We start from the raw sequence: 230,087 nt of genomic DNA, 5'->3' as shown, positions 1-230,087 counted from the left end.
GGCTGCCTGACTCCGGGTTGCTGCCTGCCTTGAGCAGCGGGCAAGGAAGCCCAGTGCAGCCTTTAGCGCCTGTTGAGCCCGGAGACTCCTTCCCGCAGTTGGAGTTTGTCAATGTGACTGAAAATGAAACCCAGCCTTTGATTAGACGGGAATCTTTTATAGTGAACATATATTTATGTCTTTTAAAGCACCAGCCTTGAGTTCAAACAGATCAAGAAAATTAATTGAAAATTGAAGGACTCTCCCATAATTTCTGTGGAGCTTTTATTTGATACTCATTTTACAAGCCCTTACAAATAAAAAAGTCAAGAAGAATCAACAGGCCAATGAGATTTTCATCTTTTTAAAAAATTATTCCCTACCTCAAAGGTGGCAGTCCTATTTAGAGGTGCAATGCATTCTAACTTCTTGAAGGTCTCCAGGAGAAACTGAAAGCCCCTGGTCTGTGGAAAACAGTCCATGCCTTTGCTGTACAGCCAACTGTCTACTGCTAGATGTGACTGGACCTTCTATTCTAAGCTTGCCCTGCTCTGTTTATCTGAGCCAAAAAAAAAAAAAAAAATGCATCAACAATTAAAGGAGACACTGGTATGTCAAAGGAAGGAAGGGAACTGGAGACTGTGATGATTTTAATGACTGCAATTATTGGCAGATTATTCAACAAGCATCATAGGTTTGTTTTACTGCATCACTAGGAAACTATGGGGGTGGGGGGTAGCTGGGAACGGCACTGTCCTCCTTCACCAGACACTATGGAGGAGTCTCAGACCTAAGCAAGATGACCAGAGTCAGTATCGGTTTTCTCTTTTTAAGAGACAAGCTACCCAAATGATACCCATGTGTTGCCACAGATAACTGCTTGCAATAGCTTCTCACATACATCTTAGCCTAATAGCAAGAAAGGTCAGAGGCCGGAGGATTCTGGTCCTGAGTCCTCTTCTGTCCATCAATTTCATCAGTTTAACCACTTCTTAGACAGCTTGAGAGGTTTCCAACTTCCAGGTCTTTCCTCCTCCTTCATCCAAAGCTCAGAGAAGGGAAACACTCCAACTTTGAGAAGCATAACTCAGCGCTGTCTTGGAAAAAGCTCCCCTGTTTCTTTAACAATCCCTTTCAAGAGACTTCTTGTCATTATTGTTTAAAAATAAGGAAAGAAAAAAAAAAAAGATATGACCAAGAGCATATTGGTTTGTGACTAACCAAGATTTTTACTGTAAATGTAAATGCAGAAGGTTTCTGAGACTGACAAAATGTGTTTTGGTTCACAATAACCAATAGATTGCAGGCTGGGCTTTGCTTATCACTGAAATGTTGATTTAGAAGTTAGCGCTCTCTCTCTCTCTCTCTCTCTCTCTCTCTCTCTCTCTCTCTCTCTGTGTGTGTGTGTGTGTGTGTGTGTGTGTGTGTGTGTAACAATTAACCTTAGCAATACTCCCTCTTCTGGGCACAAAGGTTGGAGTGACAGGGTGCTCCTTCTGGGTTTTGTACTGACCAGCCTGGGGCTTAAGGTGGACTGAGTTGGCAATGAGACCCTTGTGAGCCTGCAGGCTTCCGCAAATGACAATTAGGAACCTATTACAAGCCATTAGATTGATCAATGTACCTTAAACAATGCGAATGATTTATATGGCTGATTTATAATGGTGAAAAGAAAGAGCTGGGAGAAGATGGCTTCACGGCCTTTACATCCATGGCCCTGCTGTGCAGAGTGGGGGACCCGGATCCTGCTCTTCTCAGCTTAGAGCCACCAGTGACTAAGGCAAGTTTTCAAGCAGAGACACAGGTTCCTCAGTTTGTCCAGTGGGTGGCGAGATACATGTTCTTTGCCTGTGTGTCTTCATTCTAAGGATGAGTGAAGAAGACTAAGGGCAGCCTCAGCAGAGGGCCACAGAGATGCCATTCCCCTAGCAGAGGACATCACCAGCAGGAGTCCCAGCTGCCTCCCCTCCTCAGTCTCTCCCCACAAGGATGACTTACATATTTGTTTAACGAGTGTTGGATTGCTGCATGGTCCCCTAATTACTGCAGGAACACACACCATTAGCCCTTAAAAATTCAGATTGAGGAGGAGCAGCAGCCTGGCTCTGGAAGGATGATGCCTTCGGAAGAGGAGGAGGGAGGGAAATCCTTGTTAGGGCTGACTCTTCCAGCTAATCTACACAGTGAAGACAAAATTACAACAGAGCTGAAGTGATCAAGGCCGCCCTCCTCTGCCTGGTCCAAAGTCTGTAGTTGTCTTCTTGCCTCAGACACTCATCAGCTTCTCATGACAAGGACATTCCTGCCCGTTCCCCCACCCCACCCCATCCTGTAAGGAGAGGACAGAGGATTCCTTTTGTTTAACCCCCTGCTTCTGGTGCACCTTCAGCTGGACAATGGAGGGGGAGACCAGGGGCTGAAAAGTTTCTAAGTTTGAACATCTCACACCCAGGTCTAACTTTGCCTCTGCTGGTTCCTCCCCTCCTCCACCTTCCCCTCCCTGCTCTCCCTTTTCCTAGTCTCTCTGGCTCTCTGACCTGCCCAGATCCTCTTCTACCCCGTTTCTGTCCCCAGCTCCTGTCCCTAGAGTCTGCCTGGGCAGGCTATGCCCCCTACCTCATCTTGGTTTGTTCACTAGTGTCTAGAACAAATCCTTTTGCTTGTGTCTAAGTATGGACTCATGTGTCTTTTGGGTTGCTGCTGATGTGCAGAAGGAAGACAGAAAGGATAGAGAAACAACGGGCTTGTGTCTTTTGTAGCCAGTGTTCTATGGGAGCCCACCTAAATGGATCAAGTCCTCTCCCAACCCCTGACCCCTACACCCCCCTCCCCCCCACACACACACTTCCAGTGGCTCTCTGACCTTATTTCTCCAGATGGCACCCTGCTGTGTTCTCTGAGTAGTTCCTTTAGTCCTGTCCTGCCTAGAATCTCTTCTCAAGGCCCTGCAACTCCAAGAGGCTGAGAAGGGGAAGAGGGGGGTTGATTGTGTGGGCCAGGAGATTCCCCGTGAAGACTCAAGCCCCCCTGTGACAGAGCCCAGACAAATCCATGCATCTGGATTCCAGCCTGTCTAGAGCCCAATTCTGGTGGGCTGGCCTTCTGTTACACCACCCATTGGTGTCACATCCTGTCCCTAGAGCAGGAGAGGCCCTTAGTCTCCCTGAAGTATTGAATGCCAATGGGGGTAGAAGCAAGCACCTTGCTTCTTCACTCTTTCCTAGGACTGCAGCAAAAGATCCACTTGCTGACTTGCTGACACAGACACACTCACCGAGCACATGCCAGGGACGTCCATTCTAGTTTCTAGCCAGATGCCAGCCAAACAGGATGACCTTAAGGCAGGAGACAGCATAAGAGAGGCAGGTTCAGAACTCCAGAAACACCTCTGTGGTTTCGGTCCTGGATGCTTAGATGTCTCAAACCCCTCTAGAAGTCTGACAGGGTGGCTTGTGGTAATAAGGGCTGGGCCTCTCCTCCACATCCTGGCACCCGGCTCAGCATCTTTCACCGGACGGTGTAGAGTATCTCCGTGGCTACAGCGCCCCTGCTCCCGCCCAGCACCTCCTTGCAGGAGCCCGCCACCCGTTGTGCACGCCCTCACTAGGCTGGGTTCCATCTGGGATGCATTGCCCCTTAATTGTCAACCCTTTATTGTGATCAAGTGAATGTTGCTAATCTCTACATTTATTGTTTAGGTAAACAGAGGCTGCGTTTCATCAATATGCAGGGCCCCAGCCCTCGCAGCGCCAAGTAACTTAAGTCAACGCTGAAATTTTCAGGGTATGCGTAATTACAGAGCATGCGGAATTTTCACTCGATCCTAATTCCACATCTTTTCTCCGACCCAAGGGCAGCAGGGGGGAGGAACCCGAGAATCTCCACCCTCCAAGGAGTCCAGGGCCTGCTCCTTAAGAGCAAACGGACTTCACTGGCGGTGACAACGCGCGTCTTGCTCTGGACCGACGACAACCTGAGATGGTTTTGGGGACAATCCTAAACTTCCAACCTGCAGAATCCAGTGCTCAGCGTTCACATTGCAATGCTTCTGGACCCCTCCCCCAAATCTGCCGCAGTGAGAAGGGGGTTCCCCACTCCGCGGGTCCGGGGGGGGGCGGGTCTTGGAGGCGGGTTGGTCCACGTTCTCCACACACGCCTGTGTCCTCTTGTTCTGCCCGGGTACTCAGATGTACCCGATTTTTTGCCCCTGGTTTGGAGTCGAAGAGAGTGTGCTATGCTTGGGCGTGAAGAATGCGGGTTACTCGCGCTTCTTAAGAAGCTATTGTTTTCTAATTAAGAGGATCTAACCCACCGAGACTGCTAGAAGACTAGGAATTCGCCTCAAGAAATGGACGGTCTCCTTCGGCCAAGGCCGGTATAAGCTTCCTAACTGCCTCTGGGCTCTGGGAGTGGCTTTGGACTGGGTGGCCTCTGGCTCAGCTGGAAATCTTCCAGAAGGCTGTGGAATGGGACTTTAGAGGTTGAGCCTCAAGTCTGGGAGAATAACAAACATTTTCTTAGGCAACTTGCTTGCAGGAAATAAAAAAATTTTTTTTCTGCCTCACTTATAACCGGACGCTCATCTTGCAGGAGACTGTCTGGCTTCATTTAAGCAGAATTCTGAAGTCAACTCCCCACTTGCAAGTTTAGGGCTGTTAGTGCAACCTCTAGATTATCTTATAACGAGGCTTGAGTTGGGGCCCACAGCATGGGGTGGCAGCTAGCTGTTATTCATTTTGGTAACTGGGCACTTCTCATATAAGGTACCTCTCTTTGCTTTCCTGTTGAATAGCGTTTGCAACAAGAGAGAAATTAAACACAAATGTCAGCTCAATCACGACAGCCTTTCTTTCTGTTACCATTCTGAACCTCTCATTTGCAGGCCCAAGCTACTTTCCAGCCTGTGACTCCTACATCATATAATACTTAGATCTGTCACCATACTGACACACCAGCACGGCTTCTCGCGGGGCAGATGGACAGGGTTTTAGACCGCAAATGTTAACTTAACTCTTTTCTGAGTTGTGGTTATTTTCAGCTAGGACAAGAGGCAGGGGACAGAAGGGGGGGGGGGGAGATAAGGTAGTCTGGGTGGACACAAATCCTTTGGAAGTCTCATGATGAGTAAGGGCCACCACTTAAAGCTTTGATCCTGGCCAGGTGTAAACATTTGTCAGCTGTCTATTCTCCAAAATGCAGCTAAGAATGTCAGTCTCAAAGCATTGTTGTAAAGGCTAAACAAAAGTAGGCAGAGTAAGTCCTGGCAATGCCTTAGTGCTTACTGAGAATTAAGCTAAAACAAAAACAAAAACAAAAAAACAAAACAAAAAACAAAACAAAAAACAAAAAACAAACAAACAAAAAAACCTCAACCATAGCTAAAACATTGAGATTAAAATAAGGCCAATGGCCATCGCATGACAGATTCACAGTGAATCTGAGCCAAGAAGGTGAGCAGTACAACCTAGCAGCTAGTGATGCCTGTCTGGAAGGCATTAAGTCAGTTCTCCATGGGTTCTAGGGATGGTTTGCTGTTTGGTTTGTTTGGTTTAGTTTGGTGGGCTTTGTTGTAGACTCTTAGATTCTCTTCCTCCTCTTCCCTCTCCTCCTCCTCCCCCTCCTCTTCCTCCTCCTTCTAGACCTGTTCCCTTTGTGTATTCTGGCTGTCTTGAAGACCAAGCTGGCCTCTAATTCCACCTCTGAGATCCTCCTGCCTCTGCTTCCCAGAATGCTGGGTCTAAAGGGGTGCACCACCATGCCTGGATTGTTTTAATTTTTAAAGATTTTAATTTTAGTTTTAATTATTTGTATGTCTATGGGTAGGCATGTGTACAGTTCCTGAGGAGGCCAGAGGTACGTGTTGCTGGACATACAGGTGGACCACACAGTGTGGATGCTGGAACTGAACCCAGGTCCTCTGCAAGGACAGTAACTGCTCTTAAGTTCTGAGCCATCTTTCCAGTTCTTGTCTTGTTTCTTTTTGTTTTGTTTTGAGCTAAGGCGTCAGCATGTTTCTCACACTGGGCTGGAACTCAGTTATTTGGAGTAACACACGTACGCTACCATGTGTATCCCTACCCTCCACAGTATTGCACATAGAGATCGGAGGGCTTGATTTTAGGAACAGCAGCGAATGTTCCTAAAGCTCATCAGAACCCAGGCACTCCGGCACGCCCGGCACACGCAGCATCCCGCTTAGTGATCTCTCTCATTTTAAAAAGTTGATTCTTTTTAATGGTGTGTATTAGTGTGTGTACACATGGGTGTAGACACCTGCAGTGGCCAGAGGTGTCAGATGTCCCAGAGCTGGGACTGTGTGTGATTGTGAGCCACCTGATGTGGGTGCTGGGAATAGAACTTAGTTCTTCTGGAAGAGCCTATGTATTGCTCTTAACCATTGTGACCCCAAACTCTCTATTTAAACCACTACTATATATAGTGTCAACTGTGTATAGAGAAGAGTCTGTCCAGAATCCAGCACCAACGGTTGTCATCTTGGGGCCAGGCTTGTGTTTCTGCTATTTCCATCTCCACTTGCTTCATTGAAAATCGTGTCAGGTGCCTGTTAATTGTCTATATTACATGTTTATGTGAAAAGACACTTTAGAAACTTACAGTACCATGCTGTGACCATATCTAAACACATTTGAAATCATTCCTTACAGTATCAAATATCTATTCAATGTTCAGGTATCCCCTGGACTCTTATAAATAATGTTTTATAATTGTTTTTGTTAGGTTGAGATATTCTTACATAATACCTAACTGACTCTTTGTTTGGGAGTTTCTGAGTTTTGTTTCTGTTTCTGTTTTTTGTTTTTGAGTCAGGGTCTCTCTATAGCCCTGGTTATCTTGGAACTCTTTATGTAGATCAGGCTGGCCTAGAATAAGCTGAGATCTGTCTGCCCCTGCTTTCTAAGTGCTGAGATCAAAAGAAGATACACCCATTTAAATTACCATTTAAGTCAGTTTTAATCTATATGTCCCCAATCTCTTTCTTCTTTCCTTCCTTTTTTAACACTGAGTTATCATTTTTTCTTGTAATTTATTTGTTGGCATGAGTCATCAGTCACGAAATTCATTTTTAAAATGAAGAAAATGCGGCTCAGAGAGGTTAGAGACATTTAGAAATGAATAGAAAAAGAATTTGGTTTTAGCTCCTTCTGAGTATGGTGTCTGTGCTGCATTGACTTTATTATATTCCCTTTAAGTCAAATGGTGAAAAAGCAAGGCACAGGGGTGACTAGGTCACGCCTCAGGGTAGCAGAGCATGTGTGACTCCCCTCAGTAACCAGACTGACTGAATATTCACAGAATACCAGTCACTTCAAACCCAGTCAGGGTTTGAAACTCGGGGAGAAAAATTGAGACCAGACTCTGTATGATTAAATAATCCCTGCACACTCCTCTACCTGTAATGTGAGCGGATTTTTACGTCCACCAAATATTTAATAAGATAAAAAGATCTCTCAGAGAAACCTACCAAATCCCATTTTCTTCCTCCTCTTCCTCGTTCACTCTGCATTCTCTACTTTCCTTTGCTCTACGAAGCAAGATAAGGAGAAAACACCTCTTTCAAGTAGTTATTTTAAAATACCAGTCAAATTAACAATTTGGTAGTTTGATATGTGATATCTGCCTTTTGTTACAGTAGTTTTGAAACCACAGGTTACCCTAGCAACTGAATACATTTTTTTTTCCTTAAAATTTTTTTAGCTGTCTGGAAGAGAAAAAAAGAAAAAGAAAACTTCTTGCCAGAATTTTCCCCATAATAGCTTCCATTAACTGCAGTGACTTCTGCTGGAGAGGCTAGCACTGCTGTCTCCTGCTGTCTCCAGTCATTCACTGATCTAGCAGATGTTTTGTTTGATAAGGCCAATTTAAGCTTTATAAAACATTTATTTTTTTTCACCTCCAAGGAGCAAATACCAGTAAGGATGGGATTTGCTGGTGATCACTAGATACCACACAAGGGCCTCAACCTGCCAGTGGAGATGCTGGCTAAGAAGAGAGACTAAAACAAACCTAAGGGCTTCATTTACTAAAAAGAAAGGGGACAAAAAGAAAAAAACAGGAGGGATGGTTAAAGAGCATCAGATCAGTCCCTCGGGACTGAACAAGGGGAAGAAAGCAAGTGGAAGAGAGTCTACTGTGGAATCAAGTGAAATCCCTGGTGGGTAAGCCATTCCCAAAGACGGTAACACCGGCAACACCGAGAGTGAGAAAAGAGGAGAGAACGAATGTTTTCCATTTCATTTGTCCTTTCGCAGAGCCTGGTATTGTTGTTTCAAGCAAAATAGGGAAGAATCAGATGGATTCTTCAACAAGCGAATGTCAGGTGTTTTCTCAACCTGGAATCACTTGTATCTGCCCAAGATGCCCTGGTGTCCCACCACAGTCACGCCCCGGTGCGCGATGGTCCAGGTGCTGCTCTTCACAAACACAGATCACGCCGATAAAATGATGAGCGTATCAATCCTTCTCTTGGAGTAAAAAGCAGGAAAAGTTTTGAGGCCTGAAATTGTGCTGCATGCAGGAAAGGTTTCAAAGCCTGAAACTACGCTGTGTGCGAATAACAAAGCAGGGAAAGTCGTCTTTTGGTGATTTGTGTCTTCAGGCCCCTTTTATGCTGGGTGAGAAGAGAAACTAAAACAAATCTAAAGGCTTCTTTTACTAAAAAGTAAAGTAAAGACAGGAGGCGTCATTAGATCAGTTGAGACTTAACAAGGGGAAGAGGCAAGAGTCTAAGGTGGAATCAACCGGAAGTGTCTGGTGGGGAAGCCATTCCCAAAGATGGCAACACATTCCAATGTGAAATTCTTCCCACGTATAAGAATGAGTCGTCAGAGGAAACTCTTAGGAAAGAGAACTGGATATGGGAAGACCAAAAAAAAGAAAAGAAAAGAAATATCCACCCCAGAAAAAAAAACAAAAAACAAAAAACCAAACAAACAAAAAACCAACCCTAGAGAAGAGCTGAGGAAGTTAGAAGGAGAGAGACTTCTGAAATGATTCAGTACTGATAACAATAGATATTCATGCCTTCATGGCTAGAACTGGACTCTCTCTCTCCCCCTCCTTCCCTCCATCTCTTCTTCCTTCCTTTCTTCCTTCCTTCCCTTCCTTCTTTCCTTTTCCTCTTTTTGTTTTTGAGTTGGTCTGGAACTCACTACGTAGACCAGGCTGACCTGGAACTCAGAGGAATGCACCTGCCTCTGCCTCCTGAATACTGGGATTAAAGATTTGCATGGCCACAACCAGCAACTTTTAAAATTTTAAGTAATTTCAAATGTACAGGGGAGTTGTACAAAGGAGAATCATAACAAAGCAGCATTTTTTGTTTATTTGTTTGTTTGTTTTTCTTTACCAGATTCACCAGGGTTGGTTGTTTTGTTTTGAGACAGGGTTTCCCTGTGTACTCACTTTATAGAGCAGGCTGACCTTGAACTCAGAAATCCACCTGTTTCTGCTGGGATTAAAGGCCTGTGCCACCAGCCCAGCTCCTCCCCAGATTTTAACCCTTGATATCATTTGTTTTTCTGTTCCCTCAGAAAGTTGAGATTTACAAAGAAGATGGTGTGAGTTGGTTTTGAGAGCAACGAAGTCTGACATATAGTGATGTGGATCCAGATAGAAAGCTCCGGTCCACTGGGATTCCAAAGAAACACTACGTTTTCTAGGGAGGGGAAATGGGGAAAGGGGATGGCATCTGAAATGTAAATAAAATATCCAATAAAAAAAAGTAAAAAAACAAACAAAAAACAAAAAACCACTACTCCCAAACATTCAAATCTAAAGAAACAAAACAAAAACAAACAACAAAAAAACCAACCAAACCAGAAAACAAACAAACAAAAAACTCAAAACAACAACAAAAAAACCTAAACAGCTGAGGACAGAACTTTTGTGAAAAAGAATTCTGGAAGACAAAAAGCTAAACCCAGTGAGAAGACACTGTCAGTGAATGGCAATTCTTTGATATCTCAGTCCTTCTTAGTGGGCAAAATGATAGTCTGATCCATGCCAGGCAGGCACTGTGCTACGGAACTATACCCTAGGTCTGTTGTTCCTGTTTCATATTTGACAGACACTGTGGAACGTGTTGATTCCATGGCTTCTATTAGTCACCCATCTCATTGCTGTGACAAAGCACCCTGACCATGCTAAATAAGTCATTTGGCAAGAGGATCGAGGCCACTGGTCACATGCATCAGCAGCCAGGAAGCAGAGAACAGAAAGTGTTAATGACCAACTCACTTTCTCCTTTATAAAGTCTAGGACCCGAAGAATGGTGTTGCCCACATTCAGGGTGGGTCCTTCCATCTCACTTAATGTAATCTAGATAATACCTCACAGGTGTGCCTGGAGTCTTGTCTTCCAGGTGATCCTAGCATTGTCTCTTAGGTGATGCTAGACTCTGTCAAGTTGACAATAGTAACTACCACATGATTCTTCTCTAGCTAGCCTTGATTTTCAACCTGACACAGCCTAGAGAAAAGCCTGGACTGGAGAATTACCCACATCAGTTTGGTCTGTGGGCATGTCTGTAGGCAATCATCTTGATGATTATTTGACGCAGGAGGCCCCAGCCCACTGTGGGTGGCACTCTTCCTAGGCAGTGGGGGGGTGTATAAAGTTAGAGCTAAGTGTGAGCCTAGGAGCCAGCTGGCAAGCAGTATTCCTTCATGGTTTCTGCTTCATGGTTTCTGCTTCACAGTGTATCCCTCAGCGATACACTGTGACCTGGAAATGTAAGCCAAATTAACCCTTTCCCCACCCTAAGTTGCTTTTGGCCAGAGTGTGTATCTATCATAGCACCAGAAAACAAACCAGAACAGGCTGTATCCTGGGAAGTTATAGATACTGAAAATGTTACTTATATGACTTGTGACATTTGTATTCCAGTTACTGTTGCACAGCAGTGAACCATCCTGAGACTCAGTGGCATTAAACAATTATTTTATTATGTTTACAGATTTTGTGAGATAGGAGACAATGGGATGCCTTCTCTATGCTCTGTGACTCAGGACCCTCAGGAGAAGATACAAAGACCAGGTATGTTCATGAGGACAGAACTCGGGGCTGGAGTCACCAAGCACACATGTCCCACAGATGACAGTGGCTATTATCTGGGACACCTTCCCACCAGTAAGCTAATTTGGGTTTCCTTAGAGCATTCAACTGAGTTCCTGCAGTGAGTGTCCCAAGAGACCAACATGAAACACTTTGCATTTTTGAGGTCTAGCCTCAAACTTTACATAATATCATTTCCCTCCCCAACCCCCTGAATGCTACTGGTTGTTGCAGTCAGAAATGTTTGCCCAAGTTTCAGGAGGGGGAACATAAACTCCATCTTCCCATGGAAGTTACGTTAAGGTCAAATTGTGATGAGAACACTGGGATAGCCCATACCGTTTCACCCACCTTTGGAAGATACAGTCTGCAATGATTTATGTATATGCATTTAAAGGGAAAATTGACTTCTGAATTACGATTTACTGTTTTTGGTAGTTGTAGTCTTCTCAAAGTCTGAGGTTAAAAAGTATTCTCCATGTGTTCTTTACTAGGAATTATTTTCCACTAATTTTTAGAAGTATATGTCTTACAATTTTATAGGCTTATATTTTTCAAAACCTACTTTAATAAAGGTTCTTAAACACTTTGACTTATATCCCAGTGACCAAAGGTGGGGAGAAAGATGGTTAATAGGACAAAGGGATGTGGACCTGTTTAGATGTAGATCTTTGGGGTAACTTCAGTCTTTGCTGTTAGCAGTCCAGTCCACTAGCAAAACATCAAACAGGAGGCAGCAGGGGCTCAATTCAGAAGAGACCATGAGGCTCTGTTGGTCAGAATGCTGCTGAAGCAGCAAGATGCAGCTGGAACACCACCAGAAGTTCTTTGGCTCATTTCTCTCTACAGAGTCTCGACAAGCGAAGATCAAAGAAGAAAGCAAGGTGAACCAATGCCAGAGTGTCGTTAGCGACACCAGCCCCAGTGAAGCCCAATGAAGACCACAGAGTGACAAGGTGAACCAATGCCAGAGCTCGTCCACTGTCGGGTTATACTTACACTCTTTCCAAACATCACATGTCCTCTCAAGCATCTGTTCCAGCAAAGCATCACATGCTCTTTCACCAGACAGCTTCCAAAAAACACCATGTGCCATTCAGCAAAACATTTTCTCACATGTCTGCTTCACAAAACAGCCTCTCATAAGACAGTTTAAATAAAAATATCGCATGATACAACTGAGTCTCCAACAAAACCAGAAATTCCCACTTCACGGCATTCTTTTATTTTATATGCTTCTTTAATATTATTAATTAGCTATGTATGAGTGTTTTGTCTGTATTATGTCTGTATGTATGTCTGTGTACCAGAGGCATGTCTGAAGCCTGAGAAGGTCAGAAGAGGGCCTCAAATCCCCTAGAACTAGAGTTACAGACAGTTACAGACCATGCAGGTGCTAGGCATCAAGCCTGGGTCCTCTGGAAGAAGAGCCAGTGTTTTAACCACCGAACCATCTTCACAGCCTCCCGATTTACAGTATTTTAATTAATATTATGCTTTCAGACATGTAATATAGCAACATAGCAAAATTTAAAAGAAGAATGGTAGCCAGCCTGGAATTCCCGAGAATCCTTCACTGGGCAACAATGCTGTAGTTGAAGATGCTCTCTCTTACATCTCATTAAAGTAAAGTGTGATGCCGGGGAGCACTGAAAAAAAAACAGAGGTGGATTTGGCATATTTCCATTGGTTTTTTTTTAAATAGAGAAATACTGTATGTTTGTCAGTTGAACAGCATATGTGTGCTCACTCTGGCAGAGTCGGAATGATGCAGAGTTTGCCGTGACTACAACCTAAGGACGACATGCAAATCTGTATTAAAATAAAAGAAAACAAAAACCAAACAGATCCAGGGCCTCATTGTGCATTTTTATTGGTTTAATAATTTATTTACTTATTGTGCATTGGTGTTTTGTCTGCATGTGTGTCTGTGTAAGGATGTCAGATCTGGAGTTCCAGACAGTAATGAGTTGCCATGTGGATGCTGGGAATTGAACCTGGGTCCTCTGGAAGAGTTGTCAGTGCTTTCAACCACTAAGCTATCTCTCCAGCTCATATTGTGCATTTTTTAAATGAGCTTTCCTCCCATACTTAGCTTAAATGTTCAGAATATTAGAAACTTGCTTACATCTTTGAAAGAAACCTTGATCCCTTTCTTTGTTATCAAAGGTCTTTTTCTTTTCATTTTCTTTTTTTGAAGAGACTGAGACAATGTCGTGATGCTGGGTTTAACAAACAAACCTCCCATGCTTAAGTTTTTTAATACCTCAGTCCTGCTTTGCTGTGTCATCAGGGGTTGATTTCTCAGCTGTAAACTTACTTGAGAAACCTCTTAAGTTCGGAACTGTTGATAGTATTCGAACTTCTGTCCATGTGCTGTGGTGATCTTAGACCAAGGACTGTGCCCATCAATAACACTCACCCAGAGTGTCTGAAATCAGTGATTAGAGATCGCAGGCAGTTCACCAGACAGCTTACCTAGTATCCAATTTCTGTGCTACTCTCAGTGTCTCAGACTTCTTGCAATCTTTTTAAAATCCTTTTTAGCAGGGCGGCAACAAAATATTTCTCTTATGACAGAAGCAATTGCCAGGTGGTGGTGACACATACTATTAATTCCAGACCTCAGGAAGTAGAGGTAGTTGGATCTCTTGAGTTTGAGGCCAGCCTGGTCTATAGAGTGAGTTCTAGGACAGCCAAATCTTCACAGAGAAACCCTTTTTCAAAGAAAGCAAACAAACAAACAAACAAACAAACAAACGAGCAGACAAGCAATTGGCCTATTTGGATAGTCCATCAATTAAGATGGCAGAAAAGATGCTGATTATATAGCAAGGATGGTTTCTAGGGAAAGGCATATGGGCTCTGTCTCAGTTGATGTTGTATTAGGCGAAGAACATTTATCAGAGCTAACCTGTGTTTCTGTGTCTAGAGCCAGCACACTGGAAGGACTATGCAGAAATGTTTGTCAGTTGTGGTCAATTTAGCTGTTGGTTTGGACTCTGGAGGACAGAAGCTCACTTCACAACTGACCAGGTACCCCTACCTCCTATCCCCCTACCCTGGGACCCTCTGACCAGGCACCCCCACCTCCTACCCCCCTACCCTGTGACCATCTGACCAGGCACCCCCACCTCCTACCCCCTACCCTGTGACCATCTGACCAGGCACTCCCACCTCCCATCAAGGAACTAATGTTTCTTCTTGGACTTTAGTCAGCAAGGAAAACATGTTCTTCCCACTTAAGGATCTCCAGAGGCTTAATTCAAAGATGTCAGCTAATACCTCACATTCTGACTTACTTCTTTAGCTGCATCAGGTGGCAGGAAAGCTTTCTTCTTTGTGACCACATCACTGGTTAGACAGTCTGTAACTGAGTGCTATGGTTAGAGAGTTTGTGTCCCCTCTAAATGCTCTTGTGAAAAGCCTGGGCCCCAGTGCAGCAGTGTTGACAGGGGTTCTTGGGGGTGGTAAGCTTACAGGTTTAGCACTGGTGAATGGGTTAAGACCATGGAGAGAACACGCAGGACTATTCTTCTGATACTTGAGAAAGCATCCTGCGGGTAGACTCAGCCTTCAAGTCATCATCTTTGAAGCAGAGACTATATTCTTGGATTGACAAGCCTGATGCCTTTGTCTCGGACCTCCCAGCCCATAACACTGTAAGCAAGAGCCTTTTTCTTTATCAATCAGCCAAGCTAAGCCATTCTGCTCCAGTAATGCAAATGAACACTAAGAAACTAATGTCATTCCTTAGCACAAAATGTATGCTTTGAGAAAAGATGATCCAATGGCCTCTTCTGGCCTCCACAGGCACCACCATCACATATACATACATACACACACAATAAGGAAAAAAAAAACAGATGATAAGATGAAAATAATTTGTCCTAACTGCTTAACAGCCTTCCAGTGAAGCTCAAGTATAAAACTGCCTGTGAGATGTTTTGGAAGCTATATGCAATGGCATGATATCAGACATGTTCCATGATATGCTTACTGTCATTTTTATTATTATTAATGTGCGTTCAGAGCCCGTGTTTACTATTGTATCTCCAATGATGAGTGAAATGCTTGGCACATATCTGACCAGAAGTACATGATTAGTGGTCAAAGCAAAATTACCAGAAAAATCCGAAATTCACACATGTTCGGGAGGATGGAAAAGATTGGATAGTTATCCAGTGACCTCGTGTTTCTCATGAGAAAACTTAGTCCCAGAGAAAATACATGACTAACCTAAAATGTCAGAATGGGAGTTTTCAGTACAGTGGAAACGACAGAGGCATAGTCATCTTCAAAACCAGGAGAGAAACACCAGCACCCTGGAGAGAATGTCATTCTCTTTTTAGTTACCTTGAGGAAAATATGTTGCAATATAATCACACCGCTTCTTGTCAGAGTCCCAAGGAACAGCACATTTTCTTGCAGTGCTCGGATTTTGTTCTATTAACTACTGTTTCCAAATAGGAGGCTAACCAGTGGGGACTCAAATCCTTTTGTCATGCTAACATTTTGGTTCTAATGGTCTCAATTAGGAAAACTGGTTCTGTAGATGGAACTACAATTACTTGCAATCATTTCTTTAAAAATTCTCATAATACTGTTACATAATTTTTGTGGCCAAGAGCTGTTTATTCTGTTTAAGTATTTCATGGGAAATCTACTTGAGCATGTACCTGAGTCAATCAAGTTAACAATGTTCAGACACAAAAAGGGTTACATTTACATATGAATGTTACTTTGATGGCTGTGATATGTATGATCAGCAGTCCCCAGGAAATTGTCACACTGGGCAGTCAGCCTGGTCTAGAGACATAGCTCAGTGGTAGAGTGCTTGCCTAGCATTCACAAAGTCCTGGATTCAATCCCCAGCACCTCAAATAAAACAACATTAAGTAACCAAGTTTCCACATTAGAAATTATTAGACATTTCCCCTCCTCTTTGGCACATGAAACATTTCTTTTCACTCATAAGTTTATGGGTCATCAATGTGGTTTAAATACATCAAAATACAAAATGTTCCCCTAGACCCATATGTTTGACTCTTGGTTCTCAGCTATTGGCACTGTTTGGAAGGTTGTAAAAGCTTCAGGGGGTGAGACATTACTGAAGGAAATAAATTGTAACAGCCTTTGAGGTTTTATAGTCTGGCCCCACTTCTGCCTGTTCTCTGCTTCCTGACTATATAGGCAATATGACCTTAGGTTCCTGCTGCATGTTCCTTCATTCAATAGACTTAATCCTCACAAAATATAGGTCAAAATAAGCCCTTCCCCCTTTAAGTTGCTTCTTATTGTACATTTGGCCATAGAAACCAAACAAGTAACTAAAACAGAAAATTAGTACCAGGAGTGGGGACATGGCTGTGATAAACTTGATCATGTGGTTTATAGGCCTTTAGACATCTTTACAGAAAGAATATGGAATAGTTTGTAACTTTGAGCTAGAAAAGCCTGAGAATTCTCTAAGCCTAGCTTAATGGTTTGTTTTGGGTGGGGGTTTGGAAAGCCAGGGTGCTTAGAGAAACAAGGACATCATTATCTCAACTATGTTTCAGAAGTCTTGAGGACTCTACTGGGGACTAGGATAGAAGCGATATCTTCACTCAATAGCCTCTTTTGGGCTCCCTTCAGGGACAGTGATTCTACCAAATGGTACCAAGCCTAAATTCTACCCATAATCTCTTCAATTCTGGAGCATCTACTTCGGCTGAGGCTGTACATTCACCAAAAGTTTCACCCAGCCTTTCAGGGTACCACACAGTTACATTGTCAAAGGTTCTGGCTACATTCTGCCACTGTCTGGAAAATTTGAGTGAGGCTGAATTTAATAAATAATGGACCAATTTGTTCAGGACAAGAAATCTCAAAACAGGATAGCATTTAGACTGTGTTAAAGTTACTGCCCAATGTTCTTGTCTAGGTGTACAGTGAGAAAGCCAGCAAGTAAAACAGAAAGATATAGTAGAAATCTCCGGTCTGAGGAAGAAAGAAATGAATTTAAAATTGCAGACAAGCTGAGTGTGACAGCAGCTGCATTTGTTAAAGGGATTATTAACTTCACTGAAGAGAAACCAAGCCTGCCTGGAGAAGTGTTTCTCCAGGGTTTGCCTTGTTCCAGAGGGAGTTCAGGATGTGCCTTGCTCTGGTAGCCAAACTTGGTAATGTGCAAGAGTCTCCTAAGTGTTACTGGATTTGAAGGCATGAGGGGGCCATGGAGAGCAGCTGAGGTGTGGTATTCTGACAGGCTGGGTGGAACTTGTGGTGGATGTATACAGCCTTAGTTGAAGTAGAAGCTACAGAACTAAAGAGATTATGCATAGAAGTTATTAGGCTTAATACCATTTGGTAGAATCACAGTCCCTGAAGGGAGCCCAAAAGAGGCTATTAATGAAGGCACAGCCTATTTGCATCAGGAGTTCCAAGTATTTTTGAGATGGGTACCATGGTATGCTTACCAAGAACAGTTAGAGGGGTGGAGTGCAGGCAGTCTGAATCTGTGAGATGTTATGTATGATGCAGAGAAGCCCTGAGAAGCCTGGAAACCTGGAAGCCTGTGAGTCCCAGAAGTCCTCTGACACTGAACTTTTTACACTGTGGCCCTTTGGTTTAGCTTAATGTGTGACTAAGCCCTCTTGGAATAAGAGTACGTAACATTTTTTGTTTTGCAGAAACCTACAGTTAACAGACTTAATTTTAGAGAGGCTTTGAATATTCTAAGAGACATTGGATTTTTTGTTTGTTTTTGTTTTCAAGATAGAGTTTCTCTGTGTTACCCTGGCTGTCATAAAACTTGTTCTGTAGACCAGACTAACCCCAAACTTTCAAAGATCTGCTTGTCTCTGCCTCCCTAGTGTTGAGATTAAAGGTATACACTACCACTACCTGGTGAGTCTCTGAAGTTTTAAGAGACTGAAGTGTTTAGATTCTTAAAGACTGAGAATTTTAAGATTTGGAATCTATTTTATATTGTGATATTGATATTAACATGATATCTTGTGTTCAATAAGAAAGAAAAGTTTCTAATTGAATAGCAATGTGTTTGTGTATCAAGCTGACAATAGGCCAATTATGTTGGTTGGTTTTCATGCCAACTAGACACAAGGTAGACTCATTTTAGAAGAATCTCAGATAAGAAAATGCCCCACCAAGACTGGCCTGTGGGCAAGTCTGTGGTGCATTCCTTAACTGGTGATTGATGTGGGAGGGCCTAGATCACTGTGGGCCGTGCCACTCCTGAGCTGGTGGTCCTGGATGCTCTGAGAAAGCCGGATGAGTAAACTATGAGGATCATCCAGCCAGCAGTGTTCCTCTGTGGCCTCTAGGTTCCTGCCTCAACCTCCCTTCATGATAGACTGTGGTGGGGACACATAGGTGAAATAAACCCTTTTCCCAAATTCCCTTTGGTCATGTGTTTTATCACAGCAATAGAAACCCTTACTGTGGTATTTTGAATATGCTGGCCTAGGATGTGGCACCACTGGGAGGTATGGCCTTGGAGTAGGTGTGTCACTGTTGACATGGCTTTAGACCCCCATCCTAGCTGTCTGGAAGTCAGTATTCTCCTGTCTGCCTTTGGATGAAGATGTAGAACTCTCAGCTCCTCCAGCCCTACATCTGCCTGAATGCTGCTGTGTTCCTGCCTTGATGATAATGGGCTAAACCTCTCTGAACCTGTAAGCCAGCCCCAATTAAATGTTGTCCTTTATAAGAGTTGCCTTGGTCATGGTGTCTGTTCACACCTAAGCAGGAAAACCCTAAGACACTCTCTAAGCCAGTATCTACTGTGGTTAATCTCAGCTCTGTTTCCTCGCATCTGTGACTGACCTATGGTCAATTTCCAATAGGCCTGTGTGACATCTGCAGCCTCACATCACCACTTGCTTTTCTATTGACATTCTAGTTTATATTAAGACTTCTTTTGGCTGACCAGTGGTGGCGCACACCTTTAATCCCAGCACTTGGGAGGCAGAGGCAGGTGGATTTCTGAGTTCGAGGCCAGCCTGGTCTACAGAGTGAGTTCCAGGACAGCCAGGGCTATACAGAGAAACCCTGTCTCGAAAAACAAAAGAAAAAACAAACAAACAAAAAACCCAACCAACCAAACAACAACAACAAAAAACTTCTTTTGGATTTCCCCACTGTTTTTCAAAGAGCATTGTAGGATTCTGTATTGTATGACTTCAAAATCTTTCACACTCCTCCTGCAAACCAGTTCCAAAGGCCCAAGAATCACCAGTCAGGTTTAGCCACAACAGAACTTTAATCTTGGTATCAGTTTTCTCTATTAGTTACTGTTACATTCTGTGACCAAAATGCCTGACCCGGGCAACTTAAGGGAGGAGGGTATATTAGACAGTTTCCTACTGGTGCGATGATGAAACACCCTAGCCAGAAGGAAGTATTTATCTGGACTCTCAGTTCCAGAGGGTGACAGTCATCCCTGTGTCAGGAGGGAGGCTAGGCAGCAGGCAGGCATAGTGACTGGAACAGAAAGCTCACATCTTAAACCAAAACCAGAAAGCAGAGAGCAAACTGAGAACAGTAACAGTCTTTCTCTCAAAGCCCACCCCAGTGCACACTTCCTCCAGCAAGCCCACATCGCCTAAATAACCCAAACAGTGCCACCAACTGGGGGCCAAGTATTTAAACACCTGCGACTATGGGGACATTGCATCCAAGCCACCACAGAAGGGTTTATTTTAGTTTATGTTTTCCGAGAGCTTCAGTTTAGCGTGGCAGGAAGGGCATGGAAAACAGCTCAGACCTACTTCTGTCAACTAGGCTGTACCTTCCAAGTGTTCTACAGCCTCCCCCAAATAGCACCACAAAACAGGGATCATTACTGAAAATACAGACATCTCAGACTCAAGCTATAAAAACACATCGAAGACTGGATATCGATAATTATCATAAAAAATAATGGAACATTAAAAGAAGTTCAAAGAAGGGTCCAAGACCAAGGGCATGTAATAGCAGTTGATAATGCTTACACGAACTGGTTGTGGAGACTCATTTTTGTAATCTCAGTACTTGGGAGATCAAGACAGGAGGATTACTATGGGTTCAAGACAAGCTTGATCTATATAGTGAGTTCCCAGTTAGCCTGAGCTGCAGAATAAGGCCTTGTCTCAAAACAAATGACTAGACAATTAAACAAATGATAAAGCAAACAATGCTGAGTGAAAATGGACATGGTGTGTCTCAGTGAGGGTTTCTGTTGCTGTGACAAAAGACCATGACCAAGAGCAACTTGGGGAGGAAAGTGTTTATCTGACTTAACTTTCACATCACTGTTCATCCCCAAAGGAAGTCAGGACAGGAACTCAAATAGGGTAGAAACCTGGATGCAGGAGCATGCAGGCCATGGAAGGATGCTGCTTACTTGCTTGCTCTCCATGACTTACTTGCTCAGCCTGCTTTCTTACAGAATCCAGGACCATCCCTAGGGTTGGCACCATTCACAATGGGCTGGGTCCTCTCCATCAATTATTAATAAAATGCCAGATCTTATGGAGACATTTTCTCAACTGAGACTCCTCCCTCTCCAGTGACTCTAGCTTGTGTCAAGTTGATACAGAACCAGCCAGCATATGGTGTTACCAGGTCCCAAAATTTGTGATGCTAAGGCAAGAGATTAAAGAGAACAAGTTCACCCTAGGCTACATATGAGGTTAGGGCCAGCCTACAATACACAGTAAAACTCCCTCAAAACAAAAGGAAACAAAACAAAGGCTACTCCAGAAAAATTCTAAAGATGAAAAGCTGGTCAATATTTGACATTTTTGTCACAGAATGGCAGTCAATTGCATTGTCACCAAACCAAACCAAACAAAGCAACAAAAATCCCAACAACAAAAACAAACCAACCCCGCCCCCCTAAAAAACAAAACCCAAAGTGGACAGTATCAGAGGAATGATAACCAAGACTCACCTCTTCCTACACACACACAGAGAGAGAGAGAGAGAGAGAGAGAGAGAGAGAGAGAGAGAGAGAGTAGGTGGAAGAGGAGGAGGAGGAGGAGGAAGAGGAGGAGGAGAGAAGGAATCAAGCAAATACTAGTCCTTCTACCAGTTACATTGGATGCTTGAAAAACAAGTGAAAATATTTGGAATAAAACTTATTTTAAGTGTAGAGTTTTGTTTCCATTCAGAATGTTCAATAAAGATGGAGAACAAAGCATAGTCATTTTCAGAAGTTCAATAACTCAGAAAGTTTAACACCCATAAATTCCAGACAAATGAAAATCTTTAATACAGCACACACTTGTTCTCAGCAGGGGTGGGATAAGCAAGACCAGATCCCCTCCCGACCCCATTTGAAACAACTGGAAAAAAGGTCACGAAATATAATAACCAATTGTTCCTCTCCTTTTATGTGTATGTGTGCATGTGTGTGCCAATTATGGGAGTGTGGGAGCCAGCAAAGGATGCTGACTGTCCTGCTCTATTTTTCTGTCTTATTTGCTTGAGACAGGGTCTTTCATTGAACCTGGAACTTGTCATTTTTCTGCTGAGCTGGCTGCTAGCCTAGTGAGTCCCAGTGATCCTCCTGTCTCCACCCAAATGCCATAAAGCTGAGAATACAGGCCTAGTATAGCCACAGCTGTTTTTTGCCTGGGTTCTAGGGATCTGCACTCAGCTCGTCAGGCCTGCAGAGTAAGTGCTTTGTACCCACCAAGCCATTCCCCTAGCTCTAAACAATGGTTCTTGAGATTCTGGACAGGAAACAATAAACGACAGTCATCTCTGAATGAAGAGAACTCAGACTGTCCAATGACTGTGGCGGCTTAGTGCTTGGAAGTTTCCAGGCTGGGGGCTGCAGCACAGAGAGAATCCATGAAGAAAGACATCATCAAAAGCTGGAGCTGGGAGAGACGAAAACTGCTGGAGTTTATTGAATGAATTATATATGTGTGTGTGTTTGTGTGAGTGTGTGTATGAGCAGTGGGATGTCAGGCCTCCTCTCACACAGGGCTAGAAATAGTGCCAATTGCTGCTGGCTAGACTGGAAAAATCTTGTCATTCATGGGACACTGGGTAGACTATGCAGGGTCTTGTTTTAGTGGTAGAATAAAATTAGCCATAGATGTAAGTCTTTGCCCCCCCCCCCCCCCCAACTAATGAGGTTAAAAGCAAGAACTGAAAAGATCAAACCTTTTCTCCAGGGACTTAGCTGTGTCTCAGAGCAGAGCTCAGGAATATTTATAGGAACATAAAAAATATCCAGCCTCCAAGAAGGTCAAGTTCACAAGTACCTGGCATCTAATTAAAAAAAAAAAACAAAAAACCAAAACCAAAAAACAACCCCGACTTATAGGAGCACATGAAGGGGCTGGCCCTGCAGACCCAAAGCTACAGAAACTCAATGATATAGGGCAACAACCTGATATCCTAGAGGAGTCCCAGGGAGGATCCAGTATTAATGGTGCAGCAGAAGCCAGAGGCCCGGAACTAGACCAAGGACTCATTGCTATGAACATTTGCAAGTAAAGGTGTTTGGGCAAAAGGTATACTAGGGGACACACTGTGACACACTGCAGCTTCCACAGAGAGATTTTATTTTTATTTTTGTTTTCTTTGAGGGGGCTGGTTGCAAGGGTAGGGCAGATATGAAGGGGCAGGGAGATGAATGGGATTGGGGTGCATGATATAAAACTCACAAAGAATCAAATTTTTTTTTTAATTAGAATGCTTTTTAAGTTGTAGATCTGAGCACAAGTGTGTAGTATGCTCCAGGTATCCAGTAGTCATTAGCTGTATCACATGATGGTCTTGAGTTCCACCATAGCAACTGCTTTGAGTCTTTTGTGTTCCCATAAGCAACTACTTCTCAATATTCCTGTAAGTAACTCCAATCAAGCTCCCTGGCTGAGCAAGGGCAACAAAACAGTCAAACAAAAAACCTATAAGGCACATGAAAAAGTATGACGTTCATAAGGAGAAACGTCAGCTGAAACTCAATAAGCTGGACATAAGATAATAGGAGCAGTGACAAGGACATTAAGAAAACATTTGTCGCTAGAGTATTAGCAATAACCAAGGAGCATTTGCCAATGCCCTGACGACAGTGTGGTACAACCTGGGGGTAGCCCCTAAACCATGTAGGTAGAATCCATAGACCAAGGAAAAATTCCACAGTGAATACAATAGCTTCTCACAACCAAGTAGTATCTGGCTCAAATTCTCAGTAATGAGATAATAATAATAGTGATGATGATGATGATGATGATGGTGATGGTGATGGTGATAAGCTCTCGACTGGAACTCAAAATGAAATTGGAAAATAGAATCGTGGGAGACATGAAGCTGATACAAGATACAAGAAGATAAAAGCTGAACTTTCAAGGATGACAATGGGAGTGACTAGGATGGAGAAACTCACTGAGTAGGACTGACCACAAGTTAGACACTTTGGGAAACATTGCACAATCATTAAAACAGCAACATGAATCTTGCTAAGGAAACCCAGACTCAATAAGCCTGGGGTGGCGGGGGGTGGGGGTGGGGGTGGGGGGGTGGCGGGGGGGGGTCGGGGGAAGACCAGGTTATCAGCATGCCACGAGACAAGTTCAAATGGCCAAATCCACTTGTCACTGGAGCCCTAAGAAAAAGGCTGGTGGCGACAAGACCGAAATCTACCTGGAACTCGTAACATTAGAATAGATAAACGCTACAGTGTTTCTAAGTTTGATAAAAGGGATGACAACAGATCTGAGAAACCTCAGTGAAAGCTGGGCTGAAGGAACAGGAAGAAAATTGTATCAAAGCAGCACCATCATGAAATTGTTTCAAATGAGTGATAACGAAAACTGTTTATGTAGTGCTGAAAATCAAACCCAGAGATTTACACATGATAGGCCTGAGGTCGGTAGATCAACAGGCTACATCCCCAGCCCAAGAGAAAGTGTCAAAAGCAGCCATACCTAACCAGTACAAAGCAACAAAGAGGACAGAATGTTTCCTGTCCAAGCCAATGTGAGCAGAAGCCAAACAAAACACCACAAGACAAGAAGACAAAATCAAAAAATGGGTGAACCAATGTCTCTAAAGTGCTTAAAAGGTCAGTTTAGGGGCTGAGGGTGTAGTTCAGCCATGCTCTCTTAGAGTGCTTGCTTAGCATCCATGGAGCCCGCCCTGGGTTTAATTCCCAGCACTGGATAGGAAAATAATGTCATAGATATAGACATACTGGGCTGATGAGATGGCCCAGCAAGTAAAGGCTACAGCTACCGATGCATCCTTGATGGCTGGAGTCCTGGAACTATGACTAGGGCAACAGGCAGGAAAGAGATAACAGACAAGAAAGATGAGCACAGGAAAGCCGAGACCAGGTGATCTGTGCTCTCTGACAGACGCTGCAACACCCCTGGAGCTCAGTTGCTTATGATACAGAGCTGCACTGGGGGGTGGGGTTATTGCATATAGCTGAACAAGGAGGCAGAGGAGAAAGCTACCACGAGCACTTTCTTCACACAGTCAACATTCTCACCCAGACCAGAGGGAGGCTTTTCAGAGTCCTTAGCCTGAAGTAGGAAAGGCTTTGTTGTTCCCACATGTCTGAGGCACAGGGCTCCTTGATATGAACATGTTCATATTAATAACACACGTACACAAAGCACTTCCTCTGCTCTCCACGGTGGTGGATGACTGGAATTCCAGAATTCTAGAGGCAGAGGCAGGAGAACTGCCACAAGTTTGAGGCCAGTCTAGTTTCTATAATGGTCTGCACAGTCTTAGACAGCCAGGGTTACATAATGAGACCCTGTCTCAGAAACACAAGCACACACATCCCAGCACCCCACCACCACCGCCACCATCACAGGAATGAAAGTAAGTTTGGTTTGTTTGACAAGCATATCCTCAGTAGCAATGTGGGTCATTATGTGGCTCTCTCTTTGACTCACACTTCTACTGAGTTTCAATGCCGTGATAAGGTAGAATTTGCAGGTAGGGGCTGTGCACCAGACTTGAGACTGGAATAGGAATTTAGGAAGATAGGAAGCTGGCTCTCCTCAAGCTTAGAGGCATGGCTGCTAGAATAAGATGTCAAAACCGAACATTACTCCTTACTGCAATAATCTGAGAGACAAGGGGTTGAAGCTACAAAGGCAAATTTACATTGTTAATGGCTCAATGGAAAATAAAAGATGACTTTCCAAAGTCCAGCTTGCTGTGTGCAGTTTATGTACTTGTATGTGTGAGTACATGTGTATATAGTTGTATAGGTGTGGAGGTCAGAGTTCACCCCTGAGCCTGTCCTCGGTTAATCTTTTTGTGAGACAAGGTCTCTCACTGACTCTATAGCTTATCATTTTGACTGGGATGCCTGGCTCCTGTCTCTGTCCCCTAGGCCTGGGGTCACAGCTGTATACTATGGCATCCAAGTTTTTTTCTTTGCTTTGTGGAGGTGCCAGAGATCCAAACTCAGGTCCTTATGCTTTTGTGTGAGGCACGCTACCCACTGAGCCATCCCCTCAGCCCTGAGACAAATTCTATAAATCTTTGCAGTTTGAGAATTTTGAACCATTTTTTAAAATTTAAGCCACACTTATGTATTTATTTATGTATATGCACATGTGTGCATGTGTAAGTGGGTGCCAAAGTGCTAGTGGGAAGGCCAGAGGACAATTTGTAAGAATTGGTTCTTACCATGTGGATCCTGGGGATCAAAGTCAGGTCACTTGGCTTGGAGGAAAATGCCTTTGCCTTTACCTGCTGAGTCATTTTGCTGGACCTAACACCGTAGTTTCAAGGCCTTTAATACTCATCTGTTGCTTGTTGCCATCCTATTTTTCTGGTTTCCATTATGATATGATTATCTTCTTGGTATCATTGCTTAATTTTATTAGAGCAGGTGGGAGAATCACTCTTTGATCCTAATGTTATCTTTAGGGAAGAAATTTGTCACTATCACTTGGTGAGATGATCTTCAGAGAAACAGAGCAGTGCCCAGATATGATAGTTAAGGCTTAAAACTCATCTCTCATCTTTGCCAGGGACGTGAGGGAGAGTTTGAAATTCCCAAGGGACAGCATCTAGGAACTGAATGTGTGATCCAACCCAGAGGTTTTAACCTTGAACTTGAAATGTCCTGAGTTCTTCTTCTTGGACTGGTGTGAACACCCAGTGTAGAAGCTTGTTGGCTCCTTAAAGCTGGCAGGTCCAAGTGAGAGGTGAGAGAAGTCCAGGTCTCGCCGGATCTCTTGGGAGCTGAGCTGAGTGGGATGGTGAGTGTCCGTGGCCCAAAGAAACACACCCAGCTGGGAGTCTTGTCAAAGCAGGAACTCAACTTTAATGTAACAACCTCTTGTTTATATAAACTCGAGCATAGGGAGGATGGGTTTTGGTGGGATGAGATGACTTAGGGGGCGGGGAAGGGTGACAGAGGGTGTGGGGTGACTGACAGGCCCAATTGCAAAGCTCTACATCAGCAACAGCTGAGCAGAGGCAGGGCCAAACAGGTCTTGCTGAGTCACTTCAGTACGGAAGTGACTAAGACAGGTCTCAAACTAGAGCCAGGCTTGAGTTTTTCCACAAGGCCCAAACCTGGGCTGAAATGGAGCCCAACAGAAGCTGGGATGGATGGAGTTGCTGAAGAAACAAATATCCCTTAAAAGCCTTCAAATCTCACCACTGAAGGGACTTCAGAAACTCCAAAGGAACTAAGAAGAAAGGTTGAGGGTCATCTTTATCAATGTGACGGAAACGACTAGTCAGTCCATACAGGATTTTTCCAAAGAAAAAAGTTCATGTCTTCTTTTGAGACAAGGTATCACTTATAATTCCAGGCTGGCCTACCTCAGCCTCCCAAGTGATGAAATTAGAGATATACACAATCTTGTCCTTGCTCACACTGCCATATCACATCACAGACAAGTTGTGGGAGCAGCTCTCCCAAGCTCACATCATCGGGTCCTCTCACACCCATCCTGGGCCAGTTCTACGGTGTTGCCCAGTTGAAGTGCAGGGCCTGCTTTCCCAAGTGCTGCAGCAGGTGAGGGGCAGGGACAGCTCTCCAGTTCTGATGACCTCAGGGCAGCTCTTCTACCAGCCATAGGTGGCAAAGGGTAAGAGGGTGCATCTCTCCCTTGCCCATGTCACTGCATAGCAGATAAAAGTCCGGGCCAGCTCTCCCACACTCACATCCTCAGAGTTAGGTCTCCTGTTCCCATGACCCCAAGGCCTTGTCTCCCGACTGCCATAGGTGGTGAGGAGCAAGGAGGAGAAGGGTATCTCTCCATTGTCTTTGCCAGCTAGGAATTTTTAGGAAAGATATAAGTGATATATAATTTTAAACATCTATATCTTGATAGATTTGATAAGTGTATGTCAGTGAAGCCCCCAACATAATCAATGACACAAACATTGCTGTGACCTATGACTTGTATAAGCTTTTTTCCACCTCATTTGTTTATGTATTTACTTATTTAAAGACTAAGTAACATAGACGTGCTCCCCTGAGGTACAGTACTGTTAACTATATGCCCTCTACTATGTTAGGTCCCCAGTACTGCCATGGTGTCCAGCTTGGAATTAGTGAGCTGTGGTAAACACCTTCCCATCTCCTCTTTCTTCTAGTCCCTGTTACTCTGCTCTCTGTTCTTACATGTTTGACACTCGGAATTCTTCATAGACCCCCAGGAATGAAGTATTTGACCTTCTCTGACTTATTTCACTAGCACAATGCCATCTACATTTGTCATGCCGTCACTGATGGCAGAATTTCTTTTTATACAGCTGAGTAACGTTCTGTTTCATATAGTACACTTTCTTCTCTTGATTGACATTTACGTTGCTTCTGCATCTTGGCTTGTACAGATAATGCTAGAAGTACACACATCATTTTGAGATATTTATTTTATTTCTTTAGACGTTAATCCCCAGAATGGGAGTTGCTATCCATGTGGTTCTCTAGCTTTGGTTTTTGGAGCATCCATGTTGTTTTCAATAGCGACTGCTACAAGTTACAGTCTCCCTAACCATTTGTGGGAGTTCCCTCTCTACACACATCACCAACCTTTGTTACTTTAAAAATGTTTTTAAAATTACTTATTGTATTTTATGTGCATTGGTGTTTTGTCTGCATGCAGTATGTCTGTGTGAGGGTGTCAGGTCTTGGAGTTACAGACAGTTGTGACCTGACATGTGGGTGCTGGGAATTAAACCTGGGTCCTCTGGAAAAGCAGTCAGTGCTCTTAACTACTGAGCCATCTCTCCAGCCTCACTTTTTTTAATTTTTATAATGGCTCATGGATGTGAAGCAGCATCTCACTGGTTTGCATATCTTTGATAATTAACTGTTAATCACTTTTTCATAATACTGTTGATTGTTTATGTATCTATCTCTATTAGATATAGATACAGATATAGATATATGTCTCTTTACCTATAGTCCACTTTAAAATTTATCTTTTATTTAATTTTATAATTTTGCTATTAAGTTGCAAGAATTTCTTGGATTTTGTCAAATAGATGGCTTATAAATGGTATAGATTATGCTTCCATTTTTTAGAAGGCCTCCTCTGCTATTCATGTTTGCTTTTGTTGTCTGTGCTTTGCACGTCATGTGCATCATATTGCCTCCAAGACCAGTATCAAGAAGACTCCTCCAGTGATTCTTCTAGGAGTGTTATGTGTTGAGAAGTCCATTTATTATTACTCATTATGATCACATGTATTCAATATAGTAACAGCCAGAGCAGCTAGGCAAGAAATTAATAAAAGGCATTCAAGTCGGAAAGAAAAATTGTCTCTGCAGATGCTATGATTTTATATAAAACACAAAATCTCAAAGGCGCCACAAAAAAAAAACCTGTTAGAATAAATTAATTCAGTAAAGTTGCAAGAGACAAAATCAATCAATCAAATGATTTGCACCCATGTGGCCTCAGCATAGAATGCTGAGGCAGGGGTACTGTGGGTTGAAGGCCAGTCTTGGCTATGTACCAAGTTCCGTGATAGTCTGGGCTACATAAAAAGACTTTAACTTTTAAAAAGCATTTTCTTCCTGTAGAACAACTAACAATTCAAAAGGAAGTTAAAGAAACAACCCCATTGACAGTAGCAGTGGAAATAAAATCCTTAGGCATGAACCAAGGGGATGAACCTTACACACTGAAACTCTAAAGCCTGCCTGAGGGAACTTAAGAAAGACACAGATAAATGGAAAGACACTTTTTTTGTGAAGAGTTAATTTTGCTACAATGTGTATGTTGCCTGAAGTAATTTATAAATTTATCAAAGCCCATCAAAATACTGATATTTCTTTGTAGAAATAGGAAAACACCTCCAAGTTCATACTGATCCACCAAAGACTCCAAACAACCGAAGTGTCCCAGGAAAGAGAAATGACTATGAAGGCATCGCACTATAAAGATGAGGTAATCAAAGCAGTGTGACACTGGTGCTGGGGACAAACACAGAGTAATGGGACAGAACAGTGGCTCAGAGACAACCCCCTGCATAAGCCCATTGACCTTTAACCAGAATGCCAAGGGTTCCCTGTGGCAGAAAACAGGATGCTTATGTCGGTAGTGTTTTTGAAAACTACCTATTTGGGTGGAAAAACCTCAGTTTGAACCTTTATTTTATATTATACACAAAATTAACTCAAACTTGATGAAAGACTTAAATATCAAACTCTAAGAAACTAGAACCCATGAGACAAGGTGGCCAGTGGCCCCAGCAGGAAGATGGGCTCTCTTCCTGCAATGAGGGCTGACAGATGGCTTCTGGGTGAGATGAAGAATAGCTAGTTTTGGTGTTGTAGAGTCTACCTAGGTCTTGCCTTGGCTAGTAACCTAACCTTCACCGCATGTTTAACTCAGACTGGGCACAGACGAGGTCTACGTTGGTTGAAGCTGAAGTGGAGCTGAATGCTAGTGTTTTAGATAAGAAATTATGACCTGGAAATTCTGAGAAGGAGAGACATGTCTTGCCCCAAGAGCATGGGGATTTAAAGGCACTCATTAGAGCAGAGTCACTATGATTAAAGACAGATTTTTTCTTTTGTTTGCACAGTGGCATCCTGCAAAAGACCCATTTGTACAGAAAAAAAAAAAAAATCAAATGAGCCAAGCCTGCCTCCTTAAGGATCGATGCATCATCTTTCCATGTGTCCCCTCTCCAAAATGACATGCTTTAGTCCCTAAGTTAAGTCCCTTGCAGGACAAGGAGATTTGCTTGGTCTCGATAAAATTGCCTATCTTCATAACCAGTTGTGAAAATGTTTCCTGTATCCTAAACATCTCCAAGAAGAACAGTATACACCAGCTCCAACCTGTTTCCAATTGGGCTTCTTTCTACTGGCTGGAGAGAACTAATCCCTTCTCCCATAGGCAACATCAAAGGAAAGATGGCAGGGTTTTCAGGGCTGGAGAATATGGTCAGCGGTGGTTAGCCTGCAGGTCTACAAATAGCAGAATTACATTTGTTATGATGTTTGAGTCGACTCAAAATAGGATAAGTAGCATGCAAGGCAACAGACCTACGGTAAACATATTAGCCCATCCACGCTCTACAGGTGTTTTACATATAGGATTCTTTTATGTGTAAAACTGGGGAGAAAACAGCTGTTCTGCAGCCCTTCTTTTCCCAGCAGGCCTTTTCTTTAAAGAATAATGAATATATATTGCTCCCTGCACATTCTCTATTTCTGCTGTCACAAAGATTGTATCCAGGAGGCACGCAAGTCCAGGAGATCCATTTGATGATGGGTGAGGACCACGGATTGATTTGGCCGGATTTCTGGAACTTGCACCCAACTATCCTGTCCTCTTTGAAGTGCCACATAAGATGGCAATTTGACGGCTGCTGGCTCTCTGCAGTCTCTTTTGTGGTAGATGAAAGAAAGGACCGACGTCATGTAAATCACTACAGCGTTCAGACTTTCTGCATACATTGTTCCCTCAAGGGACAAATTTGTGTTGGTGAGAAGGTGACCTTCAGTGGAATGAAAAGTGTGGACGGCTACTAGGACTGCCTGGAATGAGCCGGCAAGCCTTCTGACTAGATTGAACACAGCGAAGGAGAGTGTCTCGATAGGAAGCTAACTGCTTGGGTCATTCGGTGTGTGTCCATGGGGAATCTGCCACCTTGTGACAATAGGCATGGGCCCAGATGGCAGCCCTAGAATTCAGCTGCTCTCCAGAATTGACTTTGCTCATATGATGGCCAGTCTGCTGGAAGTAGGAAGAAAGGAATGCAACATTGAGTGGGAAGCATTCCTGGACTTCAAAGGATTGTCACACTTTCTACTTCCTAGTTCCTTCTGTCTGGGTTATGACTTACCTTAGATCGAAGAATTCTCAAGGCCAAATCAGAAGTGGCAAACTTTGCTCATATCCAATCAGAAATTAGTGATCTCTTTGAGTCAAGTACGACATTTCTTTTGTTGTCAAAATTTTGTATTTATTGTTGTGTGTGTGTGTGTAGGTGGGAATGTAGGTACAGTGTGTGAAAAGCAGGGAACAACTTTGTGACGTTGATTCTCGCCTTTCACCTCCAAGTGGGTTCTAGGGATTGAACTCACATTTACAGAGCAAGCACTTGACCCACCAAGTCATCTCCCAGCTCCAGGGATAGTATTTTTTTCTCCTGGGATTTCCGGCTTTAGCTGATAGCTGGCTTTCATTGTTATGTAGCTAGGCTTATGGTACATCTATGCTTGTAACAATACAGACATTTATTATATACATAGTACCCAAAAAGCAGGTTGAAGCTCAGATAGGAGGATTGCTATAAGATGGAGGCTAGCCTGGGCCAAATACCGAGTTCTAAGTCAGGCAGAGCTTCATAGTAAAAGCTTTTAAAGTATTGGGAAGGCTTTTAAAGTATGTATGTATGTATGTATGTATGTATGTATGTATGTGTATGTATATATATATGTGTGTGTGTATACATACATATATGTGTATGTATGTATGTATGTATATATACAATCAGATGAAATTTCAGAGAATGTTTTTTCTATATATGGGCAGTATAAATAAAATATACCTACAATCTGAACTTACACTCTAGGTAAAATTTTCTTGCCTTCTCAGGTCTTTGGAAAACTATGTTTCTATAGTTGCTGGTAGTCCATGTAAAGCACTCTCAAAGAGCAGACTGCTTAAGCCCACTGTCAGTGGGGTAGTTGGTCTTTGGAACCAGAAGCAGATGTAATCTTTAACCAATAGTGAGCAGTAAGTTTTACATGTCTTATTTTAGCATGAATTTAATATCAGTTTCTCTTCTTTTACAGCAATGATTGGACAGCCAATATCTTCAATTGCACACTCTCACTTCATAGCTTTTATTGGCTTAACTTTAGTCAATTGTAGTCAGTAGTAAGAACACTGGTCTACTGTCCATAGTGCCTCCTTGCCTGCTTGTGACTAGAATCATGGGGTTGTTTTATTCAGAAGTGGCCAGTGAAGTTACTCATCCAGACAGATAAAAATAATTCAAATAAAAGCCAAGTGTGATGGCACAGGCTAACCCCAGCACGAAAGAGGCAGAAACTCTGTACGTTTGAGGCTAGCCTGAACTATATATAGCAAGTTCCAGTCCAGCCAGGGCTACATAGTAAGACCTTGTCTAACAAAACCAAACAAAACAAAAACAACCTTCCCCCAAAACAAAAAAGAAACAAACAAACAAAAATCATAAAGAATCTCAAATGAGGAAAGTATGGCCTTCTGCCTCACTTTTAAAAATGAATACAACTTCCAATTCAGCACTCTTAGGCAAGAAAAATCTTGAAAATGTTACAGGAAAGAAGAAAAGCACGTAGAACCTTGCCCTTCTGTTTCTCAAAGACATTCAGACTAAAGCCACTTGCCAACCTGCCACCGTGGAAACAGCCTTCTAACAATCAGATACTATGAACACGAGTGTGAATTATTGATGAACCATACCATGGACACTAGCAGATCAAAAAATTTATTTTAAAAATTCTCTTACATACACAGTAGATTCTGCTGTGCCACCGTGTGCTCTCAAGGCCACTGACACACCATGGAAACACGGGTGAAGCCGTTACTGCTCTGTCCGTCTACTCATCGTATAAGTCATTATTCAAGGAATTTAAGAAGCATAATGACGGAGAATCACACAGAAAGAAAAGAGAGGGAACGTAGACTCTGTCAGCAACAAGGTGACATTTTTATTCAAGAGGTCTCTAATGATGGAAAATCACAGTGAAAGGCAGAGACGAAACTGGGTTTCCATAAAGGATCCGACACATACCAGTTATACAAGTGGGAGAACTAGTGTAGCAGTCGCATAAAAATAAAAAAAAACAAAATTAACGAGACAAGTTGTACTGGGGCTGACATACAAAACGGCAACAAATCACAGCACATTCTGGAGATTAATTTCAACAAATCTTCTGAAATAAGCAGAGAGATAAACCACATCAATATTAATGATGCCGGAATGGAGATGGAGCTCTCGGAAACAGCCACAGCATAAAATGGCCTGTGCAATGTTTTTGTTCTTAAATGGGTTGTAGATTGGATCACAGGACCATCAGGAAAACGAAGGGACAGCTACGAGAACATCAGAACAGGGCCAGCTGTGTGATGATCGATTACATCAGTGCTAAAAACCCCAGCTTAAAAAGAGAAACATCAGTGTGGAAATGAAGGCACACGTCAACAGTCTGCAGATGAGGTAGAAGAAAGTGAAGAATGGATTTTTATTGAGACTCAGTTGCTTGCCCTGTGTCTGTATCGACTATCTTTGATAAAACGGACAATAGGCGTTAGAAGAAAAATGAAGATTTGATTCATTCCTGAATTGCACTCTCCCTTTGGACTGTCAGCTAAGGCAGCCTGGTAGTCAGCCTTGCTTCCTGTTGCTGGGTATAGACATTTCTGGAAGCTGTGTAAGTGTCGTGGGTTCCTACAGACTTGTAGATGTGTCTCTTATGTATGTACCTGCAGAACTCAAATTTTTCAAATAAATAGTTTAAATGTGTAATAACATGGTCTACTTAGTCCAATGTTATAGTGTAAAGTTTTATGACATTCTTGCTATTAAAAGCAAATGATCCTCTATTTGTTGGTCTTCTGGAGTTCTGACCTCTAGTTTTACAAGGCCGGGGAGCAATGTATTATGACAATTTCTCCAGTTTGTGTAACACAGAGGAAAAGGACACCCACCCTAAGCTCCTTCTCTCTTCCTACAGCTCTATAACAAGCAGGATTGCACGGGATTGAGCTATTTCATACGTTGCTGAGCCAAAGCAAAGTCTGCATAGAGGGGAAGAGGCACAGAGAGAGGATTATTTGCAGCCCACAGACAGAAAAGCTTGGGACAGAACAGTGCCTGTTAAGCCATGCTCTTTGCAAGTACCTTCCAGAAGACTGGTGGGAAGGTAGGGTATCTCTGGAGAAGTTAAACTAAGACAGTGCTGAGATGGTGGTTCCAATAAGAATGCACTCCCCAACCCCAATAGATTCCCATGTTTGAATACTCTGTGGTAGACCTGCTTGGAAGGGATTAGCCACTTTGTTGGAGGATGTATGTCTCTGGGGGCAGGCTTTGAGGCTTTAGTGTCTGTCTCCTGCTTGTAGAGCCAGGTGTGAGCTCTCAGCTGTTCCTTCTGCCTTTTCTCCATCTCTATGGACAAGCCCTCTGAAACACTAAGTCCAATTAAATGCTTTCTTTTTTAAGTTGCCTGGGTTATGGTGATTTATCACAGCAGTGGAAAAACAACCAACACAGTGGGTTACATAGCAAGACTTTGTCTCAAAATGGAAAAGGGGAGAGATAGAAAGGGAGCGAGAGAGAGAGAGAGAGAGAGAGAGAGAGAGAGAGAGAGAGAGCATGCATTTGTATTATCCTCCCTTTGAATGATGGCTAGATTTAATGAGAAATAGATTATAATGAAAAATGATCAGTTATGAAAGACTCTAAGGTTTCTTCTTTGCTCTCTTGAACCATTCACTGTGAGGAAGGCAAGTGTCATTTCCCCAGGAACATAGGAGTCCTGTGGAGAGGCCCACCAGGTAAGGAAACAAAACCCCTAAGAACAGCAATACAAATTACTGAAGCCACCTTTTCTCCTTCTCCTTCTCCTTCTCCTTCTCCTTCTCCTTCTCCTTCTCCTTCTCCTTCTCCTTCTCCTTCTCCTTCTCCTTCTCCTTCTCCTTCTCCTCCTTCTCCTTCTCCTTCTCCTTCTCCTTCTCCTTCTCCTTCTCCTTCTCCTTCTCCTTCTCCTCCTCCTCCTCCTCCTCTTCCTCTTCCTCCTCCTCCTCTTTTTCTTCCTCTTCCTCCTCTTCCTCTTCTTCTTCCTCCTCCTCTTCCTCTTCCTCCTCCTTCTCTTCCACCTCTTCCTCTTCTTCTTCTTTCTCTTCTTCCTTTTCTTCTTCTTCTCTCTCTCTTTGAGGCAAAGTTCCTCTGTGTAGCCCTGGCTGTCCCAGAACTCATTTTGTAGACCAGACTGACCTCAAACTCAGAGACCTACCTTCCTCTGCTTCTGGAGTGTTGGGATTAAAGGTGTGAGCCACCACTGTGATACCTGAGGCCTCTGCCAAGAACCATGTAAATCAGCAGTGCATTAGCCCCAGTCAAGCTTCACATGATGGTATATCTCTGGCTAACATCTTCAGGTCAATGGTGTGAGAAGAAGAAAACAATAATTTCGTAGCTAAGACATGATTTGTCACTAATAGGAGGCATCCAGACTGTGATGTTGCCTTTCTTTGCTGGTTGCCCCCGTGTTTCTACCATCCATCTCATCCCTAATTCTGAAATTGTGTTAGCACAGACTCAATGTGTCTCAGTAGTAGGCCGGCAGCCTTCAACATCTCTGTGAACTCTGTCTCTTCTACTTGGCTGTGGGGTTGCCTTACCCTTCCGTGGGACTCTTCTGCCTTCTCAGGGAACTTATGTTATTGCCAACTTTTTCCTATTGTATACTCTAATGAATCCTTGCCTGACGGCTCATCCCTTCGGCATCTAAGCATCTCCTAGCACCTCCCATGGTTAGAGGCTCTTTCAGATATAAGTAGTTGGTACAGTTAAAGCCCAGTTAGAACTTTGATAAAGTTCCTGGTTTCTCCAGTTACAGAAAGCCTCTTCCCAGAGGGGTCTCTACCCCCACAGACTAGCAATTCACTTCTGTAAAAGTTACTAAGTACCTTCCAGAATTGTAGGAAAACTGGGCATATTTTCACTTATCTGAAAAACAGTACTTAGCTTCAAAGTTGGACAATATATTAAGAGGAAAACATGGTTTATTACAGTTAGGAAGGTAGAAAAGCAAGGACTGAGATGTTTAGCTGGTTGGTTGAAGCTTTTCTAACAAAACTATTTATTTACTCCTTGTTAAAAGATACAGGATTTCTCTGTGTAGACTGTCCTGGAACTCTGGTCTCTCAAACTCAGCTATCTACCTGCCTCTGCCTCCTGAGTTCTAGGATTAAAGGCGTGCACCACCATGCCCAGCTAGAGGACAGTAACTTACAGCAGTAACCACAGGCAAATAAATGAGGCCATTTTCCTTAACTGCTACCAAAATGACCCTGGGTCTGTTTATTCTCCACAGATTGCTACCTTTGACCCCTCTTATTCTATAACCCTCTACACTGTCCTTGATTTTTACAGGCGAGACTTTTGTGGGTATTATCTTCTACCTGCAAAATGTATGTCATCCCTTCCGTTCTACAGCTGAAGTCTGCCAAACTCTCGTTTCTTTTAAAACTTAAGAACCGAACCACAAGATAGCTGACAGCCATCCAGTCACCCTAAAAAGTTCTTGGAGCATACCAGTGAGTGATACCAACCTCAAACTGTATAGTAAGTGCCCGTCTCTCTCCAGCTTTCTTCAAGCTTGAACTGATCCCCCTCGAGTCTCTTCTGTGCTGTGTTGCCTAAGATGCACTTTCCAGCTGTAAGGAGTGCGGCTGCAGACTTGCATCTCCTGCCCTTACTCCTCTGACCTCATGTGGCATGCAGCAGGATTCTGTCTCCATTGTTATTGCAGAAACTGCTCTCTTAGAGGAAATGGCTTTGGGACTCTTGAAATAACTCTAAGTGGCCTGGCAATGGTTGTAAATCTTTATGCTGGGGGTCTTTATTTCAGTCATTGGAATTGAGCCCATGACCTTGCATATGCTACATGCTAGGCAATTGTGTTAGCACAGAGCGATTGTGTTCCACTTTTGCCCTTGGAATATGAATATATATAGAGAGAGTTTGTTTGTTTTTGTATTTTTTGTTTTTTGATATAGGGTTTCTCTATATAGTCCTGGCTGTTCTGGGACTTACTCTGTAGACGAGGCTGGACTGCAACTCACAGAGATACACTTGCCTCTGCCTCCCGAGTGTTAGGATTAAAGGCGTGTCCCACCACCACCCAGAGGAACATTTTTTTTTTCTCTAAAAAGCAACACTGTCCAGCTTGGCCCTTTGTGTGTATGGCCAGGTCCTTTTCCACTTCTCTGACGTATCGTGGCAAAACCAAAAATCATCTCCATGATTGCCGTGCTGTTTGGATCTTCCAGCCACCACAATTGTGAACCAAATACATCTCTTTTACTTTATAAAATACCCGGCATTAAATATTGTGTTATAGCAACACAAAATGGACTGAGTCATTATATGACCTCAATTTACCTTAATTATTTTTTAAATGTCTGCTCTCTAAATATAGGTACATCCTTGGATACCAGGGTTTTAAGACTTCAACATATGAATTTGGATGGAGACACCATTAAGTACATACTAAAGAGCATTGACTGCAGGGGCATGAAGACATGAAAGGGCATGGTGGGATCACTATTTATTGTAGCAAAAGTGTAACGAGATCTTTCTGAAATAAAGCAGAATGGGACTGGGCTCAGAGGTTTAAGGTTTTTACCTTAAAGGCGTGTCCCACCACCACCCAGAGGAACATGTTTTTTTTTCTCTAAAAAGCAACACTGTCCAGCTTGGCCCTTTGTGTGTAAACCTACCAAGCTAAGTTTTCCTCCTGGGGGTTATAGACTTTGGAAAAATTGAAGTCATGAAATGTCCTAATCAAAGGTGTGTTCTTGAATATTCTGCAGTACTGGGTCTAAAGTGTATACAGGGTAAGTGCTTGAGAACACAGAAACTATAATTAGTAAGTTAAAGGTAAATTCAGACTGTAAACAAGGACCATATTCCTAGAATGTTAATGTAGAGATAATACGGAGAGAGGACAGAAGTTAGACGTGAAAAAGTTGATCAAAGACAGCACTGGAGGAAGCAAAAGGACCAGAAAAATGGAGAAAGGCAACCTCGAAGAAACAGAAAGTTCTGGTCATGTGTGACAGTTTGCACCTTTAACCCCAGCATTCCAGAGGCAGAGGCAGGGAAATCCCTGTGAGTTCAAGGCTAGCCTGAAACACATAGCAAGTTCTAGGCCCACCAGAGTGAAATAATAAGACTCGGTCTTAATCAAAACAAAACAAAATTTATGAAGAAAAATATGGGTACATATGTAAGCAGTAGAAAATTAAAGGAGTACCAACCCCTTGTCTATCTTTCTTTTTTTTCCCCTTTCTTTTCTTTTATTAAAGGTTGTTTAAAAATGTATTCTTTATTTATTTTTTTTTTTACAGTCCAGACTTTATACCCCTTTTGGTTCATCCTCTGATTGTCCCACATCCCATACCTCCTCCCCTTGTCTCCAAGAGGATGTCCCTACTTCCCTCCCTCCCCCCCCCCCCAGACCTCCCTACTCCCTGGGGCCTCCAGTCTCTTGAGGGTTAGGTACATCTTCTCTGACTGAATCCAGACCTGGCCATCCTCTGCTGTATATGTGTTGGGGGCCTCATATCAGCTGATGTATGCTGCCTGGTTGGTGGCTCTGTGTCTGAGAGATCTGTGGGGTCTAGGTTAGTTGAGACTGCTGGTCTTCCTATAGGGACGCCCTTAAGGGACTGGCATTGGGGACTGGAGAAAAGCAACACAGCATTAAGGCAGGCACTATGAATAGAAAGCAAAGAAGGAAAGAAAACAATTCTTGACCTACTTTGTAGTCCCAGGGGACATAAGGTTCAGGACAGGGTAGAAAAAAGCTACAGGACAGTTGAATCTTGTTTGGATAGAGTCTGAGAAGGTCAGAGTCCAAGGCTGAAGATGCTGAGGATAAAAGGGTGAAAGGATGGCTAACCATTTGGGACCAGGCATTCAAAGGAGAGGAGCCAGGAGGCTTACAGCTAAAATCCTAAGTCACTAGGGTCTATCGAAAGGAAGGACCCACAGAACGAATGGCCAGATGGGTCGGTGGCTAGAAAAATGAGGTTGCAGGTGACAGATGACAGAGGAAGGGCTGTCTGAAGTAGTGACAAGTCTTAAAGTCACTGCTAAAGGAGAGGAGACATGTGCAGAGTTACACAGAAGAGATTTATTTGTGTTATGCCCAGAGGAAGCATTTCCTAAAAGCTCTGTCAACATGACTTTATTGTTTGGTCCTTTTTAAGTGTGGGGAAATATTGAAAACCTCTGTTTGCTAAGGAAGATGAAAGTGAGAAGATGGGTTCTGGAAAGCAAGTACATCTGGGGACCATTAATTATATGTAAAAACAAAAACACTCTTAGAGCAAGAACAGGATGGGGAGGTAAGCACCTACCTCTTGCCACAGTAATAACCGGCCAGGAAAGCACTCTGTACACAGATCTTCAGAACAAGGTGATTTTATTTGGCTCATACATCCTATAAATCTTGAAATAGGAGAACTTTTATTTAAGCCTTCTTATATAAATTCCCTTGCTCCTGAAAAACAGCATGGGTTCTCTTTTATGTTCTGGTCCTCCTCCTGGAGTTGTGAGTGTGAGTAATGCAGTGGACCCGTGATTTCTAATGGCACACTATCTGAGTGTACATCATTATCTCACTTCACACTCAGTATACATCATTGTCCCCACTTCACACTATCTGAGTATACATCATTATCTCACTTCACACTCAGTATACATCATTGTCCTTACTTCACACTATCTGAGTACACATCATTGTCCCCACCTCACACTATGTGAGTATACATCATTGTCTCCACTTCACACTGAGTATACATCATTGTCCCCACTTCACACTATCTGAATATACATCATTGTCCCCACTTCACACTATCTGAGTATACATCATTGCCCCCACTTCACACTGAGTACACATCATGACTTCACTTCACACCAAGTACACATCATTGTCTCCACTTCACACTGAGTATACATCATTGCCCCCACTTCACACTGAATACACATCATGTCTTCACTTCACACCAAGTACACATCATTGTCTTCACTTCACACTGAGTATTCATCATTGCTCCAGTTTCCCCCTCCAGAAATCAGTTTTCTTCTAGCTGGCTTTCTTTGCTGAAATATAGATTCCAATCTTAAAACAAAAACTGAAGGAAGACAACACACAAACCATACCCACACCAAGCACACACACATTCACTTTATTGAAGACATCCCGCAGAACTCTTGGCTTAAATTGAATAAAGCTGTAAATAAATGTCCATGGTATTACAATGACTCAAAGGGAAGAAACCATCCACTTATCTGGCGATTGATGAATGGTTGAAAATGAACAGCGGTATCACCAGATGTGGAACAAAAAGGTGCAGGACAGAGCTCATTCTCTCTGCCAGGGTTCTCGGGCTGCGGCATCAGCCTTCTGAGACATACCATCAGCACTCTGGTCCTCAGGACTTTATTAGCAGCTTCCCTGAGTCTCCAAACTGCAGGAGTTAGCCTATGGAACTTTTCCATTTCCATAATCCCGATATTCTTCAATTCATTATGAATCTCAGCCATATATGTAAAGGGCCCAGAAGTCGTTCTTCAAATTTACCCCAAACTGAGTAGTTCTAGACTTAATTTTGCAATAGCCAGGCTCTTAAATTGGCTTTTCAGATTCTTTATGTTCCTGGTTCACTCTGGTGGGCCTAGAACTTGCTATGTATTCCAAGCTGGCCTTGAACTCACAGGGATTTCTCTGCCTCCGCCTCTGGAATGCTGGGATTAAAGGTGAAAACTGTCACAGGTGACCAGGATTAAAGATATGTGTCCTTACCACCTGGCTTCTGTCCTTTTTGAGACAAGGTCTGTCATTGAATTCTGCATTTCCTGATTCAGCTAACCTGGTTGACCAGCTAGCACCAGGACTCCTCCTGTCTGTCTCTTCCTGCCTAGGATAATAGGCATGTCTTTTACATAGGTTCTGGGTTTTTTACTCAGGTCCCTATAGTTGTGCAGCAAGTATTTTACTGACTGAGGCCAGGGTTAGAGCTTTTATAAAAGTTCTAATTCTACTCACCTCTAACCTTCACTCTAAGCTTCATGATGTGATAACTTTCCAAAGGTCACACCTTATAGTGTAATGTTGAGAAGTAGGATTAAGACATTTTCATTTGGACAGACATAAACATTTAGTCCATAACAAAACTCAGTTGCTATGATTGCAGCTACATAAGAAACCCCAAGCAAGAACTACCCATGTAACCACCCCACCCCAAAAATCCATAGACTCAAGCGAAGTGATAACGTTGCTGTTGTTTTTATGTCTCTAAAAGTTTGGGCTTTCACATAGCAATAAATAGATAACAACATGGAAAGTAGATTCACTTCAGGGGTCGCTGTAACACAAATCTAAGTCATGTGGCATTGGTTTGGGGACCAGCAGGAAGGCAGAGATGGGAAAGGCCATAGGAGACGATGAACAGGACACAAGGACAAGGTCAGTGGATTAGAATCCAATGCTTTTCATTATTTTCTTCCTTTTCAAAGTACCAGTTGTGGATATTTTGTTTCTATTCTGTCCAGGCCAGCTGGACAATCAAGTGGGACCCTTAGACCCTGTGGAGAGGAATGAGATGCGAGAGAAAATAAGGAGGCACAGCAAGTCAAGAAGCCTGATCAAGCTGGCAAAGATTTTATTGTTCACACCGGTCATATACTCTGAAAACAGGATATGGGGAGGGGTAGGAAAGGAAAGAGGGCTTTGCAGGTGGAGAAAGCTAGCTGCAGCTGTGGGGTCTAACTAAGTTATTCTCACAAAGCCTCTCCATTACCAGGGGTTCTAAAAACATCTATCTAGCAGGATGTTGTCTAAATCTAGAGATCAGGAGGAAGGGTTACTAAGGTGGGTTGCTATGAGGCCTTGTTTGAAGTTCTGAGAACTGACAAGTGAATCATGGAAGGTAAGCAGAAAGAAGAATAGTAGATAGGAGAGCCAAGGGTGAGTGTTTGCCAAGAGTAAGGCCTTGCCATGGCTTCCCACACTATTCATCACGGTATTTCTCATCACATGTGCAGCAGGTATTTAGACCTTTTAGAGCACAGATCTTGATGCTCAGGCTGCTGCACCACAGAACATGCTAGAGGAGGCTTATCCACTCTTGCTGTTTAGATCACTCTGGAATTTGAGTTGATGCCATAGTTGTACATTCCAGGGTCTGAGACCAGATGACTGTATTTTTCACATGGAGAGATGCAAACTGCTGTTGCTAGAGGGTAGACTCTACTAGTGAGTTTCTTTCTTTTTTCTTTTTTTTAATAAAGCGTTTATTTATTTTATTTGTATGAGTACATTGTAGCTGTCTTCAGGCACATCAGAAGAGGACTTTGGATCCCATTGCAGATGGTTGTGAGCCACCATGTGGATGCTGGAAATTGAACTCAGGATCTCTGAAAGTGCAATCAGTGCTCTTAACCACTGAACCATCTCTCCAGCCCCTACTAGCTAGTTTCTGAAGATTAATCACCTTCTGTTCTCACCCCCAAATCCTTCTTCTAGTGGGATAGATTTCCTCTCGCTCCTCTCAAGAGATCAAACTTACTTCCCCTCCTTGATTCTAGTTGGCTGACCAAAAGAATGTGGACAAAATTATTGTCCAGGTTTTCCAGACTGTGACCCAATAGAACCAACAGCCTCTACTTTCTCTTGTTCTTGAAATACTTTTAGTCACCCTAGTGTGAGATACATGAGTGGACAATTAGGTGCCTTAATTAATGACCCCAGATGGCAAACACCAAATGCTAGCCAAATAGATGTAACAACTTTGCATGTATCTTTTAGAGTCCCCGGGGGCACACTGTGTGGTAATGCAATGTAATTGGTGATACTAGAATTTAATCTGGGTCCAATGCTTTTTGTTCGATCTAGTGCAACAGAACATTCACCAATACTTCAATAGAGAAATTAGGTTTAACAGAGAGAAAAACACAATCTATAATCTTAAAAAGTGCTATTCTAAAAATCTTGTATATTCTTAAATAGAAATAAATCCTTATTTAACATATACTACTATATAATAATGTATGTTGGTATTTTATATGACATATATATATATATATATATATATATATATATATATATATATATCTCGAATGCATGTACACATATATGCTTAATTTGGATATATATTTCCAAATCTTTACTTTCCCAAGTCTCAAGACTTTCATTGGTCTTAACTTCTTCTTTTTGTGTGAATAATCCAAGAATAGTGCACTGACTATATGTCAACTTTACAGAAACTAAGGTCATCTGTAAAGAAGTAATCTTTATCAATGCCTCCATAGGAGTGGTCTATAGGCAAGTCTGCAGGGCCTTTTCTTGATTGATGATTCCTATGGGATGGCCAAGCTCACTGTGGGCAGTGCCACCCCTGGGCTACTGGTCATAGGTTCTATAAGAAAGTGAGCTGAGCAAGTCATGAGGAGCAAGACAGTAAACCGCACTCCTCCCCAGCCTCGGTGTGAGTTTCTGCCTTGACTTCTTTCCATGATGTCTGTGATGTGGAAGTGTAAACAAAATAAACCCTTTCCTCTCCAAGTTGCTTTTGGTTATGGTGTTTCACCACAGCAATAGAAACCCTGACTAAGACAAAGAGGAAATTTGTTTTGTTGCTTATTTTGGTACCAATTGTTTATTTTGATTTCAAAGAGAAAATCTTGTTACTACTGAGATTCTTTGGCTGGCTTTATGCTGTCGAATAAAGTGAAGAAACTATTCATTGCATTGACTTTCTTTGAAGTTTCTGGAAGTGCAGCAGAAGACAAATGCACACGACAGGCACATTTCTGAAAGTTTGACTTTTAAAGAAAGAATATGGACGATGAACATAAAAAACAAGCTGCATGAGACACCTTCAAAGCCTCATACCGAAGATGAAATCTATGGTGAAAGAACAGTGAAAATTCTATACTTTCCCAAGATAGCTCATTCCAGTTTATTCACAGATTATTAGGCAGTTATATTTAGCTAACAATTCTATACAAAGATCTCATAGCCTGTCTTAGAAGGAGAGTTTCATATAAATGTGAACAATTGATTGGAAGCAAATCAGTTCTTTTTATCCATCTTGGAGCCATCCATCACACGTTGGCCTGCTTTATGGGTATTTTTTTTTCCAGTTGGTCAGGTCTTTATTATGCCTTAACTGAATTTGTTAGCAGGAGTGGTAGGGACAACAGTGGAGGGGAGATTCTGGTAGGCAAGTCCTTTTAGGACCTTGCTTCTGTCCACAGGCAAGGGACACCCTATTCTCTGCCCTTGTCACATGCAGCTGTTTACTGTGGGGAAACGGTATGCATCTGCTTCTCTAAGACTCTCCAGAACCATCTCAGTGAATCCCATCTTAGCATCACTCCCCACTTCAGGATGTAGTTCTTTTCAGTCCGGTACCACAAGACCTTCTACTTGTTGAGACTGTGAGGCTCATTCACATACTGGTTCCTTTCTCTCTCTCTCCCATTTTGAGTTAAGGAAATGTTGAGTAATGAACTACTTGTTATTCAACTTTATCTCTCTTGTCAGAGCAGAATATCTGGCACAGTTCAAGGGAAGACTTCCAATCTCAGGGGAAGGTGAAACTCAAGTTGTAGAAAGGTACTTTCTTGGGGTACAACAAGAAGACATGATTTTACTTCTTTTAAGACACTTTACAGCCGGGCAGTGGTGGCATACGCCTTTAATCCCAGCACTTGGGAGGCAGAGGCAGGAGGATTTCTGAGTTCAAGGCCAGCCTGGTCTACAGACAGAGTTCCAGGACAGCCAGGGCTACACAGAGAAATCCTGTCTCGAAAAACAAACAAACAAAAAACCAAAAAACCAAAAAAAGACACTTTACTGAGTAAGTGGGGTGGCACACACCTTTCATCCCTGCTTTCAGGAAGCAGAAGCAGGTGGATCTCTGTGAGTTCAAGGTCAGACTGGTCTACACAGTGAGTTCCAGAACAGTCAGAGCTATGTAGAGACCCTGCCTATAAATAAATAAATAAATAAATAAATAAGGTTTATTGAGTGACTTACAAAGATTCAGAGATATTTATGCTGTTATGATGAACTCTAAGAGGTAGTTAAAAATCTATATTCTTTCAAGTTATCGTATACCACAAATGATTTATTTATTTATCATTAGTTTTAGACAGGGTCTGTCTCACAATGTAGTCATAGTTTGCCTGGTCTAAAACTCACTGTGCAGGTCGGGCAGGGTTTGAATGCACAGCAATCTGTCTGCCTCTGCCTCCCCAGTGCTGGGAACACTGTGTGCCCACACATTCAGTGTGTGTCTATTTTTTACTTTTAGAAATTAAATTTAATTCTTTTTGTATTTATTTTATGTATACATTTGTTTTATCTGTATGTATGCCCTATACCACATGTTTGCCTTGTGCCCTAAGAGGTCAGAAGAGGGCATAGAATCCCTGGAACTGGAGTGAAAGATGGTTGTGAGCCACCATGTGGGTTCTAGGAATCAAAACTTTCTTGCCTTTGAGAAAGTCTCTCTGTTATGAAGCACTGACTGTCCTGGAACTAGCTATGTAGAGCAGATGGCCTCAATCTCACAGAGATCCACCTGGATCTGCCTCCTGAACCTTGGGACTAAAGGCAGGGTTTAGAAGGTTCCTTTCATTTGGAAAGGGGGAGGTTGAACCCAGAGCTTTGCTTATGCTAGGCAAGTTCTCTGCTCCTAGATGTATCTACAGCTCAAGATATGTTTTACATTGAGTTTCAAAAATATCAAAAGTCCTTAAAATTCTTAGGGGCCCTTTGTGTAGAAGTTGTTCCCCAACTATAGATGTGTGTGTGTGTGTATGTGTGTGTGTGTACAGCATCATATGGCCTATTTGTGGAGGTCAGAGAACATATTTAGCAGTTGGTTCAGTCTTTTACCTGTAGACTCCTGGGATCCAATTCAACTTTGGTAGCAAGGCCCTTCACCTGCTGGGTCATCTGGCTGGTGCCCCTTCTTTTTTTATGCCATTGATGTGTTGACAAAATCATGTAAATAATTTTGTTGGATGTGGGCGATCGCTTTCTTATAACTTATCCCTCTAGTTCACTCTATTTCTTGTAAACTGGGAGTTAGAACTAATGGTTCATCTAGATTCAGTTTTAACTTCTTTAACAGGAATATCTCATTGGCACTACAGAATTATATTGCTGACACAACAAGAGATGTGGTAGTTTGACTGATAATGCCCCCAAAGGTGCATATAGTTGTTGTTTGGTACCCAGTTGGTGGAACTGCTTGGGAAGAATTAGGAGGTGTGTCACTGGGAGCAGGCTTTGAGGTTTCAAAGCCTAAATCATTCTCATGGTGTCTCAGGATGTAAGCTCTGAGCTACTGTCCTAGCACTTGCCTGCCTGGCTGTTGACATACTCCCCACCATGATGGTCATGGACTCTAACCCTCTGAAACTCAAAGCCCCAAATAAACTCTTGTTTCTATAAGTTGCCTTGGTCATGGTGTGTGTGTGTGTGTTTAAGATTTATTTATTTTATTTATATGAGTGCATTGTAGCTGTCTTCAGACACACCAGAAGAAGCCATCAGATCCCATTATAGCTGGTTGTGGGCCACCACGTGGTTGCTGGGAATTGAACTCAGGACCTTTGGAAGAGCTGAGCCATTTCTCCAGCCCAGTCATGGTGTCTTATCACAGTGTGGTGGTTTGAATGAGAATGGCCCCATGGATTTGAATTCTTGGTCAGCAGGGAGTGGCACTATCTGAAAGGACTAGCAGGTGTGGCCTTGTTGGGGTAGGTGTGGCCTTGTTGGGGTAGGTGTGGCCTTGTTGGGGTAAGTGTGGCCTTGTTGGGGTAGGTGTGGCCTTATTGGAGGATGTATCCCACTGGGGGTGGATATGTCTTTCAACAGTTAATAATCACATTGACCAAACTGAAATGGTCATGGTTAAAGAAAAGAAATCCTAGCCAAACATTATTACTTTGAAGTTGATGTTTATACGTAAAATATTTAAATTAATTTCTGATTCTGTAAAAACACCCACTTACATCTATCTTCCTTCCTTCCTTCCTTCCTTCCTTTCTTCCCCTTTCTTGTTTTTTTTTTTTTTTTTTTTTTTTGTTTGGTTGGTTTGGTTTTTTGTTGTTGTTTTGAGACAGGGTTTCTCTGTATAGCCCTGGCTGTCCTGGAACTTACTCTATAGACCAGGCTGGCCTCAAACTCAGAGATCCACCTGCCTCCCTCCAGAGTGCTGGCATCAAAGGCATGTGCCACCACTGCTCTGCTCCACACTTCTTTTTCAATAGGCATTTTTTTTTTTTTTTTAAAGAGTGGTCTTAGGTTTGTAGCAAAATGGAGAGAAAGGTACAGAGGTTTTTCATGTCCCACCTTTTCCTACAATTCATGGACTCCCATTACCACTCTCCCTGTTGGAACGGTATACTTATTACAGCTGACGAACTTGGTTGATACCTACCCTCCAAAGTCCATGCCCTAGAGTTTACTTTGGGGCTGTAAACCCTTGGCTTAGGATAGATGTATAGCAGCTATGTCATAGCATTGTTCAAGGCCATCTCATTGCTCTTTATGCTCAGTTACACCTCCCTCTCTCCGTCTAACCCTTAGCAGCCACAGGTCCCTCCACTCTTCTTCCTTTGCGCCTTTCCACACTGTCACAGACTTGGACTTACACAGTGCTTTTGGAATGGCTCTTTTGACTTAAGTTCCCTGAATGTTGTTTCTTCTTGATAGCTTCTTCCTTCTGTTTCTGAGGCAGGATCTCACTATGAATCCATACCTGCTGATCATGAATTCATAGGATTCCCCTGCCTCTGCCTCTTGAGTTCTGGTATTAAAGTCATGTGCCACCACACCTTGATATTTATTATTTTTGTGTGTTGTGTCCACATATGAGTATGTGTGTGTACATGTGTGTAGTGGGCACAGGACAACTTATGGGATCTTTGACCATGTGGATCCTGAGGCTCAAACTCGGTGGCCCGGCTTGGTGGTGTTTTTACTTGCTAAGCCAGCTCTTAAGATTTAATAGGTGTCTTTTTGTTGTTGTTGTTCTTTTTAATTTTTTTTTTTTTTTTTGTGGGTCTGGGCAGATGTCTCAGCAGTTAAGAGCATGCACTGGCTGCTCTTGTAGTGGGCAGGGGTTCAATTTCCAGTACCCACATGCCAACTCACAACCATCCATAAAACTCCAGTCCCGGGGGTGTGTGTGTGTCTAACACTGTCTTCTGGCCTCTGTGGGCAGCAGGCATACATGTTGTACATAGACATATGTGAGGGTTTGTATATGCTCGGCCCAGGGAGTGGCACTATTAGAAGGTGTAGCCCTGTTAGAATAGGTGTGTCACTGTGGGTGTGGGCTTTAAGACCCTCACTCTAGCTTCCTGGAAGCCAGTCTTCCACTAGCAGCCTTCAGATGAAGATGTAGAACTCTCAGCTCCTCCTGCACCATGCCTGACTGGATGCTGCCACATTCCCTCCTTGATGATAATGAACTGAACCTCTGAACCTGTAAGCCAGCCCCAATTGAATATTGTCCTTATAAGATTTGCCTTGATCATGGTGTCTGTTCACAGCAGTAAAACCCTAAGACAACATACATACAGGCAAAACACTCAAACACGTACAATAAGTAAATAAAAAAGGAGGTATTTTTGTACCAACCTTAAAACAACAAAGCCAATCATTGTCTCCCCAAAAGATTATGTAGTGCTTTCTGAACTCATCTGATCCTGCATCCCATATTCAACAGAGCTTCTTGGAGAAGTTACACAGAACACACTCTGGGAAACTTGTATAATTTAAGTCTGCAGGTGAGAGGGACAATGTGCCTCAGACATACATTATGATAGTTCTCAGGAGCCTATAAGTTCTTGTCTGCCTTGGCCACTGCAAATGCTGCTTGGTTATTAGAGATTCACTGTAAACCAATTTAAACAGAAAATGGAAGTTCTTGGTCGCAAGCAAGGTTATCAGAGAGCCTGGGGTTAAGAAGTAAACAGGCCATTTGATGGATTAGACATTTGGAATTGGACACTTAGAACTTGTGATTGCTCTCTCCTTTCTCAATTTCTCTAGGACCGTCTTATGATTACTTGCCCCCTTTGTGCCTTATTTTTCTTTCTTTAGAACAGCCTTCTGGAAAAAAAAAAAAAAAACCCTAACGTAGTCCTTAACCCTGGTTTTATGTTCTCCTCTAAGCAACCAATAGCATTTATTATTGTAGCTTGACTCCAACTTCTAGGAAGAAAAGGCATCTTGATTTCTTCAGCTTGGATTTGATATCTCAGGTCCAATATGTTATGGCCAGAAGGTTCATGTGCTACGAACAGAAAGGCTTGGGTTGGATAAGCCCTCTATGGGGCCTGGGATAAGTAGGTGTCATGGTAACCTCAGTCACTACATTGGGTGACTCTGAGATGCCTCTTTGAAAGTAGGGCAGCCTGTGTAAATATGGTGTTGCTTATCTGTAAGCCCAACACTCAGGTAGCTGAGGTAGGTGGATTATGAGTTTGAGCCCAGCCTGGTCTAAACAGTGAGACTGTATCTTTAAAGGAGAAGGGCTGGGAGGTGCCTTACTTGGTGCTATGCTGTGCAAGGATGAGGTTGAGTTTGATCCTCAGCACCCATATAAAAAGCCAGGTATGGAGACTATATGTTCATAATCCCCGTGGCGGAAATGTGGAGTCAGGAAGTCTGGGGCTTACGAGTTAGCTAGTCTTGCCTAATGAGTGAGCCCTAGGTCCCAGTCATCCCAGTGAGATACTCTGAAAAAAAAAAAAAAGGTGGCTGGCTCCTGGGGGCTGACGTCAGAGGCTAATCTTTGGCCTTCACACACACGCACATGCGCACACACACACACATACATGCACACATATACACATCTACCTAAACATGTACACATCTATATCTATAATTTTAAAAGGAAGAGTTTTTTCCTCTAAGTTTTGTTTTTATGTATATGGGTGTTATGTTTAGATGTCTGTGCACCACATGGCTATCTGATGCTCTCAGAGGCTAGCATTAGATTCTATGGGACAGAGTTACAGTTGTGAGCTACCATGTGGGTGCTGGGAATTGAACCTGGATCCCCTGGAAGAGCAGCCAGTGCTCTTAACCACTGAGCCATTACAGCACCGAATGGGACATCTTGATTCCAGTACTATAACCCCATCCCCTTACCCGTGGTTCTACTTTCTATGGTTTTACTAGATCATGCCCGTTGCCACATTAGAGTACTAAATGGGAAATTCCAGAAATAAGAACTAACTCCCAAGTTTTAAATCATGTTATTCTGAAGAAAATGATTCAGTCTTGTGTTGTTTTATTCTATCCTGCCTGGCATGTAACTAATTTATCTTGTTGCCTAGCACATCCACACTCCAAGTACCCCTCACCCGGGAGTCATGAAGGATCCACCTAGTTTTTGCCCAGTAAAATGGAAGATGTCTGCTAGAGGCTTCTGAGACATGCTTCCTTTTTTCCTAGAGGTCCACTAGATGACACATTTCCCCCTCTTCTACTCCCTGTATTTTACTGGTGCCTAGAACTGCAGTAGGCTTTTGGTTGTTAGCCAGATGAGAGCAGAGGGAGCCATTGCTACATAAAGCCATAATGTGTGTGTGTGTGTGTGTGTGTGTGATCAGAGTAATTGAAAATAGTGTAATTTTTTTAATTTGTCAGGCTTGTACTGTTCATGTGAATTAGATTTATGGTGGCTACAAATTGTGTACTAGTTACTCCTGCAGTCTCGTTTACAAACACATTGATGACAAGGATACTAGGTTGAGTGTATAGTGCATTAGTAACTGTATAAAGTAAGGTCATGACTGCTCTGACAGTAACAATCCTTAAACAACAACAAAACTAAAGACAGAGACTGTGTCTTTAAAATTTATCAAACAAGCTCTAAGGCTTCCCTCAGATCACTCTCATGCGGCGACAGCAAAACCTTAATGCAATTCTATTATAAACAGTGGCCCAGCTGCTGCTTATAAGTCACTATTAAAAAGGATTCTGTCAGACAGTGAACAGTTTCAGATCTGTGAGATGGCTCAGTGTGGAAAGGTGCTTGCTGCTAACTAAGCCTCATGATCTGAGTTTCATCCCCAGAACCTGCAAAGTAGGAGAGAACTGACTCCAAGCTGTTCTTTGAACTCACCAGAACTGTTGTATGCATGAGCTAATCCATACAAGCACACATACAATAGACAACAAATGTAATTTAAAAAAAAAAAAACAACAGATTTTGCAGTGAGATCAGGGTTTGAAATAAGTCTTCTGTCATTAGTTTAGTTGTGTGACTTTACCTGATACTTTTCTATTCTGTCATCTGCAAATTGGGGATTAGCAACCAATTCACACCCTTTCATTTGCAACTGGTATGTTTGAAAAAAAAAATGTAATTTTGAACATTCACTGTAACAAATACTTGAGAGTCATTGGAGAAAACCTAATAAACAACTTTTCCCCCCAGTGGAGTACATAGTGTAGTCAAAGGTGACTTTATACATATTATTTGATTGAATCCTACCAATAACCTCGTGATATAGATTACAGTAGTCTCATTTTATAACCAGGAAATCATGTTTCCTTCTCGTGGTTCTTAATCTTGCAGAGGAAAAGGATGTACGTGAGGCGACGGGGAAGAAGATGTTTTATATATGTTAAATGTTTTATATACTTCTGTGGCTGTTAGGTGCGTCTTGGATCTGAAATTTTCCTTGGTCCACTTTCCCTTGAAGAAAGTTTAATGGCCTCTCACTGTTAGCCCGTCTGAAAGAAGTTACTGGAAAGGGGAGGAGGGCGGCGCCGTTCAGGTAGAGAAGGCTGATCTCGGTGAGATCAATCAGGGACAAGAGAGATCCGCACGAAGGGGAAGCCCAGAAACGGAGCAGTGGAGCAGAAAGAAACCTGGAAGACCGGTTGAAGCCCACGTGTAGAGAGGAGCAAAAGCCTGCCGCTGCTAAAGGGCCGCCCCCTTGCAGGCCCCGCCCACCCAGGCCCGGGCATCCGGGCCAATGGGCGTGACCCTGTGGGGGCGTGGCCTGCGCACAGGTGCCGCCCCGGCCCGCCCGTTCCGTCGCCTCTGCCGTCGTGCGTGCGGCTCGGCGGAGGGCCGGGCCTGCGCTCTCTCCGCCTTCCTCCCTACCTCTGGCTGCCGGCGACACCGGTCTTTGCAGTCCGGGACCCCGTGCGATCGTTAGTCCGGTGCAAGGTGAGTGGCCGAAGGAGCCCATGGGCGCCCGGGCCAGTGGCTCCGAGGCTGGCTCCAGGCCGGAGACCGGCCGCCGGGACGGGCTAAGGGCAGCGGACAGCTTGGCGCATGTGGATGAATGAGGCGCCCACGGACTAGGCCGCGCGGCCACGAGATTGGCCCTCGCCGCAGTCTGGGAGAAAGTCCTGCCTCAGGGCGGGACGCCAGTGCTGGGTCAGGAGGGGATAGGTGGTGTGCTGGGGTCCTGCGGGGCTACTGGGCTGCGGGGGCACCCCTTGTAGGCTACCCCTTGTAGGCCACAGGACTGGACGGGCTCTCCCATGCAGCTGTTCACTGGAGGCCCGGAACAGGTGTCAAGACCCTAAAAAAGGGAGATCCTTGGCCTCCGGGTCTGGGATTACATATTGGAATATCACTTCTGGGGCGGGCAGAAGGGGGGGGGGGTTAGGAGGGAGGAGCAGCGTGGCGTTAGGAGGTACAACCAGCCAGGATACGGGGACAGTTTTAGTTTCCAGCTTCTAAGACGCGAGGTTGCAGTTCCTAGTAGATTCCTATTGCCGTGTTAAAAGTGAGACTAATTTTACACAGTGACCCTTGGAGCCAGGACAAGCAAGAAGAGACAAAAGTTTGGACTTGTCAGTCAAAAGGTTGAAAGTATTTGAAATGGGGCTGTATAGCCTACTGGTAGAGCACTTGATTTTAGCATCATTATACATGAAAGCTCTAGGTTGGATCTTAAAGAGAGGGTGAGTTGAGTGCCTTCAAAGTATCCAGTGTAGAGTGTGGTTTCAAAAGCAGTTTGATGAAGACTGATTAGCCTTACCTACAGTGTCAAAGGTGAAAAGGTCTGGGTTCGAAGGCCCTCCAGGCCTAGTGGTGACCATCAGTGTGGTGAACGTTGAGTTGTGAAGAAAGGCAGGTCCCAAGTGATGGAGGAATGGTTGGTGAGAGGTGACTTGGTTGCTGGTGTTTCTGTAATGGGCTTTCTTTGAATGTGTCTGTGCTCCTGCTTCCAAATGCTTTCCTTCAAATAGTATGACAGGTTAAGGAGGCGGTTGTCAGCAGCCAACATGGAAGATGGCAACTAAGTTTTATGGTTATCTTTGAGTCCTGCTGCTGCAGTGTTTCTGGGACTGACTACTCAGAAGTGACTCGTGTACAAATTTTAGAATCAGATCTGTTTACAGAACCCCTTCCCCCCCCCACTCCCCAAAAAAGGAGAGTTTTGTTCTTATTTTAGTTGTGGATTGATATATAAAACAGTAGGTTTTCTTTTCTATTACCCAGTAATATATTCTGTATACAGAAATGTGTTGTGTTTGTAGGGGTGGTCCTGAAAGTTCATTTTGATGTTTCAGATGCCCCCAAAGAAGGGAGGAGACGGAATTAAACCGCCTCCTATTATTGGAAGGTTTGGAACCTCACTGAAAATTGGTATCGTTGGATTGCCAAATGTTGGGTAAGTAAAAATTGGGACTTGTCTTATTTTTATTTTATAAACTTTGGTGTTCTGTTGTAAAAATAGAAACTTACAAGGCAGTAAGAACTCATATCGAAGTAAAGGACCTTGACTATTGTTTGTTACAAGGCTACATGTGTTTTATTTACTTGGTTTTTCAGGTTTTTTTGCACACATTGGAGTGAGTTATTTACATTGTTTTGCTAAACTCAGAGGAAGAAGCAGTGAGAGTTAAAATATTAATAAGGCAAATCAGCTACATTTACTTGAAATGTTGGGAAAAGCATAGTATTCTGTTTGCTTGGAACTGTACTTCCTAGCTGGACTGTTACTAGAAACCTGGCAGTAGAACAGTTTAGGAAGTAGTTTAAAAAACTTTTTTATAAAGCTCTTGAGAGAAGGTTCTCTGGCGGGTGAAATTTTTTGGAGAAAGAAGTATCTTCTTTGAATATACTGTTAGAAGGTAAGGAAAAGGTTTCTCTTTCTGCATATTTAAAAAAACCAAAACAAGACTCCACAGAACAAGCTGGCTAGCCAGTCTAGCCGAAGTGGTGAGCTCCGCATTCAGCAGCAGCCCCTGCCTCACTAAGTAAGGCGGCGTGCAGTTGAGGAAGACACGTGTCCCCAGCAGTGGGCTGTCATAAGCACACACATGCACTGTGTCTACACACATGTGAACAGGTAAATGGATGCCGTGTGAGTGTGTGTGTGCACAAAAGGTGTTTACACTTGGGAACTCTGAGAACAAAGTACTGAATTTTATCATCTCTTTAAAATTAAAGTTAACCATGTATACCATATATTTGCACACAAGACAGTGATAGATATATATGGGATTAATCTTAAAATTCTTTACACATGTAACTTAGATGTTCAGTGTCCGTACTTTGCATTTTTTAAACTATCTTAGCCAGGCATGATCATTCACATCTTTATCCTAGTACTTTGGATTGTGAGCAGGATTGTGAGATTGAGACCATTTTGGGCTATAGAGAAACCTTATCTCAAAAGTAAGAATCAACCAGTCTCTCTCTCTCTCTCTCTCTCTCTCTCTCTCTCTCTCTCAGTGATTAGGGTAATCGACACAGCATGTAATCTTGAAGATCACTAGGGCTTTTGGGATGTACTTGTAGGTGTTTAGGTTAGTGGTGTTCTGTGTGCTCTCTGAGCTCCTATTACAAAATCTTCAGTGAATAGAGCATGATGTGCTTAAGTCCGACTTCTCGGGTTCTTGCAGTATAAAGCATGGCTGTCCGAAGTCAGTCTCTTCTAGAGCGGGCTTCCTTCTGTGCTAGAGTCTACTCATAGATAATAATAAATAAAGAGTAGAAATCTAAATAGAGCAAAACAAGTAATCAAGCCAAGTACTGTAGGGTACTGCCAGTACACCATACCAGGGGGGTACAGTATAGAATATAATAATAATTAGTACTTTCAACTTCAAAATAGTCCTCTTCAGTTTATTGAGGTATGTTAAACACAATAAAATTTAACTTAAAAAGTATTTTGAATTACATTTTTTTAGTACATTGGTTTTTTTTTTGTTTGTTTTGTTTTTGTCTACATTCATGTCTCTGTGAGGCTGTCAGATCCCACATAGTTGTGAGCTGTCATGTGGGTGCTGGGAATTGAATCTTGATTCTCCAGGAAAGCAGCCAGTGCTCTCCACCACTGAGCTATCTCTCCAGCCCCTTGAATTGCATTTTATTTCTTTTGTTTGTGGGTGATGATACAAATATTGGAGGTTAGAGGCTGGGTGGAAGGTGTCTTTACTTTCTTAGCTATCCTGCTGGCTTGAATTCTCTCATTATTGATAGGGAGGTCCTGAAGATTTAATTCAGGGCTTATGTGAAACTTAATTTATTTTAATGCTATAGTTTACTCAATTTTAGAAATTGTGTTTGTAAAACCATCTTTATAGAATGATCTTTCTATTAAACTGTATCAGGTAGAGTTGAGTGTATGAAACACAAACCTTTTAAGAGACTTACTGGAAGACTTGAAGGAGCGGACAGCTGGACATCACAAGGATCAGAGCTCTGGTGAGGCAGTGCCTGCCAGTCCACAGGGAACTCAGCTCCAGCTCTCCACCTGGATGGTTCTTAGCAGGGATACCTATTCTGTTACATAGACTCCTGGGCAAGAAAGGCCGTTAGATCTGCCTAGCTTTGAATGGGTTTACAAGAAATAGGTTGGAGGTTCAGGATAGTTTTCTTAAGCATAGTTTAGTTCACTGGTTGCAGTAAGGGCGTTCAATTTAGAAACTGTTCTAGTTAGGGTTATGCCGTTCTGATGAAACACTACAACCAAAAGCAACTTGTGGAGGAAAAGGTTTATTTGGGTTATTTTGTGTTATGTATTCTGTCCCAGTCCATTGAAAGAAGCTAGTGTAGGAACTCAAACCAGATGGGAACCTGGAGGCAGGAGCTGATGCAGAGACCATGCAGGAGTGCTGCTTACTGGCTTGCTCATCAAGTCTTTTTCAGCTTGCTTTCGTATAGAACCAAGGACCACCTACCCAGGCATGTCCCCACTCACAGTGAGCTGGGCCCAGCCCTGTCAAACACTAATTAAGAAACTGCTCTGCAGCCGGGCGGTGGTGGCGCACGCCTTTAATCCCAGCATTTGGGAGGCAGAGGCAGGTGGATTTCTGAGTTCACGGCCAGTCTACAGAGTGAGTTCCAGGACAGCCAGAGCCACACGGAGAAACCTTGTCTCAAAAAACCAAAAAAAAAAAAAAAAAAAAAAAAAGAAACTGCTCTGCAGTCTTGATTACAGTTGACCTTATAGAGGCAATGTTTCAACTGAAGTCCCCTCCTCAGGTGGCTCCAGCTTGTGTCAAGTTGGTATAAAACTAACCATGACAGAAACTATCTGAAGAATCTCTAGATATTAGAGAATTAAGTAAGCTTGCTTTTTTTAGTATGTATCTGTAAAGCTAATTACTAGAAACTTAAGTGGTCATATTCATAGCTAAGCTGTTTTGTATTTTTTGTTTGTTTTCAAGGCAAGGTCTCAGTATGTAGCTCTAGCTGTCCCGGAATTCATTCTGTAGACCAGGCTAGCCTCAAACCCACAGAGATTTCCTGCCTCTATCTCTTGAGTACTGGAATTAAAGGCATGTGCCATTATGCCTGATGTCATGTATCTTGTGACAAAGTCTCGTTCTGTAGCCCGTGTTGATAGTGGAATTTACTAGGTAGCCCAAGCTGACCTTGAGTTCCCAGAAATCTTCCTGCTTGAGCCTACTGAATGCTGGGACTACAGAAATAAATTCCTTTGCCCAGAAAGCTAATGTGGTATTTATTGAACAGTTACTATATGAAAGTCTCTGTTCTGAGTGTTGTACATATTATCTAATTGAATTAGCTGTTTGGCATCCCCTATTAGACTTTCATTTCCAAAAAGGAAGTGATTGTGTCGTTCCTGTTTATTGACATATTTCTAGTGCCTAGACTGGTGTTAGTAAATAGTGAACACCCAATAATTATTTGCAGAAGGTAGTAATTATTTGTGAATAGGATAATCTCTTCTCTTTGATAGCTGTATGTAGACTTAGTGATAAGGAGACATGTTTTAATACAGAAGAAAGGGTATATAGAAGGGTAAGAGTACGGTGATTTGGTTTCTACTTCTATTTCTTACCTTAGTGCTCCTTTGTAAATTACCTTTTGTTGGAACAGTGTATTATTGTGAATGTAAGGTTTAGAAGCTCTTGGGGGAAACTACTTAGTGTTTTAGACTCATCTCAAGGATAGATCTTGTGCGTCATTAGACTGAGTTATGGAGGTTGTAACATTCCATATAACCTTGGTTTAAAGAGCTTACTGTATGTTTTGTACACAATAAAATAAAAGTGTATTTTGCAGTCAAAAATGGGTTCTTTAGTCATAGTATGATATGTATGATAGTATGACTTCTGTATGATAGTCTTAGGGAACCCAGATTCTCCTCGGCTTATAGCTCAGCAGTTGCTAGGATTGTAGCCTTTTCCTATGGCCTAGGTTGCAATGAATTCCAGACAGTTGGTTACCAAAAGTGTCAAATAATTTAGCAGCATTTCCCTTTAAACTGCAGTGTTTAGTTGCAAGGAATATTAGAAAACACACACACACACACACACACACACACACACACACGAAAGGCAGAAGTTAATGTAAGGAAAGTGTCTGCCTTAGTTGATTTCCATCTTTTTTTTTAATTGAAAATATATTTTTTTCATATAATAGATTCTGATCTTTGTTTCCCCTTCCTTATCTCCTCCTATCTCCTCCCCACCTCCTCCACCCATCTAACTGCATGCCTTCTCTCTGTCTTTAGAGGTCAAACAGGCAAACAAACAAGCCAGAATAAAACAAAACAAAACAGAAAAAAAGCCGAAGAAAACACTATGTACATACACACATATTATACATATACATGCTGAGACACACACCATAAAAGCACAAAATTGGAAACCATATATAAGCAAGAGACCAATAAGGTAAAAAAGTGCCCACATAAAGTATAATAAGACAAAATTCTCCAAATACTATGGAGTTTGTTTTTTATTCCTAGTGAGACTCCATTGGAGAAACCTTTTTGAGCATTGGGCACTTTGGCAGCTTTCGAGTGAGGGATGGGGTCCCAAGTCTACCGGGACACCATCTGGCTTGGAGCTATATGTGCGCTGTACCTGCTGCCATAGACTCTTGAGTTCATGTGTCAGACCTGTTGTCTGGGAAGCACTGTATCCTTGGTGTCTTCCATCTTTTTGGCTCTTACAAGTGTTCCTCCTCCTTTACTCTGAAGGGAGGGCTTTGATGGAGACATCCCATTTAAGACTGAGTTCAAAGGTCTGTCACTCTGCTCATTGTCCAGCTGTGGGTCTCTGTATTTGTTCCCCTCTACTGCAGGACGAAGGTTTTCAGATGATAGCTGAGGGAGACACTGACCTGAGTCCAGGTCAGGTGTGTGGCTCCTGGGATCCCAGGTAAAAAGTGCATGTAGCTGTAGGTGGCTGACAAAGGAACACGATGGGCTAGAAGGCAGGGCTGGGAAGGGGTACAGGAATGAGGAAAGCTGGGTCCACTGTAAGATTTGGAGGAGTTGCCAAGGAATGGGGGTTGTTTGGGAGGATAGGCCCCTGCAAACTGTCTGCTACAGGGCTGGGGAAGAGACTGGAAAAACTGTGGTGGAGGACAGGAAGGAGCGTCTCGACTTTAGTTTCAAGACAAGGTCTTTCACTGAATCTGGAAACCATATATAAGCAAGAGACCAGTAAGGTAAAAAAAAAAAAAATGCATACATAAATCATTATGAGATAAAATTCTCCAAAAATCCCATTGAGTTTGTTTTGTGTTAGCTTCCCTTAACTGTGTTAAGGGAAGTAGCTAGAATGGCTGGTCAGCTAGCTCCATGGATCAGCCTGTTTACCACCTCTTCTGCACGGGAATTACAGAGCAGGGAGCACCCCACTGTTTCCATGAGTTCAGGAGAGCTAAACTCATGTCCTCATGCTTGGATGGCCAGTACTTTGCCAAGTGAATGTTTGACCCTCACCTTTGTCAGAATAAAGAAATATATAAAAACAAAAGGAAAAAAATGACTTTTAGACCTTTTCTTTTTTGTCCTGTTCTTGTGTCCAAAAGACTCCCCCTGCTCCTTTTCTTTAAAATTCAAGAATGGTATTAAGAGACTAATAATCTGATCTCTAGGTATGATCGTTGTTCCTCAGTGTGTTAATGAATTTAGGTTCCTTTACTGAATAGACATGTAAATATATGTAGCTACATTGACCTGTATACATATGTACACTGGCAATCATTTGTCTTTTGTATTTTTCTGCTGGATAGATGCTTCAACAATTAATATCTAAATTCAAAGAAGTAGGGCTGATGAGATAACTCCCCAGGTAAAGGCAGGGTCAGTAGTGGGACCCATATGGTGGAAGGCATTGTCCCTAACCTCCACACACATGCAAGCTGAAGTGTACCTTCACATAAGGCACACAAAGTAAATAAATGAAAAGTGTAGTTATGGAAAGAAAAGTTTGAAAGGACATTCTGCTTATCTGTGTCTTGGGTGTGTGGTATAAGTGGCTAATTCAGTATGCTGTGGGGATTTGCATTAGTAGTCACAGTTTCTCTGACCTACTGAAATTTTCATAAAGACTTTAGGTAAAACCTATTCAATTAGGTGTTTTTTTGTTTTTGTTTTTTTTTTTTTTGATGTACTAAGATGTTTTTTCCAAAGTGAAATTTGTGTGTCTTAAGTAGAGGCCTACATGTCAAGTCTAGCTACTATCTTCTATTTTTGTTTTTGTTCTAAGATAGTGTTTTCTTTCTAGCCCAGGCTAGTCTTAAAATCACTGTGTAGCTCAGGCTAGTTTGTAAATCCCTCCTGAGTTGTAGGATTCCAGGCATGTGCCACTAGATAATGTTTCTTCAAGTCTCATCAGTGCTGAAAGAGTCCTTTGTACAAACCAATCTTTTGTTTAGGTTTATTTATTTTTGTGTGTATGTGTATGAGTGTATGTATGTGCAGTACAAATACACCTTGTGCTCACTGTGTTCCTTGAGGACAGAAGAGGGAGTGTCCCTGGTACTGGAGTTACACATAGTTGGATGCCATGAGCCAACATGTGAGCACTGGGAATCAAACCCAGGTTTTCGATAACAGCAACAGGTGCTATTAACCCCCCAGCCAATTCTCCAGCCCCTCAAACTCATTCTTGTTTGAATTTTTTATAATTGTGATTCTTTCTCTTGTTTTAAGTCTTAATAATAACCTTATGGGATTTAAATGTATATGTTTATATAAAATTTCATTTCACAAAAAACCCATGGGTTTTTAACACATCAATCTTAGGCCCACACAAAATTTTTTGCTTCCAAAAGGCATTGGTTGAATAGATTTAAATAGATCAAAAATGTCTTAAGTTGCCACTGAAGTTCATAGTAATTAAACTATTTCCTAGTTCCTTATTTCCCTCCCTCCTTCCCTTCCTTTTCTTCTTCCTCTTCCTCTTGCTCTCCCTTCCCTTCCCTCCCCTCCCCTCCCCCTCCCCCTCCTCTTCCATCCCCTCTTCCTCTCCCTTCCCTCCCCTCTCCCTCCCTTCTCCCTCCCCTCCCCTTTTCTTCCTTTCCTTCTTTCCTTCTTCCATTTTATACATGCAGAGCTATTGGAAGACACAGATTCTTTAGGCTTCCCTCAAGTCTGCAGCAGTAATCTTCAGACATCTATCTCCTCCTTCCATATTTCCTTTTTCACATCTGTAGAATTACTGGGGTTTCTAAATTTGAAACCTATGTAAGATGAGATGGTCTAGGTCTATAGAAATGGGGAATTGTCTTTCAAGTTGAGTTTGAATGTGTTATGTTTTTTTTTCTCTCTAAGAACTAATAGCAGTTTCTTCTGGTGTATGTTTTGGTGTATGGCTTAAATAATAAAGTTTACATTTTTTTTCTTTTTGTGATACTGATGATTGAACTCTTGAGTCTTGTCATGGTAGGCAGGAAGTGATCTTGATCTGCTATTGAGCAATATCAGACTTACTTTAGCATCTTTAATATGTGGACAATGAGAATATAGTTGAGGTTTATTTACAGTATGTGACTATTAAAATTATTTGATTTGTTAAAAATACGTGTTAGCCATTTTGATTTGGGGCTTAGCTTGATGAGCCTTTGCTTAGTCGGCCATTTCAAATTGCTCCAGAATAGCTTTCCTTTCTCTCTTTTCCTTATTTTAACCTTGGTCATGTTGTATTACCAAGGTTGGTTTATAACTCCTGGGCATAAGCTATCCTCCTGCCTCAGCTTCCTGAAATAGTTGAGACAGCAGGCATACAGTTATTTTGATAGGGCTCTATGACTATTAATAGCTTCTTCCTGTTTTGTGGGAAAAGTTGAGACTCCAGGTTACTTTTTGTTTTGTGTGTGTGTGTTTGAGACAGCAAACAAACTCAAGGTCCTCCTGCTTTAACTTGGAAAGTGCTAGGCTTATAGGCATGTACTCAAGTCATCTTACTTTTGGTTTGTTTTTTGGTGTCAGATCTGAAACCAGCTTTTTTTCTCTGAGCAGTCTTGTCCATTTTTAATAGGCATGACATTTAAAGGTCATAGTGCAAACGCAAATTCTTTTAAAAAGTATCTGCTCTCTGTGTTTATATATTTACATTTTAAATTATGGTCTCTTATACTCTTTTAAAAACTAAAATATGTATTGTTATACATGTGCGTAAATTGTATGTGTGTGGGAGCTTGTGCATGCTCTGGTGAGTGTGTAGAGGTCAGAGAACAACTTTATGGAGTAAGTTCTTGCCATCCATCTTAACAAATGATGCCAGCGATTAGTCAGGTTGCCAGGCTTCTGTGGTAGGCAACTCTACTTACTGAGCCTTCTCAAAGCTCAAGCCTTCCCATCTTTTTTGGAAGTAAATGGATTATTATACCTTTATAAATATACATACCTTTTTAAATTAAGTAGTATGGCATCTGTCTTTATAAGATTGAAATTAAAGGACACTTCTATAAAAGAAGCTGGTGATTTCCTCTGATTCATTTTATTCCTGGAGCTTTGAAGTTGTTCCTAGCACTGTGTCTCATGAGGCCTGGGTCCTGGAACTCTGACTAGGGTGTCAAGGGAATGAAGGGAGGACAAGAACACTAAAGAAACAACACACACGTGGACAGAAGCTGGGGTCAGGTGGGGTGTGGGCTTTGATGGAGTCACACATACTACTTCAGACACCTGGAACCTCGGCACAGGGGAAGGGGTCTCAGGCTGTAAGCATTCAGGAAGGGGAAGCTGCAGTTGCTAGTTTTTGTACACAGTGGACATTCTGCACTTGGACCCCCAAGGGAAGCCCTATCACCCTACAGAGCCTGAGAGGAACAGGCTTGTCAGTTTACCTGTGGGTTCAAGGCCCTGATCTTTACTTACTGTGTCTATGTGGGTGTCAACAATGCATATTCATTCAGGGCATCCTCTGCTAGGCTGTTACAGGTTGCCACTGTAAATCCTACAGCAGTCACCATTAGTTTGCGGTTGTTTAGCTGAGCATGAGTCTAGCCCCATGTCCCTAAAACCTCACCTTATACCATGTATCTACATATATTTAAAATATGGGCTTGGATACTGGTAGATCCTGTAATAGGCCTGACAGTGCCCACCTTTACCCTCTGTAATGCAGGCATTCGAAAGCCACTGATTTGACTAGTGGTGTTGCTACCAGCAGTGATTTGTGTCTATTTTGGCACACATTTCCACTTGACTCTGAAATGTTTAGTCTGAATGTGATTAAGCTCAGACTGATAGGTAGGTATCATTCAGTATCTTGTTAAAACACTTCTTACTAGTAGCACTAAGATAAGATTCGATTGTTACCTTCTTTTCATCCTGTTTTTATAAGGCTCTCAGAATTAAATGAAAAAGATCTGGTTCCTTGGTTTAAAAGTTTAATCAGGTGTGCTGTGGTTAAGATAGTTTTACCATAAAATTTTGTGTGTGGGGGAGGGCGGGGGGTAGGGGAATCATCATCTTTAAATCACATAGTAACTCAACTATTACACTTTTTGAGTTTTGTTTGTTATCAAATTTAGTCCATATGCAAACATTTTTACATAATCATATCTAACCAGATTTGTTTTTTTTCATTTTCGTTATTTATTTGATTCATTTTTTTTTTTTTTTTTTTTTTTTGTTTTTTTTTTGTTTTTTTTTTGTTTTTCGAGACAGGGTTTCTCTGTGTAGTCCTGGCTGTCCTGGAACTCACTCTGTAGACCAGGCTGGCCTCAAACTCAGAAATCTGCCTGCCTCTGGCTCCCAAGTGCTGGGATTAAAGGCGTGCACCACCACCGCCCGGCTTAACCAGAGTTTTTAAGTGTTGGCTTCATAATTACCAACTAATCCTTAGCCGCTTCCTCAATTGTGTAACAGTAATTTTCACTTTAAATTCCTCGTGCCCTCTCTCTGGAGCAAGAGAAAGTTACTGTAGTGACGTCTCTGCAGTCTCCAAAGCAAATCGCAAAATCCTTAAAAGTCCCATTTTGTTTCAGACTTCACTTTTAAACTGCATATTTTAAAAACATGACTGGTGTTCTATGGGTTGGCATCATCTTCTGAGTACATATCACAATATGAAGCAGATAATTGAAAAATTAATGACTGGTTTCTTCCATATGAATGCACTTTTTATCTTGGTTTAAATCATATAGCAAAAAAATTCACATATTTCCTTTTATAGTTTGAGGCTCACCAGTAATCCTTGTGTAGTAACAATTAGAAGTTAGTATTAGCTCTGACCTATTTCTTCAGAGACAAATAGCAGCCGCTCCTCAAGTAGCTTTTAGTATGTCACATTAGGGAAGTTATGTTAGATATGGGTGAAATGATACTGGCATTATGATAATGGTACATTGTGGAAGGATATGTTTTGTGATATTATATGGAACTCCAGATATCTTCTGTTTCAAAGGTTCTTTGGGAACATTTTTTTTTCAAATTCCATATAGACTAAAATAGGGAATATAACCTAATTATGAAATTAAATTATCAAATTCGATATTTTGTGTTAGTAAAAATGTTTCTTCCGCCTTCCCAGATTTGTCCTTATAAATACTGAGGTCTCAAATTAGCATCAGATGTGTGTGTGGTTTTTTTGTTGTTTGTCTGTTTGTTTTTTTTAACAATTTAAGAATTGACTGACAGTGCGTTCCTTTGTTTTAGGAAGTCCACCTTCTTCAATGTATTGACCAGTAGTCAGGCTTCAGCAGAGAACTTCCCCTTCTGCACCATTGATCCTAATGAGAGCAGAGTGCCTGTGCCAGATGAGAGGTTTGACTTCCTCTGCCAGTATCACAAACCAGCAAGGTAAGAAGTACTGTACACCAGGGTACACCGCTACTACCGGAATACACCGTTGTTTGTTTGCTCATAGATGGGGAAAGATGTGTATTTGATATGTTCAGAATCAAGTTTCTTCCCAACTTAACATAGCATTACTTTGGATGATTATAAAGCACTGTAGAGTAGAAAAGGAAGAAGGAAGGATCTTCTTTGTTAATGCAGTTAGTTTTTTCTGAGATTATGAAGTGGAGGGAGAAATTAGCTTATGTTATATGATTTCATCATGTAATATTGTAAGGATATACACGCATTACATATACATATACATAGGAAGAGGTGTGTAAAGAAGATCTCTAATTTAGTGACAGTAACTTCTGGGTAGTGGAATTTTTAGATGAGTTTTGTTTGTTTATTTAATGTAAGGTTTGACTATGTAGCCCAGGCCGGCCTTGAATCTGTACTCCTCTTGCCTCAGCCTGGAATTTACAGGCATGCAACACTACAGCTGCTGAAGGTGATCTTTACTAATCAGTTGTTATCTGTGAATGGGGGATTGGTTCTTGAACTCTAGAGATATCTAAAGCTGCTCACCTAAAGTGCTTTAATTATTTCATGCATTATAGCCTTTGCACCATCTCTATGTTTCACATCCTCTCTAGTTTACTTATACAGTTAGTGTAACTGTTATATAATAGGTACACTGTATTGTTTAGGGAATAATGACAAAAACTTGTATGCTCATTACAGGTGTGATTTCCTTCTTGTGAATACTTTTTCATCTGTGATTGGTTGAATGTGAGCTTGTATAACCTATATCACATAATGCTGTTTGTTTGGTTTTGCTTTTGAGACAAGGTCTCACTATGCAGCCCTGGCTGGCCTGGAACTCACTGTGTAGGTAGACCAGGTTGGCCTCACATTTATAGAGGTCAGCTTGGCGCTGCCTTCTGAGTGCTGGGATTAAATGTGTGCACTATTACGCCTGGTTCTAACTGTATTCTTAGTTCTACTGTTGTTTTTCATACAAGTAGTATTTTGACCTTCTAAACTTCAGAAGATAGGCTTCTATTCGGTTTCTTTATTTCTATAAGGGCCATTAATCAATTTCTTTTTAGTAAAGGAAAACAAGGATATTTTTGAGGAATTCATACCTTTAATATTTAAAATTTCAACAGATTTGAAATTCAAAAGATTTATTGTATCTCCATATCTTTGAAATTTTTAGTAGCATCACATGGCCATCTAGTCTAGTGGTGACAAGGGTCTATATACTAGGAGGGAATTGAGTGGGGCGAGATGGCAGCATGGCAGCTGCTGGGCCTACAAGCACTGCCTGCTGTCAGAAGCACAGCCTTACAATAGCCAGGAACAAACAGGAGGTCTGCCAGTTAGACAGGAACCTGATGGAGTGAAGAGGATGATTATAGAGAGGCATTCAGCACACTCTGGGATATATTGAGGATCACAGGAACCAGGAGTCTCAGTGTTGGAGAAGAGAAGGGCAAATACAATAAGGAGAGAGGCAGCATCAACTCTGCAGTGCTGGGCAGGATCAGAGAGAGCTGGTGTCCTATATGTGTGCTTAGAACTAAATACAGCAAGTTGTTTATAAAACTTATATCCCATGATTCTGTGTACACGCTCAGCATACAGTACAGAAGACTATACCTCTTGATGTAGATATACTGTTTTGTCACAGTATAGGAAGAAGAGGTAGCTGTCACTTCTCACTGGAATGTGACCTCTGGCTTTCAGGGTTTCTATGCACATGTGGACACTCACAAACACATGTGCATACTCATGTTCACATATGTACAAACAAGGGAGGAGGGACACGGGAGCTGGCTCAGTGAGTAAAGAGCTAGTCCCACAGTGTGAGGACTGGAGTTTGGCTCTCCAGTGCTCATGTACGTGTAGTGCACTGAGGGCAGAGACTGGGAATCCCTGGAGGAAGCTGGCTGGACAGACAGGCCTTGTCTATGAGTTCTGTGGGGTTTTTTGTTTGATTTGGTTTGGTTATATTTATTTATTTTTTTGAGTGACCTTTCTGAATGAGTAAGGTAGACAATGATGGAGGAAAACTCCCGGTGTAAACTTTGGGCCACTACATGCACTTGAAGACAACTGTGGGTGCTACACACACACACACACACACACACACACACACACACACACACACACTAGAGGACCATTGAGATGGCTTAGTAGGTAAAGGAAGCTGCCATCAAGCCCAATGAACTAAATTGAATCCCAAGGACCCAGAGTGGAAGGAGAGGACTGACTTTTGCAGTTTGTCCTCTGAGCTCCAGAGCGAGCTGTGGCTCGTGTATACATTCCCACCCCGCACCTCCCACACACACACACACACACAAATAATAATGTAGTGAAAGAAGTCAAAGCATATAGAAAGTTTCTTTATTTGGGGGACTATTAATTTATCAAGTTATTATTATGTACATTCCAAACCTTGTTTCAAGAAATGTGAAATGTTTGGAGAATTCAGTTGGTTGATAAGCAGGTTCTGTATAATAAAATTATCTTCTGTATTTCAGCAAGATTCCTGCTTTCTTGAATGTAGTGGACATTGCTGGCCTTGTGAAAGGAGCTCACAATGGGCAGGGCTTGGGGAATGCCTTTTTGTCTCATATTAGTGCCTGTGATGGGATTTTTCATCTAACACGTAAGTACAGCTGTTTGTTTATTTATTAAAATAATATTTTTCTATATTACGCAAATAGAAATGAGTGGTTTATAGAAGATAGCTTTGTTTTGCAAGATGAATCATGAATTAGTTTACTGATTTCTAACCTTAATGTCCCTGTCATTTCCCCATACGGTTGCTGATACGGTCTGGTTGTAGGTTATTCCTTGTTCTGAATTAGAGACCTGAGGTGTGTTTCTGTGTGAACCGACTTGGGGATTATAAAGGCATTTTGACTTTTTAAAAAATTGTGCTGGGTTGAGCTCAGAACTGTGATGCTTGTGTCAGAAGAGCTCTACACAAGGCTTTACATAATGTTTCAGTTCAATGGTGGCACAGGTTCTTGCAAGGGATTTTCATGTCATACTCTGAAGTTGAGATGTTGAAGATAACTGTCCTACACACCTGAATAACTCTTGATGCTACACCTTCATTCAGTGCCTGTGCCAGGGCCATGCCACAAAAACTTGGGCGATTTGGGCTAAAATACAATGTTTTATGAGTCGTTGACTCCTGTTAGGTCTACTCTTTTGTTTATATCATTTGTGTTGCTGAATTAAACATGTACGATTTAGGCTGGAGAGATGTCTCAGAGGTTAAGTGTGCTTCTGTTCTTCCAGAGGACCTGAGATTGGTTCACAGCTCGCCTATCAGGTGCCTACGAGCTTTGTGTAATCCAGCTCTAGAGCATCTGGAGCCTTCCTCTGGCTTCCACAGGCACCTTCACACATGTGGCATACAAATATATATAAACATGCACACATTAAAAATAAAAAAAAAGCCAAACCACAAACAAACATGAGATTTGGTGATTTTTACCAGGCAGAAAGTTAGTAAAAAGAATTTTATGGGTCTAGGGATATGGTGTGAGCCTGTGTCCTGTGCTAGGGCCATGGGGACAGACATAATTTTTGGATGGGTCAGCCACTGCAGCCAGTCAGTGAGCTTTAGGTTCAATGAGAGACCTTATTTCAAAAATCAAGTAGAGCATGATTGAAGAAGCTATCTGAAGCTATCTGATGTCAACTTCTGGCTTTCACACACAGTGGCCTTTATATAGGTCTCTCACACACATGGACACTTAACCACAAATGTGCACACAAAACTTACTAATTTAGACTGCCTGTTTAGTTTACCTGCGATCATTAAAGGAGATCCTGGTTATTAAAAACTCACATTAGGGGTCTGGAGAGCTGACTCAGCAGTTCAGAGCACGTGCTGATCTTCAGAGGACCCACATTTGGTTCCTAGAATCAGATTGCTTACAGCCACTGCAACTCTAGTTCAGGTGATCTGACACCTCTGATCTCCAGTGACTCCTTTGCACATGTGCAAACCCGTAAACAGGTTTGCGCATATATGTAGCAGGAGGTATGAAAAAATTGGCCCGGCAGCTCCCAGCTCTGCCGCTACCTCAGTCCCAGTGGTCCCACATTCTAGCAACCAAATAGAACTGCCAAGTTCCCGCACTATGCCCAATACCTGTGGGCTACCTGGCCCTAGCCGAGTGTTCTCATCCTGGCAGGCTCTTTGGCCTGGTGCCCCCTTTGTGTGGTCGCTGCCTCTGCCCACTGCCAACCTCAGCCTCCATGACTCTTGCCCTGGCTCTTGGGCCAACTCCGCTGCCTCGACGGCCCTAGGCAATAATCTCCATTGCTGTTAGATATCACAATACCCAGTAACCCAGTAAATCAAAACTCTTAATGTTTATAGTTAACCAATCAGATTTATATATCATCAAATACTCAAATCCCAAGATACCCACACAATAATTTCAAGGACAGTTGATAATGGTAAGATGCCAACACAGATTAGACAATTTATCCCATTTATCCTAACCTTTGGTTTCATATCTACCTAGCTGGTGAAAGCCATGCTGGTTTATGTCAGCTTCCATTTTCACTCCTCCTCTCTCCTCCTGCCCTCTCCCCTTCTCCCTCCCACTCTTAGCTCCGCCTTCCTTTTTCCTGTCCAATCACAGGCCTCTTGCTGCACTAATATTTAAAATTCTGCTACACATAGATACACATAATTAAAAATAAGGTAAATCTTAAAACGCACACACACAAAACCAAACAAAACAACTCTTATTAGGGATGGGTATGTGCTTTGTGGTAGAGAATTTGCCTAGAATGTCTAAAACTGTGTTTTGTCCCCAGCAATGCCCTACCCCCAAAGGAAAGTGTCTGGTATTTATTAAAAAAAAAATTGAAATTCTTATTTCAAAGAATTATTTAATAGATTAAACTGCTTTTGAAAATAAAATAAGTGTCTCTTATGCTTAGTGTATATTACTTTCGTGGAAGACTTTATTGTTGAGAACATCTGTTTGTACCAGTATGTTTATTTTTAAATCTTTTGAAGCTAATTATCCAAAATGCCTTTTTAGGTTAGTCATTTACACGATCTAACACAGCTTTTTAAAATAAAATAAATTGCTAAAGCCTTCATTTACTTTGAAGCAGAAGTACAAGTGATTCAGAGTAGTTTATGAAGTAGCTCCGTAAGATAACTGTTTAGGGGCTTACTGAGGCCTGCTCTAGCTCTAAGAAAGGTCATTTAAGTAATACCATGAAAAGAAAATAATGATCATGTTAGGTTAAATTTGAGGATAAAATTGTCTGAATGAATATAGTATGAGTGTGTGTGTGTGTGTGTGTGTGTGTAGATGTGTGATTGTGGGACCTGATCCTAGGCCATTGCATGCTAATCCTACCACTGAACCATACCCTGATATTCTCAGTATGTGTTTTAGAATCAAACTGATTGTTACTGTTGGCTCCTACTGATAGTTATAAAACTGAAAGTATAATCTGCATTTCTGAGCTATAGTTTTCCATGTAAAATAAGAGCAGTAGTGCTGTACTATCTACATAATTATTTTGTAGTTGAAATACGAGATGTCTTATGTTAGCATATATAAACGGATGTTTATAATGCTGTTGTTTTTTTTTTTTTAATTCAGGTTTTATTTTATATATTTTTTGAGGTATGGTCTTACCATGTAACTCTAACTGGTTTGCAATTTGCTATGTAGACCAGGCTGGTCTTGAATGGAGAACTTGTCTTCTAACTGCTGGGTATGCCCATGTGTAAATGTAGATTTTAAATGGCAATATATTTTCTCTTTTTTTTTTTAAATTAAAAATTGTGTTAATATGCATAATATTTGTTTGTTTGTTTTTTGGTTTTTCGAGACAGGGTTTCTCTGTGTAGCCCTGGCTGTCCTGGAACTCACTCTGTAGACCAGGCTAGCCTCGAACTCAGAAATCCGCCTGTCTCTGCCTCCCAAGTGCTGGGATATTTGCTATTTTTAATCACTGTTATGAGTGAAGTTCAGTGTATTCAGTGTATTCTAATTGTTAGATAGCTAGTGTCACCATCCATTTTTAGAGACTTTAGAAAACTATTCATGCTAATTATGCTTTCTTTTAGATTTTTAAAAATGCATATTTTGCTTACATTGTATGTCTGTGTGGTTGCCTGGTTTCCATGGAGGTCAGAAGATAGCATTAGATGGTTATATGCTGCCATGTCAGTGCTAGGAGTCAGACTCAGGTTCTCTGCGGGAGCAACAGTGCTTTGACTTGATGAGCCATTTCTCTAACCCCCAAATTGTATTTTTTACTTATGTAGGTGTTTGGCCTTCATATATGTATGTGCACCTTGTGTTGACCACACAGGTCACCAGAGGGTGGCAGATCTTCTAGACTTGGAGTACAGATGGTTTCGAACCTTTGTATGGGTGTTAGGAACCAACCCAGTCCTCTGCAAGAGTAGTAGATGCTCTTAACCAATGAGCCGTCTCTCCAGCCCCTTTGAGGGACTTCTTCATCTTCTCAGGCTGCAGCTAAGCACCTTTTCAACAGCACTCCACAGTGCTAATTACTTGCTCCTGTTCCAGAGCCACTGTTCTGCTGTCTCTGAATTTGATTACGTTGTTTGTTTGGGTTTTTGTCTTTTTTTTCTGAGATGGGGTTTCTCTGTGTAGTCCTGGCTGTCTTGGAACTCAATCTGTAGACCACACTGGCCTCCAACTCAGAGATTCTCCTGTCTCTGCTGGGATTAAAGGCAGGTACCACCACTGCCAGGCTGAATTTGACTTAAGTATCTCAAGTCAGTGGCTCATACTGTATTTCCTCTTTTTGAGACTGGCTTATTTCATGCTTCACTATTACTTAACTACTACCTCATTGTTCATGAGTTGCTGAATAGCTTCCTATTTATTTATTATGTGTAACTTTTAAAAATTGCAGATGTTGTTGCTAATGAATATTCTTATGGCTATCTTCTTTGTAGATCTCTGGTATTTCTCAATGAGATAGACTTAGCAGAAAGATTAGTAAGTGAGGGATATGTAATACACATTTAAAGTTCCGTTAGGTATACCTAGGCTCCTTTTCTATTCCTATGAGAATTTTAATTTTCTAATGCCAATTTTTGAAAATAGATAAAACAGGTTTAAAAATCTGTAATAGTAGCTGGGCGGTGGTAGCGCACGCCTTTAATTCCAGCACTTGGGAGGGAGGCAGAAGCAGTCGGATTTCTGAGTTCGAGGCCAGCCTGGTGTACAGAGTGAGTTTCAGGCCAGCCAGGACTACACAGAGAAACCCAGTCTCGAAAAAAACAAAAAAATAAAAAATAAAAAAAATAAAAAAATAAAATCTGTAATAGTAGGATATACAGATATACATTGTAAATTGAAAGTAAATATTGTTCTTATTTACTTTATGATTTTTTTTTAACTTTTATACCTAATGATTGTTAATAGCTTCCTGGGTTTTTAAAAGATAGGCTGTCAAAGATAACTCCAGGCTAGCTTTGAACTCACTGTGTAGCCAAAGATGACCTTGAACTCCTGATCCTTTTTTTACCTTCTGAATGCTGGGATTATAGACATGTACCACTTCTCCTGATGTATGTTGTGCTGGGGATCAAATGTAGGATTTTATGCATGCTAGACAAGCATTCTGTCAGTATGAGCATCGGCAGCCTCTCCTGATTCCTAGGAGAGCATTTATTGGGAAACGTTCTTTAATGGCTAGTTAGTAAATACATTGCTCTATGGCATATTGTTTTTGTGTGTACTTAGAGTGTATGTATGTGTGTTATGTATGTTTGTAACGCTTGAAAGGTACAAATTTCATGCAGTACAGGCTCCTGTCCACTGAACCATCTCTTCAGTTCCCACTGCGCAGAAACTTTATTTTCATGTAGTCTCATCTGTTTATAGTTTAGGCTGCCTCCTGGGCTACGTGTTCTGCTCAGGAAGTTCTTCCTCCTCCAGTGTCTTGAAGAGAATTCTCTATGGATTTCTAGAATTTTCAGCATTTCAGGTTTTAAATTAAGGTCTTTGATTCATTTTGAATTGATCATACAAGGTGAAAGAAATCAAGCTTTGCCAGTACTGTTTATTGAACAGGCTGTCTTTATCCAGCATGTTTTTGTCTCCTTTGTCAAAATACGTGGGCATGACTTCTTTGTTCTTTCATTTTGGAGTCCTAGTGTGATCCATTTGCCTACCCATCCATTTTTATAGCAGTACCAGGTTGTCTTTGTCACTGTAGCTCTGTAGTCTAATTAGAGGCCAGGTATTTTAATGCCCTAACAGTATTCGTACCTTTGGTTATTCATGGTCTTTTGTGGTTCCATAGGAATTCCTGAGTTGGTTTTCCTAAATCTGTGAAATGTGACATCAGAGTTTTGATAGGTAAATTAACTTTGGTAATATAGCCTCCCCCCCCCCCAGTAGTCTGTCAATCTGGGAACATGGGATATCTTTCCATCTCCTTTGATTTCCTTTCTCAGTGTCTTACAGCAGATTCCCGAAGCTCATTTGCCTTCTGGCTAATCTAGAGGAGTCGCTGAGCTTCAAGGTCCCTGACAGACTCTTCCTAAAAAGTCAAAAGTTGAAGATAGCCACCGTAGCCTCTGTCCTCACACATGCACGCATGTGAACCAGCATACACATATGCACATACCTACAGCAATGCACACGTACACACACACACACACACACACACACACACATACACACACACACACACAGTAGAGGGTGAGAGAAGAAATACAGGGTATCTATCAACTTCTGATCTCCAAATGTGGGTGCAACAGGCGAGTGAGCATGAAAGCCATGAATGGCAAAGACATTTGCTGTGTAATATGTTGTAGCTAATTTGAGAGACATGCATTATACAAGTTTGAAATCCAGCAAAGAAAATTCATTCGTACTGCTTTTGTGGGAGAAGGAAGATGGAGTGGGAGGCGATAGAAGGGTAGGTATTATATCTGGTAGACCCTTCCTCATTTAATACAAACATACCGTAACACACATACACAAAAAAGAAAAGAAAAAAGGAAAAACCAGAAAACTTGCCTGTAATAAGTGTCAACTTAATCAATGCCACATAAAATTAATGACAAAAATATCAAAATAAGTTACAGAGATAAATGGATTAGGTTATATGAATATCAAGATTAAAGAATACACTTATATTTTAAAGTAATAGATATTGTTGTTGTTGTTGTTATTGTTATTATTATTATCTAAGAAAGTACATAGCCTCACAGGCATGTAAAGGAATATACAGACACTTGATGGAAGAAAGACTGAAAGTGGATGAACAGTTAACATCAGCAGTCAGTATGGAGGCTCAAGATAGTAAGGAGGGAAAGAAGGAAGGAGCAAGGGATGAAGGGAAGGAAGGAGCGAGGGGGCTCCACAGCTTAGACTTGAGTGGAAAGTTGATGGGAAGTTCCCAGATTTTGCTATAGATTTTGAGTTTTGAAATTACTATTATCCTCATTTTCCAAAGCTTTGTTGACTTGTCTGTGCAGTTATGGAGCCGATAAGCTCATAGATGACCATTTGATTGCTTTCTGTCCCTCCTCTCAGCAGCAAGCTCCTCTCTACTCTCCCCCAGTGTTATACATATCATAGAGGTCTGGAATTACCAGTTTGATGCTGGATCTCCCTTGCAAATGTAAAGTGTGCCAGTTTTAGAACATAGAAATGCTTTTATTCTATCATAATAATTATAATACTAAGCTCAAGACTTCTTTTGGCCAGTAATTTATTCTTTTTAATTTTATTTTCAGTGCTTATTTCATAAAGTAAGAGTCTATTTTAGGAAATATAGCATTTCAGATTTTAGAATAACTGCCAGTTGTACCATGGAACTTTAATTAATGAGTTAGTTAGTTAGTCAATGACAGGATCTCTCTATTATATAGTTCTGGCTGTCCTGGATCTCCTTATGTAGACCAGGCTTCCATCACACTCAGATCCACCTGCCTCTGCCTCCCAAATGCTCCCAGATTAAAGCTGTGCACCAACACTACCTGTCTGTGCCTTGGGCTTTTGTTGCTGTTTCTTTTTATTTCTGATATGCAGTCTTAATTCTTAGAAAACACCTCCTTCTTTCCTCACCAAATAGGATTGTAAGCGTTTGCTAAGTATACTTCCCTCTTGGTTTTTTTCCTCTTATACACTGGTCAGCCCAGTTCTTATGGACACAGAGCTAAGATCAGATCGTATAAAGATGGTTTCTTAATTTCTGTGCATACGGTTAGAATTTTTGGCAAGGAGAAATAAAGGCCCTTATCCTTTTTCTGAATTATTAATGGCAGATGTGTCTTCTTTCTGTTTTATATTCCTAGTCCCCCGTATCTGTTTGAATTTCTTCTGTCACAGTTGTTTAGTTAGAGCTTTAAGAACACAGTTCCAGAGAGCTCCTTTAGTTTTGTTGTGGGCACTTGGCTAAAAGGAGCTGAAGGTGGAACTCCAGATTTGAGTTGCCTTTTTAGTTTATTTGGAGTAGCCCTCAAGGCACTACTGCTTTATTGAACTGCTAAATGAGAAGGTAAAACTGCCTTCATTCAGTTGCCCCACCCCCTTAGGTTAAGTTAGGTGTTTATATGTTAGTAAATCACCTTTAATTACCATGGACATAAATTTCTGTTTTCAAGAGCCCACCTTCCCCCCTTCATAAGCTTGTCATTTAGAAGTTTTAAATGAATCACACATTTTTGCCTTAGACACAAATTGCCAATATAAAGTTGTCTTTGATTGTATTCTAAAATAATGGAGTTTTCCCCCCTTGGGTTCTGTAATTATCTTTTTCAGCAGTATTTATTAAATTGATCTAGTATTAGACTTTAGCAAATAATTTGACCAAACACCCTATGTTTTCTTTGTTTCTTCAGAACAAATTCAATGTAATCAATAATTCTGCAGTGGTTCTCTTCTACATACACAAGAAATTCTAATAACCAGCCTCTGTTTACTGTGGAAAATAACTATAGCAAAAACAGTTTCTTCTACTTTAAATTGCAATGCTGTATGAAACTGTGTAGTCTACTAGTTATTTGCAGCTTAATTGTTTGGATATATTTTTATATCCTTGGTGGTCTTATATTTTAGGTGATTGGAGCGTGCTTACTTTTTCTTGAATATTTTTTTCTGACATAACTTTGAGGTCTCATTTCCAGTCCTCTGCTCAAAATAGCCAACTGTAGGGTTCGCTTTGTAACTCTTCTATCATTAATGAGTTTAAATTAATCAGGGATGTGAGAACAACTTCTGATGTCCAGCAGAGTCCCTTTATCTTCAAGCATCATGTTTTGAACCACATTTTTCTTAGTTGTCAGAACTCTTGTCATTTCTTAAGTATTGGAACAGGCTTGGTTTTGGAAATCAGTGCAGTCTTTGTTATGCTTGAGTGAATGGAATCAACCTCCTGTAACCTGTTCTTTTTTAAACTCCATGGATACTTTCAGCTTTCCTTTGTGTGCTAAGTGTTGTTCTCCTACAGCAGTGGTGACACTAACTGCAAGACCAACCACATTGCTTGGCGTTACCATTCTGCAGATGTCTGCAATCTGCAGATGTCTCTAGTAGCCAGTAATTATAGTGGTCCCTTGACCACTAACTGGTGGAGGACAAATTACTAATAGTGGACTAGATTGAGATTTTAGTTAGTAAGATGAGGTATGAAGGGAAATACGGTGGGTAAAATAAGGAGTGAGTGTTAGATTGACTCTGAAAAGAAAAATATATTTCAGATGTGTAAAGTAGCTGGGAGGGGAAGCTAGAATACTGTTAGGAAACATGATTTAGAGGTTGCTAAAGGTGTATAATGTTATAAGTAAGAAGTAAAAACAGTGAGTGAATAAAGATGAGAAAGAGGAAGACAGAGTTAAGAGGTAGCTGAAAAAGGCCTTGTATGTAGTAAACAGGATGTAGAAACCGTAAATAAAGCAGCAGTCTTCAAACCTGACAGAGCAGCATCCAAACAGGAGCAAACACCATGAGATGTATATAAGAGTGGGAATGAAATATAGAGAACAAGACGTAGTTGCTGGCATCCCTTCATCCAGTTGAAAAAAACGTGAAGTTCTCAGATCCCTCTGTCTCTAACAGGCTGCAGGTGCTTTTGTTGGGGAAAGGGGTCGTTATAGCCTCAGTGTTCTTTGGGTTCTGACACATGGGGGTGGGGGGGTTATAAATCCTTTCTTGATAATTCCCTGCACACCCCTCCCCCCTTTCTGGTCCTGCTGGTCCCTAATATGATGAGTAGCATCTCTTTCCCTTTCAGCGTCTGCTGCTCTCCCCTGGGTAGCTTCAGTAGGCAGGTCTCCAGCTAGGCAATGCTTATGAGTATTTGTTTGTTTGTTAATGTGTCTGTGTGTGTGCACACATATGTGAATGTATAGTCCTATGTATATGAACCCATGGGTGTGTGCAGTAGGGCATGTATATATCCCCACATTTGTGTTGGGGCTGTAGGTTGACATCCTATGTCTTCTTTGATCATTCTTTATCTCACATGTTGAGGCAGGGTCTCTTACTTGAACCCACAGCTTACTATTGATGTAGTTTCACTAGCCAGCTTCTCTGCCTACAGAATGCTGGGATATAGCTGGGTCACCATGTCCTCTTAGAATTTATGTGGTTGCTGAGAACCTGAACTCATGTCCTTAGGAAGTACTTTATACCCACTCCATCTCCCCAGGCTTTAAGGGAAGGTTTTGTCCAGCACCAGAAACAGAACACAGATATTAGTTAATTAACATTTTTGGTTTTATGAGACAGTGTCTCTCCCTCCTCCCTCACTTCCTTGCTTCCCCCCGCCCCCACCCACCACTTCTAGGGTTTTTCTGTGTAATAACTCTGGCTGTTCTGATATTTGCTGTGTAAACCAGGCTAGCCTCAAACTCACTGAGACCCACCTGCCTCTGCTTCCTGACTGCTGGGATTAAAGGCATAGGCCACCATACTCCGCTTGAGATAGTATCTGTGTAGCCCACTTTGGCTGTGAATTTACTACATAGTTGGCCCCGAACTTCTAATTCTTTTACTTCGGAGTACCTTAGTTAGTTTATAGTTCTACATGGCCACTTTTCCTGTCTTGTAAGAATGTATTTTTTTTTTTTAAAAAAATTTGTATATGTAGCTTGAATTATTATAGGATATTTGGCAACATTGATGTATTGACATTATGTTACTACACTATCTCATACAAATAGTTTTATTCCAGAGTTAACTCTGGTTTGTCTGATTAAGCCTTTTCTTTTTTAGGTTGTGAATACTGTGTTTCTCTGTTCATGAGATTTTTCATTGTGTAAAGATTACAGCAAATATTATAAGAAATTATATTATAAAAATGTTGATTATGAAGTGATAAAAGCTTTTCTTTATGTTTTATTTTTATAGCCACCTAATTGTGTTTTGTGCATAGTGTATACATTTGAGTAAAGTGCTCATCCCTTGTCAGTCATCAGGGGAAGTACAGAAGTGACTTGTGCTTGTTTTAAACAAGCAAGACATTCACTGACTAAATGTATGTAGCTGTTGACTGCTATTTAACATGATAATTTCTCTAAAAAAATTCTCTGATTTTGGTAGCAAGTGAAAACATGTTTTATATTTACATACTATATATTTACATTTATTGTATTTATATTTTTCTAATTTTAAAATTGATCTTCATCCAGTATGTATTAGTAACAGATTATAAGCATGCATATGTGAAATATACTTTAATTGTACAATTTGATTTCTGATGATTTTACTGCTTTAAACAAACATTCACTATTACTTCAGGGGTATTGTTCTAATTTTCAAGCTTCTGCTGAAATGTGTTGCAGTTATCTTTATTCCTTTTCCCCTGTTGGGAAGAACAGAATAGTGTAACTCTTCGATTAAGGTTTAAGATTGATGCTGGAACACTGTCTAGACTGTTAGCTAACTTCTGTTATATTTGTGCCAACATTAACTCTGCACTGCAGTCTACATGGGTAGAGACTTAACCAATGTCTTTTTTAAAATCTGAATGTCTCCCTTGATCTGGTAAATAATTCTGGTTTTAATTTATTTGCATTGCTAACAACCTTAGAATATTAACATTATTTAAATTTACAAGTATTTTCTTCAGATAATTATTTCAATGAATAAGTTTTAGAAATAATTGAAAATTGCTTAGTTAATTTTGTATTAATTGCTTGTACTTAGTTTAAAAAATCCTTAAGAATGTCAGTATTTAGCTTTTATGGTAATAAATTGTGAAAGGTTAATTCAGAATAATGGTATTTGTTATTAATATCTAGTGTTGTGTCCCTATGATATATTAGACTTTGTAAGCTGCAGCATTGGTCCCTATAATAGAAACTACATGCCTTCAATGATTAAAAGTCAAAACAGTACTTGCAAGTAAGACTTCTTATCCTTTTTAGAAGCAAGCTAATTTCAAATGGAAGCTTTATTATTTACACAAGCAAAATGTAAGATTTGTTTTTGGCTCCTTGGCTGCTGTGATGTGAGTGGTCTAATATAGTGGACATTGGTACAGAATGAGTGAGTCATAGGACAACATCTGCTCAGAAGGCCCCAGAGAAGCCCGAGCTATGCTGGGAGATCTCTAATCAGTACATCTGTCCCTGAGACTTGAGTTGCTACAAGGATAGTTCTCTATTTTGGTGCACTCGCTGTATAAAGGCAGCATATTAAATTCTTTTATTCATGGGACTAGAATATTTGTACTGGCGATATTTAAGTAGTAGAGTTACAGTAATGACACTTTTGAGACTAGAGATACAGGCAAATGGCAATATGTACGTTAACTTCAACTATTATCTTCAACTGGTTGTTTATGGTAAGAGTTTCACATTGCAGACACATAGGTGTTACTGTCTTACAAAATGCACGCTTTAGAACAAGGGAAATGTAGATGGAAGCCAGATGCCAGATGCCTGGATGCAGATAGGATGTTTAAGGAGAACAAGAACATAGCTAGGTGCCTCCTGAACCTAGATGGAGTAGGGTGAGGGAGAGCAGAGAAAGTTGTGTAACATATATGTATGTGAACTCATTAGTATGCATTTTGTGTTTTAAAAATCACCCTTAATTTCACTGCTCAACAAGCCATTAAATGGGCAGTGTCTACATGGAATTCTATGAGGAGATGTTACCTTACTGGGAGATCTGAAACTTATTTAATATTTTGATTTTTTTAAGACAGGGTTTCTCTGTGTAGCCCTGGCTGTCCTAGTACTTGTTCTGCAGACTGGGCTTTCCTTGAACTTAGAGATCCGCTTGCCTTTGCCTCCTGAGTGGTGGGATTAAAGGCATGTGCCACCACCTATACCACCTGACTGAGATCCTAATTTTATAATTTTCATTATTTCAATATTCTCTAGGCTGCAGTTCTTTGTAAATATTACCAAATTTAGTATGTTTTATTCTTTTAAAAATATTTATTAGCTGGGCGGTGGTGGCGCACGCCTTTAATCCCAGCACTTGGGAGGCAGAGGCAGGCGGATTCCTGAGTTCGAGGCCAGCCTGGTCTACAGAGTGAGTTCCAGGACAGCCAGGGCTATATAGAGAAACCCTGTCTCGAAAAAACAAAAAAGAAAAAATTTATTAAAATGTTGTTGTTGTTAAGATTTATATACACTGAAACTGGGAATTGAACTCAGGACCTCTAGAAGAACAGTAAGTCAGTGCTCTTAACTGCTGAGCCATCTCTCCAGCTCTAGTTTGTTTTTAAGAATTATTTATCTTTTTTTATGTATGTGAATACACTGTGGCTGTCTTCAGACACAACAGAAGAGGGCATTAGGTCCCATTACAGATGGTTGTGAGCCACCATGTGGTTGCTGGGAATTGAACTCTGGACCTCTAGAACAGTCAGTGCTCTTAATTGATGAGCCATCTCTAGCCCTATATTTTATTCTTTAAAAAGTAATTTTAGTTATTTAAATAGTAGTATGGAGATTGTTAGAAGTATGTTTAAAATAATCAAAAATTTTAATTTATGGGAATATTATTCCAAATTTCAAAAATCATCATGCTATGGATTTGAAAACATTATTTTCCCCAATATATGTTATAATTCTAAAATGTATCATTGTTGTTGAACAAATATACTTTGCTGTAAACAGAAAACTTTTTAAAAAGTTGTAAGGACTTTGAGTTTTATCCTGGGGTATAGACAGCTGGAAAGAGTATCTATCATTCCTTATAGTGAAAAGGCCTGAATGACTTCAGAATGTAACACTGATACAGAAAATGGAGGTGTTCTCCTGGGTAAAAACAGCTGGGCACAGTAAGAGGACCTCCTCTGAACTTGTGACAGAGTAGTGAAGCTGAGCATAGGCTGGCTGCAGTGCAGTCCATGAAAGCTGTGAGGTGGGGGTCTGTGTCACTCTTCTTCAGCTCCAGCAGGTAGGGTAAGAACCCATGGAGATGGAGGGTGGGATGCACCCCTCAGGTGTGTGTTGTTCATCAAAGAGAAAATGGTAGAGTCAGGAGCCTTCTGCCTCATGTTATTAAAAGAATGCCTAAAGCTTTAGGACATTGATAAAATTCATTGCAGATGCTGAAAGTTGGGGTGGGTGGAATATACTTTCTCAGGAATTTGATAGGTTCACAGCTGTCTTTAGTGATAAGAAGAGAGTTGAAAAAGTTACATTCTCAGCCAAGAGTTACATGGCCAAGGTTGAAACTTGGTCAGAACAACAGCATAGTTCACGTGCCAACTGCTGTTTACCATCAAAGCAACATGTTTCTAATGAGTTACATAGAGGGGAAAAAGAGTAGTCACAGTGAAGGAGAAAGGTCAGTGCACAATCGAATGGACAGTATAATAAACCAAACTGCATCAGAAACAAGTCCCCTTTATAGGAATTTGAAGTTAACAGCAGTGCTAATCTCAAATCTAGCCCTTTTACTCCTCTTTCCTTTCCAGTGCAGAGGCTCTTCTGAGTGCTAGTTAAGTGTTCGCCACTGAGTCACACACACATTCTTCAGTTCAGCATTTAGCTCAGTGAATTCAACCTCTACTAAACTCCCAGGAAAATAAAAGATTTGGGCCTTGTAAGGTGGCTTAGTGGGTAAAGGCACTTGCTACCAAAGTCTGACTACCTGAGTTCAATCTCCAGAACCCATCTAAAATTGCAAGGAGTGATCTGGCTTCTACAGGCTGTCCTCTAACTTTACATGTGTGCAGTGGTGCACACACACACAACATAAATAAGAGTAAAAAATATAAAAAAGATTTACTCTATTTAAGGCATATGAAAAGTGTTTCAGTTTGTTCTGTTCGCTACAGGGTGGTTTTTCCAGTAGAAAATTATGAGGCATAAAAGACCAGGGAAAACACACTAAAAAAAGAAGCAATAATTGAAACTGTGCTCAAGTACTCTATATATGTTACTATTTCACAGGGAATTTGAAATAGCTGAGTTTTAAAGAAGTAGATGATGTGCATGACCGAATGGGTAATTTCAGTAGAGATGAAAGGACAGAGGAACTGGAAGGAACACTGGAGATAGAAACTACAGTCACTGTCCTGGCTGTGGCATCTTGACACAAGCTGTAGTCAGCAGAGAGGAGGGAGCCTCAATTGAGGAAATGCCTCCATAAGATGGAATATAGGCAAGCCTGTAGGGCATTTTTTTCTTAATTAGTTATTGATGGGGGTGGACCTAGCTCATTGTGGGTGATGCCATTCCTGTGCTGGTAGTCCTGTGTACTATAAGAAAGCAGGCTGAGCATGGGGAACAAGCCAGTAAGCAGCACTCCTCCATGGCCTCTGCATCAGCTCCAACCTCCAGGTTCCTCCCTGTTTGAGTTCCTGTTCTGGCTTCCTTCCATGATGGACTACAATGTGGAAGTGTATGCCCAATAAGCCTTGGCCTCCCCAGCTTGCTTTGAGTCATGATGTTTCATTGCAGCAATAGGAACCCTTTAAGGCAGTAACAAAGAGCAGATGCTTTAGACTCATTAAGTAAGAAACACTGACTGAAACTAAACACAAAGAGAAGAGAGCTTGGCAAAAAAACTGACGAGAATATCAAGAGAATCAGAATGTCTAACAACTGACATGTAAAGGAAGGAGCATGCCATGTGTCACTTTATAGTGTGGATGTGTTCGGTTACATTATCATTGTGTGCATACAGAAAACTAGAGGAATAGCCTACTACATGATTAGACTGAGTAATTTAGGAAATTGCAACACAGTGTTAAGTTTTGTGTATCCAAACAGTGTCTTACTAGTTAGGGTTTTATTACTGTGAAGAGACACCATGGCCAAGGCAACTCTTATAAAGGACAACATTTAATTGGGGCTGGCTTACAGGTTCAGAGGTTCAGTCCATTATAATCAAGGCAGGAGTGTGGCAGTGTCCAGACAGGAATGATGTAGGAGGAGCTGGGAGTTCTACATCTTGATCTAAAGGCCACTAGAAGACTGTTTCCAGGCAGCTAAGAGGAAGGTCTTAAGTCTACCCCATAGTGACACACTTCTTCCAACAAGGCTACCCCTACTCCAACAAGGCCACACCTTCTAATAGTGCCATTCCCTGGGCCAAGCATATTTAAACCACCACACACAGGAAAATTGTAGTGAAAGTACTAGTTAGTTAACAGGATTGGTTAGCACAAATCTATAAACCCTGCGCTTGGGTAGCAAGAGGATAATCAGTTCAAGTCAGCCTAGGCTACACAGATTGTGTCTCAGAAACAAGCAGACAGCAAACACTTTATAGTTTGGAAAATTTTAGTTCAAGTATAATCGCCTGAGACGTTTATTGTATTTAGTCTATTGTTGACCAAAACATTATTGTGTGACTCAGACTCCTGTATGTATGTATGTATGTATGTATGTATGTATGTATACATGTATATGTATAATTTTTTCCCAGGTGCTGTGGCTCAAACTAAGAGCCTTATATATACCAGGCTAGTGGCTAGTGCTCTACTACAGAGTTAATGTCCTTCGTGCTCACCACTGTATTTTAAATAATGAGTAAGGATTTTCCAGAATGAATGAAACACATTCCAAGAAGCTTAGGTAATCACAAACAGTATGAATACACATTAACTCATGTACACATGTAGACTCAAATTGCTGGAAACAAAGTAGGAATTTGGTCTGGGGAGGTAGCTTAGTGTTGGCACACATGCCTGGCATATGTGAGGCCCTGGGTTCAGTAACTCATACTGGTAGAAAACCAAACAAGAAGCAGAAAGAAGGAAGTCTCAGAGGCACCCACAGAAACATTACTTACAGAGAATAAGGGTAGAAATTTTATAGGGTGTGACTTCTGTAGTCCCAGAAACTTTTTGTCAGAAACTGAAAGCTAGGAGACAGTGGAATGAGTTTCTTTTTTCTTACTGAGAATTGTGTGATAATAAAAGGTGTTCTGATCTAGACCTGGAGAACTGTCTCTGTGTTTAAGAGCACTGGCTGTTCTTTCAGAGGGCTCAGGTTCAGTTCTCCCCACCCATATGATAACTATCAATCATCTGTAACTCCAGATCCAGGGATCTGATGCCCTTTACTGGCTCCCACAAGCACAGAACACATATGGTGCACGTATATAAATAAAGGCAAAACACCCATACACGTAAAAATGCTGTTTTGTTTTGAGACTGTCTTATGAAGTTTTGGCTGGCATGGAACTCACTCTGTAGACCAGGCTGGCCTTGAGCTCATTGAGATCCACCTGCTTCTGTCTTCTCAGTACTGGGATTAAAGGCATGTGCTCCAAATCCCACAATAGTGTTTGTTTGTTTGGTTGTTTGTTTTTTGAGACAGAGTCTTACTAAGCAGTTTTGGCTGACTTGGAGTTTGTTATGTAGATGAGGCAGGTCTCAAACTCACAGAGATTCTTTTTTGCCTTTGCCTCCTGGGTATTGAGATTAAAGGTGTGTGATATTCTGCCTGTCCAATTTTTTTTTCAAAAAAAGTTTTTAGTTTAATTAAAAGTTCTTTAAAATTAAGTCTCAACTTCCATTCATTCCAGTTTCTCCTTGATCACTCCCAATTTTATGTGTTCATTCATTTGTGTACTGTCTCTGTGTCTCTCTGTGATTCATATATTCTCTCTCTCTCCCCCCCCATCCCCTCCTAAAAAAAAAAAAAAAAAAAAAAAAAAAGGGGACTCTCCCAACTGTCATCAGTTGCCAATAGCTTCTTATCTAGGTGTTGGACCTCAGGACCAACTTCTCCTCTTCCTCTAATGCTGAGATTTTATCTGGCTTAATTTTGCACAGATCTTGTGCATAATATTCACAATCACTGTAAGTTCATATGTGTAGTTGCTCTGTTGGGTCCTGCAGCCACGATTCCATTATAGTCACCCACCCTTCCTGGTTCTTAGACTCTTTCTGCTGCCTTTACTACAGTGAGCATTGCACCTGGAGAGGAGGTGATGTGCTGTTACTGAGGGCTGCGCACTCCTGAGTCTTTTACTCTTCTCACGTTAGCCATTGGGGGTCACTCTATTTATTACATGCTGTCTACTGCTTAAAAAAAGCTTCACTAATGAGGTTCACTAATCTTTGGGTGTAATGACAAGTCGTTAAGAATTGGTTCAACACTGTGTCCACTTAGCAGAATAGCAGTAATAGATTCTCTTCAAGGTGTCTGTTTAGCCAGAGCTTTTTGCCCCTGGTTATATGCCAGGCACATGTCTTATGAAATAGGCTTTAAGTCTTGTGAGAAAGTTCTTTGGTTACTCTCATAACACATTTGTGCCACTACTACACAGAGGGCCTATCTTGCCAGGTCAGCGATTATTGTAGCTTGCAGGATTCACACCTGTGTAAGATTCTTAATTTTTTCTATGCTAGCATGGACAGCATCTTTTAGCACTGTGAAAGTTGGCTAGTAGGGGTGAAACTTCCAGGTCATTATCAGCTTGATTGTTCCATTGTTCATGACTCAAGTATGTGGCGTCTTCTGCAGTAGGTTCTTACCTTCCTTCCTCTATCTTCCCCTTCTCTGTCTCCATCATTACATGTATATGTATATGTACATATACATATGTACATGTATATGTATGTCTTAGTAAGGGTTTCTGTTGCAAGAGACACCATGACCAAGGCAGCTCTTACTAAGACAACATTTAATTGGAAATTGTTTACAATTTCAGAGTTTCAGTCCATTTCATTTTGATTATGGCAGGAATCATGGCAGTGTCCAGGGAGACATGGTGCTGGAGAAGGAACCCATCTTGATCTGAAGGCCACCGGGAGAGAATATCTCCCACAGGGGGTGAAGCTTGATCACCAGAAGCCCCCAAAGCCCACCTGCACATTAATGCACTTCCTCCAACAAGGCCACACCTCCCAATGGTAGTAGCACTTTCTATGGGCCAAGCATATCTAAACTACCACAATGTATATATGTATATGTTTTAATACACATTTATATTTAGGCCGCTGTTTAACAAATAACACACACACATACATACATACACACACACACACATATAAAATATTCATATATGATAAGGTATATATAGAGGTATGCATATATATATATGCTTCTGTAATAGTAGGTTTTCCACATGACCTTCTCAAAGATTTTTTTTATGTTAGTTGTCCCTTTCCACTCCCATATCCCACCAAGCTTTAAATTTTTGTTCTAGTCTGGCCATGTACTGTGGTAGCTACCCTATGTATATATATTGATTGAAGAAATACAGCATGAGCATACATACAGCCACTTGTACTCTGGTTCTATGGTTGGATTTCTGATGTATATTTAAATCTGAGAAGTCTGATGTTTCCAGCAGTTGGTGGTCAAATCTAAATACTGGTAATAAAAATACAAATGAATGAATTTTTAAAAATTGTACTAGTGTTACATCAAATGTAATATTGTTTTGTTTGTAACTTAAATATATTCATAACAAACTATTTTATTATGGATTTAAAAAATCTTCATTGAGGGAAATGTTTTCACTAATGTTAATTAGCTAGTAACTGCTGTTTCCTATATGCTTCAATTACAGTATGTTGCTTGATTATATGTTACAAAGTAAATTTAAGGTTACTCTAGGCAGTTAGATAAAGTACTTTTGTGGGTTAAGTCACTGTTAGGGGCAGATTTCATACCTATTTTTTTGAGGGAGGGGTAGGTATAAGTAAACATTGAAGATAATACTAAAACTATTATCTCTTATTAAATTAATCTGTTTGTATTTCTCATTCTTATTGTATAACTAGAAATTAATTATAAATTTAATTGCCTGTCCAGAATGTTTAGGAACACGAGGTAGGTAGTATTATTGTCTAATTATTGAGAGCAGTATTTATTGAGTAACTGATGTCATATAGAAGTTCCATAGATCCAGGTTAGTAAAATTAATAATATCTCTCCTTAAAAAGTTCAAAAAGAGAAGAATAAGATAAATTCTAAAAGTCATTATAACTCAGAACTAGTAAGTAGACCTCACAGTAGTCTAAGGTATGTGTTGTTTTATATTGGTTATTATAATATTGCGACCATCAGTAGGGGTATCTATAGTGTGTTTATTCCATTCAGGCCCCTGTTTGACAAATAACTAAGCAAAATATTGATAGGTTCCATGATTGATGAATGTTTTAGAATATTTCAAAGTTATTATAGAGTTCCCATAAGTGAACCTTTAGGGCAGTGAAGATACATATTTGAATATTCAGTGTATGGACATGGTTTGGAATACTTAATAAACTAGACTCAGGAAAAAAGAACACTGTGTCTAACCATTTTAAGAAGTTTCTGTTTATTTAAACTTTGATTTATGAAACTAATAGAAATTACTCATACTGATATAATCATAAAACTTAGGAATTAGAATTTCACAAGTTAGCTAATTTTTAATTATTTTTAATTTTTGCTTCCTTAGTTGTATTATATCCCTAAATGTAAAGTAAAATAGGTACTGTTAAAAATATACATGTACACATATGTATACAATTTTTTTCTTTTTATTTTAATGTAAGCATTATCCTTGGTTTAAATTTCTACTTAACATTACTTTTTTCTTCATATATAAATTGAATTTAATGTAAGTTACATAGCTCAGATCATAAGCCAATTTGAAATAAAACATGCTATTAGTGACCCTTCTCCTCTCCCTCCACCTCCTTTCCCTTTTCTCCCTGTTTCTCCCTTTGCTTCCCTTGTGTCTTCCTATGTAACCCAGGGTGGCCTTGAACTCAGCAGTCCTCCTGCATCAGCTGCCACAGAATCATTGTACAGGCTTGCCTCACCTCCCCTAGCCTATCTTTATTGCTGTATTCATGTTTCTGGCGGGAGTTAACTTTTAAATACAAAAAGTAGTTTGAAGAAATACATTTAAGGTTGAACTCATTGAAATAATTGTCAGTTTTGTTCTCATTCAGAGTTTTTAGTTTTCAGAAGTCAGTAGTATCTAAGTTTTTTTGTTTCTGTTATTGTTGTTCTCAGTTTTATAGCAGTAGATAATTTTGCTGTCGTCTTGTTTTGTGATCACTTGGAAGACTGTAAACAGAGTTCACTTATACATTTACCCTGGAGACTTAGGTCCAATCACAAGTTGAAATTAGTGGCACACTTTGCTTGGAAAATAAATTTCATGATTTGCTTGTGTGAGGTGTGTGTATGGATTTATCTTAAGGAGGTAGAATGTTTTATTTTTGTTCATGTTGTGTTTAAGTTTAGATCTCATGTTTCTAAATTATTGAAACTTGAGAGTGGTGCCAGTTTATTGTGTACCTGTATGAAAGAGGTAGATTAATAAATTTAAATTGTGTTGTTTATGAGTTCTTATATTCTTAAAGTTGACTTGTTTCTTCAGCAGGAATTGTAATTCAGCTTAACTATTAACTAGAGAATAAATTGTCTCTGCATAGATAGGCTTCTAAGACCCATTGAACATCTGTAATAAATACACCACCAGTTTTGGTGGTATGTGCCTAATATCCCAGCATTTAAGAGACTGTTTTGGGGCTCCTAAGAATACCATGTCTCATAAAACAAAACAAAATGAAAACAAACAAACAAACAAACTAAAAATTGGAAATACATACCTATAATTGGTACTTGTAAATGCTAAAAATTGATTAATGAACTTATTACTTTATAGTTGAATTTGCAACTTCCAAAGAGTTTAGATAAATAATTAGATACAGTTTAATAGCAAATGGTTGAATGCAGTATTTTAAAAACAGGAAAGTTAGAATATTTTGGAATTGTTTTGGAATTAATGTAATTGGGGAAAGGTTACAAGGTTGCTAGCATTCTATAAATTATGATTATTTTAGAATATGCCTTTTTATAAATCAAAATTAATTTCCTGAGTTGACAGTAATCTTTTATTGTTTGTGATGAAATGTTCTTAAAAAAAACAAATAATCCAAATATTCTTGATTTTATTAGACTGATTGACCTAAGGTGTACTACCAATTTGTATATGGTTTCTGGCAGAGAATAATAGTGCTCTTCAATTGGATCTATACTAACTTTTAAAGAATGCACTTGTTCTAAGTAGTCTAAGAAGTGCTGAGATCCATGTCAATATTCAGAATTCATATTTTTCTTTAACAGAAGGTTGTGATAAAATGGTACATGGTGTGTTTTCATTGCCTGTTGAAAGACTTTCATGCAGTTAAAATAAGCATTTTGATGGTGGTTGAATTAAGAGTTTTTGTCAGTCTCTTCTCATCATGGATGATTAGACTAAAACGTCTGCTTGTCTTGACTTGAGATCACCACAGCTTCAGATAACATGCTTTGTGATTGAAGGTCGAAATATTTTGAATTCTAATAGGCTGCCAGATGAATTGCTTGAAATAGACTGTAAAATTTCAAGGCATCCTTTTCCATCTGCTGTGAAAAGAACCATTGGGAATGGTTGAGCTTGATGATCATAGAATTACTGGATGGTGATTCTAAAACCCTCAAAGGGAAGTTGCTATGGAGATCTTGTTCCAAACTGTGAAATGATTCACCTTTGAAAGGCTGCAGGGTCTGAGAAGCTGAACACATCATTGTTCAGGTGGTCATTGGTTAGGAAATTGCTGGTGCCTGTGTAATCAGCACTCCTGTGGTAGTTAGCGATCTAAAAAGGTCTGTTCTCAGTGATGTGGGACAACAGCAATGTGCGTAAGGCACTCCTCTCAGTCTCAGTTTGCTCAGCCTGGTGCTTGTAATACAGTGCACTGTGCAGCTCAGAACAAGCTGCTTTGTTGAGGAAACCTTCGGAAAACAAGATTTTGCACCAGCGAGTTTAGTGTCAAAATAAAATGATCTCTTTTGGAAATAAAAATTTTACAGAAATATGATTTCTTGGTTTGTTTTTTTAATCCCCTGTACATGTTGGTGGTAGGATGCTCTCTTGAGGTGAGGGTCCCCTCTTACCATGCTGTATGCTGTGTCAAGAGCCTTCTCAACTGGAGGAGCACCTGAGGAGTGTAGAAAGACTACACACCTTTAAAAACAAGTCTAGGACACTTTCCAGTGAATAGGAATAGAATATGATTGCTTTTTCATAGCAGACTGCTTCTCATATGTATTTACAGCAGTGCTTCAAATTGAATTTTCTGTTGTTTTATTAACTTAAATATTCAGAATCAACTTTTACTTCTAGAAACTTAATGGAACAGTTTTTGGAATTTATATGATTACCCTATAAACTACTATGCTGTCTTGTAAAATAAATTAAATCGACTGTTTGATAAGTGTCAGTAATGTTAAACTTAAGTAAATGTATATGAAACATCCTGAAAGACATTTGTATATCAAGTTTCTCTATGTGGTGTTTTCTCCAAACACCATTAAAGTCGAATTAATATAATATATATTACATATAATATATATTATGTATATTATATATAATATATTATATAATTATATTATATATTAATTTGACTTTAATGGTGTTTGTTTATTTAATGTTTATATATAAAAAATATAGCATGCAGTTTTATGTATCCGCTGCCATGGATCAAGAGACACAAGGTTTTCATGTTCCATGGTGCTTTTCATGTTTTGTTGCTGTTGATCCCTTCTACTGTCCCTCATCACAGTTTTATCATTTTAGAATTTCATGTAATGTCACATGGCATATAGTGTTGGTATATGTGCTTCACTTCACTAGCAAGCACCCTTTTGAGTTTGTCTATAGTTTCCCTGTTGATATTTTATTGCCAGATAGCCTTTAATATTATTGAATATCACAATTTGCCCATCCATGTATGAGTTGATGACTCGTAATGTGTTCCCAGTCTTTACCATTATAAACAAGTGTTTATGGGAACATACATTTCTATTTTTTGGTGGGGGTAAGTACATAGAAACTATATTTTGGGGTTGATATAAAGAGTAGTTAAATCTGTACTTTCATTTTTGTTTCAAACATGTTTCTTCCTAATTTTTTAGGATACAGAATAATGAGTTTCATTGTGACAGCATTATACCTTTAGATCATTGCATTTTGGCTTGCTAAAATGTTAAATATTTTATTTTTCATGAGTGTTCATGAAGGCCTGTCAGTTGTTTGGTTTCCTTGTGGTCTGTCTCTCTCTCTTTCTCTCTCTCTCTCTCTCTCTCTCTCTCTCTCTCTCTCTCTCTTTCTTTTCCTTCCTTCCTTCCTTTTTTCTTTCTTTTCTTTTTTTGTTTGTTTGTTTGTTTTGTTTTTCGAGACAGGGTTTCTCTGTGTAGCCCTGGCTGTCCTGGAACTCACTCTGTAGACCAGGCTGGCCTCAAACTCAGAAATCCACCTGCCTCCGCCTCCCAAGTACTGGGATTAAAGGTGTGCACCACCCCCCCACCCTCCGCCCCTTGTGGTCTTTCTTTATCTGCTTTCACACTAGGATAATATTAGCCTTGTGAATTATTATTTCTGATGGGTTTGCTGGAGATTGTTGTTCATTCTCTCCTAAATGATAGAAAAATTTACCAGTGGAGCCATTTCAAGGCCTAGGTTTGTTTATTTTTTTATGTTTCTTTATTTTTTGTGGTGAAGTTTCTATTGAAACAAGGTAATTTATATTTTTTTGTTCACTGTTGTTCATTTGTTTCTAGAATTTTTATTGTTTCAGCTAGATTGTTGAATTTATTAATATAAAGTTACTGATCTATCATTTGGTGTATTAGGGCCTACAGTAATGTAATGACCCCTCTTTCATTCCTGATACTGGAGCAAGACATAATTTTTACTTTTTGTCCTTTCTTGATTAATGTATCTGCAGCCTAATTAATTAATTTATTTTTTCTTTTTGGTTTTTCGAGACAGGGTTTCTCTGTGTAGCCCTGGCTGTCCTGGAACTCACTCTGTAGACCAGGCTGGCCTTGAACTCAGAGATCCACCTGCCTCTGCCTCCAAAGTGCTGGCTACCACTGCCACTACCCAGTTTTACTGATCTTTTTAAGAGACCCTGTCAACTGGTTTGCTGTGCCTCTTGTCCTGTCGTTGACTTTATTTAGCTCTCATTTACAGAAAGCTCTTGGGTTAAAGCTGTGTGCTAGGATTGAGCCGTACTACAGCAACAACTCTGTGCTCAGAAACCAGTTTAGTGAATCTTTTCCTGAAGAGCTCCTGAAGGGCTAGCCTCACCAGGGACCAGCATGTCTTCAGTCTCAAAGAACATAGTAAATGTAGGACGCTGCGAGCTTACCACAGTGTTTGTCATATGCTGCTTTATGGAACAGGACTTGGTCCTTACCACAGTGCTTGTCATATGCTGCTTTATGAAGCAGGACTTGGTCCTGTTGAACGTTGGTTGCCCTTGGATCACTTCTCTCCTGCCTTGTTCCCAGACTTGTTTATTGGGTCTTTGACTTTGTTGGCCTATTTTCTAGCATGTCTTCTTGCTGTTCTGGAGTGGAAGGGCAACCCCTCTTGCTGATGTTCAGTAGCAGTTCTTATCTACTCGGAGGGTTTTCTAGAACCCTTACGAGTGCCTGGAAATGTGGGCACTATCAAACCCTCTAGTTATCATGCTTATTCTGACAGTATTTTTATTTTGAAATTATTTTTATCTGATTAACAGAGCTGTTGTAGTAGTCTCATGCTTACTGTTTATCTGCTTACCCTAGTCTATGCATGTCTTTTATGCTTAGATTGTATCTTTCAAAAAATTTTATTTATGTATTTTTTTAAAATGTAGGAGTGCTCCCTCTACATGTCCACCTACATGCCAAAAGAAGACATCAGATCACTTTATAGTCTTGGGCCACCATATGGTTGCTGGGAATTGAACCCAAGACCTCTAGAAGAGCAGTCAGTGTCCTTAACCACTGAGCTATCTCTCCAGCCCCTAGATTGTATCCTGTATACAGTACATGGTTATATCCATTCTCAGTTCTGTCAGTTGATCCTCACCCCCGTTCTGAAGATTAAGCCCCTTGTCTAATGCTGCGTGAACGCTTGTAACCTCAACTCTGGCCTGTTGTTTAATAGGCTTATTTACAGGTTTGATATGTAGGTATCTTGCTTTATTGCTTTAGTAAAGGTTCCTTCCTTCCTTCCTTCCTTCCTTCCTTCCGTCCGTCCGTCCGTCCGTCCGTCCCTGGTATTTTTTGCTTATTCAGATATCTTACAATCTTAATATTAATTTTGCTAATTGACTGTATTTGTACATCCATTTTTAGAGGTTCCACCAGTGATTACATTTTGTAGCCTTACCTTCTTAGTTTATAACAAGTGTCCTTAACTTTTCTTATAGTTCATATTGTATCACTTCATATAAAATATAGAGCACTTGAATGTCTCCTTAAGCCTGTCTGTATTTTATGATGTAGTTGTGCTAAGTATATATATCGGAAGCCCTACAATGTAAAGCATTGAGTATAAGGCCATTCATATTTCAAAAGGGTACTCGTTTAGTGACACCTGGTGCATCCCATAAACAACTTCCCTAATTCTATCGTACTGTTTTTGTACTTGTGTTACAAGTCTACCACCATTCTCTTAACTCTGACGGCCTTTAGCAGAAGGTTGATGGCAATGGATTCTCAGTCTGCTTTCATCTGAAAATGTATTCATTTTAGATCATTCATAAACACATTTTAACAAAATATTTTTGGTTAATGGGTTCTTTTTTTAATTTTTGCACTTAAAAATTTAGTGTCTTTGTCACCTTAGTTTCTATTGAGATGTCAGCCATGAGTTGATATTTTTCTATTACTGTTTTCACTCTTTGTCTTTGTAACATTTTTTGAGTTTATTCTTCTTGGTAGTTATTGCACCTGATTGTATAAATTCTTTTCTTGGAATACATAGGTCCAATTTTTATTTATTAATTCTTAAAAAAAACTTTGTTCGTCATGCTTTTTTTTTCTTCTCCTAGGTCTTCAGTTGGTTCATTAGGCCATTGTCTTCTAGTTTCTGGAACTCTGTTCATTTTTACTTAGTTTTATTCTTCTGTATGAAACCATTGCTTCTGCTGATTGAGTAAACAGTCACTCTGCAGTCATCAGTCTGTTTGTTAATGTCGATCTTTTTTAAAAGATGTTTTATCTGTGATTTCTTTCTCTCCCTCTTCTGCCTATCTCTCTTAATGTCTAATGAGGATATGAATATTTTCACTCATTCTGTACATAATTTATTGAAGATAAATTGAAATTCAAGGGACATTTAAAAAAATTAAGCTACCTGTATTCAGGTAATTTCCAAATTCAATCTCATTCATTTTCTTTTCTCTTAATAACAGGCCTGGCCTCCCATAGGCAGTTTTGGACTATACCTGGATGTTTTAAATATTATAATTCCCTATTTGTTTTTCTCCAGTGTGTGGTGCTTTCTTGTATAGGTTAGAAGTTGGTCTTAGATTGTCAGTTTCTCATCCTTTTTTTTTGGTTTTTTGAGACAGGGTTTCTCTGTGTAGCCCTGGCTGTCCTGGAACTCACTCTGTAGACCAGGCTGGCCTCGAACTCAGAAATCCGCCTGCCTCTGCCTCCCAAGCTCTGGGATTAAAGGCGTGCGCCACCGCCTCATCAGCTTCTCATCTTAGGAGGCGGCCCCAGCCTCACTTCAGACACTTTGCCACTGATCTGCATTGAGTCTGCTTTTCCTCTCCCTGGTGCTAATAAGAGCCAAAGACACTAACTTAGGGGTTTCCTTCATTTTTTTTTTCTAGCTCTTTCCTTTCCCTTTAACTTTTCATTGACGTAATTTTCTAGCTTTAGTTTTGGTCCTTCAAGACAGGAATGGTTTGTTGACCTCCTTGTTGAACTGTGCTGCCAACATTGGCCCCCTGCTCAAAGTTGTGAAAAGGGAAATCATCATGAACCAGACTCTGAGCAGGTACACACAACAAATACAAAATGGTTTCTCATTAGTCATATAGTTTTTAGTTCACATCTCTCCAGGATGAGAGAATGACTTTGTCTCCTCCTTCCTAGTAAACTTGCTCTGCTTTGCGTAGTTTAAGTCACATGCCTGGTCCTTGAGTAGTCACTGTAGAAGACAGGATAATCTAATGTGAAACCTTCACTGTAAGAGGTACTTGAGTGACTTGAAGAGCATATGCTGGGCAGTTAACACCCCTCAGTCATGTCATTGCCAAACTTGACTATTGTGCTAACTTAGAAAGCAAACTGTGCCTTTACATTTTGATTTAAAATTTAGGAATTAAAGCCAGGTGTAGTGTTGCACTCTTTTAATTCTAGCACTCAGGAGGCAGAACTAGGTAGATTTTTGAGATCAAGACAAGCCTGGTCTACTTAGTGAGAACCAGGACAATGTAGAAAGACTGAATCTCAAAAACAACAACAACAACAAAACCCTAATAAATAAATAAATAAATAAATAACTGACTGGAAAATATCTCTCTTGTCATGGTAGTACCTCTTAATACTGGTTTAAAAGATATTATTATGAGAGTGGAAGCAGTATAATTCTGATGAAATTTCATTGTTAGAATTGTAATAAAAATAGTTCCTCTTCATTAACTATGTAGTAAAGTTCATTGTTCATGAAAATGGCTGTGAGACAGACATTCTTTTGTGGGACAACCAAACATAAAACAGAGTGGTATTCAAGGCTCCCTGGTCTCAGAATCAGTTGGTTCTGAGCTATCTATACCATTAAAGAATGACATAGTATGAATCTAATTTTTAGTCTTTATTTGGTTAAATGAAGTAGTTCTGTACTCCAGAAGAGGAAGAAAAGCCTTGTGATAGCCTTTCACACAGGTTTCATGTGCTCATGTAGCTATAACACTGACAAGTGAGGCATCTAGTTCTGTTAGTCTTTTTATTATTGTATTTCTACCACCACTTAACTGACTTAGTGATATAATGTTATTGAGTTCTCTCACTCTGATCAGTGTGATCAAGACCATCTGTCTTACCGACCTGCTTTCTAACACAGAATCTCAAGTGACAGCCTAGCAGTCCTAATACAGGAAGAGGCCTGGCAGTTAAGCTGGAGGCTGATGGGAGGACTCAGACTCTCGAGCAAGGGCTCAGCCATTCTTCTTCTTCTTTTTTTTTCCTCTTTGGTTTGTTTGTTTGTTTTGTTTTGTTTTCTGTTTTTCCCTTGAGACAGGGTTTCTCTGTGTAGCCCTGGCTGTCCTGGAACTCACTCTATAGACCAGGCTGGCCTTGAACTCAGAAATCCACCTGCCTCTGCCTCCAAAGTGCTGGGATTAAAGGCATGTGCCACCACTGCCCGGCTCAGTCATTCTTTTTAAACTTTGTTTTTATTTTGTTATTTTGTGTGTATAATTGTCTTGTACAAAGCATGCATGTCTGTGCACCGTGTGTGTACAATGCCCTTGGAAGCCAAAAAAGGGTTTTGGATCCCTTGGGTCTGGAGTTACAGATGGTTGTGAGCGTGTTGTGGGTGGGTATTAGGAATTGAACCTGGGACCTCTGAAAGTGCAGTCAGTGGTTTTTTTTTTTTTTTTTTTTTTTTTTTTTTTTTTTGATTATTTGGAGAGTCTCACATAATGCAATCTGATTGTGCTCACCTCCCAGTCTTCCCATGTCTGCTTTCCCCGCCCCTAGATCTCACACACACCCTCACCCCAAAAAAATAAAGAAAGAAAGAAAAATAAGTCCATTTTGTGTTGCTCATATACTCACTGGAGCATGGTCAAGTTCCTCATGTCCAGGCTCCCAGGGAGGATGAGTCTCCACCTGCATCCACTCCAAAAGCCATCAGCAGAGGAGAAAGCTGTGTGGTGTCTGCAGAGGGGCAGGGACAGCTCTCAGCCCTATCCCTCTTCCCCTGCCCCTCCCACAGACACTAACATGGCTTCAGGCAGTGCTCTTAACCACCAAGCCCCAGTTCTCAACAATTTTTATATCACATCATAATGATCCCATACCCTGTTTTATGTGTTTCTAATAATCTTTAAAAGGATATATTGTTGTATGCTTTAAAATATATACAAATGAAAATCTAGCAGTAGCTGACTATTGTAATGACTATTGAGTTTTATCTGTGCTGACTGAAAGACAAAGATAATGAGTACATGAGCATACATTTATTAAATAGAGAGCAGTAATTCATACTTTGTATGAGGCACAGAAAAGGAAAGACCTCATCTGGGAATATAGCTAATATTCCAGGAGACCAGATTTTTTTGTGTGTTAATCACCTTTAATTGCTATAGAACTGTTGAGAAATGAGAGGGATCACCATTTGCAGTCATTACAATTGGTTATGCTACTGCCTCACCTTCCTGGAGTTTCTATTTCTCCCTAATTTTTAAGGCTCTTTATTGTTAAGAGTTAATGTGTTTTCTAGCATACTCTTTCTGCTCTGGATTTCCTCAGACAGAACCTTTGTGTCTTGAATGTACCTTTTCCATTCCACCCTTGTCTTTGCTTAGCTGTAGCAGCATCTTCTGCAGAGGCCATGTGTTCTGTGAACTGCTTTTCTCTGCCCCGTTTTTTGCCCTCTCTTTCCTATCTGGGAGTTCAGAATCCCTCTTCAGGCAGGTTCATTCATGCAACCGTGTCTTAGTTCCATGTATCTATTCTTATTTCACTGACTAGACTGTTAGCTTCTTGGAAGAGTGCATCACGCTATTTACATCAGTCTCTCTCCAGATGCTTTCAGTATGCTTTTTATTGAGCTTCAGTATCAGATGATTATCAATTTCATTGCTCATATTTGTTTCTGCTTTAAAGTAAGCTGCTGTAAATTGTGACATGGTAGAATTTTTGTAGTGCTTTACTTTGCTGCCTAAGAGAACATTGCAAGTCAATTTTAGATAACTGAAAATGTAATTTTTATATTTTAACCTTTTACATGCATTGTTGGGCTTTCATATGCAGGGCTTTATGCTAGTTACATGCAGATTGATATTTGGCATATATACAAACAAAATATAGATGATACATTTGTACTTACATCGTTAATTTGCATTTGTTATTATGACTTCAATTTTATATTGTCTCCAGTATTAATACCTTTATCTAGGGCTGATCCTTAGCTGACAGTAATATGGTATCATATTTGATATAATTAAGCATATTTTATAGGTACAGATTTATATAAAGGAAAGGAAACCTTATTTGAAAGGAACTGTGCTATTTAAAATAGGAATCTAGATCTTTTTCACATTGCAGCTGAGTTAAACAAATAATCTTTCCACCATTATAAGTAGTACATGTAGTTAAAAATACATTTATACATATTATTTTTAAAAACCTAGTTAACTTTAAAATATGTAAGTTTTCTTGTCGTTTAGGGTTCTGTGAAGCTGATCATCAAGAGGGTTGCAAATCATTGGTGGTTTCTATTTTCAGATTTCCACATCCCGGAGTAATTTGCTTTAATTTCACCCAATTTAACCTATACTTCACACCATCACCATTCAGCTTTAATAGCTATGTTCTATGCATAAGAAAAGCAGATAAATGTCCACAATTAGGCTGCAAATGATTACAACTAGTTAGGGCTTTATGAAGACAAAACTTACAGGGCTGTGGCGCCAAACAAAGCACAAAGGACTCTGGAAATGCGGCCTGAGAAGTCAGGGCTGCTGTGCATCTGATTTACACTTAGTAGTTGATTTTACTTTTCTTAATGTATTGGCAGGTGTGCCTGCTCTGAGAATTGTTCATCGTTAAAGAATATTAGTGCTCTGTTGTTAATTTACTCTGCTTTTACATTTATTTGCTCCCTTGAATTTCAACATAATCAGGTTTAATTGAAAATATATTAAAATTGTAATATTTTAAAAATATATAAATAGTTCATTTTAAATGTGCTGGTGCTTACACGCCTTGTCAGCACATTTGTGAAATGAAGACTTTTCTGAAATCTTTATATATGAGTTAGCTGACCCTATAGTACATGTGCTGGAATTACAGCTTTTATAATTCTATATGGAATTATTCTCTAGCTAGGACTTTGTATGTGATTTTTTTTTTTTACATGTGCATACACAGAGAAGACTTAGAACTTGTTTTAATTCTGTCAGTATGCTTTCCCTCCCCTTTCTATGGTTTACATTCTAGTTGATGATTAGTATAAATATTGTTTTAATGTGTAGAGAATTTGTTTACTGTTGAGAGTTATAAAAAAATAAACTAGTCATTTTAAGTAACAGCATTTTAGAAATTATAATTATTTTATAGTTAAAATAATGCATAAAATAGCAAAATGACAAAGTAAAATTTGTTATTTTGGTTATTGTATCTCATTACATCTCATAAAATCTTTCTAATATTTCTTTCAAAGTCTGAGGTGTAAAAATATTTTTTTGACAGTAACTTACAATGAGTATAAACATAATATAAAACTAGGGTTTTGTGTTAGAGTTCAGCTTTAATCATCTTGTTAGATACTCTCTCAGAAATTTTATACTGATAAGCGTAGCAGTATTAATATGTCTTTTAGTAATTTCTGTGCATCTAGAGTTTCAATAAAGTACTCATCATTTTATAAATGCTGTGTTCGTTATGTAGATAGCATAGTTATTTAAAATATATACTTATTTTAGATACCTTATTTTCTTAAATAATAACCATATAATGTCATCTTAGTTTGTTTAAAGTTAAATAAATGTAATTGGATATTCATTGTGATTGTGTTTTTTATTCACTGTAACAAACATGTTTATAAGAGTAGACATAGTTGCTAACTTTAGAATAATGCTCAGGAATTATCCTTCAGGCACCTTTATTTTTAAAATCAGTCTATGTAGGAAAGTGCACTGAAAGCTAACTTAAATGTCCTTATTTTAAAGACACTAGATAATCTTCCCTACAGAGTAGACCAGTATGGTCATGGCAAGACAATATAGCCACACAGCATCAGTTGTGTTAAACTAGTTTCATATGCTATATCATAAAACTTTCAGTCCAATCAGCAACTAAATTTAAATACTGCAAATTGTAGCAGCAAAACAATAATTCTGCTGATTAGCCCCTTTCCATTTCTTGTAAGTGAACTGTTTATGCTGTTGAGTACCTTTTGAAAAAAGAAAAAGCCAAAACAGCCTTGATTAGTCAAGGAGTAATTGGATGACTTGATTCTAGCAAGAGAATGAATTGGTTGATGATAGCCTGTAACTAAGTGTAGTGGTTCTGTTCAGATGAATACATAACATACAGTCATCAGATCTTGACAGGTATAACTTATAGACAGTGCTAAAAACCTAGCGGTGGGGGTGATAGAGTAGACATGGAGGTTGTCAGTGTGTTTGCCATGAAGTCTTTTGTTGGAAAATTTGAGCTAACTTTTGAAGGAATTCAGAAAAACATTTGTATTCCCTCACTTTGGGGGGGCAAGTGGAAAAATCTTTTATCACCAGAGTTCCTCGTTTTGTGCTGTAGAGATGAAGGAGCTAATATGGGTATTTAACCCTTTTCAATGGAGTCACTGTTGCACCCTCTCATTTTTGCGGAAGACCCTGGAGTGAATGAAGACCATGGTTTTTAGTGCAGCCATTGGAGAAAGCTTAAAGTCTTTGTTGTCTTCATATCTAACTGGTTGAAGTCTTAGTCGTTCCAGAATGTTTGTATCCGATGTTCTTCTCTTTAGCACTCCAATGTTAAAGGGTGCATATGAAGTAGAGAACAATTTTTTAAAACCATGTATTTATATAACTATTCTTCAGTAAACCCAGTTGTACTGTTATCCTCCAAAAGTATAATACACTAATTGCCCCTTCTGTGCTTTGATGTGGTGGTATATGGACCACAAGTGTCAGTTGCATAAAATATGGAGCCCCACTTATTTATTTTATTTTATTTTTTCTGTGAATGAATGAAATAGCAGTGGGGGATGCATGTCACAAGGTACAGTACAAGCTTCTGAGTCGCTCTAGTACTGGCTTTGATTTGGCACCACCTGGTGGTGAGTACTTGCTTTGGCTTAACTATCAGTGGTAATGACTGGATTATTGTGAGAAGATCTCACAGAGTAGGCTTCTAGAAATCTCTCAAGTAGTCGGTACCTATTTGTTGGGCCTATTTGAATGGGTTCTGTTGGAAGACTATTGGGAATGTAAGAGCCTACTTGCACAGTCGGCTTCCAAAGGATATACTTGCTTTATTAGTCTCTCTCGTCTTTACTGTTCCTCCCGTGTTTCATTTACGTTTATAACTGTGAGTCACTATCCCAGGCTACAGTTATTTTTTGATACAGTTTGGGGAATCTACTACTTTCATAGTGCTTTTTTGTTTGGACCCAAGTAAGGTAGATATAGTCATCATCTTCCTACTCCAGTACCAAGTAAATGGTGTGTTTCTTTCCTCTGTCCCCCACTGTATATTAGAAAACTGGATTTAAAGTCAGAATCTATTAATATTTTAAATAAAGGCTGTAATATACCTGTTTTTAAAATCAATACGGAGCCATTTTTTATTACTAGCTATTACATGTTTACATTTTCAAGCATTTAAACACCAGCTTCAAATTTCAATGGAAACAATATTTTCTCTCTTCTCACAGCATCAATACATTTAAATATGGCACTAAAAATAGTTTGTACTTCCATAAAAACCTGTTTAAGAATCTGAATTTTATATTGCATCTATATAACACTTGTTTTTCAGTTTGAAACCTTGAGGTTCTTTTTCTCTGTCAACTTGTAGTGCATACTGATTCTGCCTTGTTATCCTTGATTCTAAATTTACTTTCTTACATTTATGTGCTGCTCTGTTTTTCCTATTTGATTGTAAATATCTTGAAGAGCAGAAATTAATTGTTATCAGTTTTTTCCCTTTCTATAAAGGTTTTATTATGCATAGAAGAAAGGGGATGATTGAGCTCTTCTTGGCAGCTGTTTTCCTCATCTTAGCTCTGACATTGCTCAGCTTCTTTTCCATTGTGTGTCCTGCCTTTGTTTTGGTGAACTTGAGGGGCCGTTCATTCTTAAACACTTGTGTAGTTTAGTTTCATGGTTGGGTGGTTCAGATTGGATCATTTCTCATCTGTCTGTCTGTCTGTCTGTCTGTCTGTCTGTCTTTCTGTCCGGGATCTGTGCCTCATCTTACCTAGTGCTCTTGCTTACCTTGTGTGCTTTTCTGAGGTCTACAACCGTGAGATGGATGGCTCAGAGTCATGGAAACTGCTTAGCAGTGGCTGTTGCAGTTTTCTTGTCTTGGAGAAGTGCCTTTGAGCTTCCAGTACTCTTTTTACCCAATATTCAATAGGCAGTTGTAGACAAAATGTCTTTTAAGATGTGTGTCTTTATGCTGATACACATATACCACCCATCCCGCAGGAGGTAGACATGAGAATCAAAACAAAAAGTCACACTCATCCTTAAGATGCATAGCTTGGTCTCCCATCAACAAGGCAACCCTGGAAGAATTCAGATCTAAGAGTTCTCTACCGTCTCTGACTCATAAAAGAATTATGGGAATTTCTTTGAAATAAAATACAATGAAATGATTATTAAGTAGACTGTCCTAAGTATGATTCAGGGACAAATATATTATTCTAAATATGGCTTCTGAGAAAGTCAGTTTTATATACTTCTAAGGAGTAATATTCTTTCGTGTGTGTGTGTGTGTGTGTGTGTGTGTGTGTGTGAATTTCAGAGCTTTATTGGGTAGGATAGAGGGCTACATTTCAAGGAGTAATATTCTAAGGTGGAGAAAAAAGCAGAGGAAGTAGAAATGTGTTTTACTACCATTTCTGTGTACAGTGAATAAAGAGGTCACAGGAACTGCCTGCCATTCTGTAAATAGACTGAGCAGCAGATCTGAGTGTTAAATTTTCTAGCATTGGTGCCATAGTAGTCCATCCCTCCCATCCTTTGTTTTCTACACTCTAATGCATGTTTCTGCTGAGAATATTCTTTTTCTTATCTTCCAAAGCAAATCTCACACAGTATCTTTCATACCCTTGGTCTCACTGAAGTGAAATCTCCATGACAATGTTTTCTCTGGCTCTACCCTTTATTTAAATCACTACAATAATATGTCCATTCTATTCCTATGACTTGTAACATGCACATTAAATATTGAAGCATATGGTTCTGTTCCTAGCTGCCTGATTTTGAAGATTGCATGTTAACTGTCTTTCCATTTTCTGTCTGTGCCTTGGTCAAAGCTGATATACACACAATTTGGTATAAGGTAAAATAATGAATAAGAGAATCAATGAATGAATGAATTCTTTATGCAGTTATTCATATTGAGAATAAATAATCCCAAGGAAGAACTGTAAATGTTAGAAACTTAAACAGCACAAGACAAATTTCATAGCACATATTAAAATATTCAACAAATACTGTGAGGAAGCCAGTGCTAAGAATACCAAACACATAAATTGGTAGAGTCAGCAAAGTCCTTATAGTTTCTCTTCACCTCTGAATTTCTTGACTGGTGGTGCTGGGTTATAATCTTTTAGATTATAAGGCGCCCATGTATACTTCCACAGAAGTGGTCTTGTGACTTTTCTCACTTGCTCACTCACACTCTATCGAATGATCCATGCCAGCTTGCATCAAAACCAGGCTACACCCATTCTTAAATTAAGTAGTTCCATGTTTCTCTATCTGCATGGCATACTTGAAGGAATGCAGTCTGAGAGCTCTCTACCAACCCTGACTTGGAGCTTGGAAGACTTAATGATCACAGTCGAGCACTTAAGGCTCTCATTATGAAGCTGACATGAGAATAGTTAGGTGTTAAATAAAGTACAGTTTACAAAGACTGGTTAGTGGGTAAGAAAGATGGTATCAAATTGAGAGGGAAATGTGGCCAGTTATCCAATGGGAAATGTGTAACAGTTAAACATATCTGATGTTTAGCAGGATGTCACTTAGAAAGAAGACAATAAGCTGCTCAGGAGGGGGAGGAGGGAGATACGGGACACCTAAGGAACTCTCAGGACTAAGGCATCTGTCCAAGAGTTGGGCTTCAGCTGAGGATTTGAAGACGGGGAAGATAAAGTTATAGAGAAGCTTTTTCTACAGACAGAAGTCAAATGTGTTTTAGAAGTTAGGAAGCCAGTGAGATGGTTATTCTGGAGGTAAGCAGAGCAAAAGTAGCTCAGCATTGGAAGTCAGGTGACTCTTAGTAAAATACCAAGTTTACCTTTGTGTATTAAAGTATCTATTAATAGGTTATAAAACAAGCAGGGGAATCTTGGTGAGAAGTGAATCCGTTCTCATTAAGGAACTTATTTTCCGTCTACTTTTTGGAAAGAGTTGATGTGTTACAGCAACTAAAAATGTAAAACCTTTGAGCAGTTGAATATAATTAACTACAGGTGTTGACTCTGAATTATAATTCATAACTTTTAAGTAACTTTAAGGATTTCTTAAATAGTATGATTGTATAATTATCTATAGTATACGTGTAGTACTAGTAACTGTAGGCAGAATTTTTGGTGTTTTGTATATCTGAAAACTTGTGTTATGGATTGTAATGTCTTCCTCTGTGTCAGTTAAGTGGTGTCACTCAGAATCAAAGGCACTTTTTGCTTATGGCTATTCCAATAAAAGCTCCCATTTTAAACAGAGTTTATATTTTTATATGTTTCTTTTTATCTCGTCTTTCTTACCCAATATTTCAACTCATTGATTAAAAGTATATATTTTTAATTTTAATGAATTCTTAAAGTTAGGAAAAATAATTAAGATTTTTTTAAAGCTTTCTCAGAACTCAAGTAACCCACTTTATTATTTTGTCTTATATTAAATACCTATTTGTCTTAAGATCTGGATTATTTTTAATTACAGCATTCTTGATTGCTTCCTTATAAGTTAATTAACTGTTTGGTGCAAAAGCCCTATGTGAATCAGCTGATTTGTTTGGTTTTAGATTGGCCTCTCAAAGTCAGTGACATGGTCATTTTGTTTTACTAACATTTAAAATGTTTTACTTTATGTGTCTGAGTGGTTTGCCTGCATGTGTGTATGTGGACTATTTGAGTGCCTGGTACCTTCAGAGGTCAGAAGAGGGCATCAACTCCCCTGGATCTGGAGTTTCAGACAGTTGTAAGCCATGAGGGTGTTGAGAACCAAACTTGAGTCTTCTGCAAGAGCAGCCAGTGCTCTTTTAAACACTGAGCCATCTCTCCAGCTCCATTACACAGATTTTTGAGAACTCTTATCAATTCTTGAACATGTATGTAAGTGGAGTGATAATTTTCTTCCTCCTTGCCAACATTTGGTTTTAGATCCTTTCCCTGTGCTGAAAGAGGAACAAGGGAAAGAAGAAAGAACTAAGGCAAATGCAGCTTACTCTGGCTACCCATAGTTGGAATCCCTGTTCCAGCATTTTATAGTTAACCTGAAGTATTGACGGAAGGTGTGTGTGCTTGTGGACATGTTTTATGTGCACACACCTTCTGCAGGATCTCAAATAATAGGTTTTCTCCTGGAAGCTGAGGAGGTTACGAGATGCTAGGAGTCAAACCCTGTGCCAGCCAAGTCACATCTCCTGTTCATTGTTGGTTATTTTGCCTAAGGACAGCCCATCTAACCCAGTTATGCTGCTCCGTGCATGCTTTTGTATTGAGTGATTAGCAGTTTATTACTTGACTTTATATTTCTGATTACAAAATATTTTCTTTTTCAAAGACTATAAATATAGCCAACCAAAGTAATTATAATTTAAGTGACTCAACTTTTCATTTATTTTAGACTTTGAAGGCATAAGACTTAAAATTACATTTAAAAGAGAATTTTGTTAATTTTCCTTATTTCTTTATTTTCTAAAATGAGTTTTGTTCTCCGATTCTTAAATAAGACAAATGGGCTACTTATTTATTAATATGTATGTGTACATATTCACATTTGAATGAATGCATGTGTTTCCAGTATAGAGGTTAAAGGCTGCTGTCAGATGCCCTTCCTGATCATTCTCTAGCTTATTTTTTGAGGTACAATCTCTTACTGAACTTGGAGCTTGCAGTTTTTGGTTAGACTAGTCAGCCAGCAAGCCTCTGGGGTCCTTCTCCTCTCCCGTCTCATCCTAGAGTCACAGGCAGGTGCAGCTCCGCCCAGCTTCACTGTAATGCTGTCATCTGAACTGATCTCCCATGCTCACACAGCAAGCACTCTATGTGCTGTGCTCTTTCCAGCCCCATGAATGACTTTTAAAAGTAAACAAAAACATTAAAGTGCTTTTCTCTCTTTTTGTAACTTAAAGTAGTTAGTTATTTTAATCCATACTTATGAATTACAAATTTTGAGACCCAGCTGTGAATTAGATTCTGCTTTCTTGTCAAGGTGGATCCTTTTCGTAAATCAAGACTAGAATTTCAGTGGGCTCTAAGCTGGGGTTTAAACTGCACTTACAAATCAGAACATTTAGAGTTCCTGCCCCCAACTACCTCTCCTATTCAATAAAGCATTTTTGTTGTATTGTTTTATGAAAAGTAAATGGTACCCTGCATTTTCCAGTGTCCGTGAATAGAGCCATAAAGATGGTGAATTACAAGCTTACCTTTCTCAGAACACTTGCCCTTCTGGAATTTGCGAGTCTCTGGATTTGATCCTAGTACCATCAAACAGTAACAAAGGCCACTGCTGGGCCTAGCTGCCTTGTAGTATTAGCTATGCTACTCAGAAGGCTACGGAGGGAGGGTTTCTGGAATTCAAGAGTTTGAGTCCAATTTAGGCAACAGTGAGTTCCAGGATAGAAAGAATGAAAAAAGTATAAAGAAATTGTGAATGGAGGTTTGATATACATGGAAATTTGAAGACTTAGTTAGAAATTTGAAAAAGATAAGTTTTAAAAAATATATTCTTGTCTTGATTTCCAACTTTGTATTTAATGAGAAATCTGCTTTAAAAGGCTGGGGCTATAGCTCAGTGGTAGATGCTTGCCTAGTATGCTCAGGATCCTGAGGTGAAAGGTCAACTGCAAGGCTAGTGATACAGTAGTAGAGCTCTTGCCCAGTGTGCAAAGGCTCTGGGTTTGATTCCCAGAACTGATCAAAACAGTAACAAAGCAGTGGCCAGTGAGATGGCTCAGTGGCGAAAATCACTTGCTGGTAAGTCTGATGACATGAGTTTGATCTCCAGAACCCATGTGTGGTCATTTAAGTAAGAAATGTCTCCCATAGTCTGTGGCATTTGAGTACTTGTTCCAAATTAATAATGTAGTTTGGGAAGATTAAGAGGTGTGGCCTTGTTGGAGGAAGTGTGTCACTAAAGGCAGGCTTTGAGAGTTAAAGACCAGATGCCATTCCTGGGTCACTCTCTGCGTTGTGATTGTGGTTTAAAATGTGAAGTGAAACAGTACAATCAGTGTACAGATGTCTTGACGTTGTTGGACTATATGTTGTGTGGTGTTTCTTATCTCTTTTCCCCAGCAGTGGCTGTCAACCTTCCTAGTGCTTCAACCCTTTAATACAGTTTCTCATGTTGTAGTGACCTCCAACCTTAACATTATTTTTGTTGCTATTTCATAACTATAATTTTGCTACTGTCATTAATTGTAAATAGTTTTGGAGATAGAAGTTTGCAAAGGGGTTGTGACCCACAGGTTGAGAACTGCTGTTCTTGCACGTATACATTTTGGTTATATAATAGCTTTTGACTTTGTACCTGGTTTAATTAAGCATTTAAATTTATATGTATTGGCTTTACAGCAACACATGTAAAAATCCTTTGGCTTGAAACTTCATGTTGATCTCTCTCCTTCTCTTTTTGCCTCCCACCTACTCTATTACTGTTTTTGTCCAGTTGAAGTTGTTTTCTGTATCTGTTGCTGTTTGTCCTATCTTTATATCTTCCCTTAATATCCCATTGAGATTCTTACAGTGTTTGAGTGGTTAGTCTTTAACAGTGTTCTTCACACTCATCACTCACTGGCATAAGAGCCATGCTGACTTCTTGCTGGCTGACAATGAAGTCCACGCTTGACTCTGATATCTGTAACTTCCTATCATCTACCTCTATCTGAGAAGCAAATGCTTATCTTCTGCTCTTCAGTATAACTTCTTGTCACTAAGCATTGTTCATTTCAACTTTCATTTTTAAAATAATTTATTTTTATTTCATGTGCATTGGTGTTTTGCCTAAACGTATATCTGTGTAAGGGTGTCAGAAGCTCTGGAACTGGAGTTATAGACAGGTGTGAGCTGCCATGTGGGTGTTGGGAACTGAACCCGGGTCCTCTGGAAGAACAATCAGAACCTCAAACTCATACCTTCTGCTTCCATTTTTCAGACACTAGGAATCCATGAGTTGCCGCTGTACCTGGCCAGTGCCTGTGATCCTTACAGTAATGGAAACATATAGTTTGAATGATATGGAAGCTTAGGGGTCATAGATAGCGCTTTCAGAATGTTTGCCTCTGAACTGGAGGAAGGAAAGCAGTAACTAGAATGAAATTAATGTCCTGGAATGAGTGACATATTTGATTTAATAGAGAATTTTAAATTTACTGAAATGTTTGAGGGAAAGAATTCTTGAAATGGCAGAAGTCCTAATACAGGAGAGAGACATAATAGTTTAAGGAAGTCTTTGGGAGCAAACATTTATAGGAAGAGTGGAGGGAGGAACTAAAGAAGAAATAACTTCTGTGACACTCAGGGAAAAATACCTTATACAATTGTCTATTTATATAGAGGCCAGTAACTAGAGTGATTATTTAACAACATCCCTCTAGTAAATGCATTAGGAAATTTTAAATGGTAGTTTCTTAATTACAACCCTCAATTTTATTCAAGCAGATAATGGAGAGGAACCTGGTATTTGAAATTCTGTTAGAAGCATAGGAACAATGTTAATTTAAGCTTCTTTATCAGTTTTGTCGCACTTAAACTTTCCACAAAGAACAGTTTTTATAAAAACAAGCCACTCTTTTTCTAAAACACAATAAACAAGTTTAATTTTCAAAACAGTATCTTAAGTTTAGTTACAATTTTGATCTTACAGTAATTAGCCAGAACAAGAAAATCATAATTGCTGTATGTTCTGCCCAACCGTGTGTGTGTGTGTGTGTGTGTGTGTGTGTGTGTGTGTATGTGTACGCTCGTGTGCGTGTATGTACAGAGAGAGAGACTGAAAATATTAAATATAACAAACCTCCATTTTTTAAAAGTAGGTCTAAATTGGATTCTACCACAGACTTCTTACCCAGCAATCTTATCATGTTTCCTTTAATAACATCTTCATTACAAGCCTCTCTGTTTCCCCTTGCCTCCCACCCCACCTTACTCTGGTAAATTACGCAGTCAGAGACACACAGGCATTTGTGTGAGGCAGGACACACACTTGGCATTTGTGAAGATCCAGCTACTGCTTTCATTTGCATCCAACATTTCCTTCCTCCTGGAGTAGAGTGGGAAATGCTTTCCTATGCCTAGTGCACCCTGTGCTGTCTGCACTGGGTGCTCAGAGTTTTAGGGTGTTGTTGAGTCACTGTAGCCTTCGGCTTCTATAGAAAGACAGCTGTTTAGGGTACTTCTCACTCTTGTAGAAGATAGTTCTTTTCTACTGTGTCCTTAGACATGACCTTGAACCTCCAATGCTCTTATTTCTACCCCATGAGTACTAAGGTAGCAGGTATGTCCTGGTGCACCTAGTTTAGGCACTCTTGAAGATCAAGCCTTCCTGTGTGCCAGGTAGACACTACCAGCTCAGGGGCGCCTAGGCTGACTCGGCTATCTCTGTAGCTGGCTCTGCTGCTTATGTTGCTCTCTTGTCTTTGTAAAGTCAATCAAAGCAAAAAAGAGTGGTGTGCCCACTGGGCGGGTCTTGTGTTGGTTGTGTTTAGTAAGAAATACACCAAGTTAGGAAATTTTTGGGTTTTGTTTGTTTTTTGCTTATTTTGTTCATAAGAATCTGACATCATCTAATACACCAGTTCAATGCTTAAAGCACTTAAATATTTAAATACCTATATTTTGTGGCTTATTACTGAACAATCCACATTAGGATTAAAACTGACTTTTAAAAAAACTAGGCAGTTGCAATTTAGAATTCTTTCTAGCCTATAACTAGAATGTCCTAGTCTATCTTGCATAAAAATTAGCTATATTTGCTATCTCTTTATCAAATTTAAGCTAACTCATGATTCCTATAATACCTCTGTCTAAAATAATTGACACTCTATGTTAGAAAACACCTCTTAGGTAGAATAATTAATTTGTTTATAAGTGTTTATTGTTTTGAGCCTTTATCACTGCTTTCTGTTTATAATATTTCATAGAATTTATTCATTTTTGTGTGATACTGTTCTTTATGGTAATTTGAGTAAATCCCAATAGAATTATGTTGCCACATTATGTCTTCAGAAGGGCATAAAGTCAGTACACATGCTTCAGTAATATCTGGTTGTTTTACCCTTATGTTTCTAGTTGGCAATTTGAAATTATGGCTTCAACTGCACTTTAAATATGTGATAATAGCATGTGTTTCTAATAAGGGCCAGCACCATTTTGTTCAGATAGTGTGAATGGTTGTCACTCATATATGACAAATGCACCTTCATCTGCTTCTTTGATAGCCCCCTAAAAACCATACCCTCAAATCAGGCCGATGAAATTAGCTGCTGTGTAAATTGTGTGTCTGAGTGGTTCATTATCTAATCACCGTCAGAGCCACAGTGATAAAGTAGACGGAAGCAGAGAAGAGGTCTGCCAGATGATTTGAGCCCCCTACCCCCCCAAATCTGGTTTCCCTTGGAAACCCTAATAGTGCAGTTTAAAACTTCAGGCTTTCGTGCCTGGCATTCATATCTCTTATAAACCAAACTTGAAAGCAGCCAGTAGTTCTGAAATAAAATTTTGTTTTCCTATTTTACTTGTCTGTATCAGTTTTTTAAATGTTGACATTCTTGAACTACTATTTCTGTGGTTATATGTTAAGTATTACCAAATGGAGGGAAATGCTATGGTCTGCTTGAAAAGAGTTAAGGACAATTGATTTGCTGTAGCTGTTTGCTCACGGTCTAAAAGTCCTCCACTCTGTTCACTCTGATTACAGTGACCTTCTGTATCATCTGTTCACTGAATTCATTGTTAATTCATTTAGGTGCTTTTGAAGATGATGATATCACACACGTTGAAGGAAGTGTAGATCCCATTCGAGATATAGAAATAATTCATGAAGAGCTTCAGCTGAAAGATGAGGAGATGATTGGGCCCATTCTAGATAAACTAGAGAAAGTGGCTGTGAGAGGAGGCGACAAGAAGCTAAAGCCCGAATATGTAAGTAAACATTTACAACTTGGAAAAAAATTCTTCAGTGTGGTTTTCTTGGTCTAAAAATAAATCACATAAACTATTTATGCTATTATTGAATGCTGAAGTTTTTTTGTTTTATTTGTTTTTTGGAGAAGTTTCATTTGAGCACACAACTGAGAGTCATGGTTATTAGCAAGCCATAGTTAGTAATATTGAGAATTTACGTAGTTATGGGTAGACTTTTGAGTTATAGTACTTAAACATAGTTTTGCAATGAAAAACACTTAACTGGGTTTAGAGAAATGATGAATATATGAACTTCATAATTTTGAATTAATGATTTACACAAATGATTGGTCTGACCTAGGGATGGACAGAATGAATACATGTATGTGTGTGTGTGTGAGAGAGTGAGCACCCACACAAACACATTTTTGGGTGGGATATAGGTTGCACTTATGGTATAGTGAACATGTGGAGGTCAGGGGACAACGTCAAGGGTGGTCCTTTCTTTCTTTTTCTTTGAAGCCAGGTCTTTAGCTGTTTGCCACTGTATGTGTCAGGCTGGCTGACCCATAATCTTCAGGGGATTCTCTCTCTCTCTTTGGCTGAGGAGTATTGAGATTACACATGTTTATCTACTATGCGTGGCTTTACGTGCTTCTAGGGATTTGAACTTGGGGCTCCATGCTTCCATAGTAGGCACTTTACCTAGTGAGCCATCTCTAATTCCTGGTTCTGTTCTTTTGAGATAAGGTCTTAGTTTGTAACCCATGTAACCCAAGCTCCTCTCAAACTAGCTGTGATCCTCCTGTCTCACCTCCTGAGCACTGGAATTACAGAGATGAGCTCCCTTGCCACCTTTGAATGAATATACTTTTTTTTTTGAAGGTTCTTTTCTTCTTGGGTATTTTAAAAAATGTTTATTTATTTATTTTATTTATATGAGCACACTGTTGCTGTCTTCAGACACACTAGAAGAGGGCATCAGATCCCATTACAGATGGTTGTGAGCCACCATGTGGTTGTTGGGAATTGAACTCAGGACCTCTGGAAGAACAGCCAGTGCTCTTAACTGCTGAGCCATCTCTCTATTCACAAATGAATACACTTTTAAGGTAGACAGAAGTTTTATCTTTTATGGAGTGGAAATAATCACCATTATTCCACTACTTAGATGTATTTGTAATCACATTAGTGAATTATTATTTGTAGCATTGTGATACTTAAACATCAGTTTTGAAGTTTTTTATGGTTGAGTTTACTTCTCATTTAAGAAAGAGATGCATAAAAACATCTAGTAACTGTTCTTGCTTTATATACAACTTGGTTGTAGAAATATTTTTTTATTTTTATGTGTTAATTTTTATTGCAAATAAAAAATACTGCAAATATTTGTTTTAGTTTTCAGAGACTGATTATGCCATTTCACCCTCCCACGTTTATTTTCAGTGACTATAAAACTATACTACTTAGAAAGGACCCAGCATTGGCTAACGGAGCTCAGAGTGCTGCTTCCCGCGTCTGCCTGCTCTCCTGAGCTTCTCAGGAAAGCATATTTCTTCTTTATGTTTCTGTTCTAAGTAGGCCTGTCCTGATACTCTGGGCTTTCTTACTTTCTCTGAAGCTCCCCTCTTTCTACTGTGTGGCTGACATCTGTCGACTTAACTAAAAGGCATGTCCTCTTTGTTTCTCTTCTATGTTCTCCTCCTCCAGGCAGCCGCTGTATTTACAGGTGCCTACCTTGGGATATTCTTTTAAACTCTAATAAAACTGTCCTCTTTAAATAAACTTTGGCTTTTCTTGGGAAGGAAGGAAAGAAAGATCCTATACTTGTCTTCTGAATGTAGGAACACTTATCAACGAATAATAGTAAAAATAGTTTGACTTGGGACCGGAAGGTGTGTGTGCTGCCAGTTTCCTTTGTGTGCTTCCCTTCTCTTACTGTTATGCTCATTCTCTAGTTACACACAATAGAGAATGGAGAGGCACCTAATGAAGTTACATGAGGGTTAGGTGAGAGAAGAAAATGGAAAATGGGTATAAAAATATTCCTTGGGTTGCAGGGGAGGATTGGTGTGAAGCAGTATCTTCTGGACATGACAGGACAGCTGCACTCATGAGCTCACAGCAGCTGTAGGATAAGACCTGCAGGTGATGAAGCCAGTCAGTGTTCTAGCATGGAGCATGGAGGGACTCGCAAGCCCCCACCCCTAGCTGAAGTGATGGTGACATTTAACAGCTTCTGGGAAACGAAGAGTCAGGTTTTATTCCATGGTCTGTCTCTTGTTGCATTGACTGTGCTCTGGTGGATAACCCACATTGATGATACAAATTGAACTTGGTGGGTTATTTAAAAATAAGGGGGGGGGGACACAAAATTGCAGTTGTCGATCTGAGAGGAGTTAAGGTAAATATGATCAAAATACATTGTATGAATTATCAAAGAATTAATAAAATATATAAAATATGTTGAAAAATACTACTGAGGACACAAAAATACCGTTCCTGTGGCTAGAGACGCTGCTTACTAGTAGAGTTCTTGCGTAGCATGTGTCCACACATACATGCACACCCTCTCACACATGAGTGTGCACCCTAGCACACACTGCACAGATGCCAGGCATAGTGGCAAATACCTGTCATATACTTGAGAGGCCAAGATCAGGAGTTATAAACCAGCCTCATTCATTGCAAGAGAAACTACCTCAGAAGTAAAATGGGGTGGTGAGTTGGCTCAGTGGATAAAGGCACTTGCCACCCAAGCCTAGCAATCTGAGTTTGATTCCCCAGAATCCACTTGGTGGGAGAAAGAAACCTGCCTTCCATAGTTGTCTTCTGACCACATGTGCTCTATGGAAAGTGATACCCCCCCCCCCCATTATGTGTATACATATGTACATTCATATATAAATATATGTTTGAAATATCTTCTCCTATCTTGTCTTATACAAGCTTTATTGTTAACCTTTTACATATAAGTTTGGTATCTATCTGAGATTTATTTTTGTTTTAGCAGTGTTCAGGTTCAGTTAGATTCTGTCCCCTCATTTGGAGTGCCAGCAATCTCTACTACAAAAAAAAGTAAAATAATTCTCTTCCAATGAATGTTACCTTGGTCATAACTCAAAGAGCTCTGTGGCATTTCAGCTCTTTGTTTAGGATTGGCAAATGGTAGCACAGTGTCCAGGAGTGTCTTAGTTAGGCTTTTATTGCTGTGAACAGACACCATGACCAAGGCAACTCTTATAAGGACAACATTTAATTGGGTCTGGCTTACAGGTTCAGATATTCAGTCCATCATCAAGTTGAGAACACGGCAGCATCCAGACATGGTTCAGGAGGAGCTGAGAGTTCTACATCTTTATCTGGAGGCCTTTAGCAGAATACTGACCTCCGGGCAGCTAGGGCTAGGATATTGAAGCCCATACCCACAGTGACACACCTACTCCAACAAGGCCACACCTACAAATAGTGCCACTCCCTGGGCCAAGCAAATACAAACCATCATAGGAGTAACAGTGGGGATCTCCTTTATCACAGCCTTTACACAGTTGTGTTTCCTCTGTCCCATCTGTCCTATCAGCACTCTTGCTAAAATGAAGCTAATCATACTAAAGACCCACGCCACTCTACTATGTCCTCATTTTAACTAATTCTCAAGGGGAAAAAGAAATAGAATTCTGAGAAGGATGCATTAGAGACATTTCTGAAATGTGTAGCCCAGGCTGTCTTTGAACTGTAATTCTCCTGCCCTTGGGCTTCCAAATGCTGGGATTTGGGGTATGTAAAGACATACCTGGCTTAAGCTAGGAATGGTGTTTAATGGCTTAAATATGGCTTCTTATTACTGTCATTGAGTCAGATTGTCACATAGCCTAGGTTGGCCTCAAACTCTGAGTAGCCAAGGATGCACTTGAATTCCTGATCTTCCTGTTTCCATCTTCCAAGTTTGGGAATCTCAGGGTTGTGACCGCATCTGGCTTTATGTTCTGCTTGACATAGAACCCAGAATTCTGCTCATGCTAGGCTAGCATGCTGTCATCTGACTTACCTCTTCAACCTCTAAAAGTATTATTTCCAAAGGGAAAGATATGAAGAGAAAGTCATTGATGCTGAAGAACATTCTTTCATCTTCCTGTGCAGTCTCCAGTAATGAAGGCAAGCTGTTTAAAATGAAACCCATGTCTCTTCCTGTAACCCAGGCTGGCTTGGAACTCACTACATATCTGGTTTCACACTCATGGTAATTTTCCCACCTCAGCCTTCTTGGTGCTAGAATTACAGGTGTAAGCCACCATACTCCATTTTTCTTGTTCTCCTCCCCAACCCACCCCCTTATGCTGGCCAGGCTGCCCTTGAACTCAGTAACCTCCTGCCTCCATCTCCTGAGTGCTGGAATTGCAGACACACATCATCTTGCCCCACAGTTAATGTCTTAGTTATCCATTAAGATAAGTGCTAAAACAGAAGATTCCTGCTCTAAAAATGGTATTTATCTTGGTAAATTATACATAATATAACATTTACCATTAACCAATTTTAGGTATATAATTCACTTGAGTTTTTCATAAACTCAGAGTGAAAGAAATTCTGTGGTTTTTAAACAATGGCTTTCCACAGAGCATTGGAGGAGGTATACACCTTTAGTCCCAGGATTTGGGAGGCAGAGGCAAGAAGATACATGTGAGTTGGAAGCTGGCATGGTCTGCCGAGCAAGCTCCAGAACAGCCCGGCTACATAGAGAAACCCTGTCTTGAAACAAACAAAAGACAATGATTTCTCACTTTCTTATCCCTGCTCCTGGTAACTTTTGTTTTTCTTTCTGTCTCCAAAGATTTGCCTATTCTAGATGTCTTATAAAATAGAATTATATGGTTTATATTCTTTTCTGTTTGGCTTATTTCATTAAAAATACATTAAGAATATCAAATGCTTAGATAAACTTCTACTTTTTTACCACTTTTATATATGTATTTATTATTTTTTTATGTGTGTGTGTGAGTGCCTGCTTGCATGTATATTTATTATGTGAATGCCTGGTACCTATAAAGGCCTGAAGAAAGTCTCTGAACTGCCTGTAACTGGATGTGAGCAGATATGAGTGGGAACTGAACTCAAGTTCTCTGTAAGAGCAGCAAATACTGTTAAGCTCTGAGCCACTGCTCTAGACTCTTTATAGCTATTATAAACTAAATTTATAGAAAGCAAACCCTAAAGTTAAATAAACACTTAAGTAGATCAATCAGTTTAAACCTTCATGATGCATAGGAAGATAGCTTAGTTGGCAAAATGCTTGTAAGAGGTCCTGAGTTTGATTCCCAGAGGCCACATTAAAAAAAAAAAAAAAAAAGCAGAGTGCTCTGGCACAGTTATATTCCCTGTACTGGAGAGACAGAGGCAGCAAGATCCCTCTGACTGAGTTTGTCCTCTGGCCATCATATTGACACTTACATAGGCACATACATATGTATCTGTGTATATATGAACATAAACACACAGAGAAGAATGATGAGGACTGGAGAGATGGTTCAGTTATTAAGAATGCTTACACTTGTGTCCAGCAGCTCACAACCTATAATGCTGCCTTGTGGGGACCCAGTGCTCTCTTCTAACTTCTGCGGACACTTACATACATGTGTACACACACACATATACACTTTTTTTTTTTTTGAAAAAACATGTATTAATTAGGAATGTAGATAGATTATTATGGTTTATTATTTGAATGTACATACATTTAATGTGCATACATTTAATGTATACATTCAAGTAATATATAAGTTCAAAAGTATAATATATTTAAAATGTTTTAAAGACAAAAAATTTAAAACAAGAATGATAAAATTCTTAACTTGATGTGATAATATCAACATGGGACTCAAACTTTGTGTCTTAGTTACTTTTCTATTGTCATGAAGTGACACCATACTAAGAGAACGTTTAATTGGGGGCTTGCTTACAGTTTCAGAGAGTTCATTTATGATTGTTATGGCAGAATATGGCTGTAGGCAGACGTGACGCAGGAGCTGTAGCTGATAGTGAACATCTGATCCACAACCTCTGGGCAGAGACTAACTGAAAGTGCTGTGGGATTGTGAAAGCCAACAAGGTCACACCTCCTAATCCTTCCCAAGACCATTCCACCAACTGGGGACCAAGCATTCAAATACATGAGCTTATGGTGGCTATTGTTTAGACCACCACACTGTGGTAGGTTGAACTACTTCATGGGTCCAGAAGTAATTATTCTAAATACTGATGAGGGGGTTGAACAGCGATGCTTTTAAGCAGCAGTGGAAAAAGTTGAGGGTTGAGCTAGTTTTTCCTATTTGCTTTTTGTATGAGAACCTCTGCATAACTGACTACAATTATTCAAATAACCTTCTTAACATTATATGTTGCTTAATTTACAGTCATTTTTAACAAAGAACTATTGTTAGGTTTTAGAGAATAAAATAACTTCATATTTGGTCGTATAGCATATGAACATATAGCTAAAAATTGCTAGAGATGAAAAACTATGTCATTTACTCTCAGAAATTTTCTTTTACTTTTAAATTGAAGCTTTTATTTCTAAGGAACAGGTTCAGCTTAATACTATTTCAAGAAATGGGATTTTATATTTAAAATACAAAGCAATAAATGCAATGAAATAAGAAAATATTCAAGAACGGTTTTTAGTATAGTCACATGCCTTTTGGAGTTGAATTGTAAGGTATGCCAGAACAGCTCCAGGACACAGCAGTATGTGCCTGTCTCTGGCACTGTGCAGCTCACAGAGCCAGACGTGCTGTTTCTCTGTCACCACAAAGAACCCTACCTTCCTTCTATTGCTGCTAGGATTTACATCTTGCCTTATATATTACTTTTATTTCTGACTTTTGCTTTTTTACAATTTATGCATACTTAAAAGTAGCTAGCTTAATTTCAGGTGGTTTATTTGTGTTCCTTCTGTATTTTTTCATGTGGTTTCTATGTTTTATGTGGTTTCTCTATATTTTCTGATCCAGATTCATAAGCCTGAGTGTCACATTGTATTCACTCCCATTTTAGCAGAGCTCTTGCAGGACACCACTGCATAGGGTCAGATGCCCAGTAGAAACTATCTTGAGAAGGATTAACCTCAACAGAAGTTGTGAACTGAGCCACATTACTTTGGAAAAGGACTAAGAGACCAGTAGCATGGTGGATAGTGTGTTCAGTATTATCGGTTTGTATAGCATGTAAGACAGAAGTAAATTCATCTGAGAACTGATACAAAAGGCTAGATATGTCACTGGTATATACCAGTGCTAGAGCACTTTCCTAGGATGTATAGACATCAAAAAGTGTTAGTCCCAAGGTGGGCTTGGTGATATATGCCTGCAATTTCAGGAGTTCAAGGCCATGTAGGAGCACATAGTGTTACCATGTCTTAAAAACAGTAGGAAAAATTAAAAATAAAAACCAGAGGCATGGTAGCTCACACCTGTGCTTTCAGTGCTTGGGCACCAGACATAGGACAGTCACAAGCTGAGGCTAGCCTAGTCTACAGTATGGGAACTTGTTTTAGATAAACAAACAAAACAAGAAAGAAACAAATGATAGCTGACAGTTAGATGGTGGCTGGGGAGATAACTTGATCCCCAACACCAATATAAAAGCTGTGTTTGGTGGTGGAGAGCATCCATGGAAGATCCCCATCATTGATCTTTGACCTCCACACAGAGATGTCTACACACATGCTATACATACACACAAAACCCAATAACCTGCCAAACACAGAAAAGATTTTTGAGAAGACATTCCTGGTATATGCCCTCCTGAGGGCCCTTAGTGGTATCTATGCCTTCTCTCTGTTCTGCTCTGGTGCAACTGTTTCCCTGTGCTCTGCAAACCTGTTACCTGTGCTCACTTCGTAATTCCATGCATTCCTTACCTCTACCAGATGACCTTGCCCCCCAACTCCAAAGACCAAGATAAAAGTCTGCAGACAGAAATTCTTTCAAGTTTCCACCAACCAAACCTGAAGCTGACTTACCCTTCTTACCCGCAGGAAAGGGTACACTTTTTTTCTGTTGCTTTCAAATGGCTTTTAGGCAATTTATATACTAAAATGTTCACTCTTTTAAAAGTATACATTTCAATGGACTTTAATGTATTCATAAAATTATGTTGTGTCCAGCAATCTCCCTTCCTTCCTCCCATCTGTCCCTGCTTCCCCTCATCTGTCCCTTCCTCCCTCCCTCCCTCCCTCCTTCCCTCCCTCCTTGTTTCCCTGTACAGATTGCTTAAATTTTATCTAAAATTATTGGGAGCAGAAGTGTTTCTGATGTGGATTTTTTTTTTTATATTCTTCATTATTTGCACATGCCTTCTGTTATATCTTGAGCATGGGATCCAAATTCTAAATACAAACTCATTTATGTTTCATATATGTTGTATATGCGTACTGCTGACTAAGGTTTAATACAGATTTTGGTCTTCCTTCATTCTAACTGCCGCTAGTTTCATGAGATCAGATGTGGGATTTTTCATTTGTGGATCCATGCCATTATTCAGAAAGCTGGAGATTGTGGAGGTCTCTAGGTATTTTGAAATTGGGGTTTCTCAATGGGTTGTTTGTTTTATGCCAACCCCCCGACCCCCGGTCCCCCACACAGGGTTTTTCTATATAGCCCTAGCTGTCTTGGAATGTTCTCTGTAGACCAGGCTATCCTGGAATTCAAAGATCTTCCTGCCTCTGTCTGTGATTAAAGATGGGTGCCACTATGCCTAGCCAGAATTCTCAGTTTTTTGTAATACTTGTCTCTGTCAAACTAGATTCTTTTCAGCAGTTTCCAGATTTTTCATTGTCAAATAAAAAGTTTGGTGCCACAACTTTCCAAATACTCCCTTCAATTACATGTATATTTTAAATTTTTATTTATTGTTACTGTGTGAGGATGTCCATGCTACAGGGTTGCATGTAAAGTCACTCCTTTCCATCCACCTCTAAGTGGTTCTGGAGGTGGAATTGGGCTCTCTAGGCTTCAAACCATCTTGATGACACAATTGCCTTTTCTTTACTATCACTAAATACTTCTGAGAAAGTTATTTGTATTTACAGTCTTTAATGTAACAGTTACAAATGCTTTGTCTGCACCTCTACTTCACAGCAACTTTGGATTCATGTTCTTCCTTGCCCAGCATGAAACTGGAGGGTTTTAGGTTTGTTTGTTTGTTTGTTTTTTAACATATATTTCTGTTCTATTTGTTGCCTTCTTTTCCGCAAACCTAAATGAAAGCAGTGAGCAGTAATTATGCCATAGCCTGCATGGTTGGTTACTGTCTGTAACTTAAATTCAGCTTACCTCAAGTTTTTAAGAGCTAGGAGGAAGATATTAAGAGTCTGTCACACCTGACCTTTAGCCAGTAAAGTTTAATTTCCAGTAGAGTTTTGGTTTCAGTGTTCAACCTGTCTAGCACAATCTTTGTTGTTCATGTTTCTCAGCCTTGCCGACTTTACTCCCATCAGAGTGGCCCATTAAGGTCTCCTTCCGGATCCTAGGTTATGTAGCTCACAGATGATAACAGTGATCATGAGGATGACAGTGGTGATGGTTTGGTTTGGTTTGGTTTGGTTTTTGAGATAGGGATTCTAGCCTTTGCTGTTCTGTAACTAGCCCTATAGACTGGGCTGCCTTTGAACTCAAAAAGGTCCATCAGCCTCTGCCTCCCTAGTACAGGGAATAAAGGCCTGCACCACCATGCCTGACTACTCTGTGAATCACAGCCTTCATAACTGAACATTAAGAGAATTGTGAACAATGTGGCAACAGTAAAAAGGTTTCTAAGTGTGTGGCAACTGAAAGTTCATGATTAAACATGTAATGAATATAAGGTGTTTCTGACAGCATTCACCTGCTTGCTGGCTAAAAGATGGGGGGAGGAGATTTTTTGGTTTTGTTTTGTTTTTATTAAATGAAAAGAATATAAGGTGTCTCTGACAGCATTCACCTGCTTGATTTTAAATTGTTCAGCTTGCTGGCTAAAAGATGGGGGGGGGGGAGATTTTTTTGGTTTTGTTTTGTTTTTATTAAATGAAAAGTTTGGGCTTGGAATTAAGACAGAATTTTTAACAATTTCTGAAATGGGCTAAAGATACTTCTGTCATCTTGTACTTGTATTTTTATGAAGGGCCTTCTCAGCATTGACAGTCAACTCTGAAAACACTGAATGAGCTGTACATTTGCAGTATCAAATACTCAGCCAGTGTTTAATTCTGTATGTAAACAACCATCTCATAGTATGCAAATTGCTCTAGTTTCTAATAAATGGTAATATATGCATGCAAAAAATGGTTTTTAAATAAAATTTTTATAATTATCAGTAAATACTTGGTTCATTTGCATACTTTGTATACCTCTGTACACAAGGCCATTAAAATTTGCTCAGGTATAAAGAGGTTATTAATGGGAGAAGTCTTAGGAACACTGCTTTAGTCTGCAGCTCTGAACTCTTCCTCATTTCTTCTGTTAACTGGTTCCAAATACTTAAGAATCACATGGTGAGGCAATTTTGTGTACTGATTACTTTTCTTGCTGCTTTAGCTAAAACCCTGAGAAGAAACAACTTTAAGATTTATTTTAGTTCTGTCGTAATGGGGGTGGTGTGGCAGCAAGAGCAGCTCCAGGCCACACTGCAGGAGTGGAGGCTACTTACTTATAGCCTCCCATCAGAGGAGGAAGCAGGACAGGAAGCACACCTGTCTATAACTGTACGACCTTTCCCAGCGAGGCTCCACCTTCTGACAGTCCACAGTCTCTCAGATAGCAACCCCGGTGGACTGGGAACCAGGTGTTTAGAACCTGTGGGGGATGCTTCCCACTGAAATCATGACAGGTCTTCTCTTACTGTAAAGTCTTTCTCTAGGTGGTCACATCCCTATCTGTGGCTACAATTATTGTCTAAATATAGGTAAGTTCTAAGTTTGTATCCCTAGCATTGATCTAGCCTTTGAGCTCCAATTGAGTGTATTTAATTTCTGGCTGATTCCCCTTTGGTGTTTCAGACATATCACAGTAGTGTATCTAAAACCAAGTGCAAGAGCACTGCCTCAACCCCACCCCTCCATTGTTCCGTAATAAATGTGCCAGCTCAGACCCAGGTCCTGAGTAACTAACCAGTCATTGCTCCCGAGCTCCGTCTCCACTTCCCACACCCTGTTCTTTACATCATCAACAGGACACCTAGGGTTTGCTTCCATACTGAAGCATTAGATTGTTATATCTAAGATTAGTATACCCATAAAACTACAAGCTAATACAAAACAATATACAGAATATATTTTTTCATATTTTTATTACTTTTATTATTTTTACAATCTAGTTGTTGCCCCCCCGTCTGCCTTCCCACAGTTCCTACCCCCCCCATCCAAGATGATGTCCTGCACTACCACCCCCCCCTGGGGGGGGGGAGGACCTCAAGTCTCTCAAGGGTTAGGTGTGTCTTCCCCCACTGAGGCCGGATCAGGCATCCTCTGCTGTGTATGTGTCAGGGGCCTCAGACCAGCTCATGTATGTTGCCTGGTTGGTGGATTGGTGAGAGATCTTGGGGGTCTGGGTTAGCAATGTTAGGTGGTTACATAAACAGTCTAGGTCCATGTTCCAAAATCTGTATTTCTTTATAATGTATGAGATCTTGGGTGGGAGGAATGGCTCAGTGGTTAAGAGCACTGGTTACTCTTAGAGAGGACTGAGTTCAGTTCTTGACACCTACCGTGGTAAGTCATAACCATCTGTAACTCTAGTTCTAAAGGATCTGATGTCCTCTTCTGACCTCCATGGACACCAGACACACACATAGCACACTGACATACATGCAGGCAAAACACTCATATAAATAAGAAATGTGAAATCTCAGTGGTTAAGAATATTTGCTGCTCTCCCAGAGTACTTGAATTCAGTCCTAGCACAAACATTAGGAGGCTCACAGCCGCTGGATCCAGGGGATCTGATGCCCTCTTCTGGCCTCGTTCACATATGTGAACATATGTGAACATATGTGCCATATGTGACCTGTTCACATATGGCAGACACAAATTGAAATATGAAATCTCAAAATGACTAGAATGCATTAAAGATTTACACAAAGTAATGTTAATTACAAAAAAAGTTAATTAAAACTTTATAATTAACATTACTTTGTGTAACCTAGTAATGTTTTTACTATGTGCTCATTTGCTGAAAGTGGATAAAATATATATTTTTCAACTAACTAAATTTAAGTGGAAATTTTTATTGATCATTTTGTATATATTATTAATATATTGTATCTATTACTATATATACTTATATATGCAACCATAAAGGGAACATTTACTTAGCCTATTACACATTTTATATAAATAACCCCCTTTTGCTCCAATTAGAAGTTTTTCAGATTGGCTATAGGATTTTAATTTCTTACTAAAATTAAATTTTCCTTTTATATAAGAAAAGAACACACTGAGAATATAGCATCTACTGATTATGACTGCAGTCTACTTCTGGTCTATATTAGATAAAACTGGCATCTCAGTAATCTAACACATAACTGTAGCTTCTAAGGAAAATACTGTTGGTGAACTTCACGTATGACTTGGCTCTCTTTAGGCAAAACTGTAGTTCCTAGTTTATGGTATGAAAGAAAAAAACCTGAAAAGGAATGCTAGAATGTCTCTGTGACACAGCCTCTGTGTCTGAAGCAAGAATCTAGTTACTGTTAAATGAAGAGAAACCCTGAAATTCCTTCACTGGTCATCAGCACTCATTGAGGCCCTTTGGCTTTGTGAAAATGTTTATTGTCACAAAATATTTTATACTTTTTATATGATTAAAATTTAATTCCGTCCTATTTTGAATTGGCTTTCTTTTGTCTATTTTCTTTTTTTTAATGGAAAAGGATGAATGGAAGGAAGTGTAAGATGGTACCTCTGTTTTCTTCTTTTGTATAATCTTGTTGCATGTCTCTACATAAGCTGTTCTGGCCACTCATCATAGTAACCAGCTGGGCCATTTCACCTGCTGGAGCCATTAAAGAGGACTCTCTCCCCCTAGATTAATCCCCTCCGACATTAGTTTTTTGCACTGACAACTGCAGCAGGCATTCAGGATTTGCAGGTGGCCAGTGTGACGCACATAATTGCCTACAATTTTAGGCAATGAATAAAAATGGTCTACATTACTTGTCAAAGGTTGTATATGCAGTGCCAAGTGAGATCTATGGGAAGCCTTTTAGGGTTTAAAGAACAGTTAATAGCAAGGCTGCACAGGGCTTTTTTAATCATAATGCATTTGTAATATAGCACTTTGATCTTCTCCTTGTAGGAAATGGCGTTACATTAGCCACTTTTAAACATTTATGAGTGAAATTCAGTTACAGAAGAGTAAAAGTGATTATTCTTAAGCAGAACATGTTCAATTTCATTAAAAGTTTTCGTCTTGCCCCTTCCTTGTTAAAATCCATGGGAAGTCCTTTCCCTGGGGGCTTCAAATCAGGATCTAAGGATACAGGGCCTTTTCTTTATTTTTCTTGTTGGTAACAGTAAGATTTGCAAAGAAGGTATACTAAATATAGAGATAATTTATACAAATGGACATATACAAGAGAATAACTGGTCATAGTAATATAAAAATACTCTCAGGAAATTATTACTAATAATTGTGTTGCACCAAATTTTAAGAAGTGAATATTTAAAATAGGTCCATAAATTATCTTTACAAAAACAAAACAAAAAAATTTCCTCAAAACAGAAGGCCCAGATGATTCTCAAATATGCCTCTTCTGGAAGAGCTCAGTTTGACCTTTCAGCCCCGAGAGCCTTTTATTAACACCTGCCTGTAAGGAGACCCTTGCCACACGCAGCTTTTAGATTCAGACCCACAGAACTGATGAGGAAAGGCTTGAAGGGTTCAGTTTGTGTCACTTGCTGTTTGGCGTTTCCATTTCACAGATGATTAATCTTTCTGTGAAGAAAGGCCAGAGAAACAAAGCACTGCGGCCTCTTCCCGCAGTTCCTCCTTCTGAATGCACACTAGCTTGCTAACTAAAAGGCCTTTAGATTTCCAGCAGAGAGAGATGTTCTGAAAGTGAATGCAGCTGGTTGGAGGTCACCAGTGCAGGGCTCTTGCCATTGTGTAATGGAGGCTTTGGCAGGTTGGGGTGGGGGGAACAGTGGAGAAGTGACAGGGAGAAGGGGTTGGCAAAAAAATTAATTCAGAAGAGAAAAGGTTTGGGTCAGTTCATTTAATATTTTGTAGAGTAAATAATCAGTCATAGGTTTAAATTAGTTATTCTGTTTATATTTTTAAGGAAAAACTACTTTAGTCTCTCTTCAGGATATTCCCCATTTCATAATAGCGTGTGACATCACTAGGTAACAGTGACTCTGAAGTTCCGTCTTTGATGTGATTGAGTTGTCTTGCAGTTTTTCATATTGTTAACTAATTTTGCTGACTTTGTACACTAAACATTTAATGCCTCATCAGTATTTCATCAGTTTTCACTTGAGATACAAAAATTGTATTTCTGTTCATTACAAGAGTTATCTTATTTTGAGAACTTAAAACTTTTAGCACTTAGTGTCCAGTGCTGACTGCTCATCTTGTGTTTACTTTCTCCTTGATTGTGTGCAGGACATAATGTGCAAAGTCAAGTCTTGGGTTATAGATCAGAAGAAACCTGTTCGTTTCTATCATGACTGGAATGACAAAGAGGTATGTATAAATCCTGCGTCTGTTACAGCCTTCACTCTGATTTCTTAGAGAACAAATTGGGCTGCTCATTATCTTACAGTTACTATTGTGTATAGTTCCTTTTATTTCTGTCAGCCATTGTAAATTCCTAGGTTTATTTTTCCCTTTTCCCAGTCACCCACTTTAAATATTTCATAATATCTAACCCTTTATAAACAAAAATATTATAAAAATGAAAATGTTTACTCAAAGAGTAAAGTTTATGTTCAAATTATTCAATGTTTTACTCCATATTTACTAAGCTTTTAAAAAAGGTTCGTTGTCTGTCTCCCACTCTAGATTGAAGTGTTGAATAAACACTTATTTTTAACTTCAAAACCAATGGTCTACTTGGTGAATCTTTCTGAAAAAGACTATATAAGAAAGAAAAACAAATGGTAAGTTTTTCTTCTCTGGATATACCCACAAACATATCTGTAACACAAAGCATATAGATACGTGTATATGTTTGTATAATGTGTTTGATTTTAATATCTTTTCCTTATAAAATGTTAAGAATTAGAAAGTTATGTCTCATGTTACATTTAAAAGGTAAGTCTCCTTTGCAGTAAGAGAACATTACAAACTGAATTAAATTAGAAAATTTTGAATCATACATATTTGCTTATCAAATTTAAGTTTTTAAAATATTTTGTTTAGTTTTGTTTCAAGATGTGAGTAAATGTACTTGGAGCGATAAAGGTGTTTTAAACTGAGAATTTGTAGCCACATTAATACTGCAGGTGATCTTAAAATTGCAGTTGGACATAAATTTTAAAACTCAGGTTGAATAGTTAAGAAAGAAAGGAAAGAAGGAAGGAAGAGAGGGAAGGAGGGAGGGAGGGAGGAAAAAAGCAAAACCTAGGTATGGAAAAGGTAGAGATATTGGCTTGAAATTTCCAGAGTGTATCAAGGTAAAAGCTGCATTTGTATGTTGCCATTCTAATACGTAACTAAAATGTGCAAGATTGGTCACCCTGCCTCAAAAATTCAGAGACAACTCTTGTTCTGGTGTGGGCATGGAGACATTTGGCATAGTGCTTACTTTGACTTTCCTCACTAGACCCTCAGCATTTTATACTAGTGAGTAATAGAAACAAATCAAAACTATACAAAGAAAAAGATCTGAATTCTCCTAAAATATATTGTCGGTTTTTCCCTGTACTTCATTAAGTACTTAGATGCACATGGTTTCAATTTTCCATTAAAAAATTCTCATTTCCATATGATATCAAAGAGTGAGAAGGCTTTAAACTGAAAAATAAACATTCATAGACTGGAAGCCAAAACAATAATTAATGTCAGATGGTTAACTCCAATAAATCATTAGAATAAATTCTGTGAAATTACTGCAACTAAAAATGCCCTGTTGATATTGCTGTAAGACATTTTGTGTCCCTGATAGGAAGCTGAGTTTAACCTCTTTATTGGCAATGTTCTAGAAAGAATAATTTAGCATAAAAATGTAGTTCAGACTGGTCATTGTCCTCCAAAAAGTAATTAACTTTAAAATATAACCAGTTCCATCTTGTTTCAAACTCTAATAAATTTGATGATTAATGTGTCTGAAATTGTTTGCTTTAAGAAAGAATTTTAAAATTTATTATTTGACTTCAGTTAATAAATCTTCTCATGGAAGTATGAATGGTAACTTTTCCTGAGGCTGGGTAAAACAATACAGACATCAAAGTTTCCATGAAAAGGGATGAGTCAGTTTCCTTGCCCAAAGGGGCTTCTCACACCTGTATTTCGATGATTACAGGTAGAACTCCCTGGCTCTAATTGTATAGTAAATACCATTTCCCAGACCCTAATGGTAGACAGACTGCTTAGGAGACGCCAGTCTGTGATTTAGCTGTCGCCAGACACCCCATGTTCTTGTGAGCCCAGTTGTGATGATGATATGGTTATAGCCATTGAAACTGCTCTTGTCTAAAGAACAAATTTTAATTTGTAACAACGTAGATGTATGAATGGTTCTATTTATAAAACCAAGTTTTTGTAGGTTTTATGTATAGCTAGCTAATGATCTGGTCTGACATTGGGATATGTGTGTTGGGGGGAGGTGTCCAGATCTTGTGGAAGTTAGTGTAATTGTAGCTGAAAGATCAAAGACTGGGTAACTGAGTGATGTTCCAGAAGAGAATTTACCACATAGCCATTTTCTGTACAGTTTCTGCCGCCTGCTGTTCCTATTTTCCCTCAAGCTAGCCATTGACTACCCCCTGTGCATCCCTGCTCGTAAAACATGATTGAGGAAGTAGTTGTCATGTATTTATGAGTGGGAAACACTGTGTGATAGGGAATGGCATCTACTGGAGCCAGAAAGATTGCCACTTTCCTTCCATCCAGCCGCTCTGCTGCAGCTTTAAATCCTCTGTTTATGTAACATAGCCTTCGTATTAAAGCACAGAATGAGTTTTTATTATGAAAGATATACACACTAGGTTTTCATCACGAGTAACACTGCAAGCAAATGTAAATAGTTAAAATTCATTTTAATTCCTAAATCCATTTGCTTCTGTTAGCCTCTTGGTTTTGGGTAATGTTTGAATCTAAGCCCCATTTGCATCAGTTGCTCCTTTACCTACCCTGCCTTTTAAAAAAAAAAAATGTTTTAAGGTTAATATGTAATATTACTTAGCAAATAGGACTGGAGGGGGAAGCCGTAATAAACGTGCTCCTGGGGGCTGGGGACGGCTAGGGAGTAACGTAACTTGCCTGACTTGAACAGGCCTGCGTTGTCTCCAGCACCAAGAGGAAAAGAAGTAACGCACACACACACACACACACACCTGTGTTTTAAATGTAGAAAACCTTTTTAGTGGTTAGAAAGGTCAAGAAAGGTCTGTGACTTTGACCCCAAGAGGAGAAGGACTGTATTTCAGGTCACATTTCTAGAGTAATAAACATTTTTGGTTACTGAATTCACTTTAAATGGTAGTGCGTCATTTTTTAATTCTAAGTTTTTATTTTTTAAAAGAAGTGTTTTGGTAGATAAGGCTATATTGTATACAAACTAGAGGCATGCTGACCTTTTGAAAGGTAAACCAGACTGAGTCTGACCATCCACTGTGTTAACAGTGCTGGATTCAATAGTCCATTGATGGATGAGTAGACCTAGGTCCTGAGGAGAAGCTGGGGTGGCAGCTAGGTTGGCTGTAGTTGTTATGATCAGATGACAGTAATCAAGACAACTGCAAAAGAATCTAGAGAAACCAATAATGTTATCATTACAAATGAATGAATAAAACTATGTGGACATTTTTGTTGATTTTGGTGGTTGCTAATGATTTTTGAACACTTCATTTTCTAAACATGATCAATTGTTACAAGCAGGACTATACTCAGTGTTAATTTTCATTTTAGATTGCCTAGTGAGTCATGGCGTCAAGCAGGTATGGGACATTCAAACTGTCAAACCACTGCTTAATTGGAGGTTTACATTTCAATCTCTGTACCTTTGCTGCTCTGTTAGTAATATATGCTGTCCAATTATGGAATCAGTAGAACAAACTAATTTTAGGTATTTTTACACCTAAGAACACCAATTATGTTTCACTCATGTGTTCCCTGTCCTTACCATTCTTTAAACTATTGATAAGGTCAGTTAGGTCTTATCTATTTGTACACATAGATGTTCATCTAGAAATACAAATAAAATTTAAAACATGCACACTTCTTACATACATCTTGGTTAATAAGTGAATCATTTTAAATGATGAAATTGTTTCAAGATTCATAGACAAATATTTGGGAATCTTTTCAAGCTTTAGAACAATCAGACTGTGTCAAGGTCACAAAATTTTAAGTTCACAAAAGCTCTATTATTAAACCATATACATATTATATATGATTCAAGTTTTTTTATTTTTGTTTCGTTTTGTGTTTTTATTTTTAGCTTTTCATGACAGTGTTTCTCTGTATAATTCTGGCTTTCTTGAAACATGCTTGTAGAGCAAGCTGGCCTCAAACTCAAAGATCCACCTGTCTCTGCCTCTGCCTCTGCCTCTGCCTCCTCCACCTCCTCCGCCTCCTCCGCCGCCTCCGCCTCCGCCTCTGCCTACCTAGTGCTGGGATTAATGGTGTATACCACCATACCAGTCATTGATTCGGGTTTTTTTCCTGCTCAACTTTCTCCTTTTGTTAGTTTTTAATGTTTGTTACAAAACCAAAAATAACTTCAGAATGATATATATTGTGTAACTGGTGTAGGGGAAAATCATGGAATAGATTTAGTCTTTTCTTATTTTACCAAATTATTGTTAATATAAATGTAGTTGATTCATTTGCATATATATGTATACGGTGTGTGCCAGGGCATGCTTGTTGTCATCAGAGGACAGCTTAGGTTCTCTCCTTCCACCATATGGATCCTGGGATGGAATTCAGGATATTGATATCCTGGTGGCAGTTGTCTTTACCCAATGAGCCACCTCACCAGCCTCTGATCATATTTTCACATGTATGTGTGTGTTTTCATATTTGTGAATTTCTGGGTTTATTTTGGTTGTGGTTGTTTTTCTCTGAAGCCAAGATTGGCCTTGAACTTGAAGCAGTCCTCTTGCCTCGGCCTTTTAAGCCCAGAGATTTTGTATGAGCAAGCCAGACTTCTGTTTGGTTTTCATGAAATGGTTTTTGGTTACTCTTTCAGCAATTTCAAATTCTTATCAAGTGGCAATAGTATACTAGTACACATTATGAGGACAATAATTATACAAGCATATCTTTCTTTGTAAAGAGAAGACTATTGCCTCACAATGAATGCAGGTATGAAAGCCTGTTTGTGTTTTGGTCAGTGTGATTTATGGCTCATTATTTCTATTTGTGGGCTAGTTCACTAATAAAAAGTACTATGTTAGGGGCATCAGTTTTAATTTCCTTGAGCATCATCTCCTAAGAGTGATTTCTGAGTGATATCATTCATCAAATGTATAGGATTAAGTCCTTTTCTCTATAAATAACAAACATTTCATAATTTTTTCTAGCTTCAGGAGAATAAATGGTTTAGGCCCTATTTAAAGACAGCAAGTATTTTATAGAATTCTCTCAAATGGTTTATTTATTGCATTTTCTCATAAACCAGTGGTTCTCAACTTCCTAATGTTGTGACCCTTTAATACAGTCTCTCACGTTGTGGTGAGCCACAACCATAAAATTATTTTTATTGCTACTTTATAACTGAAGTGTTGCTACTGTTATGAATCATAATGTAAATATCTGTGTATTCTAATGGTCTTAGGTGACGCCTGTGAAAGGGTCATGTGACCCCCACAGGGGTGACCCACAGGCTGAGAACCACTATCATCCACAGACATATACATGTGACCTAGAAAATGAAAGAATTCTATTTATAATTCTGCAGTGTTCTTCAAATTACCAATGATTCATGTTCATGAAGAATTCCCTGATTCCTGTCCCTACTCACTAGAGAATAATTCAAGATAAATTCCTTTAAAACCCATGTATCAGAGATTAATGACTTCAGATCTGATTCTGTTTCCAAAACAATGACTTAGGATAAGCCTTAACCAAGAGTGGGAATTCCAGGACAGCAGAGATGATTCAGAGGGGAGGAGCACTGCCTGCTTTTCCAGAGGCCCTGGCTTCTGGTCCTAGCACCCACATGGTGATGGCTCATAACCATGTATAAGTACAGTCCTGGGGGATCCAGTGCTCTCTGGCCTCTGTTGGCATCAGGCATGTACATGGTACACAAACATGCCTGTAGGCAAAGCCCTATGTACATTAAAAAATAGTAACAATAATAAAAAATGGAATCTGACTAGTGGTTGGTAGAAGTGGAGGAGAATTTTGAAGCTCAGAAAATTTAAGATGTTGAAATTGAGACACCGCCTTATATGAACAGAATGGCATCTTAGACAGTGTACATGGTTACCTGGGACAACACAAAGGAGAAAGCAAATTGGACTATTTCAGTAGTTTGTCCATTATGCCCTGTCTTTGCAGGATAAGAGAAGGTATTGCTTTTCTCTGACCTTAGGTCTTATGCAACATATTCTCTAGGTACAGAACTACAGAGTTGTAGTTCACCAGACTTTTTGAAGACTAGCCAAAATGCTATAAACCATTAATAACATTTCTAGTAAGAAAAATGGGCCAGGCAGTGGTGGCACACGCCTTTAATCCCAGCACTTGGGAGGCAGAGGCAGGCAGATTTCTGAGTTCGAGGCCAGCCTGGTCTACAGAGTGAGTTCCAGGACAGCCAGGGCTACACAGAGAAACCCTGTCTCAAAAAAACCAAAAAAAAAGAAAGAAAGAAAGAAAGAAAGAAAGAAAGAAAGAAAGAAAGAAAGAAAGAAAGAAAAAGAAAAAAAGGAAAAAAAAGAAAAATGGACTCTCAGAAAATCTGAGAATATGCTTTAGTTCTAAATGAAAGAATAGCTTTTATCAAGAAGTTTGATTTATTAAGAAAAACATTGCTTTGCCAGGTGTGTCAGACATCTTTAATCCCAGAACTAGAGAGAAAGGCAGAGGTGGATCTCTGTTAAAGGCCAGCCAGAGAAGCATGGGAAGACTGTCTCCAGGAAGAAAAACAAAAAGAAATTACAATTTGAAGTGCTAATGTTGTGGACTCTGCTACTCAGTGTTTTGTTGTTTGGTTTGGTTGGGGTTTTTTGGGTTTTTTTTTTTTTTTTTTTTTTTTAACTTAGACAAATTACATAAGCCTAAGAGAGCACTTCACTCTATTGTTCATATAAAATGTATCCCATGTAAACAAAATCCCCCAGACTTAATTATCATAGCTCAAAAGTAAGCTAGTAACAGGAAAAGGGATTTTTTAAAGTTATCATTGCATTAAAATTGTTTTAAAAATGAATTAGGAATGTGTTCTTTTAAAAGCCCTTTTTAAACAAGTGTCTCTCAGTTTCTCTGCGTGTGTGTGGAGTGAAACAGTGACAGTTAGGATGAAGGGCACCATCCTGAGTGCTGCGTGGAGGGGGCTCCTGAAGGGAGCCTTCCTGTGCTGGAATTTCCTGTTTTCTTTCACTTTTGCTTAGCATATGCAGAGTATGTGCTCTATTACTAAGCTGTATAGCCTCTAAATTTTATGATTTTAAAATGAAATACTATAAATTTACCAAAAAAAGAGAGGTTTTTTTTGGTTTTTTTTTTTTTTTTTCCCCCCCAGATATCCAATAGTTTCTAAATCTTCACATTCTGGTTTGTAGAAATTCCTGACTGGAATGTCAGGCAGGCTGAGCACCAGCTTAGGAGCACCTTTTCCTGAAAGGCTGGAGATAAGACCTGACTTTTCCCTAGTCCTGTTCTCTCTCCCCTTCTCAGTTCTCCTGAGTCTTACCATCTGTCTTCTCATCTTCCCTTAAGGTGGGCAGTGGTTAATTTGGCCAGAATTGGAGAAACATGTGTATGTGAAAATAAAATACATGTGTAGAATTGGCATGTCTATAGTCAAGACAACCTAAACTATTGTGTTTTCTTATTTTTTAAGTTTCCAAGAAAGCATCTTTCCATTTTTTTTCCCCTTCTTGTCTCCCTCTTGCTCTGGCCCACTTGCTCCACCACCCACCCATGCTCACTTCGCCCCAAAGTACACTGTAGCTGTCTTCAGACACCCATATGAGGGCATCAGATCTCATTATGGATGGTTGTGAGCCACCATGTGGTTGCTGGGATTTGAACTCTTAACTCCTCTTAACTGCTGAGCCATCTCACCAGCCCAAAGCTTTTTTTTTTTTTTTTTTTAAAAAAAAAAAAAAAATTAGAGTGTATCAGACAATTCAGTTTAGGTGAGACATGCTTTGGTGTCTGCATCCATTTTTATTACCAGTTTTCTGCTCAAAAATATATTCTGAGATAGTTGATATAAAAACTTTGAGTTCACCCTTATTTATAAGGTTGGGACTTTATATAGGTATCCATTCTATCTTTTAAAAATAACTTTGTTATAGCAATGAGAAAATTAATTTCATAGAAAGTGTCATTAAGAATATTTAGTGAAGTAGAAAGATGACTCAGTGGTTAAGAGTGCCTGGTGCTCTTCCAGAAGGTCAGAGTTGAGTCCCTAACGGGGAAGGCTCTGAACCACCTGTAACTCCAACTCCTTTTCTAAGCAAGTAATTATTGTTTCCTTCTGTTCTATCTTATACCTATGTAGCTTATGACTAGAAAAGGTCCTCGTTCCCATAAGGCTATCATCTCATGGAAATAGACATTCAACAGAATGTCAGGAAATTATTAGAGCACTGAGTAAAAGCAAAGTAGACAAGTAATGCTATCTTAGCTAACGTAGGTAAGAAGGCCTCAGGAAGAAGGGGCACACTGAGGATCTGAGCAGGGACAGAATGTGTGGTGCAGCACAGGGCAAGTTAACTAAGAGGCGATGGGAGACAGTGGTCAGTGCAGTCATGGTGAGACTGCATTTTATTATCTGCTTCAAGAAACTACTTAAAAAAAACTAAGGGGTTCTTACTAAAGATACTGCAATTTAATAATCTTTAAATATATGCGTTCTAAATTTTAATTCTTTATTTTTTCCTACATTTACTATCATTGGTTAGCTTTTCCTATGCCAAACCAAAAGACACACAGTAGGTCATCATTTGTTTAACTTCCCGCTGTTTGACAGGCACTTGAAGCTCAGAAATTGCTAAGATCTTAATAAAAAAAAAATGTGAAGCTTATAAAAATAATAATATGCACATTTTATAGATAGGACAGTTAGAAAGATAACAGGATATGCCCATATACTTGTGTGTGCGTGTGTGTTAAAATAGGTCCAGCTGGTTTGAACATTTATGCCTAGTCCATGTATGATAACTGGAAGCTGGGTGACAAGTACAGGATGTATTACGAATTCCCACAAACCTGAGAACTATGTGCTGCTCCTAGGATATGTTTCTGCTGGTGCTGGGTTTGCCTTGCCTTGTAGTTTTATCAATTAAAGAATATCTTACTGCTAAGAGGCAAAAGCAGTATATTTTAGCATCCATTCTTAGGGATGTGTTCAGGTAGAGAAAATTCTGTAGACACTACCAAAACCTAAAAATTGTATAAAATTGCCAAATCTAAAATAATTGATGTTGCCATAATACAGACTTCCCCAAAATATATAACAGGCTAGTTTTTATATATTGAGATGAGCGTGTTTTCCTACAGAAGTAAAACTAGTGATAGTAATGGACACACATGAAAGTATGTCTTCCATAACTATATCACTCCTGCTGCATTGCAAGTTCTGCTACATTCCTACATCACTTTTCAAAACAAATACTTGACCCTTTTAAGAATAGCAAACCATTTGTCTGTTAAAAATAATTCTTTATTGCCTGATTGAACAAGTTGTGGGACAGGAGTTATCCCTAGAGTCATAACTAGAGTTATGGCAAATAATTTGTATGACTAATGTTGAACTGGGGATGGACATCATGCCAGTCTACACTTAATTATGTACTGCTTGTACTTGAATCCCAACAACCTTATAAAGTAGGTACTATTATCACTCACCTTTGGAAGATGTATAGGGAAATTAAGGAAAATGACCAAAATTTGTAGCCACTGGGCAGCATTATGACTGAAACCTAAGGGGTTTGTCTGCAGAGCCCACTCATGTTCTTCACGGCTGTGTCATCCAGTGTCAGATCAGGTCAGCGGTAATGCTGCCAAGGTAAAACAGGGTCTGAAAAATATGTCACATGGCAGGCACATTCCTATACTTTACATTTTATGTCAATAAAGCTTTATTATTGTTAAACAATTCACATGTTATACATATAGTTAGAGAGTGGCTCAACAGTTACGAGCACCTGCTCTTCTCCAGAAGACCCAAGTTCAGTTCCTAACTCCCATGTCTCCTGGCTTCCAGCAACTTATACTCCAGATCCAGAGGCTCCAACACCTTCTGGCTTCTGTGAGCATCTGCACATACAAGGGATAAACACACAGAGATACATAGACACATACATTTTAGATTTGAAAACAATTTTGAGATTAAAATATTTACTATAACATGATTAGGAAATACCAACTGAAAATAACATTAAAATGTATGTTTATGGACTTACCTCTGAAACTCTTTTCCAATTAAACAGCCTTTACAGGGACAATCATTAAAATAGTTTATTTGTTTCTATGTGGAAAATATGCATTTACTCGCTTTTTAAGACATCTGCTTTCAGGCTGGAAAGTTGTTAAGTGGTTAAGAGTACTTGTGGCACGTGTAGAGGACCTAGGTTCAGTTCCCAGCATCTAACTGACATGGCAGCTTAGAGACCATCTGTAACTCCAGTCCCAGGGTATCCAATGCTCTCTCCTCTGATCTCTTTGGATACCAGACATGACCATCGGTGCACAGACATACAGGCAAGCACATTCACACATAAAATAATAAAATAAGTAAATCTTTTTTTTAAAAAAACCTCAAAAACTGTTTTTTTAACCACTGGTTTGTTTGTTTGGTTGGTTTCTAATGCTGGAACCAAACCCAGGCCTCAGGGCTGCTAACAAATGCTCCACCATCAGACTACACCCTCAGCCCTTGGTGTTTGTAACTACATGCTAATTTACTATATTCATTACAGGATTTATTTTTCTATTTTATTTTTTAATTATTTTATTTTTGAGATTATAATATAATTACATCATTTACCTTTCTTTTCCTCCCTTCAAATGTTTCCATATATTCCTCTTTGCTTTCTTTCAAATCATGGCATCATTTTCCATTAATTATTGTTACATACGTGTGTATGTGTGTGTGTATGTGTGTACACATACATTTTTAAATACATAAATACAGACTGTTCAGTTTGTAGAATGTAACTTTTTTTGTGCTGATTATTTGGTATTGGATAATCAACCGTTACTGTATCCCTGGCAAAGACCATTTTTTCCATTCTTGGCATTAGTTTGCTTTTGAGAACTACTTTAAAAATAGAGATGCAGGTCTGTCTGTCTGTCTTTGTGTATCTCTTTTACTAAGCATAAGTGGATAATTTGTATATTGCTCTGGTTAATTACTATTAACTATTTTAGTATGTAGTGGTATATTGGAAAGAGCATTATATGTGTGCATATGTACATGCTCATACATACATATACTTATATGTATGTATATATGTGTGTGTGTGTGTGTGTGTAAGAAAGAGAGACAGAGAGACTGGGAGAAATAACTACCATTAGTTAAATGTTTATTATATACCTGACTTAGGGGCATTTAACTATGTACTTTGCTGTGTTTCATCTTTTTAACAGGCTCATAAGAGAAAATATAACCTGTTAGTGAGGATAACTTAAGACTTAGACAAGTAAAATAAGAAACCTAATTAGATATTTGGAACATTCTTTTAGTTTGAACTTAGGAGATAAAGTATAAAATGTTTTTGCATTATAGCACACTTTTAATGCAAAAAAAGCATGCAAAGAATTTTCTGTTGCTTAAATGCTAGTGAAAATTATACAAAAATTCATATCTGCCAGAGAACACATGTAATTGCAAAATTTAGAAAGAATGACAACACAATTTGATTAGCTTTCTTATAGCCCCTGGTGTCTTCACCTGTCAGAGTGCTTTTCTTAAAGATCTGTCAGAATTAAATGAAATACTCTGTGCAACATACTAAGTTGAACTATTCTATAATAGAATAGGTTAATTTTAAGTGTGATTTTACACAGTTCTTCTAATTCTGTGAGAAAAGCACACGTGTATATGAACATATGTAATTACTTAGTGCCGAAACTTGTCATTATGTACTAAAGTCTCCTAACCCAGTCCTTGCTTAGACAGAATACTAAGCTGTATCTTACTGTCCTGTAGATGCTCAGGACTTACACAGAATGGCAGCCTTTAGAAAAGCTGTACCTGTCTCCGTTTTCACTGATTAAGATTTGTCCCTGTACGTTTCTAACCAAGTGGAGTTTTGAATCTCCGTCTTGTATATTTTCTTTTCTAGTCAGTAGCTATGTTGTAGTACTGTATAATCTTAAGTAAATCACCTAATACATTAAATAACTAAGTTATGTTACAAGACAGTTCTTAATAGAGACTGCAAAAGAGAAATCTGTAAGAATACTTTATTATTTGGAAATGGGTACACCCCCCTATTATATTTTAAGGAGTTATGTAGAACAGTTTGTATAACAGTTCCTTAAATCATAGAGCTTTAAGCTAATTCAGGCCAGATCTATAACAGAGACAAAAGAGAACAAAACAAGAGAATACAGTGATAGCAACCATTTGTTTTCTTTTCTGTATTCAGAGATAGCATGTGGTTGTCTGCATCAAGAGCTTTTAAAGGCTATTATAATACAGCTGCAAAACCATATCTGAGTAAATATAGCTTTTGAACTAAATATGGTTTAGGAATTATGTGGTTTTTTTAATTATACAAAGCATGATTATTGTATTGCTAGAATATTTTATTTCAAATGTTATTAATTAAAATATGTATGGACTGTCAAATATTTATATTTCTCTGTGACTTATTACTTGAACATTTAGAATATATAGCTTCAAGACCATCACCATTAGATTGGAAGGTTCTGTAAGCTTTGTAAGCTTGGGAAAGTGAAACAAAAGAAAAAGCAAGGCTAGTCAAGTCAGCATTCTTAGCCCTGTGCTGGAGTGTGCATGTGGCTCAGCTGGGGATACCTGCTTTCTTACAGTGTATCACTTAGGGACTTTCTTCCCTATGAAATATTTAATAGTTGTGGTTTGCAGTTTTATAGTTTATTTTAGTGGCCTATTGACATCAAGGGTTACTGATTGTTGTATTAGTGGTTTCTGACAAACAGAAATTATTTTATATTCTAACCCATTTCTGACAGAAGATATAAAGTTTTGACAAATACGTATGGCACAGCAAGTGTCCAATTCTAAAGAGCAAAATAAATGCAAACCACCATTATGGTGAACACAAACAGCCTGAAAGCAAGTTATCAGCAAGCAAATAATTGTTGAACTGTTATGAATGGAGGAGGATGTGGAAATGGGGCATGATTGGCTGATGCTACATGTGTCCTTGATTACCTTCCTTGTGCTTTTATCCTAATAAGTGACATTCTTTGTATTCCCTGGGATGGCTAGACAGTCTGACACTGAAGAAGAATAAATATTGCATGTGGTACACATTAAGCTGTCATCCAAGACAGCATTTATAAAAAGTAACTGGAGAGATTCATAAGAAATGCTGCACTGCTACAGTTTCCTGGCTCCAGTCATAATTGTCAAAGTTCCTGACACATCCAGGTCTTGAGAAATGATTTAGGTTTACAGTGGCTTGGCGCATGAATAATTACCACGGATTTGTGTTCTCACAGTGCCTTAGGATGTGAATATTCCTTCCCAGAACGTTACATTTTCTGACCATTTTTATTTTAGGAAATGTCTCTACGCTGGTGATGGTGACCTGTACTCCAGCTTTTGTGAGAGGGTTTTTGGTAATTTGTGTATTTAAAGACAGAATGAGAGTTTTCAAATGTTTGTGTTTGTTTTTAATCTTAGAAAATATTGCTTGCTTGTGTTTAATGCTAGCAAATGACCTTGAAAATAGTATTTTTAATTTTTTTTCTCCAGCAACATTGGAAAGCCTTCAAACAATTCAAATAAATACCATTTTAAAACTAGCCCCCCAAAGCCTCAAGTCACTGCTTGATGTTTCATTAAAAAAAAAAAAAAAAATGTATGCTTTTCTTCACATACTTTTGTTATTTTAATGTAGTTCCTTGAGGCTGGCAGTGTTTTATTCATACCAGTCACTGTTTTGTCTTACAATAGTCTTTCGGAAGCAGACATAACAGTGCCTTAGAGTAATCAGACCTAGTAGTATGTAAGGTAGGACTCCAGTGGAATGTATCTTCATCAAGCTATTTGTATCTCCATTTCACCTCACTGTGTGCATAGTTATCTCAAGGATGTCAATAGCACAAACTTTGAAACATGTATTGTTATAATTTGACACAATTATTCTAAACCATTTAAAATTAAGTAATTAGCATTCTTATTTCATAATCTAATCAAGAATATAACATTCTATGAGCTGATTACTGCAAAAATATGATTAAGTATCAGAATGATTTAGAACCCATTGCAAACAGGAAAATAACATTACACTTAGTGAGTTTTAAGTTTTCAGCCTTTGTTTTAGGTAGTGAGAAAGAAGTGAGACACGTTGTATGTAACAGTTGTGTTTTGTGGTACTTTTTAAATTTATACTATTAATTTGGGGTTTTTTTTTGTTTTTTTTTTTTGTTTTTTGTTTTTTTTTGTTTTTGTTTATTTATTTATTTATTTTTTTTTAGGATATTCTTGATACTTTGAAATCTAAAGCATCTATTTGTATTGAAGAAACTTTTTTCTAAGTATAACACTTCTTGACGTTACCTATGGCTTTTAACTCTCTAGGCCACTACAGAGCACAAAATATTTGCCCAACTGGTAAATTGAACTGTAAGTCCCACTGTGGGAAATTGCTTTGCTGTGCACCAAACAGCAGTTATCTTAGTAATTGTACCCGAATTCTTTGTGGCTAATAGAGTGTGGATTTCTATTTTAAAAGCAGAAAATTATTTGTCTTAAATGCTTTTAATTGGGAAACACCTAAGTAAAATGAAAGCCAGCAGACTCTAATGAGACATTAAGCTGTCCTCTTTTTAATTGTTTGTGCAGAAAAGTGAAATTCTTTTCCCTTTTAGTGTAAAACTGTATCTCCGACATTTCACATTCTAAACGGGAGCTCCCAACAAGGAGCTTATCAGAGCAAATTGTCTAGTCCACCCCCTTCCTCACTCAAAACCTAATGACCCTTTATCATCATGGTTTAGATTGCTGGACACAGATGTGAGAAAATACAAGTAATCTACAGGTAACTACAGTAGCTGCACTGATGTTCTCGGAGAACTGACTGCTGGGAAGATAAAGAGCTTCCCACAGAGCCTGCGACTTTGCGGCAGCAGAGCACATCATGAGCTCATACATGAAGTTTTATTTGCTGAAGACTCACAATAAGATGCATTAGAACATTCAGCAGGGACTCTTCTTAGATGAGCAGAGACATTCTGGAGGGTTATTAGCTGATGCACCAGTGCATAGCATCACTCTAAAAAAAGTTCAACGATATTAATTCTTTCCGTGGACAAGAAGGATTACAGCACAATGCAGCACTCAAGTTGAATTCTTTTCTCGATATTTGTATAATCTACTCAGACTTGAATCACTTTCTGTGCGCAGAATTCAGCTTCCTACTGAAGAGTAGTTTGTTACTGGTTTTTAGTATGAAAGTAGAACAGCAGTTTTCAGATGTTAGCATAAGTTACCTTCAGAGGGCTTGCGTGTGGCCAGGTGCTCTGCTTTTGTTAGAGTGTGCCTAGAGTCTGTTTAGATTGTGATGAGTGAGGTAAACTCTTTTTTTTTTTTTTTTTTTTTGCATGCAATTGAGTAATTTGCTGTGAAAAGGACAATCGGTCTTTGCTAAGGTACTGCACCTGTAGCTGAAGTTTTATAATTGCTGCTTTGTTGATGGATATGATCATACTTTCATACTGCTTTAAGAAACCACAATGCAAAATGTATCTAATCTTTTTGTGCATGAGGTGTTTGTTTTTAGTTTAATGAATTTGGTGTGAGTTTACTAGATTGAGGTGAGTCAACAGAGTTAGACTGCTTGAATTCCAGGTATGGGTTTCTTTTCAAAACCATCTTGTCATCATAGTCTTCTAAGAGCTAAATCTATTTCAGTAAAGATTGTAACTCCTAGGTTAAGGCTGCTCACAATGCATTCGTATGTCAGGATGAGTTCTATCCCCCAGACCATTCGTTGAAATTCCCATGTTAGTAATTGAAAGGTAATCTTCAGCAACCAGTATTGATTAAGCAGTTTACAGCCAACAAAAAGAGATAGAGAGTATTCAGTGCAGTCTTGTGTAGTTGTGTGTGTTGTGTACCTAGCTACAGGTTACTTAGGGAGAATACTGAGGTGCTGGGGAAGTTATCTGGGCTAAGCTCCTGCTCATTTTTCCTGAGAATGTTAGGATGTGCTGTCACATCCTAACATTGTCCTTTTGTACATGGAACCCAAAATTACTCCATATGCCTGTGAACTTTAAGGATTAATTTAGTATTTGGCTTCTAGTATAGAATGACCAGTAAGCAAAGTAAATTTTGTACCAGAAAATAGAAATGACAAATTATCTGTACATACTGTTGGTCATTAAAATCCCTGTTATTCTGCTGATAGCAATTAGTGTCACTCCTTCTGGAGATTTGTATCAGTGGTTTTTAGTTTATCTTTATATATCTGAAATATTCATGATGTATGGAATAGATTAAAATAGAATACAGAACATGAAGAATTGTTTGAGGTAGTATTATGCATTAATTCTGTTTTTAGTTTGCCATAAGATCTAAGGAAAAAAATGATATTTGTTTCCATTTAGCAGCAAATAGGAAACAGAGAACTCAGAATTCTACAAAGTCCATTTCTTACCCACTCCGTGTTTAACAGGAGAGAGAGCAGAGCAGCATGTGCAGCATGAGATTGTTTTGCATTCTTGTTTTTACATCACCAGATTAAGTATAATGAGACCCATCTGCACACTGAGAGCTGCTCGTTGGTTTTCCTTTCTTCAAGGACTGTGTGTTCTATGGTTTTTTTTCCCCCTCTTCTACGGTTTTTTTTTTTTTTTTTTTTTTATTTCAACAAGATATACATAAAATTAAAAACCTTGTCTGTTATAAAGTTTGTTTGAGCTTTTTAAACTGAGTGATTAGCAGAAATAATGACCCTGTCAGGCTTAATCACATAAAATGTGGTTAACATCATTTAATTTTTTCCACTTAATATGCAAAAATTTCCAGTAGATTTGCAGTGAAGGCCATTGAAATTCCATTAGAACAAGAATAAAAATTTCAGGCATCATTTATTCAGAGAAGAAATAAAGGTCTCGATTGAGAACTGCTGAATCTTTCTGTTAGAGACACTATGAATCATTACATTGAACTGTACTTACATTTTGATAGACCTGTATCTGGCTTTTCAATGGGTTGGAAATCGTGTTTTCTCACATTTCATAAGGAAAAGTCAACTAGAATTGCCTGATTATTTTAAAAAATTGTCTAAAAGATTACCAAACAGCTGATTTTCATGTTACTTCAACTTGCTTAAATTTTAGATAGAAAGTTATTTGTACTCTAAAATTATTTTTAGGCATAAAACAGACTGCAGAGACAACTTAGAAAATGTATGGATTCTATTTTCAAGTTATGTTGGAATGTGACCAAATGACAGCAGCTTGTGGTCCAGAGTTTATAGCTTATCATGTTTTCAAGCTTCGGCTGGTACATGAACCCTCACTAGCTGTGTGTTAGGCTGCACTGAATACGACAGAATAGTCTACTGTTTCTAGAATGATTTACCTTTTAATGGTTATTTTTACTTAATTTTTATGTTGTGTTTATAGACTAAAAGAAGGAAAGCCCAATTTTACTTTAAGCAATACTTTCTACTTAAATTTCATTTGACATGTCTGATTGATTGGCCAGGATCCTACATTTTATATTGTGTAGAGCGTTTTTTCCCACTGTAGGAAAAAAATAACTGTTGCTGTATATGCACGGCACGTGGAAGTGGCATTCTGGAGCCAAGCCTGTTGCTCAGTGGTGATATGATGCTGCACTTTTTATTCTTTTTATTTTGTTTCTGAACCATTTGAACCTATCACATAATTACACTCGTGTGTACTTTGTAATAGGAAACACCACTGAAAAACTCAGGGGAGGTAGTCTGAGCATAGACTCCTTACGCATCATTTCTTTTGGCCTGCTTCTATGTCTGTGGAAGTCTAAGAATATTGCATTTTCAGCTTTAGCAATGCCATATCCTCCCACTAAGGCTAGTTCCCAGAGAGTCCTCAAAAGAGGTATTTAGGGTCACCCTCTAAGCTCCCTGTCTATCATGGTATCGTGTGTGTGTTCTTTGGAACCTTTCTCATAGCAGTATGATCTTCCTTAGTTGTCTCGTGTCTGTCTCTGAATAGGGGGAGAATGCTTGTTTGTTTTGTATTTCCTATGCTTGGCGATGAACTCAGTAAGTAATGAGTAAATGAAAAATGACTGAGAAACCCATTGATTTTGTTTGTTTGTTTGTTTGTTACAAGGTCTTGCTGTGTAACCTTGGTAGCCTAGAATTCACTATGTATACGCACCTGACCCTGCCTCTGTCTCAAGTGCTAGAATTAAAGGCATGCGCCACCATACTCAGCCAAAAACCCATTGTTTCTTACTTCCTTTATTTCAATACTTTTTTAAGAGTAATATTTTATTTGCTATTTGAGAATTTCATACAGTGATTTGGGCCATATTCAGTTCCTTTCCTCAATTCCTCCCAGATCCTCCTTCATCTTCCTGGCCACCTAACATATTCTCCATTGAAGAAAACTCTACTGCCCTCTCCCAGGCAGTAGTCAACTGCCAAGAGCTCCCCAGCTAGGGCGAGGCCTCCTGCCCACCTCCCCTCCTCCATGTTGGGACTTTGTCTGTCTTGAGCTTGTGTAAGTCTTGAGCATGGTGTCACGATCTCTGCGCTCACATCTGCCCTGCTGTGTCTCCTTGAAGTCAGCTACCACCTCTGGCTCTTTGTGCCCCATCTTCTGCATAGATCCTGATCCTTGAGAGGAGGGACATGATGTAGACGTATCACCAACACTCACTTTCATTCTTCATTAATAAACCATCTAGATGACTTGGAGTTAGTCTGTTCTGTTCAGATATATCTAAGGCTCAAAACACAAGTGAAATCCTATTCTTTCCAGTGAGTTGGAGAATCATCTTTTCAGCTTTGCGGACCGTGTGGTGCCCACTGCGGCTTCTCGGCATTGTCATTGTAAAGTTAAGGCCGTAATAGACAGCACGTAGCCAAGCAGGCACACCAGTGTTCCAACAAAATTACATTTATAGGTCCTGAAATTTGAGTGAAGATGATGTAATTACTGGCATAAATTACAGTTTTCTTTAAGAAGTCATTTAATAATGTGTTCAAAATAAAACATTGCAGTGACTTGCTAGCTCCAGTTATTCCTCGCCATAACTAGTCTTTCCGTCCTGCACGAGACGCTGTAACCCCATTCATTCATCTACTGAAGCCTCTCTTTATGAATCATCACTTCCTTCCTTAGACACTTTTATGAAGGATATATCCATGATCTTACTTTGCCAGTTTTTTTGGAACAACTTGTTTTAACCTCACTTGTTCTTTACACTACAGTTTCTTTCGTCTTCGTCTCGGAAAGTGTTGTGCATACAGTTGGCCTTCCCTGGCTGTATTTTGCACTTATAAATTATATATAAAATAGATTTGTAAAAACCCATTTTTAAAGCTAGGCAGTGGTGGTGCATGCCTTTAATCTCAGAACTCAGGAGGGAGGAAGAGGCAGGTAGATGGATCTCTGTGAGTTCAAGGCCGGAATGATCTGCAGAGCTAGTTTAGAGTAGCCAAGGCTACACAAGAAACCCTGTCTCAAAAAGCAAAGACAAAACAAATCTATTTTTTAAATTGCATCTCTAGTAAACATGTATAAACTTTTTCCCTAATCACTATTCTCTGAACAATATAACAATTTGTAATATATTTATATTAAATTACAAAAATAAAATGCTATCAGTTCTCTTTCAAATCAATGTTATCATATCATTGTATATTTGTATTATTAATGCTAGTATGCAAAGTACCTTGTGCTTAAAATTTCTCATGTGACTCCTATGTGAGGTTGGGGAAAATCTATACTGGATGAAGGATTACTTCTGATACTTGTCTTTTTCTCAGAATAAATCAAACTCCAACTTCATGACATTTTGTTCTTTTGGGCTTTGAAGGCAGTGAGAAGAGTCACAAATTGTTGAGAATGAATAAGAGCTCAGGCACCTTAGAAAGTGTGCAGTTTCTTTCAAATTACACATATGCCTACACTGTGAGCCAGTCATTACAACTTTGCACTTTTAGTATGTATTTAAACAAAATGAATGTTTTCATTATCCAAGACTGTGTACAACTTTATTGTAGTATCCCCAAACTGAAAACAACATGTTTACTTGTCAGTAGTAAAACGGTAAATAAACTATGGAATCTTAGCCAGTCAGTGATGACACATGTCTTTAATCTCAGCACTCAGGAGACATATGAATCTCTGTAAGTTCAAGGCCAGCCTGGTCTACAGAGTGAGTTCCAGGACAGCCAGGGCTATACAGAGAAACCCTATCTAGAAACAAAACAAAACAAAAACAAGTAAAAATATTATGGGATTTTTTTATATTAAAAATATGCATACATTTACTTATCTATTTATTTATCTATTGTGTTCTGTGGAAGGGGTGATATGTGTGTGGGTCAGAGGACAACTTGCAGGAGATGATTTTCTCTTTACACAGTGTGGTTCTGAGAGCATAGAGAGTGGTGGCAACTGCAGGTAGCTTAAGAAAACATACTGGAGACAGAAAATGGTCTGTATAATTTTTTATGGGACAAGTTTTATATATATACATATATATGTGTATATATAATCAAACTGAAGATCTAGGATATTTGCATTTTAAATCTTTGTTAATTCTGCCTCAAATTAAAATAATTTTAAAAAGAAATGTTTCTGTCACATCTATGTAAATACACAGTCATGCATGGCATAGCAATGGAGACACTGAGGAAGGTGTAGCTAGGCAGTTTCATTGCGTGCAGACATAGAATGTATTTCTACAAACTGAAGTATGTGTGTAAGTAAACTGTATAAGCCTATGGCAGGAGGATAACCTTCATGAAGAAAAGACAGTGTCTTTGATAAGCATAATATCTGACATAGTATTAACAGTAGATGATAGTGTGGCTGAATACTCTCAGTAGAACATGAATAGGTTCTAGCACTGTTTATGACTGCTGTGTGGTAGTATACTAAGGTGCTATATTTTCCAAGTCTTCTAGTGCTTTCCATATTTATTTTTTTCCTTTTAAAAACAAAGTGTACTAAATAATGTCATGTGGCCATTCAAGAAAATGCATTGGCCACAACCCCATGGAGTACTGTGAATTGTTGCTATTTTCATCTTTACCAAGTAGATGTGCAATGATATGTTACTTTTGTTATTGTTTGATGGATCACAAAGGAAAGATAGTGCATTTAATGACTATAATATGAATTATTAAAATATGGAAACCTGTTCTATGCCTCTACTAAGGAGAAAAATTTTTAATGCTCATTTGTTATTATTTTGTTATCATTTTGTTATCATTTTAAGCAGAAATGTTACATAAAGAGAAATCACTTAAGAGTATTCATTTCAGGCAGTGGTGGTGCACGCCTTTAATCCCAGCACTTGGGAGGCAGAGGCAGGCGGATTTCTGAGTTCGAGGCTAGCCTGGTCTACAGAGTGAGTTCCAGGACAGCCAGGGCTACACAGAGAAACCCTGTCTCGAAAAACCAAAAGAAAAAAGAAAAAAAAAAAACCCAAAAAAAAGAATATTCATTTCATTATAATATATCTCAATACAGCTTTTCTGGCAGTTGCCTTGTAATGAATTCGTAAGAGACGGTGTGACAGATAGTTGTGCTTGCTAGTTTTATGTCAACTTGCCACAAGCTAGAGTCATTTGGGAAGAGTAGCATTTTCTTGGATTAGTATACAAGGAACCTTCTCACTGCAGGTAGTGTCACCCAGGGAAGGTAGTCCTGGGTGCTAGGTGAAAGCAGTCTGAACAGGTTGGGAAGCAGTGTTCCTCCATGGCCTACTTTGAGTTCCTACTCTGACTTTCCTCAGTGATGGAACTTTATGTGGAACTTTAAGGTAAAATAAACCCAAGTTGCTTTTAGGTTGTAGTATTTTTCTCACAGCAATAGAAACCCTAGGACTGTGTAGAGTGAAATCTTTGCACCAGGAATGGAAACAAAATAGAGTGTATGAAACCACTTTTGGTGCACAGAATCAAGTAGCAGATGGCACTGAGTGATGGCTGTATCAGGACATGGAACAAAATCAAGTGTACTTCCTACTTATTTGTCCTAACTCTTTCTTGTATGATATTTGTAACTCCTGGCTATTTCTTAAAGCTTCTTTTTAGAAGCTTCAAGGGTATTTTTATCAACATTTTTATTTTATTTTAACTATTTTCTGTGCTCACATATAAAATGAAGGTTTCATGATGTTTTCATACATGTGTTATTATACTTCTTTCTTGTTCATCCCTTTCCCTACTGTGGTGGTTCGAGTGTGTGCTTGTAGATCAGGATGTAAAGCTCTCAGCTACTGCTCCAGTATCATGCCTGTTTGCTCCCTGTCATGATGATAATGGACAAACCCTTCTGAAACTATAAGCAAACCTCCAATTAAATGCTTTGTTTTATGAGAATTGCCTTAGTCGTGGTATCTCTTCACAGTAATAGGACATTAACTGGAGTAAGTTATATGCATCCTTCTTGCTTCCTGCCCCCCACCCCCCCACTACCCCATTTCCCTTCTGCTTCCATGTCACATGGATTCTAATATCTTCTTCTCCCCTTCGGAACTCTTCTAAGATGTCCTCTTCCCTCCCATAGCACCCTTTCCACTCCCACACACATGCCTACTTCTAGATACATATAGATTGGAATCTAGATCACATGTAATTCTCAAGTGCGTGCACACTTGACAGCTGGAGTGGGGCCTGGGGTTAGGGGTTGGGGTGGAGAGAGAGATAGATGAGATATGGCCTCACTATACAGCCTTGGCTGACTTAGAACTCATCATCTGGACCAGGCTGTCCTTACAGATCTGCCTGCTCTGCCTCCCAAGTTCTGGGATTAAAGATGTGCACCACCACTCTTTCCCTAGCTTGCGTTCTTTATAGATTTTAGATATTAGATCTCTGTCAGGAGGACAGTTAGAAAGGATGTTTTGTTTCTTGTTTGATTTGTTTTGCTTTCCTATTCTGTAGGCTGTCTCTTCAGGCTTAGGATTGTTTCCTTTGCTTTGCAGAAGCCTTTTAATTTTAAGCAAGTCCCCCTTGCCTGTTGGGATTAAGTCCTGTATTACTATAGTTTTTTTTTTTTTTTTTTTTCAGAAAGTCCTTGCCTAGATCATGAAGTGTTTTTTGTGATTTTTTTTCCTAGCACATCAAAGTTTCATGTCTTACACTGAGGCCCCTCCTCTATTTTTAAAATGATTTGTGTGTATTTTATGTGTATGAGTTGTTTGCCTGCATGTATATATGTGCACCACGAGCATGCCTGGCATCCACAATGGTCAGGAGAGGGCACTGAATCCCCTGGAACTGGAACAATATGGACAGTTACCAAGCTGCCTTGTGGGTTCTGGGAAACACAATTGAGTCCCATACTAGAGAAACAAATAGTCTTAATTCCTGAGTCATCTCCCCAGCTGGAATTTTTTGATGTGGTTGGGTGAGTGGAATTGTGTAGAAACCAGAAGTCAGCCTCGTGGGTTATCTCTCAGGAGCAAACCACTGGAACCTGGGCTTGCTAGGGCTAGGCTAGGGCGATTGGCCAATAAGACCTGGGATGCATCTGTCTACCTTTCAGCACTGGGATTACAAGAGTGCACCATCACAGACACCTGACTTTTTAAAATGAGTGCCGAGGCATTTTGTTTCTTTTGTTTTGAAACTGTTGTGGGTGGAATTTTTTTCCTGATTTTGGTTTTTCGAGACAGGGTTTCTCTGTGTAGCCCTGGGTGTCCTGGAACTCACTCTGTAGACCAGGCTGGCCTCAAACTCAGAAATCTGCCTGCCTCTGCCTCCCAAATGCTGAGACTAAAGACATGTACCACCACTGCCCAGCATGATTTTCTTTTCTAATAATTCATTGTTTAGGGGCTTGGAGAAGAGGGATCAGTGGTTAAGAACACTGGCTGTTCTTCCAAAGGACCTGACTTCAATTCCTAGTACATATATGGCAACTCACAACTCTCTATAATTCCAGTTCCGGGGAATCTGACACCCTAACACAGAGATACATGCAGGCAGAACACCAGTGTACATAAAATAAGAAATATAAATAAATAAATAAATCATAAAACCTTTTTAAAAAGTTCATTATTGGTATATTTAGAAAGGCTACTGGTTTTATGTTTATGGCTTTGGGTCTTTTGAGACAGGGTCTCATGTAGCTTAGACAACCTCAAGTACTATGGAGCTGAAGATGGCACAACCCCCAAGTGTTGTCCAGCACACTTGACCTGCATTTTTAAAGAAATAGCTAAATTCTACATTTGTCTGTGCAGCAGAAAAAAGGGAATAAGAAAGATGTTTTTAATAGTGCCGTGACTTGCTTTCTTGAATAAACCTGATTATTACCAGGTCACAAGTAGATATGAGACAGTTATATAAGAAATTATGGTCTAAACATTAGAGAGTCTAGGGAAAAAAAAAACAAAGCCATTCTTTCTTTATAAGAAGGAATGCTGCCGGGCAATGGTGGCGCACACCTTTAATCCCAGCACTTGGGAGGCAGAGGCAGGCGGATTTCTGAGTTCGAGGCCAGCCTGGTCTACAGAGTGAGTTCCAGGACACCCAGTGCTATACAGAGAAACCCTGTCTCGAAACGCCTACTATGTATTAAGGATTTCCATTTTGTCAGATTGCATATACTTTCTCATTTAATATTGACATCTATCTTGTGAAACAGATATCTGTCTGTCTGTGCATGAACTGAGGCTTCAGAAGGCTCCACGAGGTAACCAGAATTATTTATCTGTCTATCCTTTCTTCTGCAGCTATATATTGTATACTTCTCCTTTGCAGACTGACTCTTAATGTTCTATTGCTGTGAAGAAACTCTATGACCACAGCAACTCATAAAAGAAAGCATCTAATTAGGGCTTACTTAGAGCTTTAAAAGTTTAGTGCATTATTGTCTTGGTGGGGAACATGGTGATACATAGGCAGACATGATGATATAGACTAGCTGAGAGGTCTACATTGGGATCTACAGCCAGCAAGCAGAGAGGAAAGGAGAGAGGTACCTGCCATTGGGCCTGGCTTGAGCTTCAAAATCCCTCCCCAAGTGGCACACTTCCTCCAACAAGGCTACAGTTCTTCTGACCTCTTCTAGCACCAGGAATGCACAGACTTAATTGCAGGCAGAACACCAGTACACATAAGATAAAATTTCAGGGGAAAAAATTAACTTATATTTTATTTACAAATTCTTATTTTTTTATTCAGTATTGCCAGTAAAACGATAAGGTATAAACTAAAACCTTTGGTAACTAGGATTCTTCTATGTATTTCCCAGTGTTTTTTTCTTTTGTCAAAATTTTTCTTTACATACCAGTTGGTGCTGTATGTCTGACTATACATATGTACTAAATGAAGAGAAGACAAATGTTCCTATTTGAGACTAAGTCATCTTTCAGAAGCAGCTGAATGTTATATCACAAGCTCCACACTGTTGATAGGGAAGAGACTAGAACGTGGGCTGGTTGCCTGCTTTAGGATACCTTGTTTCCCATCCCCCATGGCTTCGATTACCATCTTGGAAGCTAATTGCTCTGTGATGAGAGGTATCTTGTGTCCCTTTCAGAATGCAGAAGCTTAAGTGAAAGCCTCTACTCATTCTTTAGTGTTTCTTGTTTTTTAACCCAAAGATACAGAAACAGTAACTTAACATTTTCCCTGATGATGGCTGGCCTTGCTTTTTCCTTTGTGTCTACTGTTTATGGAGCTTGTAGATGATCCATTGTCAGAGGATGTGGGTATGTCATATGATGGACTCATGTTAGAGTAAGGAACCATCTTAAGTGTTTAACTTAGGACAAACCCCAGGGAAAGGATGAAACACTCAGTTATTCTCCCTTTGCCATTCCTTACTTCATTCCTGGCCCCATAAAATTCTAGCTTGTTGCTTTTGTTTAATTATATTATTATTATTATTATTATTATTATTATTATTATTATTATTGCTTTTCTTATCTAACCTCAGTGATATAAGTATGTAATTGAGAAGATCACTACATTTGTTGGTTCAGTTCATTGTGTGCTGCTTCCCCTCTCTATACCTCAGGTACCTTACTTCCCTTGTCCTCAACTTAGCATGCTCTTTTACAGTTTCTTGCATATTTTTTGTCTCTGCCCCCTACATTTGTTTCTCAAAGTTGTATTCACCAAGATCTGGCATAATGTTTATTTATTATACATAATTGTTCAACATATATTTCTGTAGTCAGCAAGCCACCTTTCTTTCTATGCAGATTCATTAGGCAAGCTCTCTTAGAAATGTAGACTTGAGACAACTATTTTTGTTAACCATCTAGCAAAAAAATATTACTAATGTGTTGAGTATACAAAAGGATTTATATAGGTTTCTGGAACAAAGAATGATGATCTATAACCCATTCAAATTATCTGAAGGAGGTTCAGGGTTCAAGAGTTAGGAGCCATCCCAAGTGTCATGACAAATATCATTGGAGTAGTGTTACTTTTGAAATTCACAATGATTGTCATTATAATTAGAAAAAAGTTTAAAGACACCTGTAGGATATTTGGCATAATCCTAACACCTCTGGGTGTGTTAACTTTGCATAGTGAGATTAACAATTTAAAGAATGCTACTCTGTTTTTTGTTTTGTTTTGTTTTTTAGATTTATTTGTTTTATGTTTGTGAGCACACTGTAGCTGTCTTTAGCCACACTAGAAGAAGGCATTAGATCCTATTACAGATGATTGTGAGCCACCATGTGGTTGCTGGGAATTGAACTCATGACCATCTGGAAGAGCAGTCAGTGCTCTTAACTTTGATGCTGCAGATAATGCCAATAAAATTATCCATGGCCTGAGCTCAGTATTTCCATTTTGGTCAAACCTCAGGAATGGCATATATAGCTTGACCAGGCTAGCCCTTCTTGTCCTAGGAATACTTTTACTCCTGCCCACCATGTTAAAGCTTATCTTTAACAACATCAACATGTTGGCAGCCAAAATACATGCCTTAAACCTGAAAATGGACCCCCAAACAAAGTTATTAAATTAACAGGCTGGCAAGCCAAGGACTGGTAAGATTCTGCACAGAGCCTTACCAACCTAAGACAGAAGTGCATTGCCTTTGATAATGCATATTCCATGGCGGGTAAGGAAGGCATTCTTGTCAGAATGACCTAAAACAGGCTCAGTCTTGTTAACAAAATAAAAAAGGGGAGAGATGGAGAGCCTTTGGGGCTGCTTGGCAAGAAGCTGGCATGGGCCAAGGACAAGGAAGTAGGCTTCAAGCAGGAATCTGACATTAGACTAGAACAAAGAAGTAATTTCAGGTAGGAATCTAAATCGTAGGCTATAACAAAGAAGTAATCTCAGGCAGGAATCTAAATATTAGGCCAGAACAAAGAAGTAATTTCAGACAGGAATCTAAACTTTAGGCTAGAACAAGGAAGTAGGTTTCAGATATAAAAATGACCTTGGGCTAGGATAGGGAAGTAGGCTCAGATATCACGTAACTGGGTTTAATGCCTTGCTTTCTTTTTGGCCATTTGTGCTTATTTTATTGCTTGTTCCTCGACTATTTGCATTTATTGTATTGCTAGACTCTCAACCTAGAACTGACCTTAATATATGCATGTAATCAAAATGGTATAAAAGCATAAAGGAAGAGGGGGTATAGGATAGGGGGCTCTAGGGAGGGGAAATGGGGAAAGAGGATGACATCTGTATTTTAAGTCAATAAAATATCAAAAAAAGAAAGAAAGAAAGAAAGAAAGAAAGAAAGAAAGAAAGAAAGAAAAGAAAAGAAAAGAAAAGAAAAGAAAAGAAAACATAAAAGAAATGTAGACTTGGTTTAAAACAGTTCCCACTCTTTACCTGTGGGCAATCTAACAGTATTTTTAACTCTCCAGTAAATAGAGTGACCCACTCCACTGATATTGGAGGCTAACTTTTAAAAAAACACTTTTTCGCTGATTTGGCCTACAAAGGTAGGTGTTATTTTTTGTAGTAGGTGATTAAACTGAGGGTCAGAAACCTCAAATGATGTTCTCAGGATCCCATAGTTACTATGTAGTTGAACTATAATTTGAACTGTCATTTGCCTTACTTCAAGTCTGTGGTGTTCTTACTGGACAGTGTTGAGGTAAATCTCCAACCCAAATACGATCCTGTCAAAGAAAACACAACTCAATAATTATGAATACAAACTGCACACCTAGATTTGGCAGATTCACCACTACACTACTCTATTCCCCATCTATGAGATCCCTCATAACTTGTGGGTTTTCCAGGCCACGTCCTTCTCCTCTGGTCATCCTCCCACCATTTCCTCTCTCCAAAGCCTTTCCAATCCACCTCCCCTTCTCTGCCCAATCACTGGCTCTAGCCTTTATTCTACAAATTAAGGTGGGCAGAAGGTTCACAAGAAGTCACCTGTGTACTCATTCACTCCTCATCTGCAGCCCCTCCCAAAAAAGCAGAATTAGCATCAAAATACAAGACCAGGGCTATCTACAACAGGACCACACTGTTTTCACAGGAAATCCAACATAAAATCATAATGTGGAACTACCATAACTTTTTTTAAATCTTTAGATCAGTTTTGCTTACTTTTAGGATTTTTAAAATATATATGTGTGTGTGTGTGTGTGTGTGTGTGTGTGTGTGTGTGTGAATTATATACATATAATTCACAAACTCAAAATTCTCCCATTTAAGGTAATGTGAATTATATACATATAATTCACAAATTCAAAATTCTCCCATTTAAGGTAATCACTTTATTGGGTGTTTTGGTGTTCTGCAATCCAAACAATGTTACCCATCCAAACAGTGTGATAACACTGAAAAGACCCCATGCCCATTTAAAAAGCGACTCCTATCACCTTTTCTAGTGGCGGCTGCTCACCTACTATTTGAACTCACCTAATAAGCCTATTTCATATTATTGGAATCGTACATTATGTGGCTCATTTTACTTAGTATACTGTTTCCGTCAGTATTCATCTGTATGGTGGCATGTATTAAAATAACTCATTTCTCTTTTTGTCTGATAATACTGCTTCTCCTGCATAGGCCCCTTAACCATTCTCCATGCTTTTATTTGTAGTCTCCTCCTAGCTGTGAAGTCGTGTCTCATGAAGGTTTCAGTTTATGTTCTTCTAATAACTAGTGTTGGTCATTTTTGCATTTGCTGATTTTTGTTTATATATCCTCCTTAGAGAAATGTCTATTCAGTCTTTTGCCTGTATTTGTTCAAGTTCTGTCTTTTTATTGTTGAATTATAACAATAAAAGTTCTTTGTATGTCCTAGCACTGTACTTCTTTGAACAAAAAGGTTGGAGGGGGCTTTAATCTGGGGCAACAGAGCCGAAAATAATTTTATCTTATATAAGGTTATACCATAGTTGGAAATTTTCTTATAGCTAACAGAGTTTTTTAGTCTCAGTGTATAAATACGGCCTTCATAATTCATGACAACTGTAGTTGTAGAACTGATCTATAGGTAATATTTAAAATTAGAGTATAAAATTACAAATAGCATACAGACTCAGTAGTGACTCACACACCAGAGAATAAAATTTTAAAAATTCTTACTTCGATATATTATAACTTCAGATAATTTTTTGTTTGTTTGTCTCATTGGTTGGTTGGTTGGGTTTTTTTTTTAGGTTTTTTGGGGGTTTTTTTTGAGACAGGGTTTCTCTTTGTAGCCCTGGCTGTCCTGGAACTCACTCTGTAGACCAGGCTGGCCTTGAACTCAGAAATCCGCCTGCCTCTGCCTCCCAAGTGCTGGGATTAAAGGCGTGCGCCACCACTGCCCAGCCAGATAATTTTTAAAACCCTCTATTTCACTGTTTTGAGAATTCCTAAGTCTCAAAATGTGCTTTTCTAAGGGTCACTAATGATCAACCCAGATCTTAACTTAGGACTGTGGAGTGGAAGAAGCCCTGAAGAAGTGTGTGCAGTTGAGATGGGCATGACCAACAAGGACCACAGGGAAAATGGCAGAGCATCAGCATGCCCCACAAGGCTTAGCGAAATGGCAAAGCCATCGTACAGGGTCTGAGTGTGGCTGTTGATAGTTTGTGCAGAAAATACCCACCTTAGCTTTCTTCCTCTGAGTGTTGACAGAGAATGCTCCTACCAAGATTAGCTAAGCCTAGCTACTTGATCCAGCTTTGTACTATAAACCCTCCTCCTTATTGATCTGTATGTAATCATCCCACCTCTTTCTTCAGCTGTATACAATAACCCCACTTCCTATTATATACACATTGACAGTATATAATAATCATGCTAGGCCAGGCGGTGATGGCGCATGCCTTTAATCCCAGCACTTGGGAGGCAGAGGCAGGTGGATTTCTGAGTTCGAGGCCAGCCTGGTCTACAGAGTGAGTTCCAGGACAGCCAGGGCTATACAGAGAAACACTGTCTCAAAAAACCAAAATAATCATCATCATCATCATGCTAAGCCTCTGGGGTGCTGTGGTTTCTCAATCCAGAAGCCCAGTCCACCTGACCCCAGCTTTTCTGTACATGTGTCTGCCTTGTCTTCATTTCCTCAGTGTCCCAGTCAGTCTATCATTGAAGTCCATGCAAAGCACACAGCAGGTAGCCATGAAGGAGGTTAAGAAGCATCCTAGGTTTGAACTGTTAGTTCTGATATATGCACAGTGAAGCAATATGGTTAGTAACTTGATGATTCCAACTGCAGGCGTAAACTAGGAATGAACTTGACCCTACTGTTCTAGTTTTGTTGTTGTTGTTGATGATGATGCTGTTCCTGTTGTTTGGGGATTTGGGTTGGTTTGTTTGTTTCTGAGACAGAATTTCTCTATGTAGCCCTTGCTGTCCTGGAGCTTGCTTTGTAGACAAGGCTGGCCTGGAACTCAGAAATCTGCCTGTCTCTTCCTACTGAGTAGCTGGGATTAAAGACGTGCACTGCCACTGCCTGGCCTATTCTAGTATTTTAAAAATAAAGGGTCAACATCTTTTTTTATTGTTAAGTCATAAGGAGGCAAAAATTACAGGGTCAGACTTAACAAAACTGCTAAGGAAATGAAAAGAAGTAAAAAGGACTTAGGGGCAGGGCACTTAGAAGTCAGTGGGCACATGGAAGGACTTGGAGCAAGGTACAGAAATAGTGGCATAAGCTGTCCGGGTCCTGAGCTTGAGGGGCTACATCGCCATTGGCACTGTGTCTTAACCCTCTCCTTGCTCAGCCTCTTCCTCATCCCTGATCCACGCCAGCCCGTTGCTCTTCTCCTGTCTTCATCACCATCCTTGCCAGCTCTTCGTTCATCTTGTCTTCACTGAGATTCTACTCTGTTTTCTGACGTTCAGTAGAGATGAGGATGGCACATCTTGTTTGTTTCTCTATGTTAGTTTTCATTTCTCCCAGACTTCCCAGTGGAGAATCTACTTTTTTGTTTTGACTAGACCAGCTCAGTCTTAATGGCCTGAAGGTTATTGCTTTCAACTTTCCAGACTTGGAAGAAGATCCTCTTCTTAAAATTGAAACACTCTGGCTCTTCCTGAGGTTTCCCGATATATAGTGGCATTTAGAGGGCATGCAGTATACGTAATAGGAGCAGGAAGAGGATGCTCCTGTGCAGGGTAACTATACAGTTTTACCTAATAACCTCATTAAAGTCAAGGTTGATCTAATAAGAGACTGGTACATCTCGGCTGTAGATTTTGTCACAACTGCTTTTCCTTGGTTCCTGTTTGTCTCTATAGCTAGATTAGTGTCTAAAATGTAGTCCTCCCTGTTTCACCATCGGGGCATTTCTCAAACATACTGACTAAAGGTCAAAACCCTTATGAGCAAAGAAGCCTATAGTTGAGCATACGTCTAGAGGTTTGCCACCTCGGAAGTGCCACCTAGTACATACACAGGAATTCACAAGTGAGTGTCTGTCTTATCAGCAGTATTGTTCCCATCAGCTTAGATAAGAGGAGAAAGAGAAGAAAAGAGATTCTGTTTCTAACTCTCTTACTTAAAGGCTCTGTGTGGACAAACTTCGGGAGGTCAGCAACATATACAACTGCTTCATCTTCATCTCTTCATCTCACAAAATGGCCCTAAGGATTTGTTTTTGTTGATAGAGCCTACAGCAATCAATTAACCTGTTCTGCTGTGATTTTCATTTATCATTCTAGCATTTATCAAACAAGCCTACCTCCAATTATAGCTTAATATTTTCTAAGCATTAATTTTGCAGAAGACAGCTAAACAGAATCTGTAGGAATTATATAGCCTTTAAAATATTATTTTAATTGTTCATGTGTGTACATGTGCATGTGTTTGTACATATGTATATATATACATATGTATGTGTATATATGTATGTATATGTATGTATGTGAATATATGTGTGTGTGTGTGTGTGTGTATATATGTGTGTGTATATATATTGAATATACCAGTGCATCACTATGAAAGTCAGAGGAAAATGTATCCTTTGCTACCTCTCTCCTGCCTTATCCCTTGAGAAAGGCTCTTTCATTGAACCTGGAGCGCACTGTATTTTGGCTTGACTGGCTGGCCAGCAAGCTCCTGTGATCTTGTGTACACCACCACCACCCTGGGCTAGTGTTAAAAGTGCATCCAATGGCTTTTTACCTGAACGCTAGGGATCCAAACTCAGGTCCCCATTCTTGAACAAATAGTACTTTCATCTACAGAGCCGTTTCCTCAGCTCCTAATAATTTTTTTTTTTTTTTTTTAGAAAAAAGTTGAGTTTAATTTATTTCTATTGATTGGTTCACCCAACATTTGTTGAAGATCTTGTGATAGGCACTTTTCTAGGTGGTGTTGGAGATGACTGATAAAATATTCAAATTTTCTTGGCTTTAATAACTGTACAAATGGATCCAACAATGCTGGGTATAAGAATAAATTATCAAGGGCACAGCTTAAGTGCAGTAAAGAGAAATAAGTCAAGGTGTGGGAGTAGAGGGTGGCAGAAAGGGGAAGGAGGCTATTTAAAAAGATGCTGAAAGTGCACTTGAGCAGAAATGGGAAAGAAGTGCTTGGAGGCGTCAGTGCCCGCTCCTCCATATTCCAGGCTCATGCCTGGCTCGACAAAGGTTTCCATCTGAAGAAGGTCATTCATCAGTGGACTTTAGAGTGGTTGAAAACAACAGAGTTCTGTCTTCAAATGAAATCTTATTCAGAAGTCTAGCAGCTCTGATTGACTGTGCAAGAGTCAGGGCAGGGGCGGGAGGGGGGCATCCCGGACCTCAGAGTCCTTGCTGCCATCTTTCCTTTCTTTTATCCTCCTAGTACCTATTACCGGGAAACTCAGAACAGGTTAATAGTTGCTAATCTAGATCATTTTATAGATGAGTGAACTAAGATGTTAAATATTAAGTAGACACCTGGAGTCACTCAACTATTTAGAAGGTGAGTAGCCCTTAATCAAAATGCTTGAGACCCAAAGTCTCAAAGTGCTTTTAGATTTTAGAGTTTTTCAGATTAATTGTATTTGTACAAACTGATTAAACACCCCTAATTTGAAATCTGAAGTGGTCGTCTTTCTGAAACGTTCTGAGCATCATAGAACTCAAAAGGTTTGCCTCTCAGAGCCTGATATGGGTAACTCAGGCTGAGTTATCTATGAGTATTTGAGTATCCTTTGTGTGCCCGGTACTGTGCTTAGGAATGCTCTGTAGAGGTGGCAAGACACAAAGACTCGTTTCTAATCTTACGTGCTTTCTGACCTTGCCTTATGGTACATGTCTGATCTCAGCTACTCAGGAAGTTCAAGGGCTACCTGGGAAACTTAATAGGACCATGTCTCAAAAAAAAGGAAAGGCTAATAATATGACTCAGTGGTAAATTGTGTGTTTATTTAGTCCAATGAAGCCTTTTGTTCAGTTCCTTCTAAGGGTGTGGGGCGTCTAAAGCCAAGTTTGATGGCATTCACTTGTAATCCCAGCACTTGGGGAGGGAAGATCACAAGTTTGATGCCAACATGGACTGCATAGCAAGACCTTGCCCCTCTCCTCAATTGTTTTTTCTATAGTGGGAGACAAGAAAGGGGCAAAATAGCACTTTATGATATAGGGTAGATTGGTGTGCTAGCTCTTATTCACATGGAAACTTGTTGAAAGGAGGAATATGTCTTAAGAATACGTTAAAGTTACTCTACTTCAGAGTACTGTATAGTCACTTGAATGAGGATAGTTTCTCAGGAAGCAGCAGTATTAGGGCGCTGCCTGGCACACCTAAGTACTGTCTTGATGCATAGGAAGACCAAAGACACTTTGTATCCTGAGAGGGTTACTTCAGTAGTCTTGTGCTGTCAAGTCCAAGCATCAAGCTGTCCCCTTCACATGATAGCTTCTAGTGTACCTAAGTAGTGAGATCCCAAATGGTGACCCCCAGAGAACTACATTTATGTTTTCAAGAGCCTCATGAATATTTTGAAACCTTTTCCTGAAGCTCTCTGGTAGGCTTTTCTAGGTGTCTGTGTGTGTGTTTGTCTGTGTACACTCAGAAATCAGAGCTTTGACTGGCTGGAGTTGATTTGAGTTTACCGTGATATTTTCTGTTTGCTTACTAACTGCTAGGAACTTTGTAAAATTATGTGTAGGTGTATATGCCTACGTGTGGTTATGTGCTGGTGTGTGCAAGTGCCCTTGGAAGCCAATGGCTTTGGATTCCCTGGAGCTGATGTTACAGAGAGTTGTGAGCCACATGGTGTGGGTACTAGAAGCCAAACTCCACTTCTCCAGAAGAGCAGCAAGGCTCTTAACCACAAAACTATCTCTTGAGCTCACAAAACTTTTGTAGCCTTTTTGCTAAACAAAGAAACTATTTTCAAACATTGATTACAAGGCCATCACAGACTTTTTTAAGTTTATTGAGGAATGGCTGAATCCTGGAATCATGGTGAAGTCAAAGGTTTTTTCTGCCTTGGTTTTAAAGTTGCCTGTTGATCCTAACACCTTTCATTTATTTGACTATTGTGATGGCCTTCTAGTTGTTAGTAGAGTCAAAAGGCCTGTTATCCTTGAAAAGAGGAATCAAAGTAGACTTTTATTTGCTGCAAAATTAACACCCATTTCGTGTTAGAATTTGTTGATTTTCATTAACATGCATAAGCATACATACATGAAATCTTAGGAAACAGTTTGTAGCAATATTCCTTTTGTTTCACCAAATGAAATTGCTTTGGCTGAAATCACTTCTAATAGAATCTGGACCCAAAAGCTAATGTCTACAGATGTTGTTCCAGGTATTGAGGCTCAGAGGAGATGAAAGGCATGTTGGATATGTCCTCACAGAGAACAGACTGCTAACCATCCCTGTGTCTGAATTAGGTCTTCATTTTAACTGTGAATCTCAAACTTGCTTGACATGCCATGGGACTCAGACAGAACATTTTTCTTAGACTTCTTGAAGTAACAGTGACTTTTCCTGTTTTGGTTTTGAACCCAGGAGACATATCAGCAGGAATTTACCTGTCATTCTTACGCTGTGTTGAGATGGCTCATCACCCTGGTTGCCTTGTCTGTTGCTCTGCATTATCTCATCCATTGGATTAAATGCTCTTATTTTCAAATCCTTAGTTTTTAGTGCTACTAAAAATGTACCATGACATGGATGTCATATTAAAATGCAGATTCTACCTTTCCAACATGCCACTTAAATGATAGAGTCACAATTGTCCATTGTTCCCCTTACAGCCCCATAAAGTCAGGCCACAACATCAAAACTTCCTGTGACAACATGAGACCCTCTTCAAGAAGAGGATTTAAGTTTTCAGGCACTATGTAGACTTCTACACACTATTCAAAACTAGAATTTACTTTCTTAGTATTTCTTCTTTCTTCCTCCTTACCTTTTTTGTTTGTTTGTTTTTGTTGTTATTGTTGTTGTTTTGTTTTGTTTTGTTTTGTTTTTCGAGACAGGGTTTCTCTGCATAGCCCTGGCTGTCCTGGAACTCACTCTGTAGACCAGGCTGGCCTCAAACTCAGAAATCTGCCTGCCTCTGCCTCCCAAGTGCTGGAATTAAAGGCGTGCACCACCACTGCCTGGCCCTCCTTACCATTTTTTAAAGTAAAGACTTCCACCACCACCATCATCATTATTGGTTTTTTTTCGATGTTAAAACCCAAACCCAAAGAGTGATTTTACCACTAACTTACATACTTTGCTTTTGAGATAGGCATTCACTATGTTGCCCAGGTTGGCCCTGAACTCCTGCTTCAGCCTCCAGGGTACCTTGAGTTACAGATCTGTGTCACCAGGCTCAGTTACAGAGTTCCTTGGCAGCTTCCATTCAGAGAATGTTTACCAAGTCATACTTTAGTAATTTTAACTTAAGGTAGACATTTTGGAAAAGCTGATGTCTGAATCTCTAGAGCTAAGTCTTTAACTTTAAAAAGTCACATCATAAATACATGCCATATTTCAAGTTTATATATTGCTTGTACAAATCGTATTGCAGACCCAGTAATAGTTGTCATTTGTTTAAAAAATATTCCTTAGGAAAATAACTTTACCTTTGAATAATGGCTCTTGTCTTTTTCTGGCTTTAGAACACCAGTAAAAAGCCTTTTTGCAGTGAACCTGTCTGAGAAATGGAGAGGGCAGTCTTGTTATGAAGGCATGCTTTGGGAGTCTGAGATGGGTAGTAGAAGACCAAAGCTTCAGGGGAGGAGAGTAGAATGACCTCCGTGTTTGCCAGTGCCTGCATCAGCAGCTCTAACGTCTGGAGATGCTCGGAGCTGACAGCGTCCTCACGGCACTGCCTGTGGAGACTGAGTCACTGCAGTCTCCTTTATGAGTATTAGCCTGTGGTTCTTACTACTGATATCTTCTGTCAGAAGCAGGATGCTATCTTTTTGTTGTTTTAAAGACATAGGTTCATAGACACACAAACTACACAATAGTGGTTCTCAACCTTCCTAATGCTGCAGCCCTTAATACACTTCCACATGTTGTGGTGCTCCCCAACCATAACATTGTTTTCATTGCTACTTCATAACTGTAATGAATCATAATGTAAATATCTGATACGCAACCCCTGTGAAAGGGTTGTTCAACCCCAGGGGGTCACGACCCACAGGTTGAGAATCACTGACATGAAGCATTAGTGTGAGTCATAGTACAATATGTTACATTTTAAAAAATAAATAAACTTTGATATTGCAAAGTATAATAGAAATTTGAGAAAGTTCTGGTGTTCAGCAAAGATGTCATAATTGGCAATATAATTTGGCTGGGCTGATCTCAGGTATTTTCAGAAAATACAATCTGAGTTTGGATGAACTGAAAGTAGTTGAAAAGCTACAGGGATCTGAGTTCTAGCAGAGAAGATAAAATCCTTACTAAAATATGCTAGAGAAGACTGTCTCAGGAATGTTTCAAGTTGCAAGAACTTGACTTTAATGGAAAATATCAAATGACATGATTGAGATCATCCTATTCATGTTTTAAGGAAAAGTATTGTTTGTGAGTCCTCCATTTGCACACATAAAGAGTGTATCTCAGCACTCCATGTTTAAATTAACATGTAAAGTTGAAAAGTTTTTTAATGTTGGCTTTAAGAATAGCTTGAGCCAGGCACAGTGGTACCTGCCTTTAATCCCAGCTTGGGAGGCAAAGACCTCTTGTGAGTTCAAGGCCAACCTTGTCTAGATAGCAAGTTCCAGGACAGCCAAGACTGAAGCTGTGGTGTTAGAGCACTGTGAAGTGCCTGTGTGGTGTAGAGAGTTTCCAGTTAAGAGTCTGAGCCATACAGAGTGACTCATGCTCATAGATAGCTCCAGTACTCAGGAAGTTGAGGAAGGAGAATCTCAGTTTAAGGCTAGCCTGAATTAAATATATATACTTTCATCCTATGTAAAATAAAGGGGCAACTAGTGGTGTTTTGTTGGTTTTAGTATAAAATAAAGGCGGAAGTAGTAGTGTTTTGTTGGTTTTAGAGTACGCAGAAGGACTTGAAGACGAAAACTGGGACTCTCTGGGAACCAACACCAGAAAAGAAGCTCAGTGAGAGTAAGGGTACAAGTGGCAGTGCACAGTCCTCATTGGAGCAGTCAGCTCACATACAAAACCTCAAATTCTAGACAAGAGCTCAATAATTTGACACTTGGCCTGTACCCAAAGAGACATTGCCTATAGCCAAGTACAGAGACACTAAGCTTTAAAATGAAAAGGCAGAGGGCTCAGAGATAGTTCAGTGGTGGAAAGCATGTGTTGTTATTGCAGAGGACCTGGGTTTAGTTCCCAGCACCCACGTGTTGGCTCACAGCCATTTGTAACTCCACACTTCCAGAGGATCCAACACCTCTGACTTCCACAGGCACCAGGCACATGCATGATTGCAGACAGACAGACAGACAGACAGATAGACAGCCAGCAATAAAATGAAATAAACAAACCTTAAAAAAAAAAAAATAAAGCCTGACCTCGAGCCTGGGACTTCCAAAGCGTCTTTTCTTTTTCCTTTTAAAGATTTGTTTGTTTGTTTACTTTATGTATATGAGTGCTCTGTCTTCATGCACACCAGAAGAGGGAATCAGATGCCATTACAGATGGTTGTGAGCCTCCATGTGGTTGCTGGGAATTGAACTCAGACCCTCTGGAAGAGCAGCTGGTCCTCTTAAATCTGAGCCATCTCTCCAGCCCAAGGGGTCTTCTCTTAAGAGAATCAAAACTACTACACTGTAGATAGCTCTCAACCCAGGGAGCAACCACCAGACTTCCTTAGAATATGACTGCGAGATGTAAATAGGAATTTGAAAGAATTTTTATGTTGAAAGTAACAATTAATTTGGTAAAAAACAATATTTCCCTCCCCACCCCCAAATTATAACACTGATGTAGCTCAGTGTGGAGCATCTGCCTCACTGCACAAGGACCTAGGTCCAGTGCCCAGCACCACCAACCATTAAAAAAAAATAAAACTAGTATCTAGGAAAAGATGTTTAAACACTATAAAGTAACCCAGGGGGAAGAAATTCAAATTTTGGAATCTGGAATTTCAGCATGGAAATAAGAAGATTAAAATTATAATTTTAATTTAATTTTAACATAGGAGGTCAATTTGAGATACTTTTAGAGACTTATTGCTAATTTAATACTGAAACGCTTACTCTACTTAGACTCTGACAGGTGGCAACCTGATGGTATATGCCAAGGCCCTGCCCTTCTAGGCTCAACTCTAGTTGCCCTGTCCTTGTCCACTTGCTATGTGATGCTGCAGGGACACAGTGCCTGTAACTGCAGCACTTTACTTGTCAGTCAAGACTTTGAAGAAGGCAAATCATTGGGCTCCTTATCAGAGCTTGGACCCCTTGCAGTAGTCTGCACATGTAACTTTATAGCACAGGGGCTGTGACCGCTCTTCTAATTGGCCTTGAGAGCCTCCTGTCCTTTCTTGTGCTTGCTGCTCTCCCCACCATTGTACCATTTGACTTTTGTGACAGTCTCAACATCAGTGTTTAGGTCACCAGCAACTGGATGGCTTTCCTGAGACAGTTTATTGTTTAGGCACTTTGGAAATGTGTTTGAGTGGTGACAACAGAGCTCAACTTTGAATTTTCTGGGTCCATCAGGGGCCGATAGCATGCATTTTCTAGACGGCTGGCTATAGTTTGGGGCATAGATTGTAGCAAGAGAATAGACATTTTTTTCTTCAGAAGGTCCCTATGGGGTTCAAACTTGTGATCTTAGCCTCATTATGACACTTTTGAAACCATCAGGCCTAATAGGCATGTTATATACATTTCATCTGTAATCTTAAATTAAGTTTAATTTTTTAATTACCCAAGGCTTATTTCAAATATGCAATTAAAAATCACTTTGGGACATTTCTCACTTTTGTTTGACAGTGAAAGTCACAAAAGTAAAGCAGGCAGCCAAAGAACCGAAGTCACTTTTCATCTTCCCTGTGTTGTCTGTGACAGTGAAAGTCACGAAAGTGAAGCTGGCAGGGAAAGAGCGGAACTCACTTTACGGAGAGTGTGATGGTGTCAGTCACTTTAGGGACCTTCAGACCTCCGTGCTCATTTACCGCTAACGTGTGCCCGCTCTGCTTCTGCATTATGAAGATCATCTGTCAACACTTTGAGGTCCCCCTTTGTTATTAAGCGTGTGATGCTCTACACTGTCAGGTTTTTTGCCAATTATAGTTAAGGTACAATGGTGTATTCACCAGATCAAAGTCTTACATTGGCGGTAGAGGAATGATTTGTAAGTCTTTATTCATCTGAATTGTACAGTAGAACACCTGAGGAATGCAAATAATCCCTCTGAGGGCTCTGCTAGAGAGGCTGTGAAAATGGCAGGGTAAAACTATTGTTATTCTGAACTGATGTTTTAGCCAAAGTAATTATTTCATATCTTGTTTCCTAACAGTTTTAGCTTTATTGGTTATGTTGACCCATACTTACAAGACAGATGCATGACATTTTTCATTATCCTAGCATATCAGTTTGTTCTATTTCCCTTTCAATGAAACTGTATTCACTGTGCTTTTTAAAATGACATATTTGTCTGTAAAAAGCCATTAATGATAACATTTTAATATAGAGATCTGACTATTTTGTCTATAAAGTAACTTAAAATGCCATGATGTTATTATAGGCCAAAAAAAAAAAAGCCCTATTTAAGCCCCTTTTTTGCTTTATTATATCCTTTATAATTTTCCATAAAAAATACCAAGTTTTAATCATAGTTTAAGGCCATATACTTTATTCCAAACTAAGTCTTAGGAGTTAGTATACTTTTTAGGATGTAAATAAAAGGATACAAATATTATTATGATCAGAAGTCACTAATAGCATATTAAATATGTGATTGATTACCTTTGCATGATAAACATGTGCAAACTGTTGGGTGAATTTTGTTTTTGTTTTTGTTTCTATCTTGAATCCTGTTCAACTGGTCATAATTTTGTTTTTGTTTTTATAGTTTTTCAAGACAGTGTTTCTCTGTGTAGCCCTGGCTGTCCAAGAACTCACTCTGTAGATCAAGGTGGCCTCAACTGCAGAGATCTGCCTGCCACTGCCTCCCGAGTGTGCTGGGATCCAGGCATGTGCACCATCATTGGGCTATATTCTTAATTTTCTAATAGCTATTTGAATTCCTACCATTTTGTTTGACATTTGAGTTTTGATGAATTTAGTCTTTGATTTTTCCTTTTCTTGACCTTTTAAAGTAGCTTGTAACAATGATGATTTTACAGATTTCTCCTGCAGTATTTTGCCATAATGCCTATTAAACTTTAGTCAAAATACAGGAGTCTGGAGCCAGTGAGATGGCTCGGTAGGTAAACGTGCTCACTGACAGGCCTGATGGAGCCTACATGGTAGGACAGTCCTGACTCCTAAAGCACACATCGTAATAGGATGCTGCTGTAAGGCCCCTGTTTCTTATATTACTCTCCAGATCTGTAACCAGACCTAGGTAAGACCATAGAGTCCTAGGGGATGTGCTGTGATTCTCTGAGGAGGATGCAGATGCTGCCTGTTTACTGTCTGTATTGTTCCCTAGGTGCTTCACAGAATACTATGTTCTGTTATTATTTCCATTTCCACAAATGAGGAAACAGGCTTAGAAACAGGTGCCTGCCAGGATAAGAAACTATGAGCAGAACCTTTTGATTATATTTGCTGTGCTTGTTTCACTTAAATTCTAGTTACTGCTTTTCCAAAACCCTCACTGTAGAAGAGGGAGAACAGCTCAATAGTGCATTTCTAGGCAACATCTAGTGTGTTTCCTAGTAGATTTGGCTTTCCATAACTTTTGTGATTAAAGGAATTTATTTCCCCTGCATTTCTATTCATGATCCTATAATAATTTGGGTTTATAAGAACAGTATGTATCCAATTGACTATATTTATAAATCTGGAAGAATTGCATTTTTGTTATTGTTATTGTTGCTAATGTGAGCAGAAGCCTCCCTCGAAACCAATGGCAACTGTTGGTTCTGTTCATTCAGGAAGGAACTAACCCAGTCAGTAGATGTCTGGGTGGCACAAATTATGAATGTTCCAGAGATGGTTCAAAGATTAGTTGGCATTTCTAATTGTGATTCCTGTATAAACAACCTTGTGAGTTCTCTTTTCTAAAACTGAATCTGTAATGGACATTAACATTATAAAATAATATTATTCAGAGGTCCAGGTATTCATACTGAACAAATTCAATTTAACTTTTAAAAGTTGATAATATTTGTAATACAGTTCCTATAAGTAATATGCTGAAATAAAACTAGACTAGAATAGAAAATACCAGAGTGTACCTGAAGAAACTGCTGCCTGCTAACGCCTTGACCTTGGAAAGCTATACACAAAAAGATGGCATCATAAACCGTGCGGGTCTTATGAATATGCATGTGCCACTTGATAATAATGAATGTGTTACAGTCATGCGTGCACTACAAGATAATGTTGTGCCCTTTTTTGTCTACAGGTTGATAAAAATTAAAGAGTGGGTGGACAAGTATGACCCAGGCGCCTTGGTCATTCCTTTTAGTGGGGCCTTGGAACTCAAGTTGCAAGAATTGAGTGCTGAGGAGAGACAGAAGTATCTGGAAGCGAACATGACACAAAGGTTAATTAGCATTCATTTTCCCTACACTTTATTATCAACTATTTCCTTGCAGTAATTTAATTGCTTGCGCTGATAGAATAATAAATGACAGAGTAATTACCATTATAAAGAGGGAATCTTCTCCTTTCTTTACCATGAGACAGAGTGAAAAGATTTATTTTAAATTAAGTTTTTAACTGTCATCTGTCATCTCCGTACAGTGTTTTAATTATAACATAGGTATTAGTTATGTATATTTTTGAGGAGGGATGATCGCCAAAACTCTTTCGTCATGTTCAGTGGGGGAAGGGAAAGGGTGAATCACTTGCTATAATTTTTTTCTGAGTAACAATAATATATTGTTAGAAGATTGAGTTTCAATCAAATAATTTTGCTTTCATGGCTCAAGTTCTGGAAATAATTAATATTGGATGAAAATAGTCATAGGCTGGGAAGATATAAATTTTCTTTTTTAGTAGTAAACAGTTCAAAATGCTTCAGGCTAATACAACTAAAACCAATTTTAGAAGGGGTATTTTAAGAAATAGCCCCTCCGGTCTGACCTCTTCAAGTGTACTGTGAAAGATGAATGGTCATTTACTAATATCTTTACCATTATCTGCTTGAGGTGAATAATTTTAGTTCTAGATGGATCCCTGGCAGAGTCAACTTAAATGTTGAGTGAATTTGTTTCATTTTATTTCAGTGCTTTGCCAAAGATCATTAAGGCTGGATTTGCAGCACTCCAACTAGAATACTTTTTCACTGCAGGCCCAGATGAAGTGCGTGCATGGACCATCAGGGTAAGATTCATACTTATTCATCAGCTCTACCCAGTTCCACACTATTGAATTCAGATTGATATCACTGACTTTGAAGTTTGTCATGGTGGCGGTTAGCTAGTCATTACAGATGAGGTTTTTGTCCAGGATAACTTTAATTATTTGTGAGCTGCTGAACAGTGAAAGTGGAGCGGCATTGATTGAGGCAGGTAACAATTGATTCTGCCTATTACATAGTCTGAATTTCTTCATCCTGTAGGATCTGTCTACCCTCCTCCTGTGGTCAGAGATAAGACGCACCAGTATTGTGCTTGCTTAATCTGTGTGACTGGGTTTGTCTGCAGTGAAATTGATGTTGCTTTTCATTTTGTATTCGCTAAGTTTGTTTGGGTTGCGGGTGGTTCTTTCCTCCCTTGCTTTGCTTGGATTACATTTTCAGCAATAAAAGCAGTATGACATCATTATGCTCATCATAGACACACACTTGGGCTCAAAAAGCTAAACTCGATGTGTAATAGTTCATTTCTTTCTATTGACTTATAGAAGTGATGTTTATTTTTACTGTTACATGTTCACCTTCAAGACTGTGACATATTTTAAACATTAGTGTATACTGAATGAGATTAGGGAGAATAACTAATTTATTCCCAGAAGACAATAGACTGAAATGGTTTGCTTTTGAATGTAAATATATTATAGTAACATAGTAGTTCCTATTGAAAAATGCTTTGAAATATAAGTAATCCTAAATTGTGTATTACAAAATATAAAAAGGTCAGAAATTTTAGATTCCGTGTCTTGGTGAGTCTTGTGCTGTGCTGTTTGAAATACATGTTTTGTGCTGGTCTCAGTGCAGTCCGTCCTGACTCGTGCTCTCAGTGCTTCAGCGCTGCTCCTACATTTATTTTTATTCAGTATCAATCGAAGGAACATGGAGGTGGCCAGCACAATCAGATACGCCTAGTGAACCCAAGACCCACCTCCCTTTTGTCTGCCCCCTTTGTAAGAAGAGAAATGTTTCATTGTCTTCTAACAGGGGCCTTTTATATAAACTTTAAAAATAATGTCAAAGCAAATCCAAGTTGGTAAACAAATGCCAGTGTTTATTGTTATTATATATTTTAAGGATGTATCTGAAAGTCTTAAAACTTCAAACTGAAGTGTATGAAGCAAGAAAGAGCACCCGCTGGGTGTGAAATGTGAAAGCTGGTTTGTCTTAAGACTGATTGTTAGTGCCATTACTTAATGTGTAAGACACTCAGTCAGGTGAGCATCGGGGAGTAGCCACATGGACCCGATACATCTTTTATTGTAAAAACTGTGCTCTGTGCTGGCAGAGCCCTTATCACTTTAACATGCTTTATTAAGCAGCCTGTAGGTCACCACTATTTCTCAGATTTCCTTCTGTGGTTGTGTGTGTCTGGAATGCATGTTCCTGTAATTTTACATATGGGATAATTACAAGACATTTCTCTTTCCATCTTGACTTGAATTTCCTTCATGATTGTTAGAGGGGCGCTGTATTATGCAAAATGTTTTTTTTTAATCTTACTATTAACATTTCTTGGTTATTTCAAAATTATTTGCTGACTGTAGCTTATCTGATTTGCTAGAAATTTCTAAAAATGTCCCTTTATATATCGATTTTTATATGTTTAGATGAGCTGAATTTTTGAGGGCTTTTTATCTTTTTTAAACCTTTGATAATTCATCTTGAAAGTTACTTTAAAATCTTTATTTTTTTTTCCACTGTGAAGAATAGAAAATCGAAGTGAAACACACACCAAACCAGACCACTACATCTAAATCAATAAAACCCGTAGATGACTGTTAGGAAAAACAAAGCTCTGAGCTGCAGCTCCTTAACACCTGCTGATCTGTCTGTGCTCCGCCTGCTGCACAGGCAGCGTCCTCTGGGGAGAGCGTGCTGGTTGTATAGCAGAAGTCCTCACTCCCATTAAACTTAAGTTTGAGTTGAGCCAACTGCAGATCAGAGAAAAGAAACTCAGCGCTCACAATCAGACATTTTAAATGCAATTAGTTTTCTCTGGTCCTTTTCAAAGAAAGGAGCGAAGGCTCCTCAGGCTGCGGGGAAGATTCATACAGACTTTGAAAAGGGATTCATTATGGCGGAAGTAATGAAATATGAAGACTTTAAAGAAGAGGGTTCTGAAAACGCAGTCAAGGTAAGGAATGATATTTTTTTACTTGCAAATTTTACAATTTTAGCACTAACATGAAGATGAGCATTGTAGCCGATAGCTGTCTTTAAACTGCATGCTGTTAGCCTATTAGGACCAACATTGTGCACTGATTAGGAACTATCCGTGTTCGTGTACTCTCAGGTCAGTTTTAAACAGCTGTATAGAGGGGTTTTTTGTTTTGGGGTTTTTTTTTTTTCTACCTGAAAATAAAAACAAACTTTTAAGTCACATAAATACAAAGAATTTATTCACTAGTAGTAAATGAAAAAGTCATAGTAACCCATTTGCATATATGAACTAGAGATCACAGTATGGTTACTATCAAGAAAACAGGTAGTGATGCCTAGACAAACCTGCTGATGCTGAAACTTTATGGGTTTCCCCTTTTTTTTTTTTTTTTTTTTTTTTTTTTATCTTTGAAAATTTGATTTGCTTTTTCAACACTAGAGGGCAGGTCCAAAATTGTGCCTTATTTTAGCTAATAACTGTAACTTGATTTGCAGACACTGATAGTGAAGCATTGTTAAATATTAGTACCAAATGATTTTTAATGTAAGTTCTATTGCAAAGTTTATTTTTCTAGCTTGTTTGATTCTTCACAGAGAAACTTGTTAATATCCAATAAATATGTAGTTCAATTTAATTTGAAAACTATCATAGAAAATGTTGAGAGATTCAACAGAACTCTTACCTTGACTGTTTTATAATTTGAAAGGAATATGAGAGATATTTCAGGGTTGGTTCATTTTTACTGGTATTATTAGAACAGCACGTCTCTGATGGTGCTGTTGGAACCTTAGAGCCAGGAGGTTTGTAAACACTTTCATATAATTGGTTAAATATTGATTGAGAGCCATTATGATTTACTGTGCCCCCTCCAAAAGTTACAGTGCAACTGAACAAATCCATTGATTTCACTGGTGCCACCTGGATTGATATAGATAGGTATTCAAATACTGAGGGTGAGCTTCATCAGGAAAGCTAATTAGACCTGGAGACTATCTCATTTCTTTTGTCAACATGTTATATTAGCATATATTTCTTTTCATACAAAAAATAAAATGAGGATATTTTTTGTTTCTAGAATCCAGAGATGGAAGCTTGTCATACTTATATATGCTAAGTCGGTACTTAGCAAACCTTAGTTTATTTTGTTATAATAAACCTAAGAGAAGATGAATTGTGAATACTTTAACAATTCAGAAACTATAATATACAGTACACTGATGTTTCCTGCTTATAATAATATGTAAGGTTAAGCACTTTATGTCATACCTAGAGTACCACTAAATACCTCATATATTTTGAACTTCCAGAACTAACACTTACATTCCGAGCTCTGGATAAATGAAGAGTTTATGAGCTGTTCATGCTCCTTGCCCAGCAGTACTCACTTGTACACGATAAGGAAGTTGGAGGTTGCAACCAGGACTGCGTGTGCCTGTGTGTGCCTGCGTGTGCGTGGGTTTATTTCTCCCACCAGTGCAGCATAGCTAATTCGGTGCAGTGCTGTGGACTATATACTGAATAGCTCTTTGGGCTTTGTAGTCTACAGGGATATCACACTATTAGCAATCATATCTGCTTAGGCAAAGCTGCCTTCTACAGATGGCTGCTTTCAAGTGCAAATGAACTGGTTAGACGTGTCTTGTTTAATACATACTCAAGATTCACAAATGGGTATTGATTTTTTTTCAACCAGTGTTTCTGATAGCAGTGGAAATGGATTAAATGGTCTCTAGAGAATTTAAAGAAACACTGTCACTATTAATAGTAAACTTGGGTGTAATAAAGTATAAACTTACACTAATGTGTCATGTCAATGGGTATTTCATTTAACTTGTACGTATCGTTTTATAATAGTAGGCTTAGATCCTAGAAGTAAGTACCATATGGCTTTCAGTACATTACATCTTTACAAAAATCATGTGACTATTTATCTAGTATGTCTTTTAGAATGATAGAGTACATTGTCTTTTTAAAGATAAACTTCCTATTAATAGCATATTGCTATTAGGCAAAACCCTTTGTATTGTATACTATCAAAAGTATGCTTATCCAGGTTCAGAACTAAGTCTTTAGTTAGGAGAGATGACAGAGGTGCTGCTTAGTCAGCAAAAGGACAGACTGGGTATTAGGTCTGTCTTGTACCTTACTGACACAAATTGGTATAGTCATGCTCTAATTGTATTTTGAGAGAAAAGTTTTATTTTAACAGGAAGGGTGACATGTAGGAGGAGCTAAGGTGGGAGGAGTACAGAGAGGAAGAGTAAGGAGAGGAGGAGCTAGGTGATGAGAGAAAGAAAGCGGGGGTGGGGCCACATGGAGGCGGATGTTCACATGTCTCCACTAGTAAAGGATGGTTGATTATATCTAGGTTGGGTATTGGGTTACATTTCTGATTGATATTGAGCATTACCAAACTTATAAAGCCTTTGGTTAACATTAAAAAAAATTATATAAAAGCAAAAAGGAGAAGGGGGCATGGGATAGGAGTTTTCTAGGGAGGGGAAAATGGGGAAAGGGGATGGCATCTGAAATGTAAATAAAATATCCAATAAAAAATAAATAAATAAAAGAAAAGCACAATTAAAAAAAAGAAGAAGAAGTATGCTTATGAGGGTTCTTCAATCTGGTTTGTTGATTTAAACCTCAGATGTATGACCTTGGTAGTGTTTTTATTATTGATAAATATAATTTCATTTGACTTTGAACTTTGTTTCAGTATTGTCAAAGACTTACATTATGCATTATACAAAGTTTTTATGTCCTCAAGAAAAACACTTTAGAGTTTGGGCACTCATTGTTGAGTGGTTGGTGCTGAGGTCACAGAGATAGATACTTGTGTGAGTGTGAGTGCTCAGGAGCCTGAAGTATGCGCTGGGCCATGGGCTCAACCTGGTTTGTTTGTATGTAATTAGCAAGAGCATGTCTAGATCTGCACACCAGCAGGTGGAATCATTTCTTTGCTGACTGACTTACAAGTGGAAAAATATCTGTCTGCAGTTCCAACCTGTAAGAGTCTACTTGGAAGCAACACTGTCAGAAAACTTCCAAGGTAACATTCAGTACCCACAGATGTCAGTGCCGTTGTCAAGAGTGACCGGGCTACAAGAAATTCCAATGTGTGCAGCACAGTTGAGCAGTTTTTCTTAGCGCAAGCTGTCTTTAAGACATCACTAGGGTCACCAAAGAATTTCTTTAAGCAAACAAAGCACATGTGGCTCTTTGTGCCTCAGTTGATCAGTTTCTCACAGTGACTTGCTGGATGTCTGCAGACACCTCAGAGTGTGCCATGAACAGCATGCAGTGAAGCTTCATGACAATGGCATGATTGGCACATATGTGGAGTCTTAGTCCTGTCCAAACCAGAAGGATTTTGCTTATCTTTTTTTTTTTTTTTTTAGGACTTGAATGCCTTCCTCCACTTCTCTTTTTTTCATGTTTTTAGCATGACCCAGGGAGTATTTCCTTCCATTTGTTTCTCCTAGGAGTTTAGATATAAGTGATAAGCCATTTCTCCTGCTTGTCCTGTGTATTTGGTTAAAAGCAATAAGTCAGTTCCTCTATTTTTCCTATGTATTTGGTTGTAAGTAATAAGCCTTTTCCTGTTTGCAGGCTGCTGGAAAATACAGACAACAAGGCAGGAATTATATTGTTGAAGATGGAGATATTATCTTCTTCAAATTTAATACACCTCAGCAACCAAAAAAGAAATAAATTTGGTTATTGCTCAGATCGACATACAACTTCTAAAATGCATATATTGGGTTTGGGGGTGGTGGTGTTTTTTAAATTAAAGTTTCTGAAATCTAAAGAGACAAGGTTAGAAATGGTCTTCTACAAACAAATTATTTTTATTTGTTTTAAAATTATAAAATACTATGTACCTCGATGAAATGCAAGTTACTAAGCGTGAAGAGCTCTGCTCTCGCACGTGATTACGACCCGACTCACACTGCAGAGGCTGTTCAAGAGCCGCATTGCTCTCCTGATACTTCATTAATCTCCATCATGTATGCCAAGCCTGACACATTTGACAGTGAAGACAATGTGGCTTGCTCCTTTTTGAATCTAAAGATAATGCATGTTTTACAGTACTCCAGATGTCTACACTCAATAAAACATTTGACAAAACCAGCCTTGGTGTGTTTGGGGATGTCTGTATTGACTGACTGTGGTGTGTTGAATGCGATATGGCACCTGCTGGCTGCTGATTACAGAATTTTAAGGCGTGTGTGTGACGCAGGAACTGGCAGTGTGGGGCAGCTGCAATCGTATCTTAAAAGTGAGTCTTTCATGGGAATTAGAAGAATAATATGCCTGGGATTGTCTCAGAAAAAGTTAATTAGTTTGTAGATGGACATTTATTGAAAGATGACAGCAGAGATACTGCCAGGTTGGAGGACAGGTGACTCTGGCCAGAAAGAAAACCATTTTGTCTCCAGCATCAGTGAATTCTGGTTGTTGATAGTGCTCTAACCAAATGGAAGCCATCTTTATTCTCACTTTCCTTTAAAATTATTAAATTGTAAAAACTGACCATTTCGTTTCTGAGGGGTTGCATTTTTATTTCAATTCCAGTTTATATGCTGGTTCTAAAACGACTGGAAAAATAATTCAACTTCTGTCACTTTTAAACTTTATTTATTTACCCTTGCTGTTGAATATTTGCAGCCAGTTGGAAATTGAGTATGCATGCAAGTCAGGAACCTTTAGACTCAGAGTGTAGCGAGTGAGCAAATACTGACAACTTAGTGACCTCAGGGTCTTCTGTCATGTTTCTCGCCCCCTTAAGACAGAGATATCCTCAACTCCTTCCTTCCTGAACACCCCTTTTGCCTCCATGTTAACATTCTCATGAGCTCTTCTGTGCTCCATGGCGCAATAGAACCATTTGACATCTGCATGAAATGAAGGTACGTACTCAGACTAGCCATCACTCTACTAGGGTGTCCTGTTAAAGATGCAGAAGTATGTAACACAAAAGGGGAGGAAAGGTATTTCTTACAGAAATCTAGCTGCCCTGAGGAAACTTTTTACAGCAGATTCTATTACCTGGCAGGGTGGTACAAGCCTGTAGTCCCGGCACTCAGGGTCTGAGGCAGGAGGATGGTGAACTCAAGGCCCTCCTGAGAAACATAGTGAGACCCTGTCTCAAGCAGAGTGAAGCTGGACATGGTAGCTCACCACCTATAATCTTAGCACCTATAATTTTAGCACCTGGGAGGACAGTAGAAAACTGGGAGTCAACCAAGACTGTACAGTGATGTTCCAGGCAGCATGGGCTACAGAATTATAGATAAGCAATAGATAGAGGTACCGTGGGGTAGTGGATAGGACTCAGAACCATGTGGTGATTGCGATGAGGTAAAGTCACATGTGCTGTGGGCCACACTTGCTCTGAGAAGCCCTAACTGCCTGCATTCGGACCACATGTAGCTTAGCGACTCTAGGGCATTTGGGTCCCATAAGGATAAATCAGATACCTTACTTCTGCATCACTGTGTGTTTAGAAGCTAGATGATATTCAAACTCAGCTCTCTAGCTTCTATGTGATGGCTGCACACTGGAGAGAACCACTGGCAGGAGAAAGGAGACATCTGAGGGAACAGCATTTGTTAAGGCTGAACTTAGATGTTAAAAATGTACAACATACATAATAATTTTTTTTAAGTTTTATTGACAGTTCTTTCTGGGTTGGGTGGTACGCACATGTGAGTTCAGCCTGGGCTGTAGAATAAGATCCCGTCTCAAAAAACAAAAATCATTGACAGTTCTTGGATTACCTTAATGATCTATAAATTAGTACCTCAATGGAAACCCCTGTGTTATAATTAGGAAACTACAAATAAAGGGGACTCACCCACACACTCAAAACATGAGCTGGTCCTTGGCCTGGTAGGTCTAAGGGAGCCAGGTTGGGTTTACATCCTGGCTATACATCCTGCTTCCAACTTGTGTGATATATGACCTTGGTTAGACAAGTTCCTTAAGTCTAAAATCAACATAGGCCTTTTGTGAGTGTTGACTTTAGATGGTAAAATGTCACAAATCTGTCAGTACCCAACAAGTTCTTGTTGGCATTAGCAGTTTTTATCATATATAGAATACTTTCTTGTGTCCACAAAGTCAGTTTGTTAGCCTTGCCACGAGAAGGTCACAGTGAAGTGATGTGCACAGATAATTACAGATATGTCTTCAAAAGTCACAGAGAGAGACAACATTGCCTACTTGGCATCACTGGTGCACAGAAGACAGTTCCAGGGTGAGGCAGATTTTGTAATGAGGCAGAAGGAACTCTGATCCATCATGAAATTGGGTCCTCAGATCTGGCTTTCTCACTCTTGAGTTTATGTCCCAAGCTAAGAAGGTCTTACTCCAGAGCCATCTCCAGTGCATGTCTTTGCTTTCGTATTGTGAAGGGGCAAGTTTCTTCACACTGTGGCAAGCTAAAGAAGACTAGGTTAGGGGCGGCTTACATGACCTGCAATTGAAGGTCCAAAGGCCAGCCAGGAACGTCGTACATCCTGTTGCCACCAACTATAGAAGGAAAGGACAATGATATTCGTGTTGTTTGACTCTTCTGCTCTCTGTGCGTATTGCTTTTTTTTAAGAGGTTGGGGTGAGTCTGGTGACGCACCATCTTGGTTTGTCTCAGTGTCAACAACCTGTCACATCTTTTAAGTTCTGTTCTATTCATAGTTTCCTAGTCTCTCTGTACAGTTTTATTAGAAAGCTACTCTGGGGTCAAAGCTACCTGCTGCTGATTGAAGGTTATTTGCAACTTGGACGTGTGTTCCTTCCCAGATTTTCCTTTGAGAGGACTCAATCATACACACAGGGTCAACACCCTATGGCAGCAATTCTCAGCCTATGGGCTGTGACCCCTTTAGGGATTGAATGATCCCTCTTTCACAGAGATCACCTAAGACCATCATAAAACACAGATATTTACATTACAATTCGTAACAGCAAAATTACAGTTATGAAATAGCAATGAAGTAATTTTATGGTTGGGGTTCACCACAACATGAGAAGCTGTATTAAAGGGTCACAGGCTTTCGAAGGTTAAGAACCCGCTGCCCTAAGGAATAGTGGAGCAGCACTAGGGCAGGTACCTGCATCTCACGGGGTATCCAGCTACCCTGGCTGCTTACCATGAAAAGAAAAACAAAGAGTGTAAGTTTTGTGTGTGAGCAACATTTGTGTGGTAGCGGTCTGTGGTTGTCTCCATGCACCTTGGCTGCACTGCTGCTTCTGTCCTGTACTGTGAATGCAGTGCAGTAGAGTGGTGGATTCCACTTAGATGTCAGCCAATGCTAATTGCTCTTCCAGCCTCAGGGTCTTTGTAGGTGTAACAAAATAATGCTGGTACATTAATAGGTTAAATGGCTTCCTATGAAGGGCTGGGGAAAGAGCCACCCAGTGTCCAAAACACCAGTAACAGACCTGTATGTAGTACACACACACACACACACACACACACACACACACACACACACATGAGAGAGAATCACGGAACACATTTTTCTATGATTCCCTGAAAATCTGTCCTATAGAAACTACCCAGAATGACATTATGAAGTAATAAATTGTATTCCAAAATTTATATCTTAGTATTTGAAAATTAGAGTTAATTTTATCATATAAAATTGAGGCAGCACTTCCAGGATACCTCCAAAATTTTATTCAACATTAATGCTACTATGGTAATGAAGGGGACCTTAGCAGCCAAGAGAAGAAATAGGCTCTCAAATTCTCAGCTCAGTGATGGAGGCCATCAGTTATCATCTCTTCCATGACTTTCTTGTATAGACATTAGATTCCCTAACCAAAATGCATACACAGCTCACTATTTTCTGTTAAATTTAAAAAAATTTAAAACCAGTGCAGAACAGTAACTGTTTGCACTGAATGACCCTTGAGTATCCATGAGTATCACATTTGAAAGGCTAAAATGAGAATTCCATTGACTTTAGTCAGATAAACTTGAAGGGCTTTGGTAACACAATATTTCCAATTTGGCTGCCCATCAGCAGTCCTTTAAAACAGTTACATAGACATGAGGAATTACAAACATCCTTGTGGGTCTCTTGCTTCCCAGACTCTCCAAACTGTTGGCACCATAGAATCATAAAGGAGAACTCATCCCAAGAAGTATGAACTGGAAACTGAAAGGAGGAAACCTTTTAAGAGTGTCCTACTTAAAATGTGCTGTTCCTGTCCAGGCATGGCCTGGTCTCAGCATACTGAAGGCTTGAGCATAGGAATGTAAGGTCAGCCTGGACACCAGAGATCCCATCTTCCAAACAATTAAAAAACAACCACTGTTCCTCAAAGAGTGTAGGAAACATTAGATGTTTTTATCTGTGAAACGGTTACTCGGATATGTGTGTATGTTTGTATTAAACATATGTGTGTTACATGTGTTTATTATTATTATTATTATTATTATTATTATTATTATTATTACACATTATTTCTTCACAGCACTCATTCTGGAAAGAAGGCCCTGAGATCAGAGCACATACTGATCTTGGAGAAGACCCAAGTTCAATTCTCAGCACCCACATCAGGCCACTGATTACAGCCTGTGCTCTGGCTCCTGGAAATCCAGTACCGTCTTCTCATCTCTGTGGGCACCTGCATTCGGACGCACACACATAATTAACCAACATCTGTGCCCTTCACTATAGTCTTATCCCTCAGTTTTTAAGAAAAACTGCATTTTTCAAACAGTTGGTAGAGCTGCTGTACATACATTATTATAAATATTAGGTCTTCAGGAAATATTCATGTGCTTTAATGCTGTAAAGATGTTAGTTAAGGTAAAAGTCACATCAGCATACAAGCTGCATATGAAAACTTGCTAATACTTAAGCCAGCCACATTTTACAACTGAACTAACTGTGTGTGTCATTTCAGAAGCTATGATAAAAGACTGTTTCCCATAGAAGGTAAATTATTTTCCGTGGTCCAAAGAATTGAAATCTGGTCAGCTGTAATACAATTCAATTGTAACAGCAAAAACAATTGGAAACCATTTAAAATATCTATCAATTTAGGAAAATGGCAAAGTGAATTATAATGCACCCATACAAAAGAGTGCCTTAAACCATTAAAAAGAATAAAAGTATATCTATATGAGCTGGCATGGAGAAATCGCTCATTCATATTGCTTTGTGAGAGAAGTCACAGAACAATGTGTGGAGGACCCCGGAGGGAACGTCAGTTAACTGTGTGGTATGTCCTCCTGAATAGTTAGCCATGAGTTTACATGTATGAATAATTCTACATATATTTTTGCATAAATGAGACCATCTCATACATATTATTAGGTGACTTTTTCACTGAAGGGGCCCATTTGAAAGTAACATAACTTTCCAGAATTACATTATGTCTGAGGACTTACCTTTATGTAAGTAAGCCAAGACTTGAGGAGAGAAAGGATGCAGCTGTCAGTGCAAAAATGTAGGTGCTTTACTGAAAAGATATTAAAACCATAAATTATAATATTGACGAAAAATGGCAGGAGCAACCAGGCAGACACAACAGCAAATACAGAGGCTATGGCGGGAAAGAGCCTGGTGGCCTGTGGAACTGAGCAGCTGTGGTGGCAGGCTAGAGGTCCTGAGGATGGCCTCCATGGGATTCAGGACTTTGGCTTAAGTGGAAAGCCCTTAGTTTTCAAACAAGCCAGGCATTGTGATGTAGATTTTAAAGAGGTCAGCTGGCATACTGCTCCATCTGCAGTATACTGTGAACTCCCAGTCCAGAGCTGTCTGTGAGGCAGAGGCAAGGCTAGTGGCAGTGCAGAAGAGAGACAGGGAGGAGGGAGCAGGAATCAGGCTGCCAGAGGCCAGAACTGCAGCTGACGATCCAAAAGAAGTGTGGGGGGTGGCGTCTGTTTCTAACAGCCACTTCAAGGCTCTGTTTATTTCGGGTTTTGAGACATGATCTCACTGTGTAGCCCAGCCTGGCTTGAAACTCACCCTAAGGACCAGGCTAGATCAAACTTGGGAATCTTCCTGCCTTTGACAACCCCTGACAACCCCAGGAATTACAGGTGTATCCCACCCCACCTGGCTACTAGCCATATTTTTAAAGAGACAAAATTCATCTTTATAATGTATCTTATTTAACCCAGGACGCCCAAGCTGTTATTTCAATGTGTGGCCAACCTTAAAATTACTAATATGTTTTAGATGTGTTCCCTTCACAGAACTTAAGCGCTCCTAATCCAAAATGTTTTGAGCACTGATGTGAAAGACATTTGGATTTGAACCATTTGGGATTTAGGGGCTAGAAATGTTCAATCAATTGAGATCTATGCAAATATTCCTAACTCTGAAAAACTGTCATCTGAAACACCTGTGGTCCTAAGTACTTCAGATAAGGGCTAGTGTCCTAAGCCCTTCAAATTCCACCCGACATGTACGCCATGATGGGCACATTCCCAATGCTCGGTAGCTCCAAGTTGTATGTGACTGTGTAAGGCCAGGGTTTGCTTTCTCTCCAAAGGACTTTAACTTGCATGCACATCTTATCAGAAATGTATGCCCCAGATTGACTGTTTCCTTTTAAGACTTACAGTAAAGCTTATGATTCATAGCAGTGTGGTATTGGTGAAGGAAAAACTTAAAATCAAACCCAGACACAGACACACCTGAGATGGTTACTTTTTCTGGTTGCCTTGACAGCTTAAAGGAAGGGTTTAGTGCTGACGAGTTGACTCGGCAGTTAAGAGCACCGGTTGTTCTTCCAGAGGAGCCCTGTTCAATTTCCAGCACCCACATGGCAGCCCACAACCATCTTTAACTCCAATTTCAGGGGACCCAACACCCTCTTCCGGCCTTTGAAGTCCCTAGGGTGTACAAGTGGTACAGACATATACATGCTGACAAAAACAAAACAAAAAAAAAGCCCCCCCCCCAAAAAAAAACAGACATATAAAATGCAGTAAGATTTTTTTTTGTTGTTCATTTATTTTGTTGTTGTTTATTGAGATAGGATTTCTCTGTTTTTCCCTGGCTGTCCTAGAGCTCACTGTTTAGACCAGGCTGCCTTCAAACTCCACCTGCCTCTGCCTCACAAGTGCTGGGATTAAAGGCGTGCGCCACCACTGCCCCCTAGCAGAGATAATGTTGTTTTGAAGGAAAGATTTGCTTTGGCTCTTGCTGCGAGGATAGGGTACAGTCCTTCACATGGGGAAGACATGGCTGCAGGAGCACAAGGCAGCAGTGGTTCAAGTTCCATTTGTAGTCCAGAGTCAGGGCCAAGATACATGGTGCTCAGCTTGTGTTCTCCTGCACCGAGCCTGGGACCTCAGCCCATTGATAGAGCCACCACAGTTAAAATCTCTCTTCTATTCCAATAGCTCAACTTCGCTTCCCAATCTGGAAACTCCCTCACTGACATGCCCAGAAATTTCTCTCCTGGACTCTAGATTATGTCAAGTTGACAACCAAGAACTAGTCAACTGATTTTTTTTTTAACATCTACTACAGGACAGCCAGGTGTGATAGCTTATGCCTTTAATCCCAGCATGCAGGAGGCAGAGGTAGGTGGATCTCTGTGAGTCTGAGGCCATCCTGGTCTACAGAGTGAGTTCCAGGACAGCCAGAACTTAAACAAACAACTGCAAGATTCTTTGACCAATGGTACTGGAACAACTGGACAGAAAAAACGAAAGATCTAAATGCAGACCTTACACCCTTCTCGAAAATTTACTTAAATCTCAAAACGCATTATAGACCTAAATATGAAGCACAAAAGACAGAGTTAGAGAGTAAGGGAAAGCCTAGGTGACATTGCAGATCAAATGCCAAAGAAAGAAAGAATTGATAGCTGAGACTACAGTAAAATTAGAATACCCATCAAGACTGTGAGAAAAGAATGGATGGGAAGGAAATGTTTGCCGAGGATGTGTCTTGTAAAGATTGTGTCTGAATTACTCCCCAAAATATATAAAGATTCTTAAAAGTTGATAAGGAAACGAACTACTCCATTTTTAAAAGCTTTGAATATAGGTTCAGAGTGGCCACTAAACACCCTGTGTAGATATCAAGTTGTCTATTAGATACAGGCATCAGAAATTCAGAGGTCTGAGAATACAGTGATAAGCCCTCAGAATCAGGACTCAAGGGATAGTACTCAAAACCTGAGGGCCAGAGTAGATGGCCTAGACAAGGGCAGGGTCGAGAACAGTGGCCGCCAATGCTGTGACCCTTTAAAACCTTGTGTTGCAGTGACCTCGCCCCCGCCCAACCATAAGTTTATTTTTGTTGCTATTTCATAGCTGTAATCTTGCTACTGCTTTGAATTGTAATGTAAATATCTGTGTTTTCCAATAGTCTTAGGCGTCCCCTGTGAAAGGGTTGTTCAACTCCCTCACCCCTGAAAGGGAATGAGGACCACAGGTTGAGAACCTCTGGTCTAGAGAAAGAGGAAAGATGCCTGGGAAGTAGTCTGGTGCAGAGGCATCTAAAAAAAGGCAGCCTGTGAGGAGGAAGGCTGGGAGAGCAACATGGATGAGACAGGAAGGAAGCTGTGCTAACCAGCCATTGAAAGCATGAATCAAAAGTTGTTTCATCAAGAAGGTTCCAATCCAACACATAGAGGTAGGGTTGGCCAAGAGAAGCTGCCAGGAACTGCGCAAGCAAACAGATTTTGCTGTTTTGTTGAGTTAGTTCATGCCTGGAGAGTGCTGGAGGTCATTTGGATGTTGATAAAGCTTGCTTTTAAGAGAAGAGCTCAGGGCCAACAGATGAGAGAGAGCAGCATTGTCCCCTGAGAGTTGCTGGGGCAGAGGCCATGCAGCCTTGGCCTAGGGCGGGCATGGGGAAGGGGGTGGTGGTAAGAAGGTAGCTGCTGTTTCTAGGTGACATTTTAGCCAAAACCCTTAGCAACAAGAGTCTGAAGAGGCAGTGGAAGCATAGTAAGGCCCTCTTCAGTTAGTTCCAGTTCTGTTTGATGAAGGTTGGCCGGAAACCCCAAGTACCTTTATTCACTAACCCTTTAGTTCCTGGATGAGGGGAGGGGCAGGATCATATTTCAGTATCCTAGACAATAAGCTGCCCAGAGATGAGCTCTGACCGCAACTCTTAGAAAGGACAACATTTAATCAGGGCTGGCTTACAGGTTCAGAGGTTCAGTCCATCATGGCAGGACCGTGGCAGCATCCAGGCAGGTATGGTGCAGGAGGAGCTGAGAGTTCTACATCTTGTTCCAAAGGCAAACAGGAGAAGTCTGGCTCACAAACAGCCAGGAGGAGGGTCTCAAAGCTCACCCTCCACAGTGACACACCTCCTTCAACAAGGATACACCTCCTAATAGTGGCACTGTCTGTGCCCCGGTATATTCAAACCACCATGGGCACTGTTCAAATAAAGTTACTGCCACTTGTTCATACAGTCTAAGCAGACCAGCCGCTGCCATTGAAGCTACAGATGGTGCGTGTGAGCCGCCACAGCTTTGCCTTCCAATCCTGTGAAACCCCAAGAAAGTGCCAATGAGAGAGACCACCCCTTGAACTGTGGAGACCCTTGCCCAGGTGGATTAACTCAGTCCTATTCACTAAGACCTTCCAGCTCTAAGGACCCTTGCTTTAGAATTCAGTGTTTTCATGGCTTCAAACAAACTTCCCCTCTCCTACTGTCCTAAGATGACAGCATGCTTATTTACTTTGGTCAAAACTTGTGGGTTAGTGATTTCGGACATTTGGCCTACTGTATCCATTATTGGAGAGTATATTTCAGGGACATTGGAACCTTATTCCTTTCTCTGTCTCTGTCTCTGTCTCTGTCTCTGTCTCTCTCTCTCTCTCTCTCTCTCTCTCTCTTTCTAATTTTAACTTGAAAGTAGATTTAATGAAGAATTCTATTTCTAAGGAATGAATCTTGCAAGATGGATTTCCAAGGAAAAGGTCTATCTTTTTTAACTCCCCTAAAACCATGTACTATTGTTAATCCCAGTGGGTGAGAATAAGACCATTACCATAATTTTTGAGACAAATTTGAAGCAAGCTTTACGAAATACTGGACAGGACAATGGACCCTGCCAGATCCACACCTGGGATTTCCAGAGAATGGCTGAATTATATTAGTCCTGTGCTTATAAAGGCAAACCCCATGATACTACTTACTTGCCCCCTTCATCCAATCTGGGGCAAGCATATGTCTTGATGCACTTTCTGCCTGTGTGATCAAGCACATCCTGTGCAGTTGGGGCAACCAACCTTGTTTACAGAAGTGAAAACACGTGGCTTGTTTTCTCACATGAACAACAGTCTCCTGCATTCCAGGAAGTCATTTGTCCGTGGGCAATTGGAACTTACAGGTTAGAGGCATTTTGTTTTACAGATCTCTTAAGCACAGTAATTTAAACTTAAAACATAAATATAGCCTTCACTGTAGCTGTACGTTTTGGCTACTTTATTGGGTTCTTATATCTACCACTCTTCTCCACCCCAATCCCTTCCAACCCAATACTAGGTTGGCAAGAAAGAAGGTTAGAGGGAAGGAGGAGGCATAGATCTCTTTAGACTACGTCCTGCTGGTTAGGGGCATCAAGTTCCTAGGGGCAAGTCCAAATTTCTTATCCGAACAGCAAACAGCAAAAGCAGCAAAAGAAGCCGGGCGGTGGTGGTGCATGCCTTTAATCCCAGCACTTGGGAGGCAGAGGCAGGAGGATTTCTGAGTTCGAGGCCAGTCTCGTCTACAGAGTGAGTTCCAGGACAGCCAGGACTACACAGAGAAACCCTGTCTCAGAAAACAAAACAAAACAAAACAAAAAGCAGCAAAAGAGCAAATGCAACAACGGGAACCAGCAGCAAGCGGAGGAGTAGCCTCACCTCTCTCAGGACTCTGGTCTTTCATATACCTTCTCAAGAATACCCAGAATTCCAAACTTAATCTTCAGCTGGCAGAATCACGGCCCTACCAGAACATGAGACAAATCATAGTTGGCTGTGGTGGACCATCTAAACCAGCTCCATATCCCATACCTGGGATTAAAGCAAAAACCTGTTCATATAACATAACTGGGTTTTGGGTTTTTTGTTGTTGTTAGAACCAAAATTCTCACTACACTTCACAGGTTCTGTGCTAGGCCTGAGGTCTTTAGCTACTTTAAACAGTAAAACAAAGGAAAAAGTCTTGCCCTATTCTACCATCTTTAAACAGTAATGAGCAGCTCCAGCTTTGGGACCAGGGTCTCACTTTTCATGAGCTAATGCCTCCAGATGGTACCAGCTCTGGTGATTGTTTGTCCGGAACCACCTCACGTCCATACTGCCCCTTTGTTTGCTCACAGAATCTCAAATCTGTGGGTGGGTACACCCAGCTCCTGATAACTCTACCCTGTCCTTGCCAGTGGCAGGCAAGGCTGATGAGCCAGCTCCAGCCTGAGACAGGGAAGCCTAGAGAAGGGTCTGGGAATGATTTCAGAGAAAAGTCCCCGTCCCCCGTCCCCCCTTGAGGAGAGATGTCATACTCTCTCTTCTCCTGTGGAGACTTGAATCCTGGAACTATCTGGACATCCCATCTTTCCTCTTGTTTGAAAATAGATGGCTGGAGGTAGGGATGTAGGTCAGTGCTAGGATGACTTGTGAACTGAAGAAAGAGAAAGGGGTGGGGGAGAGGATGGGTCAGTGAAGAACACTCTCTGGAGTTCTGGGACTCCAGAGGCAGGCTTAGGACAGAGGCAGCCCCAGATTGTGGGTATGTAGCTCACAGTGTGAAGCTGTCTCCCAATAGACTTTCTGTTTGTGTAAGAATTAAGCACCCTCATTACTGAAGCCACTTTTAGCTGAGTATGCTGTCATTTGCAGTGGAAACCCTCCTTGCATACCTGACTCCACAGAACTCACAGCCCTCCCCCCCCAAGAATGTTCCTAACTCTCACTCTGCGTCCTGCCTCCCTGAGAACAATTCCCTGGCCACCCCTTGGGTTGTCAAGTCCTGGTTCCTTAACTTCTTGTTAAATATGTTGAATAGCTAAGAGCAATGTTGAAGGGAGAGACGTTTTCATTCTTCCAATTTGCTCACACGCCTACACTAAATAGAATATCATAAACAGACAATGCTTAGTCACAAGGAGAGCGCCAGTGTCTCTTTAGGGACCATTCAGAGCCCTCATCATTGCAGTGTTTTTGTGGGGGTTTTTTGGTTTTGTTGTTGTTGTTTTAACTTTCTAATCTGGAATTTGAGTTCTTAATTGAGTCAGCCTATGGGAAATATTGGAAAGCCACTGGTGGTAACCTCTACTAGTGGTAACCTCTACTAGTGGCTAAGCCAGGCTTTTTCTTCCTTGTGGTTTGACCGCACCTGTACTGTCAGAGCCAGAGCACCGCTCATCTTTACGACATGGCATCTGTTATGTTCTTGTATAGCTTTAGTAAGTTGACCACTTCCTACCTAGAGGCTTAAGTGTGTTCTATGTTGCTATATTTTTAGTTTGTAGGTAACAGGTAATACTGTCCACTGTAGCTCTCACACACACGTAATTATCCTGTTACTTGCTCACTCCCCATGAGTCTGTCCTCAATGCCCCTCCCCCCTCAAACAATCCCTCCTTCTGTTCATATCACACGGAGACACATTCATTCCCCGCCCTGTTCCCTTCTCCTTCCCTGTAGATCCTCTCTTCCCTGCTTAAAGTTCCATCTCTGCTTTCCTGTGCACACATACGCATACACATGTACATGTGCCCAGATGTGTGTGTGCTTGACTAAATGAGTCGGGTTAGGGAGGCAATGGAAGGCCAAGTTAGAACAAAATGATGTGTGGGGTGTGTGTGTGTGTGTGTGTGTGTGTGTGTGTGTGTGTGTGTTTAAAGCTAGCTTCAGCATATGAGAAAAAAAAACATGGTATTTGCCTTTCTGAGTGTGACTTGTTTCGCTTAACATGATGATCGACAGTTCCATCTCTTTTCCTCAGCCGGACAGTGGTGGCGCACGCCTTTAATCCCAGCACTTGGGAGGCAGAGGCAGGTGGATTTCTGAGTTCGAGGCCAGCCTGGTCTACAGAGTGAGTCCCAGGACAGCCAGGGCTACACAGAGAAACCCTGTCTCGAAAAAAACAAACAAACAAAAAAAACATCTCTTTTCCTGCCTACGTCATAATTTAGTTTTTCTTTACAACTGAATAAAATCCTATTGTGTGTATCTGTCATGTATTTTTATTTATTTATTTATTTATTTATTTATTTATTTATTTTTGCCCATTCACCTACTGATGATCTTGGCCACTTTGAACATGCAGCAGTAAATGCAACATGCGTATACATGTGGCACGCTGCCCTACAGTTCTTAGGATTTATCAGTCAGGACTGTATTTAATATTTTATTAGCTTTTTCTTTTTAGCTCATTTGCATCTTTTCACTGTGTCCCTGTAAATACGGGAACACGTCCAAACTTAGTGACTAGGTCAGTTTAACAGACGACAACACTGTGAAGGTTTATCGAATCAACTACCAAATGGATGTCCTCAGCCTGCTGGGTTTTCAGTTTTCATCTCTGCCTGCATGAACAATTTAGGTAACTGGGGAGGGTAGCTGTTTTGAAATGAGAAAAGCAATCATAATCAAACATTTGCTCAGACCCTGGAATAAATGTCAACAAGCCTACAGGACACACACCTTTCCTTCCTTTGAGGGGTCTAGTTCTTAAGTTATTCAAGACTGATTTAGTCTGTGGCGCATGTGTGTCTTACTTGCTTAATTAAATGTGCCAGGAGTGAGGAGGGGAGGGACAGAGGTCCACCCCCCAAGCATTCTCGGTCAGTTTAGTCAGAATAGAATTGTGGGCCAACAAGCATTCTGTAGGCGGTCTGTATTGAACTTATTTTCAAATTCCATATAGAGCACAGACTACAAGTAGGATGGATAATGTTGTCTCCTGTATCACCAGAACTCTAGCCAGAAGTTCCAAAATTGTTCCTTAAGTTTAGGAAAACAGGCCTGAGCCTGGACCCAGCAGACAAGACCACTGCTCACTTCAGTCAGAAATCTCTCTCTTCCCCTTTTTGAGACAGGGTCTCAGACACTGAAATCTCTTCTATTTTTTTCTTTATCTTCTCCCTGTAACAACTAGAAGTATGAGTGTGTAGTACTGGCTTTTGATGAGTTCAGTGTGTCTCTTTAGTGAATTATCCAATGTGTGGTGGTTTGAATGAAAATGGCCCCATAGACTCCTAGGGAACGGCACTATTGTGAGGTGTGGCCTTGTTGAAGGAAGTGTGTCACTGATGGGCTTTGAGGTTTCAGGAGCCAGGCCCAGTGTCGCTCTCTTCCTGCAGCCTGAGGATCTGGATGTGGAACTCTCAGCTCCTTCTCCAGCACCATGTCTGCCCGGACGCTGCCATGCTTCCTGCTGTGATGATAATGGACTAAACCTCTGAAACTGTAAGCCAGCCCCAATTAAATGTTTTCCTTTATAAGAGTTGCTGTGGTCATGGTGTCTGTCCACAGTAATAGAAACCCTGAGAGTTGGTCCCCACAGTCTCCTTTTATTATTTATTTATTTATTTGTTTATTTATTTATTTATTTTGGTTTTTTTCGAGACAGGGTTTCTCTGTGTAGCCCTGGCTGTCCTGGAACTCACTCTGGAGACCAAGCTGGCCTCGAACTCAGAAATCCGCCTGCCTCTGCCTCCCAAGTGCTAGGATTAAAGGCGTGCGCCACCACCACCCAGCCTCCTTTTATTTTTTAAGATTTATTTATTTATTCATTTTATGTATATGAGTACAGTGTAGCTATCTTCAGACACACTAGAAGAGGGCATCGGATCTCATTATAGATGGTTGTGAGCCACCATGTGGTTGCTGGGAATTGAACTCGGGACCTCTGGAAGAATAGTCAGTGCTCTTAACCGCTGAGCCATCTCTCCAGTCTGCCACACACACACACACACACACACACACACACACACACAGACACACACACACACACAGACAGACACACACACACACACACACACACACACACACACACACACACACTCTCTCTCCTTTATGGATTATATATGTAACATCCTCCACAGGCTCATGTGTTGAGCACTTGGTGCCCGCTATTTTAGAAGGTTCTGAAAACTTTAAAGAGTGGGGTCCAGCTGAAGAAAAGAGGTCCTTCCCTGGTAGGGCATGACTTTGAAAGTTGTTCCCCAGCCCTGTTCAGTGGTAAAGAAGGTTCCTTTTTACAAACTCCTGTTGGTATGATACACTGCACTGCCCAAGCAAATGGGCCCAGCAACCATGAGCCTCTGAAATCATGAGCCAAAATAAGGCTTTCTTCCCATAAGTTATCTGTGTCGGGTATTTGGTTATAACACAGAAAGGTCTGACTAAAATATCCCCAGGCACGTGATTTGTGTAGGGAGAAAGCAGGCTTGAGAACTCTGACTTCAGCCTTTGCAGATGGGCTAACTCTAAGCATTATTAAAGAATAAACAAATAAATAACAAATGAAACAATATTCTTCTTTCCTCCATGGCTCTTCTGTTAGCTGTTTATTTCTGGTTCATCTGTGTAGCAAACATTTTCTGCCTAAATATAAATATATACGTATGCATATTGTCATAGGAAACTATTTTAATCATAATTAAGACTGTGCTCCACGGTGTTGCCTGAAACTTTCCTATGTTATGAGTATTTTTTTTGTGTTCACATGGAGACCTACCTCTGAGTTTTTTGCTGGCTGAGTGGTATTTCTCTTTATGCCTGCTCCATCATAAGGCAAGAATGAACCAATTTTAAGGGCTAGTGGGAGATCACACCATTTCATAAATATATAGAAAATCAGTGAACATTGCATGTATTTGTTACCATTTGTTTTTTTTAGCCAGCCTCATGTTGTATGCATTGACATGTCTTTTATATGATTTCCCAAAGGGCTGAAGAAAATGTCCTTAAACTTGCACTTCCTTTACAGTCATAGCAGGAGAAACCACAACTGCTAGAACAAGGGGCTTGTGCACGTAACATCATGCTGAGGGTTCTTGGATGTCTGAAATGGTTCTGCCAACTCACATCAGCTGCCTGTGACTTGCCGGTGTCCCCTGCCTCCTGCTACTGAGGACTAACAAACTTAGACTTTGCCCATCGGGAAAGTTTTTAGAAAGTCAATCTCCTTGCATTTATTCTATACTTCTGTAACTATTGATGAGACTGGCTGTGCTTTTTACATATTAATGTACTTACTTTTTACTACACACTACTTTTTCTTCAGGCTGCCTATCAGTGCCCTTTAATTTTCTATTTAATTTAGACAAGCTTCCTCAAGGCATTGAGTGAGAATCAAGAGAAATGAAGGTTTTGTGGGAGCACCGTTGCAAGAGCACTGTTGTGGGAGCACTGTTGTGGGAGCATGGTTGTGGGAGCATTGTTGTGGGAGCACTGTTGTGGGAGCACTGTTGTGGGAGCATTGTTGTGGGAGCATTGTTGCAGCCAGTGCCTCCACACTGCCATAACTTCTACCAGGAGTCTAAACCTTCTTGACAAAGCAAAGTAAAAAATGATAGAGGCTGTGGAGAGGCACGAATTTCCTCTGGTCGACTGAGGGGCTTTGGTTTGTCTGTTTGTTCCTTTCTGCTAAACAGAAAGCATCTATTTCTCCAGCGTGGAAACCAACTCCCCAAGAACTGAATCTTCTGATTCTATGATTTAATCCAACCTAATAATTACCCTGGCTTTCCTCTGCCCAGCATCAATGGTGATAGATTACAGACTGGTAAACCACTTTTTAATTTTAGATAATTTTTAAGTCTGGATGACTTAATTAAAAAAAAAAAAAAAAAAAAAAAAAAAGACAGAGACCCTCCTGGTGGCTCACTTGTGGAAGTAGGAAAACAATCCCTAATGTAGCAGTCTTTACCTTCCACACAGTAGGGTCACTGTTCTGTTGACCAGCTGGGTTTCTTCTAGGCCTCTTCCCATCTTACCATCAGCGCCCTGGAAGTCTGGTGCCCAACTTTACACTGGTCCTGGAAGCTCACACTCAGGTCCTCATGCTTGCCTGACTCTCATCTCCCAGCCACTTGTTTTATTTACAGTTTGTTTTGTAACACAGGATCACATGGTGTTATATGGGTTGCTTTCAAACTTCTGTGTGTTGGGTCCTGCCCAGCTTGCTCCTGGAACGTGACTAGTCAGTTTGGGAAGGAAGAAATGACAGATACTGGAGAAATGATAGAGACACACGTGCAGGAAAGCTGGGACTAGCTAGGCTGTGCTAGTTCTCAGGGGGACACCAGACGTACAACCCAGAAATACAGTGTCGGAGGTTATTATGCACAGTACAAGGAGGAGGAGTCAGCTAACCTTGGTGAGAGGTGTCTGTAGGGAGCAGTCAGGTCATCCAGGAAGAAGCTAAACTACTCGCTCCTGCTCCCACTGGTCAGTCTTTGTCAGTACTGGTACTTGAACCAGAGGAAGACTTGGCCATCCCTCAGAGCCTCACCTGAGGCTCGCCTATTACCATGGGTCTGAGGCATTAGGGTCCTTGACATGGCTGTGCTCACACCCACACCTGAGCTCATGGGATTCCCCCTCTTCTGCTTCCCAAGTAGTGAAACTACAGGGTTGTACCACCGTGCTGGACTTCAAGATAGACTCTTGATTTCCAAGTGAGTTTACATTGTTGCAAAGACCATTTGGATGAACTCCTCAAGTTTTGGTTGTCCTCAAAGGAGAGAGCCCCATGATGTGGTCTTGCCTTTCTTCAGGCTCCCTTTCCTTCTAAATTAACCTCTGGAAATCTTCCTAAATAAGCCTCTTGTTTCCCCTCCATACAGCTCCCTCCCCCTCCTTTCCTCCTTCCCTCCCCCACCCCATTTCTCAGAACTCGGTAACAATCAGTTCATAATTATCCACACACTGCTTGGTTTCACATATTTCTCTATATACAGTTTCATCTTTTCTTCCCTTTTAAGTTAAAACGTTCCTACAGATTGGGTTCTGCATTAATTATATCATGTGGCGTAACAAATTACCCCCCAAATTTAGCATCTTAAAACAACATTATCTAGCAGTTTCTCTGAGCCCGAAGCTCCAGCTTGGTTGTGCTGCAGCCATGGATGGGCTTGACTGAGTGGAGGCTGCGCTTCGGGGGTGGGGGTGGGGGTGGGGTGGGGGGTTGTCTGCACTGAGACAGACTGAGCCTCCTGGTTAGGCTCTTGCCACCTGGGCTCCAGAGCTCTATCCCAGGAGCACTCAAGTGTGACACTCAGCCAGACCAGCCTTGAGAGAGCCCAAGAAAGAACAAGGCAAAGGTTGTACTGTCTTTCATGTTGTAGGCTTCAAAGTTGCACACCCTTTCCCAACCACCTTGTTGGATGCATAGCCCTCAGCAGAGGCAACACAGGAATGCTGCAGGGTCCTCAGAGAGTACAGTCAACTGACACAGGAACCCAGTCTTTTCTGGATTATTTTGTTTTGTTTTGTTTTGTTTTGTTTTGCTTTGCTTTGCTTGTTTTCTGTTTTTGTCTTTTTGAGACAGGGTGTCTCTGTGTAGCTCTGACTGTCTTAGCACTCACTCTATAGACTAGGCTGGCCTTGAACTCAAAGACTCACCTGCCTCTGCCTCTGCCTCTGCCTCTGCCTCCCAGTGTCTAAGATTAAAGGAGTGTGCTATCACCTCCCGGCTTTTCTTCATTCTTTATATTATTCATTTTGGCGTGAGTATGGTCACTTAGAAGAACCCAACTACAAGGTGGTCTATGCCTGCAACTCCATAGGCTGTGACCATAGGAGTTCGAGACCAGTGTATCTATGCAGTGAGAGTGTTTCTCAAAAAACAAACACTTCTGTGGAAATACTGTAATGAGCCGAGTCACTGATGGTTTGGTGTGTGTGTGAGTAGAGGGTCTTAGAGCTGCGGTTCCTGGCAGGCATCTCCAAGGTAGAGTTTTGTATGTGAGTTCACTGACTCTGTCCTGAAGAGGAGCCCTCTGGATCATCCCTGCTTGTTAGGATGTCAGCCTGACACCGGCATCACAGCTTGACAGAATAATGAAGTCCTCTGCAGCCCTAAGGAGTATGCTGAAACTAGAATGACTTCTGGGGTTTACAACATGGAAGTTGCAACACTATAAATCAAGGCTTTTAAGTTGGTTATTAATCATTGCCAGCACACCAGTGATCTACTGAATGCCTTTCTTGAAGATCCAGAATGGAATATTTTCAAATATTAAATTTCTGAGAAATCCTATAATAAAGAACTTTGCGGGACTTTCTAAGCATTTCCCAAACATTAGACATGAGTGCAAATTTCTGCCCAGAGACTGAAATCTACAAGAAACTAATATTTGATTGGAAGTGCCGTTCTCCAGACTGATGGGGGAAAGACCACAGGCTTTTTGTTTAGTGGAATTCTCTCACCTACCCCAGAGTTATGCCCAACCTCTGGAATCCCTGCCTACTCCCCTTTCGGCACACATAGGCACTGCTCAGATGCCCCCCAATCCCTGCCCTTATGACTCTGCCAAGTCTGGGACCCTGCCTTGCCTCTTGAAATCTATTCAAGTCCAAGGGGTTTTCTGGCTTTGGGTGGAATAGCTCCCTCTCAGACCCAGGCCATGCTGCTTGCTCTCCCTCAGGCCAGTGTCACCCATCCCGCCTGACCTCACATTGCAACCCTGGTCTAGGTGGCCTTGCAGACTGTTTTCCCCTCTCTCTGGCATTCTCCTTAAAGGTCAGCCTGAGGCTCTGATGAACCATAGACAGACACCATTCTTGTCTCCCCCCACCCCCCTTGATCCTCTCTCCCCTTTCCTACTTCCCTCCTCTTCTTTCATCTCTCCTTTCCTTTTCCTTCTCCTCAAACTCAAATTTTTCCAGAATCCCTCCGAGGACTTGGGGTTTGAGTAAGAGAAGCCACAAACAAGGGTTTGTTTTGTTTCCCTCCCCAGCAGAAACCTTCCCAAGCAATGGTCACTGTGCTTCATCTGCTTACACAGAGAAAGACATTGAGAGAGAAGTGGAGTGGCCACATCTGAAAATATCTGTCCCCCAGCCTATCAATGTTTTGTGGGTCATAGTCTAGGAGTTCTGCAAATGGCTTCCTAACCTATTCAACAAGCCAGGTGGATGTCAAGAGGGTGGCCTTACAGCCTATGGTCTGGTAACAGAAAGGAGGGCAGTGGGAGCCCTTTCATCTGCACGTTCCTGTCTGCCCCACTGGAGGCTGGGCGCAGAAGGCTTGGGCACAAAAGGCCTGGCACAGCTGCTGGAAACCTCTGGGCCTGGAGAGAGAGCCCGCGGGCTTGTGGGAGGAGATGTTGCTATTCTTGGTGGTGGCTTGAACACTTTTTAAGTGAGATTGCCTGGCTCTCCACCCATTGCACTTGTTTTCTACCAGGCACCACTTTCTTCAGGGCTCTTTTTGAAAAACATTCAGCTCCCTACTGTGAGAGCATGAGGCTCTGAAAGCATCTTAAAGCCCATCAAAAACTTAATGCGTCCGACTTTGAAGTGGGACCCAAATGCAAGGACTCCACCAGAATAAAATATCTCCCAAACCAGTTAAATAGGCTCTGCTTAATAGCCAGCCATTTCTAAATTGTTTCTTTTATATAGCGTAGCATTTACATTGGTGGTAACCATGGTAACAGATCCTAAGGACCTCCATAAGATCAGCTCACTACCAGGTGCTAATTGGAAATAAGGAGACAAATAAATAGCTCATAATTTAAATGGCAGCGCCTAAGAGTCCCCAGATTCTTAGGCTGGTCTGTACCCTCTGGCAAAATAGTGTCCGCTAATCCATACATAGCCATTTTGGCCTCTAAGCAAGACTCGTTAGTGAACGTGTTATCCTTCTACTGATGAGTGAAAAATGGTAAGGCCATACACTCTGATAAACAGAATGTCCATGGCAATCACTGAAATACAGTCTATCTATGTCTGATGGGGACCGGTTCCAAGCAGCCTTGTGGATACCAAGACCCAGGTGTGCTCAGACCCCTCATGTAAAATGACAGAGTTCTGCATATACCCTGTACTTATCCTCACGTGTGCTTTAAATGTTCTCTAGATTGTTAGTGCCTAATACTACACAAACACTACTGTGCTGTGTAGGGTCCACACAAGGGAGAGGATCTATGTGCAATGCAGAGCGAGTTTCTTCCCATTAACAACTCCAGCCATGGATGCAGATCCCACAGACACTGAGGACAGCTGCAGAGATGTAAGGTTCCAGACTGCACTTGGTCATCTTTTTACTTTTCCCATGAGAATCTACTTCCCTAACACTGATAGGTGGCAGTTGTCATATCTGGACTGTGTGGCCCTGGTGAGTCACTTTTCCTACGTGCTATTCCCTTGATGCCGTTGGCATTTCTACATCACAGAGACTATGGTGTTTATTCTATCCCAGTTAACATGTCTTAGCATCATCAGTCCCAAGTGCAGGCCATACGTGTTGAATATGACTACCACATTATTCTACTAGAGATGTGAGCATAGAATGCAAAGCAGTGTGAAGGATTTTTTTTCTTCCCTTTTTTGTTTAGTCTCTAAACATCTGGTTGGAGAAGTATTATCTGGAAAGTGTTAGTTTTCACTCTCTTTCAGTCACGGCGTGTCAAATGTGTTAGAAATGTCTAAGGACAAAAATGTGTCTATTCCTTGTTAGTTTCCATCCATGCACACATCCATCCACCCATCCATCCATTTATCCATCCATCCATTTATCCATTCATTCATTTATCCATCCATCCATCTACCCATCTATCCATCCGTCTACCCATTTATCCATCCATTCATCCATCCATCCACCCATTTATCCATCCATCTACCCATCTATCCATCCATCCACCAATCCATCCATCCATCCATCCATCCATTTATCCATCCATCCATTTATCCATCCATTTATCCACCCATCCACCAATCCATCCATCCATCCATCTACCCATTTATCCATCCATCCACCAATCCATCCATCCATCCATCCATCCATCCACCCATTTATTCATCTATCCATCCATGTATCTACCCAATCATTTATTCCCTTCATGCTTATCAAGTTCTCTTGGTCCAGCCCATGTGCAGATGCTAGGTGAAAGAACATAAGCTTGCAACATACTTCTGCTGAGCTAAAAAAAAAAAAAAGTCACAAACTGTGAACCCCGATCAGAGTCTAACACAGCACAGATCGGCTTAGGCCAGACAGAAGAACTCCAGTGCAGAGATGAAAATGAACAGGGAGGCAGAGAACAGCCTCTTACAGGCCACCTGGCTGAGACAACCATGGAGCAGATCAGTCAGCTCCTGTAACCAGGCTTGGCACTCTGAAAATGCCTTGCCCAGCCATCTTGTTGTCCTGGAAACTGTGATGTTCACACAGTGTTCAGTCCTTGTACTGGAGTGTAAGAAGGAAGGGTGGAGGAATATTGGCTGTTCCTGCCTAGTGCAGCCTGGGGAAAGAAACTTCTATTTCTGAGCCCCAATTTCTTAATCCAGGGGAATCTCAGCACTTCCTGTCAGCGCTGCTGTGAGGATTAGCGTAGTAAATGGAATGGCTACTGCTACTCACTCCTGCAGCTAAGCTTCGTGAGCTTAATTAGGGGACAACCAAACCCAAATCGTGGGACCTTGCAGTGGATCACATAAGACTCGCTGGATGGATCTGAGCAGAGATTAGAAGATGCCCAGAAGTACCAGGTAAGGAAGAGACAGGAAGCCTTTCGAGGAAATAGAACATAATGTGTAGGACCTCAGGCAGGAGCAGGCTCTGTCGTGCTAGGGACTGACGGTCTGGTTTGAGTGCAGGTGAAAGTCTATCTCCCAGAGAAGTACCAGCTGAGGAGTTCTAACTGGATCCCAAGGCAATGCATATTTTCCGTCTAGGGTTTTAAACAATGGGGAAAGCAAGAGAAACTTTTTTTTTTAAAAAGTTATGCTTATTGTTTTTTCTTAATTGGCTTGTTCTTTTTACTTAAATGTATTCTTATAAGAAACTTTCTATTCCAGCCACGGGTGGAAAGCTCATAGTGCCAGATGTGGTGTGGAATACAGACTTTTTCTTATTTGGGCAGATGATAACGTACAATGTATTCCCTACATCAGAGAACACCCCTGCAGGGCAAGAGAATGGATGAAAGCTCTCACAGGCCGATATGAATATTGATGCCAGGATAAAGAATACATATGGTTTGCCCAAACGTACACAAACCCTTTCTTTGGGGGACTTTTTTGGTGTTCCATTTGCGTGTATAATCTCTTACAAGAACTAGAAGGTAACAGAAAATGTGTTCATTGGACACCCTGTCCTCAGAGCCCCTCCCCTCCTTGCCGTGGTCATTCTGCAGAAGTGTTCTCTGTGTTGCCAGAGTATCACACAGGCCTTCAGAGAGGGCTCAGAGCCTTGACTAGCAGTGCAAACCGAGGGGAAAATGGTTGTAGTGTATACAAGAAGTCTATGAAATGTTCTTGCAAATTTCTGTTAAGTCTAACCTTATTCTATTTTTGGGGGGGGGGTTGTTTTGTTTTGTTTTGTGGTTTTTTTGAGACAGGGTTTCTCTGTGTAGTCCTGGCTGTCCTGAAACTCACTCTGTAGACCAGGCTGGCCTCGAACTCAGAAATCCGCCTGCCTCTGCCTCCCAAGTGCTGGGATTAAAGGCGTGCGCCACCACCGCCCGGCAACCCTATTCTAAAATTTAAAACAACAACAACAAAAGACAGCATCGAGCCAGACTTTCCATCTCATGCTCACTATTACAGTCCTCATCACCTCTCAAATGGTTCCCTGGTCCCCACTACAGGCTCCCAGGTATTGGGACACACCCTCCACCCACCTCCACCCGCTGGACTGGGACATCAGGCAAAGGGACTTTCTGTGTCTGTGAGTTTCCACTAAAGGTACTTAAATGGGCTCGGGGATGCCTTGCAAAATAGTTGGGAGGGAGCTGGAGAGATGGCTTAGCACTGAACAGTGCTTGCGGCTCTTGCAGAGGGCAGTTCAGTTCCCAGCACCCACACTGCCTGTATCTCCAGCTCCAAGCAGATCCGGACCCCACACCTGCACTCATGTTCACATACCCTACCCCCATATACTTATAGTTAAAGATAATAAAGGCAAATCTTACAAAGGTAGTTTTAGGGGAGGAAGATGAGCATTTCAGGAAGAGGTTAGAGACAGGAGCTGGTCTGATGTAGGTTAACAGGATGCCAGAAAATCCAGCCCACTGAAGTGTGGGTATGAGGAAGGCAAAGGATCTTTCCACACGGAAAGCCTTCCAAGCCTCGCTCCCAGGGTGGGGAGGGGACAGAGGAGGAGGTGAATGGTGGGAGGAGGAGCCAGGCTGCTATAAATTAAGAAGAATGAGAAATAGGCCAGGGCCCTCTCTGACCTCATTCTGCAAAGGAAGCTTTGCTCCTGGTTGTAATATACAAAGAGTGTGGACTTGGGATCTCCCTTATAGGACTAAATGCACAGAGCAGAGGAACCAATGCAAAAAAAAAAAAAAAAAAAAGCCATGCATCCTGAAGGAGGCAGGAAACAATTCACCAGCCTAGTGACTCCAGGGCGAGGATCATACGCTGAGGTCACACATCCTGCCCATGCCCCTTATTCCTGTCCAACTCTTCCCTGCCCACCAATTCCCTGCCAGAGTCACTAACCTGGAGCTCCCGTGGCCTTATCTCAGTGTCACTCTGGGCCTTATCTCAGCTGCTAGAAGCACGGGAGAAAATGGGGGTCCCCGGGCGGTTGCTGAACTTGGATCCCGCCCCAGCGTCGCACAGGCTCGCGGGTGGCTCTGAGGAGCCCCAGGACACCGAGTGGCAGCCGGCTGTGGGCCTGCCTCCCAAGTCCGCCAGCCTGTGGTCCCCAGCAGATGTCAGTCTGGGAACAGGAAGCAAGCCTGTTTGGGGTTTCTAAAAATAAATAAATAATAACCCCAACCACAAGAACGATCTTTTATCCCAAAATTTAAAAAAAAAAAAAAATGCTTTAATGACTGCGGCATTTAGCACATCGGGGGTTTGCATTGTTTTCAGTTATGTGCAATTCTGAAAGGAGAGTACAGATTCTGAGCCTGAATGGAGAGTTGTGGGGCTGCGAGTTTGAGCTGTTTTAAACATTCGCTTTGCTACTTTAAGGAAAGAACTGTAAAATAGAAATAATGATATGTTATTACAGCACTGCGAAGTAGCATTAATATTGCCGTTGAAACCTAGAATTTGAAATAAAGATGGAAATACTTATTTGTGCATACTTTTGTTCTTAGAAAAATGATTTGGAACGAGGCAACAGGCCTCCTTGTGCATGTGTGCAGCGGGCAAGGCTGAGACGCCATGGTCCACTAGGCCAGGTCCCTGGGCACAGGGAGCACAGGGACTTCTCAGCCCAGGTCTGACACAGGCCTGGCATCCTTGTGGCCTGCTCAAAGCCACCAGGATGCTATCTTCTCTTTCTTGTTTTCTAGAAACAGAGAGACGACATGAAAGAATCATGGTGGGTCATGACAGCAGCAAAGAGATCCTAGGAAGATACACTTAGTTTGCTTTGGGAAGTGGATGCTTGGAATTCTCGCTCCTTTGCCTTAAAAAAAAAAAAAAAAAAAAAAATGTAACCATCAGCGGCTGGGGAGATAGATCAAGAGAGCCTACTGTTCTTCCAGAAGCCCTGAGTTCTATTTCCAGCACCCACATGGAGTTACTCACAACCACCTGTAACTCCAGTTACTTACACACACACACACACACACACACTTTAAAATAATGAAAATAATCTTAAACACACACACACACACACACACACACACACAGAGAGAGAGAGAGAGAGAGAGAGAGAGAGAGAGAGAGAGAGAGAGATTAGGGGCTGGAGAAATGGCTTAGCAGTTAAGAGCACTGACTGCTCTTCCAGAGGTCCTGAGTTCAATCCCCAGCAACCACATGGTGGCTCACAACCATTTGTAATGGGATATGGTGCCCCCTTCTGGCACACAGGTGTACATGCAGATAGAGCACTCAGACATAGAACTTTTTTAAAAAAATCGAATCAAATATCATGTATACTTGTGGTAAAAACATATGCTAGGAATGTATGATCAGAATTTCTTTCATACAGTGTGTTGGGGGTGGGGCAGGATAGAAGGAGACTAGATAATCTCACCAGAGAAAGGAATAGATTCTAGTGTTTTTCTATGACTCCCAGGGGTGTTGAGGATGTAGCCTGGTGTTGAGTGCTGATCTGGCATGCATGGATTCCCTGGTGCCATCCTAAGCAGTTCAAAAAAAAAAAAAAAAAAAAAAGCCACACACAAAAACAAACCATTGAGGTACCTGGTTTGATATGTTGTATTCATGTATAAGATTGTCATACTGTACTTCATAAAACTACACTTTGTTGAAGAAGAAGAAAGGAGAAGGAGAAGGGGGAGGGGGAGGGGGAGAGGAAGAAGAAAGAAAGAAAGAAAGAAAGAAAGAAAGAAAGAAAGAAAGAAGGAAGGAAGGAAGGAAGGAAGGAAGGAAGGAAGGAAGGAAACTTCAAAATACAGAGGCCTCTGCAGTGCGCGGTGTGGATGGAGTTTTAGGTGTCACGGAAACGGACTGGATGAGATGGTAGCAAGGTGGCTACAAGCTTCCCTCCTCCGCACCTGCTTGTGTCCGGCCTTGATCCCCTCCCTCCTGGCTTTCTCTTCCCCTTCTGGGAATAAGGCTGGGAGAAGGTTAAGACTCAGCGTTACCTTCTAGTTATCAATTAACGTGCCTCCCCCTGCTCCTCTATTAATACAACATAACCAAGTTCCGCCACTGCCTGCTTTATAAATCAAACTTCAAGGCTTATCGGATCAGGAGCAAATGGCTTTGGAAATGTTTCCTTAAAGCCTGCTACTACTAGTCTGCGACCCATTTCCTTACTGTGGCCCTCCCAGGGGCCAAGCTCTTTTTCCAAGGAGGTCTAGCCACCTGCTGGAATGCTTAAAGTATTAATACATTTGCCCCGGAGTGTCCCTACAACAGCACAGTCTCTTCTCTCAACAGCACAGGCCACCAAACTCACTGCCGCAGACTCCACAACCTCTGTAAAACCTTCTGTGAAGTCCTCACTGCACAAAATCCCAGCACTTCCGTCTCAGCACTGACCCCTGAACTCTCTCTCGCATTTGATCCCTGGAATCCCCTGGAATGACTTGGCTCACGTGTGGATGCTTTCCCAAGGACACGCAGCAAACACGCTTGTTGAGAGGATAAATCCGAAGTATGGGAAGTGGCCTAAGAGAAAAAAGTATCTACTTAGGACATTACCACAGCCATGCAGAGTGGGCCCGGTCACTCCCCCTTTAATAAATGACAAAACCGAGGGTCAGAGAAGTTTTGCAATCTGCTCAAAGTTGCACAACCAGGAAACAATAGTGTAAGAATTGGAGTCCAGGTCTTTCTGACTCTGCAAACCACCCGTCTATGGTCTGATTATTGATGTGTTTTCCCAGACAAGGTGTCACTATGTAATGCAAAGTTGACCTGGGACTTACTATTTAGCCCAAGCTGGTCTCAAACTCATGGTCCTCCTGCCTCAGCCTGCTTAGCGCCAGGATTCCAGGTGTGCACCACCATGCCCAGTCAGGTCGAATGGCTGTCTCCTCCAAAAGCGATGCTGAAATCTGGTTGCTGTAGCAGCTCCTTGCTCCTAGATGGTGGTCACCTGTTATAGCCCTAGCTCTCCTCTTGCTTAGCTGTAAAGCGAGCCTGCCCTCGGCAGATGCTGACGTCTTGGGTTCTGTCTTCTCAGTCCCAGATCTGTGAGTCAATAGATTTCTGTTCTTTACACATTGCTCAGTCTGGAGAATTGTGTTGTAGTGGCGCAGGTGCTCTGAGAACACGCATTCTAAACCAGACTTGGTGGGGAGAGGGATGTCTCAGGCCGTCTCCAACACGTACAATGTGAATGGTCCCTAGAATCTTGAGGGTAGCCCAGCAAAACTCAAAACTCAAGGCTCTTCACACAGAGACTGCGATGCATTCCTGATGTCATCCACACCCTCTGCCTCCAATGTTTAGATGGAAAAACTAGTTTTTTTGTTGTAATTAGGTGGTTTTGGTTTTTTTGTTGTTGTTTTTTTGTTTGTTTGTTTTTGTTTGTTTGTTTGTTTGTTTGTTTGTTTTTTTGAGGCAGGGTTTTTTTGTGTAGCCCTGGCTATCCTGGAACTTACTCTGAAGACCAGGCTGGTCTCAAACTCAGAGATCCACCTGTCCCTGCCTCCCGAGTGCTGGGATTTAGGGTGTGCATCACCACCCAGCTAGTGGGAACACGTTAAAGGGTAGGGAGAGTTGAACGGGTTGCATGATGAATATCTAAAATACACCTATATATAAAGGATAGATTAGGTTGTACTTTTTTCCATTGAAAAATAACTTGTGTGCCAGGCGGTGGTGGCGCATGCCTTTAATCCCAGCACTTGGGAGGCAGAGGCAGGCGGATTTCTGAGTTTGAGGCCAGCCTGGTCTACAGAGTGAGTTCCAGGACAGCCAGGGCTACACAGAGGAAACCCTGTCTCGAAAACAAACAAACAAACAAAAATAAAAATAACTTGTAAACACCAAAACCTTGGAATTTTCATTTCTATGGTTCCTAACACTTTAGGTTTGTTTTGTTTTGTTTGAGTGAGGGTCTCACTCTGTAACCCTGGCTGTCTTGGAACTCACTATGTAGACTAGGCTGGCCTTGAACTCACAGCGATCCACCTACCTCTGCTTCCCAAGTGCTGAAATTAAAGGCATGTGCCACCATGCCCAGAGGTTCCTAACATTTGACTCCTGTTTTTCCCTTGAAGGAAAGGGATTCTCCTCCATAACCACTGCCTGCTGCCACAGTCAGTGAATTTGACACTACACTAATAGTTTGAGAGGTAGGCTGTGTTCAAGTTACTTCATGGTTCTAGTGTGCCTTTTGCCAATATGTTTCCCAGCTTCCCATAGCAAATCAGAAATTTAATCTTACAGAGCCTAGACTTCTTTTCCAAGATGCTGACATTTTTAGAGGCCAGGCTAGGTTTCTTTTAGAGTAGTGGTTCTCAATCTTCCTAACGCTGAGACCCTTTAATACAGTTCCTCATGTTGTGGCAACCCCCAAACATAAAGTCATGCCATTACTACTTCATAACTGTATTTTGCTATTACATTACACAGTTGTAATGAAAGTATTTGATATGCAGAATATCTGATATGCAACCCCAAAGGGGTTGGGACTAAATGTTGAGATCCCCTGTTATAGAGTGTTTACATTCTACATCTGTCTGTTTCTTCTGTCTTCCTCTCACCCCTGACAATACTACAGTGTAACTTTAATTTTTTCAAAACCTATTTTTAATGATGGTTCTTAAACACTTTAAACTCCTGTTTAGCCCAACACCACCAGAGTAGTGGGAAAGAAAGGATACGAGGAGGTGAACCTGTTTAGAAAGGTTCTTTGGAGCAACTCTTGTCTGTGTTGTCTGGAAATCGGCAGTTCAGTTCACAGGTCACAGTGGCAGCTTGATCCATTTGTAAACACTTCATGGATACACCAGCAGTCCAGTTCTGTAGAGTCCGGATAACAAACAGGAATCAGCAGCGGTGGCACTACCTAACAGAGACAGCCAGGTCTCAGCCCCTGCTCCAGTCAGCAGGAGGGACCCAGAGGGACACCAGGAGAAGTTCTCCGCTGTGCCTTTCTCAGAGATGCCAAGATGTCCTTGGAAGCCACAAGAAACTGCAGCACACCACCAGAAATGTTTTGGTGTGTTTCTTTCTATGGAGTCCCAACAAATGCAACTCAACTATACAATGTAAGGCGCAAACCAATACATTGCATCATTAGCAAAGAATCCTTCATCACATGTCCTTTCATGTGCTTGCTTTAGCAGAACATCCTCTCTCCTGTGTCTGCTTCAGCTAAACAATCCTTCTTAGTCTGCCTTAGTCTTTTACCTGTACCCACTTCAGTAAAACACTCCTTCACGTGTTTGCCCCAGCAAAACACCATCCAACCAACTTTCCAAAGAACCTTTAAAGTCTCTACTTCACTACAGAGCTGACGATGCACATTTTCTAGTGCCATTGTATCTGAAGGGACATAATGCCAGTCTGTTCCGTGGTGGTCGATGTGGTCCATGGCCCTGAGATGGTGGAATTTACACCTTCTGTGTCCTTCCTTGAATGTGAGTTGGACTTGTTCTAGAGAGTAGATTAACTCAAGTGTATGGAGCAGGTGAGCATCGATCTCTACTCATAACAGCTAGGAAAAGGCATCCAGCTAGATGTCCATCCGCCGATTAGTAGATAACGAAAACATGGTACACATAAACAAATGAGTTTCATTTGGTTGTAAATAAAAATGAAATCTGCAAGAAAATGGGTGGAACTTGGACATTTTATACCATGTAAGGTATAAAAATTAAGAGAAAGATAAACATTATGTGTTCTCTCTTCTTTGAAGAGCCTTGCTAAGAATTTTAAATCTGTGTGTTTGACTGGGGTGCCTGTAGAGTCCAGGAAGCTAGAAAGGGACCCATGGGATGGGAGAAGGAGGCCTTAAGGGAAAATGGATAATTGAATACATGCCCTATGAAACTAGAGGGAGGAACACTAGGTTAACTAAAACAAGGGATGATGAGAAAGGGCCATTTGGAGACCTACTATTTTGAAGATAATTTAAAATGTACAAATAAATTAAAACCACAAGGAGAAGAGGAGGAGGAAGAGGAAGAAGAGGAGGAAGAGGAGGAGGAAGAGGAGAAGAAGAAAAATAATAAAATAATAATAAGAAGAAGACCGGGCGGTGGTGGCGCACGCCTTTAATCCCAGCACTTGGGAGGCAGAGGCAGGCAGATTTCTGAGTTCAAGGCCAGCCTGGTCTACAGAGTGAGTTCCAGGACAGCCAGGGCTACACAGAAAAACCCTGTCTCAAAAAACAAAACAAAAAAAAAAAAAAAAGAAGGAGAAGGAGAAGGAAGAGGAGGAGGAGGAGGAGGAGGAGGAGGAAGAGGAGGAGGAGGAGGAGGAGGAGGAGGAGGAGGAGGAGGAGGAGGAGGAGGAGGAAGGCGACGACTTTGAAGAGAGGGATTCTACATGGGTATGGGATGCTGCTCCCAGAAGCTATTAGCAACTAAATGAAAATCCCAGTGTTAGCTGTGGATTCCTCCTTATTCACTGGGAGGCTTCAGAGACCCCCTGAACAGCGCAAGTACAGGCCATTACCACTGTTTTGGCTTGCCCACCGTGATTACATGATAAGAACCTACTACAAGACAACCATGGTTGCAAGGCATAAAAGAAATTAAACTGGAACTGGAAGGCGCCTCTTGGCTGACTAAGCAGGATGCCCACGCCGCTGGTGCAGTGGGCATACTCTAGCTGGCAGGGTCATGTTGCAGCTCTCTGGGGTCACACTGCATAAGACTATTGGTGACTTTCTCTTCCCAGCAGCCTGCATGCATTTCCGGCAGCTCAGTTCCAGCGTGACGGTTTTCCTGTTCTTTATTATCATCTGTGTCATTGTTTGTGGTGCTGGGGATAGAACCTGGATCTACAGTACTCGAGGCAAGTATTCTATAGGTAAGCAGTACCTCCGTGCCAACACCACTTTAGTGTTTGATATCCCGATTGCCCCATGGCTGGTGAGTGGAGGCTCCTGCAGCCTGATATCTGTAGGTGTCCTTACTTTTCCTAAGCCATTTCTCCAAGGCTTATTTTAGCAGGAGACTCTCGGACGTTTGCTCACTGCCACTTGGATGTCATAGCTTACAGACCCTGTTAGTGCATACAGAGAGGAGACGCATTTTGTAAAAGTAAATAAAAATAAATAAGTAAATAAAGAAGTAAAAGTAAAATAAGTAAATAGGTAAATAAGAACGTGCTTTTGTGTAAAGAGACTTCCTCCAGTTCAAATCCTGTTTATGGTTTCCTCCCTCACCTTTCCATTTTGTATGGGACATCTTCCCTCCACAGTGACAACTCTGCTTCCTAAACATAGTTAAGCTTTCACTGTAGCCTGTAATTGCCTTAAAGATTTTCAGAATTATGACTCTAATACTATCCCCCATTCAACACCTTTTAAGAATATTCAACCTGGGCATGGTGGTGCAGGCCTTTAATCCCAGATGCTGAGAGGCAGAGACAGGTAAATCTCTGGGTTCCGAGCCAGCCTGGTCTACAGAGCAAGTTCCAGGTCAGCCAGGGCCACATAGAGAAACCCTGTCTTGAAAACAAAACTAAACAGCCAAACCCCAAACATTCGGAACGCTGTATTTCTATTCACTCTGGGCACATAGGTCACAAAGGGCATGACATCAGAACGCTGGTCTCAAGTCACGTGCTTCTGCTTTTCTCCTATACGTTTTCACAATCCATTTCATGTACAGTCCCATTCCTTCATTTTAATTTTCACTTAGTTCTATGGTCTTATTTTTTTTTTCCTTACATCTTTTACGTCTTAAATAACCTAGCATGTGGGGATGAAGACGACTCAGAAGTTAATAGCTCTTGTTGGTGATGCAAGTTCAATTCCCAGCATGCTTGTCGAGTGCCTCACAACTGCCTGTAACTGCGGATCCCAGGGTTGGGGAATCCTATGTATCTGGCCTCCATGGGCATGGGCCATCACATGCTAATATCTGCCAACAGACTTAGGCATGTATACTAAAATTTAAAAAAATAATAAAATGAATCTTTTTGTTAAGCCTATGAGAATAATTTCAAATATGGAAAACTTTTATATTTTATGTAAATTTAAAGTTGTCCTCACTGGCCTTCCTTACAGCCTCAGTCCTTCCTCCCAGCTGGGTCCCTGTCAATCCCCACATGCAACCAACTGCATTAGATTTTTGTTTATTCCTTTAAGGTTTTTTTTTACTAGCTTATAATTATTGTATAAAGAAGTATACAATAGTGACATTGTCTTATAGTGACATTGGAGTTTTAGTTTATTTTTCCTGTATATCTTTTATTTATATGAAATTGCTGTGCTACATTCATTCTTTGTTACTTCGATTTTCCTCCACTTACTGTACCTTACAAGTACTGTACCCTCTGCCCCTTCCAGTTGTGGGTTCCTCACTATGGAAACATGTCATCATTTATTTCCGTTAGACCAAGCATCTAGGTTGCTTGCAACATTTTGTTGTGACAGATGGCAGCCTTGAAGGGCTCTTACTTTGTGGATGCACACTTGCAGGGTGAGTTCCTTGAGTTAGGATTGCTGGGTTCAAAGGTAAACACACAGTGGTTTTACTAAAGATTCCTCTTTCTCTACAGTGTTCATTGTCACACTCCTGACGTGTGGTCAAGTTGATAGACTAGTGTGGTGCTTACAGGCCTCACAGTGGAGGAGGAAGAAGCTGACACACTTCCATATGTTCGAGGTCTACTTAACAGCACTTTTTATGTGCATGTAAGCTGTCCATGCTTTGTACCTGATTTTCCATCAAGTTGTGACATTTTTCTTCAATATTTAAATGTCCCTCATAGCCTAATATCACAGATAATCCCTGTGCCCAGCATACATTTTATAAGCATTTTCTCACAGCCTTCTAATTTCCTTGAATCATTTCTGAGTCAGGAATCAGGTTGTTGAATTTATTAATATTTTTCTTTTACTGTCTTTCAATGTTTTATTTTTTTGTGTGAAAACCTTTATTTGAGTGTTAGGCTGGGCTTTGACTGGATTTCCTTATGTCACTTAATTGTCTTCCCTTAACCCTTTCTATTTGTGTTGCCAGGATGCTCTAAGACTCTGGGGTCCAAGCCATCCCTCTGCCTCAGTCTCCAGAGGGGACTGAGGTGTGTTTCACCACAGCCAATGAACAGTCTTCTTTTGCGAGACACAGTAAGGCATATTTTTTAACCTTCTGCCAAAGAGGTGATGTGCAGAGCGGGCCCAACGGGCATAGTTGGTTTTTCATCTCATTTCCTTTTCAGAGGAAGTGAGCCTAGATTGGGTAACTTATCACTCATTAGGGAGGATGTGCCTCCTGTCACTCCTGTAATCTGGACCGACAGGTGTCCAAAATGCCCCTGATTCACACACAGGCTTTGAGTCACGAACTTCCCCCACGCCCAGGATATAAATAAATCCACCCGAATGTCCCCAAACATTTGTATGGTTTCATGTTTCACATCAGGACTCCTGGTTCATTTGGAGTTTATCCTGGTGAAGAACAAGACCTATGGGCCCAGTTTTCTAGGCAAAGTGACCCCATGGAACTGTGGGGGGTGATGAGTGTCAATCCTCACGGTGCAGGCCACTAGGTGGCGGTCCTTCAGGCTCATTTCTGCAGAAGTTTGGCAAGAAACCTGAGTCTTCAAAAGATAAAGGAAGTGACAGAGAGAGAGAGTAACAGACAGAGAGCACAACCTTCTGGAACGTTCCCCTCATCTTCACAACTTTAGATTCTAGAGGCAAGCTCTGTGTTCCTCTCCCCAAATTGGAAAGTATTTGCCCCGACACCTTCGTTCCCACCGGAGGTCCACAAGGGCCACAGTGTGTTCGGAGACCGCTCTGCAGGGATGTCACCAGGCCCACGGGTAAACACGGGATAGAGAAGATAAAAAGGAATACCGATGCTGACCATCCTCACCTGAACTTCTGAGGAGCCTGGAGCTGGAAATGACAAGATGTAGGCTTCCATTCCAGGGTAGCTACCAGCTGGCCCGGTTACTGTAGGCACCTGCTTGGCCACCTGCCCTTTAATTTTCCCATATATAAAACGGGGCAAGGTCTGCCCTGCCTGAGTGCAAAGCATGTCAAAGGGATAAGATGATCCGTGTGTTGCAATGTAAGAGGCACTGTGCAAACGTGTTTTCTCATGATTATGTTGTTTTGTCCTGTATAGGCGTGTCTCTCTTGAATATGGAAATATATATGAACTGCTGGCTGGAGGCTGATTCCTGTTTATAAGGTGAATTTTGCACCTCTATCCTGTTATGGAAAACAAACACAACCTTTGGAGAAAACAGACTAACTCAAAAGAGCTGCTGAAGGGCCCTAGGAGAGAGTCCTTGCTGAACTTTGCTCTCCTCACCAGCCCTTCCTTAGCTGTATATGGAATACTATCTGTGCGATTCTCATATGGCAGATCGCTGAAGCTGTTCATGGGTCAAAGTGGGTAAGAACCATAACCCTGAAAAAAAGGATCCTGCTGGTCCCAGAGCCTCTCCTCTCTCTGTTTCTACAAACTAGTAGTGATACTACTTCCTTCTCAAACCCTAGGTGGGTTTATGCCACTTCTAGTTGAAGTTGGTTTGAAGAGAAAGAGAAAGAAGATGTGGTCAGGACCCAGGGTCTCTAGAAACCAAAGACAAAGTTCCAAGGTCCAAGGGCTCCAGGGGCAGCCTGGCAGACAGTTAGAGTGCCACCTAGACAGACAAACCTCTTGGTAGTGCCACAGCGGTCCTCCTTCTGGTGCCGAGATCTTTCCTACCCCAGAGCCATTTGCTGAAGCTCTCTTGTTTAACTAGAATGTTTGGTCAGGATCGTCTCTGATCGGCACCTTCTCTTCATTGAAGTCTCAGGTGGAATTGATTACCTTAGAAACATCTTTCCTGGTCACAGATTTCCACAGCCCTCGTCATTTTCCAGGAGTAGTTATCAGTATGGAAAAATTAACTTTTTGAATATTGTCTAACTTGGTTTTTGCCCACACAGCCTGGGCTCCTCCCATCTGAATGGAAACAACCTTTGAACCATGAGGGTAGTTTCAGAGTCCACAGCAAGGTCTCATGCAAAGTAGGAGCCCATCTCATACATAGGAAAGGATGCACATAGTGGGGATGGAGCTATGTTCTTGTTAGAAATGCCACGCCAGGGTCCTTGACTCTTCTCTCCCCTAGTGCCGCACTTTCAAATGTGTTCTAATAAAAATTTGTCTCCCATCTGTCCATCTGTTCCCCATCGTCTTGGGGCTGGCGCTTGGATATCACGCTAGTGACAGTACGACACTCTGTTCCCTGCTGCCAGACCTTCCTAACACAAGATGACCTTGCTCCAGCCTGCAACCAGCCTCACTTGTGTTCATTGCCCTTTCCTGGAACAGCTGAGTCCCTCTTGTGTCTTCTCCTGTTGTTCTTGGAATTAACACCTTTCTCAGAGTCACCAGAGGCTGGACTTTCCTAATTGTTGGACAATGCTCGTCTCTGTATCAGACTCAAGTATAGAGATGTGGAAAGCTCCTTAGAAATCCAGAGGAGACCTGAGCTCTCCCCTGAAGCTGATGGGCTTTTGAAGGAAACAGCAATACTGGTGTGAGGAGGAAGGAAGCAAAGACTGGAGAGAGCTTTCTAAAGATGGCTCCGGAGCAGGTCACACACAGCCTCCCACAGAACAGACCTGGGACTCTAGCTGGTCTTAAGGAGCCTTGGGCAAAACAGAGTATGACTGTCCCAACCACAATAAGCTAAGTCCTTGGAAAAGTTGAAATGATGCTATTTGAAGGTGATATGGTAGCCTTGTACCTTCTAAAGCAGCCGTGTGTTTAATAATTGCCCAAGCTTCATCTGGGGGACTGTGATGTAACTTCATGAGAAGAAAGCAAACCCAAGTAAGACGAAGATCTTGAGTTTGGCAAAAGAGAAAGTACTGCCAACAGTTGATGGGGTGGCTTTTCTTTTCCATCAAAAGCCATTGCCAAATGGCTGGGTTCACAAGGACTTGTTCATGCCTCAGAAGATCTGTCTCAGCTGTACAGGCAGCTTTATAGGTGCTCTTAGCAAAGACACACTGAGGACACTGTATGTCACTATCATTAATTTAAAAAAAAAAAAAAAGAATGTTTAAATTTGGGGTTGGAGAGATGGCTCAGGGCTTAAGAACACTCACTGCTCTTCCAGAAGACCAGGGTTCAATTCCCAGCATCCACATGGCAGTTCACAACTCCAAGATCTGACACCCTCACACAGACATGCATGCAGGCAAAACACCAGTGCACATAAAATAAAAATAAATAATTGTTTTTAAAAATGAATGTTTAGCCGGGCAGTGGTGGCGCTCGCCTTTAATCCCAGCATTTGGGAGGCAGAGGCAGGCGGATTTCTGAGTTCGAGGCCAGCCTGGTCTACAGAGTGAGTTCCAGGACAGCCAAGGCTATAGAGAAACCCTGTCTCGAAAAACCAAAACAAACAAACAAACAAACAAATAAAAATGAATGTTTAAATTTTGGGCTAGAGTGATGCTTTAGTGATTAAAAGCACTGGCTGCTCTTCCAGAGGACTCATGTACAATTGCTAGCACCCAATGGCAGCTCACAACTGTCTGTGACTCCAGTTCCAGGGGATCTGACAGCCCTACTCTCACAGAAATACACGTAGGCAAAACTTACCAATGCACGTTAAATTTTAAAAAAATCTTTAAAAAAAAATGTTAAATGTAATGCCAGGTGTCTAAATTCTAGCTTTGGAGGCTGCAGAGTAGTTACAAGCAGCTGTTGCTCTTGCAGAGGACCTGGGTTCAACCAGTTTCCAGCACCCACAAAATGACTCACAACCACCCACAACTCCAGAGCATCTGATACCCTTTTTGGAGCTCCTCTAGCACCAGGCCCACTTGTGGTACACATACATACAACACACGCATGCAACACAGTAAAACACACAGTATAAATAAAACTGAAGGAAAGTTTAAAATTCCTCTTCTCAAGATTGTTTTATTTTGTACTGTATTCGGTCTCAGCAGGAAAAAAAAAGCGCTTTTCTGAAATGTGTCAATTCTATTTTTAAAAAGGTTCAATGACCTATTTCTGTAATTCTCATAGACACTGAAAGAACATCAGGGTCTATTTAGGCTCAGTTCTACCACTCACTGAAAAGAGACTCCTGCCAGATGTCACCATGTTGTTTTGCTGCAGAGAAGTGTAATGGCAGACACTGGATTGTCAGGAGAGCCTGTAGGAAAGCAAACACACTTCAGTCAAATTAGACATTGCTTAAGCCAAGCATTTCCTGGACGAAGAACCTAAAATGACTGACTGTTGAAAGAGGAACTACAACATATCCACTAAATCGGACCAACAGTCAGTTCCTCAGTAATCCAGGAAACGACAATTCTAATGAAGCCATTCGCAAAACCATGTGGAAAGGAGAACAGCCCTTGGGTAGGTTCTGATGATATCAGTTCTTAAGGTGGAGGCTCTTTACTCAGAAGGGTCCCCTGGGATTGGAGTTACAGGCAGTTGTGAGACACCTAATATTAACATTGGGAAAAGAATTAGGATTCTCTGCCCAAGCAGTACATGCCCTCAACTGTTCAGTCCGTTTCTTTATGAGAAGTATGTTTTCTGAATGCACAGGAAAGAGTAGCTTGCTTCCTACCTAAGTCAGCATGCATGCTTGCATGGTGAACATCGCCTTGGAGATTCCTGTTTTTAAATTGTAAAGATTGTGGGTTTGTGTGTGTGTGTGTGTGTGTGTGTGTGTGTGTGTGTGTGCGCACCTATGCATGCACATGAATGTAAGTGCCCATGGAGGCCAGAAGAGGATATTGGGTCTCCTAGGATCGGAGTTACAGGCAGATGTGAGACACCTAATATTAGCATTGGGGAAAGAATCGGATTCTCTGCCAGAGCAGTCCATGCCCTTAGCAGCTCACGTTTAGTTTTTCATTAGACAGGCTTTCAAAGAAACCGAAGTTGCTTTGGTAAAGAAGAGAATTTTCAGAGAGTGAGCTGTGTATGTGAACCTCAAAATGGCCTTCTGCTTAAAAGGCAGCTTAGAAACCACGGCCTCTAACTGTGCTGGGTCCCCACACTCTCAGCAGCCTGCACTCCAGCTACCTAATGTCACATTCCATACGTAGCAACAGCATTATTTTGGAGCAAACTGCCTACCTAGCTGCCTTCTTTCTTCAAGACTGACATAACATGCCCTGTTTGGAGACAACTCCTGAGTCTGGAGCCAGGCAGCCCTCTCTCTGTCTATTTCCTAGCCATTCTACCTTTTATCAAATTACTTTCCTCTTTGCCCTGGGAGATCCCCGAGGTATCCATGATATAGGACACCTGGATATCCATGAGAGCAGGAACAGCTGAAAGGTCCCTGCTCAGGGAGCACTGCTCAGGGACATTGCAGGGACACTGCAGACATTCCAGAGCTTGGATGGGTAAGGCTCTGGGGCCTGAACCCATGGGTATGACCTACCTCCAATCAAAACACCTAGGGGAAAAAAATTTCACAAGGCAGAATTTGAGGTTCCTGGGTGCAAACATGAAGCTGAAGCCCCATGGGTACAGAGCCGTGCAGGAATACCCTGTCACACGAGCGCACTACTTGTCGATCTTCAGTTACTCTCCAGGCCTCCTTGTTAGGCCAATTGTTGTACCTACACCAAACAGAAACTCCCAGACTTTCTCCATCCTGGTCATTACCTCCTCAGAACACAGCAACCATTGATGGAGCATTTACAGTGTATTAGGTACTACTAGTAATTTAGAGTTGATTTAACCTGTATGGCAGGATATGTTTGGGTTGTATGTAAACACCATCTTATACGTGGGATTTGAACCTCCACAGATTCTGATAGCCATTGGAACCAGTCTCTGAGGGAACATTGGACAAGATCAGGGGACGTGTAGAAGGAGGGGCGAAGGTAAGGTCAAGGAGTCTGGCTTGCATGGAGGCACTGATACCCCTGGGTTAGTGGATACTGGGAGGTAGAGAGATGTGGGAGGAGGGGAAGTGGCTGCATAAGAGAAATTAGGTGGCAGCAACTGATACAAATGGGGAGTGGCTAAGAAGAGGAAGTGTGGTCAGAAGGGGAAACCAGGACCACCGGAAACAATGCCACGTGTGGGGAGGGCAGAAGCAAAGGGAGCACGCCTGGCAAAAAGAGGAAACCAGCCATTTGCAGCAGGGTCATGAAACCCAGGAGAAGGAACACTCCGCAGGCAGTTGTATGGTGTCACAGATGTGCTAGACCCTATGCCCACTACTATGCATGGATTATCTGAAGTGAATCACAGAACAACTTTATGCTCGCACATTTTACAGATGAGCCAGCTGGTATCCTGACTGGCTAAAGAACTTGTCCATGATCACACTGATAGAAAGTAAGGAGTAGGGATCCAGACTCTTACGCTTAGATGGCATCTGAGGGAGAATAAGGCGGGGAAATTGTCCAGGGAGATGGCTAACAAAAACAGGTGATGTTTTAGTGGAGATTGGAGTTGAGGAGAAGGGTGATAGTCCAGCAAATCAAAAACTGAAGTATGTATATGTGTGTGTGTGGGGGGGTGTAAGTATGGACACACACACACACACACACCATATATACCTTTGTACTCAATATTCAACAACAAAGGTTGAATACTTTTCCAGAGCCCAGGTGACTGCAAAGCTCCCAGGAGAAGAAATCAAAGAGAAATACTTCTGCCCCTCCTGTCTGAGCTACTTTCCACTGCTATGAAGAGACATGACTGAGACAACTTATAAAAGAACAAGTTTATTGGGGTTCATAGTCAGAGTATTAGAGTCCATGACCATTGTGGTGAGGAACATGGCAGCAGGCAGGCAGGCAGCAGGCAGGCAGCAGGGAGGCAGGCAGGCAGGCAGGCAGGCAGGCAGGCAGGCAGCAGGCAGGCAGCAGGGAGGCAGGCAGGCAGGCAGCAGGGAGGCAGGCAGGCAGGCAGGCAGGCAGCAGGCAGGGAGGCAGGCAGGCAGGCAGGCAGGCAGGCAGGCAGGCAGCAGGCAGGCAGGCAGGCAGGCAGCAGGCAGGCAGCAGGGAGGCAGGCAGGCAGGCAGGCAGGCAGGCAGCAGGCAGGCAGGCAGGCAGGCAGCAGGCAGGCAGGCAGGCAGGCAGGCAAGTAGGCAGGCAGGCAGGCAGGCAGCAGGCAGGCAGGCAGGCAGGCAGGCAGGCAGGCAGCAGGGAGGCAGGCAGGCAGGCAGGCAGGCAGGCAGGCAGGCAGGCAGCAGGCAGGCAGGCAGGCAGGCAGGCAGGAAGCAGGCAGGCAGGCAGGCAGGCAGGCAAGCAGGCAGGCAGGCAGGCAGGCAGGCAGGCAGGCAAGTAGGCAGGCAGGCAGGCAGGCAGGCAGGCAGGCAGGCAGGCAGGCAGCAGGCAGGCAGGCAGGTGTGGCTGTGGAGCAGTAGTTGGGAACTTACATCCTAATCTGCAGGCCCAAGGTAGAGAGTGAGGCTGGGCTGGGGTGGGCTTTTGAAACCTCAAAGCCTACCCCCAGTGACCTCCTACAGCAAGGCCACACCCCCTAATCCTTCCCAAACAGTTCCACCAAACTGGGGATCAAGCATTCAAACAAATGGCTTATGGAGGCCATTCTCATTCAAACCACCACAGCTTTCAAAGACCAGAAAACCAGAAGAGGGCACCACTTCTTGAGAGACCTGAAAGCTGTTGGGGCAAAGGTGCTTTGTGCCAGCTTCACCCCTCTCTTTCCCAGGTGTTTGATTGGCTGACTTTAGAACCTCACTGGACGTCAATGGTTTCTAACCTGCAACCAACCTCTGCCCCACACTACCTTAGTTCCCACTACCTTAGCTCTCCATTTCCCTGGCAAGTCTCAGTTACATTCCAACCTGCTTCTGCATTCTGTTTCAGTTTGCTGTCAGGATCCCCCCAGGACAACAGATAGCCTTCTTGAAAGCTGACATCCTGATCTGCTTTGCTCTGACCCATCCCAAGCTGACTCCCAGTTTATGTTCTGAATTGAAGAAAGAGAGTTAAGGTTAAGGCAGTGGGCGTTTGGTCCTCCCTGAGACAGGAATGGTACTCCAGCCTAGGGAAGATGGGTAGCCCCCTCCTTGGGGAAGAGAAACAGTGCAGCTTTCCAGGTAGGGAATGACCTGGGCAAGGACAGTAGTTGGGCGTTTGGGAGACAGTGAGAAGACAATTGGGTTGAACAGTGCTCAGGACAGGTTTATAGTGTCAGGGTGGAGTACAGATTTTCCTCTGTGGACATTGAGAGAATTGTTGAACAGGTCATCAGCCAGTAAAAGTGACACTGTAGGAAGATTAGTCTCGACACAGGCTTGGCATTAGGTGGGGGTTGCCTCTTGGGGATATTCTCCTTCAGCATTGTTCATCCGGTTCCTTTATCTCATGACCACTCCAGGACAGCCTTGGGTGTTTGTGTACCTCATTCTCTCTCCCCTGCCATTGCTCCAGTTCATCAGAATTCATACCTGAGGCCCATTGGTGGTGAGCCAGGAGACTCCAGCATTGCCTGTTCTCTGTTCCCTCTGTGAAAGGGGGATAGAAATGGCACCTATAGAGTTTCCTTTTGCTTCTCCATCTTCAGATCTATGCAGTGGCAACCCTGACATTCCAAAGGAGCAAAAGACATGGAGACCTCTGTCTGGCACTTCAAGAACGAGGGCAAGTTTAGCACCACAGCCCTGTGTGACAATGGTAAGGTAAACGTTGAGAGGGGAAACCAGCCCATTAGCACAGGCTAGGAAACGGCCTTTCTGCAATCTCTCCAAACACAGTTGCCCATGTGTGCAGACTCTCACATACACACATCCATTGAGTCCTTGAAAGGTCAAGGCCAATTGCAGAAGCGACCATTCCAAAAGACTCCTAATTTATGTTGGGAACTAACTATAAAGCTCCTGTGGCCCCCATCTTCCTTTGCAGGGATAAGTGTCACACAGATGTGACACTTGATCAAAACTCTTTAACAAACCGGTAACTCCCAGCATTAAGTCACCAAAGCCAAGGGATGAGCCAGGGAGCCGGCTTGAGTGCCATACGCTTTGATTAAGATGATATGGATTTCCTCTTATTTCACTTTCATTTGTTATAAAATTCAGACTCTATCCCCTTTTTGGATTTGACAACAGCACATTTCAAAAGAAGTTGACACCAAGTCGGAGAAAATGTGACTTATTCTCTCTTCAACTGGGAGTAGACCACAATGCCTCTGAATCCGTTCAGTAATGATCACCAGGCCTTCCGACCCTGCTGTCAGCAAGTTCGCAGGAACACGGTCAAACTAAAGCACAAGCCCAGACATCATCAGGTCTTTTTCTTAAGTAGAGTCTAAATACTCCTAATCTCTGGACCCCAGAAATGACCTTTCCCTCTCTGCTACCTTCCTTCTTTGGGTTTTTTTTTTTTTTTTTTTTTTTTTTTTTTTTTTTCTCTGAGTCTTCAATCCTCAAATGAGTGCTTTTGCTAGATTTCTGGGGCAGAAAATTTACTTCCCTTCCACACAGTCCTTTCAGCCTCCTGGGGCCCAGCAATTGCACATCTCTTCTGTATGGGCCATGGTGAGTCTCACGACCTAATTAGGATGTTGTTTTCAAATTGCTTACTTGTTAGCTAAATTAGATAAATTTACTTGAGGTATGTATCCTAAGAGAAGAAATTTATTTCTGCCTTTTTTTTTTTTTTAAATCTGGCCTTCAAGTAAGACATACCAATGACAAGATAGGGTACAAGGGACATTCTAAGGCTCATCAGGACACTCATCTAGTAAGTGTGAGCATATGCCTCATCCCTAGGTCAGACACAGAGCTGTAGCAGTGTGTGAAATGTACTTATCCCTACAAGGGACTTGCAGTCTAGTCAGAACCGGCCAACAGTTTCAACATTTATAAATTTGGCTTTAAAAAAAAAAAAAAAAGTAGAAACGAAACCTGTGGCCTGGATCCTCCTACCTCAACCCTGTACGTGCTGATGTTCCAAGTTCGCTACCACACCAAGCTGCTGAATTTGGCTTTCAAACGTCTCGTACCTCTGAACTTCATTCATTTGCCCTCACCAGTCTCCTTCTGTGTATTGTATCTGGACCCTCAAGTGCTCGCTGACGAGGGTCCATGAGGATATAATTGTGTAGTCTTTGTCCATTGATAACTAGTTCATATTCCTAAAAACGTCAAAACATTAAGCTAAGCTCTTAACGGAAGGAAGTCTTCAGAGAAAAGCTTGAAGATACCAGAGAGGCTGATCTTTCTGACTAGGCCACAGACCAAGCTAGGATGGAAGTGGGAGATGGTGCTGAGACAAGGGAGGGAAGGCGTATGTGCCAGGCATGGCTTTAATTTTTCTAGCAAGAAGCCTTCCCTGTGGCCCTGGAAGAACAGTCTCCAGCCTCCATCTGCACTGGCAGAAGGTGAGCATCTGGCTGCTCCTGGAGGACGGTCCATTGAGTAAGTCAGTGGAGGTGGCAGTCAGCATATGGATGGGACAGTGCAGAGGTCTCGGGGTGTTGCAGTAACAGAGGCAACGTTACTCAGTTGCCACTCAGTGGTATAAACCCAAGTGCAGAATTCAGTTACCACAGAAGCTTAGAGACAGGTGCTTGGTTCTCGATGAGATTATAGTTGAAGCTCTATGATAAAAGCATTTTCATGGAACATAAACATGCAGAAGGTGCTGCAAGAGCGCCGACATATGCATTCTCTCACCAGATAATCCAGCCGCGACTACGGACTTCTGGCTTTCTCTCTTGTTGTTTCCCGAAGCATTTAAAACCAGACCTCAGACATTGCAGTTTATCATTAAATATCTTCACATACACTCTTTTAAAAATATTTTATTTTAAAATTATATGTATATGTATCTCTCTGTGTGTATGTGCACATGAGGACATACAGGCACCCACGAAGGCTAGAAGGTGTCAGTTCTCCTGGAGCAGGAGTTACAAGTGGTTATAAGACACTTAATGCATATTTTGGAAACCAAAATGTGGCCCTCTGGAAGAGCAGCAAGTGCTTAACCACTGAGTTGTCTCCGGCCCTACACATATGCCTTTCAAAAGCCTTTCCCTTGTACAATCCTCATAGAATTATCACACACACCAAACATAATGACCTCAAAATATTTTCAATATACTGTCCTAATTTTAAATTTTCTGATCATCTCAAAATATCTTCTCACAGTTGGTTTAAACTAGGATCCAAAAAAGATTTCCATGTTGCGTCTGCTTTGTCTCCAGCACCTTGATCAATCAGATCGCAGTATTAACCAAGTGGCTGCTCTCACCCTGCCATCACCCTCTGTCCTGAGCTTCAGCAGTCTCCTGGTTTACTCCCAGGCCCCTCCCAGTAATCCACAAAGCCAGATCCAGAACAGCCAGGACCCGAGGGAGCAAGCTTTGGCATGAAACTCAAAACTCCTGGATTTTCAAGGTCCAGGCAAGAAACCATAAAATCTGGGAAACAAAACAACTTGGGAAGTAGGTTCTGTTCCTGGACTTCCACCAGGCCAGAGGAGGGGGAGAGGAGCGGGACCATCAGATAGATAGGCTGAGCAAATGCACTATGTATGTGTAGACCCCATGTTTTCTTTGGAGGAAGCCTGTTTGTGGTTTGTGTCGCAGAACTGGGAAGTCATGTTCCTTAGAATTTCCTGCTGAGCGTGGTCCCTGGACAATGGGAAGGATCGCCCATCTGTCCTGGTTTCTTTTCTCTTGCTGACAAATTTCCTGACAAAATCAACTTAGGGGAGAAAGGGTTTGTTTTTAGATCACAAGTCCAGGTACAGACCATTGTAGCCGGAAGTCGAGATGAAAACATGGAGTCACGATTGTGACGAGCAGAGAGAAACAAATGCAGGCATGTTTCTTGTTTGCTTAGCTTGGCTACTAGCTTCTAGTTATTATTTTTTCCTAAGATTTATTTTATTTTATTTTATTTTATTTTATTTTATTTTATGAGATAGGGTCTTGCTATGCAGTCCTGGTTGGCTGGAAACTAGCCACCCAGACAAAGCTAGCCTCTAATTCACAGAGATCTGTGTGCATCTGCTTGCCACCTGCTGAGATTAAAGGCCTATGCCATAACACTTGGCTGAAAAAAATCATAATATTTTTAATTTTCTATATGTGTTTAGCTATGTGCATATAGGTGCCCTCAGAAGACAGAAGAAGAAAGTGGATCAATTGGAGCTGGAATTACAGCTAGTTGTAAGCTGGGTGCTGGGAACCAGACTCTGGTCCTCTGCAGGAGCAACATATAGTTGTAACCACTGAGCCATCTCCCCAGCTCTTATCACTGTTACACAGTTCAAGACCCAGACCTGGAAATAATGCTACCCTCATTCAGAGTGGACCTTCCTACTTCAGTTAACTAGTTGAGACATCCCACTTCCATCCCACGGATATGTTTACAGGTCAACTCAATGGAGGCACTCTCTCATTGACACTCTCTTCTCAGGGAACTGCGATCAAAGCTACCCATCACACACCTCTACCTAGAGAACGCTGAAGTTAGACCCCATGAGACTAGAAGATCCCCTTTGTATGTGTGGGGAAGAGGTGAACGGAGCTCTGGCTACCTAAAGGATGACTGGTTCTAGCAGGAATCATCTTGTACCAGCCCAGAAGAGGACCAGCCCTTTGTATGACGTTCTCTGCAGCAGGACAGGTGTTCACAGGCATACTTTTTCAAGCTCCCTCTGAAAATGAACCTTGTGGTCAGTTTGTTATCATCCCGACCCCTCCCCCTATGTTAAAATTTTTCATCAAAAAAAAAAAAAAAAATTGCACTTCTTCTGTAGAAGATACAGAGCCTAAACTTTGTCCCTTATACTGTATTCAGGCTGACACATGCCCCTGGACTCCCTGGCCCAGAGCTAGCTGTGCTAGTGAGACCCTGCTCCCTGGGGGTAGAGTGGAGAGAGAGAGAGAGAGAGAGAGAGAGAGAGAGAGAGAGAGAGAGAGGCCAACCCGGCATAGACAGCTGAGTTTCTTGGGCTCCTTTCCATAACCGGGTAGGTCTTGTGTGTGCGTGGAAATTTGTTCATGAGGATCAATTACATTTAGGGGGATGGTCCCCTTTAATGACCCACTTAGTCATTGTCTCTGGTCCTCGCTTGATGGGCGTTGGTGGCAGCGGCACCGGAAAGCTGTGCTCTTGGGAAGATATCCCTGGGGACCCTAAGATGCTGGCCGCAGGGAGGTGTGGGGATGCTGGGAATGTTCTGCTGGGCTGGCCTCCACATGGAGCCTGCAGATCTTGGCAGCTGGCGATCTGGCCTGCATCTGATCAATTTTATCAGCAAGGCATTCAGAAAATGTCTCCACCAGAGAACATGTTGACCCTCTGAAGAAGGGAATGCGGTGCGGGTTGCCTGTTTGAAGACACTCTGGGGTTTGATGAAGCTTGTGAGGAGACCCCAGATAAGCCTCAGAAGGCGAGCCAAGCGGGCGGAGAAGCAGCTCCTCTCCGAGTCTCCCAATCTTCCACAGCCTTCCATTTTACGTGTTTACCAATTGGGAAAGCAGATCCAGCTGTTGGGAGGAATTGCTTCCAGATGACATTATGGGAAAGGAAAACACGTATTATAAAAGAGCTGCAGAATAAAAACCAGAACATGTACACTCTGCGGGCCAAGGTTTCATATGGACCATTTCCTGGTGTTGCGCAATAGGCCTGCTCCAGGGAGATGTTGTAAGAACAGTGCGAATAGGCAGGCTCCTGTAGTCAGGCCAGAATGCTGCTGGACTTGGCCCAATTTAGTGGTGGAGTGAGATGGGTTCACTTGACCTTGTTGGGCTGTCATCCTGTTCTCAAAAAAAAAAAAAAAAAAAAAAAAAAAAAAAAAAAAAAAGGTGCTTCCCACCTTTGCTGAGATTCCTAAGACAGCCCTAGAAAAAAGTCAGTGTGCAGAATTACCACTGAAAAGCAAGGATATTTTGCTTCTGAAAATGAGGGGCATGTCTTCGTGTCCCCCGCCCCCCCCCCCCCCAGCACAGAATCTGCTGTGCTGGCTTTCTTAAAGATTTTAGAAGCTCTCTAACGAGCTGGAATTAAAGTGTCCCTTTTACTAATTTCGTTTTACAGGTCACTGGATAAACCTTCTTAGAGTGGTTTGGAAGAGGATTAGGACGTTTGTGTCTCTTCCAAGTTGACTTTCCAGGCAGGGTCAGTCAGCAGCTGGAGGCTCCACTGGCCCAAGGCCAGAGCTCTGAGAAGCTGCAAGTTTTTAAGGCCTAGTGAGCACACTGGAACTGGTCGATCATTTTAAAATGGAAATGCTTAAATGTAGGACATCGCCTCTCAAATCTGTGAGTCCAGAGAGACCTCAGAAAGCCCAGCATCCCAATTCCCAAGGAGAACAGAAACCACTGTAACCGGATCGTTACTTTTACTGTCTAAGCCTTGAGCAGTGGTCTTAACTCCTAGTGAGGTAGAGTGAACTTTAGAAGTGATACAATTGCCTAAAAAAGTGAAGACAGGGACTCAGACAGGCACCATAACCATTAGCATAGGTGCACTGTAGAAACTGAAGCCAGTCATCGGTTAAGAACCCTGGATGTTCTTGCAGACAATCCCAGATGCAGTTCCCGGCACCCACAGGGTAACTCACAACTGTCCATAACTCCAGTTCCAGGAGATCTGATGCCCTCTTCTGACCTCCCCAGGCACCAAGCAAGCTTGCTCCTGGTGCTCAGACATGCGTGCAAGCAAAACCCACAAAATAATTAAGTTTAAAAATAAAATTAAAAAAAAAAAGTTAAAATGAAAGAAACAAGAAAGAAAGGAGGAAGGAAAGAAATTGAAACCAGGCAGTGGTGGTGCATGCTTGCAATCTCAGCACCAAAGAGTGAGGCAGGAGAGTCATTCATGTGAGTCCATCCGGGGCTACATAGCATGACTCCATCCAAAAAAATTTTTCCATTCTCACTAGTCACATTTCATGTGCCACATGCGGCTAGGGACAACCGTATGAGACAGCATAAATACAAAGCTCTCTCTCTGTTTCACAGCTATTTAAGTCATGCCACCACAGTGAACAAAGTATTCAATATCTCTGCCCCCCTGAGGTTTATGTCCTCTGGAGGAAGAAAGAAATTTAAAGAAGAGTAGACAATAATAATATTAAGGTGCTTTTGCTAACAGTTGTGGTCCAGGCTGGGAGCTGATGACAAGCTCCAAGTAATCGAGATGTTTATAATGGGGGGAATCACCAAAAGCAGCACTCAAGGAAAGCATCAAGGAATAGTGCTGTGCCCAGTTGTTCTCTAGCCCTGATGGGGCAAAAGCAGGGACAATTAGAGCTGCCAGGACAAAGCTGACCCTCAGGACTATGGTTTTCACTAGAGATATGCTCACCTAGGGGCATGCTGATGGATAAGGGGCCTACGGACTCTATGGCCACTCTCATCCCTTCCCAGTGTTCCTCCTCCTGTCTTCCATTTGCCAAGCCCCAGGGGAGCCAGAAGCAGGGTGAAGTGTAGTGATCCCAGAGGGACAGAGGATCTAACACAGTCCTCCAGCCTATGAGAAGGGGAGGGGTGTCAGTAACGAAGAGCGAGCTAAGAGATGCAGAGTTAGCAGGGGGGTCAGGGCAGGGGACAAACAAGAATCTGTCTGGTGTCTCCTCTGTCCTTCTGCCCTTTCCCTATTCTGCCTGTCTACCAAGGGTCATGTGCCTTCCACCCTGTCCTTTGTTTCTCTGTGCTTCCCTGAATACCCTCCAAGTCCTTTGAAGTCAAACCAGAGCAACCCTATGTGACCATCAGGGGTTCTCTGTGCTCTGTTTACCTCTCAGGGATGGGACAATTTCTTTTATGAATAGCCTATTTCAGAATATAAAGTAATTTAAAGACAATAACACAGAAAGTCTCTGCATACCCCATAGCTAATTTCTTTCTATTATTAGAATCTGACACATGGTGTCGCACGCCTTTAATCCCAGCACTTGGGAGGCAGAGGCAGGAGGATTTCTGAGTTTGATCCCAGCCTGGTCTACAGAGTGAGTTCCAGGACAGCCAGGGCTACACAGAGAAACCCTGTCTCAAAAAAACAAAACAAAACAAAAAAAAAGAATCTGACACAACCGTGGGACATACAATTACAACTAGTATACTAATAATGATACACGACTAACTGAGGTCTGAATTATTAATTAATTCCAATTATCTTGGTTTTTACCAGTAGCTGGATTTGTCTACGTATCTCCCTTATCCATATCCAGCTGCCTGTTTTCCCTAATTTCATGTGCATAAGATAAAAATAAATAAATCTTTAAAAACATTCTATAATAAAGGTATAGCTAGGTGGTTCTCAACCTTCCTAATGCTGTGACCCTTTTAAATAGTTCCCCATGGTATGGTGACACCCCCCCCCCCAACCCCAACCATTTTCATTGCTACGTTGTAACTGTAACTTTTTTGTTACTTAAAAAAAAATTATTTATTTTACATGCATTGTTGTTTTGCCCACATGTATGTTTGTGTGAGAGGACAAGAGTTCCAGCAAGTTGTGAGCTGCAGTGTGGTGCTGGGAATTGAACATAGGTCCTCTCCAAGAGCATCCAGTGTTCTTAACCACTGAGTCATCTCTCCAGCCCTTAACTGTGCTACTTTTATAAACTGTAATGTAAATGTCTGATGTGCAGGATCTCTGCTATGCATCCCCTGTGAAAGTGTCAATCAACCCACAAAGGACTCAAGACCTGAAGGCTGAGAACCACTGGCGTAGCTGGTTAAGATCATGTGATTTCCGTCTTTAGAAGAGAGGAAAGGCACCTTTAATCCCAGCACTTGGGAGGCAGAGGCAGGCAGATTTCTGAGTTCGAGGACAGCCTGGTCTACAGAGTGAGTTCCAGGATAGCCAGGGTTACACAGAGAAACCCTGTCTCAAAAAAAAAAAGAGAGAGAGAGAGAGAGAGAGAGAGAGAGAGAGAGAGAGAGAGAGAGAGAGAGAGGAAAGGATATCAAATTCATAAGTACTTTTTTTTTTAATTTGTTCTTTTAGACAGGGTTTCTCTGTGTAACCCTGGCTGTCCTAGAACTCGTTTTGTAGAATAGGCTAGCCTCAAACACACAAGATCCATTTGCCTCTGCCTTCTAAATGCTGGGATTAAAGGCGTGCACCACCAGGCTCATAAGTACTTTGATGATTGTCCTGAGTTGCTAACATCTTTTTCCTCCAGGGTATAGAAAGATGACCCAGACAGATTTTCTCAGTGTGCATTTGCCTCCTATTGATACATAAGGTCCAAATGGCCAGTGGCTTTGGAGAGACTCTTTGAAATTCCATCAGATTTACAAAACAATAACTATAATTGGCCAGTGAGAGAATCTGCTTTGTGGGAGCAGCAGAGTAAATGACAGAATCATTAGGATGCAAGGGACACTGCTGACTCTGACAGCAAACCCATCTAGCATTAAGGGGCATTCACACGTTTACTATTGGCTACCATTAGGGTTCCCAAGGGTTCCAAGGTTCCTGAGCAAAGCAAGGGTGCAGTTTTTAATGAGAATCGTCTGGAGGGTGATGACAAGAAACTAATGTGCAAAGAAGGTTGGGGAAACAACTTCTGTTTTGTTTCTGCTTCCCCCTCTGTCCTTAAAACCAGCCTCCTCTACTCAGTTCTTCAGAACACATGGTCTACTTTTATTACCGTTCTCTTTTATGGAAGTCTTGCCCAATGGTAGAAGGACAAAAGAAAGCCACAGCACAATCCTCTGACTCTGAGTCCATCAACCAATCAGAATTCCCCACATCCATTCAAATTGGCCAACCGCATTAGTCCTAAGTGCCTAATTTACATGTGGGTGGGACCAAATTGGCTCACAGCCTAAGATTTAGGCTAGTCTTTTTCATGTCCCCTCCCAGATGCTGGCAGCTGTTTCTGTGCTTGTGTCTGTAATCCCTTTGCCCTTTACACTCACTAGCCGTTCCACAGAGAGGCTTTGCCTCAGGGAACTTGTACGTCTAAACACTCTGACCCAAAGTTCAGGACAGAGCACCATGTCTGGTAGTCCAGGTAGCTCTAGAAACTACAGGCCTGGATGACCTCATCCAGGAAGAAAAGAACAAAACAAGGGTTAGCTTCTTTTTTCTTTCAAACAAAGAAGGTTCGTTTCTAACTGTAGCAAATTCCCATAATATAAAAATCATGAACCAGGCCCGACGGTGCTTGTAATTCCAGCGTCTGGAAGGCTAAGGTAGGAGGATATTTGAGGCCACTCAAATATCTGGAGTGTACATCTTGTCTCAAAAGGAGGAGGAGAAGGAGGAGGAAGAGAAGGACATGGGGGGCGGGGGGGGGGAGAGAAAGGAAAGGAAGGGGGAAAAAAGGAGGAAAGGAGAGAAAAGTAAGTGGTCTTGCTAATTATTTTAAAGGGCGAAATTTGGTAGTTTAGTCCCCGGGCTGTAACTGTCTCCATTGTTAAATTCCTGAGTATTTTTATTATCGCAACAGGAAATATGTACCAATTAAACTTTTCAGAGCCACTATCAGCTCTAGCTAACATTAGTTGTCTGTGTCCATAGGCGTGCCTATTCTAGACCTTCATGGTGTAATTTATGACCTTTTGTTACCTTTGAGAGGTATTTTTAAGGTTCTCCATGTTCTTCTCTGTATTTAAACCTTATTCCTTTTTTTTAAAGAATCATTTGTCTATTTATTAATTGACAGGCAAATTAAGGGGGACAACTTTATTATGTTTAAGACAAGGTATCTCTAAGTAGCCTAGGCTGGCCTCAAACTTACAACCCTCTTGCTTCAGGCTCCCAAGAAGCTGAGGTTTTTAAATATTATTTTCTTTTTTTATTGACAAACAGTCACACGCTCTCGTATCTAGCCTTTGGTTTGGGCCTGACAGCCAGGCAACCCTTTAAACCGTTTCTTTTTCACTTGTAGGCAGAACATGTTCACACTCATCCTGCAGTGCTGGAGATGAGCAGATGCACACACAGTAGAAGATCAGTCCCCAATGCTCCAGTTTTACAGAGCCGCTCTGAGACCATTCTGTTGGCTGGTTACCTTCTAGGCTCATCGACCTCTGGTCTCTGCATCCGGGCTAATTCAGTCTCAACCAAGTAGATCAATTGCTTTCATTTTATTTGTGGACTCCTTGAAGAACCCTCAGCCGCCGTGAGAGCACAGGTGGCTGGACAGGAGTGGGTTCCTCGTGGCCTTCAGCATCTTAGAATGTAACTGGCATATTATCACATATATATCACATGTGAGATGATATATATATATATATATATATATATATATATATATATATATATATATGCCAAATGAACACAAACTGCATTGGGAAACAATTTCAAAATTGGATCGGCAATTATATCAGTAAGCTCGAGATACAATCATAAAACAGTATTTATTTACTTACTTGGTGTGTACATGTGTGTGGGCACCATTACCACAATCCCCACTGGAGGTCAAGGTGGACTTATAGGAGTTGGTTCTCACCTTCTACTATGTGGATCCTAGGGATTGGACTGAAGTCTTCAATCTTATTAGCAAGAGCCTTTACCTGATGTGCCATCCTGCCAGCCCACTAAACAGCGTTTGTTATTTTTTAATTTAGCAGACCTTTACATTCATTTGTTTTTGAAGAATGTCAAGGTTTTCTGCTTGTTGGAGCCAAGTTTTTTTGTTTTGTTTTTATAAATAAGCTGAAACACAGTGGTCTGATGAAATTATAGTAGTCACGGAAGTTATAATTGAAAGAGTGTGACCCTTTCCTAGAGATGTCAGCACATACTATTATCATTGTTTGTGTGTGTGTTTGGTGGTGGTGGTATGTGTGTGTTCGTGTGAGTGTGTGGTGTGTGTATGTGTGTGTGTGTACATGTGAGTGTGTGGTGTGTGTATGTGTGTGTGTGTACATGTGAGTGTGTGGGGTGTGTGTTTTTGGTGGTGGTGGTGTGTGTGTGCATGTGAGTGTGGGGTGTGTGTGTGTGTGGTGTGGTATAGTGTAGGATATGAGTATGGTACATATGTGTGTGCTCACAGAGGCCAGAAGGCACATCCCTACCCCCTGATCCTAACCCTGAGAAGTTGACATTATATTGCTGTGCAGCAGGCCTGAAATTCAAGACATCCTAGTAGAAGATTAGTCCAAGCTGCTGGGAGGATGGTGAATAAGGACAGTCATGGTGGTCAGGGTAAAGTGCACATAGCCAAGGCTCCAGAGGCTCTGTAGTAAACTAACCAAGACCCGGTTACCTACCCCGTTTAACTGAGGGTTTCTTAATCATTTCCTTTCTCATTATTTTGACACCCAGTGTTTGATGTTTGATTTTGTAACATCCCTACTAAAATATATCCCAGATATATTTTAGTAAAATGCAGCAAGCTGGTTTTTTTTTTGTTTGTTTGTTTGTTTTTGATAGTGAACTAACAGTATTCTGGTTTAAGACAACTTTGCAAGAATGTTTGGACAGTCAGGTGGAGCGCCAAAACCAGCTTGAGAAAACCACTGTCACCAAGATACAAAGTCCTGCTGCTTTCCTCTTTTCGTTGTTCGTACAGATCTCTGATGAGGTGATGGCTTATATTTGTAATTTGTATGCTATTAATGGTTTATTATGGAATTCATTATCTCAGTTTCCCCCATAGCAACTCTAAGGACAGAAATTACTCTGTCTTTTGGATGAAGAAATGTTCTGGGAACGTATCGGTTACTTGCTTTCAGTTCAGCCGAAAACAGAGAGAGAGAGAGAGAGAGAGAGAGAGAGAGAGAGAGAGAGAGAGAGAGAGAGAGAGAGAGAGAGAGAGAAAGAGAAGAGAGAGGTGGTGTGTTTCTTTGATCACATTATCTAGGTTTTCCATTGTTGTTAAGTCAGAATGTTGCCTGTAAATTCCTAGAATCGGGACTTTGTTCTACACCCCTCAAACTAGCAATCATACTGTCACTGTCTGATGAAGCCTCGAGGACCCCCAG

At 40.7% G+C, this 230,087-nt stretch overlaps 1 protein-coding gene and 1 long non-coding RNA gene across 3 annotated transcripts; both read left to right on the top strand.

Annotated features, from left to right (window-relative positions):
- Nucleotides 1-3,886: 3,886 nt before the first annotated feature.
- LOC117702956 (uncharacterized) lies at nt 3,887-17,967 on the top strand. Of its 2 annotated transcripts, XR_013108644.1 has the most exons (4): nt 3,887-4,054; nt 10,955-11,034; nt 11,902-12,008; nt 13,985-17,967. It is a non-coding gene; the product is annotated as an uncharacterized LOC117702956 (long non-coding RNA). The 2 variants fall into 2 exon arrangements; XR_004606120.2 differs by lacking the exon at nt 13,985-17,967 and having other exon boundaries at nt 11,902-12,713.
- A 34,387-nt stretch (nt 17,968-52,354) lies between these two features.
- On the top strand, nt 52,355-175,664 carry Ola1 (Obg like ATPase 1). Its single transcript, XM_034496332.2, has 11 exons — nt 52,355-52,508; nt 53,867-53,967; nt 64,678-64,821; nt 67,350-67,477; nt 111,169-111,344; nt 125,960-126,040; nt 126,359-126,456; nt 168,419-168,559; nt 169,245-169,341; nt 171,384-171,506; nt 175,143-175,664. The coding sequence occupies exons 2-11, from the start codon at nt 53,867-53,869 to the stop codon at nt 175,242-175,244; spliced, it is 1,191 nt and encodes a 396-aa protein (XP_034352223.1). The 5' UTR covers nt 52,355-52,508; the 3' UTR covers nt 175,245-175,664.
- Nucleotides 175,665-230,087: the final 54,423 nt, after the last annotated feature.

The sequence above is a fragment of the Arvicanthis niloticus genome, chromosome 2, assembly GCF_011762505.2.
Source record: "Arvicanthis niloticus isolate mArvNil1 chromosome 2, mArvNil1.pat.X, whole genome shotgun sequence".
Classification (NCBI taxonomy): domain Eukaryota; kingdom Metazoa; phylum Chordata; class Mammalia; order Rodentia; family Muridae; genus Arvicanthis; species Arvicanthis niloticus.
This window is presented reverse-complemented; position numbering and strand designations above follow the sequence as displayed.

Bases quoted from the DNA above. Each gene is read 5' to 3' on its own strand.
- Ola1 (XM_034496332.2), top strand. From the start codon at position 53,867: ATGCCCCCAAAGAAGGGAGGAGACGGAATTAAACCGCCTCCTATTATT. The intron at 169,342-171,383 runs GTAAGATTCATA...TCCTTTTCAAAG, and splicing joins TGCGTGCATGGACCATCAGG to AAAGGAGCGAAGGCTCCTCA. The intron at 171,507-175,142 runs GTAAGGAATGAT...TCCTGTTTGCAG, and splicing joins GTTCTGAAAACGCAGTCAAG to GCTGCTGGAAAATACAGACA.